Source organism: Molossus molossus, unplaced genomic scaffold, assembly GCF_014108415.1.
Source record: "Molossus molossus isolate mMolMol1 unplaced genomic scaffold, mMolMol1.p scaffold_m16_p_18, whole genome shotgun sequence".
Lineage (NCBI taxonomy): Eukaryota > Metazoa > Chordata > Mammalia > Chiroptera > Molossidae > Molossus > Molossus molossus.
Window position 1 is genome coordinate 29,348,390 of NW_023425353.1, and position 285,599 is coordinate 29,633,988.

The 285,599-nt window shown below is 41.7% G+C and overlaps 2 protein-coding genes and 5 pseudogenes across 10 annotated transcripts; 3 read left to right on the forward strand and 4 right to left on the reverse strand.

The window, feature by feature from the left end:
* Window positions 1-9,007: 9,007 nt before the first annotated feature.
* On the reverse strand, window positions 9,008-9,577 carry LOC118633628 (annotated as a pseudogene).
* Window positions 9,578-22,334: 12,757 nt separating this feature from the next.
* TFDP2 (transcription factor Dp-2) lies at window positions 22,335-165,627 on the forward strand. Of its 8 annotated transcripts, none has more exons than XM_036267602.1 (13): window positions 22,335-22,385; window positions 23,772-23,873; window positions 33,459-33,525; window positions 113,623-113,726; window positions 121,800-121,921; window positions 123,798-123,845; window positions 138,081-138,243; window positions 144,069-144,215; window positions 147,148-147,216; window positions 152,885-153,036; window positions 155,831-155,997; window positions 159,225-159,330; window positions 165,519-165,627. In XM_036267602.1, the coding sequence occupies exons 2-13, from the start codon at window positions 23,859-23,861 to the stop codon at window positions 165,610-165,612; spliced, it is 1,254 nt and encodes a 417-aa protein (XP_036123495.1). In that variant the 5' UTR covers window positions 22,335-22,385; window positions 23,772-23,858; the 3' UTR covers window positions 165,613-165,627. The 8 variants fall into 8 exon arrangements, with proteins under 8 accessions (XP_036123495.1, XP_036123489.1, XP_036123490.1 ...); XM_036267596.1 differs by lacking the exon at window positions 165,519-165,627 and adding an exon at window positions 159,529-159,734; XM_036267597.1 differs by lacking the exon at window positions 165,519-165,627 and adding an exon at window positions 159,529-159,729 and having other exon boundaries at window positions 144,072-144,215.
* Window positions 48,967-51,874, reverse strand: LOC118633482 (annotated as a pseudogene).
* On the forward strand, window positions 86,659-87,405 carry LOC118633627 (annotated as a pseudogene).
* Window positions 89,783-90,384, forward strand: LOC118633483 (annotated as a pseudogene).
* On the reverse strand, window positions 131,744-131,841 carry LOC118633709 (annotated as a pseudogene).
* An 18,173-nt stretch (window positions 165,628-183,800) lies between the features above and the next one.
* On the reverse strand, window positions 183,801-227,037 carry ATP1B3 (ATPase Na+/K+ transporting subunit beta 3). 2 transcript variants are annotated; one of them, XM_036266482.1, is made up of 8 exons: window positions 226,856-226,958; window positions 223,041-223,162; window positions 201,970-202,098; window positions 196,798-196,905; window positions 193,582-193,772; window positions 190,690-190,746; window positions 186,755-186,841; window positions 183,801-184,749 (listed from the first exon to the last, which is right to left on the reverse strand). In XM_036266482.1, exons 2-8 carry the CDS (start codon window positions 223,102-223,104, stop codon window positions 184,579-184,581), a joined length of 807 nt encoding a protein of 268 aa, XP_036122375.1. In that variant the 5' UTR covers window positions 223,105-223,162; window positions 226,856-226,958; the 3' UTR covers window positions 183,801-184,578. The 2 variants fall into 2 exon arrangements, with proteins under 2 accessions (XP_036122375.1, XP_036122374.1); XM_036266481.1 differs by lacking the exon at window positions 223,041-223,162 and having other exon boundaries at window positions 226,856-227,037.
* Window positions 227,038-285,599: the final 58,562 nt, after the last annotated feature.

The window sequence follows — 285,599 nt, forward strand, 5'->3', positions numbered from 1 at the left end:
TGGTAAAGTACCCATAACATAAAATCGACCACTTTAATAATTTTTTAATATACAAGTCAGTGGTATTAAGTATATTCATAACATTGTGCAACCACCCTGCCACCCATGTCCTTTTCTCCATGTCCTCACTGACACTTGTTACCTCTTGTCTTTTGTTTTTTTTTAATCCTCACCTGAGCCCAGCCAGTGTGGCTCAGTGGTTGAGCATCGGCCCGTGCACTGAGAGGTCGCCAGTTTGATTCCCGGTTGGGGCACATGCCCAGGTTGTGGGCCAAATCCCCAGTGGGGGGCATGCAGGAGGTGGCCAGTCAGTGTTCTCTCTCATGGATGTTTCTATCTCTCCCTCTCCCTTCCTCTCTCTCTAAAATCAATAAAGGAAAAAAAATTTTTTTATAAATCTTCACCTGAGGATATTTTTCTATTTATCTTCAGATACAGTGGAAGGGGGAGAGGGGGAGAGAGAAACATCGATTGGTTGCCTCCCGCATAAACCAGCTCAGGCGGGGACCATAATCACCACTGAGGTGCCTGCCCTTGACCGGAATTGAACCTGTGATTCTTTGGTCCTCAGGCTGATGTTCTAACTGCTGAGCAGAATGGCCAGGGCACACTTCTTGTCTTTTGATGGCAGTGGTGAGGTGCTTTCTCATTGTGGTTTTTAGTGATGTTGAGCACCTTTTCATGCACCAGTTGGCCATATGTATGCCTTCTTTGGAAAAATGTCTATTCAGTTCCTCTGCCCATTTTTAATTGGATTGTTTGTGAGGTTTTTGTTATTCAATTCTATGAGGTTTAAAAATATATATATTTTGGATATTAACAACTTATTAGATACATGATTTGTAAATATTTTCTCCCATTCAGTAGGTTACCTTTTCACTTTATTGATGGTTGTCTTTGCTGTGCTTTTTAGTTGGATGTTGCCCCACTTGTTTGTTTTTGTTTTTGTTGTTTTTGCTTGTGGTGTCAAATCCAAAAAAGTCATTGCCAAGACTGATACCAAGGAACTTACTCCCAAAACTCTTGTTTATTTATTTTTTATCCTCACCTGAGGACATTTTTCCATTTTTTGTTCAGATAGAGTGGGAAGGGGAGAGAGAGAAAGAGAGAGAGAGAGAGACATCGACATGAAAGGGACACATTGAGTGGCTACCACCCACAGGACCCAACCAGGGCCGGGGACAAACTGCAACCGAGGTACGCGCCCTTAGCGGGAACTAAACCCGGGTCTCTCTGGACCGCAGGCCGGCGCTCTAACCGCTGAGCCAAACTGGCCAGGGCCCAAAACTCTTTTAAAAAATAAATTTTCTTTATTGATTTTAGAGAGAGAGGAAGGGAGAGGGAAAGAGATAGAGGCATGGATGAGAGAACAGCAATTGGCCACCTCCTCCATGTCGGATTCACAACCTGGGCATGTGCCCTGACTGGGAATTAAACCGGTGACCTCATGGTGCATGGGTCGACACTCAACCACTGAGCCACACCGACCGGACCAAAACTCTTTTTTTGATGTCCTTGCAACTTGAAATATAGCTTGGCAGGATATAATATCCTTGTTTACATTTTCTTTTTATAAATTTCCTGAAAATTCCATTCTACTGTTGTCTTGCTTACATGTTTTTTTTTAATTATTTTTTTCTTCTTTTATTGATCTTAGAGAGAGTGGAAGGGAGAGGGAGAGAGAGATAAAAACATCGATGAGAGAGAAGATTGACTGGCCACCTCCTGCATGCCCCCCACTGGGATCAGGCCCACAACCTGGGCTTGTGTCCTGACTGGGAATCGAACCGGCGACCTCTTGTAGCATGAGTCAACGCTCCACCACTGAGCCACACTGGCTGGACTACATGTTATTTTTGAGGAATCTGATGTTAGTCTAATCCCCTTGCCTTTATAAATTATTTTATCATTTTGCCTGAATGCCCTGAGGGTTTTATTTTCTTTAAACACTTTTACAAGGATATATGTCACAGTTGATCATTCTGGATCAATTTTCCCAAGTATCTGGTAGGTTTATTAACATGTAGATTCTTTCTTTATTTCATTTTCATTATTGTTTTTCTGCTTTTATTCAACATCCTTTAAGTTTTTATTAAAGTCTATTCTCCCCATGTGCCTTATAATTTAGTTTCCATTTCATATATGATTTTGCCTTTTAAAATTTCAGTCAACTGAAAAACTATTAGACAGTAATAGAATGTAATTATGTGGTGAGGTAAAAAATTAATAAATAGAAATTTATAACCGTCTTATATTCAAACAGCTTGGAAGACACAATGGAGAATTTCATGTATAATAGCAACAACCACCAGCTAAAAAAATTTCCAAACCAAATAAAATAAAATACCTAGGAATAACTGTACCAAGAAATGTGTAAACCCATTTGTTTCCCAGGGCTGCCATAACAAAGTATCACACTGGGTGACTTAACATTCACTTTTACTGTTCTGTAGACTAGAAGTCCAAAATAAAGGTATTGGCAGGACCATCTGCCCCGTTCACCTTCTCTGACCCCAGGCAATTCCTGATTGGTGGCGGCACAGTCCAGTCCCTGCCACCATCTGTCTTCATGTAGCTGACTTCCCTTTGTGTTGCTGTGTTTATCTTTTCTAGTAAGAACATCAGTCATACTGGGTTAGGGCTCACCCTAATTTCAATATGGCCTCACCTTAACTTGGTTATATGTGCAAAGACCGTTTTTCCAAATAAGGTCACATTCACAGGTACCAGGGTTTAGGACCTGAACATATCATTTTCAGGGACACAGTTCAAACCATAACACCTATATAAGGACAAAATTTTAAATACTCCTGAAGGACATAGAGGTAAATCTGAAAAGAATGAAAACATACTCTGTTCTTAGAGAAGACAACATTTTGAACATGTGAAACATAAGTTAATTTAGGGAGGATTGGTATGATCCAGTAAAAACACTGACAGGAGGTGGTGGTTTTTTTTCTGGAACTGGAGATGCATATCGCAAAGGTCAAATGAAAAAACAGAAAAGTGCCCGGCCGGTGTGGCTCAGTGGTTGAGCATTAACCTGTGCAGTAAGAGGTCTCCAGTTCGATTCCCGGTCAGGGCACATGCGCAGGTTGTGAGCCAAATCCCCAGGAGGAGGCATGCAGGAGGGGGCATGCAAGAGGCGGCCAATTGATGTTCTCTCTCATTAATATTTCTATCTCTCTCTCCCTCTCCCTTCCTCACTTACTAAAATCAATAAAGAAAAAAAAAAAAAAACAATAACACAAACCACCCCCCATAAAAGTGATAGTCAAACTCTGAAAAAGAACAAGATAAAATTGCAAGCAAATGCCATTTTAAAAACATGTTGAATAAACACACTAAGAAACATACTGTGTATTGGTGAGGCTGTGGAGAAACAATTACTTTTATATATGACTGATTGGAGTGCAAATTTCCTCAACACCTATAGAGGACAATTTAGCAATATTTCTAAAAATGCATATATTACATCAAAGAATTCCACATGCATAATTACGTATGTATAAGGGTAGTCACTGAACCATTGTTTAAAATAGCAAAAGATTGGAAACCCAAATTCTAACAAGAGGGAATTGGTTAAATAATGTTATAGTCATATAACAGAATATTAGGAGCTATAAAAAGGATGAAGATATTCTCTTTGTACTAATTTGGCAAGATCTCAATGCTGTGTTAAGTGTAAAAAAGCAAGATACAGAACTAAATGTTCAGCTTTTTAAAAAATGAGACAACAAGAATGTTTTTGTATTACTTGTATATGCTCAGAGAAAACTGGGGCTAATGCATGAGAAGCTTAAGTCCTGTGACTGTGCAGGGGTGTAAATGGGGCAGGTGAGGAACAGGCAGAAAGACATTTCATTGTGCACTTTTGTACTTTCTGGCTTGCCTCCCTCTTTTTAAAAAATTATTATTATTGCCCTGGACGGTTTGACTCAGCAGTTAGAGCGTCGGCCTGCGGTCCAGAGAGACCCTGGTTCGGTTCCCGCTAAGGGCATGTAGTTCGGTTGCAGTTTGTTCCTGGCCCTGGTTGGGTCGTGTGGGTGGCAGCCACTCAATGTGTCCCTTTCATGTCGATGTTTCTCTCTCTCTCTCCCTCCTGCTCTGTCTGAATAAAGAATGGAAAAAAGTCCTTGAGGATAAAAAAAAAATTATCATCATTATGTTTTACAAATGTTGATGTATTGACAAATAAATTTTTTTTTCAGAAATTTATTTACTTATTTATTTATTTTTGGTACGTGCCCTTAGCGGGAACTGAACCCAGGACTCTCTGGTCCACAGGCCGACACTCCAATCGCTGAGCCAAACCGGCCAGGGCTTAACAAATAAATTTAAGAGAGTTGTCATATTTCTTTTATTTTTAAGTGGCTAAGGTGCTCATGCAAATAAGACAAATGTTCTTATACTCTGTCATTTTCCAGAAGTCTTTTTAAGATAATTTATTTTACTTATTTATTTTTTTAATCCTCACCTGAGAATATTTTTCTACTTTTCTTCAGATAAGGTGGGAGGGAGAGAGAAAGGGAGAGAGGAAGAGAAGAAGAGAAGGAGAGATAGAGAAACATCAATGTGAGAGAGACACATCGACTGGTTGCCTCCCACATGACTCCAACCAAGGCCGGGGACCAAACTGCAACCGAGGTACGTGCCCTTGCTGAATTCTAACCCATGACTGGAATCAAACCCGTGACTCTTTGGTCCGCAGGCCAACGCTCTAACTGCTGAGCCAAACAGGCCAGGGCATAAGATAATTTTAATGTATACATATAATAATTTGTATTCTTCAACATTTACAAATAATATAAACTTCCTTTAATATAGTGTTTTTAAAATCTTAGATTACTTTAAAATGAATTCCGCAGCAAAATTGGAACTCATCTTGTTATGATATGGAGCATTTCATTTACCTAAACTTTATAGTAAATTTTGGTTATACATGACCTTGGGCAAGTTATTTAAGCTCTCTGCCTCAATTTTCCCTCCTGTATAATGGAGATAACTATTCTGTAGTGTTATTTTGAGGAATTACCATAGAAAATAGCTCTTATGATGATGCTGATTATAAAATCTTTTCTTTTTTTTTTTAATCCTCACCTCAGGACATTTTTCCATTTTTTGTTCAGGTAGAGCGGGAGGGAGAGAGAGGAATAGAGAGAGAGAGAAACATCGATGTGAAAGGGATACATCGAGTGACTGCCTCCCACATGACCCAACCAGGGCTGGGGACAAATTGCAACCGAGGCACATGCCTTTAGTGGGAAGTGAACCCGGGTCTCTCCAGACCGCAGGCTTTGACGGCTCCAAACGCTGAGCCAAACCGGCCAGGGCAAATCTTTTCATTTTCATTTGAATATAGATTAGGTACTTATATAAGTATGGTGGTATTCTAAATGAAAATTAGAAATTATGCCCTGGCCGGTTTGGCTCAGCGGTTAGAGCGACGGCCTGCGGTCCCAAGAGACCCGGGTTCGGTTCCCGCTAAGGGCACGTACCTCGGTTACAGTTTGTCCCCGGCCCTGGTTGGTCGTGCGGGTGGCAGCCACTCGATGTGTCCCTTCACGTCGATGTTTCTCTCTCTCTCTCTTCCTCTCCCTCCCTCTCTATCTGAACAAAAAATGTCCTTGGGTGAGGATAAAAAAAGAAAATTAGAAATTATGCTATTTTCTTTACTGATTGCTTCTTTCTTTTTGTCCCCATATTTCTCTTCTTGAACTCTTAGATAAATTGAATGTGTTGTGCTCACATAGTTCTTTGTATAGTACTTTGTCTGTAACTTCATATCAACACCCAAATGATATTTTATTATTTATTTATTTATTCATTTATTCACTTATTTATTTTAATCCTCACCTGAGGACATTTTTCCATTTTTTGTTCAGATAGAGTGGGAAGGGGAGAGCGAGCGAGAGAGAGAGAGAAAGAGAAAGAAAAGAAACGTTGACGAGAAAGGGACACATCGAGTGGCTGCCTCCCACACAACCCAACCAGGGCCGGGGACAAACTGCAACCGAGGTACGTACCCTTAGCGGAAGCCAAACCCGGGTCTCTCTGGATGACAGGCCGACGCTCTAACCGCTGAGCCAAACCGGCCAGGGCCACCGAAATGATATTTTAGAAACTCATGTAGCCTGTTGCGATGGATCAAGTAAGGAGAAGTTTTTGTTTTTTTTAATCCTCACCCGAGGACATTTTTCCATTTTTTTTGTTCAGATAGAGTGGGAGGGAGAGAGAGAGAGAGAGAGAGAGACATCGACGTGAAAGGGACACATCAATTGGTTGCCACCCACACGACCCAACCAGGGCCGGGGACAAACTGCAACCAAAGTACATGCCCTTAGCGGGATCTGAACCCGGGTCTCTCTGGACTGCAGGCCGACGCTCTAACCGCTGAACCAAACTGGCCAGGGCAGATCAAGTCTTAACATTTGTATTTCTAATCTAAAGCTGCATTGGTCTGGAAATGAGATTTTGCTAAAGAGTTTATGTGCACGAAGTGATGTAATCCATGTACTTATTGTGCCTTAGTGAATGAATGGTTTTAAATTTGGCTTGTACTGTTTGATAAAAAAACAACAACATTTAGAGCCCTGGCCGGTTAGGCTCAGCGGTTAGAGCGTCGGCCCGCGGTCCAGAGAGACCCGGGTTCGGTTCCCGCTAAGGGCATGTACTTCGGTTGCAGTTTGTCCCCGGCCCTGGTTGGTCATGTGGATGGCAGCCACTCAATGTGTCCCTTTCACGTCGATGTTTCTCTCTCTCTCCCTCCCACTCTACCTGAACAAAAAATATCCTCGGGTGAGGATAAAAAACAACAACAAAAAAACCTTTTGTTATGTTCTTGGTGGGATCTTGAAATGTGATCTTGTTCTAAATTTGAGTGATCTTTTATATTCTAATGTTGCTTCATTGGACAGGGCAGAAATAAGTTTTCTCTGTTAGACATTTGTTTTCAGTAATTAAGAACAGCCCTGGCCAGTTTGGCCCAGCGGTTAGAGCATTGGCCTGCAGTCCAGAGAGACCCGTGTTTGGTTCCCGCTAAGAGCACGTACCTCGGTTGCAGTTTGTCCCCAGCCCTGGTTGGGTTGTGTGGGTGGCAGCCACTCAATGTGTCTCTTTCACGTTGATGTTTCTCTCTCTACCTTTCTCTCCCTCCCACTCTATCTGAACAAAAAATGGAAAAATGTCCTCAAGTGTGGATTAAAAAATAATAATAATAAAGAACAAATAATAAATGTTATGATCTATGACAGTGTTTGAAGCAAAAGTATCCTTAGGTTTTATTGTGGAAGCATGTATAAGAACATGTCATTAATCCAGTTTTGGCAGGGAATGAAGGAAGAATTCTCCTGTGGATATACTTGGTAAAATATAATTCTGTGTCTAATTTGCCGTTAGTATTAAATTGTCAGTTGTCAATACACTCATTTATAACAGTGACTGGACCATTTACTCCCTTTCTACTGAGCTTATTTGGCTTCATGCCTGAAAATCAAGATAAGTAAATTTAATAAGAATTTATGTTAAATAAAATCAGTGAGATGAAGGAAAGCCTGAGGACTTGAGTTACTGACTAGTGTGTGGGTTTTGTGAAAGCTAATTCAGGAGCTGGGAACACTTTTTTTTTTTTTTTAATGCTTGTACTGAGCTTTGAGTGTTGTTGCAATGGGTGAAGGTTGTTTTTTAGGTAAATGGATTATTGATGGTGAATATAAACTTATCTGATATAGTAAAAAAATGAAAGAGTATTTCAGTTACTAAAGGATTATTAAGTATAGCTGATAATACTGGCTTTTAAAGAAATAGGATGCAAATAATTTTTACTTAATCTTTAGTGAAACATAATTTAGACTCTAGTTATGTTCATCTCTCTACTTTAAATCCTTCTGAGGCTTCTCACTAATCTGAATTTTTTTTTTTTTTTATCCATTTTTTGTTCAGATAGAGTGTTAGGGAGAGAGAGAGAGAGAGAGAGAGAGAGAAACATCAAATTAAAAGGGACTCATCGAGTGGCTGCCACCCGCACGACCAACCAGGGCCACGGACAAACCGCAACTGAGGTATGTGCCCTTAGTAGGAACCGAACCCGGGTCTCTCTGGACCGCAGGCTGACACTGAGCCAAACCGGCCAGGGCTAATCTGAATTTTTAAAAAAGTATTGTCCTGCCCCAGCTGGTGTGGCTCATTTGGTTGAGCATCATCCCATGTACCCAGATGTTCGATTCATGGTCAGGGCACATGCCTGGGTCAGGCTCAATCCCCAGTAGAGGGCATGTAGGAGGCAGCCGATTAATGTTTCTTCCTCTCCCTCTCTAAAATCAATAAAAACATATTTAAAAAGATAAAAAAATAAATCATAAAATAAAAAGTAATGTCCTGCTTGACCTGGTTTCCAACTTCATCTCTCAGAAGCCCTTTTACTTGCCCTTTATTTTCAGGTGCATAGATCTTCCTTCAGTTCCTGGAATTTCCCATGTGCTTTTCTGCCTAACCCTGTGCTGGTCAGCCCTCTGGCTGTGATGTACCCCTTTCTCTTTGCCAGTGGTTTACATTGTTTGTTAACTCAGCTCAGACTTTCCTTCCTCAGACCAGAACCCCAGTCTCTTATGTTACATGCTTCTTTTGCATCATTTTTTGTCTCTGTAGTAGCACATATAGTAATTGTCAGTAAGTAGTTAATTTTGAAATTAATTGTCTAATGCCTGCCTTCTTTTTTTTGTTTGTGATAATGCCTTATTTCTAAGTAAAAACTAAATCATTGCCAAAACAAAACATTTAGCCTCTGAGCAATATTTTAAAGTATAAGGGGGAAAAGTCATTAATGGGGAACATATTTTCATTTTTCAATGTTTTTAATTTTTTATAAAGATTTTAATTAAGCTATATCATCACTAAGCAGTTTTTAAATGTAGGTTTCACAGTCCTTTGACTTCTTGCTTTTAAATTGAGTTGTTTATCTTCAAAAGAAGAAAAATTTCAGAATACATTAAAAATTATTTTATTCAAATTATGTTTTCCAAAAGAGAAGGTTCTGTGCTAGTCGTCTTTGAAAGTTCTCATACCGTTTCAGAACCACATTTGCTGGAATGAACATCTTGGTGTCATCTGGGCCTGAGAGATAGCAAATGATGAAGCAAAATTGTAGAAGTTGTCCAGTATCATTTGTGTGAACTGAGTGAATGAGTCAGCTGAGGATACAGCAGCATTACCTATAAGAGTCTGCAGAGCCAGACTGTCCAATAATCCTAGTTTAAGCAACAGATGGAGTTTGGACAGTATTAACGGCTCCAAAAGGGTGCTGGCTTCCTTCTCCAGATTTAAGACTTGAAAATTTGAAGATGGCATTTGGTTTCTCCTTTGTGACAAATCCTAGGAGTTGCCATACTGGCATTCCATTTGAATTAGAATAGGAAAAGTGGACAGATCCTCCCATTCCCTCAGGAAATGGGATTGTTCCCAGCATAAAAACCACAACATGGTTGATATTTTCGTAATCAGGCAAGTCAACAAATTTGTCTTCTGCCACTTGCTGTGCAGCTGTCTGCACCAGTGTCCCCACTACTCAGCAGCTGAACATGGCGGTGGTGGCCCAGTGCCTGCCTTCTTAGTAAAAATGCAGGTTCCATGGAGGCAGGGACTGTCATTGCTTCCTTAGTATGTTTAATGCTCAGCCTAGTGTTTGACATGCAGTAGGCAGTGAGTAAGTATTGAATAAGTAAAAGAATGAGTAGTGCTCAGACAACATGATTCATGATTTCATTGCACTATGTAGAAGACTCAAAAGTTGTCATTAATTGCTTGTAGTATTAACCAGTTTTTATCATTGTAGAGAATCTGGAAAATTATTTTTTCAATTAAAAAAAGTGAGCAATGAACATAAAAGCAGTTATCTTTTTTTAAGTGTAAAATGTCAATGGTTCCAGCTTTTAGTACATAAAAGTGTTTTTAAAACTTTACTCTTGTCGCCCTGGCCGGTTTTGCTCAGCAGAGCGTTGGCCTGCGGTCCAGAGAGACCTGAGTTCGGTTCCCGCTAAGGGCACCTACCTCGGTTGCAGTTTGTCCCCGGCCCAGGTTGGGTCGTGCGAGTGGCAGCCACTCGCTGTGTTCCTTTCACGTTGATGTTTCTCTCTCTCTCTCTCTCTCTCCCCCTCCCACTCTATCTGAACAAAAAAATGGAAAAATGTCCTCGAATGAAGATTAAAAAAAAAAAATTTTACTCTTGTTGGAGACTTCCAGTCAAGATGGCGGGTAGGTAAATGGGTATCGCCTCCTCCCACAACCACATCAAAGTTACAACTAAACTACAGAACAACCATCATTCAAAACCGCCTGAAATCAAGCTGAATGGAAGTCCTACAACTACGGAATTAAAGCAGCAGCCACATCCGGACTGGTAGGAGGGGCGGAGGGGGATGGGCTGGTCCCACACCCACGTGTGGCGGATAAAAATCAGGAGGACACCTCAGCTGGGAAGGTCCTCCCTGAGGACTGAGGGGTCCCTGTCCCACACCAGGTGCCCCGCTCAGGGTAACCCCATAACTTCTGGCTGGAAAAACCAGCGGGAACTGAGGCTCAGGGAGACTTAGGCGGCTGGAGCTCCAGGCAGCTCCTTAAAGGGCCCGTGTACGTTATCGGACTCACTCCCTCTAAGCTTGGAGGGGAGGCAGCTCAAGGGGCGCCAGAGACATACAGGGAAGAACTGAGCTGTTTGGCACTGGAGCGAGGGCTGGAGGGGGCTTTCTCTAGGACAGAAGTGCTATCAGAGGCTGTTGTTTTTTTGGTGAGCCCTTCCCTGGGGCGGCAGACAGCTGCTGTATCTGGGACTCCAGTAACCTGGCTCACACTGGTAGCCCCGCCCTGGTGATTCCCTGAGGCCCCGCCCCACCCAACTTTCAGACCCACCCAAGCCCTTGCCAGTTGCTTAACCATAGGATTGGCCTGTCTTGGATCCTGCTTCAGGTTTTCCTAAATTCTTTCAAACACGCAGCATCTGGTCTCAGCTAGCCTCATATCTCTCGTTAAGTAATACATAGAAACAAACACAGGGAGGCAGCCAAAATGAGGAGACAAAGAAACAGGTCCCAAATGAAAGAACAGAACAAAACCCCAGGAAAAGAACTAAGCGAAATGGAGATAAGCAACCTAACAGATGTTGAGTTCAAACTACTGCTTATAAGGATGCTCAATGAACTTAGTGAGAACCTCAGTGAACTTAATGAGGGCCCCAAGAGCATAAAAAAGGACCAGTCAGAAATGAAGGATGCACAGTCAGAAATGAAGGAGGCACTAACTGAAATAAAAAATCATTTACACAGAATCAATAGTAGAGTAGGTAAAGCCAAGAAGCAAACCATTGATTTGGAATATAAGGAAGCAAAAAAACCCAATCAGAAAAGCAAAAAGAAAAAAGAAGCCAAAAAAAATGAGGATAGTGTAAGGAGCCTCTGAGACAACTTCAAGTGTGTGCCAACATTCACATCTTGGGGGTGCCAGAAGGAGAAGAGAGAGAACAAGAAATAAAAAACCTATTTGAGCCCTGGCTGGTTTGGCTCAGCGGTTAGAGCGTCGGCCTGCGGTCCGGAGAGACCCGGGTTCAGTTCCCGCTAGGGGCGCATACTTCGGTTGCAGTTTGTCCCCGGCCCTGGTTGGTCGTGCGGGTGGCAGCCACTCGATGTGTCCCTTCACATCGATGTTTCTCTCTCTTTCTCCCTTCCTCTCTCTTCCTCCCACTCTATCTGTACAAAAAATGGAAAAAAATGTCCTCGGGTGAGGATAAAAAAAACAACAACAACAAAAAAAACCTATTTGAAACAATAATGGCAAAAAACCTCCCTATCTTGCCCTGGCCGGTTTGGTTCAGCAGTTAGAGCGTCGGCCTGCGGTCCTGAGAGACCCGGGTTCGGTTCCCGCTAAGGGTGTGTACCTCGGTTGCAGTTTGTCCCCGGCTGCGGGTGGCAGCCACTCGATGTGTTCCTTTCACGTCGATGTTTCGCTCTCTCTCTCTCTGTTCCTCTCTCTCCCTCCCACTCTACCTGAACAAAAAATGGAAAAATGTCCTCGGGTGAGGATAAAAAAATAAAAATAAAAAAACCCTCCCTATCTTGGTGAAGGAAACAGACATACAAGTCCAGGAAGCACAGAGAGTCCCAAACAAGATGAACCCCAAGAGGCCCACACCAAGACACATCATCATCAAAATGCGAAAGGTTCAAGACACAGAGAATCTTAAAAGCAGCAAGAGAAAAGCAGTTAGTTACCTACAAGGGAGTTCCCATAAGGCTATCAGCTGATTTCTCAAAAGAAACTTTGCAGGCCAAAAGGGAGTGGCAAGAAATATTCAGAGTGATGAAAAGCAAGAACTTACAACCAAGATTACTCTATCCTGAAAGCTGTCATTTAGAATGGATGGCCATATAGTTTCCCAGACAAGGAAAAGCTAAAGGAGTTCATCACTACCAAACCATTTCTATATGGAATGTTGAAGGGTCTTTTTGAAGAAAAAGATAAAAAATACGAACAAACAAAATGGCGATGAATACATATCTATGAACAATTGAATCTACAAACAAAATAAACAAGCAGAACAGAAACATTCTCATAGATATAGAGAACTTTTTGTTGGTTGCCAGATGGTAGGGGGGGTGGGGGAATGGGTGAAAAAGGTGAAGGGATTAAGAAGTACAAATTGGTTGCTAGACTGACAAATCTCAAAGGGAAGGGGAGTTGGGAGGTGGGAAGAAATAAACCAAAGAACTTATATGCAAAACCAACGGACACAGACAACAGTGTGGGAAAAGGCAGGAGAGGGGCAGGAGTGGGGAGGAGGGGGCCAATGGGGGAAAAATGAGGAATATCTGTAATACATTCAACAATAAAGATAAAAAAATTTTTACTCTTGTCTACGATTCATTTTACCTTAAAAATTGACAAAATTAAATTTACCCTAGTAAATGTTTTCCCCATAAGACTTTTACAAAAATTAATGAACACATGTATAATGCTGGTTCTAAAACTCTTTTGGTCACGATAGGAAGGTGACACTCCACATTCCACTATGTAGCTTAGTGACACTTCAGATGTGAATGTGTTATATGTTTACGTTTCTTTTCATTTTCTGCTACCAAGTCATATTAAATGGGATTATCATACATTATTAAAGGGTGAAAATAAATATAACATTGAGTATATAATTAATTTACTAAATAGTCCTTAAAAAACAAGCAAAAAACAAATGTTACTTGAGTTCTAACCACGTGCCAGACACTGAATATATAATAGTGAATGAAATAGGTAGGGTCCCTGCCCTCATGGAACTTACATTGTAGTTGGCAGAGATAGACCACATTCTGATAATTACACAAATAAATGGGTAGTGACAGCCCAGTGTGTTCTATAAAAAGAAAAGATAGGAAAACACTAAATAGAGACCTCTGACCTAGTCTGGGTAGTGGGAGAGGGACAGTTCTCTCTCAGGAAGTGATATTTGAGAAGAGATCCGAAGGAGGAGAAACTAACTAATGGTGAAAGTTCCAGCAAAGGGAACAGCATGTGTAGAGGCCTTGAGGCAGGAGGAGCATGTTTTTGAGGAACCTACAGAAGGCCTGTGAACTAGATCGGAGAAGGATATGGGAAAGTGGTTCAGCACAGCTGGAGAGGTAGTCAGAGACCAGATCAAATAATGAAGGACTGAGTCATTAAAATGTGATTACTATAGTGGTTTCCCTTTCCATTTTGATGCTTGTTTCTTTTGCATGTGATGCCTGAAATTTTGTTGCCTATGTTTTATTCTAGAATTTTTTTTTTTATCCTCACCCAAGGACATTTTTGCATTTATCTTCAGATAGAGCAGGAGGGAGAGAGGGTGGAAGAGAGAGAGACACACATTGAGTGGTTGCCACCCACATGACCCCAACTGGGGCTGGGGACAAACTGCAACCGAGGTACATGCCTTTAGTGGGAACCGAATTTGGTGAAAGGGTTAATAATGTTTTAACAAAATTAAACTCCATTCTGAGCAGTTATTCCTGCACGTAAACACCCAAGCAGTTTTCTAAAAAACCCTGGGACTGAAACCCAGAGGAACCATAAAGATAAGGGGTTAATGGTGGCCTTGGAAAACTTGGAGGAACCATAAAAAAGAAAGAAATTAATGGCTGCCCTGATCTCTGTAATAAGCTCATCTTGTCCCCTGCAACAGATTCCTCCCTCACCTCTGTAGCAGTTCCTATCAGCCCCAGCACCAAAAAGTGGTGCCAAGAGAATGTAGTTGTTTTTTTTAATCCTCACATGTGGACATTTTTGCGCTTATCTTCAGATAGAGCAGGAGGGAGAGAGGGTGGAAGAGAGAGAGAGAAACATCAATGTGAGAGACACATCAAGTGGCTGCCACCCACATGATCCCAACCAGGGCTGGGGACAAACTGCAACTGAGGTCCATACCCTTAGCGGGAACCAAACCCGGGATTCTCTGGTCTGCAGGCCTACTGGCCAGGGAAGAATGTAGTTTTTTTGTAGTTTCTGTAGTTTGTGCCTATATAAGCCAGAGAACAAAGAAAGCTTGGAGCTGACCCCTTCTCAGCTCTGCCCACCTGCATCCAAGCGCATGCAATAAAGCCATTTTGCTCTACATTGGCTTTGCGTTGTGGATGTGATCTCCCGCTGGCTCAGACCTTTTACCCGGGACTCTCTGGTCCATGGGCCAATGCTCTAATTGCTGAGCCAAACCAGCCAGGGCTCTTCTAGGATTTCTATGGCTTCACTGGTCACAATTAAGTCTTTTATACATTTTGAGTTTATTCTTGTGTATGGTATAAGTTGGTGGTCTAGCTTAATTGTTTTTGCATGTAGCTGTCCAATTTTCCCAACACCATTTATTAAAGAGGCTATTTTTACTCCATTGTATGTTCTTACCACCTTTGTCAAATATTAATTGAGCAGATTGCCTTGGGTCCATTTCTGGGTTCTCTGTTCTGTTCCACTGGTCTATATGCCTGTTCTTGTGCCAGTACCAGGCTGTTTTGATTACAATGGCTTTGGAGTATAATCTGATATCCAGCATTGTGATCCCTCCTACTTTGTTCTTCTTTTTCAAGATTGCTGTGGCTTTTGGGGTCTTTTCTGGTTCAATATAAACTTGTGAGTGTTTGTTCTAGTTCTGTGAAATATTTCATTGGTATTTTAATGGGGATTGCATTGAATCTATAGATTGCTTTGGGCAGTATGGACATTTTAATTATGTTAATTCTTCCAATCCATGAACAGGGTATATGCTTCCACTTTTTTTATATCTTTCTCTATTTTGTTTTTCAATGTCCTGTAGTTTTCTGCAAACAGGTCCTTCTTACCTCAAACCTGCCAGAATGGCTTCCATCAACGAATTATCAAACAACAAATGCTGGCTAGGGTGTGGAGAAAAGGGGACTCTAGTACACTGCTAGTGGGAATACAGACTGGTGCAGCCACTATGGAAAACAATATGGTGTTTCCTCAAAAAATTAAAAATTAAACAGCATTTGACCCAGTAATCCCACTTCTAGGAATATATCCTAAGCCTGAAACACGAATCAGAAAGAATATATGTACCCCTATGTTCATAGTAGCACTATTTATAATTGCTAAGATCTAGAAACAGCCCAAGTGTTTCAATAGATGAGTGGATAAAAAACCTGGTACATATGCACAATGGAATACTATGCAGCTGTAAAAAAGAAAGATCTCTTATCCTTTCAGACAAGATGGAGGGACCTGGAGAGTATTATGCTAAACGAAATAAGCCAGTCAGAGAAAGACAAGTATCACATGATCTCACTTATTTGTGGAATATAATGAACAAAATAAGGTGATGAACAAAATAGACCCAGAGCCATAGAAGTAGGGTTCAAACTGACAAACTTCAGTGGAAGGGGGCAGGGCGGAGGGAAGAGATAAACCAAAGAACTTATGCATATAAGCATAACCAATGGACATAGACAACAATGCTGGGGGATGGGGATGGGAGGAGGGTATCAATGGAGGAAAAAAGAGAAACATCTGTAACAAAAATAAATAAATTTTAAAAATGTGATTACTATCTCACCACTTTAGAAACAGGAATTCTAAGTGTTCATCACTGGGGACTAGTTCAGTAAATTATGATACAATGTTGTAAACGACTCTTATGAAGCTGTAAAAAGAAATGAGGAAGTTTGCTACCTCAAAAAATGAAGAAAATTTTTATTTAATACTGAAATTAATAAAAGGAGGAACTAAAAAGGGTAAAAACCTGATCCAATGATATATGACTTACCCTATATGAAATTCCGAAGGCTTCTTTTGGTATAGAAAGATACTCTTTTATATGAGTTTATTGTAATAATAATTTTGTTGTATTTTGAGGATATATTTATTGTATCTCAAGTCAGATATATTTTGTAATTTAGCGTAGTAGGTAAGAATATGCCTGCTAGTTCTTAGGTTGATTTGGCCTTGCCATTTACACAGTCGGTTAACTGGGCAAATTTACTCACCTGTAAAGCTTTAGTTTGTCATCTAAAATGTGAATAGTGTATTTACCTGATAGAGCTGTGGTACGAATTATGTGAGATCATACATGTGAAGCACTTACAAGAGTACCTACGTATGTATATTTCCCAAACTTTGAAACATGAACTTGTATTTAAAATTAGTAATGTCTTCCATTTGAATATACTGCCTTGGCTGAGATTTTATTTTTAGTAGCATCTTTTTTTTTTTTTTCCCATCCTCACCAGAGGACATTTTTCCATTTTTTGTTCAGATAGAGCGGGAGGGAGAGAGAAGAAGAGAGAGAGAGAGAGAAACATCGATGTGAAGGGACACATCGAGTGGCTGCCACCCGCACGACCAACCAGGGCCGGGGACAAACTGCAACCGAGGTTTAGTAGCATCTTTTTCAGCAGTGTGAGAAAGTCTACAAATCCTGACTCAAGTGATATTAATTCTACAAATGTCTTCATAATCATTTTCGCTTCCTTGTATTTTGATTAACGCTGTACATTTTAAAAGGCTCTGTGGCCAGAGCTGCTAAACTGTGATTGGGAAGGAAAGGGTTTACATTTTGAGACCATCTGTGGGAGCTGTAGTGTCTGAACCTGACAGATCGCGGCAGATGGTGAGGTCACAAAGATTGACTTTTTGAGCTTGACATAATGTGTTCGTGAAGGTGGAAGAAGAAATCTGATTTATTTTTTTAACCAACGGAACACTTGGTGACAGGAAGAATTGTACAGTTGTTGAGTCTGGGTAAAACATAATGCATTAGCTTGTCTTTGAGAACTACCAGTGCTGTCCAAAGATGGCAATTTTTTGAAACATTTGGTGCCATGTTTATTTACTTTCTAGACAGTTGGTTTAAGTCATATATTTCAAATAATTTGTAGCTTAAAGACAATGTAAAAGATAGGCAAACGCTTTAAAAATACTTAGAAATGTGTATTTTAAAATTAAAAGGTTATAAGCTCTCACACAAAGCCACTATAGCCTACTTAATTTTTAATGGAATGAGGAAGCTCTGTCACAATCCCATTTCCTCTTGTAACATCTATCTTACTGTAATTGTATATAATTCAAATTACATTCGAAGGTTTATGTTTCTCTCATTTACTAGAATATCTCCAGTACCTGGATTAGTGCCTTACTTGTAGTGAGCGTTCAGTGTTTGCTGGATGAACAAATAAGTTAATGAATAAAGTTATTGCCTGATCTTGTTAACTTTAGAAGAGTTTTTCTTAACCACAATTAAAACTTTTTTTTTTCTGTTTTAAATTGGATTTACGTTGTAGTATTTTTCACTTGCACTATGTGTGAATTATGTATTATTTATTTTAGAGGAAGAAACTTGAATATGTCATGAGAAATCAGTGAACTGCTTTTTTCTCTAACATTGGTCGAATGTGCTAACCTTGTGCTAGGCAGTATTTTTTCTTTTTATTACTCACCTGAGTATCAAATAGAGTGGGAGGGAGCCCTGGCCAGTTTGGCTCAGCGGTTAGAGCGTCGGCCTGCGGTCCAGAGAGACCCGGGTTCGGTTCCCGCTAAGGGCACGTACTTCGGTTGCAGTTTGTCCCGGCCCTGGTTGGTCGTGCGGGTGGCAGCCACTCGATGTGTCCCTTCACATCGATGTTTCTCTCTCTGTCTCCCTTCCTCTCTCTCCCTCCCACTCTATCTGTACAAAAAATGGAAAAATATCCTCGGGTGAGGATAAAAAAAAATAAAAATAAAAATAGAGTGGGAGGGAGAGAGAGAGAGACAGAGAGAGACAGAGAGAAACATCGATGTGATAGAGCTACATCGACTGGTTGCCTCCCGCACAACCCAAACAGAGCCGGCAATGAACTGCAACCGAGGTACGTGCCCTTGACTGGAATTGAACCTGTGACTCATTGGTCTGCGGGCTGACGCTCTAATCTCTGAGCCAAACTGGCCAGGGCAGTATCTTAATAATTTTTCATGCCTTCACTGCTTTAATTAAGTAGATATATTATTACTGTTTTGCAGATGAAGAAATTGAGGCACAGAGATGTTAAGGTAAACTTGCTCAAGAAATTCATGCACTTTGGCTCTCTTACAAACATCATTTAGGCAACATTAAGGTTCCAATCTGTGCTAGCTCTGGAGAGAAGATACAAAGGGAATACAAACCAAAATTGTGTTTTGTTTTGTCAAGTTCATTAATGAGGCTAAAGTAGTATTTTTTTTTTCTTTATTGACTTTAAAGAGAGAGGGAGAGAGATAGAAACATCGATGAGAGAGAAAATTGATTGGCCGCCTCCTGCATGCCCCCCACTAGGGATCAGGCCCACAACCTGGGCATGTGCCCTGACTGGGAATCAAACTGGTGACCTCTTAGTGCATGGGTCAATGCTCAGCCTTTGAGCCACCCTGGCCGGGCTAAAGCAGTATTGTTATTGGTAGCCTATTGCTATAGTGTGCTGAAATAGTCACACTCTGCTAATTTCTTTTATTTGCGAGAATAGCACAATGCCACTCAATAACAGTCCTTAGGAAATGTAATACAAGATTGACTACTAAATATAGTAATGAAGTGGATGCATGGAGACAAGCAGCTCTTGCCATTACAACCATACTGTGGACATGAAGAAATGGGAAGGAGGGGAAAGGACTAGCCAAATCCGGTAGCCCAGCCCAACAGTATCTGCTTATATTTCATTGGCCAGAATCATATCATATGGCCAGCCTGTATGAGAGGGAGACTGAGAATGTAGTACTTTTAGTTGTACACATGGTCACCTTCAACTTCTAAGGAAGAAGAAAATGATACTGGGTAGGCAACAGTGTCTGCCTTAGATATAGAAGGTTTCTAAAATTTAACAGGTGCTTTGGATGGAAAAGATCTTACTGTTTTTTGTTATAACTACATTTCAGTCAGTCATAAGGTAATCTTAAAAATATTTAAAATGGCCCTGGCTGGTTTTGCTTAGCGGTTATAGCGTCGGCCTGCGGACCAGAGTGCTGGGTTTGGTTCCTGCTAAGGGCATGTACTTCGGTTGCAGTTTGTCCCTGGCCCTGGTTGGGGTCATGTGGGAGACAACCACTTGATGTGTGTGTCTCTCTCTCCCTCCCTCTCTCCCTTCTGCTCTATCTGAAGATAAATGCAAAAATGTCCTCAAGGGAGGATTAAAAAAATATGTGTGTGTGTGTGTGTGTTTATATAATGGATTTTTTGTGGTAAGAAGTGTTCAGAGTTTATTTGGCACATTGACTTGATGTGTTTGATTTTCTAATTTACTTTGATTTTATCTAATTTACTCCTAACATAGCCCTAGAAAACTTAGTATACCTATTTTTCAGATGAAGACACTGAAGCTCAAAGAGGTTAAGGCACTTGGTCAGGGTCATGCATCTGATAAGTTTCAGAGCTGAGACTGAGCCTAGATTTTTAAAAAAAACACTTTCCACTCTGCTAACAATTCTGCTTTATTTATTGGATGCATACTTCAAGCAAGACCCTTAGAACCAGTTCTTATTTTGATTTTTTTTCTATTTCATTAGTTCTTGCTTTTTTTCTTCTTCCTTTGAGTTCCCATTGATTTTTTTAAGGTTTTAAGTTGGTTGCTTAATGAATGAAAAGAAATATAAATTTACCTCTAAGTACTATTTCAGCTGCACTTTACAAGTTTTATCATTTTCATTGTTGTTCAGTTCCAAATATTTCACATTTCCTTCTTTATGGGTTATTTGAGCAATAATAAATTTTATTTTCTAAATACCTGACTTTTAACTTTTTTTTTTTTTAAAGGCTGATTCCGCCCTGGCCGGTTTGGCTCAGTGGTTAGAGCGTCGGCCTGCGGTCCTGAGAGACCCGGGTTTGGTTCCCACTATGGACATGTACCTCGGTTGCAGTTTGTCCCTGACCCTGGTTGGGTCGTGCGGGTGGCAGCCACTTGATGTGTCCCTTTCATGTCGATGTTTCTCTTGCTCTTCCTCTCTTTCCCTTCTACTCTATCTGAACAAAAAAATGGAAAAATGTCCTCGGGTGAGGATTAAAAAAAAAAGGCTGATTCCTAATTTAACTGCATTGTGGTTAGAGACCATAAACTGTATAAAACTGCCTCTGAAATTTGTTACTATATCATTTGTGATTTTGTATGTGGAAAAATTTTGTAAATATGATCTTAGGTATAGAGTTCTATGTAGATTTTACGTCAAGCTTGGTTAAAATATTACTCTTCAAAATGAAGTACTTAATAGCCTTAAATTCCTAGTTTTATTTATTTATTTTATTGCTTGATTAGAGAGAGAGAGGATTGGAGAGGGGGAGAGAGAGAAGAAAACATTGATGAGAGAGAGAAACATCGATCAGTTGCCTCCTGTACATGGCCCCCTACTTGGGATGGATCCTGCAACGTGGATATGTGCCCTAACTGGGAATCGAACCCACAGCCCTTCCGTACACGGGATGGTGCTCCAACCAACTGAGCTACACTAGCTAGGGCTTCAATTCCTAGTTTTAATATGTCAAGTAATTTGGTGAATGGGTCTCAGGAACTTGTGCCTTATTAATTTATTTCATATTTATAATGCTGAAGAGGAAATAAACTATTGATGAATGTAAAACCGTCCCACTATAGGAACTACAATGATTTTCATTGTAGGTCATGATCGCTGTTGTGAACAAATCTGCAGCTTCAGTGGGCAAGCAAAAATCGACTTTACCCTCGAATGTCTTATTAAAGTTTTAATTTGGAAATAATTTGAAGAGAAAGGTTGTAAAAATAGGGCAAAGAACTCCTGGCCACCCTTTACCCAAATTTACCAATTGTCAACATTTTGCCACATATGCTTTATCATTCCCATTTTTTATATACAAATTATGTATTTTTTTCATCACTTGAAAGTAAGTTGCCTTTCTGATTGGGTGGCTCAGTTGGTAGGAGTGTTGTCCTGTACACCAAAAAGGTTGTGGGTTCAACCCCTGGTCAGGGCACATACAGGAGGCAACGGATTTATGTTTCTCTCTCTTTCTCCTGTCTCTAAACATATCCTTGAGTGAGGATTAAAAAAAAGAAAAAAGAAAGTTGCTGCTATCATACCTCTTCACTCCTAAATATTTTGGTGTATTTTTTTCTAAGGACAGGACACTCACTAAAAAAACACATACACACACACAAAAAAAACACCCGTAATACTGTTCCTGAACTCAAGGGACTCGCCACTGGGGTATTCTATTGAAGAACGGGATGTGGTTGTTGCAAGGTAGTTTTATTTACTTGGAGCAAGAACAGGAGACGAGATTCACATCCAAAACTCTGTCTCCCCAATGAGGGGCTGAGCTATTGCTTATACAGGTTGATTTCTTCTTTGCTGTTGGCTGCAATTATCCAGTTGAGTTCCTGTCAGTTCATCCTATTTACAGCTGCATCTGCAAAATGCTGTGCTACATTTTAACATTTAGCAAGAATAACATTTAATTAGAATTGCCCAGACCTTGAGATCTTTGTCCTATCTAACTGTGATCAAAAGCATGAACTATAACATTAACATAGTACTGTTTTATAGTCTGTGAACCATATTTTGATTTCTCCAATTTCCCCCAATAATGTTCTTCATAGCAATTATTTTTTCTGGTCTAGATGCCAGTTCAGGATCCTGGGTTGAATTGAATTTTCATGTAACTTTAGTCTTTTTAAATTTTTAATGTTTCTCAGGCTTCTTTTGTCTCTAATGACACCAACATTTTTTTTTTTTTTTTTGTGGATAGTGCAACTAATCTCTTTTTTATTTTATTTTTCAATCACAGTTTACTTTCAGTATTATTTTGTATTGGTTTCAGGTGCACAGTACAGCGCTTAGATGACACCAACATTTTAAAAGAATTCAGTCCAGCCCTGGCCGGTGTTGCTCCAATGGTTAGAGCATCAGCCCATCCACCAAAGGGTTGCGGGTTTGATTCTTGATCTAGGGCATGTACCTGGGTTGCAGGTTTGATCCCAAGCCCGGTCAGGGTGTGTACAGGAGGCAACAACTATCTATGTGTCTCTATCACATCAATCTCTCTCTCTCTTTCTCTCTGTCCCCTTCCCTTCCATTCTTTCTGAAAAAAATCAATGGAAAAATAAACAAATAAATGAAAGAATTCAGTTCATCACTTTATAGAATGTTCCTCAATTTAAATTTTTCTATATTTTCTTATAATTAGATTTAGATTATGCATTTTGAGTGGAAAACTTCAGAAATGATTTTATATCTGTCTCATGCATTCGAGGAGATGTAGATATTGAATTGTTTCATTGTTGGTGGTCATTTGGTAGCTTTAATAACTTCGGTTAAAATGGTGTGTATCAAGTCTCTTCACTGTAAAATTGGAATTAATATGTATTTTATGGGGAGATATTTCAAGGGTATGTAAATATAATTTTTCTCACCAATTCTCATCCAGTAGTTTTAGTACCCATCAATGATTCTTGCGTAATCCTTTACAGAAAACTACAAATTGGGGTTTTTCTAATTGCATCATTCCTTTATACAGGGTGGGGCAAAAGTAGGTTTACAGTTTTGAGGACATGAAACAGTTTTTTCTTTTATTATTAATTGATTAATTATTGTATTTTTTCATATGAACAACTATAGACATGTTTTTGCCCCCTACCCTGTATTTATTAGTTGGAATCGTAAGGAAGAGCTTTGCCTTCTTCCTCGTTATTTGTTCATATCTCTGTGGACTTCTGGAATATTATTTTATTCAATGGGTTAATAGTCTATCATTGTTATTATCAATATGTACTTTGGTGTTTATTGTCCGGTTGTAGGCCCTTTAAGTTGGCTTCTGTATAATTTTGATAGTGATTCCATCTTTTTTTAAATTATTTTTTTTATTAATTTGTTGTTTTGTAATTTCTTGTTTCTCCTTTTTGACTTCATCATTTTTTGAGCCCTTCTTTACTTTAGGTACAATAAAATGTTCTAGGTTTGTCTTGTACATTTCCTACCCCAGCTCTGAAATTGCCTATTTCTCTAAGAAGCCCTGATATTTCTTTAAAAGGGTGGTCTAAAGCAATATTTCAAAAGCCCAGGCCCTATCTTGATAGCTGAGTTAATTTTGTCAAAATATTTAACCTATTAAACCCAAATTTTTATCTGGAGAATGAGTATTAAAATGGTACATATCTTAATTTTGTTGTGAGGATTAATTTAAATAATTCACTTAAAGAACAATGTATGTCACATAGTAAAGATGACGTGTTGTCAATTATTATTATTACATTACTATTTCCTCTTTTTTCCTTCTTTAACAGGATTTTTTTAAAGAATTATTGAAGACAAAGTTTTTTTATTTTTGTTTTTAATGGCTTTACAGAATTTTAAATCGAATACAATTTGACATGACGGCAAAAAATGTAAGTATTTGTAAATTTTTTAATGTAAGTATTTCTAAAGTGAGTTGTACTTTTTCCTACAGGTATTTTTTTTTTTTTTCACCACTTGGGTTAATCAAATATAATTTACTGGCATTAATTTATAATTGTTTTTGTTTATGCAAAGAATGAGATAGAAGACTTGAGTGCTGTTGAATACAGTACCCTAATGGGCATTGTAGCATTCTTATAAATTGCTGCGAAATTGCTCCTTCACAACAGCTACAAAATTACTGTCTGCAGAAAGTTTTCCACCTGCTCCTTTGTTGGGTACTGTAATGAATTTGTTTTAGTCGCTGGAGAGTTTCTTGCCCTTATTGTTTTCTTTGGATTTACTCAGGGAAATGTATATGCTCATGTGTTGTTCAGAAGAAGCCTGCTATCCTCTGTGACATGATTCTTGAGGTGACACTAGACCTTAGAGGTTTTGGAGAAGTTATGCAATTTTCTTTAAAATATATTTTCATTGATTTTTTAGAGAGAGAGGAAGGGAGAGAGAGATAGAAATACCAATGTGAGGGAGAAACATCAATCAGCTGTCCCCTGCACGCCCACAGGGACCAAGCCCACAACCTGGCTAGGTGCCCTGATGGGAAAGCGAACCGGGACCTCTCAGTCCATGGGACGACACTCAGTCCACTGAGCCACACTAGCCGGGCTTGTTTGAAATGATCATATTTGAATCTACTTTCTTTGAAGTTACATTTTTATTGTCACCCTGTATCAATGGATTTGTTTCCAGTTATGGTGAAGGTTTATGCTAAAAAACAAATATTAAAGCATCCAGAGAAATAACTTATTATAATTACTTACAGTTCCTAGATTATTATGTTGGAATCTTTGATTGCAGGTTATAGAAATCAGCATAGACTACCTTAAACAAAAGGGGAATTTATTATAAAGATACAGAGATGTCTCAAGGAATTTAAGTAAGAATTTAATGGGCCCTCAGAACCATCTGGGTCAAGGAGCTTAAAATCTACCAAGAATTGAAGCAGTATTTGGTTTTCATTTGTCTTCTGTGCTCGTCTCTGTACATCTGCTTCATTACTCTGTCTCTCTGCATATCATCTTCCTCAGTTCTCCAGTCAGCATCTCAGTGGACCTGTGACAGAACCAGTCTGTTCAGAGGGAGAGGAGTGTGAAAGGGAGGGACGGAGGCAGCCTGACAGATTGTGTCTGCCCATGTCGGCTCCAGACTCCTGGGGAAGGACCCCTGGCAGTGCTCCAGTCTGAGGCCCACTAATGGTCTGGTTAGTTGTGACCAGGAGGAACAAGCATTATATCAAGCAAAATGCTCTCCTTGTGAGCCAGACAAATAGTTCTAAACACTACCATTATACATCTAAAGAACAGCATTAAAAAAATAAACCCTTATTACTTATCTCTGTTTTGCTATTATTAACCTTGCTTTTAGCATGCATTAGTAGCTATAAGTAGATAGAGATTTTGCTTTATTAACATTTAGTTAACTTTGTTAGGATAAATTATCAGGAGTAATTTGCTTTAATCTAAGATTCTTGTATATATTTATTAAAGTGCCATTTGGGGACAGGAGAAGCAAAATTTTAGTCTGTGTACTGGGAATTTTCTTATAGAATGTTACCTTGATTTTCTCTCTTTTAGAAAAAAAAGAGGAGATGTTAAAATTATCCTGAGCAACAAGATGGTTAACATTTAAAATAGCAAAAGTATATTTTAGCTTAAAATGTACCTTGAATCAAATACAGTCTTCCTAGCCATATGTCCAGTTTGCTATATTAAAAGTTGTTTCCTGAAAGTAACATAAAGCATTTGAGCCGATAATTACACTCCCATTATTTTGTCTATATATTTGGAAGAAATCATACAATGAGTAACACGTTTCTCCTCCTTGTGGCAACCTGCAGGGAGAGAGATAGTAATGAGCTGACCCTCTTCTGAATCCCTGCATTTGGGGACATGGAGAGATCAAGCCTCAGACTGGGCTGAAGCCTGTGGGAAAACATGGAAATAGACTGTCCACAGATATCCAGTCAAGTTTACTAGCCATTCTGCAGTAGATAAGAACATTTTTGAGGCTTTTAATGAGGTCTGTGAAGATACTTTCTACAAGGATTATACTGGTTGCCAGTGCCGTGAGCGGTCACTCTCCTCCCCCCCGTCCCCACCGTTCTCCAGCTAATATGTGTGTGCAGCACTGCTCTGGGCTTCTGCCTTCTTGGGTCTTGTAGTGAGAAAAAGCACTAAATAAATATATAGTGTCAGCTAATGATAAACGTTATGAAGAAAGACAGGGTACAAGGAGAGAGTGATAGGGACGACGGAGTGCTCTTTCAACTAGGTGTTCAGAAGAGTCCTCTTTAAGAGGACATGACATTTAGACAGAGCAGTGCCATCGAGTCTCCATCGGGAAGGAGCCAGCCATGTGTGTATCTGGAGAAAGAATGTTCCAGGTAGAGGCAGGTGAAAGTGTGGTTGTTCAGGGAACAGCAAGATGACCAGAGTATAGATGGAGGAGATGGAAGAGAAGCAAGGAGAGTGGTGGGAGCCTGAACATGTGGAGCCTGGAAGACTGGGGTGAGGGGTTTGTATTTTCAGTGTCAGTGAGGGGCTATTGGAACTTTAGACGATAGTTGCATGGCCTGACTTAACTTTTTGTTGTTATTAATTCTCACCCAAGAATATTTTTTCATTGATTTTTAGAGGGAAAGGAAGAGAGGGAGGTAGAGAGGGAGAGACACACACAGAGAGAGAAAGAGAAACATCGATGTGAGAGACACATCAATTGGTTGCCTCCTGTACAACCCTGACCGGGGCCGAGGATCGAACCTCCAACCCAGGTAGGTGCCCTTGACTGGAATTGACCCTGAGACTCTTCGGTCCACAGGCCGATGCTCCACAGCTGAGCCAAACCAGCCAGGGCCTGACAACATTTTTTTAAAAGTTTGTTCTGGCTACTGAATGAACAGATTGAAGAGAGAGTGGGTGGAAGTTTGGACTACAGAATGTGATTTGGGCTGGGGTGATGATATGTTGGAGATGGGGGAAAGTGGCTGGGTCTAGGATGTATTTAAAGGGACAGCCATCAGGACTTACTGACTAGGATACGGGGGTAGTGTAGGACTTTGTGGCAAACTCAAAAATTGTTTTGAATATATTAAAGTTGAGAGTCCTAAAATCATCCCGGTAGACATATAGGCTAGCTAGTTCGATAAGTGACTCTGGAGCTTAAGGGAAAACTTGGGGGCTAGATATAGAAATTTTGGAGTCATTTCATATTAAATTATTTTAAAGCAGAGGGACTGAATGAGATTATATAGTACATGCATGGGTAGAGAATACATGAGGACCAAGGAGACTCAAGGAATGGCCAGAAAAAAAGGAGGCACTGTTATCCTGATGTTCCGGACACCCAGTGAAGAAAGTCTTTCGAGAAGGAGGGAGTGACCAGTTGTGTCACATGTCACTGAAAAGTGACTCTTTGATATGGAAGGGATTGCCCAGTATGTGGAGGCATTCTTAAACATATATTTAGTTATTTACATCTTTATTTTTGGTTTCCCATTTTGCATTACTTTTATGAGAACAGTTTTTTATGAAGAGTTACTTTGCCTTATCCATGCCATATTTGGTCTCTTACGGTTGCAAGCAATAGAAAGTCTATTCAAAGTAGTTTATGGCCAAAAGTGTAACTTATTGGTTCACATAACTGAAAAGTCTGGAGCACTCTGGCTTCAAACTCATCTGGATTCAGAGGATCAAATGATGGTGTCAGGGCTCTGTTTTTCTTTTTCCATCTCTTGGCTCTACATGGTGGCATAATAGCCTGCATAAGCCTTAGAATGGTAGCCCTGACCGGTTTGGCTCAGCGGTTGGAGCGTCGGCCTGTGGACCAGAGAGTCCCAGGTTCGGTTCCAGCTAGGGGCATGTACCCCAAAATAAAGAATGAAAGAAAGAAAGAAAGAAAGAATAAAAATTGTTTAAAAAAAAAAAAAGCCCTGGCCAAACGGTAGAGCATAGGTCTGCGATCCAGAGAGACCCGGGTTTGGTTCCTGCTGGGGGCGTATGCCTTGGTTGCAGTTTGTCCCCAACCCTGGTTGGGTCCTGTGGGTGGCAACCACTCGATGTATCCCTTTCATGTCGATGTTTCTCTCTCTCTCTCCCTCCCCACTCTATCTGAACAACAACAACAACAAAAAATGGAAAAATGTCCTTGGGTGAGGATAAAAAAAAAAGAATGGTTATCTCAGAGGAAGAGAGGGAGATTTTCTTTTTCAACATTTATGTTTCAAATTCCATGCAGAAGCTTTGGTTGACCTTGCTTGGTCTACATGCTTAGACAAGCCAGTGTGAAGAAGGAAGTGGGTACTGTAAATGGCCAGCTCTGGGTCAGGGTCCTGCTGCCGTCCTGGCACTACTGAGACTCTGAGATGAACAGTCCTGCAAGGGCTACATGGATTGTGGGATGGATCACTTTACAAAGGGAAGCTATGCCGAGATGGCATTATATTCATTGTATCTGGGATAAAATTGTTATCCAGTATTATGTAGTATCCAGTGATGCTCTTCTAGACCCAAAAATGCAGGTGTGTCTAAGTTAAGCTCACTCAGTATATAATAAAGAATTTGAAAGTTAATATGAGGTGTATTTTTTTGCCTTGTCAAGAATCTTTTAAAAAGTATGTAAGCCATAATACACTTTCCAGAAAAATTAGAAAATACATATAAAGGAAAGAAATTAGCCTAGAGATTATGAGCAAAGGTATATATGATATATATGTATATACATACATATATATATTTGTTTTTGTTTTGTTTTTTTATCCTCACCCAAGGATATTTTTCCATTTTTTGTACAGATAGAGTGGGAGGGAGAGAGAGGAAGGGAGAGAGAGAAACATCAGCGTGAAGGGACACATCGAGTGGCTGCCACCCGCACGACCAACCAGGGCCAGGGAAAAACTGCAACCGAAGTACATGCCCTTGGCGGAAACCGAACCCGGGTCTCTCCGGACCACAGGCCGACGCTCTAACCGCTGAGCCAAACTGGCCAGGGCTATATTTGTTGTTTTTAATCCTCACCTGAGAATATTTTTCATTGATTTTTAGAGGAAGTGGGTAGGAGGGAGGGAGGGAGGAAGGGAGAAAGAAAAAGAAACATCCATGTGATAACATATCAATTGGTTATCTCCTACACAACCCAATGGGACTGAGATCAAACTTGCAACCCCTGGTACATGCCCTTGACTGGGAATTGAACCTGAGACCCGTTGGTCTATGAGTCGATGCTCTAACTGCTGAGCCAAATCAGCTAAGGGTGTAATATATTTTATTTAACCCAATATTTTCAAAATATTATAATATCAACATGTAATTCATACAAAAACATTTTTTTCCTTTTTATTGAATTTATTGGGGTGGCATTGGTTAATATAATTTTATAGGTTTCAGGAGTACAATTCTGTAATACCTCATCTGTATGTTACATATTTTTTAATAAAAATGAGGTCATACTCTTTTGTAAAGTACTATTTAACTTAATCTCTATGATGAATATCTTTTCTTGTCTTGATAACTCTGTAACATCATTGTATTTTATTTTTTAAATGTTTTTATTGATTTTACAGAGAGAGGAAGGGAGAGGGAGATAGAGAAACACCCAATTGATAGGCTGCCTCCTGCATGGCCGCCACTGGGGGATCAAGCCCACAGCCCAGACGTGTGCCCTGACTAGAAGTCAAACCAATGACTTTTTGGTGTGTGGGACAACACCCAACCAACTGAGCCACGCTGGCCAGAGCTGCAACACCATTTTATTTATTTAGTTAGTTATTATTTATTTATTTATTTATTATTCTTTTTTAACCCTCACCCGAGGTTATTTTTCTATTTATCTTTAGATAGAATGGGAGGGAAGAGGGGGAGAGAGAGAGAACGAGAGAGAGGAGCATGGATGTGAAAGAGACACATCAACTGGTTGCCTTCCGCATGACCCTAACCAGGGCCGCAGACTGAACTGCAACCGAGATATGTGCCCTTGACCGGAATCGAACCTGCAACTCATTGGTCTGAGGACCGACGCTCTAACTGCTAAGCCAAACTGGCCAGGGCATGCAACATAATTTTAAATGTGTTTTTTTTTTTTTAAATCTATTATATGGACATTACACCAGTTTTCTAATATTGACTATTACATTATTTCCATTTTTTTCTTTAAGAATTAATAAAAAATGTGTTTACTTATTTGTTGGATTATTTCCAGGAGGCAAAGTCTCATGAAATTACTGGTTCAGAGGGTGTGTGTTTTCTGGGGGTTTTTTGACTCATAATGCTCAAATGCACTTCAGAAAGATTATACTAATATATATGTTCACCAGTGGTATATCAGAGTGCCATTTTCATTTATTTTCTTTTTAATCTTTGCCAGTCTAATCATTAAAAATGGCATGTGACTTACTACATTTCTCTCAATACATTGCTAATTAAGCAAAACTGATAATCTGTATGTTTATAGGTCATTGACATTTCTCTTTTATAAATTGCCTAGTCAGTGTTGAAGTGTTAAAAGCCACTGCTGCCCAGCCAGTGTGGCTCAGTGGTTGAGCATCAACCCATGCACCAGGAGGTCACTGGTTTGATTCCCGGTCAGGGCACATGCCCAGGTTGTGAGCCAAATCCCCAGTGGGGGGCACGCAGAAGATGGCCAATCGATGTTGTCTCATCTATGTTTCTAGCTGTCTCTCCCTCTCCCTTCCTCTCTCTCTAAAATCAAGCAAGAAAAAAAAAGCCATTGCTATTTGAGTAACAATCCATACTTGAACATTGCTTTGCTTTTTTTTCTAAATCCTCACCCGAGAATATTTTTTCATTTAACTTCAGGTGGGGGGGGGGCATTGATGTGAGAGAGACACGTTGATTGGCTGCCTCCCACACAACCCTGACCAGGGTCAGGGACAAACTGCAACTGAGGTATGCACCCTTGACCAGAATCAAACCAGCATCTCTTTGGTCCGAGGATCGACAAGCTAACCACTGAGCCAAATTGGCCAGGGTGAACATTGCTCTGCTTTTAACAAACATGTTCACATAATTTTTAATTTCGTCTAGGATCTCTCTGAGTTTTTTGTATACATGTGAATTATCCGATTTTGCAGCTACAGATCACCTAGCTTGTGAATGGAAGAGCTCTGAATTTTTTTTCTTTTTGTTATGTTGATCTGAAACGTTAAATATGAGTGAAATTATAATGCTGTTATTGGGGAATATGGGTTGATCCTTAAAAATTGGGCGTGGATATATTTTATTCAACAGATTGTTATGACTGCTTATAGTTTGCAACACAGTGTTTGAATAGCCACCTAGAAAATTTTCTCAGGATCTAAATTAGATGAAAATTTTTACGTAAACTGAATTCACTTTTTTCTTTTACCCTGTGAAACATTATAGAAAGACCCTTCTTAAATAAAATAAGGAAAGAATAGCTAATATTGTAAATGTTTTTCCTAGCATTCATTTCTATTCTCAAACAATCTACTTTTTCTTTGAGTCTTTAAACTGTAAAGTCTTTATGGAAGTAGAAATTATTATATTTTTGAAGTTTTAGTAAATACACTTTGGTAGTATTTATATAAACTCTAAATATAAACACCTTCCCTCCATCTGTGAAACCAAAATTAGCAGACAGTATCAACTCACAATCGACCTTTATCTTCTTAGAATAAAACTTGTTGATTGTTACGGTGCAGGTGTACAGCTGCTTAAAAAGTTTCTGAATTCATTCCCTGCTTCACTCTGCAGAAGTTGGACATGAAGAGCAGGTGTTTAAACCTAACAGTAACCCAATAACTGTGAACGCTCGACTGTGAATGTGTGGTTTTAGTTGAGGTTTTTGCCGTTATCTTTATATAATAACAAAAGGAAAAACTGATGCTTTTGAAGTTATTGTAACACATGTACTAAACAGTCACATTGTATTAAGCATGGAATATATCCAAGGTTGTCTTGGCCTTCTTTTTTTACAGTAGACCACCAACAGAAGTTTTGTCTTTCTCTTCTTTTTATAGCAGAAGAGTTTAAAAGTTGAGGCATGTTAGTGGTGCCACAGTAAACTCTTGGCATTTACAAATTGAACATTTAACATTAGCACTTGTGAGCAACTCTGGAGATCCATGTAGTGGTAATTTGCAAATTTTGTTGCAAATGTTTTACTTTGCTATGAACAGAATACTTGTAAGAAGCTAGACAGAATTAAGTATCTACACCATTATCTACATAGAATTAAAAAGCTGTGTTTTAGATGACTTCACTCAGCTGGTGTCATAAAAATTTAATATTAGATGCTAGAAATAGGTTTGCATCAGAATTACTTTTCTATGATATGAATAATATGTAGAAATATTTCTGATAACATATCTCTTGACAAAAAACCTCACAGCTATTAGTAGAGCATTTGAATTACCAAATAAGGAAATAACTGGCCCTTATATTATGAAATTGTAAAGTATCAAATGAGTGCTTATTTAGAGTGTATAATGTTAAAGCAGTGGGTGGTTGAACAACGTAAGACAAGTGCAGAGATCCAAAGTTGTAACGCTGTGTGTGCTTTGAAATCCTTTCATTGTGATAGTACATTGAAAGGATATTTGAGGTACCTAATTAGCACTGATGTTTCATGATTACAAATCTACAAAGATTAAAACAATCATATAACAGTAGTAGTAGAACTGTTTATTGAATGCTTGCTTTGTGTCAAATTTTCCAAAATGGAGTTTTCCCCCTCCTGACTCTGTAATAAATTGTAGAGGCGTGGTTGATAATACTACCATATTCAGTTATTCAGTTCTGATTCCAAGTAGTCCAGTGGACAGCACATTAAATGAAATAGATAGTCTGAAGGTGAATTTATAGACACACATGCTATAGGTAGTCCCTCAAGTATCGCACTAGTAATGAGTTAACATGGATTGAGCACTTTGTGCCAAGCACTGTGCAATATGCTTTACATGAAATATCTTAATCTTTCTAACCACCTGCGTTGGTAAGTACTTCTAGCACCCTCCAATCTGCAGATAAGGAGACAAGTATAGAGAGCTTGTGTGACTTGACCACAGTCACACACATAGTAGGCTTGATGAGCCAGAGTAGAAACCTAAGCACCTTTGCATTGTGGTGTTATTATTATTATTTTTTGGGGGGGTAATTTTTTAAAATTTTTTATCCTCACCCGAGGACATTTTGCTATTTTTTGTTCAGATAGAGTAGGAGGGAGAGAGAGGAAGAGAGAGAGAGAGAGAAACATCGATGTGAAAGGGACACATCGAGTGGCTGCCTCCTGAATGATCCAATCAGGGCCGGGGACAAACTGTGACCGAGGTATGTGCCCTTAGCGGGAACTGAACCCAGGTCTCTCTGGACCGCAGGCCGACACTCTAACCGCTGAGCTAAACTGGCCAGGGCATAATTAATTCATTTTTATGTGGCTATATTAATATTTGATATGGACCTCTGATGGAAGGTATAAAATAGCTTATTAAGTGATCATATAATACTTTATATCTTCTTAACTTTTAAAATTATTTTGCTCAGGTTGGTTTGAGTTCCACAAATGCAGAATTAAGAGGATTTATCGATCAGAATCTCAGTCCAACAAAAGGTAAGGACAATTGCATAAAAATTTCCTGCTTGTTTTTAAAAAATGAAAAACTAGTTGTATTGCATTTGTTTTATAAAACTTGAAGGTACATGCATTACTTTATGTATAATAATATTTATATACTATTACTGTGTTGTTACCACACACCAAATAACTTGTATTATGTGAAAGTCAATGACCTCTAACAGGTGGAGAGAGTGAGTGTGTGACTTTTCTTTATCTCTTTCCTAAGAAGCCTCTAAGACGGCAGTTCTCAGCCTGTGGGTCATGACCCCTTTGGGGGTCGAATGACCCTTTCACAGGGGTTGCCTAAGACCATTGGAAAACACATATTTCCAATGGTGATCCATAACAGTAGCAAAATTACAGTTATGAAGTAGCAACAAAAATAATTTTATGGTTGGGGGTCACCACAACATGAGGAACTGTTTTCAATGGTCGCGGCATCAGGAAGGTTGAGAACCACTGCTCTAAGACCACACCTAATCAGTGATCCTATTACAATTTAAAGTAAGCCATTTTCTTCTTGATTTTCTTGTTTGAGAGCCCTTCTTAATGGTTTAACTTATAAGGCACTACAATAGAATGATTGTATTATAATTCTTGTGTCTAATATATGGCTTACTGGAGGAATACTTGTATCAGAAATCTGACCCACCAGTACAGGAACTTATGCAGGACACTGGTCATATCTTTCAATATGTGTACAAAGATAACATACTGAAATATTTCTGGTTAAGATTTTATGATGTCTGAAATTGGCTTCAAAATAGTCCACTGGGGGAAGAAGAGTAAAGTGCGTAGAATTATAGATACAAGTGTCTATGAGTTGATTAATTGTTTAAGTTGGGTGATAGCTATAAGTGGTTTTATTCTTTCTTTATCTCTTCCTTTGTCTATATTTGAAACTCTCCATTATAAAAGGTAGGAGCGCCCTGGCCGGTTTGGCTCAGCAGTTGGAGAGTCAGCCTGCGGACCAGAGAGTTCCAGGTTCAGTTCCCACTAGGCCCTGGTGGCTAAGGGCATGTACCAAAAAATAATAAATAATAAATAAATAAATAAAATAAAATAAAAAATAAAAATAAAGGTAGGAGCAAAATGTATGCCATTACAAACAAATAGCTATGAAAGAAACATCAACTTCCTCAGAGGGTTTATGTCTAAAGTGAGCTACATACTCAGGAGAGAAGGCTAGAGAAATCTGTATTTCAGTATTAAAAGGTATGACTTAATAAAACTGGTCTGGAGAATTACACTGAGAGTTTAAATATGTATTTTGAAGCAGTAAAAGAGATGTCAAGCCTCGATGCTTCTCAATTTCTCCCCCCAATTTTTTTTTTTTTTTTTGGTACATGCCTCTAGTGGGAACTGAACCCAGGTCTCTCTGGTCTGTAGGCTGACGCCTCCAACCGCTGACCAAACCAGCCAGGGCTCCCTCAAATTTTTTTACTGTGGTAAAATATACATATAAAATTTACCACTATTACATATATAGTTTAGTGATATTAAGTACATTCATATTGTACAATCATTGCCATCATCCATCTCCATAACTTTTTTTTTAAATACGTTTTTTATTGATTTTTTTAGAGAGAGAGGAAGGGAGAGAGAAATGGAAACATCATGTGAGAGAGAAACATCAGTTGGCTGCCTCCTGCCCAACCCCTACTGGGGATTGAGTCCAAAATCCAGTTATGTGCTCTGACTGGTAATCAAACCAGGACCTCTCAGTCCATGGGACGATGCTCAATCCACTGAGCCACATTGGTTGGGCTTCCTAACTCTTTATCTTGGCAAAACTAAAACTGTATATCCATTAAACAATTAACTCCACATTTCCACCCCTGGCAACCACCATTCTACTTTCTGTCTTTATGATTTTGACTTCTCTAATACCAAAAGTAGAATCATATAATATTTGTCTTTTTGGAACTGCCCTGTTTCAGTTAGCATAATGACTTCAAGGTTTATCCATGTAGCTTGTGTCAGAATTTCCTTCCTTTTTAAGGCTGAATACTATTCCATTGTATGTACATGCAGAGGTGGACAAAAGTAGGTTTACAGTTGTTCATATGGAAAATAATATAATAATAAGTAATAATACAAGAATAAGCTCTTTTGCATACTCATAACTGTAAACCTACTTTTGCCTACCCCATATAGTGGTCTCCACCTTATCCACAGTGTGGTTTCTGTTACCCACAGTCTGAAAATATTAAATAGAAAATTCTAGAAATAAACAATTCATAAGTGTTAAATTGCTCACTGTTCTGCGTAACATGATGGAATGTTACCCTGTCCCACCTGGGACGTGAATCATCCTGTGTCCAGCGTGTTTGCACTGTAGATGCTCCCTGCCCTTTAGTCACTTAGTAGCCATCTTGGTTATGGGGTCGACTGTCCCAGTGCTTGTGTTCATGTAACCCTTATTTTACTTGATAATGGCTCAAAAGTGCAAGAGTAGTGATTCTGGCAATCTGGATATGCCAAAGAGAAGCCACAAAGTATGTATAGGAAAAAACATGGTATACATAAGGCTCAGTATGATACACGGTTTCAGGCATTCACTGGGGTCTTGGAACATTTCCCCCTTGGATAAGGGGGACTACTATCCTACATTTTGCTTATCCATTCATCTGTTGCTGGACACATGGATTGGTTTATGTTTTAGCTGTTGTGAATAATGCTGTTGTGAACATGGGAGTACAACTATTTCCTCATTGCAGCATAGAGAATATAGTCAATAATATTATAATAACTATGTGTGTCAGATGGTTATGAGATTTATCAGGGTGATCACTTTGTGGGGTATATAAATGTCTAATCATTGTGTTGTATACCTGAAACTAATATAATATTGTATATCAACAGCAATTGAACAATAAAAAAATACTAAAAAATATATATCTCCTCAAGACCCTGCCTGCATTTTATTCTTTTGGGTATATACTTAGAAGTGGAATTATTAGGTCATTTAGTAATTCTATTTTTAATTTTTTGATGAATTGCCATTCCAATTTCCACAGCAGCTGTACCATTTTACATTCCCACCAACAGTGCTCAAGTGTTCCAATTTCTCCACGTCCTCACCAACACTTGTTATTTTCTCTTTTTGTTTTTTCCTTTTCTTTTTTTTATCCTCACCCGAGGATATTTTTCCATTTTTGTTTGGATACAGTGGGAGGGAGGGAGAGAGAGACGGAAACATCGAAGTAAAAGGGACACATCGAGTGGCTGCCTCCCACACGAGGGCAACCAGGGCGGGGGATGAACTGCAACCGAAGTATGTGCCCTTGACTGGAATCGAACCCGCGACTCATTGGTCCGCAGGTTGATGCTCTAACTACTTAGCCAAAATGGCCAGGGCTATTTTCTCTTCTTTTTAATAGTGGTCATCTTAGTGGGTGTGAGGTGGTCTTTCATTGTGGTTTTGATTTGCATTTCCCTAGTGATTAGTGATGTTAAGCATCTTTTCATGTTTATTGGTCATTTGTGTCTCTTCTTTAGAGAAATGTCTACTGAAGTCCTTTATATGATTTTTTTTTTTTTTAATCCTCACTCGAGGACATTTTTCCATTTTTTGTTCAGATAGAGTGGGAGGGAGAGAGAGGAAGAGAGAGAGAGAGAGAAATATCGACGTGAAGGGACACATCGAGTGGCTGCCACCCGCACGACCAACCAGGGCCGGGGACAAACTGCAACTGAGGTACGTGCCCTTAGCGGGAACCGAACCCAGGTCTCTCTGTACCGCAGGCCGATGCTCCAACCGCTGAGCCAAACCGGCCAGGGCCCTTTATATGATTTTTTAAAAAATTTTATTTATTGATTGGTTTTAGAGAGAGGAAGAAACAGACATCAATTTTTATTGTTCTGCTTCTTTATGCATTCATTGGTTGATTCTTTTTTTAAAAAAAATTCTTCTTTGTTGCTTTTAGAGAGAGAGGAAGGGAGAGGGAAAGATAGAAACATCGATGCGAGAGAATATCGATTGGCCGCCTCCTGCATGCCCCCCACTGGGATTGGGCCCACAACCTGGGCATGTGCCCTGACTGGGAATTGAACCAGAGACCTCTTGGTGCATGGTCGATGTTTAACCAGCGAGCCACACCGGCCGGGCTTGGTTCTTGTATGTGCCTTAACCAGGGATTGAACCTGCAACCTTGGTGTATCAGGATGGCACTCTAACCAACTGAGCTACCCCGTCAGGGGTATATGCTTCTTAATTTTTTGTCACATTATGGCATAAATAGGAATCGATAACGTTTATAGGATGCACTAGGGCTAAACAGACGAGGTGGATTGAGGTCAGAGGTAAGCTAGCCAGGAGCTCTGCTGCCCCAGTCTGACACTCCTGGCTGCCCCAAAGGCTGAGGGGATCAGTATCTTGGTAACCCATAGCCTATTCACAACACAAAGTTGGAAATCTCTGCTCTCACAAATTGTACTATTCAGGTCAGGAGAAAGAGCTAGGAACAACAAGCTTGGTAGATATGGAGAACTATGATACTAAGTCATGACACAGAGATAATGGAGTAATGTAATGATCTTGAAAATAAGGGAGAGGATTCTAAGACATAAAAGGGAAGTGTGACAGAAAAATAGCCTTCAAAAGATAGACGAAAAAGAAGAGAAGGAGGGTTTAGGTGAGGGAAGTTGTCTTTGATGGGAGACTAGGCATCTAAAGGGTAAAAAAGATAGTCATAAAGGTTAGCCATGAATGTATGTTAACAACAGTAAAGTTGAGAATTGTATTGGAAATAGATGTAGAAAAGTATTTTACTTAATTGAAATGATGATGTAACGATGACATAATAGAAAAATTTGAAAAGTAGTAAAAAAAATTCTAACACCTAACATAACCTTCTTGTTTTTATTATTTTTCATTCATTATTCATATATTTACATTTTATAGTTACAAAGCTAATATACATATAATTTTCTCTTTTGCTTTTTTGACCAAATGCAAAGAATACTTTTCTTATGCTGATGGTCTTCATAAATAGCATTTTTTTTGTTTGTTTAGATACAGTGGGAGGAAGAGAGAGAGAGAAACATCAACATGAAAGGGACACATCGAGTGGCTGCCTCCTGCACGACCCAACCAGGGCTGGGGACAAACTGCAACCGAGGTACATGCCCTTAGCGGGAACCGAACCCGGGTCTCTCTGGACTGCAGGCTGACGCTCTAACCACTGAGCCAAACCGGCAGGGCGCGTTTTTAATTTTTTGTTAATCCTCACCCAAGGATATTTTCCCATTGATTTTAGATAGAGTACAAGGGAGGGAGAGAGAGACAAACATCAGTGTGAGAGAGACACGTCGATTGGATGGACTGGGAATAGAACTGGAGACCCTTCAGGGCGTGGATTGATGCTCTAACTGCTGAGCCAAATGGACCAGGGCATAAACAGCATTTTAAAGTTTTATACTATTTCCCCGGGCTGGTTTTGCTCAGTGGTTAGAGCGTCAGCCTGCGGTCCAGAGAAACCCAGGTTCAGTTCCCGCTAGGGGCATGTATCTCGGTTGCAGTTTGTCCCAGGCCCTGGTTGGGTCGTGCGGGAAGCAGCCACTCAATGTGCCCCTTTCATGTCGATGTTTCTCTCTCTCTCTCTCTCTTTCTCTCTCTCCCTCCTACTCTATCTGAACAAAAAATGGAAAAATGTCCTTGGGTAAGGATAAAAAACAAATAAATAAAAAATAAAGCTTTATAGTTACTATTTTATTGTGTTTATCAATCATAATTTATTAAACATTTTTCATTTTCTTAAATCAATGGATATTTAAGTCTTTTTTGGTTGTTGGTTTTATATATATGATTTTATATATTTATATACATGATATATATAAACACACATATACGTAGACATCTATGTCTATGTATAGCTGTGATGTTGGTCATCACAATGAATATTTTTAGTCACAGTTTTTTGTTTCTTTTTATTTATTTTCTTAGGATACTCAGTACAATTACTGGGTCATTTTCCTGCTTAAAACCTTTTAAACAGCTTTCTATTTAAATTTGGATACAATGCCCAACTTCTTGCCTACAAAATCTACATTATGTCTCCACATATGTCTTCATCATTGTCTCTGCTGCTCGTATTTGTACCCACTATACTTCAGCCACACTGATATTTCTTTGGGGAAGCTGTTTGGCAATATCTACGAGGAAATTTAAAAATACTGATTTCCTTTGGCCATGGAGCTTTTAAGAGTCCACAATAGGGAAATAATCTTAAATATAAAATATAAACCATAATTTTTTTATGTTTGATTTTTAACATTTGACTGTGATATACGTAGATGTGGTTTTCTTTGTATTTATTCTGCTTGGGGCTCACTGAACTTCTAAAGTTATGTCTTTAAGAAAGTTTAAGAAATTTAAGAAAGTTTTGGCTATTAAATATGCAGATTTTTTTCTACCTCCTGTTTTATTCTCCTTTTGGAACTTCAATTGTGTGTATGTTACATATTTTGGTATTGCTCTGTGAGTCCTGAGGTTTTGTTCATTTTTTTCTCTCATCTTTATTTTCTCTGTGTTCTTCACACTGGAAATTTGCTATTAATCTAAATTCCAGTTGACTTACTTATTTTTCTGTTATCATCAGTCAGCTGTTAATTCTATCCAATGGATTTTTAATTTCAGATGTTGAGTTTTTCAGTTCTAGAATTTTTATTTGGTTTTACTGAGAATTCCTATCTTTTTATTGATTATTTTTCCTTTACCTTCTAAGTGTACTTATAATAGCTGCTCTAAAATTCTTCTCTTTTGGGCCCTGGCTGGTTTGGCTCAGAGGTTAGAGCGTCAGCCTGTGGTCTGGAGAGACCCGGGTTCAGTTCCCACTAAGGGCATGTACCCCAGTTGCAGTTTGTCCCTGGCCCTGGTTGGGTCATGTGGGTGGCAGCCACTCGATGTGTCCCTTTCATGTCGATGTTTCTCTTTCTCCCTCCCACTCTATTTGAACAAAAAATGGAAAAAATGTCCTCAGGTGAGGATAAAAAAAAAGAATAAAAAAATAAAATTCTTCTCTTTTGGTTCCAGTGTCTGAGTCATCAGAGGGTCAAAGCCACTGATTGCCTTTTCCCTTGAGAATGGATCATGTTCACCTATTTTTTATATGTCAAATAGTTTCAGATATATCTAGTACATTGTAAATATGTTGTAAAGACTGAATTTGTTTATATTCTCCCAAATAGTGTTGTTATTTATGTTTTTAGTGGACATTTAACTTTGTTGGACTCTGACTACAAACTCTGTCTTCCTTGTGATGGAATGGCAACTCAGATATTAATTTAGTTTAAAATTTGTTCTAGCCTTAGCTGTGATACTTGGTATCTGCCCCAGAAGTCAGTCAAAGATTTAGGCAGAATTTATTTTTTCCATTCATCTTCAGACAGAGTGGGAGGAAGAGGGAGGAAGAGAAAAGGAGAGAGAGAAACATTGGTGTGAGAGGACACATCGATGGTTGCCTCCCGCATGACCCCAACCAGGTACTGGGGATGAACCGCAATCAAGGTACGTGCCCTTGGTTGGAATCAAACCCACAAGTTATTGATCCGTGGGCCAACGCTCTACTGCTGAGCCAAACTGGCCAGGGCTGGGCCGAATTTATATACAGAATTTGGGATTTCCCCTAGCTGGTTCTTTCCTTCTCCCAATTTTCCTCCTTGTCTGTAATTATGTTTATCCCAAACTCTGCTATCTCATTCTTTAAGCCAGTAAGATTGTGTTTTTTTCTGTAGGAGTTTTAGCACCCTGCACAGCACAGACTGGTGCCTTCCCTGTAACTAAAAGCTATAGAAAGGAAACTCATCTGGCTAAACAAGTGTGGCTCTGTTGTCCCTCTCTTGATTTGAAATAGTTAGGTTTTATCCAGAATTTAGAGTTTTTATCTGTTAGCTGGCTAGTTCAATAGCAGCTAAGTGGTTATACCAGGAGCAGAACTAGAAAGTAATTAAAAATATATTTATTGTGTTACTATTTATCAGTAATAAATGAAGGCAGTTTATCTGACAATGAGGGAATGGATAATAATTTATAGTGTTTCAACTCAATGCAATATCATATAGCTATTAAAATATTTAGATACAGCTTATAATAATATGGGGGAAATGTTTAAAGTTTAAGGCAAAGTGAAAAAACAAAGTATAGAAATTCATAAATAGTGTGATAGTTGTCCTAGAATAGCCAAAGCAACCTTGAAAAAGGAGAAAAAAAGTTGGAGGACATACTTCCTGATTTCAAAATTATTATAAAGCTATAGTTATAAAGACTGTGTTACTGCTATAGGGGTAAATAGATAGATCAGTGGGATAGTATTAAAAGTCCAGAAATAGCTCCGGCTGGTTTGGCTCAGCGGTTAGAGCATTGGCCCGAGGTCCAGAGAGACCAGGGTTTGGTTCCCACTAAGGGCACGTATCTCAGCTGAGGTTTGTCCCCGGCCCTGGTTGGGTCATGCAGTGGCAGCCACTCGATGTGTCCCTTTCACGTCGATGTTTCTCTCTCTCTCCATCCCTCCCACTCTATCTGAACAAGAAATGAAAAAATGTCCTCGGGTGAGGATAATAAATAAATAAATAAATAAATAAATAAATAATAATAACAATAAAAGTCTAGAAATAAACCATCACATTTATGGTCAGTTGATTTAAAAAATTTTTAAGAACGATTAGAGAGAGAAAAACAACCATTTGTTGTCCCATGCATTTATGCATTAATTGATCGGTTCTTGTATGTGCCCTCCCAGAGATGGAACCCTCAACCTTGGTGTATCGGGATGACACTCTAACCACCTTAGCTAGCTGGCTAGGGCTTATGGTCAGTTGATTTTTGACACGGATGCCATGACAATCCATTGGGAGAAGAATAGTTTTTTCAAAAACTGGTGCTGGGACAAGTGGATATCCACTTGTAAAACAGTAAGTTGGACCCCTCTCTCTCACTATATACAAAAATTAACTCAGATTGGATCAAAGACCAAAATGTAAGGACTAAAACTATGAAACTCGTAGAAGAAAACATAGGCACAAATCTTTAATGGTTTTTTAGATAAGATACCAAAAGTAAAGTAACAAAAACAAAAATAAATTGGACTTCATCAAAATTCATTACTTTTGTGCTTTAGAGGACACTGTACAAGTCAGCTTGGACTCTCTCAGCAAAATGCCATATACCGGGTGGCTTAAACAATGGGAATTTGTTTCTCTTCTGTTCTGGAGGACGGGAAATCTAAGATTAAGATGCTGCCCACTTTGGTTCCTAGTGAGAGCTCTGAGTGGCCTATGGACTACTACCTTCTTGCTGTGTCCTCAAGTGGAGACAGTATGAGAGAGCAAACTCTCTAGTGTCTCATTCATTCATTCATTCATTCCATTTATATCTGTATGGTCTCATGGATATTTAGATTACACTCTGAGTTAAAGTCCAATATTACTTTATTTTACTTAAATTATTAAAACTGTGCCCTGGCTGGTTTGGCTCAGTGGATAGAGTGTCAGCCCGTGGACCAATGAGACCTGGGTTCAATTCTGCCCAAGGGCACATACCTCAGTTGCAGTTTGTCCCCGGCCCTGGTTGGGGTCGCGCAGGAGGCAACCAGTTGATCTGTCTCTCGCATCAATGTTTCTCTCTCTCTCTTTCTCTCTCTCTCTCTTCCTCTCTCCCTCCCTCCTAATCTGTCTAAAGATAAATGGAAAAATCTCCTTGGGTAAGGATAAAAAAAAATTATTACAACTGTGGCCATTGGGAGCTTTCATTTGGTGTGCCCTTCGATATATCCCTTTCATTGTGGAGTGAGTTGTTTGTTTGAGTACTTTCTTACTTTTTAATCACTTACAAATGCTCCAGGCTCATTCTACATATTTCCTGCTCACTCCACTTTATCCCCAAGAGTCTTGATTCCATTTAATGGAGAAAGTTATTAGAAACCAAGATCTCGTCCTGGCTGGTTTGGCTCAGCGGTTAGAGCGTTGGCCTGCAGTCCAGACAGACCCAGGTTCAGTTCCCGCTAAGGGCACATACCTCCGTTGCAGTTTGTTCCTGGCCCTGGTTGGGTTGTGTGGGTGGCAGCCACTTGATGTGTCCCTTTCACGTTGATGTTTCTCTCTCTCTCTCTCTCTCTCTCTCTCTCTCTGTCCCTCCCACTCTATCTGAACAGAAAATGGAAAAATGTCCTCAGGTGAGGATAAAAAATAAAATAAAATAAAGTAAAAAAAAAGAAACCAAGATCTCAGTGCTAGGTGAGCTCATTGCAGCTGGGATGATGTCTTTCTTTTTGAATTACTGTTTTTCTTTGTCTGATACTGCACTTTTTAATTCTTTCACAGAAAGTAGTGTAACTTGCTCAGACGCGAAAACCTGAGCAAGTTGATCTCTCTAAGCCAAAATCCATATCTATAATGATGCAGATAAAAGTTGCTCACTTATTATATGTAATAAGTCAGAAACTGTCTTATTCATTATTCTATGTCTAGGTCAGGTATTATAAACTATCTGTCCCATAATATCTGTACCAGACTAAGAACTTTGTTGAAAGAATGTATGTCCTTCCTTCTTTCCTTCTTTGCCTAGCCGGTGTGACTCAGTGGACTGAGCATCATCCCATAGACTGAGAGATCCCCAGTTCAATTCCTGGTCAGGGCACATGCCTGGGTTGCAGGCTCGATCTTTAGTACGGGAGGTGCAGGGGGCAGCCACTCTGTGTTTCTCTCACATCGATGTTTCTATCTCTCCCTCTCCCTTCCTCTCTCTCTAATAAATAAATAAATAAATAAATAAATAAATAAATAAATAAATACATACATACATACATACATACATTTAAAAATAGTGTACATAAATCACTTAGTATATATAGCATGTAGTAAGCATTCATTAAGTATCTACTCTTTTTCCTCTGTTAATATTTTCACCTTCCCTTTTGGCTGTCCCCTCTCACTCTCCTCTCACAGCTCTTCCTTTGTTTGTCTTGTGAATGTTAGTATTCCACGGGGTTTGTCTTAGATTTTCTTCTTACCTTGTACATTCTGTCCCCAGGCAATTTTATCTATTCACATTGCTTTAATTATCATTTACTTTGTATATGGATGACTCTCACATCTGTATATTTGGTCTAAACCTTTTCTTTTGAGTTTTTGCATATCCAACAGCCTATTGGACATCTTCATTTGAATAATTTATATGCATCTCAGACTCAGTCTGACCAAAATTAAAGTGATTATTTTACCCTCTCAAAATATATTCTTCGCTTTTTTTTTTTTATCCTCACCCAAGGACATTTATTTTTTTATTTTTTATTTTTTGTTCAGATAGAGTGGAAGAGGGAGAGAGAGAGAAACATCGAAGTGAAAGGGACACATCGAGTGGCTGCCACCCTCACAACCCAACCAGGGCCGGGGACAAACTGCAAACAAGGTACATGCCCTTAGCGGGAACCAAACCCGGGTCTCTCAGGACCGCAAGCCAACACTCTAACCGCTGAGCCAAACCGGCCAGGGCTATTCTTCGCTTTTTATTATCTTACTGAATAGTAGTACCATCCACCCTTTGCCCAAACCAGAAACTGAGGCATCCATCATTTTTTATTCCTTTTTCTTTCTTTCTATTTCTTATTAAATCAGTCAAAAGTCTTGTTTCTTTCACCTCTTAAATCTCTCAGCCCTCCCAGCCATTTTCTCTTTCCTTTGCTACTATCTTAGTTCAGACTACTATAAACCCTTTTCTGGATCACTGCAGCTGTCTTCTTTACTTCCAGCTTTATTTCTTTCTATTTTATTCACTGTACTGTAGCTACATACTTTTTTTCTCAAACACAAATCTGAACAAGTCTTTTTATGTTAAAAACAAAAAAAAACATATACTAGTTCCTTATTGCCCTCAAGATAAAGTCCAAACTCCAATTTAAGAGATATGATTCTTGCTTTCACTTTAACATTATCTCAGACACCCACCTGTGCTTCTGGCATACTGAGCGACATTCTCTGTCTCTGTCTCTGTCTCTGTCTCTGTCTCTCTTTGTGCTTGTCTCTGTGCCTGGAATGTCATGCCTTCTTCACACCATCTTCCACTCCACTCCTGATATATATACATTTCACCTGGATAATTTCTGTTCATTCCTTGCATCTAAGTTTAGGTCTTATTTCCGCTTGACCCATAAACTTCTAATATCTCTACTTCTTTCTGTTGTCACATTTATCACACTGTACTTTAATACTGGTTTACTTATTGGTCCCACCTGACTCCATGAAGTCAGAGACTTTGTCTTAATTCATCATTGTATCTCTAGGAGAGGTATTTCAAAGTATCTGTCCCATAATATCTGTCCCCAATTAGGAACCTTGTTGAAAGAATGTATGTTTTCCCCTCTATCTATTTTTGTTTGTTTGTTTGTTTGTTTTTTTTAATCCTCACCCGAGGACATTTTTTGTTCAGACAGAGCAGGAGGGAGAGAGAGGAAGAGAGAGAGAGAGAAACATCGATGTGAAAGGGACACATCGAGTGGCTGCCACCCGCACAACCGACCAGGGCCGGGGACAAACTGCAACCGAGGTACGTGCCCTTAGCGGGAACCGAACCCGGGTCTCTCAGTACCGCAGGCCGACGCTCTAACCGCTGAGCCAAACTGGCCAGGGCTCCCCTCTATCTATAATTCCTTCGGCCACTGGGAAAATTATTTTGGGTGGGGAGATTTTTATTTACTCTTTAAAATCTAGCTGACCATGAATTCCACTGTATCTCCTTGTTACTGTGCATCCTTTGGATTAACCTTTGGACCCCGTACATATTTTTTTTTTATCCTCACCCGAGGACATTTTTTGTTCAGATAGAAGTGGGAGGGAGAGAGAGGAAGAGAAGGAGAGAGAGAAACATTGACGTGAAAGGTATACATCAAGTGGCTGCCACCCACATGAACCAACCAGGGCCGGGGACAAACTGCAACTGAGATACGTGCCCTTAGTGGGAACTGAACCCAGGTCTCTCTGGACCGCAAGCCGACGCTCTAACTGCTGAGCCAAACCAGCCAGGGCCATTTTTCCATTTTTTTTGTTCAGATAGAGTGGGAGGGAGACAGAGGAAGAGAGAGAGAGAAACATCGACGTGAAAGGGACACATTGAGTGGCTGCCACCCGCACAACCAACCAGGGCCAGGGACAAACTGCAAGCAAGGTACATGCCCTTAGGGGGGAACCGAACCCGGGTCTCTCTGGACCGCAGGCCGACGATCTAACCTCTGAGCCAAACCGGCCAGGGTGCCTGTACATATTTTATTGTTGTCCTGATCATATTATATTGTATTTCTTTATATGATTGTACTTTTTTAAAAATATTTTTTTATTGACTTTTTAGAGAGAGAAGAGGGAACGAGAGATAGAAACATCAATGTGAGAAACACTGATTGGCTGCCTCCTGCACGCTCCCCACTGGAGATCGAGCCCGCAACACAGGCATGTGTCCTGACCGGGAATCAAATTGGGACCTCTCAGTCCATAAAACGATGTTCAATATATTGAGCCACACTGGCCAGGCTATATGATTGTCCTTTTATTTTACTAGACAATGAGCTCCTTGAAGGCAGCATCCTTTTTCATATTTTTGTCCTCAGACTCTAGCTTGATTTCTAGCACAGTTATACATACTCAGTAAATATTGAACTACAAAACCTTGTTTGACCAGAACATTCCTATACTTTTTTTATCCTTACCCGAGGACATTTTTGCATTCATCCTCAGATAGAGCAAGAGGGAGAAAGGGAGAGAGAGAGAGAAACATCAATGTGAAAGAGACACATCGACTGGCTGTCACCGGGCTGGGGACAAACTGCAATTGAGGTACGTGTCCTTAGTGGGAACCAAACCCAGGTCTCTCTGGACCACGGGCCAATGCTCTGACCACTGAGCCTAACCAGCCAGGGCACATTCCTATACTTTTAATCAAAGTGTTTGTTTATCTAACCTTTGAGAAGTGTATAAAGAAGGAACTTATCTTTAATACTTTTGAAACAAAGTGGTAAGGTATTTATTTAGTAAAGAAGGTTTCTGACCTCTTTGTTTTAGGACATATCTACAAGTTGGAAGTTTAAAAGTTTTCTCCTTTCAATTAAAAGAAGAAAAGTCTGAAGATAATTATATTCAGTCATAACCAAGGGAGTAGTAGAGAATTTAAAACCAGATGAGTATTTATATATCCTTGTCTTTAAATCATGTAATTGTGCTTTATTAAGAAAAATGAGTCCTGGCCGGTTTGGTTCAGCGGTTAGAGCATCGGCCCGCAGACCAGAGAGTCCTGAGTTTGGTTCCCGCTAAGGGCATGTACCTTGGTTGCAGTTTGTCCCCGGCCCCAGTTGAGGTTGTGTGGGTAGCAACCGGTCGATGTGTCTCTCTCACATCGATGTTTCTCTGTCTCTCATCCCCCCTCTCTCCCTCCCGCTCTATCTGAAGATAAATACAAAAAATGTCCTCGGGTGAGGATAAAAAAGAAAAATGAGAAAGTACTGTGATTGAGGGCTTCATTATCTGTGGTACTGAGAATCCAGCAGGACCTTTGATGAAGAAAGTCAGGGATTCCTCAATTGTTGGAGAGGCACATGCTATTGGGTGGGCTGTACCTGTGGATATTTCTGGCATGTGGAAAGTGGCCATATGTGCCTACACGCTATCTGCAGTCCTCGGGAAGCTGCTTGCTCAGCAGCTGTCGGGAGGGGTGCACTTGTGGGATGCATTGCTGGTGTCCTCGCAGGTAAAGGCGGTCAGCCATCCACCTTCCTTCCACTTGTTCCTTTATATCCCCAGCAGCGCAGTTCCACTTTGCCAACTCATTTGTTGCTTGCACACCAGATTTAAAATGTGCACGTCTTGTCCTGACTCCCGGTTCCACATCATCTAAGAGACTGCAGTAGCCTGTAGCTGTGGAAATGACAACCTATTAAAATGAATTCAGCAACTCAAAGAGGGAACACCCCCAAATAATCAAACAGATTCCCCCTATGGAGGCAGAACTAGTGGAAAAGATGAGAGAAAGCTGTGATGGAAAGAAAAGGGGATGAGCCCTGGCCGGTTTGGCTCAGCGGTAGAGTGTTGGCTCTCGGACCCAAGAGTCCCGGGTTCGGTTCCCGCTAAGGGCACGTACCTCAGTTGCAGTTTGTCCCCGGCCCCAGTTGGGGTCGTGTGGGTGGCAGCCACTCGATGTGTCCCTTTCACATTGATGTTTCTCTCTCTCTCTCTCTCTCTCTCCCTCCTGCTCTATCTGAAGATACATGCAAAAATGTCCTCGGGTGAGGATTAAAAAAAAAAAGGAAAGGGGATGAAAACTCTCCGGAGGATACAGATGCAAGCCAGAAAAAGTTGTTTTGGAACTAAAAATATACTCAGAATTTTTATTTATTTTTTTGTCATATAAATGAACCCATTTATGATAGGCTGACAGTGTTTCGAACTGTGGAGCTTCTACTGGTCTTTCAGTTCCTTCAGTCTTCTGATGGCAGGCTTGACCGTGGCGCAGGAGTGGTGCTGGAGGTCCCGGCGCCACCAGCGACTGTCTTCACGCGGGAACCACAGCGCCAGAGCCCCAGAGCCCGGCTCTGCACCTTGGTTTTGCCACAGAAGGAGCAACTGTATTTGGCATGTTGGCAGATTTCCATTTTCTTCACCATTTTCCTGAGGGAGGCGCCGTAACGGGTTCTGTATTTACCAATGATTCCGACCTTCTCAGTGCGTTTAGCTATGTCGCCGCTAACTGCGTTCAAACCCAAGAACTACTCAGAATTTTTAAATCTAAGAAAGATTGAAAATAAGAAATTGCCAAAGATGTACTGACAGCAAAACAATATCGATGTCAAGTAAAATATACTGAAAACCTCAAGGCATTAAAGTGACAAAGAAGAATATAGTATAGTGATAAAAGAAACAGTCAAACCAACATCCAATTTTTAGAAAATGGGCAAAACTTTTGAATAAACAATTCACGGAAAAAGAAATATTAATAGTTCTTACACAGATGAAAAGGTACTCTACCTCATTCATAAAATATGTCATTTTCACTCAGCTGGTATGGCTCAGTGGACTGAGTGTCATCCCATGCACCAAGAGTTCATGGGTTTGATTCCTGGTCAGGGCATATACCTAGATTGCAGATTTGAAACCAGTTAGGCACGTATGGGAGGCAACCAGTCAATGTTTCTCTCTCACATGGATCTCTCTCTCTCTCTCTCTCCCCCCCCCTTCCTCTCTCTAAAACTAGTAAATATATCCTTGGGTGTGGAATAAATAAATAAATAAATAAATAAATAAATTTAAAAAAATGAGGAATACAAATACCATATTATTTCACTTAATATGTGTCATCTAAAGAACAAAATAAAACAGAAACAGAGATACAGAGAAGGAACTGATGGTTGCCAGATGGGAGGGGTTTTGGGGGCTGTGTGAAAAAAGTGAAGGGATTAAGAAATAAAAATTGGTAGTTACAAAATGGTCCCAGGGATGTAAAGCACAACATGAGAATATAGTCAATAATATTGTAATAACTATTTATGGTGCCAGGTAGGTACCAGAATCATTGGGGGATCACTTCATGAGTTATATAAATATCTAACCACTATACTATACACCTGAAAGTAATATATAATAATATTGAATGTGAACTGTAACTGAGAAAAATTAAATTAAATTTAAAAAAGATGTGCCCTAGCCAGTTTGGCTCAGCGGTTAGAGCATCAGCCCACAGACCAGAGAGTCCCGGGTTTGGTTCCCGCTAAGGGCACGTACCTTGGTTGCACTTTGCCCTTGACCTCGGTTGGGGTCGAGTGGGTGGCAACCACTCGATGTGTCTCTCTCACATTGCTGTTTCGTTCTCTCCCTCCCCCTCTCTTTCTCCCTCCCGCTCTATCTGAAGATAAATGCAAAAAAAATATCCTTGGGTGAGGATTTAAAAAAACAAACAAGATGTGAGGAATAATGACATACAGACACAAAAAGAACATGCAGTGGTTTTTTTGTTTGTTTGTTCCTTTTTATTGATTTTAGAGAGAGAGGAAGGGAGAGGAAGAGAGAAATGGAAACATCAATGAGAGAGAACATTGATTAGCCACCTCCTGCATGCTCCCTGCTGGGGATTTGGCTACAACCTGGACATGTGCCCTGACCGGGAACCAAACTGGTGACCTGTTGGTGCATGGGTCAATGTTCAACCACCGAACCACACTGGCCAGGCCACATAATATTTCTTTTAAGGTACACAAAAACTATTGACATTCATTGTCTAGTAGTAGTAGAGAAACAGTATCTTTCTCAGAGAAGTCGTTAATTATAATGAAGTCCAACTTAATCAATTTTTTCTTTCATGGATCATGCTTTTGGTGTTGCATCATGAAAAGTCATTGCCAAAGCCAAGGCCACTTAGTTGTGTTTTTTTTTCTATTTATCATCAGATAGAGTGGGAGGGAGGGGGAGAGAGACAGAGAGAAACATTGATGTGATAGAGCCACATCGACTGCCTCCCGCACGACCCAGCCAGGGCTGGGGACAAACCACAACGGAGGTACTTGCCCTTGACCAGAATTTAACCCGCGACTCATTGGTCCTTGGGGCGACACTCTAACCACTGGACAACCGGCCAGGATGTAGATTTTTTAATTTTTATTTTATCCTCACCTGAGGACATTTTCCATTTTTTATTCAGATAGAGTGGGAGGGAGAGAGAGAGAAACATCGACGTGAAAGGGACACATCGAGTGACTGCCACCCGCACGACCCAACCAGGGCCAGGGACAAACTGCAACCAAGGTGCACGCCCCTAGTGGGAACCGAACACGGGTCTCTCTGGACCTCAGGCCAGGGCGCGTAGATTTTTTTTCCCCTATTTTTCTTCTAGGTGTTCTGTGGTTTGCATTTAGGTCTGATCATTTTGAGTTAATTTTATGATAGGTATAAGGTCGGTGTCTAGATTTAGTTATTTTTTTGCATGTGGATGTCTATTCCAGCCTCATTTGTTCAAAAGACTTTCCTTTCTCATTGACTTGCCTTTGCTCCTTTGTCAAAGTTGAGTTGAATATATTTGTGTGGGTCCATTTCTGGGCTCTCCAGTCCATTGATCTATTTTCCTGTTCTTTTGCTGATACCACACTGTGGATTTATAGTAAGTCTTGAAGTTGGATAGTGTCAGCCCTCCTGCTTTTTTTCAATACTGTGTTGGCTATTCTGAGGTTTTTTGCCTTTCTGTAAACATTTTAGAATCAGTTTGTTGACATCCACAAAATAACTTACTGGGATTTTGATTGAGATTACATTGAATCCGTACATCAAGTTGGGAATAATTGACATCTTGACAATACTGGTTTTTCCTATCCACAAACATGGAATATCTCTCCATTAAACAATGTTGACCGCTCACGAGTTAACTCGTGTTTTCATGTTCAGACGTTGCCGACCGCTCACAAGGTAACTCATGTTTGCACTTGCATTAGCTATTTCCATTTTTTAAACTCAGGGTAATATAGGGTTATTGTATTTGTGACTCTTCGCCCTGAGGGTTGAAGTTCGAAAAACAGCACACCATTCTGTATTCTTGAAGTAACTAGGGAATGGATACCTGCTGGTTCAAATGAGTGCAGCTCAGAACCTCACACTTCTGGTCCTTCTAAAAGAGCTCCTCACATTGATTCGCCTTTTAGGCTTTCAGGGCAACTAAAAGACCACGTTTTAGAAAAAATAGTCACTGGTATAAAAAAAAATCCAACTAGAACATGTAAAGTGTGTGTTTCAAAAGGTGGTTGCTATACAGTATACCACACCAAAAAAATTGCTAAAATATATAATATGTATAAAATATAATATGTAGCAGATGTAAAATGTACAAGTTTCATTTAAATTCATTATGTATAAATAAAGTATATTGAAGTTTATTTAGATTGTTTCACTTTCATATGCAGTTACGAAAAAATAGACGATGACGTGAGATAGCTTCTATGTCAAATCGCCGGTCAACAATGTTTAACTGGGAAACGTTTTGTGGATAAGGCAGTAGGAACAGAAGAAATTTGACATAGAAGCTATCTCACGTCATCGTCTATTTTTTCGTAACTGCATATGAAAGTGAAACAATCTAAATAAAGTTCTACCAAAAACGTTGCTGGAATCGCTCCCTATAGGACATTTCTGCATTACTATGCGAGAACTTCATTTTCTTGATGAGAAAACGTTTAAAAGAAGCTGAAAAGGTGAAAGGGTAGGGATTTCATGTTAGGGATTATTTCAGTGTTCAAAATCTTAAAATACAGTGGTTTACACATTTTAGTTACACATTTAATTTAAAAGGTTGGCCCTAGCCGGGCAGCTCAGTTGGTTGGAGCATTGTCCTGGTACTCCAAGGTTGTGGGTTCGATCTGCCATCAAGGCAAATGCAAGAAGCAACCAATGAACGCATAAATAAGTGGAAAAACAAATAGATGTTTCTCTCTCTCTCTGAAATCAATCAATTAAAAACAAACAAACAAAAAAAAAAACAGCTGCTAACATTTACCCATATTCTTTTTTCCCCTCAGGTTTTACTTTACAAATTTAAGTCCTAAAAAAAAAAAAGTGTTTGTTTTATTTTACATTACTTTGAGTAACAGTTATAAATGACATTTGGTTGCTATTTCTAATAAAGTTTCTTTGGCATCCTTCTAAATCTGAGGTCATATTAGGGTGATTGTGGTCTCCTACTGTGCTGGGCTTTAGTAAAAGATTGTATTTTAATAAACAGTGAATGTTTCTGGCTTTGCTTTTTGAATCTGGGTTTGGTTTCAGGCTATTTAAAAATAGCTTAATGATCTGAAAATAGACAACTATCCCATCTACAAATAGTTTTATTGACCTGTTCATTCCAGTAGCTTGCTTTTCCTGAGGGACCTGTGCCAACTGATCCGTTTTCTCCCTTGTATTTTTCCTATGTTTATCTACAAGATGCTTTATTTAAATAATAGTGTTTAGTTTATCATATTCAATAATTAAATAGTAGAATTAATTAAGAATTACCTTTTAGAAATAAAGTTTAAGGAGTTCCTGATTTAAAACAGATAATAAAAGAAAAAATTAGAGTGTTTTAAAATAAGCTCCACTTACCACATACATCTCTTACTTTCCTGTTAACTGCTTTCACAATGCAGATTGCGGTTAGGTCAAATTACATAACTGCCCTGTGTTTTGATTGGGTGTTGTAGATCTATAAATAGTTTTGACAATGCAGTATGTTATACCTGAGCCACAATGAAATGGCTCCCCCCGCCCCATTTTAAATATACTTTTTTATTTTCTATTCTTCTTCATCTAAATTGCTTTATTATAAAGAGTATGACATGATACCTATATTTTATACTTCTTAAAATAACCATTTACTGTTTCTTTTTTTTTTTTTTTTTTTATCCTCACCCGAGGACATCCTTCCTTTTTTGTTCTGGTAGAGAGACAGAAACAGAGAGAGAGAGAGAGAGAGAAACATCGATGTGAAAGGGACACATCGAGTGGCTGCCACCCGCACGACCAACCAGGGCCGGGGACAAACTGCAACCGAGGTACGCGCCCCCAGCGGGAACAGAACCCGGGCCTCTCGGGACCGCAGGTCGACGCTCTAACCGCTGAGCCAAACTGGCCAGGGCCAGTTACTGTTTCTTGAGAAAGATTGATAAACTGATATTCTTTTTTTTGGAGGAAAGGATATCTGCATTCTTGTTTCTGTATTATTTCAAAATTCATTTTCAGTGAATAAACTTATAACTCATTTGGCAGAGTAGAATGCTGTTGAGATTACAAGGTCTGGTTTTAGGTGATTTCTTATTTGCTTAGTATTTCGAAATGGAATTCCTCTGTCTGTTTTTATTTTTTATACCCATATGGCCCATGTCTTCTCCGGGAAGAAAATCTTTCCACACCTTTAACTTGAGCTAGCCATCTTGCTTACTGTTGGTAACAACAATTGGTGCTGGTTAATTTCAAACCACAGCACTAGGGAAGTAGATAATTTTGACTTGTCAATTGGAATTTAGTTCTAAAATCAACCTCTTAAATGTTATCTTTTTTGAATTTCTTTATTTAAATTTGTCTTTTTATTACCAACATAAAATTTGCACAAGTTGCCAAATCCAAAAGCAAAATATCAAAAAAATACCATAGTCCGGCCAGTGTGGCTCAGTGGTTGAGTGTCAACCCGTGCATCAAGAGGTCGGTCGCTGGTTCGATTCCCGGTCAGGACACATGCCCAGATTGTGGGCCAAATCCCCAGTGGGGGGCATGCAGGAGGCAGCCAGTGATGTTTTCTTTCTTATCAATTTTTCTATCTATTTCTCCTTCTCCCTTCCTCTCTCTGTAAAACCAATAAAGGAAACAAAATGAAACAAACAAAAATGCCAAATTAACAGCTTTATTGCCAACACTATGTTTTAAAAGTCAAATGTAACAATTTAAACCACAAATGTTTATTATTCAGGAGAGATTAAATTTTCCATTCTGATAATCAATCTGGTTTCTCCTCCTCTTCTTTATAAAATACATGGTAAATAAAACTTAAAATGATGGCTAAAATATTTTTTAAAAGATGTTTATGTCTTTAAAAATTACTAAATAGAAAACTATTAAAATTTGCTAAAATTTTACTATCTATCTTTCTTTCTCTTTTATTTTAATCCTCACCTGAGAATATCTTTTCTTGATTTTCAGAGAGAGGAAGGGAGAGAGAGAAACATCAATGTGAGAAAGAAACATCGATTAGTTGCCTCCCTTATACACCCTGACTAGGGATTAAAAGGTCTGAGCCAGCGGGAGATCACATCCACAACACAAGGCCATTGTAGAGCAAAACAGCTTACACAGCATTCGCCTGGGTGTAGGCGGGCTGAGCCGAAAAGGGTTCAGCATCGAATAACAGTTGGGGTATAGGTTATATACTCTGCTTTTAGTTTCCGGCAGTTCCTGCAGACATACTCTGCCTGGCCCATTGTCCACTTTGCAGTTGGACTGGTCTGGTATCTTGTCCTGCATCTGAGTGATCCATTGCCCTGCTGATAATTCAGATAATTCCTGTCCATTCTCAACAGAAGGCTGAGCAAAGGTCATGCAAGCAACACATTTTTCAGTTTCCGCCTTTTGCAAGCTTTTACCTTTATCCTTTAAAACGTTACTAACCCTTTCAGGGATCAAATCTGCAACCTAGGTATGTGCCCTGACTTGGAATCCAACCTGCAATCTTTTGGTGTACCAACAACGCTCTAAGCTATTGAGCCACCTAGCCAGGGCTTAACTGCATTTCTTTAGGAGTTTTTATTCACACTAATGAAAACACATTGTGTTTTGCTTCATGTTGTAAAGTAAGTTTGATATATTTGAAAAGGCATAAGTTTTGGAACCATAGAATTACAGCTTCAAATATATCTTTGCTATTTATTGGGTCTACAGTTGGTAATATAGAAAGTTTATGTTACTAAATCTCTCTTTGTCTGATTTCACATTTCTCTTATGGGGATAATAATACCTTATCAGGATTATATTTTCTTAACCCTTATTTGTAAAGCTTTATGCATAATACTTAGCATGTTGTTGACCTTAAAAAACAACAACAAAGTACCACTTATTTTACCAGCAAAATTGATTTATTCGGGAATAGCAGAAGAATTGCAATTCAAGGAAAAGCAAATGATGGCTAACTGTGACAAGTCCAAAGAGAGGGGAGAGGCTTACTTTTTTTTTTTTTTATCCTCACTCGAGGACATTTTTTAACTTTTTTTTCAGATAGAGTGGGAAGGAGAGAGAAGAGGGAGAGAGAGAGAGAGAAACATCAACGTAAAAGGGACACATCGAGTGCCCCCCCCCCCCACGACCCAACCAGGGCCAGGGACAAACTGCAACCAAGGCATGTGCCCTTAGCAGGAACCAAACCCGGGTCTCTCTGGACTGCAGGCCAACGCTGTAATTGCTGAGTCAAACCAGCCAGGGCAAGAGAGATACTTACTTTTATAGGGGAAAAGGAGGAGGTTGGGAGGGGCTCTATGGAAAATCAGGGTGTTAGCAGCTTTTCATTGGCTGAATGTAGCAGTTTGTCATTGGCTGGGCTGTAACCCTGAGCCCAAACCTAAAGACAATTAGCTAAAGAGGTTCTGGTAATGATTGACAAAGGTGGAGGTCTTTTGATGGACAAGGAGAAATTCAGCGTAGTAGGTGCTCAATAAAATAGTAATCTCGTCTTTACTTTCCTGTTTCTTTGATATCAGAGCCTTTATCATTGTAGTCAATACATAGAAAATTTCTGGCCCAGCCACTGTGGCTTAGTGGATTGATTGTTCTCCCGTGGACTGAGAGGTCCCAGTTCAATTCCCAGTCAGGGCACATGCCCGGGTTTCGGGCTTGATCCCCACTAGGGGGTGTGCAGGAGGCAGCCAATGGATGTTTCTCTCTCTCATCAATGTTTCTGTCTCTCTCTCCCTCTCTCTCTAAAATATCAATAATAAAAAAACATTTAAATACATAGAAAATGTCTTTAAGTTGCTGATAAAATTATTGAAAAAGACAGCCTGAATTCATTTAATTACAAGCTATATTTTGAAGTAAGTGTTACCCAGCTTTACTAGAAATTCAAATTTCTTCTTTAATTTTCTGTCTGTGAAGCTAGTTAAATGTTTTGCTTGAATCACAGAGTAAGCTAGGAACTCTTTTATCATTCCTTTCTTCACCTAGCCAGTGTGGCTCAGTGGTTGAACGTCAACCCATGCACCAAGAGGTCACTGGTTTGATTCCCAGTCAGGGCACATGCCCAGGTTATGGGCCAAATCCGCAGGGGGGGCATGCAGGAGGCGGCCAATCGATGTTCTCTCTCATCAGTGTTTACATCTCTCTCTCCCTCTCCCTTCCTTTCTCTCTAAAATCAATAAAGGGAAAAAAAATTAACAAAGAAAAGAAAAGAAGAGTAAGACAACTGACAATGCAAGTGTGTAAATCACAAATCTAAATGAAGTGTAGAAGAAGGACTATCTATCAATGAAGTCTCAGTCTTCCAGAGGATCAAGCTGCAATTACAACAATACTTTGAAAAAAAAGTATTTTTCCCACTCCCTGAATAATAAAGATGATGCTTTATTGGTATGCCTGGAGGTTGAGAATGCTCTAGGCCAGTAGTTCTTAAATTCCAGCAAGCAGCAGAATCACCCGGAGGGCATGTTACAAAGATTGCCTCCAGAGTGTCTGACTCAGTGGGTCTGGGTGGGGTCTGAGAATTTGTATTTCTAATGAAGTTTCTAGGTGAAGCTGATACTGCTTGCCCTGGACTACATTTTGAGAACTACTGCTCCAAGAGTATATAGAAGAAGCAGGGATTAAGCAACAGGGAGCATCAGACTGATTTTCCTGCCTACACTTTTTCACTCAATTCAGAAAACTTTTCAGTACCTTCTGTGTGTCTAATACTGAGGTGTCATGTTTTGGACTTTGAGACCACGAACTTTTCCTTTACTGAGGGTCTCCATGGGCTAAGAAACACTTTCTGAAAGAAAAGACTAGTGAAGAAAGGAGGGCCCTGGTCAGTTTGGCTCAGTGGTTAGAGCGTTGGCCTGCGGTCCAGAGAGACCTGGGTTCGGTTTCTGCTAAGGACATGTACCTCGGTTGCAGTTTGTCCCCGGCCCTGGTTGGGTCTTGCGGTTGGCGGCCACTCGATGTCTCCCTTTCACGTCGATGTTTCTGTCTCTGTCTCTCTTCCTCTCTCTCCCTCCCACTCTATCTGAACAAAACATGAAAAAAAAAAAAAAAAAAAAGAAAGGAGGAAAGTAAAAGGTTTGTGCTGGCGGGAGATCACATCCACAACACAAGGCCAATGTAGGGCAAAAACGATTTTATTGCATGTGCTTGGGTGCAGGCAGACTGAGCCGAAAGGGGGTCAGCCTCGAATAACGGGGTGTAGGTTATATACTCTACTTCTAGCTTCTAGCAGTTCCTGCTGACGTACTCTGCCTGGCCCATTGTACACTTTGCAGTTGGACTGGTCCAGTATCTTGTCCTGCATCTGCTGGGTGATTCATCGTCTTTCAGATAACCCGATAATCCGATAATCCGTGTTCAATTGAAGGCTCAGCAAAGGTCATGCAAGCAACACGTTTTTCACAGTTTCCACCTTTTGCAAGCTTTTTTTTTTTTGTCCTCACTCAAGGACATTTTTCCATTCTTTGTTCAGATACAGCGGGAGGGAGAGAGAGGAAGAGAGAGAGAGAGAAACATCGACGTGAAGGGACACATCGAGTGGCTGCCACCCGCACGACCAACCAGGGCCGGGGACCAACTGCAAGCGAGGTACATGCCCTTAGCGGGAACCGAACCCGGGTCTCTCTACCGCAGGCCGACGCTCCAACCGCTGAGCCAAACCAGCCAGGGCACAAGCTTTTACCTTTACCCTTTAAAACGTTACTAACCCTTTCAGAAAAGGTTATCCTTTTTGTTGTTTTTTCAAACCTCTGTCTTCATGTTATAGCACTATTTTATCTTTTACTGATTTTAATGCAAAAAACATTGGCTCCTATAATTCTAAAAACTCTAGGAATCTCTCCTAAGGAAATAAATTTTGATGTACAGTTAATAAAGGCAAAGACAGAAATAATTATTGTAGCATTATTTATAAACAGCAACAAACTAGCTCCTACACAGAAGTCTATTACTAGGTGATTTTAAAGTTAATTGTGCATGTCTATATGTGATAGCTAATCTTGTACTCAAATTTTACTTATGAAGAGAAACATTTTATTTTATTTTTAAAAATTTTTTTGTCTTTACTGATTTTATTTTTTTATTTTTATTTTATTTTTGTTACAGATGTTTCTCCTTTTTTACCCCACTGACACCCTCCTCCCCATCCCCCCTACCCCATCCCCGGCTTTGTTGTCCATGTCCATTGGTTATGCGTACATGTATATAAGTTCTGTGGTTTATCTCTTCCCTCCCCCCACAACCCCCTCTTCTGAGGGTTGTCAATCTGTACCTTACTTCCACGTCTCTGGGTCTATCCTATTCCTCAGACTGTTATGTTCATTATATTCCACAGAAAGTGAGATCATGTGGTATTTGTCTTTTTCTGCTTGGCTTGTTTCGCTTAGGATAATACTTTTCTTTATTGATTTTAGAGTGAGAGGAAGGGAGAGGGAGAGAGAGAGAGAGAGAAACATTGATGAGAGAGAACATCAGTTGGCCACCTCCTACTGGAGATCACACCTACAACTTGGGCATGTGCCCTGACTGGGAATCGAACTGATGACCTCTTGGTGCATGGGTCAGTGCTCAACCACTGAGCCATGGCAGCCAGGCTGAAGAGAAGCATTTTAAAGGTAGAAAATGCTTAATACACAATACTTATTTTATTTAGGGATGTTTTGACATAATTTAAAGCTCAAATCTAAAGTTGTGAAATTTGCCCTAGCCGGTTTGGCTCAGCAGTTAGAGCGTCAGCCTGTGGTCCAGAGAGACCCGGGTTCGGTTCCCACTAAGGGCGCATACCTCCGTTGCAATTTGTCCCTGGCCCTGGTTGGTCATGCGGGTGGCAGCCACTCGATGTGTCCCTTTCACGTCGATGCTTCTCTCTCTTTCTTCCTCTCTTTCTCTCCCACTCTATCTGAACAAAAAATGGAAAAATGTCCTCGAGTGAGGATTAAAAAAAATTTTTTTAAGTTGTGAAATTTACTTATAGAAAAAATTAGGAAGTATGTCAAATTACAGGTATCTTTACAAGATGAGGTTATGATTGATTGGTACTATACATTCTTTTCTGTATTTTGTAATATATCTATAATGAGGTATTTTATAATGAAAATACTTAGGTCAGATATTTGTATATATGTAGATTTCAAGTTTTAGTTAAAATATATAGAGAAAAGTATACAGCTGAGTGGTTTACAAACCAGCACTCATAACTAGAAGCAAAGTATTACCAGCACCCCAGAGGCATGCCGTGTGCACATTTCAAGGAAAACTGCTTGACTGATAACAGCAAAGATTACTTTTTGCTATTTTTGTTCTTTATATATGGGATTATACAGTAGTATTTATTCTTTCATGATTAGCTTTTCTTCCTCAATGTTATGTTTGTGAGATATATCTACATTATGTGTAGCTGCTGTTGTCCATCCTTTCTCATTGCTATATATAATATGCCATTGTGTGAATAAGCCATGATTGATTCTAATGTTATTGGGCATTTTCGTAGTTTTCAGTTTGGAGTATTACAGTTAGTGATCTCATGAGCATTCTGGTCCATGTCCTTTGGTGAGCACATGCATGCATTTCTATAGGGCATATACCTGGGACTGGAATTGTTTGGTTAGAGTATAAATATGTTCTGCTTTAGTAGATATTCCACATGACCTTTTCCAAAACGGTAATAACAATTTACACTTCTACCAGCAGTATATGAAAATTTCCTGTTGCTCATATCCTTGCCAATAGTTGGCATTTTTTGTCCTTTTTCATATACTCAGCCTGGTGAGTGTGTAATGGTAATTGTGGTTTTAATTTGCATTTTCCTGTTGATTAGTGAAGTATAAAATCTTTAGACTTTAGACCATGAACCAACCCAATTGTTAAGAAACATTTAATACAGTCAGTGGAAAATTTTAATAATATGTGTTAGAGTGGCTATAGAGAAAATGCTGGGGCTTAGGCCTGAAACTTCAGGGCTGTGTTTAATATGTGTATCAAGTTTGTATAATTGATCAAAGCAAATATATATAACTGCTACCTAATTCTGTTGCTGAATAACTGTTGCTTTATTCTGTAATATGAAGTACTCTATTTCAAAGATATTCTAATTTTTTTCTTTTTTAAAAAATAGGTTTTTATTGATTTTAGAGAGAGAAGAAAGGAGAGGGAGAGAGAGAGTGAAACAGTGATGAGAGAGAGAAACATTGATTGGCTGCCTCTTGCACGCCCCCTATGGGGATCGAGCTCACAACCTGGGCATGTGCCCTGACCAGGAATCCAACAGGCAATCTCTTGGTGCATGGGACGACACTCAGCCAACTGAGCCACACCAGCCAGGGCTACATTTTGTTTTGATCACTGCGTTCCCTCTTTTAATATCCAGGATCAATATACCAAGGTAATTTTTTTTTTATTCTCACCTGAGGACATTTTTGCATTAATCTGCAGATAGAGCAGGAGGGAGAGAGAGAGGAAGAGAGAGGGAGAGGGAGAGGGAGAGGGAGAGGGAGAGGGAGAGGAAGAAACAGCGATGTGAGAGAGAGAAAGAGAGAAACTTTGATGCGAGAGAGACACATTGATTGGTTGCCTCCTGCACAACCCCCACTGGGGCTGGCTGGGGCCAGGGATTGAACCTGCAACCCAGGTACTTGCCCTTGACTGGGAATTGACTGGCATTTTTTGTCCTTTTTCATATACTCAGCCTGGTGAGTGTGTAATGGTAATTGTGGTTTTAATTTGCATTTTCCTGTTGATTAGTGAAGTATAAAATCTTTAGACTTTAGACCATGAACCAACCCAATTGTTAAGAAACATTTAATACAGTCAGTGGAAAATTTTAATAATATGTGTTAGAGTGGCTATAGAGAAAATGCTGGGGCTTAGGCCTGAAACTTCAGGGCTGTGTTTAATATGTGTATCAAGTTTATATAATTGATCAAAGCAAATATATATAAACCCTACCAACACTCTAACCACTGAGACAAATCAGCCAGAGCTAAGGTAATGTCTTTGTCTCAGTTTCTATGAAGTTTTAATTGGGGATCTTTTTTTAAAATATGTTTTTATTGACTTTTTAGGGAGGGAAAAGTAGAAACATAAATTTGAGAGAGATACATTGATCAGCTGCCTCCTGCACGCCCTCACTGGGGACTGAGCCCACAACCCGGGCATGTGCCCTGACCAGGAATTGAACTGGGACCTCTCAGTCCATGGGACGACACTCAGTCCACTGAGCCACACTGGCTGGGCTAATTGGGGATTTTATGAGATAACTGTGACTGTTTTACAGGCCACAAGAAGAAAAGTGACTTTTGACATACCTAAACACAAACCTTAAAGGATTCCAACGTAAACACATACTATGCTCAATTGGTATTTAACTGGCTTTGCGGAAAATACTCCATAATAGCATGAAATGGTTTGGATAGAAAAGGATTATATAGTCAAGAGCTGAGTGGGGGGCCTGTGATCAAAGAAAACTTCTAGCATCTCCCTGCTGCCATAGTTAGTGTAAGTTATTACCCACTCCCTTCCAACTCATCCTGTGTTTTTGGAAAAGGAGGGAAATGTCTTTCCCTGGGCTTTCTCTGATCATATTAAATAGTTCGAATACAGTCACTTTATTATTTTAAAAAGTTTTTTTTTAATATTGATTTTAGAGAGAGGAAAGGAGAAGGTAAGAGAGAGAGAGAGAAACATCGATTGGTCACTTCCTGTATGCCCCCCAGTGGGGTTTGGGCCCACAACCTGGGCATGTGGCCTGATCAGGAATCAAACCAGTGACCTCTTGGAGGTCGACACTCAACCACTGAGCCACACCGGCCAGGCTCGAATACAGTCACTTTAACCTCAACTTAATCTATTGGAATAAAATAACATGGAATTCGTAATACTCAAATTGTTTCACCAAAGTACTCTAAGAAAAATTGGATTAGTTGATTAACCACAGTTATAGCTCTTCAGTTGCATATTATTATTAAGTTTCAGAAATTTCTTTCTGAATGGAAGAGTCAAAACAACCCAGGAGCAAATTATTTTCTTGGTTGGCAGAGCAATATCAATTCTTAGCACACATGAACTCAAGCTGAATGCCACAGCTAGTCCAAGATTTGAAGTTTTCTTAGCTCTGCTAATTTTCTCTATTAATTTGTATGTATTTCTATTTTTACAAAATTCTCTCTAGTAATTAGCTGAACTCAGAAATTTTTTTTGTTTGTTTTCTTCTAAAAAGATTGTATTTTAATTATTTAGTTTCAGAAGGATGTGTTGTTAATAAACTTTTTGTTATCATGTGGTGACCATGGAAACGTACCATTCAGATCTGCTGATGAGAGGCATAACTGACTGACAGTTGCAGCTGTGGCCCCTCTGGATCTAGCACCTCATTCTTGCTGAGACCACCCATACTAGCTGTGGCTGCTGTAAGCAGTGCATGAGCATGATGAGGAAATAGTGTAATGGGCCCATTCTTACAGGATGCAGAACTCCTCAAATGGACAGAGCATTATCTATTGATGCAGAAAACATTCCCCAAAACCTAACAGCTTAAAATAACAAACATTTATTATCTCATAGTGTCAGTGGGTTGGGAGTGGTTTAGCTAGGTGGTTTAGCCTCAGGGTCTGTCCTCGATTTTAATGGAGCTGTTGGCCAACACTGTACTCACCTGAGGGCTGGATTGTGGCTGAAAGATCGACTTTCAGGATGGCTCACTTCTGACTCTTCACAAGAGCCCCCAGCTCCTCACTGGTTACTGTCACGAGGTTTCAGATTCATGTCATTGCCACATACCTGTCTCCACAGGCCAGCAACACATTTGTTCGGGACAGGTGCTAATTCAGTTTTCATTTTAGGTATCATTTCCTCTGAGACACTTCTAAACATCATCCCACCTAAGGTTTCCAGATGTAGCAAGTAAAAATGCAAGATAATGTTTGGGACATACTTATACTTAAAAAGTAGTCATTGTTTATTTGAAATTTAAATTATTTATTTATTTCTTTTAATCCTCACCTGAGAATATGTTTTCATATGTTTTTAAAAAAATTTTTTTTCTTTATTGATTTTACAGAGAGAGGAAGGGAGTGGGAGAGAGAGATAGAAACATTTATGAGAGAGAACATCGACTGGCCACCTCCTGCATGCCCCCCACTGGGGATTTGGCCCACAACCTGGGCATGTGCCCTGACTGGGAATTGAACCTGCAACCTCTTGGTGTATGGGTCGATGCTCAACCACTGAGTCACACTGGCCAGGCCATTGTTTTTTTTTTTTAGAGAGAGAGAAACATTGATCAGTTGCTACCTGTAGGCACCCTGACTGGAGATCAAGCATGAGGCCTAGGTATGTACCCTGACCAGAAATCGAACCCGCAGCCTTTTGGGGTATGGGACATTGCTCCAACCAACTGAGCCACCTGGCCAGGGCTGATATTTAACTTTAACTGGACGTCCTGTAGCCCTATGTTCACCCATTCTGGGTTTGGTTTGTCTTATCTGTGCCCATATGGCACCCTGTGCTATCCCATCTTTACATAACTACACTGTGTTCCTATTGTCTCTGTAGTTGTCAGTAGAGTGGAACTTCCCTATGGGTAGGAACTGTGTCTTGTTTATTTTATTCGCTGTTAATATCTCCAGTGCTTGACCTTTATAAGCACTCAATAAATATGTGTGGGCTAGTCAAAGAATAAAAACACTTGGTCTTATAATTGCATGTACTTTTTCTCTTCCTCCATCTTCATCATCATGATCATGAAGAATAGCAGAGGAATGCTAATGTAGGTGGATAAATGGCTGGGAATTCCAGGATTCAAAAACTTGCTATTCATCACTTTTTAGATAAGTTGTAGTTTCCCCTTCTGGTAGCTACAGGGAATACCTGTTTCCTGCCTGCCTTAGATAATATCTGCCTCCTTCCTGTCTACCATGAAAGAAAGACACAAATTATTAAGCCTGTTATTTTCTAGGAGCTGTGCTGAGCTCTTTATATAGTGGTAGTAAGTTTTAAGTAGCAGTAAGGACTTGGGAGTCAGATAGCTCCGAGTTTGAATCTTAGCCTTGTCTCATAATAGTGGTGACTGCTTGGGCAAGTTACTTAGTTGTGTTTTAGTGTCAATTTTCTCATTTTAAAAACATCTACCTCATAAGGGCTATTGTGAAGATGAAATGATAAAACCTATGACCTTGCCTAGCATAGTGCCTGTTGTTGGCACATGGTAGGTACACAGCAAATCCCTACTGAAGCTTCTTGGCTCTGGCAGATTGTCATTCCTTGAGTGATTCTGGCTTTTGAATCGTAGGCATTCATAATTCCACCAGTTGTAAATTTTCAGCCAAGCACATATACCAAATATCTGGACCTGTGATTTCTCTCTTACTGAGATGGATTGCTAAGGCAACAGCACATTAGTAGGGGAAAACTAACCTGTTTATATCAGTTAAAATAGCTATTTTTCCCTATATGTAGAACTTATAGAGTCCTATTCTCAATAGAAGCAAACTGCATTGAAGGATCAAAAATGGATGTTTCAATGATTGGCTGTCTTCCACAAACCAATTATCCCTGCGGTAACTTTTCTGATATCTCCTGCTTAAAACCCAAAAGATAAAAAGACTCCTAAGATCCCACTTTCTCAATCTGTGTTTCTTTTGAAAAATCAAGTTCAAGTGTAACTTTTTGGCCCTTTGCTTCTTGGGAGGTTTCTGTCCTTATTGGCCTCCTATGCATTAGGATTGCTGTTGTACCAACCCCATATCCCCAACTCTGTCTTTTCCCATTTCCCCCAGCGCTTTTCACTTTAATGAATAAGGACATTGAGTCTCATATAGATTAAGTGATTTACCACAAGTCACTCATGCAGACAGCTAGGATTTAAAACCAGGTGTCCCGACTCCATTGCAATATGTGTACTACATTCCAGTTGTTTCATTGAACAAGAATTATGCAACTTGTACATTGATATAAATATGTGAGGTATTAATTTTTTAGTATTGTGAAGTGCTGGGCATAGATATGATAACACCTATGGCAGGAGTATTTGTAGTTGATTTAAGGAGACACATAAGTTAAATAGCAGAAGATAAGTTAAATGTCAATGATTCATATAACAAAATAATCAGAATTATTTCTAGTTATTTTGAATTTTTAGATATTTTAGTACCATTTGTGTTTAGATTCTTGTACTTAGGATGATGCTTTTGAGATTTAGTCATACTGTTGTGTGCATCAGTAGTTCTTTTTTTATTACTGACTAGTATTTTATTGTATGTATGTACCACAATTTGTTTACCCATTTATGAGTTGATGAACATTTGTATTGCTTCCAGTTGTGGGCTATATGAACAAAGCTGCTATGAATATGCAAATACAAGCTTATGTGTTGACATAAGTTTTCATTTCTCTAAGGTACCTAGGAGTGGAATTGTTGGGTCATGTGGTAAGTATATGTTTAACTTTGTAAGAGGTTGCCAAACGTATTTCCCAAAGTGTCTGTACAAATTGGTATTCCCATCAGCAGTATATAAGAGTTCTAGTTACCCTGTGTCCTTGTTAGCACTTGATATGGTTAGTCTTTTCTCATTTTAGCTGTTCAAGTGGGTTTATGAGGTACCTCAGTGTGGTTTGAATTTGCATTTCCCTAAAGACTAATGATATTGTGCATCATTTCATGTGCTTATTTGCCATCCACATACCTTCTTTGGTGAATTAATTGTTTAATTTTTTTTCCCATTTTTAATTGGGTGGTTTGTCTTTTTGAGTTATTGTCTTATTCTGGATGTAAGTCCTTTATTCAATATATTTTATACAAATATTTTCTCCTAGCCTGTAGCTTGCCGTTTTGTTTTATTAACAGTAAATTTGATACAGCAAACATTTTATTTTTTAATGTGCAATTTATCAATTAAAAAATATTGTTTGCACTTCTTTAGGTCCTGTTTAAGAGATCTTGCCAGCCAAGATTACTAAGATTTTCTTCCATTTTTTTTTTAGAGCATTACAGATTTTGCTCTTAAATTTAAGTCTGATAATTTTTGAGTTAATTTTCATGTATAGAGTGAGGTGCATGTGAATAACCAATCATTGCAACATCATTTATTGAAAAGATTACCCTTTCCCATAGAATTGCTTTGTAGTTTTGTCAAAGATCAGTTGACTATATAGTTGAGGGTCTATTTCTAGATTCTATTCAGTTCCTTTGAGCTAAATGTCAGTAACACACTATTTAATGTAGCTCAGTGGTTCTCCATGAAGGGCAGTTATGCCCCCCAGGGGACATTTAGCAGTGCCTGGAGACATTTTTGATCGTCAAGTCACAACTCAGGGGAATTTGCCTCTGGTAAGAGTGAAGGCCAGCAATGCTACTAAACATCCTACTGTGCACAGGACAGTTTCCCATAACAAACAAACAGACAGTCTGAAATGTCAGTAGTATCAAGGGTGAGAAACTCTGCTGTAGCTGCATATTGTCTTGAAATCAACTAGTGCAAGTCCTCTAACTTTATTCTTTTTCAAAGTTGGTTTGGCTATACTTAGTCTTTTGCATTATTATATAAAGTTTAGAATCTGTTTGTAAATGTTTACAAAAATGCCTGTTGGGATTTTTACTTGGATTGCATTAAATCTACAGATAAATTTGGGAAAATCGACATCTTAACAATGTTGAGTCTTCCAATTTATAATCATGGTTTATCTGTCCTTTAAGTCTTCTGTAGTTTGTCTTGGCAAAATGTTATGGTTTTCATTGTGCAGAGCTTGCACATATTTTATTAAATTTGTTCCTAATTTTTTCATATTATTGGTATTATAAATCACTTTTATTTCAATCTCTGATTTTTTTTCATTGTTGGGATATAGAAATTTAGTTGTTTTTTGTATATTGACTGTGTCACCTGTGACCTTGCTAATAAACTCACTACTAGTAAATTTTTACAGGTTTCATAGGATTTTCCGCAGAGATCACCATTTTGTCAGTTTTACTTATTCCTTTTTATTTTTATGCCTTTCCCCCTTTTTTTCCTGGACTTACTGCATTGGCTAAGACTCCTGTTCAGTGTTGAAGTAGTGAAAGTGGACATCATTGTCTTGTTCTTGATCTTAGTGGGGGAAGCATTCAGTTTTTTACCATTATGTATGATTTTTAACTATAGGTTTTTTGTAGATGCCTCTTAATGCATCTATTCCTTATCTGCTGAAAGTTATTATCATGAATGGTTGTTGAATTTTGCCAAATACCTTATCTGTATCAATCAAGATGACAGTGTAGTTTTTTTTTATTCTGTTTATACACAGTGGATTGCATTGGTTGATTTTCTGATGTCCAAGCAACATTATATTCCTGGATAAACCTCACTTGGCATGATATATTATTTTTTTAATATATTCTTGGTTTCAATTTGCTAAAATTTTGTTTAGGATTTTTGAGAGATACTTGTCTTTAATTTACTTATGTTTTATATTTGTTTTACTTTTTTTCTGGAGTACCTTTGACCTTAGTTGCCACCTTGTTTTATCTCAGCATTTTCAAGGGATTAACTTCTGAAAGAAGAGTTCCATTTACTTATAAAAATCCTCTTGTGTTTTGAGTGCTATATGCTAGGAATTGTGCTAACCTTGTTATGTTACTTATTTCATATAATCCTCACAGCCTCCTTGAAAGTGAAGTACTATTATTACACCCATTATAAAAATGAGGAAGCTTCCCTGGCCATTTTGGCTCAGCGGTTAGAGCATCGGCCTGCGGTCCAGAGAGTCCTGGGTTCGGTTCCCGCTAAAGGCCTGTACCTCGGTTGCAGTTTGTCCCCAGCCCTGGTTGGGTTGTGTGGGTGGCAGTCACTCGATGTGTCCCTTTCATGTCGATGTTTCTCTCTCTCTCTCTCTCTCTCTCTCTCTCTCTCTCTCTCTCTCTCCCTCTCTCTCCCTCCTACTCTATCTGAACAAAAAAATGGAAACATGTCCTCAGGTGAGGATAAAAAAAAAAGAGAGAGAGAGCGAAAGCTGAGGCTCAAAGAATTAAATTTCCGAAATGGTAGAGACAATTCAAATCATGTCTTTCTTACCAGGCCAGTGAGGCTCAGTGGATTGAGCTGTGTCCCATGGACTGAGAGGTCCTGGTTCAATTCTCGGTCAGGGCACAGGCTGGTTTTTGGGACTTGATCCCCAGTGGAGGGGCATGCAGGAGGCAGCCAATCAATGTTTCTATCTCTGTCTTTCTTCCTTTCTCTCTAAACATTCAATAAAAACATTTTTAGCCCTGGCCTGTTTGGCTCAGCGGTTAGAGCGTTGGCCTGCGGTCCGGAGAGACCCGGGTTCGGTTCCCGCTAAGGGCACGTACTTGGGTTGCAGTTTGTCCCCGGCCCTGGTTGGTCGTGCGGGTGGCAGCCACTTGATGTGTCCCTTTCATGTCGATGTTTCTCTCTCTCTCTCTCTCCCTCCCACTCTATTTGAACGAAAAATGGAAAAATGTCCTCGGGTGAGGATAAAAAATAAAAAATAAAATAAAATAAAAAACATTTTTAATAATCATGTCTTTCACATCAGAGGTCAATCTTCTAAGCACATTGCTCTGTGTACATATCTTTGTCAGGAAATCTTTTATTAATGTGGAATGTTATTGACAAGACCAGAGGAATTTATTTATTTATTTTAAACTTATCTTTATTGTTGAATGTATTATAGATATTCCTCCTTTTTCCCCTATTGTCCCCCTCCTACCCAATCCCATCCCCCTCCTGCCTGTCCCCACACTGTTGTCTGTGTCCATTGATTATGCATATATGCATATAAGTTCTCTGGTTTATTTTTTTCCTGCCCCCCACCCCCTTCCCTTTGAGGTTTGTCAGTCTAACAACCAATTTGTACTTCTTAATCCCTTCACCTTTTCCACCCATTCCCCCAAACCCCCTCTTATCTGGAAACCAACAAAAAGTTCTCTGTATCTATGAGTCTGTTTCTGTTCTGCTTGCTCATTTTGTTTGTAGATTCAAATGTTAATAGATATGTATTTATTGCCATTTTATTGTTCATATTCTCCTCCTCATCATCATCCTTTCTCCTTACTCCAGCCTCCTTCCTTCTTCCTCCTCCTTCCATCAACATTTGCTATAATACTTATTTGGTGGTGATGAGCTCCTTTAGCTTTTTCTTGTCTGGGAAACTCTTTATATGTCCATCGATTCTAAATGAAACCTTTGTAGGATAGAGTAATCTTTATTGTAGGTCCTTGCTTTTCATCACTTTGAATATCTCTTGCCACTCCCTTCTGGCCTGCAGTTTCTTTTGAGAAATCAGCCAACAGTCTTATGGGGCTCCTTTGTAGGTAACTAACTGCTTTTTTCTTGCAGCTTTTAAGATTCTCTCTTGTCTTGAAACTTTTGCATTTTGATTATGATGTGTCTTGGTGTGGGCCTCTTGAGGTTCATCTTATTTGGGATTCTCTGTGCTTCCTGGACTTGTATGTCTGTTTCCTTTACTAAGTTAGGGAAGTTTTCTGTCATTATTTCAAATAGGTTTTCAATTTCTTGTTCTCTCCCCTCTCCTTCTGGTACCCCCATGATACAAATGTGTTGGTATGCTTGAAGTTGTCCCAGAGGCTTGTTTCACTATCCTCATTGTTTTAGATTCTTTTTCCTTTTGGTGTTCTGATTGGGTGTTTTTTTTTTTTATTCCTTATATTCCAAATAAATGGTTTGCTTCTTGGCTTTACCTACTCTACTATTGATTCTCTGTAAAGTATTCTTTATTTCAGTTAGTGCCTCCTTCATTTCTGACTAGTCATTTTTTATGCTCTTGAGGTTCTCACTAAAGTTCACTGAAGTCCTCACTAAGTTCATTGAGCATCCTTATAAGTAGTGTTTTGAACTCTGCATCTGTTAGACTGCTTATCTTCATTTTGTTTAGTTCTTTTTTCTGGAGTTTTGTTCTGTTCTTTCATTTGGGACATGTTTCTTTGTCTCCTCATTTTGGCTGCTTCCCTGTGATTGTTTCTATGTATTAGGCAGAGTTGCTATATCTTCTAGGCTTTGTAGGATGGTCTATTGTAGGTGTCCTTCAGGGTCCAGTGCACAGCCTCCTTGATCACCCCAGCTGTGCCCTCGAGGTGCACCCCTTGCATGAACTATACACCCTTCTGTTGTAATTGAGTCTTGATTGCTCTTGGCACATCAATGGGAGGGATTTACTCAGGCTGATCAGCTTCAAGGACTGGCTGTGCCCACTGACCACTGACCTCTGACTACCTTGGAGGAGCATCTGTGCTGGGGCCCACCACACAGAATAAGACTGACTTCATCAGGGCTCTGGTATCCACTGAGTCCACTCCTCGAGTGGGTTGTTTGTGGGTGGTGGTGCTTTGACGTGGTCTGAAGCTGTCCACTGGATGTGCTGGCTCTGGGGCAAGGTCAGCTGCTGCCTGTGTTCTACCTGGGGCCACCAGGCATAAGCTACAAAGCGATCTGCAGATGACTGCTTCTTGTGCAGGGCTTGGAGGTGCCCAGGAAAAGCCAAGCTGTGAACCAAGGCTAGCTGCTCCTAATGCCGGGCCTGGGGCTGCTTAGTAAGAGGTATGGGGCTCACTGAGACCAGATGCTGTTTTCTTGAGAGCATTTAGAAAAATCTGAAACAGGAGCCAAGACAGGCCAATCCTATGGTAAAGACCCTGGGAACAGCTTGGGTGGGCCTGAAGGTTGGGTGGGGCGGGGCCTCAGGGAATCACCAGGGAGGGGCAAACAGTGAGCCAGGTTGCTGGAGTCCCAGATATGGCAGCTGTCTGCCTGCCCTATAGGGGAAGGACTCACCAAAGGAACAACTGCCTCTACCAGCACGTCTGTCCAAGAGAAAGCCCCCTCTCCAGCCCTCGCCCCAATGCCAAACAATTCAGTTCTTCACTGTATGTCTCTGGTGCCCCTCGAGCTGCCTCCCACACTGGAGCTTGGAGGGAGCGGGGCCCTTTAAGAGGATCTGCTTGGGTCTCCAGAAACCTCAGCCTCCCTCAGCCTCAGTTCTTGCTGATTTTTACAGTCAGAAGTGATGGGGATTCTCTTCCTTGCACTGGAATCCTGAGCTGGCGGCCTCGTGTGGGGCAGGGACCCCTAACTCCTCAGGGAGGACCTTCCCAGCCAAGGTATCCTTCTGATTTTTATTGGCCACTTATGGGTGTGGGACCAGCGTGTCCATCCCTCCTACCTGTCTCGATGTGGCTTCTTTAATTTCATAGTTGTAGGAGTTCCATTTCGCTCTATTTCAGGCGGTTCTGAATGATGGTTGTTCTGTAGTTTCGTTGTAATTTTGATCAAGACCAGAGGAATTTAAAGAACTATACCTTTAAATAATCTCAGTCTACCCCGTTGTGCTAATTGCTTTTAATATTGTTTGCTTATTTTTCCTTTTATCTTGAGACTGTCTCTGATAATTTATGTATTAGCTCACTAATTTATGATTAATCATGTGTACTTTATCATGGAGAAACTTGAATATATTTCTAATTGGTTGCTACAGTGCTTTGGTTTAAACCCTACATCCATTGACAATTTCTTGATATTATTAACCAGGTGTAGAGCTATCTTGAGAGAAAAATAACACTTTCTTTTTTACTATGCTTTATTCTATATGCTCAATAATATCAATAAGCATATTTCTGTTGGTGTAAAATTATAGTGTGGTTGAGAGTTAAGGGAGGAAAGAGTAGATCAGAGCTATTTCTTCCCTCATCTGCTGTTCATAAATTGAACATGTGCCAGATTGTTGTAGGACCTTTTCTTTTATCCACAGTAATTAAACTCTACGAAACCCGGGGTTAGCTTGCAGCCAGCTAGTGGAGCCCAGCTTAATCTTTTCTTTTATGCCATAGTTCAGATAGGTGAAAATACTCAGAGAAGCAGTTACAAATAGAGTCAGAAACTAGAAATATAAATAAAAACATGCCAGGCCTCAGGAGGATTTTCTGTCAGTAAAAGTAACGACAGATCCTTGAGACTGAATCGCAGGGGCAGGCAGGAAAAAAGGTAGTTTTTCTACCTGTCTGTACCGCATCCCTGTAGTTTAAGGAAGCTGGGTCTTGCCAACCAGAAACTTGGCAGCCACCTGCTGTGGTGTTGCAACTGCTATCTGCAGCATCCAGGGCTCCTTTTCTCCCTCCCACGTCTCTTATCATTACCTCTCTGCCTCCCTTGCTGACCACAGTTCTGTGAAGACAGGGACAGGAGTGGACTGGTTAATAGTACATTTTCAGATGTGAAGGGAATAGTAGGAGGAGGAAGAGGCAGAAAGAAGAAAATTTAGGGGAGCGGTATGCATTTTTTTCAGGCCCTACTTCAAATAAACACACAAATGAAGCTTTTTTTTTTTTGTACAGATACAGTGGGAGGGAGAGAGGGGAAGAGAGAGAGAGAGAGAAACATCGACGTGAAGGGACACATCGAGTGGCTGCCACCCACACGACCAACCAGGGCCAGGGACAAACTGCAACCGAAGTACGTGCCCTTAGCGGGAACCGAACCTAGGTCTCTCCGGACCGCAGGCCGACGCTCTCACCGCTAAGCCAAACCGGCCAGGGCCAAATGAAGCTTTTTAATGTGGAAAAATTCATACATTTATAAGATTAAAGAGAACAGTTGAATGAATTCCCTCATACCAATCAACAGCTTAAACACCTCTTGGTTTGGTCCTATTTTTGCTTAGAGAAAACTGTATTCTGTTCCAAAGTGTCCAGAATTAAACAACTGATCACATACATCACATAATGAGACAGTAGAATCAGGAGAGTGTTCTTTACTTCATCAGAGCCATAGTAAATCAGGAGGTTCTTAACCTGGAATCCATGAACTGATTTCAAGCTATGACAGACTGAATTGGTAAGCAAAATTCTATACTCTGGAGAGAGAGTATATAATTTTAATGGGATTGCAACATGATCCTTAATCTTCAAAATAGATGAGAACCATATTACATGACTGCTCAACACCAGAAATTTGACTAAGAGTTATGTGAATCCATCTTTTTTCTCTGTTTTTCCAACTTAAGAACTGAGAGTTAAAGTCAAATAATAGTCAGGTAGACAGTATAAAGGAGAAGCCAAATAGAATTTACTTAATTTTTTTCTTAGCAAACATCAAACCTGGATAATTTTTTCAGTTTTCAAATAAAGTACAGTATATTTTTTAAAAGCCATCATCGGCTCATTAGGAAACTATGCAAAATAGGATAGTGAAAAAAGAAATAGAGGAAGTAATAAAAAAGTAGAAGCATATAGCATGTTCATGGATTGGAAGAATCAAAATCATTAAAATGTCCATACTTCCCAAAGCAATCTATAGATTCAATGCAATTCCTGTTAAAATACCAATGACATATTTTACAGATCTAGAACAAATACTCCAAAAGTTTGTATGGAACCAAAAGACCCTACATAGCCACAGCAATACTGAAAAAGAAGAACAAAGTTGGAGGGATTACAATACCAGATATCAGCTTATACCACAAAGCCATTGTAATCAAGACAGCCTGATACTGGTACAACAACAGGCATATAGATAGACCATTAGAACGGAACAGAGAACCCAGAAATCGATCCAAGACATTATGCTCAATTAATATTTGACAAAGGTGGCAATAGCATACAATGGAGTAAAGACAGTCTCTTCAATAAATGGTGTTGGGAAAACTGTATAGGTACATGCAAAAAACTGAAACTAGACCACCCACTTACACCATACACAAGAATAAACTCAAAATGAGTAAAAGATTTAAATATAAGTTTTGAAACCATAAAAATCCTAGAAAAAAATGGAGGCAGCAAAATCTTAGACATCACACATAGCAGAATTTTTACTAATACATCACCTAGGGCAAGAGAAACAAAGGGAAAAAATAATAAATGGGACTATGTCTAACTAAAAAGCTGTTGCACAGCAAAAGAAGCCAACATAAAAATGAAAAGGGAACCCACTGTATTGGAGAACATATTTGCCAATGATACATTGGATATGGTGTTAATTTCCAAAATATATGAAGTTCTCATACAACTCAACATAAGGAAGACAGACAATGCAATTAAAAAATGGGCAGCCTGGCTGATGTGGCTTAGTGGCTGAGTGTCGACCCATGCACCAAGAAGTCACCAGTTTAGTTCCTGATCAGGGCACATACCCAGGTTGTGGACCAGATCCCCAGTAGGGGTCATGCAGGAGGTGGCCAGTCAATATTCTCTCTCATCAATGTTTCTATCTCTCTCCCTCTCCCTTCCTCTCTCTCTCTCTCTCTCTCAAATCAAAGGGGAAAAAAAATGGGCAGAGGACCTGAATAGACACTTCTCCAAAGAGGACATACAAATGGAGAAGACACATAGGAAAAAATGCTCAGTGTCATTGATCATCAGTGAGATGCAAATTAAAAAGACTATGAGTTATCACTTCACACCTGTCAGAATGGCTACCATCCACAAATCATCAAACAACAGGTGCCGGTGAGGATGTGGACAAGAGTGCACTCCAGTACACTGCTGGTGGGAATGCAGACTGGTGCAGCCGCTATGGGAAACAATATGGTGTTTCCTCAAAAAATTAAAAATGAAACTACCATTTGACCCAGTGATCTCACTTCTAGAAATATATCCTAAGAATCCTGATATACCAGTCAGGTATATCACCCCTATGTTCATAGCAACTCTGTTTACAATAGCTAAGATCTGGAAACAGTCTATGTGTCCATCAGTAGATGAGTTGATCAAAAAGCTGTGGTACGCCCTGGCTGGTTTGGCTCAGTGGCTAGAGCATCAACCCACGGACCAGAGAGTCCCGGGTTTGGTTCCCGCTAGGGGCAGGTACCTCGGTTGCAGTTCATCCCTGGCCCCTGTTGGGGTTGTGTGGGTGCAGCCAGTCCATGTGTCTCTCTTGCATTGATGTTTCTCTCTCTCTCTCTCTCTCTCTCTCTCTCTCTCTCTCTCTCTCTCTCCCCCCTCTCTCCCTCTCTCCCTCCCGCTCTATCTGAAGATAAATGCAAAAATGTCCCTGGGTTAGGATTTAAGAAAAAAAGAAAAGCTGTGGTACATTTACACAATGGAATACTATGCAGCTGTAAGAAAGAAATATCTCTTATCCTTTGAGATGACATGGAAGGACCTGGAGAGTATTATGCTAAGCGAAATAAGCCGGTCAGAGAAAGACAAGTATCACATGATCTCACATATTTGTGGAATATAATGAACAGAATAAGCTAATGAAAAATAGATTCAGAGACGTGGAAGTAGGAAACAGACTGACAAACCTCAGAGGGAAAGGGGTTGGGGGCACGGGAAGAGATAAACCAAAGAACTTATATGCATGTATGTGTAACCAATGGACACAGACGACAGTGCGGTGAAGGCAGGGAGGGGTGGGAGCAGGGAGTATGCTGTCAATGGGGGGAAAAGGGGACATCTGTAATACTTTCAACAATAAAGATACATTTTTTAAAAATTCTGCAAAATAAAATATTCATACTTAAGACAGAGGAAAATCATACTTGGAAAAATTGAGAAAGCTAACAAGATAATATTAGATGGTATTTGCTTTCTTCTTGAAATTATTTAATGAATATGAAATAGTATGTGAAAGACAACAGATTGACAGAAGGGAACCAACTGAGATACCAGCAAAGATTATATTAATAATAGCTAAATATTTACTGGGTACCAGATACTGTATTAAAACCCTTCATTAATTAGTTAATTAAATCTAAGTGGTTATTTCCAAGAAAGTTGAAGTAAATAGGTTAAATCACTTCCCCAAAATTATGCAGCTAGTAAGAAATGGATCTCAGATTTGAATACAGGTAGAATAACTCCAGGGCCCTGGAGTTACGGGAAATAAAAGATGATTATAAAGGATCTTGAATCATTCTTTGTACTTTCCTGTATTTTAAATTTCTTCAAGAGTCCTCGAAACCTATAAACATATGAAAATTTAAGATACTATTAAAATCCACAATGAGCCCTGGCTGGTTTGGCTCAGCGGTTAGAGCGTCAGTCCATGGACCAGAGTCCTGGGTTCGGGTCCCGCTGAGGGCACATATCTCGGTTGCGGTTTGTCCCTGGCCCTGGTTGGGGTCATGTGTGTGGTGACCACTCAGTGTTTTTCTCTCTCTCTTCCTCCCTTTCTCCCTCCCATTCTATCTGAAGATAAATGCAAAAATGTCCTCAAGTGAGGATAAAAATCCACAATGAGCCTGGCCAGTGTGGCTCAGTGGTGGAGCATTGACCTAGGCACCAAGAGGTTGACGGTTTGATTCTCAGTCAGGACACATTCCCAGGTTTTGGGCCCCATCCCCAATGAGGGGCATGCAATCGATGTTCTCTCTTTCATTGATGAGAACAGTTTTTTATGAACCTAGATACAACCCTTACACCTCAAAATGGCTCGTAGCCATAAATGTAAAATAAAAAGATAAAACTTCTAGAAGAATTGTGTGGCAATGCTTTTCTTTTTAAATCCTCACTGGAGAACATTTTTGCATTCATCCTCAGATAGAGTGGGAGGGAAGGAGGGAGGAAGAGAGAGAGAGAGAAACATCGATATGAGAGAGATACATGGAGTGGTCGCCACCCACACGACCCCAACCAGGGCTGGGGACAAACTGCAACCAAGGTACGTGCCCTTAGCAGGAACTGAACCCAGAACTCTCTGGTCCACGGGCCGACGCTCTAACTGAGAAAAACCAGCCAGGGCTTTTTAAAAAATATTTTTATTGATTTTAGAGTGAGAAGAAGGAAGAGGGACAGAGAGAGACATCGATCAGCTACCTCCTACACTGGGGATCAAGCCCGCAACTTGGGCATGTGCCCTGAACAGGAGTTGAACTGGTGACCTCTTGGTGCTTGGGACCATGCTCAACCAGCTGAGACACACAAGCAGGACTCTTTATATACAACAGTAAAGCGCATACCTGATAAAGGACTTTGTGAAGTTAGCCAATTGCAAAGTTAGAGGGCAGTGCACAAAAGGTTCCCTGTACTTGACACCAGTTGCAAGTCTCCAAAACCACCTCTAGGTTTGATCATTCTCTAGAAGGACTCACAGAATTCATTGAAAGCTGTTATACTCACAATTACAGTTTACTACTGTTGAAAGATACAGATTTAGCCCTGGCCAGTTTTGCTCAGTGGTTAGAGCGTCAGCCTGCGGTCCAGAAAGACCCGGGTTCGGTTCTAGCTAAGGGCGTGTACCTTGGTTGCAGTTTGTCCCTGGCCCTGGATGGGCCGTGCGGGTGGCAACCACTCAATGTGTCCCTTTCACATTGATGTTTCTCTCTCTCTTCCTTTCTCTCCCTCGCACTCTATCTGAACAAAAAATGGAAAAATGTCCTCGGGTGAGGATAAAAAAAGAAAAAGATACAGATGAACCAGTCACGTGAAAAGACACAAAGAGCAGAGTCTAGAAAAGTACTGAATGTGGAGCTCCTAGTTGTTCTTTCCTCATGCAGTCAGGTACAGCTTTACTTTCCCTGTATGATGTTTGACAACCTGCACAGAGAACTGCCCGCCAGGGAAGCTTACACAAGCTTTGTTGTGCAGAGTTTTTTTTACTGGCGTTCAGTGGAATGAACCTGGCCACGAATCATGTGGCTGATTTAAGTTTCCAGTCCCTCAGGAGGTCCAGCTGATACCACATGACTCAAATGCCCCACCCTAAATCTCATTGTTGGCGTGACTCAAAGCCTACACCCTAAATCACATTGTTACTATCTGGCTGGCCCAGTGCCCCCAGTTAAACAAAGACACTTTTATCAGGCATTCCAAGAGTTTAGAGATTAACTCCCAGGAGCTCAGGGCAAAAGTCAGACCACTGGGTAAAATTAAATTGCTTTACTACGTAAATTTGTATCCAAAACATAAAAAGAACTCAGGAAGTGGGCAATAGACCTGAACAGACACCTCCCAAAGAATATATACAGGAGGTAAATAAACATATGAAAGATTGTTGTGGCGTGACAGAGTCAAAGAAAGACCACTAGAGAATTGAAGTCCAAATAAGCCGTTTATTAGCCGGCTGGTGTCTCGTTCAGAACACCCCTGTGACAGAGTCTTCAGATATGCTTGATTACATGTCTTTTATACCTTACAGCAAAAGTTTAATGATATAAGAAAATAGGATCTTCTTGATATAATGCCCAGGGCTACAACAATGCTGTATAGAATTAGTTTGCTTTGTGGATAACAGGAGCACCCAGGCACACCAGGAACACCCAGGCACAGCCAGTATTTCAAGGTACATTGGGTCACACTTAGCCCTGAGCTGCACAAACACAATGCAAGCGTAATTCCTTGAGATTGTGGGGGAGGTCGAGTCTCTGACTCAAGACCTCCAGGCTCCTTGGACTCTGTCAGCCACGTAGCTGGCTCCCAACAATTTCTTGGTTTCAGGGAGTTCTTTATTTATTTATTTTATCAGGGGGTTCTTTAAAAAACAGGTTCAGCCCTGGCCGGTTTGGCTCAGCGGTTAGAGCATCGGCCTGCGTTCCAGAGAGACCCGGGTTCGGTTCCTGCTAAGGGCATGTAGCTCGGTTGCAGTTTGTCCCCAGCCCTGGTGGTCGTGCAGGTGGCAGCCACTCAATGTGTCCCTTTCACATTGATGTTTCTCTCTCTCTCTCTTCCTCTCTCTCCCTCCCACTCTACCTGAACAAAAAATGGAAAAATGTCCTCGGGTGAGGATAAAAAAAAAAACAAACAGGTTCAGCCCTGGCCAGTTTGGCTCAGCGGTTGAGCGTCGGCCTGCGGACCAGAGAGCCCTGGGTTCGGTTCCCGCTAGGGGCACGTTACCACAAAAAAAAGTAAATAAAAATAAAAAACAGGTTCAGCTAGCCCTGGCCGGTTTGGCTCAGGATCTTCAGCCTGCGGACCAGAGAGTCATGGGTTTGGTTCCCGCTAGGGGCACATACCAAAAAAAAAAACACACACAAAAAACAAACAGGTTCAGCTAGAGGGCACACAGTGACTTTCCCAATCATCAATTATGGAGCTATAAACAAGTCAGCACAGTCCTGGCCGGTTTGGCTCAGCAGTTAGAGCGTCAGCCCACGATCCAGAGAGACCTGGGTTCAGTTTCTGCTAAGGGCACATACCTCGGCTGCAGTTTGTCCCAGCGCCAGTTGGGGTTGTGTGGGAGGTGGCCCCTCGATGTGTCCCTTTCACGTCAATGTTTCTCTCTCTCTCTCTCCCACCCCCCACTCTATCTGAACAAAAATGAAAAAATGTCCTCGGGTGAAGATAAAAAAAAAAGTCAGCACAATAATTTACCAATCATCAATTATGGGATGATGAACATGTCGGCACAAGATGATAACTCAATATCATTTGTCATGAGGGAACTGCAAATTAAAACAGCAACGAAACAGCACTAACCTTTTTAGAATGGCTAAAACCTGAAAAACCGACACCAAACTGCTGACTGCCACACAGAGCAATAGGCTCGCTCACTAGTTGTGGGAATGCAAAATGGTGCAGGCATTTTGGAAGACAGTTTGGTAGTTTCTTATGAAGCGGAATGATCTTCTAAAAGAAGTCCTTCTTGCCCTGGCCAGTTTGGCTCAGCGGTTAGAGCGTCCGCCTGCGGTCCGGAGAGGCCCGGGTTCGGTTCCCGCTAAGGGCATGTACCTCGGTTGCAGTTTGTCCCCGGCCCTGGTTGGTCGTGCGGGTGGCAGCCACTCGATGTGTCCCTTTCACATCGATGTTTCCCTCTCTCTCTCTTCCTCTCTCTCCCTCCCACTCTGTCTGTACAAAAAAATGGAAAAATGTCCTCGGATGAGGATTAAAAAAATAATAATAAAAAAATAAAAGAAGTCCTTCTGGCTCCCATTATTCCGTCCATGTCATATAGAACCAGTTGCCCGTCTCTGCCACTCCGCTAAGTGAACAGTGTGCGCACACTACTTCACCTCCAGCACTCGTAACTGACAGAGGGTGTCTCTCCTCAAGCATTCATGGAACATAATAGAAAACAGAAAATGTTCAGTAGTGTCTATGAAACAGAAATTTGATAGATCCTTGTATCTGACCACGTTGTAATACAATTTGAAATTAGTGCTAGAAATCTGCCTGTTACTTCTTCCCCCAAATAGCTGTTAAGTCAAAGCAGAAACCTAAACTGCAAAGACTTAAAAATAACAACAAATTACATATATATATATATGTATATATACACACACACATACATTCATACATACACATACATATGGAATGCAGTCAGAATTGTGTATATATTTTTATTATTTTTAAATGGAATTAAACAATTGATGGATTTGCCTCCCAAAGTTAGGCAAAAATTAGAAAGAGGAGGAATATAATAAAAATAAAAACAAAATTGAATAAAATTAGAAGATAGAAATATGGTAAAACTTAAAAAGCTGGTAGATTGGCCATAATAAACAAACTCTAGGAAGTCATTAAGCAAAATGTTGGAAATACTAGGAATGTTAGAGGAATATTAGAGAATATTTTATATAGAAAATTTAAAAAAATGATAGCAGTTATATTTTAAGGAGTTTGAAAATACTGCTGAAATAAATTCTTTAGGGGAAATATATATTACCAAGATTTTTTTTTTTTTTTTGGTACATGCTCCTAGCGGGGACCAAACCCGGGGACTCTCAGGCCGACACTCCAACCACTGAGCCAAACCGGCCAGGGCATGACTAAGATTTTTTAAAAATATGTTTTTATTGATTTTTTTAGAGATGAAGGGAGAGATAGAAACATTGATGTGAGAGAGAGAAACATCCATCAGCTGTTTCCTGCATGTCCCCCACTGGGGATCGAGCCCAAAACCAGAGAATGAGACCTGACTGGGAATTGAACCGGGACCTCTCAGTCCTTGGGATGACGTTCAATCCACTGAGCCACACAAGCCAGGCTAAGATTGTTTTTATATTTTTTATTTATTTATTTTTTAATTAATTAATTTATTTTTTATCCTCACCCGAGGACATTTTTGCATTTATCTTCAGATAGAGCAGGAGGGAGAGAGGGAGGAAGAGAGAGAGAGAAACATCGATGTGAAAGAGTCACAGTGACTACCACCCGCACAACCCAAATGAGGTCAGGGACGAACCACAACCAAGGTACGTGCCCTTAGTGGGAACCAAACCCGGGACTCTCTTGTCTACAGGCCGATGTTCTAACCGCTGAGCCAAACCGGCCAGGGCTGTTTTTTTGTTTTTGTTTTTTTTTAATAGAAAACTTCAAAAGTCTAATATATTGGAAGAAATAGAAAATATCCAAAAAAAAATCACTTTAAAAGAAACTCTAATCCTGACAGTTTTATGGGCAAGCTTTTTCCTGTTTCTATGAATAGATAATCCAGGCAATAAAACATACAGAGCATGAAACAAAGGTTTCCCAATACATGGAACAAAACTGATTTAACTAGATAATAAAAATTAACAGTACAGCTCTGGCTGGTGTGGCTCAGTTGGCTGGGCATCATCCAGTGCACTGGCTCAAGGCTTGATTCCTGGTCAGGACACACACTGGGGTTGCAGGCTTGATCCCCAGTAGGGGGCATGCAGGAGGCAGCCAATTGATGTTTCTCTCTCTTTCCATCTCTCTAAAATCAATAAATAAAATAAAATTCCTGTATTAAAAAAATATTAACATTGCCCAGGCCAGTTTGGCTTAGTGGTTGGAGTATTGGCCTGAGGACCAATGGGTTGGAGATTTGATCCCCAGTCCTGGCCAGGGTTGTGCAGGAGGCAGCCAGTTGAGGTGTTTCTCTCACATCAACGCCTCTCTCTCTCTCCCTCCCCGCCTCCCTCCCTCCCTTCTACTCTATCTCCATCTAAAAATCAGTGGAAAAATATTCTCGAGTGAGGATTAACAACAACAACAAGAATACACGCGCACACACACACACAATACAGAAAGTTATAAACAAGTCACACACTATAGAAGCAAAAATGTAAGTATTAGCAAATAAAATTAACATATTAAGATAACTATATACCTTGAACCAAGTAGAATTTGTCTCAAGAAAGTAAAGATAGCCCTAGCCCGTTTGGCTCAGCATTTAGAGTGTCAGCCCTCGGACCAAAGAGTCTTGGGTTCGCCCTGGCCAGTTTGGCTCAGCAGTTGGAGCGTCGGCCTGCGGTACAGAGAGACCCGGGTTCGGTTCCCGCTAAGGGCACGTACCTCGGTTGCAGTTTGTCCCCGGCCCTGGTTGGTCGTGCGGGTGGCAGCCACTCGATGTGTCCCTTTCACATCGATGTTTCTCTCTCTCTCTCTCCCTCCCGCTCTATCTGAACAAAAAATGGAAAAATGTCCTCGGGTGAGGATAAAAAAAAAAAAAAAAAGAGTCTTGGGTTCGGTTCTGGTCAAGGGCATCTACCTTGAGGTTTGGTCCCTGGCCCTGGTCAGGGTCATATGGGAGTCAACCAGTCGATGTGTCTCTCTCACATCAATGTTTCTCTCTCTCACTCTCACTCTTTCTTTCTCTCCCTCCCACCCTATCTGAAGATAAATGCAAAAATATCTTTGGGTGAGGATTTAAAAAAAAGAAAGTAAAGATGGTTGACTTAATATTAAGAAATTACCGCCTTGGCCGGTTTGGCTCAGCGGTTAGAGCGTCAGCCTGCGGTCCGGAGAGACCCGGGTTTGGTTCCCTCTAAGGGCACGTACCTCGGTTGCAGTTTGTCCTTGACCCTGCTTGGGTCATGTGGGTGGCAGCCACTCAATGTGTCCCTTTCACGTCGATGTTTCTCTCTCTCTCTCTCTCCCACTCCCACTCTATCTGAACAAAATATAAAAAAAAAAAAAAAAAAAAAAAAAAGTCCTCAGGTGAGGATAAAAAAAAAAAAAGAAATTACCAATATGCCCGGCTGATGTGGTCAGTGGATTGACTCTTGTCCATTGGACTGAGAGGTCCCGGTTCGGTTCCCGGTCAGGGCACATGTCCCAGGTTTTGGGCTCGATTCCCAGTGGGCGGCATGCAGGAGGCAGCCATTCGATGTCTCTCTCTCTCACACAGATGTTCCAATCTCTCTCCCTTACTCTCTAAAAAAAATCAAAAACAGGGAAAAAAAAGAAATTACCAATAATATGTTTACATAGGTAGATCAAATAACCATATTTAAAAAATTTTTTTTTCTTTATTGATTTGAGAGAGAGAAGGAAAGAGAAATAGAAACATCGATGAGAGAGAGCATCAATTGGCAGCCTCCTGCATGCCCCCCACTGAGGATTTGGCCCACAACCTGGTCATGGGCCCTGACCGGGAATCAAACTGGTGACCTCTTGGTGCATGGGTTGGGGCTCAACCACTGAGTCACACTGGCTGGGCAAAGAACATATTTTTCACAGAAATACTTTTCATGCCATATATATATGTATTTTTTTTAAACCTCACCCAAGGATATGTTTTTCTTGATTTTTAGAGAGAGAGAGAAGCATCTATTCGAGAGAGAAACATCAGCCTTCCATATGTGCCTGAACCAGGGATTGAACCTGCAACCTAGGTATGTGCTCTGATCGGGAATTGAACCCGCAACCTTTTGGTATATAGGACGACGTTCCAATCAAATGAGCCACACCGGCCAGGATTACATATCACACTTTTTAAAAATTAGGTGGTTATGGAGAGATGCAAAGGAGGATATTTTTAGTTTCGTAGCAGTTAGAAAGGAAAACTTTCTGCATTTTAAATATTAAGGTGAACTCAGTGGAAATGGAAAAATTAGTTTCTGAAGACGAAAGTAAGTTTGAAAGCTAAAGTCCTTGCTGCTTAAGGAAGCATCTATTGCAAAGTGAATAGCATGGTCTTAAAATGGTAAATGTGTAACACCCTGAAGCCCCTTGATGATTTAGGAATATTCTGATGAAGAGGACAGTTCATTGGCATCAGAAAACTTAGAGCTAAATCTTGACTTTACCTCTTAATAGATTAGTGTCATATCACTTACTCTCTTTATGTTTACATGACTCAGCTAATGATTGTAGGCAACTGAGGGATGCCTAGATGTGTTCTATCAATCTCTTCATAATCTATCCAGCTACATTTTACATGATTATGTCCTTTGACTACAGTTGATGGTTTTAGCACCTCATTGCTTTGAAAACATTTAATTAGCCAGGATGAGCACTTGACCCAAGATTAGCCCATGAATGTCTCCCTGGTATTTTAAGGCTTAGATTAAGAGAGAGGATTAATGAAATCTGTATACAAAACAGATGACACACCAATGGCCATGTTTTCCACCATGTGAAGAATAGTGATCTATAGCGAGAATGATGCTGACCTGAGAGAAGCTCAGAGGTGACAGACAGACACAGTCCTGTCAACCATTGACTTCCTGAAACCTAGTTGTATCCCTGACCCTCTTATCCCTTTCTTTTTATTAAAAATCATTAAAAAATTTTTATTACAGTTAACATACAATATTATGTTATTTTCAGGTGTACATTCCAGTGATTAGACATTATATAACTTAATAAGTGATCATCCCAATAAATCTCGTACCCATCTGATACCATGCATAGTTAGACTATTATTGACTATATTCCCTATGCTATACTTTACCTCGTCTGTAGCTACCAATTTGTACTCCTTAATTCCTTGACTTCTTTCACCCATCCCTCCAACTCCCCTTCCATCTGGCAACTGTCAAAATGTTCTCTATGAGTCTGTTTCTATTCTGCTTGTTTATTTATTTTGTTATTTAGATTAAATTTTTGATACTTGTTTTTTTTGGTACGTGCCCCTAGCGGGAACTGAATCTAGGACTCTCTGGTTTGCAGGCCGACTCTCCAACCGCTGAGCCAAACCAGCCAGGGCAGATTAAATTTTTTTATTTTATTTTAATCCTTACCCGAGGACATTTTTCCGATATTTTGTTCAGATAAGAGTGGGAGGGGGAGAGAGAGAGAGAAACATCGACATCAAAGGGACACATCGAGTGGCTGCCACCCACACGACCCAACCAGGGCCGGGTACAAACTGCAACCGAAGTATGCGCCATTAGCGGGAACCGAACCCGGGTCTCCCTGGACCGCAGACCGAAGCTCTAACCACTGAGCCAAACCGGCCAGGGCCAGATTAAATTTTTGATAGATATGTATTTGTCGCCATTTTATTGTTCATATTTTTTATCATTTTTTGTCTTCTTTAACATTTCATGTAATACTGGTTTGGTGGTGATGAACTCCTTTAGCTTTTTCTTGTCTGGAAAGGTCTTTATATGTCTTTCAGTTCTAAATGATGGCTTTGTTGGATAGAGTAATCTTGGTTGTAGGTCCTTGCTTTTCATCACTTTGAATTTTCTTGCCACTCCCTTGGCCTTCAGAGTTTCTGTTGAGGAATCAGATGACAGTCTTATAGGAGCCTCCTTGTAGGTAACTAACGGCTTTTTTCTTGCTGCTTTAAAGATCTTTCTCTTTGGCATTCACCTCTTTGTTGTGGCACCTTGGAGGCAGTCGGCTGCTTCAGAATGAAGCTGAATATCTCTTTGCCAGCCACTGGCTGCCAGAAACTCATTGAAGTGGACAATGAACACAAACTTCGTACCTTTTATGAAAGTGTATGTCCACAGATGTTGCTGCTGATGCTCTGGGTGAAGAATGGAAGGGTTATGTGGTTCATATCAGTAGTGGGGACAACAAACAAGGTGTTCCCATGAAACAGGATGTCTTGACCCATGGCTGTGTTCGCCTGCTCTTGAGTAAGGGGCATTCCTGTTACGGACCAAGGAGGATTGGAGAGAGAAAGCGCAAATCTGTTTGGAGATTCATTGTTGATGCCAATCTCAGTGTTCTCAACTTAGTCATTGTAAAAAAAAAAAAAGGCAGAAAGATATTCCTGGTCTCACTGATACCACTCGTTGCTTGGGGCCCAAAAGAGCTAGCAGAATCCATAGATTTTTCAATCTCCTTAAAGAAGATGACTTTCACCAATGTATTGTGAGAAAACCCCTAAACAAAGAAGGTAAGAAACCTAGGACTAAAGCACCCAGGATTCAGCATCTTGTTACCCCACATGTCCTGCAACACAAATGTCGGTGTATTGCAATGAAAAAACAACATACCAAGAGAAATAAGGAAGAGGCACAGCATGTGCTAAAAATTTGGCTAAGAGAGTGAAAGAGGCCAAAGAAAAATGCCAGGAACATATTGCCAAGAGACGAAGGATGTCCTCTCTGAGAGCTTCTACCTCTAAGTCAGAGTCCAGTCAAAAATGAGATTTTTTGCCCTGGCCAGTGTGGCTCAGATGGTTGCACATCATCTTGTGCATCAAAGCGTTGCTGGTTCAATTCCTAGTGAGGGCACATACCTGGGTTTCAGGCTCAATTCCTAGTTTGGGGGTGTGCAGGGAGCAGCCAGTTGATGTTTCACGTTCCCACCAACATTTCTCCTTTCCTCTCTCTCTAAAAATCAATAAAAATTTTAAATGAGTAACAAATAAATAAGGACAAACATTTTTTAAAAAAGATTCCTTGTTTTTAACTGTTTGCGTTTTAATCATAATGTGTCTTGGTGTGGGCCTCTTTAGATTCATCTTGTGTGGGACTCTGTGCTCCTGGACTTGTACGTCTATTTCCTTCACCAAGTTAGGGAAATTTTCTGTCATTATTTTTCCAAATAGGTTTTCAGTTTCTTGCTCTCCACTCTCCTTCTGGCACCCCCATGATGCAAATGTTTGTATGCTTGAAGTTGTCCCAGAGGCTCCATACACTATCCTCATTTTTTTTTATCCTCACCCGAGGACATTTTTGCATTTATCTTCAGATAGAGCAGGAGGGAGAGAGGAAGGAAGAGAGAAAGAGAGAAACATTGATGTGAGAGAAACACATTGAGTGGTTGCCACCAACATGACCCCAACCAGGAATGGGGACAAACTGCAGCCGATGTACGTGTCCTTAGTGGGAACTGAACTTGGGTCTCTCTGGTCCATGGGCCGATGCTCTAACCACTGAGAAAACTGGCCAGGGCAATCCTCATTTTTTATTTTTTATTTTTGCTGTTCTAATTGGGTGTTTTTTGCTTCCTAATATTCCAAATTGCTGATTTGATTTTTGGCTTCATCTACTCTGCTATTGATTCCCTGTAATGCATTCTTCATTTCAGTTAATGTATTCTTTATTTCTGACTGGTTCTTTTTTATGATTTCCTAACCCTTTCTTTCATTCTATGAGCCAGTTGAGCCAACTAATTTCCTTTCAAGTCAAACTAGTTTGAGTTGAATTTCTATTCCTTATAACTAAATACCTGAATTTGGATGACGTGTTCTGACTCCAATGCTCATGCTTTCTCCAATGTACCATATTCCTCTTCTATGGCTGTTATTGTCTAGACCAGAGATGTTTAATGGAACTTCCTATGATGATGGAAATGTTTTGTATTTGCAGTGTCCATTATAGTAGCTGTTAGCCAGGTGTGACTCTTGAGTTCTTAACATGTGTCTAGTGCAATTGGGAAATTAAGTTTTTAATTTAACTTGAATCAATTAAAATTGAAATATCCACATATAACTAAGGCTACCACCATTTTTGATACTGTAGCTTTAGATATTGTAAGGTCATTGGAAGTTGTATTTCTTATCTTTTATGTTTTGTTTTTAAATCAGGGAAGTGGTATGTGTTTTATGGGGAAAAAAACCCTGGAAACAAGATTAGACATTTTAGTCCTGGCTGGTTTGTCTCAGCGGTTAGTGCGTTGGCCTGTGGACCTGAGAGACCCGGGTTCGGTTCCTGCTAAGGGCACATACCTTGCTTGCAGTTCATCCCCAGCCCCGGTTGGTTGGGGTCATGTGGGTGTCGATCACTCCATGTGTCTCTCTCACATTGATGTTTCTCCTCTCTCTTCCCCCCTCTCTCCCTCCCATTCTATTTGAAGATAAATGCAAAAATGTCCTCAGGTGAGGATAAAAAAAAGATTAGACATTTTACTTGAAAATGTGAATACATATAGGAAATCAGCATAGCTAATTTCCATTTCCTCATAATATGGATCTAGTAGATAGTTATATTTAGCAGAAATGGGGCAAATAAAAACTTATTGTGCTATCATAATGTCATTTCTGCCTGTAGAATATAAATGTATTTGTTAAATGTAGTTAACATTTGGTCAGGTTGCCAAGAAACATAGCAAATTCTCGTCCAAATAAATTAGCATATACATCTGGGGGAGAGAATGCCTAGCCCTCTTTGGTGTGTTTTAGATAATCAATAGTTCTAAATAATATTTGGCATAAGTGGATTTTCTACATAAGGTTAAAGAGAAATTATTTCAGAGGACCTACATAAGATGCATTTTATTATGCCAGTGGGAAGACTCATGAATTTCCCCACAGTGTAGCATTCTCTTGTGGGGAACACGTATAAAGGAACATAGGAACGTAGTGATTATGCTGCCGCCTAGAAAGGCTCGAGAGTAGATTGAAGGGCAGTGTGAGTGCAGAACTGGGACTGGAGAAAGGGCACTGCCAAGCAAACAGGGAGAAGGAAATAGATGGAAGGCTAGAGATAGGCTTAAATCAGATCTTTGGAGGAGACAGTACGGAGCAGGTCAGTTCTGTCTAGCTTAGTGCCTGGTGCTAAGTACTTGTTGAAAGAAAGAATGAATGATAGAGGGCCCTGTGCTGCCTTTCTTCGCTGGCATCATTGCTGCTCCCTGCTCCTCCTCCCCGGCCTAGGGTTCACATCCATGGCCTTCTGCTACGTGCCGGCGCTGCTGCTCATTGCTCATCTTCTTTGCCATTTGGCACATTATAGCACTGGATGAGCGGAAGGTTGATTACAAGAATCCTATAGACCAGTGTAATATCCTGAATCCTTTTGTACTTGCAGAGTACCTCAGAAGAAACTGTGTCATGTTTCTTTGTGCAGCAGAGTGGCTTACACTGGATCTCAATATGCCCCTCGTAGGCATATCATATTTAGAGGTATATGAGTAGACTAGTGGTGAGTGGACCAGGACTCTGTGACCCTACAACCATCATGAATGCAGATATTCTAGCATATTGTCAGAAAGAAGGATGGTGCAAATTAGCTTTTTATCTTCTAGCCTTTTTTTACTACTTACTTATATGCATGATCTGTTTTGGTGAGCTCTTGGAACACACAGAAGAAGTGGTCCAGTTAAGTGCATGCAAAAAACCACCAAACAAAGGGATTCTATCCAGCAAGATCCTGTTTCCAAGAGTAGCCTATGGAATCTGATCGGTTACATTAAAAAATGACTCATATTTTGCCCTGGCTGGTTTGGCTCAGAGGTTAGTTAGAGTGTCGGCCCTCGGACCAAAGATTCGTGGGTTCAGTTCTGGTCAAGGGCATGTACCTCAGTTGTAGGTTGTCCCTGGCCCTGGTTGGGGTCATGTGGGAGGCAACCAGTTGATGTGTCTCTCTCACATCGATGTTTCTCTCTCTCTCTCCCTCTCCTACTCATTCTGAAAATACATGGAAAAATATCCTCAGGTGAGGATTTAAAAATAAATAAATAAAAAATGACTCATTTTTAAAAATGTTTCTCCATTTTTTGCTTCTGTGAACGCTGCTCTCATCTTATACTCAGATAAAGAATTTAAATGGAATTACATATAAATTAATATAAAATGATTACCTCTGGTGTTGACAGATTTGAACTTGCACTCCGTAAGGAACAGCCATAATCCCTTGAATGATTGCATTAATTATTGACTATCTTTAGTCCATTGGAAGTTTTTGTTTATAGGAACTGTAGGGCTCATTTAGATGCCAGGTGCTTCTGATGGACTGAAAATATGTATCTGAGCTATGGGAAACTTCCTAGGTTTCCTTATCTGTCATGTAAATGATTATATATAGATACTACATTAAAAAAAAATAAGAAGAGTGAGATTTTTTTCCCCTTGAACTTGAATATTATCCCTGTATGTTACATGAATGAGAGCTTTCCCAAATATCCATCAGAGTAACATTCTTTTTTTTTTTTTTTTATCCTCACCCAAGGGCATTTTTGCATTTATCTTCAGATACAGCAGGAGGGAGAGAGGGAGGAAGAGAGAGAGAGAAACATCGATGTGAGAGAGACACATTGACTAGCTGCCACCCATACAACCCCAACCGGGGCCGGGGACAAACTGCAACCGAAGTACATGCCCTTAGCACCCGAGTCTCTCTGATCCGTGGGCCAACGCTCTAACCGCTGAGCCAAACCAGCCAGGGCCATCAGAGTAATAGTCTTGCTTTAATTCTTAAGCATAAGTGAATATGATATAAAACATATGCTGAGCCCTGGCCGGTTTGGCTCAGCAGTTAGAGCTTTGGCCTGTGGACCAGAGAGTCCTGGGTTCGGTTCCCACTAAGGTCACATACCTTGGTTGCTTTTTGTCCCCAACCCCGGTTGGGGTAATGTGGGTGGCAGCCACTTGAAGTGTCTTTCACATCGATGTTTCTCTCTCTCTCTTCCTCCATCTCTCTCTCCCGCTCTTTCTGAAGATAAATGCAAAAATGTCCTCAAGTGAGGATTAAAACAAAACAAAAAACATGCTGAATTACTTAAGAAGAATGCATTTAAAACTATTTTAAGTGTGTTTTAATTTGGCCAGGCCAATGTGGCTCAGTGGATTGAGCATTGTCCCATGGACTGAGAAGTCCCAGTTCAATTCCTGGTCAGGGCACATGCACGGGTTGTGGGCTCGATCCCCAGTAGGGGGCGTGCAGGAGTCAGCCAATGGATGTTTCTCTTTCTTCCCTCTCTCTCTAAAGTATCAATAAAAACATAAAAATATGTGTTTTAATTTGTAATACATTACTTATTAAGAAATTGGTATTATACTTATTGTTCTAATCTGCTAAAGGTAGTCTTGTGACCATTATATTTGAACTTGTAATCATTGTTCAGCTCTATGGGGTTGGGCTGGGGTGGGGTGGCCATGTTCTGCTATTTAGAGGTATGGTGAGCATACCTGAGTACTGAGAAGTTTAATTTTTTTGTGTTTTAAGACTAACGGAGTAGGTGTGACTAGATCTAGCCCCTGTATATCCTGGCCCTGGGTAGCATGGTGAGCACTTCTGGCTGATCTGATAGTTTGGAGGTACATGCTTATTTTCTCTGTGTGGCTTCTAGAAGGAAGTCAAGATGATTAGAAGCAGGATGGAGAGTTTAACATTATTTTCAACATGGTTATCTAAATGGATGTAAACATATGAGATTTTAGTACACAGAATTAATTGGCTGCTGTGTAATTTCCAAGTTTCATCCTTTTTTGTTTGTTTTGTTTTTGGTATGTGCCCCTAGCGGGAACCGAACCCGGAACTGTCTGGTCCACAGGCCAACGCTCCAGCCACTGAGCCAAACCGACCAGGGCCAAGTTTCATCCTTTTTTATTCAAAACTCCTCTGAACTCTGATTGTCCGTAAAAACGTAGTGTTTAGAATTTTAACCAATTCCTTTACTCAAATATTATAGTGATTTCACATCTGATAGTGAAAACAGATTTTAGAATATGAAAAGACACAAGGCCATATAGGTTGTATTTCCAATTTTAAGTGAATATATATTTGCAGCTCAATTTAATTTGCACCCTTACTGTATCATTTATGACATATCTCTATAGGCACGTAAGTGTAATATGTGGTACATAGTCTGTTTGCAAAGAAAAACATGTTTGCAAAGAAAAGCCTCTCTTTGATCTATTTCACTCAAGCTATGTTTATTTGTCTAACGGGCACTGTTTTAGACACTGGGGATACAACACTGAAGAAGGCACAACCCTCCTGGAGCTGTGGTCAAGGCATACTGTCAGAGGGCATAGTTCAGATTAGGTGGTAACTAATCAAATAAGCTGAGGTACCTCAGTCATCTAGGAGAGTTGTACAGGGAGCTAGGATCTAAACTAATAAACTCACTGAAGACAGGGAGTTTGGTTGGGCTTTTGTCTGTTGTGTTCACTGCTCTCTCCCCAGAATAGTGCTTGGCTCATAATAGGCGTTCAATCAAGATATGTTGTTGATTGAAGAGTTTAGTGTTTTGAATTTGTATAATCATAGACACATACTTTAGTGAATAATTTTTACATTTAGCTATTTGAAAATTTTATAATCTCAGTTACCTTATTTTTTTGTTTGTTACCTACTTGTTGTTTCTCCTTGTACCTAAAAATCAGGGTGCTGGAAAAATGTATTAATTCTAATAATTAGTCAAATGGTGACCTGATATTGCAGAGAATAGATTTGGAAAGCATCTTAAGAGTTGATCTTTTATTCAGCTGCCTGCCTGGGAAAAACTGAGTAAAATGGTTAAGTATGTATTTTTAATTAATCATTAGAAACTAGAGCAACATAATTGGGTTCCCTCTTGAGCAAATGGAGACAGGTACTTAACCCTAGACATAAAGGTACTAACCTGAACATTTTAGAACTCCTAACTGTGTGGGAAAGGGGAAAAAATCGAGCACAACTAAGCTGCTCTTTGTTGATATCAGAAATGGGCCTGTCATTCATTTTGGCATTGAAGCATAGCCTCCTATCTCAGGGGGCAGGACCGGGACTTTTTTTTTTTCTTCCCCGAAGAGCTGGACAGTTATTACAGGTTGAAAGGCACGACCAGTTTTTCAAGAGTTTCTCCTCCTTTTTTTTTTTTTTTTTTCTCTCCGAAACTCATGATGCGTTTGCTCTGCTTTCAAGATGCATTAAGGTCTCCTGCTTTGTGACTGCTTGGGGAGCCAGCACTACCCTGACATGTACAATTCGAACCATGCAGATTTCATGAGTAAGTTTAACCTTATTTTTTAGCTAGTTAAAATTCAAGTGCTTTTTAGAAAAATGGAGTTAGGCATTTTATTGTTTCACCACTTTTATTTTAGGCATATTTTAAGCAACCTTTCCTTTTAAGAAGCAAGGTTTTACATTAAAAAGGTCCCTTTTGTCTCTCAGATCTGCACTTTCAGTTTCTTTTGAGGTGTCGTTGCATTAGATAGTATTCGTATGTCTTCTGAACGACAGTTAACTCACCAGTTTTCTTGAGCATCTTTTTAGTTTTACTGAGAAGTATTTTAAATTGAGCTTCCTGAGCTCGATTACTTATGTCTGACACAGTCTCAAGTTTCCAGTGAATGGTAACAAAGACTGTAGAGTGTTGTTGGTACTGCAGTGAGAGGCATGCTTCTTTAGACCAGGTAAGAGAGATCATTTTGTTTCTTATTGCTGGGTGAGTTTTTACAGCGCTTATTTTATATTCTTTCAACAGCAGCAATATTACATTGATAAATAGCCAGGAGCACGCTGAATTCAAGACGTCCTTGCTTGTTGCAGACAGGAAAACTAGAGTATGGGGGTTGGGGTGGACCGGGGGGAGGGGTAGAGTAAGCTTAGTTTATCACTCAGTTACTTATATAAATCAATTAAAATGTGGAAATAATTCTGGAGCTCAGTTTTCTTCATTCAGGAACTAAGGAAGCAGTTGAGGAAATGCATAGTTTTAAAGGTACTTCATGGTTATTACTTGTGAAAGCAATTTAAATGATAGTTTTTACTTTCATTTCTTTCCAGGAGTTAATAAAATAAGCTCTGCCTTCAACTATACATTTTTTCCATTTATGAAAACTTTTCGACTGTCAACAGCAAAATAGGCTTCCTCAGAATTCTTGGAATAAACCTGACACTTTAAAAATTATTTCAGTTTTTATAGCTGTTCATTCCTTTTTTTTCCCCCCTAGTATTTTTCTTAAAAAGTATTTGTGCTTTGAAAATGTCAGCTGTATTCTAATGAAGCTCGGGCATTGTTTGCTCATAAAGGGGCCGGTGCATTCCACTGCTTTATGGTTTATTATGAGGCACAGTGTGAGAGTGGGTGGCACCATTTGGTGTCTGCTTCTTGGGGTAGTGACTGCCATTATGTTAGTGTTGGATTGGCAAAGAAAATATAGCATGCAAGATCCTGTATGAATCTGGAGACTGTGAAGAAATTCTTAGCCCTGAACAATATACTGAGTGAGCCCAGAATGTGTGACAACTCGACTGAGTTGATCACTTAAAGAATACTCTTGAAGCCTGCGTTTTAGTTACAATTGTTGTTCTTTGATGTATATAATATTTATTCATTCTTTGAACTTTAATAAGGAAATCAATGTTTCCAAATAAACTATGACATTTTAAGGAGATACAGTAAAATGTTAAATAATACATTTACTTGAAAAAAAGTTTTAAGCAACTTAGTGTGGGTGGGGAGGGGGAGTGAGGGAGGGAGAGGAGGTCAGGCAGAGAGCCTTTCTTTCAGTTAGGAAGCCTTGGTGATGAAAAAAAAGCAACAGATGTTTCTTCTGTTACAATTGAGGCTGTTTCATTCAAAATTCACAGTAGCTGAAATGGGGAGGGGAGGTCATAAATCTGACTTAATCAGTGAATAAATAAAACTTAGTCATTTAAATGTATTCTTTTATATTCAGGATTTGAGAATCAGTATAGGGTAACATATTCTGAGTAACATACCTTTTGAAGAGGCTTTTTATCTTAAAAATGTGTGTGTAGTTAATGGAAACGTGAGAAAGTTAATTTTAGTGCATAAAAACGGTAATTAAATCATTAGGGGGAAAACTAAGCCATGATAAAATATGTAAGGAAACTGAGGTTGCAACAGTTTGTAATTGCACAATAGGTACTAAGGCTCAAAATGAAGTTGCAATGTGAAACATCATTTGTATGCAGCGATAGATCATTTTATCTTCAATGAGAAACATGAGACTTGTTCCAGAAGATCTTTGAATGAGAACTGTGGGAGAAATATTTTGAGTTTATTTGAAATGAGGTGTTCCAGTTTGCCTCTAAAAAAGAAAGATAGTAAGTTTAGATTTGGTTGCTAATGGAAAAAGGGGAAGAAGGGACTGTTTATCTGCTCAAAAGAGTGGGAAAGAAGAGCTTGGAGGCTCCATGCATGCCATCAGAACAGTAAAAAATATATACACACATTGAATTTTGTGGAATTCTTGAGTAACGTAAAAACCTTTCCTTTGCCCTCGCCGGTCTGGCTCAGCGGTTAGAGCGTCGGCCCGCAGACCAGAGTCCCGGGTTCAGTTCCCGCTAAGGGCATGTACCTCGATTGCAGTTTGGCCCCGGTTGGGGTCCCATGGGTGCAACCACTCAGATGTGTCTCTCTCACATCGATGTTTCTCTCTCTCTTCCTCCCTCTTTCACTCCCGCTCTATCTGAAGAAAAATGCGAAAATGTCCTTGGATGAGGATTAAAAACAAACAAAAAAATCCTTTCTTTTTACTGGTAGCACGAATAGAAGTTCTGTGCTCTTGGAAAGTGTGCATTTAATACACATTACAACTTTATGCAGTTTCTTAAAAGTTAACTCTAGTAAAACCAGGGTGCCAGATCTTTCGCATGTTAGGCTCTGATTAGAAATGTGACATACCCTACACTGTAAAATGGGTAATACTAGGGAATAGCCAAAACATTATTTGAACCATAGTTCAAAATTTATGTATGGAGCAAATGTTAAATGGGTTTCTAAATGTTTAATTGGTCTAAGGAGAAGACTGGAAAAGGTATCGACTTTCAAGGAGATTATTAAAATTTTCTTTTGCTTTTAACTAGGATCTGTGGATTACCCTGAAGAATTTCTTTGCTTTAAATAATAATGACAGAATTTAGAGATTTTGAAGCTTTTCAGATCATCATTTTAATTAAGATTAAGATTCTAAAATTGATTATAGGTACATTTTGCTTTTTACTTATTTATTTTTATTTTTTAATTCTCACAGGAGGATTATTTTTTTCCATTTATCTTCAGATAGAGTGGGGGAGAGGGAGGGAGGGAGGGAGAAGAGAGAGAGACAGAGAGACAAAGAGAGAGACATCGATGTGAGAGAGACACATTGACTGGTTGCCCCTCACACAACCCCAACCAGGATAGGGAACCAAATTGCAACTGAGGTACATGCCCTTGACCTGAATTGAACCCGAGACTCTTTGGTCTGCGGGCTGAAGCTCTAAGCGCTGAGTCAAACCTGCCAGGGCCATTTTGCTTTTTAAAAGAATAGCATTATGTAGCAGTTGAAGGTTTTTTTCTCTCTTAAAGATAAGTAAAATAACTTACATGAAGTTTAAAATGGATTTACAAATTGTAGATTTGACTAAAGTAAGAGCTATATATGTAACTTTGATGGAATAGACAACCCTAAAAAAAACTTGGTGGCCCCCCATGGGATATATAACTATGGCAACATCATAGATTGTAATTATGAAAAATGTGTGTCACTTTTAAAAATGTGTGTTGCTCATGATTATAAATTTAGGTATAAGTTACTTAACAAGGAAAACAGCATCAGCCACAACAGTGCAGAAATAATTGAGACTGTTGATCCTTCAGATTAAGAGCAATATACTGAAAACAGACTCTGGAGTGAGATACCTGTGGTTCTTGCCTTATATATGAACTCTTTAGCACAAAACAGAGGTCTGGGGAATCTGAGCCTTACTTCTTCATTGTTCTCCAAGTCAGAATGCCAGAGAGTGACGGACTGAGATGTTCTCTGTGCCTCACGTATGTGTATGCAATTAGAAACAAACTCTGGGGTGGAAGTCAGAGGGAAGGCTTGTCTGATGTCTATTTTTTTTTTTTAAGAAAACTGTTATTATTTAGGAGCAGGTAAGGTAGTATGTGTATTGTGCTTTAAGTATATATTTAAGTATATTAAATCTATTGGGTGAATGTGTCCAAGAACCTATCATGTAATAGAGTTATATTTTCCTACCAAGTTTCAGGCACCCAATTTTCAAATGAACTTTTTGGATCTTGATTCTGAAGTTAGAGATGGGGGTGGGTGGTGGCTTTGTTTTTGGCACTTTTCTCACTCGTGTTGCAGTTTGGCAACTCTCTTGGCATTTCTCTGACAGCAGAATGAGGAGACTGTTAACTGAGCACTTACTGTGTGCCAGGTAGACCCAGTGGAGGTTTGCAAAATTTTTTAATGGATATAATTTTAATACAAAAGATTTTGTTGATATTGATGTCTGACTTTAAGATTTCTTGCTCTTCATAATATGATTTAAATGTAACTTCAGTAAGAGCTCTCAAATGGAATATGTTGAAATAATATAGATAACATCACAATTTTGAATGAGCTACTTAGTACAGTATTATGGAATACAGTGATCCCCTGTTTTATTTGCTAAGGAATAGAAAGAACTGCTTTGAAACTCTAATTCATGGGTCTTTGGTCTTTGAGTTTGTGTCCTAAAGTTTTAAATTTATTTTAAGAACACATCTTTAAAATTCTAGATCTGTCTGTAGTCGTTGGCATCTTTTTTTGGGGGGGGGGGGTACGTGCCCCTAGCAGGAACCGAACCTCTCTGATGTACATTTTAAATTATTTTTTTTAACACTGTCTGGGGCAGGGTACCGCTTCAGAGGGGTTATGGGTTTCTTCATGAGGATTTCCAACTAAGAGCCTTGGGTATTCTAATACTCATAAATTTTGATCCTAATGGTTGCACCCAGCTGCCTTGATCTATTCAAGCCATTCAGTGGCTGTTGGTACAAGATAAAATGTGCCGCTTTCCACTCCCTCTCCTTTCCTGGGCACACGGACAGTGTCTCTGTGCCATCTGGTGGATGTGGTGGCTGGGGTGGCGGTGCTCAAAGTAGTGGTTGAAAATAGGTCAAACATTGCAAAGACAACATTTACGAAAACGAGACTGAAGAAATGAGGGTCACTCAGCCCTTTCTCTTTTTAAAATGAAAATAGACATAAGTGTAGTAGAAAGAATCTACTTATATTCCATAGCTTCCTTCACTTGAACAAAGAGAAAAACTTGAAGCAGCCTTTCCCAGTCTTGTCTGATCAGAAGAATCATCTGAGACATTTGTTAATAATACCCATTTGCACCTAGTTTCAGATTCTTTAGGTGGCAAGTGGGGTTCAGAAATGTGTGGTTTGAATAAGGGGGACACTATCCTCTCTCACACGCTTTGAATTTTATAACCAGGCACATTTGGGAAGAATTGCTGTGATGAATCGAAAGAACCAAGTTGTTTGAGGCCATATGGTAAACTTCCTCAATTATTAATCAGAAGACATATTGTCCTAAAATGGGGAATTCTAATTAAGCAGGTGGAAGAGAAATGAGAAAATTAAGAATTAAAAGGATTCTTTGAGCAAGGTAATAGAACAAGGACAAAATGACATGTTTTAACTGAAGATGAAGAAGCCAGTGAAAAATAGCAGGATCAAATTTGTAGATGAGACACATGTTTTTGCGTGGACATTTAAAAAATATTGAGAGGCAGAGGTCCTACAAAAGAAACCTACTGAGAACGGGCAAAATGATTTCTAAGATCTTTTAGCTTTGATGAACTAAATGAAAACAATTTTAGTAGTCCAGATACCAGAGCTTGAATTAAGTTCATTTAAGAAATGAAAAGGTGGTTTTTAAATCCTGACATGTGGGAAGATGGAGAAAGAATTTTTTTTCTCCTATTAAATAGAAGAATCCAGGGCATTTATGGTTCTGGATAGCAGATAAAGCAGGACCCTGCTAATCGCTGTAAAAGATGTCCTCTAAGTAAAAATGCTTATCAAAGTAAAGAGAACAGATTGAATCCTCCAGGGAGAGTATGTGGGAAAGACTGACATAAAAGATTTATGGACTCATTTAGGAGTGTGCCCTTAGGGCTAGAGCTATTTCTTGTTATAGCCATTTTAAGAATCCTTTCTTTGGTTCTTGGGAAGATTCTGGTTAGATGGTCCATTTGGAGGAATCCTAAAAGTACTTCGTTCTGACAGCTGCAAAAACATCCAGGCTTTTCCTTCCATGTGTCCATGATCTGTAGGGAAGTACATTTCAGATCTGTCCTTTTCCATGTGCTATAGGATGCTTGGCCTCCATTTTGGAACCAAATACAGAGGAGGAAGTTCCGGAAGTCACTTTAACCCTTATACTTTGGAGATGTTATGAACCTTTTACCTTCTGTTTCTCACTCCTCCCATTTATAGCAATATTGTGGTCACCCAAGTTAAAAGTTTTGTAGTGGTGATGGCCTTTGGATTTACTCTTAGAAAGTTTGGTGAGCATGATTGAGTACAAATGCAATAAAATACGGCATAACGGTTATAATGTGCAGATAGGTAATGCACATTATTGCTATACTAGTAGCTAGCTATAAATAGAATAAAAACTTAAAATTTTGAGTCTGTTTATATATGAAAATGAAGGAAGTCAGAGTAATTGCAAGGTTTACTTATTTATCTTTAATCCTGACCTGCACATTATACATAGAAATGCTGTTTTACTTACAGGTTTGGTATTTCTAGTTAGATATGCTATCTTTTCATATTAATCATGAGGTTTTTGGGTTTTTTTAATCCTCACCCGAGGACATTTTTGCATTTATCTTCAGATAGAGTGGGAGGGAGAGAGGGAGGAAGAGAGAGAGAGAAACATTGATGTGAGAGAAACACATCGACTGGTTGCCACCCACACGACCCCATCTAAGGCCGGGGACAAACCGCAACCGAATTACATGCCCTTAGCGGGAACCGAACCTGGGACTCTCTGGTCCGTGGGCCAACACTCCAACCGCTGAGCCAAACCAGCCAGGGCAATCATGAGTTATTAATATGTGTTTCATTTATGAAGATAGTGCTGTTGATTTATTGAGCCTGAGTTATTTTCTAAATAAAGGTGATAGATACCCCCTGAGCTATTCATATAGTTTCTCCCTAGTCCACTATTGTCACGGACATATATTGCTTTCTAGGTGGCTGGCTGAAGGTTGTAGAATCTTTTCTCGTTGCAAAATGAATTGGCCTGTTCCAGAATCAACCTGTGACTTGATCTCATCAGTAATATATTTGAAATGAATCGTTAGTCCTTTACAATAAATATTTATAAGTAGTTAAAAGGGTAGTATAGGAAGAACCCTGGCTGGTTTGGCTCAGTGGTAAGAGCATCAGTCTGCAGACCAATGAGTGATGGGTTCAGTTCCCGTCAAGGGCAGTACCTTGGTTGCAGGTCGGAGTCCTGTGGGCGGCAGTCACTTGATGTGTCCCTCTCACATTGATATTTCTCTCTCTCTCCCTCCCTTGCACTCTGTCTGAAGATAGATAGAAAAATATCCTTTGGTGAGGATTAAAAAAAGATAGTATGGGAACAAATGTTTGACACTTAACTTCTTATTCCTAGTAGAAATGTTATTCTCTAATAAAATAAAGCATGTGATACTGCCACATAAATAGCAGATCAGTGGAGCAGAATAGAAAGGCAATCGACTGACTGAAATTAAGTAAAATGATCAAGGTTGCATTTTGTATCAGTATGGGGGGGTAGGTTATTTATTAAAAGTAGCCATCTGGAGAAAAATGGGAACTTGCACTTTTAGCATCAAATACTTTCAGATGGGTCAAGGATGTAAAATTTAAAATGAAGGTATTAAAGTATTATAAGAGAACATGGAGGATGTTTTACACCATCTTAGCATACAACTAATGATAATTAATTTCAACGAACAGCATATCCAACTGGAAATACCAAACCTGGAAGATAAGTGAAATATGCATAGCATGTCCATGTACAATATACACCTCTAGGGGGCAGAGGAATGATAAATAAACTTTGCAGTCACTCTGACTTTCTTTATTTTTATGTTTAAACATACAGACTTTTTTATGTATGATGTAAAAGTCATAAAAGGAAAGGACTATAAAAATTGACCACATTTTTTAAATATGCAAAGAAAATCATATATAAAAGCAAAAGACAAATATCAAATTGGTAAAAATATTTGCAGCAGGTATAACAAAGAATATACTTATTTCTTCATTATTTAAAGAGGTTTTACCAATAAAAAAATCTCACCAGCTGCCAGTAAAAGATGGGCATAATTCTCAGGAAGGAAAATTTAGATGACTTTTAAACAAAGTAAGTTAGCCTTATTCATGATAAGAATCAAAAATAGAATCAAAATTAGATACTACTTTTTTTTTTTTTTATCCTTGCCTGAGGACATTTTTTCCACTTTTTGTTCCGGTAGAGTGGGAGGGAGAGAGAGGAACAGAGAGAGAGAGAAACATCGACGTGAAAGGGACACATCGCGTGGCCGCCACCCGCATGACCAACCAGGGCCGGGGACAATGCAACCGAGGTACATGCCCTTAGTGGGAACTGAACCTGGGTCTCTCTGGACCGCAGGCTGATGCTCTAACCGCTGCGCCAAACTGGCCAGGGCTAGATACTATTTTTAACCTAAAAACTGACAGAAGTAAAGTTTGATAACACACTGATAAGGATATATGGAAATGGATACTTTTATACATTTTAAAGGGAGGGTAAATTGGTACAACCAATATGTGTAAAGATATATATGTATGTCACTGCAGTATTATTTGTAATAATAAAAGATTTTACTATTTAAAATGTTTGTAATATTTAGTCCATTACTAAGGGACTCAACAAATAAACTACTATAGCCATAAAAAGAAATACTATATAGCTAACAAAGTAAATATTGAGGCAGATTACATATACAGGTATGGAAAACCATCTAAGATAAATACTTGTTATTAAGTGTGAAAAAAGCAGCCCGGCCGGTGTGGCTCAGTGGTTGAGCGTCGACCCATGCACCAAGAAGTCGCTGGTTCGATTCCCAGTCAGGGCACATGCCCAGGTTGTGGGCCTGATCCCCAATGGGGGGCATGCAGGAGGTGGCCAATTGATGTTCTCTCTTATCAATGTTTCTATCTTTCTCACCCTCCCTCCCTCTCTCTCTAAAATCAATAAAGAAAAAAAATTACAAAAAAAAAGGTATGAAAAAAGCTGCATGCAAACCGATATAGTATTCAACCATATATGTAAGGGAAAAAGGATATTTATGCATATATGTTTATATATGCATAGAATATTTCTGAAAGGTTATAAACGAATAGGGACCAGTAGGTATCACTATGGAAGTGCATGGTTAGGTGTAGCTGGGGTTGAGAGTAGACTTCGTTTTCACAGTATACTCTTGTCTCATGAATTTATATCATAGGCTTCCATCATTCATTCATTCATTCATTCACTCAATAAATATTTGTTGAACTCTGCTATGTCCCAAGCACTATGTTGTTAGATGCTAAACACAGAGCAGTGAATGAGAAAAGAAGCCCCTGTCCTTGCAGGGCTTAACATTCTGAGGGTGGGTGGGCTATTGACAGTTAATAATTTCATAAGCAAATAAATATAAATAAGCAATATGTCAATAAGAGATAAGTACATATCTCCACCAACAAAAAGATTACGACTCACTTTATTGTGATACTCGCTATATTGCGGTGATTTGGAACTGAGCCCTCAATATCTCTGATATATGCCTGTACTCTGGTGAAAAAAATCATAGTAAGTTGGGAAGTGCTGATACAGGCTGGTCAGGAATCTGCAGCAGTGATGACTGAGCAGAGACTTGAAGGAAGCTGGGGAATAAGGCACGTATAAATATCGGGAAGAAAGTTGCAGGCAGGGGAAACTAAGAACAGAGGTCATGAGCCATACATTTGCTTGGCATGTTTTGAGGAACAGCAAGGAAGCCTCTGAATGTAGTGGAATGAAGTAGGGGGAGATGGACAGGTGATGAGGTCAGAAACACGTGGCACAGTACAGGGTTCTTGAATGCAACGTGACTATTTGCACTGACAGATGCAAAGCTTCTGAGCGTGTTGAAGATAATTGCTCCCCAGAGCAGGGTTACTCTGACTGCTGTGTGGGGTAGGACAGTGCTCTTTACTGGTATAATGTGAGCTGCTTATGTAACTTACATTTTTTTAGTAGCCACAGTTAAAGAGGTAAAAAGATACAGGTAAACTTAATTTTAATGATAGATTTTATTTAACTCAGTATATTTGAAATATTATCATTCGACATGTAATCAATATAAACAAATTATCAATGAGATACTGTACGTTTGGGGTACTTAACCTTCAAACTCTGATGAGTATTTTACACTTAGAGCACATTTCAATTTAGATGCTGAATTTTCAACAGTTAAAGTGTAGTGCTACCAAAGCAACAAAGCTGTATTTAATGGGAAAATATTTTATACTACTTTAGTTTTTAAGTTTAAAGTAATTAAAATTCAATACATTTAAAATTTCAGGTTCTCAGTCATACTAGCCACATTTCAAGTGCGTAATAGCCACATGTGTCTGGTGACTACTGTATTGGACAGCATGGGAATGGAGTTGGGGGAGGGGAGGGTCATGCAGAAGCAGGTTGATGAATCAATAACTTAAGAAGAGATGGTGACTTTGACCAGAGTGATAGCAGTGGAGTGTTGAGGAGTAGTTGTATTGAAGGCATATTTGTAGGGCTGACAGGACTTATTATTAGAGTGAATGTAGGATATGAAAGAAAGGGAGGAGTCAACAGCAATCTTTTTTTTTGTCTGAACAGTTGAAGAATGGAGTTGACATTTATTGAGATGAAGCGAGAGATGGGAGAAGGAGGCTTCTGGGTGGGATGGAGAGCAGTCAGGAGTTAGGTTTCAGGTGTTAAGTCGAGATACTTGTTAAACAGCACAATGGAGATGCCAGAAATGACAGCTGGATATGTGACTCTGAAGCTCAGGAGAGGTTTAATCGCGAGAGCCCTCAGATCACCTAGTGAGGAAGAATTGACGGAAGAGTTGGAGGACCAAACCAAAGAGCTTCTGAATGTTTTTAGAGAGGAGGAGTCGGTGATCGAGACTGAGAAGGAGAAGCCAGTAAGTTAGAAGAACCCGTAGAGAATGGTGGTTTGGATGGTAAGTGAAGAGTGTTTCAAGGGAAGTTGCGATTTATTTATTTATTTTTAAACCATCAAATTTGGCTGATAGGTTAAAGTAAATTGAAAATTAAGAGTTGACCACTGGATTTACCGACATAAAGATGATCTTGACAAGAGCTGTTCAGTGGGGGAGAAGTGAGAGTGGGTTAAAAACAAAAAACAAAAAACTGGAGAAGTGGAGATTGTAAATGTTGACAGGTTTTGTGAATTTTGCTATAGAGGGCAACAGAAATGAGTTGGAAGCCAGAGAGCTGTGCATTGTTTGTTTTTTAAATGAAAGAAAGAATGCATGTTAATGTGCTGATGAGAATGATCTAGCAGAGAGGGAGATGGTGATGATTCAGGAGACTTTTATTAAAAGAGAGTAGCTAAAGGGATGTCATTTACACAAACACATGAACTACCTGTTAAATAGCCCCAATTGAGGTAACAGAAGAGAAGCAAGAGGGTTCTATAATCTATAATTAGCCTCTTACTAATACATATAAAATTGCATGGCTCACTTTTTCCCATCATTTTAAAATTAAGGTATAATTTACATGTAGTAGAATTACATTTGACAAACACATGCACCATTACAATCTAGGTCATTTTAAAACTTTTATTTAGGGCTGTAGGTTAGCGTGTCCTATGATGTTGGACCCTGTACATATGGGTTATATCATTATTTCTGCTTTGACATATTTGTAAACCCATAAAATAGGCATATTCTTTCCTACAGTAAGTTACTAATTTGGTTCTTTTAGGAGAATGTGATACAGGCTTGGATTTAGGTTTTTCCAAAAGCTAATTGAGGCAAAAAAACAAAAAAATTTTCCCAGAAAGTCTGCTGTGAAAAAATAATTTACACTGGCATCATGCAGACAAACCACAATAATTTGACTGAATTTTTTTTCATTTTAATTGGACATATTGAAGGTGATTAACAGAAACTGGAAGAATTATGAGTGACAGAAATCATTGGTGTCTAGACAATTCTAATGGAAACCAGAAAGATTCCATTTACTCAAGAAATTGAAATAAAATTTGAGCCCAGATTTTGTGCCTGTGCCAAGCTTTGGCATAAGGTTTTTCCTTGCCACTTCCCTAGGTGGTGGATCTCCTTTAGTTAATTCAGGGAATTGCCAGAACCAAAATCCAGGCAGGTCTTTACATTTTTGTTTTTAATATGCCCTGGCCAGTTTGGCTCAGCGGTTAGAGCGTCAGCCTGTGGTCCGGAGAGACCCGGGTTCGGTTCCCGCTAAGGGCACATACTTCGGTTGCAGTTTGTCCCCGGCCCTGGTTGGTCGTGCGGGTGGCAGCCACTCGATGTGTCCCTTCACATCGATGTTTCTCTCTCTCTCTCTCCCTCCCACTCTATCTGTACAAAAAATGGAAAAATATCCTTGGGTGAGGATAAAAAGAAAAAAAAAAAAAAATAAATAAATACATCAAGTGCCAGGAATTGGCTTCTGGACAGTATTGGGCCCCTATTGCCAAGAAGATAGGAATTAAGGCCAGGTACTTATGAAAAATTGTTTAGACATGGTTTGGTTTACTTCTCTTAACCTGGCTCTAATTTCGGGAGACTGGGTATTTGTAACTTATTTTGAGTAAAAAAAACAAAACTTGTATTTCTGCTGCTGAACCTAGTTTATTCGATTAAAGCAAATTGTCTAAATATGTACATGGCTTTATTTCTGAATGTTACTGTGATTGAAATCCCAGTGAGCCCCTTTAATTGCTTCTAAAACAGATTTTATTTTTACTAATTAAAAAATCATATAGATACCTTATTTGCAGACCTTCCTCTTGTTTCAGCAGCTGTAGTGATTCTGTCTCGCTTTCTCTTTTTTTCTTCAGAATGGCAATAGCTTTTTAATTATAAAACAAGTGCATGCATGTTCATAAAATGTTTTTTCAATAATAAAAAAGTATTGAGCCCTGGCTGGTTTGGCTCAGCGGTTGGAGCGTCGGCCTGCGGTCCGGAGAGACCCGGGTTCGGTTCCCGCTAAGGGCACGTACCTCGGTTGCAGTTTGTCCCCGGCCCTGGTTGGTCGTGCGGGTGGCAGCCACTTGATGTGTCCCTTCACATCGATGTTTCTCTCTCTCTCTCTTCCTCTCTCTCCCTCCAGCTCTATCTGAACAAAAAATGGAAAAATGTCCTCGGGTGAGGATAAAAAAAAAAAAAAAAAAGTATTGAGACATTCCTCCATAGCACTCACCAGAGCTAACCTCTATTAAATTTGTTAGTTATCTTGCCAGACTTTTTGCACATGTATAAACTAATGTGTATATGTAGTTTTTAAGATAAATGGAGTCATACTAATAGGAACATTTTTCCATGGCAATACATAATTGTATTGGGGGAGAGGGATATGTTCCATCATATACATGTGCCAAAAGATGTTTAAACATTTAAATTCTTTCCAGGTTTTTGCTTTTATCCACATTGCTGTAATCCTAGGACATGTATACATTGCTTATCTGCTTAGTTTACTAGGATATATATCCAGCAGAGGGTATGCCCATTATCCATTGTGACGTTGCAGAGGCCGGGGATCAGCTTGCTACTTAGGCAATAGAGGGCAGTCGAAAGAATATTTGTTGAAGTGGAAAGAGGCTTTACGATGTGTACAATTGTTTTTAAAGCACTTAAAATTAAAAAAAAATTTTTTTTTCTTTATTCATTTTAGAGAGAGAGGAAGGGGAAGGAGATAGAAACATCGATGAGAGAGAACATAGATTGGCTCCCCTCCTGCATGCCCCCCACTGGGGATCAGGCCCACCACCTGGGCATGTGCCCTGACTGGATTCGAGCTGGTGACCTCTTGGTGCATGGGGGTGCTCAACCAGTGAGCCACTCCAGCCGGGCAAAGCACTTAAAATTTTATTCTCTAACACACAGTTCCATTACTCCTGTAATTACACTGTCAGACTGCCTGCCCTCCAGAAAGGCTCTCCAGTACTCCCTCCACCAAGAGTGTGTTAGCCCCTTGAGTGCAGGGGACAGTGTACTAGGTGCCAAGTAAATATTTTTAAAATGTACCCATTTTGCCACATCTTCACCAACTCAGGGCACTACCTAACTTTAAAAAATATTTTTTTTCTTTATTGATTTTAGAGAGAAAAGAGAGGAGAGAGGTAGAGACATCAATGAGAGGAAACACTGATTGGCCACCCCCTGCATGCCCCTCACCAGGTTCAGGCCCACAACCTGTGCATGTGCCCTGACCATGAATTGAACCAGCGACCTCTTGGTGCATGGGTTGACACCCAACCACTACTGAGCTATACCTGCTGGGCTACCATCTTAATCTTTATCAATCTGGTAGATGAAAAACTTTCTTTTAAAAAGTTTTAATTTTTTTATTATTAAAATCAGGCATTCTTTTTATATGATCACTGACATTTCTATTTCTTCATGTACTCAGCTTATTTTTATATTGAACTTTGTCTTATTATTGACTTATAAGTAGGAAGTTAATTAAATACAAATTCTTGAGGATAGTAATCTAATGACCTATCCGTTGCAAATTTGTTCACCAACTCTGAGATTTGTCTTTTAAGTATATTGGGTCTTTGTTACTTAGAAAATACTTATTTTTAGGTAGTCAAATCTGTCAATCTGTTTTCACTTAAGATTTCTAAATTCTGTAACATGCTTTCATTTTTCCTAATACTTTTACGGTTTTGTTTTGTTTTTAATCCTCGCCCGAGGACATCCTTCCATTTTTTGTTCAGATAGAGTGGGAGGAAGAGAGAGGAACAGAGAGCGAGAGAGAAACATCGACGTGAAAGGGACACATCGAGTGGCTGCCACCCGCATAACCAAACCAGGGCCGGGGACAAACTGCAACCGAGGTACGTGCCCTTAGCGGGAACCAAACCAGGGTCTCTTTGGACCACAGGCCGACGCTGTAACCGCTGAGCCAAACCAGCCAGGGCACTTTTACGGTTTTAATTTTCATATTTAAAATGTTTTATCTTTCTGGAATTTATTTTTGTGCAAGATGAGCAATTGAAATCTAAGGTTTTATTTATTCAGATGGACAATTTCTTATCTCAACAGCGTTTTTAAAGTTTTCCATCCTTTCCCCATAGGTTTGAAATGCTACCTTTACTGTATGTAGAACTATCATATATAAATGAAGTACTTTCTGGGCTTCAATTTTTATTTTGTTAATTTACTGCTCTGCTTCTTAGCCAGTGTCACGTTATTTCAGTCACTTTTGCGATGTAATAATTTTGAAATCTGGTGGGCTAAAATTCCCTCTTCCACATTATTCCTTGTTTTCAAGATTTTCTTGGCTGTTTCTGCCTTTACTCTTTCATTTTAGAATCAATTTGGCAAATTTATTAAGTTCCCTCTAAATTCTTTTGGTATTAACTGACATGCCAGATCTGGCTTTAATGATATTTCTCTTTTTGTTTTGACTAATGCTTTATATTCTTCTTCTTCTTTTTTGAGTGTTAGGTTTAAATTTAGGGTCAAGCTGTTTACTAACCTTATTACCTTTATTTTGTTTGCTTTACATTTTTTTTGCAAGTTTCTGACTTTTGCTTCTAAAACAGTATATCACAGATGATCTCGTCTTAAACATTCAGCAGCATTAAGGTCATTTAAAAATCCATCTGAGAGCCAGATTTTCCCAGGGCTCTGTTCTCACATGGATCTGTGGTGTGTTCTTCTTTTGCCTGGGACTGAGTTTATGGCATGTGCCTATCAAATACATAGCTCTTCCTCTCCTAGAATCAGATTATTATTTTACAGTTTAGTGGATTCTTAAATGAGTGAATAACCATATTTAGGGAGTTTTGATAATAACCTTAATCGTTAGCAATTAATAAGATGTTATTTTTAAAAATCAAGATTCAGTTACAGAGAGTAAGGAAACTTGATTTCATAACACTGGTTGTTCAGTCATATCTAAGAAACAGTAAACAAAGGCCCTGGTCAGTTTGGCTCTGCAGTTAGAGCTTCGGCCCCTGGACCAATGAGTCATGGGTTTGATTCTGGTCAAGGGCTTGTACCTCGGTTGCGGTTTGTCCCTGGCCCTGGTCGGGGTTGTGCAGGAAGCAACCAATCAATGTGTCTCTCTCACATCAATGTTTCTCTCTCTTGCTCTCTCTCTACCCCTCACTCCCACTCTATCTGAAGATAAATGGAAAAAATATCCTCAGGTGAGGATTAAAACAAAAACAAAAACAAACACAAGGACCTGGTATTTAAATTTACTTCAAACTTAGTGTAAGTTATGAAACCTGTTAAAAAGAAAAGGGCCCGGTTGGTGTGGCTCAGTGGTTGAGCATCAACCCATGTACCATTCGGGGCACATGCCCAGGTTGTGGGCCCGATCCCCAGTTGATGTTCTCTCTCATCGATGTTTCTATCTCTCTTTCCCTCTCCCTTCCTCTCTCTAATCAATAAAGAAAAAAAAATTTTTTTAATTAAGAAAAGGTACAATGTAGGCTACATGACAGGAAGTATGGCATCCAGATTCAGTACTGGCTCCAATCTATGCAAATCACTTTTTATAGTTGTATGCACCTGTTTTGTATCAGGGACTAAACCAGGTGCTAGGGTACAAAGCTGAGAGGCATAACCCACTTATAGTAGAACTACAGGTAAATGATAATAGTTTCATGAAGAACAGAAGAAGGGCCTCCAGGCCCTGGACCACAGAGGCGGGGGGCAGCTTTTCAGGAGGAGGTACCACATAGAGCATAGGCTGGAGAGGTGGAGCCACGGCCCTCACCAATGACGAGACCTTGTACAAATCATTTAACCTCATTCTAGCTCAGTTTCTTCATGTATAAGATGAAGTCGGTAATAACAGAAATCACACTTTTGTCCTAAGCATTAGTGATATTACATAATATATATGAAGATTCTAGAGCAGACTCTGGCACATAGTAATGAGTCAGAAAATGGTATGAAATCCCATATTGAAGTGTTAGGAGGTAGGAGTTATCCCAGCAGAAGGGAAGGTGCACGCCAAAGCCAGTGTGGTTAAACTGGGGCCTTTCCGGACTGCAGAGTATTTCATGATTGGTGGGTGGGGTGCATGTGGGGGAGTAGCTAAGATGAAGCTGGGAAGGGGGGCAGGGGTGAGATCTCCCAACAGGAGCTTTGGGCCATGTGGAGGAGTCCAGACGCCATTTAAGAAGTGTTGTAGGGTCTTTGAAGGCCTGAAGTTTAAGGGGAGTGTCCCGAACAGTGTTACCAGTGGAAAAACTGGTTTGTTATAGATGTGTGGAGAGGCTAGGAAAGCTGTTTGAAGTAGGCAGTCCACTCAGAGCAGTGGTGCTCAGCCCTGGCTGCACGTTGGAACCTTTTAACGGTCTGGTGCCCAAGTTGACTCCGTATCAATTATATCAGCAGCCCTGGGGGTAGGACCTGGGTATTGGTGTTTTTTATTGCTTCCCAGATAATTCCACTGCACAACCATGGTTGTGAACCGTGGTAACTGCATTCAAACCAGATTTGATAAAGTTCCCAATTAAAGAAGTGCCCACCATCAAAAGCTTTGAACCACGGTAAAGAGATACCAAGAACCAGGGTTAAGAGGTACTAAGTAGGATATAGTGCTCAGTTGATTGAGGAGGGGCTTGATTATTTCCGGATTGGGTCGCTGGGTGGATGCTGATCAATGCTCAGTTGTATACCAAGACTGAGACTGTGAAAGAGAAGCAGATTTGGGTATTAGGCTTTATTGAGTGAGCAAGAGAAAGGTAAAGAATGTAATTTTAAAATGTGAATATTCGCCCTGGCCGGTTTGGCTCAGCGGTTAGAGCGTCGGCCTGCAGTCTGGAGAGACCCAGGTTCGGTTCCCGCTAGGGGCATGTACCTCGGTTGCAGTTTGTCCCCGGCCCTGATTGGGTCGTGTGGGTGGCAACCACTTGATGTGTCCCTTTCACGTGGATGTTTCTCTCTCTCTCTCTCCCTCATACTCTATCTGAATAAAATATCGAAAAATGTCCTTGGGTGAGGATTAAAAAAAAAAAGTGAATATTCAAGGGAAATCATGCACAAAAAAGTAGGCAGAGAGAAAGACTGAAGGGGAAGAGCCAATGGCATAGTTGGAAACTCAGCGAACAGAGTACATAATCGATGCCTGAGACCCTTGAGGAGACAGGGGGTGCGAGCAGACATGAAAGAAGTAATTTATATGAGAATTTCCACTCAGAGAGAAATAAGTAAAAATATGTGCGGGTGCAGATGAGTTCACAGGTTGAGGGGTTGAGGAAGAAGGGCTGTGCGCTGCCTGGTGGTCTGATCCCTAACTGCAGGAGATAGGAGTGTCTGCTGAGAATGCGGAGGTCAGAGGCGGGGAGGCAGGAGTGTGGGCGAGCTTTGAGGGCTGAGGAAGGGCTGTCTGAGGAAGGAGACGGGCAAGGAGGTATCTCAGTAGTCCTCTTTTTATTTTTTTGATTAATTAATTCTTTAATAGTTTATTGATTGTTAGAGAGGGGGGAGAGGAAAGAAGCATGGATGTGAGAGCACGACATTGGCCGGCTGCCTCCTGCACACCGCTGCTGGGGATTGAACTCGGAGTGCAGCTAACCTCCCTTTGGGGCTCAGAATGACACCCAGCCCCTGAGCCACACAGCCAGGGCTAGTCCTGCTCTTAATGTTGCTTCTCCCCGAGTTTCAGGGTTTACGCTCTTTCACATAATTCCTGGGTGATCTCCTTTGTTATATCAGATTACACTGTTAGCATCTAAGAGAAACGTGATAAACGGAAGTGTGTCTGGAGCAGTTAAGTCATTGATATGGTAGCTCAGAAGATTGTTTATTGGCTTTTTGGGGGGGTGGTTCTTTGACATCTTAATTTAAAATTTAGAGTTGAAATCACATGAAAATACTGCACAGCCCTGGCTGGTTTGGCTCAGTGGTTAGAGAGTCGGCCTGCCGACTGAAGGGTGGCAGGTTCGATTCTAGTCAAGGACACATACCTGGGTTTCGGGTTTGATCCCCTCCCCAGTCCGGGTCATGTGGGAGGCAACCAATTGATGTGTCTCTCTCACATGGATGGTTTTCTCTCTCTCCTCCCCCCTCCCTCCCTTTCACTCTATCTAAAAATTAAAAGAAAAATATCCTCAGGTGAGGATTCACAAAAATAAAAATTAAACAAAATAAAACACTGCACAAATCCCGCAATTTCCAACGTCATTATTCCAGGTAGCATCATGTTTTCTCTCTGTTGTAATAAAACGTCAAAAAACTACCAACTTCATATTTTGAAAATATGTTAACTTTTAGTATAAATATTTTGTATTTATACTATAAAGAAATTCTAATAGATATTTGACTTCATGGTATACTTTATATATATATATATACACACACACTTTTTGTTTACGATGTCTAACAAAGATCTAACTGGATTTCTCAACTCTGATGTAAACTATGCTTTGCATTATGCATTCTCTCAATATTTTTTTCCTCTAACTAAACATCTGGTAGTTAATTGTCGGATAGACTGAACTATTTCAGATTTCCTGTTCAGTAGAACTAATTGCATTCACTACAACGAAGCGGTCGTTGGTATGGCTTTTCAGTAAGCCATCTTGTTTATCATTTGCTTATAAGATAATTATAAATTATTTAAACAAACTAGGATTAGGACTGGGGGGTTAGAAGGTGACCTTGATATTGCAGAACATTAACCCAATGCTTTGATATCATTTCAGGTAACATTTCATTTGTTGCATTTCCAGTATCCAGCACCAACTCACCAACAAAGATTTTACCAAAAACCCTAGGACCGATAAATGTGAATGTTGGACCCCAAATGGTAAGAAAATCATCAAATCTTAGAATTTGAAACTTGACTAAAAATACTTGGTCACATATTTTACTTAATTTCTTATCTCAGTCATTTTTTAAAGAAGTTTTGTTTTTATCTGATGTAACTGCCTAAATCTTGGGAAAAAGAAAGGCACTGTGCTGCCCGATGGCTCATTTCACCGAGTTGACTCGGTTCTGGAGGTGAGGTAGGTGTTTGCTCCCTATCTGAGGCTTTTCTTGTTCCTCCTTGTTTGGCTAAATTGATTTGAAATCTGTTATGTTTTTATGTTCTCTTCCATTTTCTCCTTATAAAATAATTTTTACCGCCCTATGGACTCTCGTATAAATTGAACATGACCCATTAGTTAATCTATATCTGGATCTATTAATTTAAAATCTTTGATAAAGGACATTTGGGGGAAAACAACATGCCACTTCATTTAAATATTTTTAAAAAAATTTTTTTCCTTTATTGATTTTAGAGAGAGAGGAGAGGAGAAGGAGAGAGAGATGGAAACATCGATGAGAGAGAACATCGATTGGCTGCCTCCTGTACACCCCCCACTGGGGATTGGGCCTACAACCTGGGCATATGCCCTGACTGGGAATAGAACCGGCCACCTCTTGGTGCATGAACTGATGCTCAACCACTGAGCCACACCGGCTGGGCTCATTTAAATCTTGAACAGTAGAAATAATGGATGAAAAATGGGAAATATTTAACTGTTTCTCTAAAGGTATTTCATTGATTATGTTAGAGCTTGAAATATAGCACTGTTAGAAAACCTTATGTAAACAAAGTTACATGCAACTGCTCTAAAAACTATACCTAATTTAAATGGCTTCACCCACCATTAGCAAAAAGTACATAAACATTTGAACAACAGCTTTTCATAGTGAGGGCTTACGTGTTCTCATCTACAGAGCAATAAAGATAAAATTTTCCCATAATGTATAGTACTGTGGACTATGTTGAACACAAATTATTTAGACAAAAATATCTTTTAACATTCTTAGTGGCTCCAGAAAGTCTTTAAAAATTTTAAGACATTCTAGACATGACATTTTTCCTGATCGCTTAAGGACTGTTAATTATCTACAGAATCCAAGCCAAAGATCTTACACAGTTTACTATAACTATGTGAAGAATGTAATCTAGCTCCAAACCTCAGAGACTTGAGCTCAGGGAAGTATTCCCATTTCAAGTATATTTTCAAACATTTGTTAAGCATTTGCCCCTCACCAGCCACTACAGTAGGTATAAGTGAGGTAAGGCACCTCACTTTAAAGTCTGTATTTTGAAATGTGATTATATAAACACCAAACTTAAACAAATAATCCTGAACTCTTATGAGTTTGACCTTTACAGTACTCCTCTGTCTTTGTTTTTTTTTAATCCTCACCTGAGGATATTTCTCCATTGATTTTTAGATAGATTGGGAGGGAGGCAGAGAGGGAGGGAAGGAGAGAGAGAGAGAAACATTGGTGTGAGAGAGGTACACTGACTGGTTGCTTCCGGCAGGAACCCAACCAGGGCCAGGGATCGAACCCAAAACTCTGGTCCGAGGACTGACACTAACTGCTGAGCCAAACCAGCCAGGGCAGTACTCCTCTGTTTTTGAGATAGTGTTTTCTATTGGTATTTTGGTGATGGTGCTACAGCTCAAGTTCATATGTCTCTTTTGGAAACACGTAGTTTCTCTTTCCATTGTCAATTTGAACTAATGTACATAAAAGTCTTCATACACTTCAGTTCTGACAATAAGTAATCAAGAATACTATGTACACAATTACTGCAAACCTCAGAATCAGCAAGAAAAGGTCAGAAGGAGAGATCTGGAGCTCTCCTTTAAACCAGGCCTGCCCAAGGGCTTTGTTTCTCACCTTGACTCTCGGGTGCTTTCTGCAGTTTTAGGTCGTGGGCCAGAGTCAGAGTTTTTGTTTTGATTTCCTAATTGATGTGGAACCCCAGCTAGAGCCATATCTTCCTTCTCCTCTTGCTTGTCTCTTTTGAACGTTGTCCCTTCACCTTCAATTTCTGATTTTAAAAAACATTTGTTTAGTTAGAAATTCTTGAATAAAATCTAATTTCTTCTTACTGCACATTTAAATTTCATGTCTCTTTGTAAGCCAAATCTTAATGGTAGATAGAAATTGCAAAAGTTGCCCTGGCCGGTTTTGCTCAGTGGTTAGAGCACCAGCCTGCAGTCCAGAGAGACCCGGGTTCAGTTCTGGTAAGGGCATGTACCTCGGTTGCAGTTTGTCCCCGGCCCTGGTTGGCAGCCACTCGATGTGTCCATTTCACGTCGATGTTTCTCTCTCTCTCTCTTCCTCTCTCTCCCTCCTACTGTATCTGAACAAAAAATGGAAAAATGTCCTCGGGTGAGGTTCAAAAAAGAAAGAAATTTCAAAAGTTGTCCAGCCGGTGTGACTCAGTGGTTGAGCATCAACCCATGTACCAAGAGGTCGCCGGTTCGATTTCCGGTCAGGACACATGCCCAGGTTGTGGGCCTGATCCCCAGTGGGGGGCATGCAGGAGGCAGCCAATCGATGTTCTCTCTCATCGATGTTTCTATCTTTCTCTCCTCACTTCCTCTCTCTCTAAAAATCAATAAAGGAAAAAAAAAATTCAGAAAGCCCCAAGAGCCCTGGCCGGTTTGGCTCAGCTGTTAGAGCATCGACCTGTGGTCCAGAGAGACACAGGTTCGGTTCCCGCTAAGTGCACGTACCTCGGTTGCAGTTTGTCCCCGGCCCTGGTTGGGTCGTGCGGGTGGCAGCCACTCTGTGTCCCTTTCACGTCGATATTTCTCGATGTTTCTCTCTCTCTTCCTCCTACTCTATCTGAACAAAAAATGTCCTCGGGTGAGGATAAAAAAAAAAAAAAAGCCACAAGAAAAAAGTTGTGTTCAGTGTTTATAGAAACAAGCAGTAACTGTTTCAGTTTGGAATACTTACCCCTTTCTTTTTTTTTTAAGGAAGTTACTTTATTATTATTATTATTATTATTTGCGTTTATCTTCAGATAGAGCGGGAGAGAGAGAGGAAAGAAGAGAGACAGAGAAACATCGATGTGAGAGAGACACATTGAGTGGCTGCCACCCACACAACCCCAACTGGAGCTGGGGACAAACTGCAACCGAAGTACATGCCCTTAGCGGGAACCAAACCTGGGTCTCTCTGGTCCGCGGACCGACGCTCTAACCGCTGAGCGAAACCGGCCAGGGCTCATCCCCTTTCCTAAAGGTATCTGCTTATATACAGGGAGACAGCAAAAGCAGGTTTACAGGTGTTCGTATGGAAAAAGACATGCAGGTTATGATTATTATAGTAGCTGTATTAACGCAAAAGAATGTCATAATGGCTCCGTGAACCTACTTTCCCCCACCTTTGTATATAAGATACCCTCATGATTATCTTTATTTTAATATGGTTAAAACTGCATGTTTCTTATATTGAAAACTAAAAATTTGTTAAATAATGAATCCATTAATATAATACTTTATATAGATATTATATAGGTTTTTTTCCCCTTCAGAATATAGGTGCTCCCTTGGCTTTTCTTACTGTAGATGGCAGTAGTACATAAGATGTGTTGATTGACAGTGGAAATGCTCTAGAATGAGGTTTATTTGCTATATGATTTTCATAGCCTAACTGTAATCTGTTGTGAAAAGAAACCACAATTACATTTACATTAAGGTTGTCTGTTTTTTTTGTGGGGAAGGGGAAACTTTGTTTTCCTTATCAGATCAACTGAATACCGGAAGTAATTACCTCTAATTATCTCTCATTTTAATTTTGGATTTCAAAATTAAGTTTCAGTTTTATAAAGCATGTCTGAGTCATGACCTACATCGTTTTCCTGTCCTGTGTTCAGTGGTTGATCAGTTATGTTGACTTGGGTTTTGTTTCTTCAGACTGGCTGTCCTAATTTAAGAACTCATTTCATCTCACGTGAGCTTCTGACTTGTCTTTCCAATTCAAGTCTGTCATCTCCAGTTTGTTCATTCAGGAAATGTTTATTAAAGACTGACTATGTACCAGGCTCTGTGCTAAGAGAAGGGAGCAGAGTATTGCTAATCACTCTCAGATCAGAAGAGAATATCAGCTGACAATCTGACACAGAGGAAGGAAATACAGACTAGAACATAGCAGTTCATTTCCAAAGTCATTCTCAAAAATGATAACCTGTTTTCTGATGTCCTGTTTCCCTTCCTTCTTTTATTTTCTACAAAACCCTTTATTAACTCAAGTAAAACCCAGCCTGTAGGCTAATAACAGAGAGAGAAAGAACTTTTTTGTAATAATCCTGCACAGGTAGTGCAGTCAGGGGTAGGTAGGAACACTTAGAATTACTTTTTGGAGACCCCTGTTCTTGAAAGAGTAGACCAGAGACTGATCAAGTACTCAGATTTCCTCCTTTATTTTTTATTTTTTTGTTTTTTTTTTTTTTTGTTAATCCTCACTTGAGGATATTTTTCCAGTGAATTTAAAGAGTGTGGAAGGGAGGGAGGAGAGAGAAGCGAGTGATGATACATTGATGTGAGAGAGACACATTGATTGGTTGCCTCCTCCACACAACCTGATCAGGGTTTGGGATTGAACCTGCAACCCAGGTACATGCCCTCGACCGGGAATCACACCTGAGACCCTTCAGTGCACAGGCCGATGCTCCATCCACTGAGCCACCCCAGTCATGGCAAATTTTCCTTCTTAAGCTGTCATACTCAAGGTCAGTCTGATGTAGTGATTGTTGAAAACTATCTTTTATATTGTAGAGTATTCTCTTACTGGATTTTATATAATCCTTTCTAGAGTATCAATGTATAAAAAAACTACTTTTCTCCCATCATTTTAAAGCTGGGTCTTCTGTCTCAGGTCAGGAAATATTTATTGTACCTTTCCTGTGAGCACTGTGCTAGGCTCTGCAGACTTTCTCTCTGCCCTGAAGGCCTTGACGGAATGGAGGTGTGGATGTGGGATGGGATGCATGGAATGTTGGGAGGTCCAAATGCATTGTCTAGGATTCATATTTTCACACCAGACAAGCTTCCTAATGCCCTGTTTGATAATCCTTGCCATATTGTAGAGAATCAGAATTCTCCAGACATCTATCATTGTTTATGGTCTTTAAAAAAAAAAAAAAACAAAACTGATTTTAGAGAGAGAGGAAGGAAAAGGGAGAGAGAGAGAGAAAGAAAAAAATCAATAACACCAGTGGGTTGGTTGCCTCTTGTATGCACCCTGACCTGGGATCAAACTCAAAACCTGGGGATGTGCCCTGACTGGGAATCGAACCTGCAACCATTTGGTGTATGGGATCATGCTCCAACCAACTGAGCCACACTAGCCAGGGCTTTATTATTTCTTATTTATGTATTCATTTTATTAATCTTCACCCAAGGATACCTTTCCATTAATTTTTAGATAGAGTGGAAAGGAAGAACGGGGGCGGGGAGGGGGGTGGGAAGAGAAGAGAGACATCGATTGTTTTTCTCCCGCACGACCCAGACCGGGACTGGGAATCGAACCGCAGCTGATATACGTGTCCTTGACTGGAATTGAACCCAAGACCCTGCAGTCTGTGGGCCAACATTCTAACCACTGAGCAACCGGCCAGGGCATGGGAGTTTTATTTTTTAACTATAGAATTAATGTATTAAAATGATTTCCTAGGCATTTATATAATGTAATATTTCCCTAGACCCAAACTATCATAATGCCAAACAGAAGGTAACTAAAGTTCTTAAGCATTTAGTAAGTGAATAACTGTTGACTCGACTTTACTAAATCTGAACTCAGCCTGAAATGAAGATGAATCCTTCCCTTTGGTTCAGTGTGGAGCAAGTTAGCAACTAACTTAATGACTCAAATTAGCTCCTGGCTGCAGAAACAGGTTTCATGTGATCATGGAGACAAAAATTAATTAGCATTTTGACCTACATAAGATAGTAGAAATAAAACTGTTTATTTTGTTTTAAGAGCTGTCATTTAAAGATTATACATCCACATAGATGCTTTTCTCTCTTAACTGGAACTTACCCAAAGCCTTACTACTATGAACATTGGTGAGAGTAAACAAAAACAGGGCCCACAGTCATCCACATCGGGATAATCTCATTTCATTGCTCCCCATTCACTAGAGCAATGTATACCCTTTTTTTTTTTTTTAATGAAAATGCTTCAAAAGATATTCCTAGAATGCTAAATTGTTTTTGTATTAATGAGACTTGGAAGGCAATTTGGCAACACATCCCAAGGCATTTTTTTTTAAACGTATTTTTAAAATTAATTTGAGAGAGAGAGAGAAGCAAACATCAATGTGAAAGAAAAACATCGTTCAGTGGCCTCCTGAATGCGCCTGACTCAGGGATCAAACCTGCAACCTAGGTATGTGACCTGACTAGGAATTGAACCTGAGACGTTCCCGTGCACGGGACGACGCTCCAACCACAACTTTGGCCAGGGCACCAAAAAAACTTTTTTTAAAAGTTCATATTTTGCCTGGTCTATGTGGTTCAGTGGTTGAGCGTCAACCCATGCACTAAGAGGTTGCCAGTTCGATTCCTGGTCAGGGCACATGCCCAGGTTGTGGGCTCAATCCCAATAGGGGGACGTGCAGGAGGTAGCCATTCTCTTCTATCATGTTTCTCTCTCTCTCTCTAAAATCAATAAAAAACATTTTTAAAAAATCCATATCCTTAGTTTCATCAGTTCCTTTCCTGAAGTCTGTCCTTAGGAAATAGAAATTAAGGCCAAGATCATTGTACAAAAATGTTTATCACGTTTCTGTTTATAATACTGAATTGTAACACTGTAACTGTTTATAATACTGAATACAGTGGAACCTTGGTTCTTGAACTTCATTCATTCCGGAAGTCTGTTCGAGAAGCGATTTGTTCGAAAACCAAATCATTTTTTTCCCATTAGAAATAATGTAAATTGAATTAATTTGTCCAGACCCCCTAATGATTCCCTGTTTTAACCTTTCTGATATAGTACATGTCTAATGTACTGTTTAATCTATAAACAAACACTTCTTGCCTAGCCTTACATGAACCACTGTCAGCACCCGATCCGGGGGTGTCTTTCAGGAAGTTAGGGTGTAGCATCTTCCGGTTTTCACATATCATTACCTCCGAAAGGCTATCACCAGCTAACTGCTTTCATTTATCAAAATCAGCATCAGTTTCTCTGCCTCTTCAGTTGCCTGTGATCGATGTTTCTTTCACACCCTTAGCAGCGTTAGCACTCTTGATGGCCTCTTTATGTCTTAAGATTGTGCTAAACATCCATTTTGCCAGCAACAAAAGCAAAACAAAACACAAAAAACCCACAAAAGTATTCTCAACACAATTTCCTGAGTTGTTAACAACGTGAGGTTTTAGCTGTAAACTGACTGGCGGTCTCTCCTGTGTGGCCTCAGAGATGCTTTCTGCCATGCTGATGTATCAGCCTGAAATTGTTTCCGTGAACAGCTTGGGCGAGAACCGAACTGTTCAAAATGGGAGACACTGGAGAACCCAGGTTTGACTGTAATTGAATATCCATATACTGTATCTAATAGGAAATAATAATTTTACATGTTGGAATGTTTTACTGTCTTTAATGTCTTTGAAGGATATTTAATGACATGAGGACATGCTCTTGAAAAACTGATAAAAAGATAAAATTGCATCTGGGTAATAATCCAAATTGTATAATGTCTTTGCCTATACTTTGGACTGTGAAGATCTGATTTACTGTTACTCAGTTCTAGTAAATCAAGCTTGACTGGAATTAGGTTATGTAATTTCAAAGAAAGCTTAAGTTTTTCTGATTTTTAAAATATGGTCAGTTGCCAGCTAATCTTTCCAAATTGCTCTTCACTTGCTGAAACCTGCATTATGACCTCATGTCAGTATAAGATCCTGGGACACAAATGAATCAAAGGTATTGCTTATGTTTTAGATGATTAATATTAAGTGCATTTTGGACAGTTAGGTTTCCTCTTTGTAAGGTTAGCAGTCAACATTATGTTGTGCCTGTAGACTTTTCTTAATAACTCAGAATTTTATTTTTTTTTGTCCTAACTTTGCAGATTATAAGCACACCACAGAGACTGACCAGTTCAGGAAGTGTTCTGATTGGGAGTCCATACACCCCTGCACCAGCAATGGTCACTCAGACACACATAGCGGAAGCTACTGGCTGGGTCCCAGGGTAAGAGTATTGTTACAAGTTAACATTTTTAAAACTTTTAAAAGAATGTTCTGACCTTTTTTTCTCACAATCTTGTCTTCTTTTCTTGTTTCATGTTAGTCTAGTCCTTAAAAACTAATGGTCCTTCAAAGTAAAGTTACCTATTTTATTTCACTTCATATCTTAGATATAAACTCTTTATGGGGCAACCATTTTAAAACAGAGAAAAATATTATAATAATAATTTGTACCTGAATCTTCTGGCTTTTTTCAACCCTGAAAGAGAGCTACATTCTATGATTATGGCATTTAGCTGCTTTCAAGATGTCAAAACTATATTTTATATTGTTTTAATAAACATAAGAAAAGATATATTAAGTGTTGGCTATACTCAGAATTTCCCCTATGAATTCTTGTTTCCTTAAAAACCAGAAAAGGAACTAGGAAAAAGAGGCCAAATATATTAAAATTTTCATTTGAGTTTCCCCTTGATTTTGAAACACTTGATTCCTTTGAAACACTGGGCAATTAAATCAATACTTCTTCTGTGTTACTCAGTTGCCACTTTTAGTATCAAACCTTCATGTTTCCCCTTTGCCTGTAAAATACCCTTACCCAACTTTTTTCCGCTGCTTAACAGCTCATCTTTCCATAAAAGAAAAAAGAAATAATAAAATTAATGATGCAAAACTTTATTCTCTCACGTTTAAAAGTTATTTACATTGTTACTATTTACTTATTATTATTATTATTTAAATAATTTATTTTTTTCTCAGTATGTTTTTATTGATTTTTTAGAGAGAGGGGAACAGAGAGGGAGAGACAGAAACATCGATTGGCCACCTCCTGCACACCCCCACGGGGGATCGAGCCTACAACCTGGGCATGTGCCCTGACCAGGAATCAAACCAGTGACCTCTTGGGGCATGAGTCAACACTCAGCCACTGAGCCACACTGGCTGAGCTACATTGTTATTTAAATACTGCACTGTTGGTACTATCATTGATTTACAACTGGGGATTAAGTTGAATAACAATTCTGGCAAAGTGTTTTATGCCATGAACGCACATACATTAGAGACGGAAGAGTTTCATATGTGTTCATACTTTTCCATTATTAGATGAGATGAAATGACAGTCACCTGTCATTTCATGGCCTTTATTTGGTCCTAATGAACATTCTCAGGTAGAGGTAGAAGTTGTCTTGGATTTCTGCACAGCCCTGAGAGATTATAACGTGAAAGGTGTGCCTGTGCCGGTGGTGTTGGTCCACTTTGGAGATGACCGGGGCTGGGATATTTCAGCCCAGCTGTGCTTTATATATTGGAGGTGGTATGGTTGTCAGTGTTTCTATAGTCGTGATTCCAGAATAAATAAAACTTTTCTGTGCCTTTTCCTTGTAAACTTGCAATGTTTTCCTCCTTAAAGATTCATTGAACTCATTTCAAACTAGGTTATCATGTAGTGATTTCTTAGCCTTTTGATAAAATGAAAATTTTAAATTTATGGACATATCTTTTACATTTGTTAGTTTTTTGTTTTTTAATCCTCACCCAAAAATATTTTTCCATTGATTTCTTTTTAGATAAAATGAGAAGGAGGGAGGGAGGGAGGGAGAGAGAGAAACATGATAGAGAGACACATCAATTGGTCACCTCCTGCATGACCCCAACTGGGGCTGGGGTTGAATCCCCAACCTAGGTAAGTGCCCTTGACTGGGCATCAAACCCTCAACTTTTTGGTCATCGGGCTGACACTCTAACCTCTGAGCCAAACTGGCCAGGGCATATTTTTTAGTTACTGTGTTTGACTATATTTATTGTGGAATTAGACAAGTTATAATAAATTACTCATGAAAAAAGTAGTGTTTATATATGTTCTTTTCTTTTCTTTTTAGCGATAGAAAACGGGCTAGAGAATTTATAGACTCTGATTTTTCAGAAAGGTGAGTATGAGTGTGAGTATTTGGTTTGAGAGACGCTACTGCAGAGAGAGGTTTGGTTCCCAGACTCTAGTTTGAGTTAGTGAGATGTTTTTATTCATATAACTTTAAGTGTATGAATTTCTACCATTATTTCATACCACATTGAGTATTCTACTTATCATTACATCAATTTCTTATATTTGTGTGGTTTCAAAAGAAATTGTCCTGTGAATAGATTGGCTGTTGGTAATATGTCATTTAGCTTCCTCCCTCTGTTTGGGAAATGCATTTTTCTACCAAAGGGAATACTCCGCATTACTTCAGCATGCCCAAATTAAAAAAAAACACAAAACGGGTTTGATTGAACACATTTGAAAATCATAGTAAATTCTAACTTCTTTATCAAATACTATATCAAGTATAATGTAACCTTTCCTTAGACTGTTAGGACAGTGGTTCTCAGTTCTCCGTGTGTATCAGAATCACCTGTGGTCTGTTGAGAAACTATAAATGCCTGCCTACCAACTGAGAAACTCCATATTAAAAACTATCACTTTATGGTCATTATTTGAATTTAGGTTCCACAATCCATGCAAGTCACTATACAAGGTATGATATTAATATTGCACTGTTAAAATAAGATGTGTAGCGCTGCCAGTGTGGCTCACTGGTTGAGGGTCATACCATGCACCAGGAGGTTGCCGGTTCAATTCCTGGTCAGGGCACATGCCCAGGTTGCAGGCTTGATTCCCAGTAGGGGGCGTGCAGGAGGCAGCCAGTCCCTGTTTCTCTCTCTCCCTTCCTCTCTCTGGTATCAATTAAAAAAAAAGATGTATAGTCTTAGAGGCAGTTGAATTCTGTAAGATTGCTACTATTTTAAATAAAACCTTGCCAGTTATGCTTTTTAAATTTTATTTTTGATTCTGAGATTTTTGTAATTCCCTTTTTCAATGGTATTTCAGTCTGTTGGGTCATTTGCTCTCGATATAATAGTTCTCTGTCTTTTCCATTTTCTAATTGGCAATCTCTGACTTTCTGGCACTGAGAAACTAGATGGCCAATTGTGTTAGAATTCAGTCTAAAATAAAAGTGAATAGACTCTGAGTAAGGACCTTGGGGCTGTAGATTTAAACAGTGTGTTTTCTTGACACGGCTCTGCTTGAATTCCTTGTTGGCCTTTGTTGCTTGCTTCTTGGTTCTTAACTGTTTTCAACACAAAATCATGTCTTAGGAACTGCTGTATCATATTGAAATATATGAGAAAATGTGCTTTTCTCTCTAATGGAAAATCCTCTTTCCAACTCATCCTGGTCTTTGTGTTTATTCTAGGATAGGGTAGCAGTATAAGTTCTTGCAGCTGTATTTAGTAATGTTTAAGGCCTTAAAGTAGAACTAGTCATTAGTTATGATTGATGGCACCTATGTCCTGCAAATAACATAAACCTTAAGATTCTCTTTACGTTCTCCTTCACAAGAAAAAGACTTCTAGCTTTGGCTGGTTTGGCTCAGTGGTTAAGGTCACGGGTTCAATTCCCAGTCAAGGGCACGTACTTTGGTTGCAGGTTTGACCTCTGGCCCCCATAGGGGTTGTGAGGGAGGCAGCCAGTCGATGTGTCTCTCACATCAGTGTTTCTTTCTCTCTCTCTCTCTCTCTCTCTCTCTCTCTCCCCTTCCCTCCCACTCTATCTAAAAATCAATGGGAAAATATCCTTGGGTGAGGATTAACAAGAAAAAGAAAGAAAGAAAAAGACCTCTAAAGATCACATTAAAAGTGTTAGGTTAAATTTGTGGGTGTAAACATTGATTCGATCTTCCCTTTCTGCATCTGGGTTCATTAACCTTATTTTATTTTTTGGTTTTGCTTTTTATTATTCTCTTATTATTTTTTAAATTAATTTATTATTGTTGTTGTTGTTGTTAATCCTCACCTAGGGTATTTTTTTCTGTTATTTTTTTTTTTAGAGAAAGTGGAATGGAGCCCGGCCGGTGTGGTTCAGTGGTTGGGCGTCGACCCATGCACCAAGAGGTCACCGGTTTGGTTCCCGGTCAGGGCACATGCCCAGGTTGTGGGCCAAGTCCCGAGTGAGGGGACATGCAGGAGGTGGCCAATTGATGTTCTCCCTCATTGATGTTTCTCTCTAACCACTGAGCCAAACTAGCCGGGGCTTGATGTTTCTCTCTCTCTCTCTCTCTCCCTCTCTCTTTAAAAATCAATAAAGAAAAAAAGAAAAATTTTTTAAAAAAAGAGAAAATGGAAAGGGTGGGGTGAAGAAAACGAAACATCAATGTGAGAAAGAGAAATCAATTGTTGCCTTCCACACATACCCTGACCAGAGCTGAGGAGCGAACCTGCAACCCAGGTACATGCCTTTGACTAGGAATTAAACCCAAGACCCTTTGGTGTGCAGACCTATGCTCTAACCACTGAACCACACTGGCCAAGGCCTCTTTTTATTTTATTTTTTTAAAATAATTTTTCTTTATTGATTTTAGAGAGAGGAAAGGCAAGGGAAAGAGATAAAGACATCAATGAGAGAAAACATCGATTGGCTGCCTCGCTGGGGATTGGCTATCCCCACTGGGGATTGGGCCCACAACCTGGGCATGTGCCCTCACCAGGAATCGAACTGGTGACGTCTTGGTGCCCAACGACTGAGCCACACCAGACGGGCTCTTTTTATTTTTTAAATGTGATTTTTCTGTAGTGAACTCCCTCCCCCAAATCAAACCACAAACATTACTACATGTGGTTTTTATTGTTGTTCTTACAAATGTTTATTTTCCTTCAAATTTATTGTATTTTTCTATAATGCTGTGAAAAGTCTTTGTTTCTCGTCTCCCATGTGTTCAGGTTAAAAAAACCAGTTCTCAACCATGGAATAATCTTGATCTCTTCAATGCCTCGTATGTTGATTTAATATGATATGTAAATATTTATATTGGTTTTCCTCAGGGATTTATACATCAACATATGTAAATATATACAAGCTTTTTATCCTCATTTACTACTTAACAGTACAACTTTAGGTATTTATATATTTATTTATTTTTTATTTTTTTAATCTTCACCCAAGGACATTCTTACATTTATCTTCAGATAGACTGGAAGGGGGGGGGGGGACATCGATGTGAGAGAGACACATCGACTGGTTGCCACCCACACAACCCCAACTGGGGCCGGGGACAAACTGCAACCGAGGTACATGCCCTTAGCCGGAACCAAACCCGGGTCTCTTCGGTCCGCGGGCCGACGCTCCAACCGCTGAGCCAAACCTGCCAGGGCAGGGCTAGGTATTTTTATACAACTGTTCCTTGGTTAAGGTCACTTGCAGAAGCAAGTTGGTTTCTGAGGAAATCTTGTTTGGTGGGTGAAGGATCCATTGAGAGATTCTCATTAGTTTTTCCCTGTTTTCTGATCCACTGGGCTTCTTCCCACAGAGCTTGCAGAAGGCGCTATCTTGCCTCTTTCTGGTCTTGCCTGGGATTTTGATCCTGGAAGATGTTTGTTCATTTTCTCTTTTTACCTTTGGACAGAATCTGATGGTGTCTTTTAAATGCAAATAGGTCTATTTTCACTTTGGGACTTCTGGGGTAATTAGGTCCTTAAGATGTTTTTTCTGTTGGAATTCAGTTAAAATTTTGTTTATTTATGATAAACTAATATAATTTAAACTCTAATAAGAATAATAAAAATCTGTATAGTTAATATCTGTACTGCTTAATGATGTCTCTGAAGTTGTTCATTCAACCAGTATTATGAAGATCTATTAAGTGTTGCTATGTTCTAGGCATTGGAGAGACTAATAAACAAGAGAAAAGCCTCTGCCCTTAAAGAGTTGTTATGGGGGTGGACAGTAAACAAATAAGATCCTTTTAGACTGTGATAAGTGGTGTGCAAAAAAATAAGAAGGGTGGTTTGTGGATTATTGGCAGGACGGTGGTTACCTTAGAGAAGGCCTCTCTAAGGAGGTAACATTTGAATGCAAAGAAGTCAGGCCTGGGGATGTGGTAGAACCAGGGATTCTGGGGAGAGGGAATGAATGGCAAATGCAAAGTGCCTGCCTGAGGAACCAGGTTGATGCATCTGGGGAAGCACAGTGGCTTGGAGATAGAAAGAGTGATATGAGATGAGGATGGAGAGGTAGTCGGGTCAGATCATGAAAGGCCTTATAGGCCACAATGAGGAATTTGGTTTTTATTTTAAGGAGGATTTTAAGAAGGGAAATGATATGCTAGTTTACATTGGCTGCTGAGGGGGAAATGGATTCTAGGAGACAGGAACAGAAGCAGGGAAATCAGAAGGCTGTTGGAGGGGCAGTGGCTTGGCAGTGGAGATGGCAAAAATGAATTCGTTTTGGAGGTAGAACCCACAGGTTTATTGATAGATGAATGAAGTAAAGGGGTCAATAAAGGATGGCTGTTGTTGGGTTGTTGTTTTTTTTGGTATGAACAGCTGGGTGAATATTGATGCCAGTTACATTTATTGTTAGGGGTAGGTGTGGGGAGGGATTGAATTTTGTTTTAGACATAAGAAGTTCAAGAAGTTTATTAGTGATCTAAGTGATAATATTATTAGTATATAAGTAATTCATCAGCATAAATAAATGATCATGGGCCTGGATGACATACCCCAATAGGGAGATAAAGGTCCATAAGGAATAAACATTTATTTCCCATCTCAAGTTCCCCCATCTCCAGATATACCCAATGGATATATACTTACAGGAAAGTGAGGTTTTTTCTAAATTATTTTATTAAATTATTAAATTATCTTGCTGATTTAGACATTCTGGTTGACTCATTTTAATGAGAAAGTTTTTATTATATATTGTATATAATTTATTTAAATGTAGCACATTTATTACAACTTATACCTGAGATATACTGCTATATACTGCAAATTTAGTTTTATATTAGTTTTGTAAATAAAAATAAAATATTAGGAAAATATAAAAAGACAGTGGTTGTGGATTCCTGTTAAGTGCCTGGAAAGATAAATACTTTTTCTTTCTTTATTTATTTTTAGGGAGAGATAGGAAGGGGAGGAGACAGAAAAAGAGAGAGAGAAACATCAGCTCATTGATGCATTCATTGGTTGACTCTTGCATGTGTCCTGACTGGGGATCTAACCCACAACCTTTGTGTATTGGAATGATGCTCCAAACAACTGAGCTACGCAACCAGGACATAAATACTTTAAAAAAAAAAAAATTCTTTGGGTGTGTAGTTCTTTTGAATACTTGAAATGAAATTATTATTAAAATGTAACATGGTTTTCAAACTATACTATATTAGTGGTTTTATTTTTTAAAATATGTTTTTATTGATTTTTTACAGAGAGAGAAAGGGAGAGAGAGATGGAAACGAAGATGTGAGAGTGAAACATCGATCGGCTGCCTCCTGCATGTCCCCCCTGGGGATCGAGCCCACAACCTGGGCATAAGCTCTGACCAGGAATTGAAATGGGACCTCTCAGTCCATGGGGGAAAGCTCAATTCACTGAGCCATACTGGCTGGGTTTATTTTCTTATTTTTTTAATTCCCCAATTTGGTTTTATTTGATAAAGAATGCTTCCTACTCGTTCCTTTAGTTGATTTATGGACTAATAGAGATCATAGTATTTACATCCTGTGGCCAAACTAAGTGTTATTTAGAAAGGTGTTGGTGTTTCAAGGAGCTCAGGTACTAAGAAAGTGTATAAACTATTTATTTAAGATTTAGATAGGGAGATTCCAGTTTAAGATAATAAACTGAACACCATGTTTACACTCCAACCCCTTAAAAGCCTATTGACATTTTCATGTAAAAAATAATAAAAGGAGCCCTGGCCGGTTTGGCTCAGCGGTTAGAGTGTCGGCCTGCGGTCCGGAGAGACCCGGGTTCAGTTCCCGCTGAGGGCACGTACCTCGGTTGCAGTTTGTCCCCGGCCCAGGTCGGTTGTGCGGGTGGCAGCCACTCGATGTGTCCCTTTCACGTCGATGTTTTTCTCTCTCTCTCTTCCTCTCTCTCCCTCCCACTCTACCTGAACAAAAAATGGAAAAATGTCCTCCAGTGAGGATAAAAATAAATAATAAAAGGAAATAAATCTCTAAAAGTGCTGTAGAAAGTGGCAAAGATAATAGATTTTTCCATTTGGAAGGTGAAAACTAATGTGATTATAATGAAGGACATGTGAAAGTGGAGAAATCCACGTTCCAAATCCACATACAAGTCAGAATTGGGTACAGAAGCCGTGCTCCCTGCACTGACATGGAGAGGCTCCGTCGGGCTCAGAGCTGACAAGTGCAAAAAGCAAGGATGCCTGCGCGTGCACCTGCAGGGCACATGCCTGGGTTTGGGGCTCACATTGACGCTTCTCTCTCTCTCTCTGTCTCCCTCCCTCCCTTCCTCTCTCTCTCAAAATTAATTTAAGAATCTTAAAAAAAAAAAAAAAAGCAAGGATGAATTGGTGGGGGAAGTCAAGAGGGCAATGAAGTGAAGCCACCTGGGCCACTAATCCGTCCCAGTCCTCCAAATCCCTTTGTACCTCCCATCCCATCTCCACACACATAGACGTTAAACCGAAGGCAGTTCCTCAGGCTGACACTTGGAGCACTGATCTCAAGGAAACAGGACTCCTGCCTTGGTTGAGTTTGTGACTGGCTTCTTTCATTTAGTTTAATTTCAAGATTCATCCATGTTGTGGCATATATTAGTACTTCATTTCTTTCTTTGCTGAATAATATTTTATTGTGTGGCTATACCACATTTTGTCTATTTGGTCATTAATAATGGACATTTAGGTTGTTTCTACTTTTTTGGCTATTATGAGTGATGCTGCTATGAACAGTTTTTATACGTCTGTAAGTTTTCATTTCTCTTAAGTGGAGTGGAATTTCTGGGTCACGTGGTAATTCTTTGTTTGGCCTTTTGAATAACTGCCAGACTGTTTTCCAGAGTGGCTGTACCATTTTATGTTTTCACCATCGAACGGTTCCAATTTCTACATCCTTGCCAACACGTATCTGTCTCTTTTATTATAGCCATCCTTGTGGCTGTGAAATTGTATCTCATTAGGTTTTGATTTGCATTTCCCTAATGGCTGATGATGTTGAGCATCTTTCGTGTGCTTATTGGCCATTTGTATATCTTCTTTGACCAACGTCTGTTCAGATCCTTTGGGTTGTCATTTTATTATTGACTTGTAAGAGTTTTTTTAAATATATTATAGATACAAGATGCTTACCAGATATATGATTTGCAAAAAACTTCTATTCTGTGGGTTGTCTTTTCATCTACTTGATGGTGTCCTTAAAAAGCACAAAGGTTTTTAATTTTAACTATGTTTAAGTTATCTGTATTGTGTGTGGGTGTGTGTTTTGTTACTTATGTATGCTTTTGGTGTCATTAAAAAAAACAAAAACAAAACATTACCAAATCCAAGCTCACAAAGACGTACTTATTTTTTTTCCCTAAGAATTTTATATTTTGTACTCTTACATTTAGGTCTTTGGTGCATTTTTTAAAAAAAATTTTTTCTTTATTGACTTCATGTAATTAAAAAAAATTTTTTTGCATTTACCTTCAGATAGAGTGGGTGGGAGAAGGGGAGGGAGAAAGAGAAACATCAACGTGAGAGAGACACATCGACCGGCTGCCACCCACATGACCCTAAGCTGCAACCAAGGTACATGCCCTTAGAAGGAACCAAACCCAGGCCTCTCTGGTCCATGGGCTGTCACTCTAATCGCTGAGCCAAACCGGCCAGGGCTCTTTATTGATTTTAGAGAGAGAGGAAGGGAGAGGGAGAGAGATAGAAACATTGGTGAGAGAGAACACCGATTGGCCACCTCCTGCGTGCTCCCCACTGGGGATCGGGCCTGAACACGCATGTACCCTGACCAGGAATCTAACTGGTGACTTCTTGGTGCATGGGTCGAGAAACACTTCACAAATTTGCATGTCATTCTTGCGCAGGGGCCATGCTAATCTTCTCTGTATTGGTCTGATTTTTTAGTATATGTGCTGCCAAAGCAAGCATCTTTGGTGCATTTTCAGTTAATTTTGTAATGTGACATTTTAAGGTTAATTTGTTTAATGTAACCCAAAAACATACATAGATCTGTGAAAATGTAGGCACTTTTTGGCTTTTTAAAAAAAATCTTCACCTGCCCTGGCTGGTTTGGCTCAGTGGTTAGAGTGTCAGCCCACGGACCAATGAGTTGCTGGTTTGATTCTGGTCAAGGACATGTACCTTGGTTGCGATTTGTCCCCGGCCCTGGTTGGGTCGTGCTGGAGGAAGCCACTTGATGTATCCCTTTCACATCGATGTTTCTCTCTCTCTCTCTCTCTCTCTCTCTCTCTCTCTCTCTCTCTCTCTCCCCCGCCCCCCTCTCTCCCCCTCCTTCCTACTCTAGCTGAACAAAAATGGAGAAATGCCCTCGGGTGAGGGGGGGGGAGAAAATCTTCACTTAAGGATACTTTTTCCATTGCTTTTAGAGAGAATGGAAGGGAGGGAGGGAGGAAGAGAGGGGAGAGAAACACTGATGTGAGAGAAACATCGATTGGTTTCCTCCTGCACACACCCTGACCAGTCCTGGGGATCGACTGGGACTCGAACCCTCACCAATCTGTTGCACAGAATGCTCTAACCCACTGAGCCACACTGACCAGGCTGGCATTTATTTTTATAACACTTTATAGCCATTTTTAATTTTTTAAACAAGCCTAGTATTAAGTTTGTTTAAACTTATTGGCTAAATTAGAAAAGTAAATTTTGTATTATTTTATTTTTAACTCTTGTTTTATGATAAACAAGCATTCCTGAACTATTTTTGTCAAGAAAAGACACACCCTTTCTGAATGTGGCAGCAGTAGTAATAAACTAAGTGTGACAATGGAAATGATTTAAAGAATGAAGAATAGAGTTTTGATTTGTTTTGCTTAAAAGCATGATATCCCTTTTATATTGACTTTAGTTTTTTAGCATAATTAATGATGAAATGCTAAAACCACAGCGTCTTACTTTACAGAGATATACTGGCTACTGAAGCCATGAAACCATCAACTTTCAGTATAAAAGACCACAACGCATAAATATACGGCCAGGACTGTACGATTCCTCTTATCTGAGGTACCTAGAACAGTCAAATTCACAGAGACAGAAAGTAAAGCTTTGGTTACAGGAGCCGGGAAAGTGGGGAGTTTCAGCATGCGATGGTCAGAGGTTTCTGGAGATGGACAGTGGTGACAGTTGTACAATAATTTATTTTCTCAGTGGTTCTTTTGGATTTGAACTTCTGTATCGGGCCAAAGCTCTAAGCGCTGCGCCAAGCCTGCGAGGGGTGGCCTTTTACGTTTCAGTGTTCTTTTACTAGAGACATTGCTCACTTAACTTTCAAAGAAGTTTGTGTAGAATGGGTTCCCAGGTCCAAATCTGCTCTCTGTGTACTGCAGGTATTGGTTATTCTAACTACCATTGAATTTTAATGTAGGCGTTGATTGGCTTTTTTGTTTTGTTTTGTTTTGTTTTGGGCACAATGCTCTAACAACCTTCCAAAGAACAAGCTGAATTTCTCGATTCAGCCAGCGTTGAGTAGTGCCTTTCAGTTTTATATTGGTTATGAAAATTCTGGAGCTCATGAAGAGGAAAATCACCTAGAGTGGACCAAATATTTTATGCATGGTGCATCATTTAATCCTCACAGTATCCTTGTGAGACCAGTATTTTTATTCCCTTTTTTCTGATGGGTGAGGACTGTGGGTCAGAGTTAAATGAGGTAAACTGCTCAAAATATCCAGTGTTGAATAGTTTACCAGTGTTGATATTTAACCACAGTTCTCCTCAAGTTTATTAATTCATGTACTGAACTAATCTTATAAAACTTTTATATGTAATCTTGTATTTATGTTTCAGGAGTGCGTTCTTCAGCATTCAAAGTCTAGTTGTTCCTATTTAAGAACTATGTGTAGTTTTTTTCTTTAAATATTATCCATGTATGACTGTAGAGAGGGCAAATTAGTCAAGTGATCACCCCAAACTACCCTATGATTATTTTATTGCTCCCTTTTTTTAAGAAGACTAGAATTACACGAAAAATAATACCTTGCTTTATCCTTTTTTTCAAAAGTGTATAAACACTGAGTCGAGAATTTTATTTACTTTAAATTATCCAGTTCTTAGCACTAATACAAAACCCCATCCACAACATATTTCTTTCCAAGTAACTCCTGTGCTCCTGTTTTTAGCAACTCTTATTTACCTGTTACCTAACTCATAGTAATGCTATAGGCGCATGTGTGGCCTAGCCATTTGTATCTCTGTGCACCAGACTGAGGGTAAATCAGCACAGGGTGGGCTTTGTGTGGAAGCGTATATAGCAAATGGGAATTGGTGGTTTCTGTAACAAAATGAAATTAGTTAGAACAGTGACTGGAACATACTTAGCATTCAGTAAGTACTTACTGTTTACAACCACCGCCGGGTTTAAACAGAATAGGGACGTGACTGGGTTTATGTAGAAAGATCACCATGATGGCCGTACCGAGGACGGACAGCCCAAAGGAGAACAGGTGTAAGTCCTGGTACTAGTCTGACAGGGATACTGGGGCCGAACTAGGGCAGTTGGAAGAGATAGAAGAGGTTAGATTTAGGAGCTATTTAGGACAACACATGAGTTAGATTAGATTGGATGGAATTAGGTTCGTTAGGTAGAAGAGGAGTTAGAAGAGCATAGGATGAATATGGTGTCACCGGCTTGGTGATTAGGTAGATGGTTCCGTCACGCATCTAGGTAAGAACTGCAGTGGATCTGGAGTTATGTACTGTGCATGTTGAGTTTGCCTTTGTATTGATAAGGTTTTGTCATGTGTAAGGACCGTATCCTGAGAAGGCTGGGCTGAGTGTAGAAACTGTGAGGCTAAAGGTTTTGCTTATTGCATCTCTGTAGTTTAGTTTGGCATGTTCTTCTGTCCTCGATATATCCTTAAACCGGTAGGTGGATCTGGAGTCCTGATCAGATTTGGGTCCCGTGATGAAGTTGTATATTTACAAAACACCAAAAAACACTGAATAGAACAGCTCAAAGAGAGCAAAGAATACAGAAGCAGGAGTAGTGCAGTGAAAAATTCCATTTGAAAACTTGACTCTGAAGATCAGGCATATCCATAGGAACAGAAAGCACAGTGGTTGTAAGGGCCTGGCTGCCGGGGCACTGAGGAGTGGCTGCCGGGGTGAGGGCTTCTTTCTAAGGTGAAGAAATTAGATGGTGGTGATGGTCGCATAACTCTTAAAACCACTGAATTGCATACTTTAAACAGATGAAGTGTATGGTATGTGAATTAATTTTTCAATAGAGCTGTTATCTTAAAAAAGGACTTTGGATTTGAAAAAGAAGAGGGATACCTAATCCTCAGGCTGGTAGGAAGGAGGTTGGCATGGGTACACATGCTGATAAGTTTGTGAGTGATCCCTCCATAAGCTGTAGACTTACATAGTCAGTTTTCTATTGAATATATCTATCTGGATGTTCTATAGGCATGTCCAACTCAACATCATTGCTGCCCAATAGAAATGTAATGAAAGCCGCATGTAACTGTAAATTTTCTAATAGCCAATTTAAAAAGCAAAAAGACACATGAAATTAATCATTTATTTAATCAAATATATCTAAAATTTAACATTTATTTAATATAAAAATTGTTCATGAGACGTTTTACATTCATTTCTCATCCAAGTCTTTGAAATTCAGTGTGTATTTTACATTTACAGCACATCTCAATTCAGACTCCCCACATTTCAGTGCTCAGTGGCTACATGGGGGTTTTGCCCAGGGTACTGGACAGTGCAGATGAGGAGGGTTAAAGTGGAACTCCCGGACTGCTTCCTGTCTTCTTGATCTCAGTGAACAGTCCCTCTTTCTAAGGCTCATTCTCCTATTTTCCTCCTCCTTCTCATCCACATCAATCACTTTAAGACTCTGTCCCCTAGCAAGGCCATTTTACTCTCTGTTCTGTGAGCTTGACTGTTTTAGGTACCTCATGCAAGTGGAATCGTGCAGTATTTGTCCTTCTGTGTCGGGCTTGTTTCACTTAGCATAATGCACTCCAGGTTTATCCATGTTGTCGCATATGGCAGGATTTCGTTCTTATTTATTTATTATTTATTTTTAGGAAGAGGAAGAGAGAGAGAGAAACATTGATAGCTGCCTTTCGCACAGCCCCTACTGAGGATTGATCCCACAACCCAGGCATGTGTCATGACTGGGAATTGAACCAGCGACCTCTTGGAGCATGGGACGCCTCTCAATCCACTGAGCCATGCCAGCTGGGCAGGATTTCATTCTTTTTTTTTTTTTTCTTCTTCTTTATTGATTTTAGAGAGAGAGGAAGGGAGAGGGAGAGAGAGATAGAAACATCAATGAGAGAGAACATCGATTGGCCCCCTCCTGCATGCTTCCCACTGGGAATTGGCCCACAACCTGGGCACGTGCCCTGACCAGGAATCAAACCCATGACCTCTTGTTTCATGGGTTGACACTCAACCACTGAGTCACACCGGCCTGGCAGGATTTCTTTTTTTTTTTTAAGGTTAAATAATATTCCATTGTGTGTGCGTGTGTACAATATTTTCTTCATTCATTTACCCACTTATGGGCATTTAGGTTGTTTTTGTGTCTTGGCTATTGTGAATAATGCTGCAATAAACATGGGGGTGCAGATATCTCTTTGAGATCCTGATTTCAGTTCTTTTGAACATATACTCAGAAGTGGGATTGCTGGATCATATGGTAGTTCTATTCTAAAATTTTTGAGGAACCACCTGGCCAGTGTGGCTCAGTGGATTGAGTGTTGTCCCATGGTCTGAGAGGTCCCGGTTCAATTCCCGGTCAGGGCACATGCCCGAGTTATGGTCTCAATTCCCAGTAGGGGGTGTGCAGAAAGCAGCTGATGAATGTTTCTGTCTCACATTGATGTTTCTCTCTCTCTCTCTCCCTTCCTCTCTCTTAAAAAAAAAATCAATAAAAACATATTTAAAAAATTGTTTTTCGAGAAACTTTCATATTGTTTTCTGTAGCAACGGTGCCATTTTATAGTCTCACAAATAATGTACAGAAGTTCTAATTTCTCCACATTGTCACCAACACCTATCTTTTTTTTTTTTTTTTTTTAATAATAGCCATCTTAACGGGTGTGAGGTAATGCCTAGTTTTGTTCTGCATTTTCGTGATGATTTGTAATGTTGAGTATCTTTTCATATACCTGTTGGCCGTTTGTAAGTTTTCTTTGGAGAAATGTCTATTCATATTCTTTGCCTATTTAATTGGGTTATTCAGTTGTTGTTTTTCTCTTGAGTTATGGGAGTTTCTTGGATATTTTGGATATTAACCCCTTATCAGAAAAAATAAAGGGCTTGTGCATGTTTTCTCCTGTTACCTAGGCTGCTGTTCTGTTGTGTTGATTGTTTCACTTGGCTCTCACTCCAGCAGGTCTTCCTCTTCCAGGTCAGACCACATGCCCCTCTTTCCAGTTCCCACAGAACTTGTGAAGAACTCTGACTTGACACTTACCTTATTATATTGAATTACTTGTCATTATTTGCCTGTTCTGTCTCTCTCCCATCCCCTATGACTCACTGAGGGAAAGGATTTTGCCTCAATTATCATTTTTGTACTGCCAATCACTAGTACGGTTCTTGGCATATAGTTTGCACTCAGTTTAATAGAACTAAACTGAACCCCTGAAAATTTTAATGATTAAGTTATCAAAGTTTGGGCCTAGGCATTAAACAAACTTGAAATTAAAGACTTAGGTTCATTTTTTTCCCCCTTAGGTCCATTATTAATGGGTCCATTATTAATACCAATAACCTCTGTTTGAAAATTCAGTAGATAAATGAAACTGAGAATAATGGTACTTTTAATTTAGGTGAAAAAGAGCTCTAGTATATAGAATACAAAAAGATAAGTATTGACCAGTATATAAGCTACGAAGGCAGAGTTTTTATCTGTTCTTCTCATGGATTATTCCCAGTATGTAGAACAGTGCCTAGATAGTAAGTAACTGGTCAGTAAATATTTATTGAATAAACAGATAATATACATAAGAAAAGCACTTCAGCTTCGTATTTTATAAACATTTCTTCATCTCTAATTCAATTAAAACTTACCACTTGAAGCAAAAATCAAATTACTGTCTTCTCATTTTATTGTTATGTAAAGGAAGTCTCTAAGTAAATATAATGGAGTATAAATGTTTTTTTTTTTTTTCTTTTTTAGTAAACGAAGCAAAAAAGGAGATAAAAATGGAAAAGGCTTGAGACATTTTTCAATGAAAGTGTGTGAGAAAGTTCAACGGAAAGGCACAACATCATATAATGAAGTAGCTGATGAACTGGTATCAGAGTTCACCAATTCAAATAACCACTTGGCAGCTGATTCGGTAGGTAGATCATGCATTTGACATTGACTGTGATGAGTGATGCAACAGTGTACTTCTTTGGGTTATTTGTGTCACTGATTTGAGAACAGACAAGCAAGGGAATTCCCAATTCCTCCTTTACTTGAGGGTTTCATATTGTCGGTTGGGAAATTTTTGTTGTTGATATTTTGTTTGTTTTGTTTTGTAAAGAATTTTTGTTGTTGGTGGTTTAATTTGTTTGTTAATCGTCACCCAGAGGATATTTTTTCATCAATTTTTATTTTTATTTTTTAATTTTTTAAAAAATCTTTATTGTTGAATGTATTACAGATGTTCCCCATTTTCCCTCCATTGACCCCCCCTCCTCCCCACTCCCACCCCCCCCCTCCTGCCTTTTCCCACACTATTGTCTGTATCCATTGGTTATGCATATAAATTCTTTGGTTTACTTCTTCCCACCCCTCAACCCCTTTCTCTTTGAGGTTTGTCAGTCTAGCAATGAATTTGTACTTCTTAACTCCTTCACCTTTTTCACCCATTCCCCCAACCCCCCTCCCATCTGGCAACCAACAAAATGTTCTCTGTATCTATGAGACTGTTTCTGTTCTGCATGTTCATTTTGTTTGTAGATGCCATTGTCGATAGATACGTGTTCATTGCCATTTTGTTTGTTTATATATTTTATCTTTTTCTTCAAAAAGAACCTTCAACATTTCATATAATAACGGTTTGGTGGTGATGAACTCCTTTAACTTTTTCTTGTCTGGGAAAGTCTTTATATGGCCATTGATTCTAAATGACAGCTTTGCAGAATAGAGTAATCTTGGTTGTAGGTTCTTGCTTTTCATCACTCTGAATATTTCTTGCCGCTTCCTTCTGGCCTGCACGGCTTCTTTTGAGAAATCAGCTGACAGCCTAATGGGAACTCCCTTGTAGGTAACTAGCTGCCTTTCTCTTGCTGCTTTTAAGATTCTCTCTTTGTCTTGAACCTTTTGCATTTTGATGATGATGTGTCTTGGTGTGGGCCTCTTGGGGTTCATCTTGTTTGGGACTCTGTGCTTCCTGGACTTGTATGTCTGTTTCCTTCACCAAGTTAGGAAAGTTTTCTGCCATTATTGTTTCAAACAGGTTTTCAATTTCTTGTTCTCTCTCTTTTCTTTCTGGCACCCTCAAGATGCGAATGTTGGCACGCTTGAAGTTGTCCCAGAGGCTCCTTACGCTATCCTCATTTTTTGGGCTTCTTTTTTCTTTTTGCTGTTCTGATTGGGTGTTTTTTGCTTCCTTATATTCCAAATCAATGGTTTGCTTCTTGGATTTACATACTCTACTATTGAATCTGTGTAAATTATTCTTTATTTCAGTTAATGCCTCCTTCATTTCTGACTGTGCATCCATCATTTCTGACTGGTCCTTTTTAATGATCTTGAGGCCCTCACTAAGTTCACTGAGCATCCTTATAAGCAGAATTTTTTTTTTTTTTTTTTAATCCTCACCCGAGGACATTTTTCCATTTTTTGTACAGATAGAGTGGGAGGGAGAGAGAGGAAGAGAGAGAGAGAGGGAAACATCGATGTGAAAGGGACACATCGAGTGGCTGCTACCCGCACGACCAACCAGGGCCGGGGACAAACTGCAACCGAGGTACATGCCCTTAGCGTGAACCGAACCCGGGTCTCTCCGGACCGCAGGCGGATGCTCTAACCGCTGAGCCAAACCGGCCAGGGCTATAAGCAGAATTTTGAACTCAGCATCTGTTAGGTTGCTTATCTCCATTTCACTTAGTTCTTTTCTTGGGGTTTTGTTCTGTTCTTTCATTTGGGGCCTGCTTCTTTGCTCCTTATTTTGGCTGCCTCCCTGTGTTTGTTTCTGTGAATTACTTAATGAGAGGTATGGGGCTATCTGAGAGCAGATGCTGCTTGTTTGAAAGAATTTAGGAAAACCTGAAGCAGGATCCAAGACAGGCCAATCCTATGGTTAAGCAACTGGCAACAGCTTGGGTGGGCTTGAAAGTTGGGTGGGGCAGGGCCTCAGGAAATCACCAGTGTGAGCCAGGTTGCTGGAATCCCAGATATGGTGGCTGTCTGCCGCCCCAGGGAAGGGCTCACCAAAGGAACAAAGGCCTCTGACAGCACGTTTGTCCTGGAGAAAGCCCCCTCTCCAGTCCTCGCTCCAGTGCCAAACAGCTCAGTTCTTCCTTGTATGCCTCTGGCGCCCCTCGAGCTGCCTCCCCTCCAAGCTTAGAGGGAGAGAGTCCGATAAGTCCGTGCGCGGGCCCTTTAAGGAGCTGCCTGGGGCTCCAGCTGCCTCAGCCTCCCTGAGCCTCAGTTCCCACTGGTTTTTCCAGCCAGAAGTTATGGGGACTTCTCTTCCTGGCACTAGAACCCTGAGCAGGGCGTCTGGTGTGGGTCGGGGACCCCTCAGTCCTCAGGGAGGACCTTCCAAGCCTAGGTGTCCTCCTGATTTTTATCCGCCACACGTGGGTGTGGGACCAGCCCGTCCGCCTCCGCCCCTCCTACCAGTCTGGATGTGGCTGCTGCTTTAATTCCGTAGCTGTAGGACTTCCATTCAGCTTGATTTCAGGCGGTTTTGAATGATGGTTGTTCTTTAGTTTAGTTGTAACTTTGATGTGGTTGTGGGAGGACACAATACCACGTTTACCTACGCCACCATCTTGACCGGAAGTCTTTTATCAATTTTTAGACAGAGCGGAAAGGAAGGAGGGGGAGAGACATTAATGTGAGAGAGACACGTCGGTTAGTTGCCTCCTGCATGAATTTAGAGGCTTTCTTTTTATCTTTCTCTTTATTCCATTAGAGGTTTAATAGCATTGGATGTCTTTTCTGGTCCCTGAAATTTTATAGAAATCATCTGTGATACCATCTGGGACTGGTGGTTTGGTGCAGCCTAAAGCTTAGATTGGTTTCATCATTCTTTCTTTGATAAACTGTCTATTTAGAATTTGTTTCTATAGAGAGAGAAAGGGAGAGAGAGATAGAAACATCAATGTGAGAGAAACATCAATCGGCTGCCACCTGCACTCTCCCTACTGGGGATTAAGTCCACAACCCTGGCATATGCCCTGACTGGGAATCGAACCAGGACCTCTCAGTCCATTGGACAATGCTCAGTTCACTGACTCACACAAGCTGGGCTAGAATTTCTCTTAATCAGTTTAGTATTTTATGACTTTTAGAAAATCCTCCATTTCATCCTGTTTTCAAAATTATTTGCAATTATTTTTCCTGAAGAACCATTTCTTGGATTTATTTGTAGTGACCTTCTATTTTGCAGTTAATTTCTGTTTTAATCTTTATTTAATATTCTCTTTCCTGGAGTTACTTTTGTTGTTTTTCTACCTTGCAGGCTATGATTTATACTTTATTTACTTTTATTATTTTTGTTTAGTAATGAATGTCTTTATGGCTGTGACTTTTCCTCTTCTTACTGCTTTGGATCCCATTGATTCTGGTAGAACGTTATTCTTTGACCAAATTATATTTGAAAGAGTTCTTATAGTTTCTGGTGATAGGGTGTTTTGTTTGTTGTTATAAATTTTTACATTTGTTACCTGTGAACTATTTCTTTATTTTAATCCTTACCCAAGGATATGTTTTTATTGATTTTAGAGAGAGAGGAAGGGAGAAGGAGAAAAAGAAACATTAGTTGCCTCCCATATGCACCCTGACCAGGAATCAAACCTGGACCCTCTCATGCATGGGACAACACTCCAACCAACTGAACCACGCTGGCCAGGACTGTATTTCTTTTTCTTTCTTGTTTTCTTCTTTTTATTGCTATGAGATTTTCCTTGTGAGCCATATTATATATGGTGATTTTTGTTTTTTTCTTTTAATGTCCTCTAGGCTCTTGGGGAAAAAGTATATGGCATTCTGACTCTGAGTGAAAGACAGAGTTCTCAAAATGATCTGCAAGACTCTATGTGATCTGGCCCACCATTACTTCTCTGATCTCTTCTCCTACTATGCACTCTCTCAGTTACTACACATTTTGTGACTATGCCAGATATGCTCCTTATCAGGCCATTGTACTTCCTATTTCCTTGCCTGTAACACTCTTCGCTAGGGATCCATGTGTTTTCTCTCTCCTGCCCTCAAATTTTCACTCATTCACTCAGATGTCACTACAATAAGGCATTTCTTCTAACCACTTTCAACAGCTAACGTACATATTTATTAACCCCCCATCGCCACCCCCTGGGTATAAACACAAGTTGGGTTTTTTCCTTGTTTATTCACTACTCTCATTTTTAACTTTAAGTAACTTTTCAATATTTTGTTTCTTGAGTTATCACCTATAGACTAGTATCTGTTGATTATGGAAGGAAAAAGAAGTTAATATGCTTATATTTACTCCTATCTCCCGTCTTTCCCTTCTACACAGGATTCAGATTGAATGTATAAGTGGTATTTGTTAAAAGAATATTATTATAATTGTTTTAATTATTTTAAATAAATATATTGTGCCAAAAGCTCTATTATAACTTAGTTTATCTGCTTTGAATAGTTCATTTGCTTTGAATCCATATCTCTTCCAATATCAAAGAGGAGGAAATCAGCCCTGGCTGGTTTGTTTCAGCGGTTAGAGTGTCGGCCCACGGTCCAGAGAGACCCGGGTTCGGTTCCCGCTAAGGGCACATACTTGGTTGCAGTTTGTCCCTGGCCCTGGTTGGGTTAGGGTTAGGGTTAGGGTTAGGTCCCCGGGTCACCTCTCTAACCACTGAGCGGAGCTGGCCAGAGCATCCACTATCCTTTATTATCGGGGCATTTGATTGATTGAATTTTGTTCCTAGGAACTACCCATTCATTCATGATAAGATAAAGGGCTTTTTCCACAGTATTAAGTTAACACAGTTTCCTTTATTGAGAAATTCTTACTATCCCGTCGCCCCCCAAAAAAGTCAGCTGAATGAAACATTGTGCTTTAGTGATCTATGTGATGGCATTGTGGTGCAAGATTCCTTTTTCACTGTAAGCTAGTAACAATGTGCAGATCAGTACTAGTCCGTGGACCACATTTTGAGATGACTGTTTACCTAGAGCTTAAAACATGCATCCTTGACTTTTCAAAGTCTAATATCCTCCCACACAATGCAAGGACTTAGCCCACTTTAACTCCATTTCCCCTTTCTGCTCTATATCCGATTGTTGTCATGTATATCAGCTTTATATTCTAGACTCCACAAACATTGTTTTTTCATACAGAGCAGTACCTGAGATTTCCCCTCATAGTCACCGTTTGAGTTGGTCTCCATTCCATCCTACATTCCGACCTCTGTCCTAGGTCATCTCTCTTCTCCCTGAAGAAGGCCCATTAATAATTTTTAAATTTAGATCTATTGGTAACATAATCTTTATTTTTTAAAGATTTTTTTATGTTTTAGATTGTTTAAAACTATCTTTAGCTCTGGCCGGTTTAGATCCGTGGTTAGAATGACGGCCCGTGGACCAGAGAGACCTGGTTTAGTTCCCACTAAGGGCACGTACCTCAGTTGCAGTTTGTCCCCGGCCACGGTTGGGGTCGTGTGGGTGGCAGCCAGTCGATGTATCTCTCTCACATTGATGTTTCTCTCTCTCTCTCTTCCTCCCTCTCTCCCTCCTGCTCTATCTGAAGATAAATGCAAAAAATGTCCTCGGGTGAGGATAAAAAAAATAAATAAATAAATAAATAAAACTATCTTTATTTCATCTTTACTTTTGAAGGACAGTTTCACTGGGTATAGAATTCTTTCGGCGCTTTGAAGACATTAGATATTAATTAGATATTTTAATATCTTGTGACTGTATCCTAATCCTTAACTTTTATCATTTAATAAAAATATTTTTTAGCAGGCTTATGACCAGAAGAACATTAGGCGAAGAGTTTATGATGCTTTAAATGTGCTAATGGCAATGAATATAATTTCAAAAGAAAAAAAAGAAATCAAGTGGATTGGCCTACCTACCAACTCTGCTCAGGAGTGTCAAAACCTAGAGGTAAGGAAGGAAAATCTGCTTATATAAAGAAGTTAGCTTTATTTTACATCAGAGGTGTTTTAATTTAGAAATGTAGTCACATGATAGTAAAATATTTCCAATTGTCTGTGTACATTAGTAATTTTTTAAAACAATCATTTAGGTAGGATTTTAGAACTAGAAGGAAATTTAGAGATCTATAGTAATCTGACTGTTGTCCTGATGAAACTGGGGACTTAGAAATTAAATGACCTCACTTTCACTGTTTCTTAGAGAAGATCTTTGTTTAATTCTCATTTAATTCTGAGCACTCTGATAATAAATTTTTGGTGATTTGCGTAATAGAAATTATATCTTATTTGATGTAATGCTTGCTGTATGGATCCCCCCAAAATGAATGAAGCTGTCTATTTATTGCTTATGTTTAAACTTTTACTTTTGACTCTAGAATCAATAGCAACAGAATGGTATTTCATTTGTATCTTTATCAGAATGGATCAAATGTTCAGCAGTTACGTGAATTTGGACATGATGTGTGCAAAAGCATTTTTTATTGTTAACTTTAATCATTATAGAAAATCTTTCCGAAGTGAACATGTTCCCTGACACACTATTTCCAAATCTGACATACTTTTATTGTGGTGGCCATAAAGGGAATAAACTGAGGTTAACGATCACTTATGGAGATAAATATGGTTGATTTCATGTTTTCCTCATTATCTGGTATCATTATACTTGTGGATGGAGGGAGAAACCAGACATTTATCAGACGTTATAGGACAGTTTTATTTATATGTTGTGGTGCAAATGCCCTTCTTTTCAATTCTTCTGATAGACTGGAATTTGAGGATCATTTTAATTACTGCTGATGTTAAGCTGATAGCAAAAATCTATCAGCATCTGCCATGTGCTTAACCAAAGAGTATAAAGACAAAAATCTCTGACTCAGGGAGCTTTCATTCTAATTGAGAAGAGAAATATAAAAGGAGTTACCAGAAATGTGATTACTACTGTGAAAGGAGAATGTGCAGATTCTCTCGGAGATAATGGAAGGCTTTACCAAGAAAAACAAAATCTCTGAGCTTAGTCATGAGGGAGGAGTAGGCGTTGCCACGCGGGTCAGGGCACCGAGGGCCTTCGGGGCAGAGGCCCTGCCTGGGCTGAGGCGGGCAGCGGAAAGCATGCCCACAGCTGGGTGTGGCCAGAGCACAAGCCAGCAGAAAGGGGGTAGATTTCTAAGTGCTAAGCCCTTGGGACCTGAGCCTATAAACGAAGGGAAGCTAGGATGTATTCTGCAAGGCTCTACTAGTGGGTTGGAAGTTGAAGTGACAGGAAGAGGGGGAAGTTGAAGGGGCGGATTGGCGATGGTCTGTGGTGAGGCAGGGGCGGTGAGGCTGAGGAGGTTTTAGAGGTTGAATCAGTACAACCTGGGGGGGCAGGGGGGGCCGGTGGGAGCCTGACCTGTCACTGCTTCAGGTTCAGGGCGAGACTCCTACAACAACTTTTCAAGTGTAGAAGGCCACACAAATTGTAGTTCATCTAAAGTAATTTAGGATTAAAGCGTGGTCGTGGTTGGAGGGATGAGGGGGAACTCCTGGTGCAGACTAGAGTGGACAGGGGCAAGTAAGAAATGCTGTCTTGGGGTAGACAAGGAAAATGTGTCATTCATTGGACGTCACTGACTTTCGTCAAAGAGACAGTTAGGAACTCATCCGCAAGGATATTCATTCAGACCCTAATATCTGTTCTCTAGGTAGTTGTCAGAGCGAGGAGAATGAAGTTTCTTCGAAGCTGGGACATTTGTCCCAATAGCATGTTTCTTACTACAGCCGGAATTGTATATTGACTATGTAATCTATCTGTATCATCAGCTGTGCTCATTTAAGTCAGTTAAAATACAGTATACCAAATTTGCCTCAATAATAAAAAAAAAGTAAAAGAAGAAGAGGAAGGAAGGAGAGAGAAAGGGAGAGAGAGAAATCTGGTGTACTTTCTCTTATCAGGAAAGTGATATTTACATGTGAAACAGGAAATGATACAAGGTAGTATAGGATCAAAAGGCACCCTCTACACGGTCAGGGCCAAGTGTGGACGCATCAGCAGCCCTGTGCATCGTCTGGAAGGAGAGCGTTAGTACTGACTGGGTTACTGGGAAATACACTGACTAATGAGCACGCAAATTGGCAAAACTGTTTTGGAGGGGACTTTGTCTCAGAAGCCCCAAATACTGCATATATTCTTTAACCCGGCAATCAGCCATGTGGTTTCTAACAGGAAAAAAAAAAAAAAGCAAGTAAATTAAATGTTTAAATAAATAAATATAATGTAAAGTAAAAATAAAAGTCAGTTAAACTGAGATCTTAAATAAGATTTTACCTCACTGTTGGTGGGGGCGGGTGGTAATGTACCAAAGCAGTTAATATTAGGGTCTGTGGAACCAGATAGCTGAGGTTCTTGCCCAGCACTGAGCTGAGTGCCCTTGGGCAGCTGTTTAATCCTCTAAGCCTCCATTTCCTTACCAAGATGGGTAGCAACAGGACTTACCTCATACGTAGGTCCTGTGAAGATGAACTGAGACGTGTGCGCAGTGCTGAGTACTGAGCTGGCACACAGAGTAACTGTTCCTGAGCCTTAGCTCTCGCTCTGCTGGAACTTCAGTAATACATAGCAGCGAGCACTGCACACCAAGTTCGCATTAAGCGGATGGATTTCATTACTGGTAACAGTTGCCACAGTTCTGCTCTCTTGGGCCTGCTCGCTCACCCCAAACCCTGTCCCCCAAAGAGGGGTGGTTTGCCTTTATTGATGCTGGTGGTTAAAATGGGTTAGTGGTTAAAATGGGTTACATTTCTCGAAAGAAAATTCTTGATATCTCAGAATTGGGACCCAAAAATGAGCAGTACTTTACAATCTACATGTATGTTCATGTTATTTTGTAACCTGTGTTTTAAAGATAGAGAAGCAGAGGCGGATAGAACGGATAAAGCAGAAGCGGGCCCAGCTGCAAGAGCTCCTCCTGCAGGTAAAGATGCTGGGATGTGTTTCCTTACCTTCGCTACCTGCGTTCAGCTTCTCCACGTACCTGCTTTTAGAGTCAGTGTTTCCTGCTTTGGGTGCCTTTGAAGTAGTGTCTGGTGGGACCACAGAAGGGCGGCCTCCCACAACCCAGCCCATGCCATCCACAGGGTCTGCCTTTAAGCTGGTTCCGTCTCTCACCATCATCAGGGCCAGGGGCCAGAGCCCCACAGCCGCTCACCTGCCCCGTGTGTGACTTCTGTTCTACAACAGTTTACTTTTTTATTTATTTATTTATTTATTTATTTATTTATTTTTTTAATCCTCACCCGAGGACATTTTTTGTTCAGATAGAGCGGGAGGGAGAGAGAGGAAGAGAGAGAGAGAAACATCGATGTGAAGGGACACATCGAGTGGCTGCCACCCGCACGACCAACCAGGGCCGGGGACAAACTGCAACCGAGGTACGTGCCCTTAGCGGGAACCGAACCCGGGTCTCTCTGTACCGCAGGCCGACGCTCCAACCGCTGAGCCAAACCGGCCAGGGCTACAACAGTTTACTTTTGACACCTATCTTTACTCTGAACAGAAACTGTTTGGAGTGTGTGTGTGCGCACATGCGTGTGTGTTTTAGTCCTAATTTGGAATAACCAGATAAAAAGCTACTTAAATTTTAGGAATATGGAGTAAAAAATCAAATCCACTAGTAATACTTAACTATTTATAAGTAACAATAACATGCAGTGAGTGACTCAGTAAGCTTTTAAAAATATCACACCGCCCTGCCGGTGTGGCTCAGTGATTGAGCATCGACCCTCGCACCAAGAGGTCGCCAGTTCGATTCCCGGTCAGGGCACGTGCCCAGGTTGTGGGCCCCATCCCCAGTGGGGGCCATGCAGGAGGCAGCCAATCGATGTTCTCTCTCATCAGTGTTACTATCTCTCTCTCCCTCTCCCTTCCTCTCTCTAAAAATCAATAAAGAAAAAAATATATATCAAACCTTAAATGCAGTTCTGTTTAAAAGAAAATTAAATTTTATAGTGTAACAAGGCTCCTTATATTTATACTTTTTTGGATAGTTGCCTAGAGTTTGGATGATTTTTAAAAATATAATAGAGCCTTTATATAAAATTGTGTGAGGTAGCCCTGGCCGGTTTGGCTCAGCGGTTAGAGCGTTGGCCTGCGGTCTGGAGAGACCCGGGTTCGGTTCCCGCTAAGGGCACGTACCTCGGTTGCAGTTTGTCCCCGGCCCTGGTTGGGTTGTGCGGGTGGCAGCCACTCGATGTGTCCCTTTCACGTCGATGTTTCTCTCTCTCTCTCTCTCTCTCTCCCCCTCCCTCCCACTCTATCTGAACAAAAAATGGAAAAATGTCCTCCGGTGAGGATAAAAAAAAAAAAAAAAAAAAAAATTGTGCGAGGTAAAATCACAGGGTAGATGGACTTTTTTTTCCTACTGTTGGTGATTTTAAATTGGTGTAAAAATTCACTGTGAGCCATACAGTGGAGCTATTTTCAGTCCAGTAAAAAAAAAAAAAAACTTTGTTAAATGAGTCAGGAAATCTATGCCTTTGCTTTTATCCACAATTGTCTTTATTTGAAAACTTTCAACCAATCACAAAATCAACTTTGATTTGAAAACTCTATCTAGGTCATTTAATTCTTGGTATAATCTACTTTTCAGAAATAAAGATAGCAAGAAGTTACCAGGTTTTTCCCCTAAAATAGTCGCTTTGTTAAAATATGTTAAATATTGGTAAATATTTCAGATTCTGTGTTTCACTTTCTAGGTGCTTATATTTGGTTTTGGTTTTTCTTTCCCATTCGTGTGTAAGTCAGAGGGCAGGAGGACAGTGCGGCCCTTCCAGACATCCTGTCTGATCTGAGACGCCCAGGGCCAGGGCAGAGCGCAGCCGGTGGAGCAGGGCCTCTCTGCACGTGGGGAGCCCGGAGAAGGCGTCCACCCTGACCGGGCCCCTCTCCCATTCTGTATTCGGTGTCTGCTTTTCACACTGAATGAACTCTGGGGCACCCGCCTCTGGGGGAGGCATTTTGTGTGTTTTCATACGGGTTCTCCAAATAAGATTTTGTTTGAAGAGAGTATTCTGCAGCTTTAAAAAAGGCCTTGAGCCCTGGCTGGTTTGGCTCAGCAATTGAAGCATCAGCTTGTGGACCGAGGAGGCGCGGGTTCGATTCCGGTCAGGGGCAGGTACCTCAGTTATGGTTCGTCCCTGACCCTAGTCAGAGTCATGAGGGGGGCAACCAATCGATGTGTCTCTCTTACATTGATGTTTCTCATTTTCTCTGTCTTTCTCTCCCCCTCCCTCCCACTCTATCTGGAGATAAACAGAAAAAAAAAATCCTCAGATAAGGATTAAAAAAAAAATTAAAAAGGCCTTGAGCCCAGCCAGTGTCCATTCCCGGTCAGGGCACATGCCTGGGTTGCAGGCTTGATCCCCAGTAGGGGGCGTGCCAGAGGCAGCTGATTGATGTTTCTCTCCCTTCCTCTCTCTCTAAAAAAAAATCAATAAAAACATATTTTTTAAAAAAGGATGCATGTTACTGTGTCTTTAAAATAAAATAAAAATAAAAAGTACCTTGAAAGGTGACCATGTATTCCTGTTCCCACAGCTCCTCCCTATAGGGTCCTGCCCTCCTGTAGATCTGGCCTGCCAGCACATGTGTCTTAACTCCTGCATTGTCACTTTCTTCCCCTAGCTGCCTGCCTGTTTTGTCCCTGTCCCTGCAAGTTAGCTGCAGCATTTCCCTGTCCACTCATGGTCCCTAAACCCCGGGCTGCACCTTCCTCAGATTTCCTCAAAAGTGTCGTGGAACATCTTGGAGCTTGATTTTTGGCATATGTTATTTTAAAGATCTGTTTCTCGGTATACTTGTAATTATGTGTTTGTCAGAGAGAACGATGCTAGCCAAGATCGCCCCCATATGTGTGTTTTCTTAAGTTCTAAATTTTTTTTCCCCGTCTATGGTCTCTCAAACCAAATATTTATAGAAGATTTCAACCCAGGGCAACCTAGCTGTCAACATTTATAAAAGCAGGTCTCTCTATTGAAGTGAAACCCAGAGTATAACTGAAAACAACTACTTCTGCTCTTCTGTGTACACATAGCTTATTTCCTCCTGGTGTTTTGTTTTTCTTTTCTTCATCAAATAACACGGATGAAGTTGTCACAGAAAAGGAAATTAAACAAGCCGTCCCTGAACATTAATAATTTGCCATGGCTGAGCAAACTTAACTTTTTTAACAGTTAATGTCAGAACTCGCGGACCCCGCAGGGCATAGTAGGTGCTACTGACATGCCTCTTTCTCATTCTCAGAGCAGAGGGAGGTGGGATGCGGAGTGTCCCCCGGTCTAGATGCCTGCTTAGTCTGCGCGTGACCCCTCCGCCCTCACACCCTGTCCCGCCTCTGAAGTAGATGTTAATGGGCTGGAAAAGAACCCAAGGCTGAAAGAAATCCAAAGAAACAAATAAGGAAATCAGTCCAAAACAAATGGCAGGGGATTTTTCTTTTTACTATCAACATAACATATATGTGTTTTTACTGCTCTCCTTCCCCTGAAAAATCTTTGATGCTATTAAACATACGCAGTATTGGACAGTGAATCATAAACGTGTAAGAACTCGGACTTACCACTGTTAATGTTTCCCTCTGCTGTGGCCACAAGGGGCAAAGTAGGGGAGTATTTCCCAAGGTGCTTTTCTACCAGAAGGAAGAGGAGCGAGGCTGAGGTTTTTACACATGTAATTCTTTTTCTCAGTTTTACAGTTTCAGCATGCTTTCTTCAATATTAAATGAATTAAGCAGTAAATATAAAACAGCCTGTTCTTTGGCAGCGGAAGATAACGAAGTATGACTTAAGTAACATTTGATAATGGTGTTGTAGTGACAGTTTCTTCACTGTGATTTTTGGACACACGTTAGGGCTACAATAAATTGGTGTCCCTTCTGTTTTATTCATTTTAAATGAGTAAATGACCTGGCTGGTGTGGCTCACTGGTTGAGCATTGACCCATGCAGCAAGAGGTCGCTGGTTTGATTCCCGGCCAGGGCACATTCCCAGGTTTTGGGCCCAATCCCCTGTGGGGGACATACAGGAGGCAACTGATCGATGTTTCTCTCTCACATTGTTTTTTCTCTCTCTTTCCCTTACCTCTCCCTTTATTATTATTATTATTTTTTTTTATCCTGAGGACATTTTTTCATTTTTTGTTCAGATAGAATGGGAGGGAGAGAGAGGAAAGAGAGAGAGAGAGAGAGAAACATCGACGTGAAGGGACACATCGAGTGGCTGCCACCCGCCCGACCAACCAGGGCCGGGGACAAACTACAACTGAGGTACGTGCCCTTAGCGGGAACCGAACCCGGGTCTCTCTGGACCGCAGGCCGATGCTCTAACTGCTGAGCCAAACTGGCCAGAGCTCTTACTCTCTCTTTAAAAAAGAAATCAGCCCTAGCCTGTTTGGCTCAACGGTTAGAGCATCGGCCTGCAGAGCAGAGAGTCCCGGGTTCGGTTCCTGCTAAGAGCACGTACCTTAGTTGCAGTTTGTCCTCAGCCCTGGTTGGGAACCGGGGTCATGTGGGTGGTAACCACTCGATGTGTCTCTCTCACATCGATGTTTCTCTCTCTCTTCCTCCTGTTCTATCGGAAGATAAATGCAAAAATGTTCTCGGGTGAGGATAAAAAAAAAAAATTAAAAGGGTAAATGTTCATTTTTAGGGAGATAACACCCAGCCATTTTAAGATAATAATAATCTTAAACTTTAGTTAAGACCCAGAACCTGACATAAACAGTCCTGGGTTAAGATCGCTAGGACACGGAAAAGCTGACACCGGGCGAGAAGTGGAACCAGGGGCCGGCCCTGCGGGAGCGTCACACCGGCGCCGTGTCGGGGTGTCCCAGCCGTGGGATTCGGAGACACGTTTGCCCTATTACAAAGCGGGGCCACTTCTTTGACTTTTGAGTAAGGGTTTTAACCAAAAGTAGCAGCAGAATTTGCTCCAAAGATTCAGGCCCTGACATATCTTACCCCTGCTAAGCCTGTTTCCACGCCCTCGAAGTTCCGTGGGGGGTCCTGAGGGGCGAGCGAGGGCAGAGCGGGGGGCTCGGCGCCCGGCCACGGCCCCCAGCAGAGCAGCGCTGCCTTCGTCTGTCCTATAAAGTGGGTGTCTCGTAAGATTTCATGGGGAGAAAGGGTCCTGTGGCTTCGTGGAGTTTGCATGTCACCGCGCTAGACAGTCTGGACGACGTCCCGAGCCCTGAGCTCCCCGAGCTGCGCCGGCTGGGTGGACACGAGCTCACCGCGTGTCTCCGCCGCCGCGTCACTCGCGCTAAGAGCCGCAGGTGCCCCGCAGGTGCCGCTGGACCGCGGTGCAGGGTTCTGCTTCCGTGGCTGACGGAACCGTCGGCCCTGTTGTTTACATTAGGATGGTGTTAGGCACCATTTAAATGCATATTTTCCCCTTGAAATATATTATTGAGTTGGATCATTCTAATCTTTTTTTCTTAAATGTTTAATTCACCTGTAGGTGGAAGCCCTCTTTAAACTCCCTAATCTTAAACTAGATTTTCGATGTATTTATCTTAACTTATTTATTTTCAACTCACTTATCCACATTAAATGACTGTGTTCTTTTTTTTTTTATCGATCATCACAGCAAATCGCTTTCAAAAACCTGGTGCAGAGGAATCGGCAAAACGAACAGCAGAACCAGGGCCCCCCAGCTCTGAACTCCACCATTCAACTGCCATTTATAATCATCAACACAAGCAGGAAAACAGTCATAGACTGCAGCATCTCCAGCGACAAGTGAGTGCAGAACCAGGGGGAGATCCGGGGACCTTCTGTTAATGTAGTCCTCTCATTTGCCAAATAAAGGAGAAGTACTCCATTACGCCGTCCTCCAAGGCGGACTCGGTGGGCTGGGAAACACCGCATCAGACATAGAGTGCTGTCAGCTTCGGGGTGGCTCCGTCACTCCCGCGCCGGCCCTCAACCGCGTGCTGGCACTGTGTGCGGGTGACAGGCAAGGTGGCGCCTGGACCCAGCCAGGATGTGCATGTGTGCACATGCATGTGGACAGCTGTGGGCAAGTGACTGCAGCCAGGCGGGCCGTCAGTGAGGGTCTGGCACAGGAGGCTCGCTGGTGAGTCACCGTCATCGTTTATTGTGGGAGCATTTCAGATCAACATGTGGCGTTAAAGCTATGACTTCTTTGTTTTGCTATAGCATAGTTGAATGAGCTGTTTGTTGATGGCTGAATAGACATGAAAATGCTAGATGCATTCTCTGCTTTTTTTTTTTTTTAGTCTTATAACTGGAAGTTAATATTATTTTCCCACCTTCATCTATTTCGCCCACCTGCCCCGTTCCCCATCCCTGGCCACCACCAGTCTGTTCTCTGTATCTATGAGTTCAGTGTTTTTAGATTCCACATATAAGAGATCATTCAGTATTTGTCTTTCTCTGAATTATTTCACTTAGCATAATGCCCTCGAGATCCATTCATGTTGTCGCAAATGGCAGAGTCCCCCTCTCTTTTTTTTAATGGTTGAATGTTTCATTGTATATATACCACATTTTCTTTATCCATTCATTCATTGATAATGCAAAATTAATGTGTAATTTACTTTACCCTTATGAAAATAGTTTATGTCATTGGTCATCGGGCTTGCCCAGTATGGTGAGTTAGTTACAGGAGCAGGAGGCAGAGTGTGACAGACCCAAGTGTGGGTTGTGGCTCCTCCATTTAGCTGCTCCAAAGCTCTGTTTTCTGAAGAACAAATGGGGGTGATACCCACTTCTTCACCTTGTGGTGAGGATTAAATGAGAGAATTCCTATAAAGGGTTGGACTCAAAGCAAGCAATTTAAAAATGTTCAGTGCTGTTATAAAGGAGTAGCAGGAAACCTGGGAGTCATTGGCCTGAGGGCTTTACAGCTTCTATTCACCCCTGGCTGGGGTCCGGTAAGGTTTCCGTCCTTGGGTGGTGACTGCCTCATGTTCTTCCCTGGCCATCCCCTGCATGGAGAGAGGAGACTCTAAGAAGCTTGTTAGAAGTTTGTTATTCGTTGAGGTCCTAAAACCTGTCTTTCCGTTACTTTGGTGATGTAATCTTTCCCCATTAATTAGCCAGGTGGTTCTCTCACTATGAAGATTAAATTGACAGAACCGTCTGCTTCTTTTTTTTTTAATCCTCACCTGAGGACACTTCTTCATTTTTTTGTTCAGATAGAGCGGGAGGGAGAGAGAGGAAGAGAGAAAGAGAGAAACATCGATGTGAAAGGGACACATCGAGTGGCTGCCACCCGCACGACCAACCAGGGCAGGGGACAAACTGCAACCAAGGTACGTGCCCTTAGCGGGAACCAAACCCGGGACTCTCTGGACCGCAGGCCGACGCTCCAGCCGCTGAGCCAAACTGTCTAGGGCAGAACCCTCTGCTTTGAATGTACATCTGAAATAATCTCTGTGGCCAGCACCGGCTTCAATTTTTTTTTTAATTCTGAAAATGTATTAATGTACTTTATTCAGATTTATATACTTAATTATTTAAATATGGCATTTTGCTTTAAATTGCCGTTTTTGCCCTCATCTAAGATCTAGCATAGAAAGTTTTACCCTCACATGAATTTAATATAATTTTTTTTCCTTTCTATTTTAGAGAGAGAGGAAGGGAGGCAGAGAGGGAGAGAGCGAGAGAAAGAGAGAAATATCAATGAGAGAGAGAAATATAGATTGAAGGGATTGAACTTGCAACTTGGGCATGTGCCCTGTCTGGGAATCAAGCCCATGACCCTTCAGTGCACGGGAAAATGCTCCAACCAACTGAGCCACACCAGCCAGGGCTCAATAGAGAGAATTTTATGACGCTGTAAACCCACCTGTACTCTCTCCCTGTAATTCTGGGGCCTATGGGTAAAGGCGCCCCAGGGCTGAGCCTAGAAGTCAGAAGTGACTGTTTCTTTCTACATTCGCTTCTTTATCGAAAGCTTGGGCTGAACAGCCGGGCATCCTGATTTGATACTTTTCAGGAACATTTGGAAACGTGCTATGTTATTATATGTGACACTTTTTCTTAAGACGTGTTACCTAGTCCCTCAAGACAAGATTTGGGGATTGGTTAGTTTGTGAAAAGTTTTCCATTTACTGCTTATCTAAAGTATGCTGTAACTAACACTTGACTCGTGAAAATAATGAAGTAAGCATCCAAAATGTTTTTTCCTCAATCCTAATAGGCCAACTCATAGCAGGGTTATATTAAACTGGAAGGCTTTCTTAATATTTTATCTTTTGTGACAAAGTTGTAGCCAACTTTGAAAAGGATCGGATTTGGACTAGAATATCTGTCTCCAGTTTGCAGTAGCTTAATGAGAGCTAAAGTGTATGGACTCCTTTTGTCTGTCATAGGGAAGCTGTTTTAATTGGGAACGTGGTATATGTGAAATGTCATCTCCTGAATACAGCAAGATGGCCCTTATAAATGGCAACAGCTTCTCGCCCTGGAGCTGCACGTAGGACCTTGTTCTCCCGTGTAACACAGATACAGACTCTTCAGGTCTCCCAGCACTGGGCACCCATACCGACTTTGTTTCCTGATGCAGGTTTGAATATCTTTTCAATTTTGACAACACCTTTGAGATCCATGATGACATAGAAGTACTGAAGCGGATGGGAATGTCCTTTGGCCTAGAGTCAGGCAAATGCTCTCTGGAGGATCTGAAACTTGCTAAATCACTGGTGCCAAAGGCCTTAGAAGGTTATATCACAGGTATGTTAACTGATGCTTTCACATGTGGTTCTGATTGAATATTTTGAACCCGAAAGTGTTAAACCTTTCTCCTTTTCTCACAGAAATAGTTCAGGTCACTGTGTGCCCGCCCTTAGTTCTGAGCCCTACCACAGCCTTCAGTGCAGCCATGCTCTTGAATTTCCTGTTCATCACTTTGTTTGTTTGTTTGTTTGTTTGTTTGTTTTTTGTTTTGTTAAACCTCACCTGAGGATATTTTTTCTTTAATTTTTAGATAGAGTGGAAGGGAGAGAGAGAGAGAGAAACATCGATGTAAGAGAGAGACATCAATTGGTTGCTTCCCACGTGACCCTGACCAGGGCCAGGGATTAAACCTGCAACCCAGGTATGTGCCTCCTGACCGGGAGTCGATCCCAAGACCCTTCGGTGCACAGGCCTGGGATCTAACCACTGGGCAACGGCAACCGGGGCTCACTGGATTTTATTTGCATTTCCCTAGTGACTAATGATGTGAGCCATCTTTTCATGTGCTTATTTGCCATTTGTATATCTTTCTTGGAGAATGCCTACTCAGATCCTTTGCTTGTTTTTGTTTTTGTTTTTAATCCTCATCTGAGGATACTTTTCTATTTATCTTCAGATAGAGTGGGAGGGAGAAAGAAGGAAAGAAAGGGAGGGAGAGAGAGAAACATCACTGTGAGAGGGACACATCGACTGGTTTTCTTCCTCATGACCCTGACTAGGGCCTGGAACGAACCGCAACCGAGGTACATGCCCTTGACCGGAATCGAACCTGTGACTCATTGGTCCGAGGGCCAACACTCTACCACTGAGCCAAACTGGCCAGGGTCCTTTGCTTGTTTTAAAATTGGTTTCTTTATCTTTTTTATTATGAGTTATAAGAGTATACTGAGTATATTTGAAAACAGCATATTCCACATATTCTATAATTTAGATTTTTTCCACTATTCAGAAATCTTTATGATTGTCCTATATTCCGCACATAGGAGTTGGATGTAGAGACAGCGCCTCTGCCTCTGGTTTGGGCAGCTTCTTTCACTGTATTACTTCCTAGAATGTCACATCACTTTTTTTTGTTGTTGTATGTGCCCCTAGCGGGAACTGAACCTGGGACTCTCTGGTCCGCAGGCTGACGCTCAACCGCTGAGCCAAACTGGCCAGGGCTCACATCACTTTTTAAAGGCATTTTAGTAAGTTCTAATGTATATTAAATCAAATATAAACAAAGGAGTTTTTCTTTTGTTTTGTTTTATGGTTTTGGCCCTTTGGTCACAACACAAGTGTCTGTTGAATGAGATTTGGTGTCTATTGGATTTAGTTCTTAAATTGGTATCATCCACCACCTGCAAATGCGACCCCGTCTTCTTGCCCCTCGGCCAGTTTGGCCCCCACCAGCTCCCTGCTCCCTGCCCCAAGCGGGGCCTGCGGTGTTCCTGGCGTCCAGCCCTGCTGGAGTCCAGCCCGGTCTCACCCGGGAAATCACCACCCTTTGCTGCAGCCTGTTCTCATTGCCAGAGCTCCGGAGACTAGGCGGGCTCTGCGGTTTCTATCCCCTCGTGGCCTCATCGCAGGCAGCCTGGGTCAGACTGCTGAGCTCAGAAGAAACGTGTGCCTTCAGTGAGCAAAGGGACAGAGGGCTCTTGATGGCGAGAACCGTCGTGTGGTTTCTGTGGTCATGTGAAAGAAACTTAGGCTTTTCAAAGCCATTGTAAAGAGAAAATTTATTGTTTTATGCTCACAAACAAGAAAATAGCTGTGCTCTGACCAAGTTTCTGTAATACTGATTAATATTCAGCACAGGATTCCGGCTTTAATTTTATCGTGTATAGACTTGTTCTTTAATGTGTTTGAAGTCTGCTGTTCTTAGAATTGAAGTTCTCACAGCTGCCTTAGTTAGCCTGTGAAGAGCAAGGGTCACCGGGCCACTCTGACACGCGTGGAGACAGTCCCCTCTTCTCATAGGCCGCCTCTCTCTGGGTCCGACGGTACCAGTCCTGACACACAAGTTTTCTACTTTCTGCACAGTAATTATAAAACTATTTTTGATTAAATATAAAAGCTTGTTTTGGCAAATTACATTTTCTGAGTGTACATTCAATCTTATAATGTAATTCAAAGAATTTCTTTTTAGGAATGTATTTCTAATACATATATGTCACCTACTTTGTAAACTCACAATTGAGTTTACACAAATGTCATTCACTGACATTTAGATCTTACATGTTCTCATCGCTACCTTCTCTGAGCTAACATTCTGGATAAGGAGACAAGCAACAAACAAGTGAGATTACAATAAGAATTGATCAACATTCTGATAGAAATATTGTGTATGCACAGAAAATAAGATGAAAGGATATACCCAAAATATTTCATGCAGACTGAAACAGTAATGCCTGTCTCACTCTCCTTAAAAGCATGACTGCTATGACCTTTTAAAAAAAATATGTTTTTATTGAGTTTTTAGAGAGAGAGGAGGGGGGAGAGAGATAGAAACATTGATGTGAGAGAGAAACATTGATCGGCTGTCTCCTGCACGCCCCCCACTGGGGATCAAGCCTGCAACCTGGGCATGCACCCTGACAGGGAATCCAACCAGGACCTCTCAGTCCATGGGACGATGCTCAAGCCACTGAGCCCCACTGGCTGGGCTGCTTATGACCTTTTAAGATAGAGCTAGTTTGAGTTATAAGCAAAAGATACCAGGAGAAAGAATAGATCTTTGATGACTAATAGCACTGAGTTCACCAAGAGACACTTGAAAAGATGGTGCAGGGGGGTCAGGGGGGGAGGCAAAAATGTGTCTGTCTTTCGTACCTTTGATGTTTCTGATTCGATTTTCTCTTTACCCACTGCTGGCTATTGACCCACAGCTAGAGTCCGGAGTCTCTCGTGGTGAGGGCAGCAGGTGTGCAGGATGGTTCAGTGGTCGCTGTCCTCAGTGAGCTGCCCTCCGAGATCTTACTTAAGAAAAGAGGATGAGAGTCCGCAATCGGTTTAATTAGAATTCTTTCTTGCTGTCGTCTGCCTTCCTGTGTTTTTACCCCTGCTCTTATGTTTTAGACATTTATTTTCTCCAAGCTGAAGAAACCTGGGCTCTTCCCAGGGCAGGACTTGGGTGGCTGTGATTGAGAACAGGCTGACGTCCCTGTGTCTGCTTTCGTCCTTGGTGGCAGTAGCAGCCCCAGATCTGCAGAATCCGCATCTCCTGTTCTTGTTTTTCCCTGCAGATATCTCCACGGGACCTTCTTGGTTAAATCAGGGACTACTTTTGAACTCCACCCAATCAGTTTCAAATTTAGACCTGACCACCGGTGCCACCTTGTCCCAATCAAGGTACGTATTTTTTCAGGGTTAGAAAGGCCCCCCGGAGCCCTGCCCCTTTCCGGGGGAGCCCCGCGAGTCGGTGCCGGCGCAGGCCCCGGCAGAGCTGGCGAGCTCGCTGGAGCACCTCCCTTCTCACGCTTCACTGTTTTACGAAGCCGAAAACGTGCACCACATTAATGAGCCTGTGTGTTTTTAATTGTTTGCTAGTGTAAACCAGGGGTTAAGCTTGGATGCTGAAGTGGCCTTAGCAACGGGGCAGCTCCTTGCCCCAAACAGTCACCAGTCCAGCAGTGCGGCCTCCCACTGCTCCGAGTCCCGAGGCGAGACCCCCTGCTCGTTCAACGATGAAGATGAGGAAGAAGAGGAGGAGGACTCCTCCTCCCCAGAATAAAGACAGGACAGAACCCACGTTTTCCTGTTCGATGCTCGTGTGTTTTTAGTGTGAGCTCTTGTTTTTGAAATGATTGCTTCAGTCCTTGCCTGTTTGCACTGTGTGTTCAGTGAGAACTAGGGAAACACAAGACGCGATTACACGCAGGCTGACACCATCGAGACGGACGTTAACATAGTGTGAATAAAAACTGAACAGTAGGGCGGCAGGTCACCTCTCAACACCGCGAGCTTTCCGAGGTGACAGCGGGGACAGTCCCAGGAGAATTGGGCAGCATGAACCCAGCTCATTTATCTTCTGGCAGGTGGGCTCTCTATTCCCACACCTGTAACCCTCCTTAGAACCAGGATTGCTGCGGTGAACAGTCCTCGATGACCGGGTTTCTCCTGTTTCTCTCCTTAGGAGGCACAAGTGGAGGCAGAAAGCTCCCGGTGGGGAGAGGGGTGCAGGGAGGGAGGCGGGCAGTACTGCAGACCTAGTGGGAAGTAGTTGAGGTGCTTGACGCATCAGCGGCCTTAGACGGCTTCTAGAAAGGAGCAGCGCTAATTCTTCAGTACTTAAGTGACACTTAGAATAATTTATAGTAAAACTGAAATGATCATTACTAGCCAATGCATTGGTGCATATAATTTTTTAGGGCTACTTCTGGAAGCCAAAATAGAATAGCATTTCCACGTGCGTTGAACACTTTGCCAGCACTGCCTTTGGCCAGCATTCTCACTCTGGAGTTTCACAGAGAAGGAGACTGTGCCTGTGGTTTTGAACAGAGCTATGCATTTCATACAGCATTTTCATTTAAAACAAAGGAACAAATTCCTGTGACCGAATCGCTTGCTTACAGTTGCCTGCAGTTTGTGTGATTTCACCCAGTGTGCAGTTGATGGAAATGAAGCAGATGTCATCACTTTTCAAAGAAAAGTCATTTCCAGAATAGGAACAGCACTGTTTTCCTGTCCATGTCACCTCTGATAGTTTCACTTATCAAAATGACCTCACTGAGTATACTCCGGGGTACATTGCGTTTCACACTAACCCGATGTTGCGTTTCACAGCAACAACCAAAAACTGGTGAACTCTCCAAGTGGTTGGGGTTATAGTCGCGCAGCAGCTAGGGTGTCATTTCATAGCCAGAGATGCCGCCGGGAACGCTGGGCTGGCATGTTCTCAGTTCCTGCTCTGAACAGGAGAGCGTGGAGACATCTGCCACCATGGCCAAACCCCAACTTAATTTCACAGTGAGGCCTTGAAAGGAGCAAATAATAATGGAAAACTAACTCTGCGTCTTTGCTTGAGTCATTTGGATTTGCCTCTAGAGGGTGCGTCTGTGGGCCCAGCACCGAGCTCGGCCCAGGTCAGTTTTTCTGAGCCCGAGCGGTGAGTGCGGATGCCTCGCGGTACCTTTCTGCGGCTCCCCGTGCTTGCGGGGAGCTGGGGGTGAAAGGCCCGGCTGACCCCAAGTCCATTAGGCCATAGGAACGAATGCACAGACACATACACTTTAACTTCGTTTCTTTGAGACAAATCTCATTCTGTCAGAAATAAGCCCTAGTGCAGACTCGGCGTGCAAGGGGGCAGAGACCGAGGCAGTTTTTAGAGACTTCTGTCTCAGCCTGAGTTCCAGGGCACATCTCTTGCGCTGGGCGGGTGGGTGAGCCTGAAACGGCAAAGGCCGAGGCGGGTCCCGCGGGCCTCCAGGGAACTGGCTGGGAGGTGGGCAGCCGCAGGCAGGTAGACCGGGCTTCCTTCCACACTGCCCTTGAAGAGGCTGCCTCCTCCTCCACCAACCCCTGCCCTTCTCATCTCTACGTGATGGGGACCTGGAGAGGCCGAGGGCCACAGCTAGCTTTTAGTCTTCAAAGTATTGTCCCTGGGACCTGCACATCAACATTCATGTCGGGTATATTGCTCATCACCTGTCCTCTGCCAGGTAGCAAAATTCTTGCTGGAGGTTTTGGGAAACTCCTCCCTTCCCCTTCCCTCCCCTCTCCTCTCCGTCCGGCTACTGCTGCTGTAGTGCTTTAAGTGGGTAAAATATGGGTTTAAAAGAAAAAGCAGCCAGAGACTCATTATTGTTGGTGCCCCAGCAGTGGCCGTCCAGCAGCAGGTGTGTGGTGTTTGATCCGAAACGGCCTCCGTTCCCCAGTGGTGTTTGAGTTTCTGCTGAAGACATTAGGAGTCACACTGTGGCCAGGTTGAGATGTTTAGAAATAAATTCTGTTGTTCCATGTCTCCCCTAAATGGGTTATCTGGATCTGAGGTTCAGCACTCAGGCACAATTTTGTGTAGAAATCAAAAATGGGGAAAAAAGGAAGTTGTGATTACAGCCCCCAGGTGTCTATAGAAATAGCACTGGGGTTATGTGCGCATGTGCACATGGACACCCCTCTCAGAGGGTCACACTCTGATTTGGGGGGAGTTTGAGAGGCCTTTTTCCCCTCGGGGGTCAGTTTACTGTTACCCTGTCACGTGCATCGTATGTCAGTACAGTCCTGCTCCGTCAGCAGGTGTGCTGTGGCCCCTGCGGTGGCCCCTTAGGTGGGAAGGGCGGTGCTTAAGGTGCCAGCCACCGGCCCGGCCCCACCCCCACCCCCCGTGGATCTCCTCGGTGATGACAGGGTGGTGAGAGCACCTTCCGTAAGTGTTGGCGGAACTGCCTTTCATCTCCTCGACAGTGCCCACCGCCCCTGGAAAACCACCCGACAAATGATGACCATGTGTTTTGTTTTATTTAATTCTGTATAGAAGCGGGGAGAAAACTGGTTTCTGCCATTTTAACAGAGTGAAAAAGGATAACTCCCCTCACTAGCAAAATTTACAGTAATAACCGCACTGCCATGCTTGAAACACAATGCCAGGCCGTCCTCAGACACTAAGGAGCCGTCAGATCACTCAGGTGGAGGCACTTCACAGACGAGGGGCTCGGGTTAGCCGCGCAGACCTCTGTGACTCGGCTGTTTGGAAACCACGACTCTGCTACTTGGGTCATGGAGGCAGCAGTTACTCCAAGTACCTTGTACCGCACAGGACAGAGGACCCTGTCCGGCTGTATCAGTGATGCCCCTCAGGGCCCTTTGAATACCTCTCCAGCCCCCTCCCCTCTGGCATATGAAAGAGGTGAGTCCCAATCAAAATCTGTGAGGTGGACATTAAGACTGGGCTGCCGCCACAGTGAATGTGAAGATTTAGCCCTTCAGTGAGTATTTGCGTGAATACAGAACAGAAAACTTTCCGGTTGATTAATGCTGTGCAAAAAAAAAAAAAAAAAAAGACAGGACAGTGGGCAAAAGGCTCCTCTGGCTGGGATGGCAAGGAAGTCCTCCCTGGGAGAGGGGCGTTGGTCCCGAGTCAGACAACAGAGCCGTCTCTACCTTCTCACCACGACACTCCCATAACACACGCTTGGAGGCTGTTAAAGAATTTTTGGTATTTAAAAGAAAACCAAACTTAGCTATCAGGAGTATTCATAAACCAACAGAAAATTCTAACCCATGAAGGTCTCATTAGCTTTGTTACCTTCCAATCAAAAGGTAGAATAGTAACAATAGAAAAGTAACCACTTTTGTAGGTGTTTTCTAGTTTTACAAGATATTGGATACATAATCTACTTTATATATTAGACACACTAAAGCTCATCTCTTATTCAGCATATGTACTGGTGTTAGTGGAGCTAAAGACTACAGAAGGACCATTTTCCCAAAAAGGTTCCCCATTTTCATGCACCCAAAGCAGTGTTCCCAGGCGCTGGCGATCACCCGTATGATCTTATCAGAGACCCACGGGGGTGCCGGCCTGCAGCCTGCCGCGTGGCGGGCTCTCTGTTCAGGTGATACAATGTCCACTTGCTTTATTTAACTTCCACACTCTAAAGAAAAAAGTCTGGTATATGCTTAAAATTTTACCTTTAAAAATGGAGCTAAATGCTCACATAAATTATTTCTTAGAAATTAGCCCCTTTACACAACCAATTTATCTCTAGAAAGTTATGCTTATATTCAGGGTTCCCACATACCTCTACACGTAGAATATACTAAGAACGAGAAAGTGGGGGCACAGCTGCCCCTCCAGAAGGTTCCCTGGGAGCCGATGCCCATGCCTCACCACGGTGTCCAGACGGGCAGGCACACTCACTCGTTGGTGTCTTGTGCTGAGGTTCTCAGTGAGGTAAACTCTCGCCATCCTTGCGTGGCCTTCGCTTCACAAAAGGCCTGTAGATTCACTGCTGCCTTGACCCCTGCTCCTCCAGCAGGCTGGACTTCGGGCCTCCCTGCTCTAGCTGCATTGGAAGGACCCCTTCACCAGGGCCTCAGAAAGGGAGAGAACATCTCTCCGCCCCACTCAGTCAACCCTCACTTGTCTACCGCCCCTCAGCCTGCATGGCCACGTCTGCATCACAGCCCAGAACTCCCTCCTCCTGGGAGGACCACACTGCCTCCCCAAAACCACGCCCTCCCCACGGTCCTCCGGCGGCCCTGGGATCAGCTCCAGCCCTGTCACACCACGTGCTAAACAGCCAGGGGTGAAAGTGGGACTTCGCTCGCGAGGCTGTGGTGTCAGCGTCGGGCCTCTCAGCTTGGAGTCCCCGCGTTTAGACACATCTGGGAGGAAGCTCCTCGGTAGGCAGACCTGTCGTGCACGCTGCTCACTGGTCATCGGTCAGGGCTTGAGGTGCAGGTACCAGCTGCGCTTCTCTGCCGCATTAGCTTATTTCCATTTATGTCTCAACAAGGAACCCCCCAGATCATGTCTGAGTTTCAAAACCCATCATCTTGTCACTGTGTGTCCTCTTCACTGTGTGTCTAATGACAAGTGGCTTGATTTGCTCGTTCACGACTGAAGTCGGAATTTTTTACATACTAAAAGGTCTGAGGACCTGGATGCATTTCTGCTAAAACACTTCTGAGTGGGTGCAGCCCTCTCCCGGCAGTACCACGACAGGTCAGCCCTCCGGTGTCCTGAGAGACTCACTACCTACCAACTGCACTGGCCACGGGGGGCCGAGCTCTGGGGACCCAGATCGGTCCCGAGCCCCGAGCTGTGTTTGCCACCATCACGCTCTGCTTGTAGACAAAAAAGAAAAAGGCTTGAGCCCAAAACACCTGTTCGTTCACCTTCTCATCTGGAGATACTTTACTCTGATCATGTGCTGTTAGGTTTTACTTCCAGAAAATATGGTTCTGCTTTTTTTTCTGCATGAAGGAAACACGGTGCCATGTGCTCTAAGCAGTTTAAAAAAGCGAAATAAGGGGAAATGCAAACACCACAGCTGACTCACCTAATGTAGACTTTGTTAGATTGGATACCTAACCTGATACAATGTATTATTTTGTAGCATCTCAAACTTTGTAAATAAATACTGTTATTTTTATATGGAAATTTTATAGAAGAGCTATTTCTGTATACTGAATTATTCCTGAATTTTCTGAAATTGCTTCTAGTAGATAACAGACAAGTCCTAAGCAGTGGTCCTTGAAAGATGGTTCAAGGACCACCTGAAGCAGAATTGGCAGGGTTGGAGGTGGGTTGAAATTTCGCATCCCTAGGTCCCACCCCAGACACTCAGACACTCTGGGAGCGAGGCCCTGGGAGGCTGTACTTTTAGTAAACTCGAAGTGATGTTTTTGTCCATTGACGTGTGAGTATCTTTGTCCAGCCTGTAAGAGGAAAAGAAGGAAAGAAAGAAAAGGCATCTGAAATGAAGATCAGTTGTGCTTGAGGAGAAAATGATGTATCAGACTGTTGTATGATTTGAATGAGATGCACTATAGAAAACAATAAATATTTAAAATAACGTCAGTCTCATTATTAGCAGGTGGATATCGCGGTGCCCTGCCCATGGGGCGTCTGCTTTAGGACCGAGAACCCCCGCTGCTGAGGTCCTCCCCGGGAACTGCAGCCGGTGAGGGGTATAAAGCCCGGCCTCCTTGCCCCGACTTGAGGTATCGGAAGGGCCACCCCAACTTCAGAGTTCCCCATGGAATCGCTCAGTTCCTCTGGCAGTTGCATCATGAGTGGCTTCCTCCTCTGCCCCATGCGTCCCTCACTCCTTCATAGTGCTGTTCCCAGGGGCCCTCCCATGCAGGACGCCACTGTCCTACCTGTGATGGAAATAGGGCAGATACTTAGTATGTTTATTTTATTATTATTTTTTTATCCTCACCCGAGGACATTTGGAGGGAGAGAGAGAGAGAAACATCGACGTGAAAGGGACACATCGAGTGGTTGCCACCCGCACAACCCAACCAGGGCCGGAGACAAACTGCAACCGAGTTACATGCCCTTAGCGGGAACCGAACCCAGGTCTCTCTGGACCGCAGGCCAATGCTCTACCGCTGAGCCAAACTGGCCAGGGCTGGTAAGTTTATTTTTTAAATTGACTTTAGAGAAACATTGATGAGAGAGAACATCGATTGGCCGCCTCCTGCACACCCCCCACTGGGAGTCGGGCCCACACCCTGGGCATGTGCCCTGATCAGCAATCAAACAGGGAACCTTTTGATGCAGGGTTGATGCTCAACCACCGAGCCACACCGGCTGGGCTATAGGTCAGATATTTAAAAGGTCTTCTACACTGCCCAGCCGGTGTGGCTCACTGGCTGAGCGTCGACCCATGCACCAAGATGTCACTGGTTCGATTTCCAGTCAGGACACATGCCCGGGTTGTGGGCCCAATCCCCAGTGGGCGGCATGCAGGAGGCGGCAAGTTGATGTTCTCTCTCTCCCTCTCCTTTCTCTTGCTAATATTAATAAAGAAAAAAAATTTAAAATAAAAAGGTTTTCTACACTTATTCATAAAGACATGCACTCCTGTGTTCATTGCAGCATTACTCACAGTAGCAAAGACATGCAAACAACCGAAGGGTCCTTTGACGAATCATTGGATAACAAAGATGCGGTATATATGTAGATTACTACTCAGCCATAAAAATGATGATTCTTTTTGCGACAGCATGGATGGATCTTGAGAGTATTGTGCTAAGTAAAATAAGGCAGACAGAAAAGGACCAGAACCATATGATTTTACTCATGTGTGGGTTACAAAACAGAAAACAAACAAAACAACCTCAAAGATACAGACAGAGTGGTGACTACCAGAGGGGAGGAAGAGTGGGAGGCAGACCAAGAGGGTCAAACACAGGTTGAAAGGAGGAGACGACCTCAGGTGGTGAGCACACACAGTGTGCAGTTACAAAGTGTACAGCTGAAATTTATTTAATGTTACTAACCAATTTACCCCAGTATATTTAACTTTTAAAAGGAAAAAAAAAAAAAAAAAAGGGTTTTCTGAGTTAGAGACCCATTGTGACTTTATATCTCTTTAAGGTCAGTTTAGAAGATAACAGGATAGCCTGGCCGGCGTGACTCAGTGGATTGTCATCCCATGGACTGAGAGGTTACAGTTCGATTCCAGGTCAGGGCACATGCCTGGGTCGCAGGCTCAATCCTCAGTAGGGGGCGTGCAGGGGGCAGCCAATCGATGTTTCTCCCTCACATCAATATTTTTATATCTCTCTCTAAAACAATAAAAACATTTTAAAAAGATGACATCATGCAGAATAATACCTTTACAATCCCAGAAACAATTGACCTGAATACAATTTTTAGGGAAGATGCTTCTCTTCTTTACACCAAATCAGCATCAAAGAACAGCTACGGTGAGTACAGGCCTCCAGCAGCATTTCCCCTGGACTCCGGGGTCCCAGTGCTCGCTCGGCATCTGTTCGAGCATTTCTGCCGACCTCGGGGAGAGGCGGGAGCCCTTGGAAACCCTGTCTCCTGTGTTCCAACAAGCTGAGTGGTGCACGGTGGGCCCCTGGGCAGTAAGAAGGCACAAGCATTCAGGGCAATTTGGGAATCAGAGAATGAGGTCAGGTCTTGAAGATACACTAGGAGATGATTTAAAAAGCATCCCTTGCCCTGACCAGTTTGGCTCAACAGTTAGAGCATCAGCCCGTGGACCGAAGGGTCAAGAGTTTGATTCCAGCCCAGGACATGTATCTCGGTTGCAGTTCAGTCTCCAGCCCTGGTCAGGGTCATGTGGGAGGCAACCAACTCTCTCACATCTATGTCTCTCTCTCTCTCCCTCTCCCTCCCTCCCTCCCTCATACTCTGAAGATAAATGGGGAAAAATATTCTCTGGTGAGGATTTAAAAAAAATAAAATAAGAAAGCATCCCTGAATGCAATGTCAGTAAGGAAGGCGACTTCACACAGGGACCCTCTCACGTGCCAGAGAGACCCAGTGTGGTGTGCGTGGAAGTGAGGAGCCTGTGCCCACTCCCTTGGCCCAGGGATTTCCTGGACTGATGTGCCCGAGCTGGTTTCCCCTCTGCTCCTTCCGTCCCGCAGTGCCATTCGGTTAACGTGTCCAAGGACCCATGGGAAGAACACGGAATCCCTTGGTCACAGAAAGTGAGAGATGTTGGTTCGGACAGGTGGAGTGGCGGTGGCAGCCACTGGGCACTGCTGACCAGGGAAGCCGTCGGCAGAGCCCAGGAGCTGTTTACTTCAACACCAACTCCCAGAGCTGGGCTGGCGGAGGCGCAAGCATCAGAGAGAAACGGCCTCCACCAGGGGAGCCTTCCCCAGGAGACAGCGCCCCACGACACCCGGCCTGCATTCTACTTCCAGGAGCGAGTTCCCCAGTGCTTCCAGGGGAACTCCCGCAGTCCACACCCTTCCCTCTGCGTCGCCCTGGGCACCGGCTCCTCTTGCGGCTCCAGACACCTCCCACCCCCCAGCCTCTTGCCCGTGAGGGCCCCTCTCCTCGCTGTGGACAGTTGCCCACTGCCCAGGGCTCCCTGAAGGCCGCCAGCTCAGCCTTCTTCCCCAGAGGCCATTCCAGCTTCCTGCTGAAACGTGCTTGCAAGTGAAGTACAAACGCACGGTGTTGGGGGCAGGCCGGCCTCGGGGAACCCGCCCACCCGACGCAAAGTGGTTGGTCCGAGCGCTTTCTGGCTGTCCTACCAATCACTCCGACCTCTGGCACCGGGCGCCTGGACGTCATGACCACTTCCTCTGACATCTGTGCCAAGCTCAGGAATGAATGGGTCTTCTTTCCTGCCCTAGCACTCGGCCGTGCCCCCAGCCAGGCCTCGGTGAGAATCCTGGAGAACGTGTGCTAGTCCCCGAAGACGACAACAGGTGCCCGTCCACAGGACTCTTCGGGTTCGGCCGATAGATGGGTCCATGTCTAGACCCCCGAGCGCAGGTTTGTGTTGGGTCTGGGCTCTGATGTGCGGACGGCGCTTACATGGGGCGTGTCTGCAGGCGCCTGGGGACTGGCCGGGCAGCTGCTGGTCCGCACGAAGGGCTCCGGCCCGTCTGACAGGCACCTGAGCAACGGGCGGTGTCCTCAGGTTCTATCAAACTTCAGTTAACAGTTAAAGGCGGAAACAAAAATGACAGATTTCTATTGCAGTCAATACTTTTGGGAATCATTTTTATGAACACAAGCCAACAGGAGTGCAGTGGGACAGAGGCCTGTACACCAGCGCAGCCGCCCCCAGCGGCACACGGAGGTCCCCGTCCTCAGACACGCCGGGGCCAGCGTGGGGACCTGCTGGCCGGCGCGGCGCCGACTCGGACCCTGGCCTCCGGGCAGAGAGGGCGGGCGGCTTCCATGGTCCGGCTCCGGCCTTCAAGACCACGCTGGTCAGTGACAGCGCCAGCCCCAGGGCTTCCAGAGACAGTTCCTAAAGACGTTTCTTTTTTTTCAGCCCTGGCCGGTTTGGCTCAGCGGTTAGAGCATCGGCCCCCGGACCCGAGAGTCCCAGGTTCGGTGCCTGCTGAGGGCATGTATCTCGGTTGCCATTTGTCCCCGGCCCCAAGGGTCACGTGGGTGGCAACCACTCCATGTTTCTCTCTTTCTCTTCCTCCTGCTCTATCTGAGGATAAATGCAAAAATGTCCTCAGGTGAGGATTGAAAAAAAAGACATTTCTTTTTTATTGATTTTTTTTTTCTTTTTTAGGGAGAGGGAGAGAGAGAAACATGGACGAGAGAGAAGCATTGATTGGCTGCTTCCTGCACGCCCACCACCGGGGATCGAGCCCACAACCCCGCATGTGGGCCTGCACCGGGAAGCTTGTCTATACATCGATCACGCCAATGAAAGGCGGGCCTGGCCAAAGAACCCAGCCTGCCAAGGGAACAGGGGTTCCTCCTCTTCTCCCCCACCCCTTGCTGAATCCCTTCAGAAAGGTTTCTCAGAGCCTGGAGGGCAAAAGCTTGAGCAAACTGCGGGGGTGGGGGCTGGTCAGGAGGTAGGTGCCTGCTGGGGCAGGCTGGGACCACTCCCAGCCATCCTGACAAGGACGACAGAAGCGACAGACAAGCTGGGGAGAAATCCCGGCAGAGGCAGCGCACCAGTGAAAGCTTCCGCCCATGTGGCCTCAGCCATGCGGGTGTGGAGGTGCTGCAGGGCCAAAGGGCCGTCAGCAGGCACGTTTTTATTTTTATTTTTTAATTTTAGAGACTGAGGAATGGAGAGGGAGAGAGAGATGGAAACATCGATGAGAAAGAACCTCCTGCATGCCCCCCACTGGGGATCGGGCCCACAACCTGGGCATGTGCCCTGACCAGGAATCGAACCGGCGACCTCTCGTTGCATGGGTCTACGCTCAACCACTGAGCCACACCAGCTGGACAGCAGGCATGTTTTAAAATATTTTGTTTTTATTGATCATAACAAAAAGAGAGAGAGAGGAAGGGAGAGAGAAATGGAAACATCGGTGTGAGAAACATCTCCCTGCTGGGAAGCTTGGTGGTTTGTTTTCTGTAAGCTAGGAGACCATGGAAATTTGAAGGCTGTATGTATTTTTTAAAAATATATATTTTTTTATTTTTGGAGAGGGAGAGACAGAAACATTGATGGGAGAGAAACATCAGTCTGCTTCCTGCACACCCCACATTGGGGATCGAGGTCCCAACCCAGGCATCTGCCCTGACGGGGAATGGAACTGGGACCTCTCAGTCCATGGGGCAATGCTCAATCCACTGAGCCACACCGGCCAGGCTGAGTAGGCACATTTTTTAAGTGAAGAGAGACCTCACCCTCACTGGGGAAAGGGAGGGAGTGAGTGGACTATGCACACACCCTTACGTGTCTTCCTCCCTCACGAGACACGTGAGTGTGTGTGTGTGTGCACCTGTGTGCAGACATTGGGTTTGGGTGTGTGTGTAGGGCAATGTGAAAAGCCACTACGGCTGGAACACTTGCCTGGATGAGGAAAGGTCACTGCAGCTCATAGGCTCGGGCATCATGCGCCAGCACCCACCCCGCTCAGGAATCCTCAGGTTCACTGTCAGTGTGAGGGAAACCAGTGAAAATCTCTGTTTATTGGAAATCAGAAATTCTGTGAAAATAACCCACAATCAGGAACTTGTTTGTTATACATGGACTTTGTTCTTTGTAAATTCAGGGTCTGGTACAGCAGCTGATGAGCAGTGCTAGGTTCTCAGTCTTCCTTGAGTGAATGAATGAGTAAGTGAATGAATGGATGGCCGAGTGAACTCTGTCACAGTATGTGGACCTTTCGGTTAGTTTAGATGACCAGTGCCCTCACCTTCAGCATGCATGACCTGGCCAAAGCCTGAAACACTGTTACTCCCTCTGCTCTCGTTTCTGCTGGACTGAGTCAAGAGAGGACGAGGTGGAGAAGAGCGACAAGCGGCCAAGGTGTGGCATTTGCCTGGCTTCAGAAGTCAGCGGGTGGTCGTAGCAAACAAGCTGATCCAAGCTGAAAACACCTGACTCAGGAGGAGGTAGCAGGCACCAGACCTCAGTCACCCCCCTGGGGCACTTGCCCAACAACCACCAGCCCAGGCCCCTTCGGACTGTACCCTTTCTCTCCCCACTGGGGAGCTTGGTGGTTTGTTTTCTATAAGCTCAGAGACCATGGACATTTGAGGGATGTATGTATTTTTTTTAATATATATATATTTTATTTTTAGAGAGGGGGGGGAGAAGGAGAGATAGAAACATCGATGGGAGAGAAAGATCAATTGGCTGCTTCCTGCACACCCCACGTTGGGGATCGAGCCCAAAACCCAGGCATATGCTCCTTACTGGGAATCGAACTAGCAACATCTTGGTGCATGGGTCGATGCTCAACCATTGAACCACACCAGCCAGGCAAGGGCTGCATGTGTTTGATAAGTCCCCAGCCAACATGGTCTGTGTTTCAGATAAGGAAAGGCTGGCCTCCCCTGCTCCCCAGTACAGTCCCAGGTAGTCCCGTCTGTCCGCTGCGGCTGTAAACTCGCTCGTTCTCACCAGCAGCCGCTGGGTGTTTCATACTCGAGCGTGTGCAGCTGTTAACAGGAGAACACTTGCCCGGGAAGCCAGCGAGCATGGGACGGAAATAGCTTTTTATACAGTCAAAAACAGATGACTAAGAACTTCACCAAGGAGTCCTTAGTACTTTCCATGAGTAGATCTGTCATAGCTCCTGCCCGGGAGAAGCTCACAGTGAAGGACAGTGACCATCCCAAGGTCATGAAACCACCAAACCACCTGCAAAGAAAGGATCTCAGTTCTGGGGTTCCAGCCAGAGCTCTCCCCACTGACCTTTGTGTCCGGGGAGGGGGTGCCTCAAATGCCAGAGAAGCCAACCCAAGGCATCAGGCGTGTGGAACCTACACCCCCACTCCATCCTTAAGTTCAGACACAGCCCTGGTTTAAAAGGTGAACGTCGAGCAGGGACTTTCACTCAGAGCCCATTTCTTTTTTTTTTTCTTTTTTTTATCCTCACCCGAGGATATTTTTCCATTTTTTGTACAGATAGAGTGGGAGGGAGAGAGAGGAAGAGAGAAACATTGACGTGAAGGGACACATCGAGTGGCTGCCACCCGCACGACCAACCAGGGCCGGGGACAAACCGCAACCGAGGTACGTGCCCTTAGCGGGAACCGAACCCGGGTCTCTCCGGACCGCAGGCCGACGCTCTAACCGCTGAGCCAAACTGGCCAGGGCTCAGAGCCCATTTCAAAAGGCCTCCTGGGGCAGACACAGCCTGTTCCCTCCTATCTCTGCACCCAGAGGAAGAGTCACAGGCCAGGAATGCACCTCTCTCGGGGCAAAACGCTTTTATTTAAAACAAACAAAAATTTTAAAGATTTTTAGAGAGGAAGGGCGAGGGAGAGATAGAAACATGGATGAGAAAGAACATCAATTGGCCGCCTCCTGCATGCCCCTCACTGGGGATCGGGCCCACAACCTGGGCATGTGCTGACGGGGAATCGAACGGTGACCTCTTGGTGCATGGGTCGACGCTCAGCCACTGAGCCACACCGGCCAGGCAGGGCAAAACTCCTTTAGCCATTGGTTTGTAAGCTGAATTAGCAACTAGTCTTTGATTGAGCAAGATGCTTCGCTGCTCCAGGGAGCTGCCACAAAGCCCGAGCAAGCCTCCCACGGAAAGCTGGCGGCGGCAGTGCGAGCCCAGGGAACGTGCCTGGACGGAGGAGGACGCCTGCGGCCGGAGCGTGGAGCACAGGACGAGAGAGAGAAAGAAACTGTTCCCAAATAACTAATCTTCAAGAAGAACTATAGGCTGCTAAGACATACAGCACTACTTACCAGGCACTAGGCTAAGCACTTAGCATTATTTAACAAAACAAACACTCAAAAACAGAGAGGTTGAATTATTGGCCAAGGTCACACAGCTTCAGCTGGGGCAGAGAAAGGATTTAAAACCAAGCAGTCTAGTCCTGACCAGTTTGGCCTGTGGACCGAAAGGTCACAGGTTCAATTCTGGTCAAGGCATGTACCTGGGCTATAGGTTTGATCCAGGCCCTGGTCAAGGTTGTGCAGGAGACAATATAAACTCTCTCTCCCTCCCTCCTTTTCATTCTATCTAGTCAATGGGGGATAAAGTATATCCTTGGGTGAGGATTAACGACGACAACAACAAAAAATAGATCAAATAAAATAAAACCTACAACAAGCCCCCATAAGACTGTCAGCCTATTTCTCAAAAGAAACTTTGCAGACCAGGAGGGAGTGGCAAGAAATATTTAAAGTGATGAAAAGCAAGAACCTACAACCAAGATTACTCTGTCCTGCAAAGCTGTCATTTAGAATTGATGGCCATATAAAGAGTTTCCCAGACAAGAAAAAGCTAAAGGAGTTCATCACCACCAAACCAGTATTATATGGAATGTTTATGGGTCTTTTTGAAGAAGATAGAAAAATATGAACAATAAAATGGCGATAAATACATATCTATCAACAATTGAATCTACAAACAAAATGAGCAAGCAGAACAGAAACAGACTAATAGATACTGAGAACTTTTTGTTGGTTGCCAAATGGGCAGGGGCTGGAGGTTGGGTGAAAAAGATGAAGGGATTAAGAAGTGCAAATTGGTTGTTAGACTGATGAAGCTCAAAGGGAAGGGGGGAGGTTGGGGTGGGAAGAGAGAAACCAAAAAACTTATATGCATATATGCATAACCAACAGACACAGACAATAGTGTGGGGAAGGCAGGAGGGGGGCGGGGATGAGGAGGAGGTGTCGGGGGGAGGGAGAGGGACATCTGCAATACACTTAACAGTAAAGGTAAGTTAAAATAAAAAAATTTAACAAGAAAACCTAGCAGTCTAGCTCCAGACTGCGCTCTTACATAGATTAGAACCACTCTGGCTGGTTTGGCTCAGTGGTTAGAGTGTTGGCCCTTGGACCGAAGAGTTGTGGGTTCAATTCTGGTCAAGGGCTCCTACCTTGGTTGCAGTTCGATCCCCATCCTTGGTTGGGGCATGCAGAAGGCAGCCAGTTGATGTGTCTCTCACATCTCTCTCTCTCTCTCTCTCTCTCTCTCTCTCTCTCTCTCTCGTCATTCCTGCCCTCCCTCACTCCCACTCTATCTGGAAAAAAAAAAAAAATCAATGGAAAAATATCCTCAGGTGAAGATTAAAAAAAAAAGATTAGAGTCAATCCACACCCCTCAAAGGCAGTCTTCAAGTCTGATAAGTGTATGGCTTAAGTTTTATACAAACAATTCCGGGTGGAGTGGTTTGCTGTCATTTGGTGCGGAGTTGTGGTAGGGTGGGAGGTGGTCAGTTCTCTGGGTTTAGAGGAGGATGAAGATGATAAAGAGGACAGTGAGGAAGACTCGGGATGATGGGGACCTGCGGGGCATGGGCCAGATGAACCACTATGATGAGTCACCTGATGATGGCCAGGTCAGGAGGTGGGCGTGGGAAGCAATGACCAGGACAGGACCAGGACCAGTGGATGATCCCGCAGACGAGGCAGGGTGGGCTCAGGGAGATGCCAGGCCAGCCCAAACTACCCAGTGCCCCAAACACCGTCAGGCACCTCAGCTCCGCCAGGGCCTGGTCTCCTTGGCCCTCCCAGGCCATCCGTCTGCCCTCAACTCTCCAGGGCCCGAGCCCAGCCTACCCTTCTGGCCAGAACCTCTCACCCTTTAGTTGTCAGGCGTAGTCTCTTTCTGGCTCTCCTTAATACAAATACAGGACTAATTTTTTTTTTAATTCTGAGGAAAATCCCCAAGGAACTAGAGCAAATGTACTATGGCCAGAAGTCAGTACTGCAGGCGCCCTGGGGCGCAGGGACCCACGGCCACCAGAGTGCAGGCTCCTGCCGCGAGGGCTGATAATCACAATGTGGGGGGGTACCCACTTCACAGACTTGATGTGTCAGTGTCACAAAACAGCACGGATGGTCCCGTCGGGACTGCAGACAGAAGCGCTGACCAGCAAGGGCCCCCCAGGCAGCTTAGAGCCACGTGTCCCTGGGGCAAGACAGCGGTGGTGCAGAGGGGCACACTCCTGGCAGGCGGGCACGGCCGGAGCCCAGCAGTGCCAGTGGACCCAGGGGACATGAGTCACACAAAAGCTGGTGACACAGCAGGCGGAGGGAGGTTAAAGGGTGCCAGGCCATCACCTGGAAGGCTGGACTGTCGGGACTGCGGCAGACCAGAGAACAGCAGCTCATCGCCCGCCTTGTCCTGGGCCCCCTCATCAGAAAGAGCATCATGGGAAAACCCATTCTGCCAGGAGTAAATGGGCCAGTGGCCGCTGTTGGCACCTGCTGTTTCTTCAGCTAGTGGAGGTTCCTCCAGAAAAGTGGCCGCCGAGGTCTGGGCGCCCGGAGTCTGCGTCGTGGAGCCTCACTGCAAACCCCCTCGGACGGATGCTGGGACAGACCCTCCGAAGGAACACTTCTTCGAGGGATCTAGACGGTAGTCAAAGCGCCACGTGTGAGGTTTTCAAGGAGCCCCTGCACTACCTGTAAACCCTTATACTTGCAACACACCGACACTCATCCCAGCACTCTCCCCACTAACACGGATTTTCAACTCCTGCTTGCTGGGCAGGCTCACCTTCTTGTCCTTGGCAGCTATTTGTTGAGGATCTGATGGGATCGCCTGCAACCCTTTATTGTCCTCACGTACTTGTAAAGTAAGAGCACGTGTCCTGAAGATGGTGTGTAGGCATGGCTACCGCCGTCCCTCTGGGTAACTCCGGGCTCAAGGAATTTAGGATCAGTTGCAACTTGTCTCCTCAGAAAGAGGCTCCCAGCCTAGCGGGCGGCTGCCAGCCCAGTGCAGCTGGACGCGGGCGAGCACCGCGTGTGGACCGGCACGCCGGCCTCTGGCCTCGGCTTCCTGAGGCCACTGCCCTCTAGCAAGGGCAGAGAGGACAACTGGCACGCAGGGCGCCCAGCAGAGTGTGGTGGCCTCGCTGGAGCAGTTGCTGGGCTGTGAGCTCCAGGAGGGCAGGGATCCTGTTTTGATTCCCGGTGTGTACCGTGCTCCTGGTACAGTGCCTGGCACACACTGTGTGCTCGACAAACACCAAAACTAACAAAACCAAACCCCGAATGAGTCCATGCCGGCTCAGTAGGTACTGACAGCACCTTTGCACTAAGTGTTCTTCATTGATGAGGCCTGTGCCCTTCAGCCCCAGGCTGGCGGCCCCCAGCAGCTCGTTTATTTAGGAGAAAGGGGGCCTGGTAAGAACCTTGTTAACGGTCAGGCCTACGCCATGCCATCCTCAGGAAGCTGGACCCAAGGCTGCAGGCCCTTGTGCTCCCACAGGGCCACAGAAAAGAGCAAAAACCACGACGACGCCCGGTCCATACTGGCTCGCTGTGCGGGGTGGCCTAGTCCAGCTGCAGGCCGTGGGCCGCCAACAGAGGGTGCTGCTCCTTCTCAGCCTTTGTTACTTCAGAGCTGAGCAGAGCTGCCCCAGGCCTTTCTTCTCCCTTCCGTCTCCTCCAGCCTTTGCCCAGCTCTGAACTCCAGGCTCCCCTGACCGGGATGGGGCCTGTGCTCAAAGGCGGCCCTCAGCTCGGAACCTCAGCCCCCACCCAGTCAAAGCTGAATCGGCAGATGCAGCTGAGACAGGATCCCTCCAGACTCATCCCAACGCCAGGCGTGAGGAGCACAGGGCTGGAGGATATCATCTTCATTGGGAAAGTGGCCTCTCTCGCTTCCTATTTGCCGCCAAGACAAACGGCCACAAATTTAGTGGCTTCGGATGACTCTCCAGGCCTCCCATTTCTGTGGTCCTCGGTCTGCGCCCAGTGGCTCTGCTGGGCCCTCTCTGGGGCCTCAGGGGCCAGTTCGTTTCCTCCCCGTTTTCCACGTGGGCCCTGCGCCTGCAAGAGCGCCAGCGCCCGGCCCCCAGCTTCAGCTCTGGCTTCTGCTTCCAGCTCCTGTGATTGCATCGGGCCCTCGGTAACCAGCATGATCGATTTTATTTATTAAAAACATTTTATTTTGCCCTGGCCGGTTTGGCTCAGTGGTTAGAGCGTTGGCCTGTGGTCCAGAGAGACCTGGGTTTGGTTCCTGCTAAGGGCACGTACCTCGGTTGCAGTTTGTCCCCAGCCCTGGTCGGTCGTGCGGGTGGCAGCCACTCGATGTGTCCCTTCACGTCGGTGTTTCTCTCTCTCTCCCTCCCATTCTATCTGAACAAAATATTGGAAAAATGTCCTCGGGTGAGGGTAAAAAAAAAGAATTAAAAAAAATTTTTTTTTCTTTATTGATTTCAGAGAGAGAGGGAGAGAGAGATAGGAACATCGATTGATAGCCTCCTGCATGCCCCCCACTGGGGTTTGGGCCCACAACCTGGGCATGTGCCCTGACCAGGAATCAAACCAGCGGCCTCTTGGTGCATGGGCTGATGCTCAACCAGTGAGTCACACCAGTTAGGCAGCAACATGATCTATTTTAAAGTCAGCTGATTAGTAACCTTAGTTTTATCTTCCAAGTCCCTCTTGCCAAGTGTTGTAACATAACCTCAGGCATGACACTAGGGCCACCAGGTCCAAATCAAGACTGGTTACCTCAGGAGGGTAGTCCCCAGTGCTGCTTTACTGTGCATTGTATCGGTCACCTCTGTCAAGCTTCACCTGCTACAGCCCGTTTGCTTCTTCCTCCCTGGCTCTTAGTTTCACTCATTAGCCACCGCCCACCACCCACCCTGCTATACAGTGTCTCTCAACACATCTTAGTTCCCTCCCACCCCAGGAGAGCATTTATCTGAGGGTGCACATGATTCCGCAGAGAGCCCATCCCCTTCACACCATCCTTAGCCGCCCTGTTCCTTGGGAAGGATCACAGGGAACACGGCTAACAACACGGCAACCCATGCCTGCTATTTCATGTCACCCCTCACTCTTCCTCAGCTCCTGCCTGGACTCGGGCTGTGACCTACAGGCCAGGCACCCCGGCAGTGTGGCCTCACCCCAGCTTCACTGGAGCTAGCAGCTCAGCCCAGCCTCCTGGCCTTCTGGGGTCTTTTGTCACCAGCAGGACTGCACACTGTTCCAATTCCAGACTCATACTGGAGTGGTCAGATCTTCAAACAAATCCAGAACTGCCAACAGCCTGTCACTAGCTGGTTCACAAGTCAAATCTAATCTGTTCTCATGAAGGGTCTCCAGAGAGAGCTATGACAAGGCCACACCAATGACCTGAAAAGGCTGATTTAGGAGACATTCTCTTAACATGTTGTTTGTTTTTCATGCTTAAATACCAACCCTTACCAGTCGCCTTTGACTCCCAAAGGAATTTTGATTGTTTCTAAAAAGTCCATCCTTAATATGGGCAGATCCTGCCACGTGACAACAGTTAAAGACTATACTCCACAATCATAATGGGTGATTTTAACACCCCACTGACCCCACTGGATATGTCTTCTAGACAAATATTTGACAAAGGTGGCAAGAGCATACAGTGGAGTCAAGACAGCCTCTTTAATAAATGGTGTTGGGAAAATTGGACAGCTACATGCAAAAAAATGAAACTAGACTATCAACTTACACCATACACAAGAATAAACTCAAAATGGATAAAAGACTTAAATGTGACTCATGAATCCATAAAAATCCTAGGAGAAAATGTAGGCAACAGAATTTCAGACATCATATGCAGCAGAATTTTCACTGATACATCACCTAAGGCAACAGAAACAAAGGAGAAAATGGACACATGGGACTACATCAAACTCAAAAGCTTCTCACAGCAAAAGAAGCAAGCATCAGAATGGAAAGGGAACCCACCATATGGGAGAGCATCATTGCCAATTATATAGCAGATAAGGGGTTAATTTCAAAGTAGAGTACTTATACAACTCAACAAAAGAAAGATAAATAATCCAATTAAAATGGGCAGAGGATGCCCTGGCCAGTTTTGCTCAGCGGTTAGAGCGTCAGCCTGTGGTCCAGAGAGACCCGGGTTTGGTTCCGCTAAGGGCACGTACCTCGGTTGCAGTTTGTCCCCGGCCCTGGTTGGGTCATGTGAGTGGTGGCCGCTCGATGTGTCCCTTTCACGTCGATGTTTCTCTCTTTCTCCCTCCCACTCTATCTGAACAAAATATGGAAAAGTGTCCTCAGGTGAGGATTAAAAAAAAAGGGCAGAGGACTTAAATAGACACCTCTCCAAACAGGACATACAAATGGCCAAGGGACATATGAAAAAATGCTCAATGTCACTAATTGCCAGAGAGATACAACTTAAAACTGTGAGGGCCCAGCCAATGTGGCTCACTGGTTGAGTGTCGACCCATGCACCAAGAGGTCCCGGGTTCAATTCCCAGTCAGGGCACATGCCCAGGTTGTGGGCCAAATGCTCAGTTGGGGTCATGCAGAAGGCGGCCAATGTTCTCTCTCATCAATGTTCCTATCTCTCCTTCCCTCTTCCTTCCTCTCTAAAAAAAAAAAAATCAGTAAAGAAAAAATAAAATAAATAAATAAATAAAACAACTATGAGGTATCACCTCACACCTGTCAGAATGGCCGCCATCAACAAATCATCAAACAAGTGCTGGTGAGGGTGTGGAGAAAAGGGGACTCTAGTACACTGCTGGTGGGAATGCAGACTGGTGCAGCCACTATGGAAAACACTATGGTGTTTCCTCAAAAAAATTAGAAATTGAACTGTCATTTGACCCAGTGATCCCACTTCTAGGAATATACCCTAAGAAGCCTGAAACACCAATCAGAAAGAATATATGTATCCTTATATTCATAGCAGCACTGTTTACAATAGCTAAGATCTGGAAACAGCCCAAGTGCCCCTCAGTAGGTGAGTGGATTAAAAAGCTGCGTTACATATACACAATGGAGTACTATGCAGCTGTAAGAAAGATCCCTTATCCTTTGAGACGACACGGAGGGACCTGGAGTGTATTATGCTAAGCGAAATAATCCAGTCAGAGAAAGACAAGTATCACATGAACTCACTTATTTGTGTAATATAATGAACAAAATAAGGTGATGAACAAAATAGACCCAGAGACATTTAAGTAGGGTGCAGACTGACAACCCTCAGAGGAGGGGGGCGGAGAGAGGAAAGAGATAAACCACAGAACTTATATGCATGTACGCATAACCAATGGACAGACAACAATACGTGTGTGTGTGGGGGAGGAGCGTGCCAATGGGGGAAAAAGGAGAAACATCTGTAACAAAATTAATTAAATAGAATAAGAAAAAAAAGACTATACTCCAGGCTCCTGAGAGGACACGCAAGAGTCATCCCTGAAAAGTGCTGAAGGTTAAAACTTGGTAGCACGATTGCCCTAAAGGGGCTTATTTGAAGGACAGCAGTCAGTAGCACGTGAGAAGTTGGTTTGTTCAAACAGCACACGCACTGCGTCTGGTGCTGCCCGACAGCCTTCTCTGAGCCGGCGCGGGACGCCTTCCCGCCGGGCCTCGCCTCTGAAGCTCTGGCCACCCTGGAGGGCGCTTAGTGCGGAGCACCCCAGGACACAGCTCAAAGCACACCCCACCAGTGTGGGAACTGCTGGGATCTGGAAATCCCTGAAATTAACTCCGCAAACGTCTGTTTTCTTTAAACTCCAACTTGTCTCTACTAAAGCAGAAACCAGGTGAAACAAATTCCACACGCACCGCTTCACACGCACTATCGGCGACACCCTTTCACCGAACCCCTGCAGGGCTGCGGCCGACGCACCCAGGGCTCCCTTCTCCACTCCCCTCTCGAGTGGAAAACAATCGCGCCAGCACGGCAGCCAAATGGAAACACAGGAGGCTGTTTGTTCCCAGTTACCTGGAAGGAAACGCTCCTGAAGCCGGTGACCTCAAGAGGCGAGCCCTTAAACATGAACGTGGGCTGCGTGTTGGCACTGGATGTGTATTTTCTCCTTGAACCCTTGCAGACTGCAAGGGTGGCACTACCCTCAATTTACAGTTAAGAGAATTGTGTAAGATTTTTAAGCATCGAATGTAAATCAGGGTTTAAGGCCAGCTCGCCCTCCCCTGCCCTTCAGAGGAAGGATCAGGGACAGTCTATGGAACCTTCCAGCAGACTCTGCTCCGCCGGGGCAGTGGGCGCAGGAGGCACCTGCAGTGACGGGCCGCCTGCACACCTGGACTCTGTGGAGACAAAAACCAGCCTTTCTTATCTCACCACAAATGGCAAAATCACCAAGAAAGGGCGACAGAGCTTAAGTTACAGGTCTCTGTAACATGGCAGATGGCTGAGTGCCTGTCGGTCCCAAGTGGGACAGATTGAACTACATTAGAACTTGTCACCTTCCACCCACTGACAAGATCAAAATGAAACGGAGTTCATTGCGAAAGTTCCAGGTATAACCCAGCTTGGAAATCTACGGAAACTAATCCACACTTTTCCTTGAGCAAGGAATATGACATACTCGTTGAGTTTTAAATACTAGCTAGTCAACCGACAGCTGATTCCCCACCCACCAATCACAGTGCTAGGCTCTTCCCGAGGCCGAGGCGCTGTCTTTAGCCCCTTGTTATCCAAACTGTGATCTATGAGGGGCAGGTAAGCAGCGTTTAGGAGGAGGCTGGATACAGAATCCCTCGTGGGAGTCAGAGGCTGCAAGTAAGACCCAGTGAAGGTCTGGGGAAGACCCGTGAGGTAGCAGAGATGAGCTCAAACTGTTCAGAACTCACAGACCCGGCTCCTTCCCACCCTCTCCTCGCGGCCCCTTGGCCACAACTGTCGTCACCGTAACATGCCACCACTGGTCTCAGAGCCTGTTCTAAGATCTCGGAGATCTTGCTTTAAGATCTTGGAGAGAGAGGCTACGTCTTTTCATCTCTATCCTCAGAGATCTGGCAAATCATTACCTGGCACACAGCAGGCCCGTGATAAACAGTTGTTCAACTCCCCTAATTTTAATAGAAAACAGAAACAGAAAAAGTTGGGTCGGTCAACTATGGTCAGCAGCAGCCAGGCTGAGCTGTGCCCAAACTTCTGAACCAAGGAGGCACAGCCATGGTTTAGTGATGTATGGGGATCCCCACTTTTCTCCCCACACCCACTGCCTGACTTTGGATACAATTCTTGTTTCATGCTCTGAGAACAAGCTTGCTTTTATCTAAGCTCATTAAGACAAATTTGACCCATGTTATACTTTAAAACACACAATAGAAATTTAATCGTATATTTAATAATATGAATTTCCCATAAGACAAAGTTGCCAGTTGCCAAGGACCTGACCATTCACACTGGCAACCCAGTGATGTCCTGGCTGCAGCCCATGACAGTAGTGTCACAGCAGTTGTATCCTGTTTCACTCTCAAGAGACAGGCTAGAGGAGAAAGCCACACCCTGGAAAACGCTTGCTCTATTAACAACTCCGAGAATCATTTTCTTCCGTTGAGAAGACGTCTGAAACGAAAACCTTTCATAACTAAGATCTTAGTGACAGCTCCAGATGGGGCTGGGTGCCACTACCAAAGTGTGGAGGCCGCCACAGGGACACCCAGTCTCACCTGCCAGGTGGGGGCCAGTCCACCCAGCAAATTCTTGCTTCCTCCACCCATTCCTGAGCCACGCCTGTGGGGTGGGTTCCCATTCCTCCTGACTTGCATCAACACAAAGGTAACTTCAAAAACATCAGCTTTGTGCCCTGGCCAATTTTGCTCAGCGGTTAGAGCATCGGAAAGACCCGGGTTCGGTTCCCGCTAAGGGCACATATCTTGGTTGCAGTTTGTCCCCGGCCCTGGTTGGGTTGTGAGGGTGGCAGCCACTCGATGTGTACCTTTCACATCGATGTTTCTCTCTCTCTCTCCCTCCCACTCTATCTGAACAAAAAATGAAAAAAAAAAAAAAAATCAGCTTTGTCTTTATAAAAGGAAAATGAAAAAAAATGGGCTTTAAAAAAACCCAGTGATTAGCCCTCGCCAGTTTGTTCAGTGGTTAGAGCGCCGGCCTGCGGACCAGAGTTCCAGGTTCGGTTCCCGCTAAGGGCATGTGTCTAGGTTGCGGTTTGTCCCCGGCCCAGTCAGGGTCGTGTGGGTGGCAGCCGCTCGATGTCTCTCTCTCACATCTATGTGTCTCTCTCTCTCACCCTCCCTTCTCTCCCTCCTGCTCTATCTGAAGATAAATGCAAAAAAGTCCTTGTGTGAGGTTAAAAAATAAAAAACCCAGCGATCATACAGTAAGCACAACTTTTCAGCAGAAGAGAAAGCACCTCACATTACGACAGAATCGTAACCAGCTCCCAAGAGGAGCTATTTCATGACAGCAAAGAATGCCAAAATAACACTCTTCCGTTTGGTTGGAAATTGTGAATAAGTTCCATGTCTCATATTTTACAATTTATATTTTTTATTAGAGTCCACAATCTGCTAAATAAAAGCAGTAACAAGATATTTCACAAACTATCATACAATTTAAATCTTAGGAATTTAATTTCATTAAAAAATTAGGTGCATATTCATACTGGGTAACCTAAAAATGCTGTTTCATCTATGGTCTAAAATACTTTTCATTAAGAGATTTAGCCCCAGCACTATAATCCCATCACTACTTTTTCTTTTTTACATGTTTTACAATAAACAGTTTGTGTTCTTAATAAAAAAGATCCACACACTAATTCAGCATGTAAAAAATAACTTTACAAAAAACTCAAGATAACCTTTCAAATTCGCTTTTATTTTATTTCCTCTTCACACACACACTTCTCCACACACGTTTTGCAGCTGTAAAGTCACTGCATGTTGGTCAGGTACCATTTCACCCCTAAATCTTGGCTGGCATCAAAATATGACAGTTAACCAGTGTTAAATCTATAAAATATTTACATGGCACAGCACATTAAGCTTTAGACACCTGGCAATTAAACCACATAAAAAAATAGGACAAGACCCCATGTTCAGAAGCAGGTGTTCAGTCCCCGTCTGGTGACTAGCAATGGTTCCAAAGGCAGCAGAGGCACAGGCAGTTACTTCAGAGGACACCGAACACTACGACCTGGAAGCACATTACAATGTTACCGCAGTGTCATGTACCACCCCACCTCTCTCAGGTGGTCTCGTAATTCTAGAATGTCAGGTCCAGCTGATACAAAATGAAGACAGACAACACAACATTTACTCTGTGAACATATTCTAACTCCAACTATGCACGCATTGTGATTTTAAACACAACTCGTCCTAAAAACTTGTCACGATCATCATGGTTTTTCAGGTTGGGTGATCCAACAATCTTGCACTCGACTGTTACTTCTTTTGGGGTACTGCTAGCACCAAAGCTGAGCTGGACAGCAACTAACGGCTGTAGATAGCTCACCTGGTAAATAAAAAATATATATATTAATTAAAAGTCAAAGTAACCTTATCTACGCTTCATCAAGAGTTGGCTTATTCTGTAAAATATTTTTACTTTTTTTTTTTTTTATTTTAAAAATCCTCACTTGAGGATATTGTTTTCATTTATCTTCAGGAGGGGGGGTGAGGAAGAGAAATGGCTATTCTGTAAAACCAACAAGATTTTGAAATCTATTAATTAGATCTATTATTTTCCATTCTCTACCTTTTTTCTCCTTGAAACTGGATATTCATTTATTTTCACTTAATTTTTGTTGATAAAAGTGTTTATGGCTAGCCCTGGCCGGTTTGGCTCAGCGGTTAGAGCGTCGGCCTGCGGTCCAGAGAGACCCGGGTTTGGTTCCCGCTGAGGGCACGTGCCTCAGTTGCAGTTTGTCCCTGGCCCTAGTTGGGTCGTGCAGGAGGCAGCCACTCGATGTGTCCTTTTCATGTTGATGTTTCTCCCCCACCCCCCACTCTATCTGAACAAAAAATGGAATGTCCTCGGGTGATAAAAAAAAAAAAAGTGTTTATGGCTATGAGTTTTCCTGAGTACTGCTTTAAATGTATCCCATAGGTTGTGATTATGTTGTGTTTGACTATCAGTATTTTTAATATATTTTACTATCTAGGTTTGAATTTCCCCCTTCACTTAAGAGTTGTTTAATAAAAGTTTTGACTCCTTCCCTCTTTTGAGAAGGACCCTTTTATTTTAATAATTTCTAGTTTTATTGCATTGTGATCAGAAAGTATCATCTGTAGTATATTTCTACTTTATGAAACTTTAGGATGTATGTATGTGTGTGTGTTAATCCTCACCTGAAAATATTTTTCCATTGATTTTTAGATAGAGTGGAAGGGATGGAGGGAAGGAGAAACACTGATTGGCTGCCTCGCGCACGACCCTGACAGGTTGGGGATCAAATTTGTGACCTGAGCCAAACTGGCCAGGGCTAGGATGTATTTTTTTAATCCTCACCTGAGGATATTTTCCATTTACCTTTAGACAGAAAGGGAGGGAGAGAAGGAGTGAGAGAGAGAGACACACACATCAGTCAGCTGCCTCCTGCGTGACCCTGACCAGGGTTGGGAACTGAACTGCAACTGAGGTACGTGCCCTTGACCAGAATCAAACCCATGACTCTTTGGTCCTTGGGCCAATGCTCTAGCTGCTGAGGCAAACTAGCCAGGGCTGGGATGTATTTTTTAATGATAAATTTCTGTGGCTGTTCCAGGTGAGCTTGAGGATATGCATATATAATCTACACATTATTATGTTTGACAAACATGCATAAGATCCACCGCACTGATTAGGTTCCTTAGGTCTCCTCTGTCCCTACTTACGATTGCTGTGTAACACGGCACAGACATACTCAGCTGCTGCACTATCACTGTGGTTTCTAACACGGTTCTCCACTAAAGGGACTAGGGGCTGATTCCAGGGCTGGGACAGGGAAAGCACAGATGAACCTGAAATACCTTGTAGTGCCAGAAAGGAAGGAAGTGCTCAAAGAATCAAAGGGGCATGTCAAAAGGACAAAGAAGCCAGCCTGAATGCTTCCCATCAGCCAAATGTGGGACAATTTTAGGACTACAATAAATGATTGTCACAGATTATAAGAGTCCACGAAAATATAAGGATATACATAATAAATGATAGAGAAGAAAAAGTTCTTCCTTAGAGCAGAATGGCAGCTAGTAAATGGAAAAAGGAGATGAAATTAGAAAAACATTTGGGAACAGTTCTATTATTAACTGATTCATGCAAGAATCAACAAATGCTAAAGCTATGGGAGAAACGGAATTTTACAGACTCTGAAAGGACTAATCAACACGTCCCTCCTGATAGGCTATTCTGAAAAGGATGTAACATTTCTTCTGAGGCATACCTGCCAAAAATGTAGAACCTACATTTAATCATGAACAACATCAAACTCAAATTGAGGAACACAAACAGAACCACCACTTAAGAATGTCTAAATACTTACGTGCAGTTTTTTCCCATAATATGGAAAATATTTTAAGTCTATGTTTCCCTGGGGAGGATAAGCTGATAGAGCTGTTTTGTTTCCACTCTAAAGTAGAAAACAAAAGAAACAATTTTTAGGTCCTAAAAAAGTAAATTTTAAAAGTATATTTATATCACAGCAGTATCAATTATAACAGTACGGGGAAACTACAATGCTGCTCCAACTGCATTCATTACAAGTGTATTTCTGAGAAGAGACTTGCTCATCTTGACTTAAACCCCGATACAAACTATCATGACTCTTACATTTTTTATTACCTCGTATGCCTTTCCATGAAAGTACCTCCCAACTTACTGCCAGATCTACACATGCACCGTCTGTAAAATCTTACTTGTCTTCCAACCACCAAATGCCAGTTCTGTGGCCACTTGGCAGCGGGAATGCACCGGCAGGTTTAGGACGGATGCATTCCTGAAATGAGTCAAGGACTGTGCTTCCGGACCGGAAAGCAATGGCGGCCACACAGAGAATGTAGGGCTCAGGCCTGGGAGGCAGCCAGTCCCAAAGTTTCAGGTGATTAATAACCATGACAACTGTAACCAGAGGGGGACACTATGACGACAATGACAAAAACTATTGGGAACAATTTAGGGTACTCCAAGCAAAAAACCATTCTTAACCAGTTTAAACACCATGTTTCCCTTAAATAAATTTATGAGCACATATAAATCAATTAAAAGTATTCCGATTCTACTAAAATTATATTCCATGTATTTAAAAAACAGATAAACATGATAAATATACAAATCTAATCACCATCTATAAGCCAACTCATTCATGCTATTTACTAGCTAATTCCGGTTTTCTTAGTAAGCAATTTACGAAAATTCTCATGTGACACATTCCAAATAGGCCTAATTTTAATGACTGTAACTTTAACACACACTAGATAACAATTATTAAAACCAGTGGCAAGTTTACTACTAATTAAAATAAAACATTACTAAACTCTTGAATTCTAGATTCGAATATACTAATTTCTATTTTTGAAAGCACATGAAACACTAGAGCTTGTTTCATTAATGTCACACAGCACACGTGTGAGGGGTAGCACGGGGACACAGCACGCAGCAGGGGTGACTCCACAGAAAGGGCAAGTTCCACGACCCAGGTCACAGGTGTGTGGGGAGCGCAGGCGATAAGGCGAAGAGAAACTGCAGAAGCCATTTTTCAATCTCATTCCAACACCCCCTAACACTGTATTCTTAAATTTAAAAGAAAAAGTCTAAAATAGCATTTTATATCAGACAAAGAATCACTTGGATATGAGTGCTTTTCTGCACTGCTTTTGGATAACCCATTTTTCCATAATCTATGAGACTTAACTCACGGAAACACAAATATGTTTCCCAAAATGTAAAAGGTTTCTTTTGGGTTACAGTTTATGGAGCACTTCAGTGTGTACTTCCAACCAGATACCTCACTTAACTGCCAGGCACCCCATTCATTTCGGCCTAACGGCCCTTAAGGGGCAGGCGCACTCATAGAGACGGGACTGAGGCTGCGTTCAGCCCCCCGCACAGGGCTGGCCCCCAGGTGTGGCAGACTCTCCACTGTTCTCTTGGTTTGCACCTCAACCATACTGTTGGGAGGCTTTCACTCAAACTTGCATGCTATACCTTTTGTGAAAATAAATGTTCAGAGACTGTGAAATACTGAAATGAGCGTCTGAGTAATAACGCGTTACTTTAGGGCAAAGCGCATGTCATAGTTGTCGTCTAAGTGTATGAAACAATACCATGTTGGAAACTGTAAGCAACTAAGTACAAGAGCTTATTGACAGCACAAAGTTCCACTGAAAACAAAATAAAGTTTTAAAATTAATATATTTTATTTCTTTTATACAATCATCACCCATAAAATACTTAAAGAATACACACCAAATGTTCTAAACAGTGATTATCTCTGGATAATATTTATCAATTTTTTTCTTTTGCATTTTTCTAAATTTTCTCAAATAAACAATGCATTCTTGAAAGAGGATAAACTACCGAAAGAATGAATGACACGAACAGGTTAAAGGCCACCTGCAAGAGCATGTTCTGTCACCTCTGTGCAGCGATGTTTCCCTCTGCTGTACAAGGACGCAAAAATGCATGGGCACCCCTTGATCACTCCTTTGTGACTAGCCCGGGAGTAAAAATGCTGTACAAACATTTCTTCTAATTTCTAAAACAAAAACATTCCACAACTAAATAAACAAAAAAACTCCAATTGTTTTGATTAGTTTATGGACTTTACACAAAAAAACAATTTGAAATCTGACTCATTAGACCAGGATTTTTCATTAATATTTCCTCCAACTATTCTAGAAACAAAGGATACATACTAGATAAACAAGGAGAAAAACCCATTAAAAACCCTACAGGATGAGTTATATGGAGGATTTTTATAATGGCCAACAGTTTATAAAACTGAAACCTTAGGGTCGATTAAAGCTTTGCCCTTCCAGCCTAAATGCCATGTGTCTTCCCTTCTCGGTGGTGCTGGCTCTACAGCTCCCCATTCCACTTATCCACTCAGGCTGTTCCCAGGGCAAAGCAACAGCTCCCGCACAGGCACACTGCCCAGGAATGAGCACTTCTACGTGGCTGAAGCCTAGCACCATAGCCTAGGAACTTCCTACTGTAAAGACATGCAATCACGGAGGTTCATCAAGTCACACAGCATAGCATCTAACTGTACAGCTTATAGTCACAGTGTTTTCTAGTGTCTTAAGGATGACAGTATATGCTCACTAAATTTTTAAAGGGCTTGTTTATCAAGAAAAGCTTGGCTGTGACTTAGCCTCTGGTTTGAAGTAAGCTTCTGACTTTCTAACCCAGTTTCCTGCTGAGCTGAATAAGACACAAGTGACCCGCCTACGGTCACATACATGCACCTCAACACAGATGAGAAACCAAAAACTCCCGACTTTTTATTGTGCTCATAAGTGAATGAGCGCAGAAAGGAAACTAATAAGAATATTCTAAAGCAAGGGTTCTCAGAGTGTGGGCCCCAGACCAGCAGTATCACCATCACCTGGAAACTTTAGGTAAAAACACACATTTTGGGCCTCCGCCCAGACCAATGGAGTAAGACCTGGGCAGTGGGAATCGACGAGCTCTCCAAGTGGTTCTGGTGCATAATCAAATGTGGGAACCACCAAGCAAGAATTTTCTGCCCAAACAGGAAATCAATCGATTCATGGTGAAAAGGAATTACAATTTTTTTCACAAACAACTTTAGAAGTGATTTCAATGTAACATTTCAAGTAAAACATTTCTGACACACAATTGGGAGTTGGAATGTTAGTATTGTGCACAATGATAAAATGAAATTTAGAACTTAAAAAGTTTCTCCTTAGAACTCTTACCCATATTTACACATTTGTCTTAGATGCACTTGCAGCATGGAGAGAAAACAAAAGAAATCATAATATGAAAACTGCACAGCACTCTTGAATAAAATTAAGTAGGGACAGGAGAAAAGTAATGTCTCTATCATGTTTTATTAAGTCTCAGATGCCACTGATATACACCAATTCATGTGCTATTAAGGAAAAAATATAAGACACCATTTGTTGTAAGCCAACCCCAACTTCAGTGTTAGTCATTTAGCTAGGAAAAAAGTGAACCTCAGAATCAACAAAACGTGGACTATGGAGCTGTAAAGGTAATACGTGTGAAATCAAATACACACGGCAATCAAGTCTCTTTCAATTATCATGAGCAAACAGAGAAGGGCGACCCACAAAGGTTGGTGAAACTTTATTCTTCTAAGAATGGCACTATAAAGGAATTTTAAAATGTGACAGGGAAAGGGGAAAATGAATAAAACTCTAAATTAGACTTTTAAATTATTCAGATACACCAGAGCTCTAACAAAAGTTGGGTTATTTTAAAAATACTAACCTTAGAATTAACAGTGCAGTCTATGCGCGGTCTTCCTAGAGGCCTTAATCCAATTATCTAAGGTAAATAAATACTGGTTAATTAAAACATCACAAATGTATACAACAGAACCTTCGTTGCTGGGGACCAGAAGTACAAGGGTTGAGATGAACAGTAAGTCTGTTGATTGAAACCCAGTTACCTATGCCTTTTATGCTAATTTTATTTTAGAGGATTAAGAATGGACTTTTCAATAATCTTACCAACTAGCTATCTTATTATTGTACTAGGGCAATTCAGGAAATAACTCAGTTACCAAAAAACTCATCAAGACACAGTACTGCACTTGCTACCCTTAAAACAAGAAGCAACCAAACAGATACCTTTAAATTTCATTATTTATATGAAAAAATAATTAATGCAAACATTAAGAACTGCAGAGGCATAATATAAGTAATTATTCTTCAAGAAAAGATGTTAGGTCACAGTTCTCATGTTTCCATAAAGCTTCCAGAGAGCCTGACTACATTCCACGTCTATCTGCTCCATAAAATACACACACTGGGAGAACCTCATTTTAAGACTCTCACAGCACCATTCAGTTCTATAGACTGAGGAACTCCCATGTCTGTAGTTGACATAACTCTGTATGAATAACAGATATTTATCCAACTATTTTGTGAGATTTTGAATTTATATGCATTTTACATGTGAATGCCTGTAAAATGTAAATATTCCTTGCAGAAGACAAGTATTACAGCAACCTAAATAATAATATAAGCAGCAATAACTACCCTTGCCCATGTAATGACTTGGGAACACACTACACTAGGATTAAGTTCCCTGCTCCACCAGGCATGCACATCTCGTTGCTGATCCCTGTGCGCCTGATGTCTTCCTGCCATGCTCTGCAAAGCCACGCCCCATCAGCAAGTAGAATCTCAGACCCTCATCATTCAAAGAGGACATATGGAGAGAGAAAATAAACTCAGAAGGGTGGTCCAGTGGAAGAAGGAACTGAACATTCTCTTGGCTTTATATTGGGAATAGGTCTTCCAGGGATCTTAATTGTCCTGAAGACACTCCTAGGAGGTTGGGATTATAAAGGGCATCCTGTTAAAGAAAAAAAAGTAACTGATCTTACAAGCTATATCTTCTAGTTTCACAATACTTTATTAACCTTAATTCTTAACAAAGTCTTGCTGCAACATCCCTCAATCATTTATTAGCACCTACTATGTGTCAGGCAGTTTCAGAACAATCTCTAGAGTGCTGTGGGATAAACAGGAAACTGTCGTCCACTGGGGGAGGCTGAAAGGGTGTCAGCATGGGCATTTTAGGATCTAGCTGGCTCTACCTACAGGGAAATTCCTTATTTAGCAGTGCCAACTTCTGAAGATTCAAGCAGTACTGTTATTAAGGATGGCAGCAATTTGCTTATTGGATAACTTTAGGGATATGTGAATTCAGTGACCTTGAGAGGTCTATACCTTGCAGGCCTCAACAGGATAAATGCACCAGAACACAACTCCAAAGTACAACATTTAGGGAGGGGAGGTGGCTTCCTTTGTACCATGATGGCAAGTTACCATCACTCACACAGGGAGAGAACATTAGCTTCTTAATTCCCTAATGGCTACACAATTCAGGTCCCTCTTCTGCACAGCACAGTAAAATGTTGCTAACTGGCTACAACTGAGCTCATTATAATGCAACTTTAGTTGTATTTCTACTATTTAATTACATGTATATGTATAGTATAAAATTATACTTTCCTACTAAAAATAAGTCAAAACTTCATATATTCCCCAGGAGATTTTAAATTGCACCACAGGATTCAAAGACGAGCACTGCACATTAACAAAACCATGCTCTGGACATGACACCCAGAACACCTGCCCCTTGAAGTATTTGCCTATGCCTAAATGCATGTAAACTATCTCCAAAAGGGAAAAGAGGTGGTTGCTTTACTGCCTAAAACAGTAAACCAATCTTGTTTGTTTCTTGCATTACTTTTCCCAAAAGTCAATCAGCATCACTGTTAGCCTTTTACATGGGTTATCCCAAATGATAATACTTAAAAAATATCCCTTGCCCAGCTGGTGTGGCTCACTAGCTGAGCACTGACCCATGCATCAAGAAGTCACTGGTTCGATTCCTGGTCAGGGCACATGCCCAGGTTGTGGGTCAAATCCCCAGTGAAAGGCATGCAGGAGGCAGCCAATTGATATTCTTTCTCATCAATGTTTCTGTCTGTCTCTCCTTCTCCCTTTCCCTCTCTCTAAAAACAATAAAAGGCTCTGTAGCTCAGGGGTTAGAGCACTAGTCTCATAAAATCAATAAAAAAAAAATAGCCTGACCACTGTGGCTCAGTGGTTAGAGTATCAGTCTGTGCACTAAAGGGTCTTTGGTTCAATTGCCAGCAAGTACCTGGGTTGTAGGTTCGATCCCTGGCCCTGGTTGGGACATGTGATGGAAGCAACCAATTGATGTGTATTTCTCTCCCTCCCTCCCCTTCCATTCCCTTAAAAAAAAAAAAATCAATGAAAAAAATATCCCCAGGTGAGGATTAAACAAACAAAAAACACCTGCCAGCTTTTTTTTTTTTTTTATCCTCACCTGAGGACATTTTTCCATTTTTTGTTCAGATAGAGTGGGAGGGAGAGAGAGAGAGAGAGAGAGCGAGAACCATCGTCATGAAAGGGACACATCCAGTGGCTGCCACACACACGACCCAACCAGGGCCGGGGGCAAACTACAACTGAGGTACATGCCCTTAGCGGGAATGGAACTCGGGTCTCTTTGGACCGCAGGCTGACGCTCTAACCACTGAGCCAAACCGGCCAGGGCCTGCCAGTTTCTTAATAGAGGGTATTAGAAAAAAGCAGCAACAGCAGCAAAATATGTACATACTCTATTCATTTTCACAAGAATACAAGGGTTTCCACTGGAGTAGCCGAAGTCAGGATCATTCACCCCACTGCATGCTTGAAGTAAATCAAGAGGAAACTGACATGCTTCGTAAACTGGACCACTCTGTTCAAAGAGTACTCCATCACCACAGACTCTGAGATTCTTCTTCTTCTGTTCTTCTAAAGCATATGCTAAAAAGGAAACGTGTGCATAGATCAGACACAAAAGATCTTAATCACAACCAGGAATCTAACCTTTTGGCTGAGACATCTCTATAATAAAAGATAGCTTAACAGGAGAAAAACAAAAGTTTAACAACATGTATACCTCCTGTATACATGGGAAAGACCCAGGAAAACTGAGTAATTAGCCAAGATGGCTGAAGCTAAAACCTTCAGCTGAAGACAAAAGACGTTGGGTTGGGGTGTCAGTTAGGGGAGGTTATCTGGAGAAGCACAGTGAACAAGGGTAAGGGTGCTGTGCAGGTTTGCATCTCTGTCTTCTGCACTGATAAGAGCGTCCAGAGATAAGTTCAACCCCCTTACAAATGGAGATGGTCCGTACAAATATAAAAGTCTTTTACCAAGGGCAACTGCTAGGTGGTTTTCAGAGCTGCTCCTATGGCTGCTGTTTGTTAACACATTGCGTTACCGCTCACGAGTTTTCTCATGTTTCACTCACCATCTGTTAAGGACCGCTCACGAGTTTTCTCGTTTTTCACGGTCCATCCATTATGGACCTTAGATGTCAACACACTGTCTTGTCCACATCGAATGAAGTGATCTCATTGGTGGAAACCGTGCAGGTCAAACTATGAAAAACTATATAATTGCAGGAACCCAAAAGCATCGCAGTTACATTGTATCACATTTTTGACCGCTCACGAACTAACTGTTTTCCTGCCCAAACGTTGCGGACTGTGCATGAGTTAACTCGGTTTGCACTTGCATTAGCTATTTCAGTTTTTAAACTCAGGGTAATATAGGATTATTGTATTTGGGACTCTTCACCCTGAGGGTCGAAGTTCAAAAAAACAGCACACCATTCTGTATTCTTGAAGTAGCTGGGGAAAGGATATCTGCTGGTTCAAATGAGTGCAGCTCAGAGCCTAATGTGCAGTTTGCCCAAAAATGTGCAGTCCCTGGTATATGTCTTAGAGATTTCTATGCGGTACGCAATGTGTTAAAATTAACCAGCCTAAAATAATCCCTATGCCAGAGACATTTTGAGGTGACAAGTTCTGTTCTCCTACAGTTCCTAGGCTACAAACCTGTATGGCACTTTGCTGTACTGAACACTGTTGGCAACTGTAATACAATGGTATTTGTGTAATGCCTTGCAATAAAGCCTTATGATGGCTACCATGTTGCTACACGATAGGAATTTTTCAGCTCCATTCTAATTTCATGGGACTAGTATGTTAATGCAGTTAACATTTGAACCATCGTTATGTGGCACATGACTGTGTATGACAAAAGTGAGTTCTAATGGAAAGGGTAGTAAAGCAGATCCAGGGAGGTGACCAAGTATTCCAGCGCTAATTAGTTCTGCTGAAAACCTGTCTTCAGCACCACCTGGCTGCTCAGGTGAAAGGGTCTAAGGAAAAGTTTCATCAGGAATTTTATGGCTTCTCCATTCACAATTTATGACAAATAGACTTCGAGGCAATGGTTTTAGCATACTGGCAAGAGTAAATAAGGAATAAGGATCAATTAAGAAGGGAAACTGGGATGAGGGGCTAGGATAAAAGGGCCAGTGGATTGAAAGTCCCAGTGACGCGGAAGAATAGTGAGGGAAGCAAACAGATTAGGCTGGAAGGTGGTGGCAGGAAAGCCTCGGGCAGTGGTTTTGGCAATGGCGTCCTACATGCTCTGAGGATGGCTGTAGGTGTGTGGCTGGAGAAGAGGCGAGGCAATCAAGAACCAGAGGCCAAGGCATTTGAGATTATTCATGTGAATGTTCATACCATGGAATGAGGACAAGCAAAACCTGAGAACAAACTGGCTGAGGAGGGAAAGCTTTATTCCTGGTAATTCCAAAAAACTCAAAACTGATAGATTTTCTTTTCTTTTCTTTTCTTTTCTTTTCTTTTCTGATAAACAACATTCCTAGACCCTACACAAGATGCAAAAGATCCAAGTACTTAGAGGTATTATTTTATATAATACAATTTTATTCTACAACTCAAATACTTTCCATTTTAATGCAGATATAAATGTTATATCTCCATGAACTTCCTCATGTATTTCTTACAGAATTAAAAAATCAAAGCAACCACTTGTTAGGCTTTGACCCCTAGTGTCTTTTTTAAAAAATATATATGTATTTTTTTCTTTTTTTTTTATCCTCAGCTGAGGACATTTTCCCATTTTTTGTTCAGGTAGAGTGGGAGGGAGAGAGAAAAACAGAGAGAGAGAGAAATATCGACGTGAAAGGGACACATCGAGTGGCTGCCACCCGCACGACCAACCAGGGCCGGGGACAAACTGCATCCAAGGTACGCACCCTTAGCGGGAACCGAACCCGGGTCTCTCAGGACCGCAGGCTGACGCTCTAACCACTGAACCAAACTGGCCAGGGCTGTATTTTTTTTCTTTATTGATGTTAGAGAGAGAGGAAGGGAGAGGGAGATAGAGACAGAAACACTGATGAGAGAGAACACTGATCGGCTGCCTCCTGCATGCCCCCCACTGGGGATCAGGCCCACAACCTGGGCATGTGCCCTGACCGGTAATTGAACTGCGACCTCTTGGTGCATAGGTCGACACTCAACCACTGAGCCACACCAGCTGGGCCCCTATGTCTTTCCATAAGTTTGAATATTAGAATATAAGCCCTGGCTGGTTAGGGCGTAGGACCACAGACCAAAGATTTGCAGGTCCATCCTGGTCAAGGGCACGTACCTTGGTTGCGATTGATCCCGGGCCCTGGTTGGGGTCATGTGGAAGGCAACCAATCGATGTGTCTCTCTCACATTGATGTTTCTCTCCCTTCCTCCCTCTCACTCAATTTGAAGATGAATGGGAAAATATCCTAGGGTGAGGATTAAAAAAAGAATATAAAATCTTGCAAGTCCTCTTAGTTAACTATGTTTGACAGGAAGAAAAAAAATAAATAAATAAACTCTAAGAATGATGTTCCCAATGTAATCATAATTTCGTACTAGTTCCCATAATAATTGAAACCGTTTACCTTACTCTAAGAAAACACACTTACGCTTTAGAAACTTCTTAAGGTCGTCAATGTACCCTTTATAGGAGTCTGGATCAGACATGCTGAATGAATATTCCAACGCTGACACTGGTTTTGGAAAAACCATAAGTCCTATAAAGAGAAAGGGGAAAATTAATTGTAGTAAATTCCTTCTCTCATTCCTCTTACCCCTAAAAGGCAGATTCAGTAAACTGCATGGAAATTTGTGTTCACAGGTAGGTTGAAATTATCAAGAACTTCCCACTTCTGACTACGAAGGTCGACAGCTACAATGAAGAGAATCCTAAATCCTCAAAATCACTTCACACCAATTAGAAACCTCCCTAAATCTGACTGGCTACAGCTAATTATAATTTCTCTGTTCTTTAAAAGATGCAAGTTTTACTTTGTCATTTCTATTTTAATTTTTCTATCAAATATTTTTAGGTTCTGCCAATCTGCCATTAATATATGGAGAAAAATTTTAGCACATCAAATCTAAGCACTTTGTCATTCAAATTTTAGCTGTATGGAAACTTTCATAAAGCTTACCTTATTCAGTGAAAGAGGACTATACAATTTTAACTCTATGGTTCAATATTATTCCTTTAATAATAACACTACTCTGTAAAATGTTTTCTCATACTGAATTTGGAGTATAACCAATAATTTCATATCAGGAGTCAACACCCATATGTATAGAACATGTTGCATGAGTTTATTAACAGAAAATGTAAGCATATTTATCTGTAAGTAATGTATTCAGGATTCCAACTTTAATATAAGCTTTCCTCATTTAAAAAACTTTATATCTAGATTATTAATTCAGTCTTGAAAAGTCTTAAAACAATCCTAAAATTTTCACTGGCCTCTAAACATTCCCCTAGCAAAGTTGTTAGAGATGATATTCCTGCCTTGCATTAATTGGAAAATATAGAAATAGTAAGTATTGTTTTAGTTTTCATTAGAATTGCTGCCCATAGACATCTATTTCTTTTTAAGTCAGATCCAGCTTTTTAAAAACTCTACATACTTGCCAATGTTGAATTGCATGGCTCTTGAGTTAAACTAGATCCACTGCTACCCAAATATGATGAAACACTATTCCTAAATGACTGAGCAAATCTATGCTGCATAAGGCACAAATGAGCCCCATGATCAAACTCCCCATTCACCTATAACAACATAAGCAGATCACTTGAGTTTGGATGATCCCATGTGCCTATTTTTTCTTAACCAATCCACCCACAGCAAAATTACTATAAAAATCAATAGTAACTTCTGATTAAAAAAAATTTTTTTTCTTTATTGATTTCAGAGAGAGAGAGAGAGGAAGGAAGAGGGAGAGAAGAGACAGAAACATCCATGAGAGAGAACATCGACTGACTGCCTCCTGCATGGCCCCCACTGGGGATCAGGCCCACAACCTGGGCATGTGCCATGACTGGGAATTGAACCGGCGACCTCTTCTTGCAGGGGTCGACGCTCAACCACTGAACCACACCAGCCAGGCTAACTATGATTTTTTTAAAATAAAGTATTTAATGTAGTGTGGACAAAAAAGGGGAGCTAATAAATCTAACCAAAAGGAACCTCACAGAGTGATCTGATTATAAACACATAACTGGGCAGGTCATGGTGGCTAGTCCAGCCTCAGGCCTCTAATTTCCCTAGTATAAGTTTATCTTTGCCTTAAGCAAGTCCTATTCATTGTCCCTGTGCATTTAGTTCACACATATTTCAAATGCCTCTTTTTCAGACCCCTCAGGAAGGTAACCACCCTTAAGAGAGCAGATAATTGTGTTAGCAATTTTGTTAACTACCCCCTGTAATCCAGTCCCCAGAGCTCTGCTTTCTCTCCCCTTCCTGTAACCTTCCTTACATTCCCTCCTTAAACTGCAGACTGTCCTTCTGGGGAGCATCTGAGATCTTGCTTCCTAGCAATGTCATCATTTTGGCTCAAACAAACTATTCTTAAAATTCTCTACAGGTTTGGACATTTCTTAGGTCGACAGTAGAAATAAAACCTCTGACCATCCAATGTATGAAAGGACGATCTGTGTATGTCTGAGTTTGTTTTTCTTAAGGTTTATAGCAAGAATGAGATATATTATACTGCAAGCAAAATGTAATGGTCACAGCAGCTTGCCTGTAACTATAAAAACACCTAACTTTTAAGAAAAACCCAAAATAAAACATGCAGATTTCTAAATTAATTTAAAGAAAAACAGAAATATATCTATGCTATATTTAAAAACTGCATTCCTTACATGATTAATTTCTAACCAAATTTTAAAAAATAATTCAATTTACAAAAGCTCTGTATGAACATGCAAAACTGAATTTCTGATACCAGTTATTTCTGAGACTGCATAGCAATGACCTTGGAGCCCTAGTTCCTGATATTTAACAGCTCATTTGAAATTCTTAAGTAAAAACTTCAAAGCAGGAGAGTGCAGTACAGCTGCGTTTTTGACATAGTAGACTCCAAATAAAGGTCTTAGCTTACCCCAAACCAAGAACCTCAATTGAATGTGAGGACCACAATAACTCCTATCTCTTTCCAATTTAAACCCCTAGGGTATGAGTGTGTGTGTGTCTGTAGGGGTGTGGACAGGCAGTATGTGTTTGTGTTAATATACATAAAAATATGCACACCAACTTGAAACTAGCATTTATTTTACTGGGTACGAACACATTGAAATGATGGTCACGGTTTTAAAAAAAAAACAACTTAGAAGATACAAGTAGAAGAAAAACAAAAATTGCCCATAATCACTTTATGAAGAGAAATTCATGTTTAACAAACTAATGTATATTTATATAATATTACATATACATATGAATGTATATGCATATACATTTCTTTATTTAAAGTAATGATACAGTCGGACTGGTGTGGCTCAGTGGTTGAGCATCGACCCATGCACCAAGAGATTGCCAGTTCGATTCCCAGTCAGGGCACATGCCCAGGTTGTGCGCCTGATCCCCAGTGGAGAGGCATGGTGGAGGCAGCCAATCAATGTTCTTTCTCATTGATGTTTCTATCTGTCTCTCCCTCTCTCTAAAATCAATAAAGGAAAAAAAAATTAAAGTAATGATACATTAAGTACTACAATACACTTGGTAAATAATTTTAAGGAACTCAGTTTAAAACTGTGTATTTAGCCCTGGTCGGTTTTGCTCAGTGGTTAGAGCATCGGTCTGTGTCCAGAGAGACCCGGGTTCGGTTCCCACTAAGGGCACGTACCTCGGTTGCAGTTTGTCCCCGGCCCTGATTGGGTCGTGTGGGTGGCAACCGCTCAATGTGTCCCTTTCACGTCAATGTTTCTCTCTCTCTCTCTCCCTCCCACTCTATCTAAACAAAATATCGAAAAATGTCCTTGAGTGAGGATAAAAAACAAACTGTCTATTTAGCATCATCCCATGGACTGAGAGGTCCTGGTTCGATTCCTGGTCAGGGCACATGCCTGGGTTTCGGGCTCGATGCCCAGTCGGGGGCATGCAGGAGGCAGTCAACTGATATTTCTCTCTCACATCCATGTTTCTCTCTCTCTCTCTAAAAAACAAAACAATAAAAAACAAAAAAATGTGTACTTAAAACATATTAAACATAATTTACTGCTTATATTAATCATGCAATTATAAATAGTTTAATATTTCTGAAATAGATCAGATTGTGTTCAATGGTAATTAACTGACAACTTTAGCAAGAAAAATAATTATCTTAGAATTAGTCTAGGTTGAAAGAAAATAGCTACAATGAGAGATGAGGAAAAATTAGCACGGAGCTAATTTGATATTTGGTCAAATACACTGAAAGGATTAAGAATTATTCATGACATTTAGACAAATAGTAGCTTCAAACAAAGGAAAAGCCTTTAGAACAAACTATTCTAAGAGAAAATAGGTGAGGAAACTGGTTCAGTTTGGCTGCTGACATGGCTCAGAAGTCTGTGCAGTGAGCAAGGATCTACAGGGTTCCTTCCTGTCTTGGCACCACTGCCATTTTGAACTGAGTAATTCTTTGTTGTGGCGGGTTGTCCTGTGCACCGTAGGATGTTTATTTAGCAACATGCTTGGCCTCTACTCACAGTGGCACCGCTTAGGTGTGACAACCAAAAAGGTGTTCTCCAGACATGACCGAATGGCCCTCCCCAAGTCCCCGCTGGATAAGAACCACTGCTCCAGATAGAAACTCCCTGCTAGATCCCCACCTTCCCTGCCACCCAGATCCCACTCCTCCATGTGAAGCCTTCCATCTCTGTTATCTCCACAAGTTCACATTTTGGGGAATATACACAGGGTTTCTGGCACTTAATTATCTTCTATAAAAATTTCCGGCACCTCGAAGACAATGAAGGCAGAGCTGGCACTCAAAGACTGTTGCAGCTCTGGCCAGGTGGCTTAGTTGGTTAGAGCACCATCCCAATATACCAAGATTGTGGGTTCGATCCCCAGTCAGGATACATACAGAAACCAACCAACGAATGCATAAATAAGTGAAACAACAAATCAATGTTTCTCTCCCTCTCTAAAATAAATCAATAAAAGTAAAAGTCTCAATAAATAAATAAATAAATACCAGGGAGCCAACAATGTGATTTAAATAATGTTTCAGTTAAGGTTTTTTCTGCACTAAAGTATCCTGGAGACTTTTTCCTTTTAAGATTATTAATAAAGTAGAATTAAACACACCAAAGAATATATTCATTTTATTTTCTATTACTGTATCATTATTTAGTATTTCTTACCACTTCCATACTAAGCAATTAAAAACCACGAAACATGTATTTTACAAGACCAAGACTCTAACCTGAGCTAGAGTTGAAGTATATACTTTATAAGTAAATTAACTCAGGATACAGTGAAACTACTATACTATTCATAAAAGCCATTCATACCTATATTCACCAAATTTGGCTTCACTATAATTCTCAATATTCATTTCTGCTTACTCCTGGCAAAGGACAAAAGACTTATCAGCCCAAGTCTTTGTATCAGTATGTAAACACTAAAGGCCTTTATATCAGTATGTAAATATTAAAGGTCTTTCTATCACTGTGTAAATATTAAACAACAAACAAAAATCAAAACTTTCTCATTACTTAAGGCCAAGGTTGAACTACCTTTTATCTGCTATGTAAAACATTTACGATGAAGAGATAAAAGCCATGACAACTGCAAGTGCATTACCTGGACTAGAAATCTGGTCACGATATTTTGGAACCTCATCATTCAGAGTCTGAAGCATAACCCACATTGTGAATGTGAAGAGTGCAGCCAGGAACCCATAGAAGACAAGGTAGAAGAGCAAGATCAAACCTGCAAAAGAAAATAAAATTTGTGAAATGTGGAGATACATATATTGTGTGCGTGCATGTCCAGATTAAAAAACAAACCAACACTGCAAGGCCAGGATTCCAAGCTTTGCCATGCACACAGCCAAATATTTCCATATTTAGAATATGAATTTGCCCAAGCAAGCAGTATTGCAGCAGGCAGCACCCACCCATACTGTGACCCCTCAACTCCACTAATACTTCCAAGCACAAGTAGCTTCTACAGAGCATACTCTGGCTCAAGGTCAGAGCTTTAAATTCCAGCACATAAGGAGTGTTTCCTAAATTGGACTTGATGCCCTCTAGAAAGATAAAAGGCAATATTAGGCGAAACAAACCCAATCTGTACATGTTTCTCTAAGTAGCAAATAGAAAAGAACTAGTACATCAACCCCTTATTTCATACAGTAATTACGTACATAAATTTAAATGTTAAAAAGTGAGTGGATTTATAGAATAGCCAGAAAATGTGCAGAAAGGCAAATCATGAAGATGGTATTCAATGAATAAAGTTTAGGAAACACTGGAGGAGTGGAAAGCTCATGCGAAAGTGAAGAGGACAAGACCAGAAACAAGCAGCCCAACCAATGGAACTTCACTACTCTACTGCTGAGCACAAAGCAAGAGCTGGCAGGTCCAAGTCTCAACGCCAAGGGCTTAACTTTTTTCCTTCACAATCTGAAAATGCTATGATAACTCTATCCTAAGCCAGTGACTTATTTTGAGAACATCTAAAAGTAATTATTTTTCTCAAATGTTTATATCTGAAGTTCTAACATCAGATGTGGTTACCATCACAATTACATGTTACAATATTAAAGTCACACATTTATACTTAAACATCTAAAAATGAATCAAAGAATACTGAACAAATCTCAGCTATAACAATAGTGAAGAACACTGAGTTGAATTAACATCAGCTTTATTTCCCACTCTTAACCTGTTTTGTTTCCTCACTCTATTCCTAGCAGAGGGGCTGGAGCAGGGGTCCTAACCTAGAATCTATAGACCTCCTCACCCCCACTCCCCAGCAAGAGTTAACTTCAGCACTTCTGAAGTTTTCTGTAATAATCTATTTCTAAATATATCCCCCCTGCCCTGAATAGCTCTACAACATTTTTCTGATTTTCAAAAGACCCTATGACCCCAAAACAGACTGTGGCAAAAATTAGGTAACTTTTATTTCTTAACTGCCGGCCAGGGAAGGTTTTTCAAGTAACAGGGAAATAGTTAAAGCAATTTCATTTTAGTTTAGACTAGCATTCCCCCATCCCCACCCTGCCCCAATTACCAGGAGGCCAAAATAGGGAGTGAGAGGACAGAAGGAAGAAAGGAGAAGAGCATGTCACCTTCAGACAGCATCACTTCCCTATCACATACAGGGATCCTGTTGCAGAAAAAAAAGGGAAGACCAATCTCAATGAAGTGATCAGTGAACTATAAAAGGAAAAGAAACATATACAAAGCCCAAAAGCTAGTGTAATGACATACAGGAAAGAAGTCTTTCAGATCTATCTAGATGTTTGTTGGATCTATGGATAAAACCCACCACACAGCAGGCAGAGTGGACAAAAACATAAATGTAATGAGTGCAGGCTATGTTCCAATAAAATCTCATACAGGCAGATAAAGACCGTAGTAGTTTGTCAACCAATTCAGTAGATATTAAACTGGAGAAGTTCGAAACAAAAGTGCTGAGTTTAATTTATTTAGCACTGTTTTTAAGTCACCTCAAATATTTTTTTTATCATACCATTTTCGAAACCTGATTTTAAACTTCCAGAAAAAATACTGTAAATGAAATTTATAAACATGGTTACAAAGCAAATAAACATATAGCAGACATGAACAAGCTGTATCCAAATACGGTTTCTAAAGAACCATTACACAATGAAAAAAATTTTCAAACTTCCTATAAAAAGTTCAAAAAATAGATACACAAATCAATAGCCGTGTCCCAAATTTGATGTCATAAACTAGCATATTAAGTTTGAATATAAGGAGTATACAAACAAGTAAGTAATTTCCAGCACTGAAGTGAGTTTTCCCTACTTGATAAAATAAAAATCCTTTTGCCAAGAGACCAAAACTTAACATTTAAAAACTAAAATTAATTTCACTTATTAATCTCATACATGCAAGGATGGCAACACATTCTCCTCTCCCCTACTAAAAACAAACAAAAACCCACCAGAAAAAAACAAACACAAATTGTAAATTGCTACTTTTATAGGGGTAAACTTGCAATTAGATACTCAGATGCAATTTCCTGATGGACTTAACACAATGACAAAGATCAAACTGGGGGCATCCTAGGTTAGTAATGGGTAGTGAAGATGGAACCCGTTTAATGTGCCATTTGTGCCTCAGTGCAAGTTACTGTGAGCAAGAAACAATAAATGAAGCCTAAATCATGCTTACTATATTACTAATGTTCCCCAGCTTAAAATCCTTCAAGAATTTCCCTACATCCATTAACCAACTAAAGAAACATGGACTAGCCCTGGCTGGTTTGGCTCAGCAGTTAGAACATCGGCCCGCGGACCAGAGAGTCCTGGGTTCGGTTCCCGATAAGGGCACGTACCTCAGTTGCAGTTTGTCCCCGGCCCCAGTTGGGGTTGTGAGAGTGGCAACCAGTCGATGTGTCTCTCTCACATCGATGTTTCTCTCTCTTTCTCCCTCCCGCTCTATCTGAAGATGAATACTAAAATGTCCTCGGGTGAAGATTTAAAAAAAACAACATGAACTAAAATGCTGAAGAAACATCAATATTTTAAACAGTCTGAAGTCAACAGAATCATAACCATAGAATCATAACTCAAAATTAAATACCCAAAAGTTTCATGCTGTAATTAAACTGTTGTTCTAATGGTGTAGAGGCAAAATAATCCTACCTCTACATTTTCACTCTCAGATTTAAGGGAACCTAAGAGAACTTTCAAATGACTAAAAATTTCTGCCCCTCTCTAACAGGAATTGGCCCTCCTCCTCCTCCCTCTCTTCCTTTCTGTTCCTTGGGAAACCAGTTTTCAAATTCTCTTCCTTTCTCTGCTCTTACTTTGATTCAGGGGATGAGTGGCGAGGACAGATGCAGCTGGAGGCCATGCAGTAGAGTGGTTAAAAATGCATGGGCTCTGCTAGTCAGACTTAGGCTCAGATGCTGGCCTGACCACTTTGCAGCTGGAATGTTGGGCAAGTATTTTTACGCCAAATTGGAACATAAAAAAAGGATAATAGTAATATCTAATTATTCACATTACTGCATTACAGAAAGAAAAAAGTAAAAAGATTTGATGACACAAAAGCAAAACTCTTCAGAGGAAAAAGGTCAACAAACTAGAAAGATTTTTGGAATGATGCTGCAACTAGGCTTTAAGGCTAAACTTAAGGTTTAAAATTTAATCAACTGCATTTTACTCTCAAAAATGTTTCAACAAGTAAGGTTTGATTCGTGTGGACTCTTAAGCAGCAAAAAATTTTGCCAAGGTTTACCCTATGTCATCCATGGGAAAGAGAAATAGGTTGTGTCCAGTCACTTTGTTTCAACCTCAACTAGATAGGTGTCTGACCATTAAGTTTTGGCATCAATAGCCCTAGCCAGTTTGGCTCAGCAGTTAGAATGCTGGCCTGCGGACCAGAGAGTCCTGTGTTTGGTTGCAGCTAAGGGCATGTACCTCGGTTGCAGTTTGTCCCCAGCCCTGGCTGGGGTCGTGTGGGTGGCAACCATTTGATGTGTCTCTCTCACATTGATGTTTCTCTCTCTCTCTTCCTCACCCCCTCCCGCTCAGTCTGAAGATAAATGCAAAAAAAGTCCTCGGGTGAGGATAAAAAAAAAGTTTTGGCACCAACCACCTGGAGTAACAGGAAGTAGCTGATTGATGTATCTCTCTCACACTAATGTTTCTATCTCTCTCTCTCTAAAAAATCAATTAAAAACACATTTAAAAAATTTTTTTAAAGAAATTATACTTAAAAAAAAAAAAATCAATTATATATATGCCTGGCTGGTATGGCTCAGTGGTTGAATGTTGACCCATGCAGCACAAGGTGCTGGTTCAGCCCTGGCTGGTTTGGCTTAGAGGTTAGAGCACTGGCCCGCAGACCAATGAGTTTCGGGTTTGATTCTGGTCAAGAGCATATACCTCAGTTGCAGTTTGTCCTCGGCCTTGGTTGGGGTTGTGCGGGAGGCAACCAGTCGATGAGTCCCTCTCACATTGATGTTTCTCTCTCCTTCCCTTCCAGTCTATCTGAAGATAAATGGAAAAATTCCTGGTCAGAGCACATGCCCTGGTTTTGGACTCGATCCTCAGTGGGGAGTGTGCGGGAGGTGGCTGATCGATGGTTCTCTCATTGATGTTTCTCTCTCTCTAAAAAATCAATAAAAATGAAAAAGGGGGAGGGGGGGACACTTGTAATACATTCAACAAGAGAAGTTTAAAAAAATCAATAAAAACATAGTTTTAAAAAAATCAATTATATGGACAAGTACAAGTTTAAAATCCTCTGTATATTTGAATTTTTAAAAATAACTTTTTATTGAGGTATAATTCACATTCTATTCACCCATGAGTGGAAATACTAGGTCATATGGTAACGATGTTTAACCTTTTTGAGTAAGTGCCAGACTCTTTTCCAAAGCAGTGAACCATTCTACATTTCCACCAGCACGGTTCCAATTTCTCCATATCCTCACCACCACCTTTTACTGTCTTTTTGTTGTTGTTGTTGCTGTTGTTAATACTCATCTGAGCATATTTTTCCACTGATTTTTAGAAAAAGTAGAAGGGAGAGAGGGAGGGAGAGAAACATGATGTGAGAGAGACACATCAATTGGTTGCCTCCTACATGACCCCAACAGAGGCCGGGGATCGATCCTAAAACCCAGGTATGTGCCCTTGATCAGAAATCAAACCCATGACTCTCTGGTCCATGGGCAGACGCTTTAACCACTGAGCCAAACCTGCCAGGGCTCTTACCGTCTTTTTATACAGCTCATCTAGTGGGTATGATCTCATTTCCCTAATGGCTAATGAGTGAATAGCCAATAATGATGTTATTGGCTATTTGTATCTTCTCTGAATAATTGTCTATTCAGATCTTTGGCCCGTTTTTAATTTGGGTTATTTATTTGTATACTTGAGTTCTAAGAGTTCTTTACATATTATAGATACAAGCCTCTTACCGGATATAAGATGTACAATTATTTTCTCTTTTTCTGTGGGTTGTCTTTTTACTTTCATGATAGTGTCCTTTAATGTCCAATTCATCTATTTAATTTTTTGGTTACTTGTGCTTTTGCTGTCATATCAAAGATACCACTGCCTAATTCAAAGTCATGAAGACTCGGTGCATGGGTCCACACTCAACCGCTGAGGCACACCAGCCGGGCCCTTGTCATGGAGACTTGTATCTATCTTTTCTTCTAAGAATTTTATAGTTCTAGCTCTTAATTTTCTTAAAACTAACGAGCATGTATTATTTTTATAAAAATATATGTATATATACACATGCACTCAAGTTTTATATATTTATTAAAATTATGGTGGTAAGAAAATATTAAACAAGATTAAATAACCTGCTCGATACTAACATAACAGTAAGAGAAGCACCCAGACCAGTACCTCTCTGGGTGGTACCTGGCCTGGCTTTCCCTGGAAGCTCAAGTTGTTACCTTTTGTAATTAAAACTCCCATTCTCTGACAAATGTATCATTCAAGCATTCTGTGTTACTCAAGGTGATAGAAATTTGCATACAATAAAATTTCCTTTTCTGCAAGAGTTCAGTTATCATAAGTGACAGACATATAAATCAAGAATTACAGGTATCAAGTGTGCGGGGGGGGGGGGGGCACGACAGAATTAACTGTCTCTAGCAGGGAGAAGAGGGAAAGGGATTTCATCAGAGAAGGCCTCCCAGAAATAGGTGAGTTGGCTTACCAAAGATGTATTAGGAGCTGTATATCTAATACAAAATAATATTGAATGTAAACTGTAATTTAAAATTATAAAGGGATGGTTTTAAAATTTATTTACTTATTAATTTTAGAGAGATAGAGTTAGGAGGAGGGGGGAGAGAGAGAGAGAGAGAGAAAAAAAAAAAACGCACTTTGATTTGTTGTTCCACTTATTTATGCATTCATTGGTTTATTCTTGTATGTATCCTGACTAGGGATGGGACCTGCAACCTTGGAGTAGCAGAATGGTGCTCCAACCAACTGAGCTACCCAACCTGAACAAAAAAATTAGCTTTCATACTTTTATTAAAATAAAAAACGTAGTAGATAAACTCAACTGGAGAAGAGCTAAATTAAAAAATCCAGTTACTTAAGGAAATAAAAATGGCAAGCCAAAGACTGGAAAAATTTTTTTATAAAACATGTAACCAACAAAGAACTTACAAGCATCCAGAATATATGAAGAACTCTTACAACACACATTTTTTTAAAAATGGGCAAAAGCTTTTGAACAGAAACTTCACCAAGATGTAAGGAAGGGAAAAATATGCTAATGAAAAGGTGCTCAATATCACTAATCATCAAGAAAGGCCAAATGAAAACCACCCTGAGTCACCACTGCACGTTTACCAGAATGCCAGACATTTCAAAGACCGTCTATACTAAGTGATGGCCCAGGAGAGGAGCAACTGAAACTCTCATACTCTCCTGGTGGAAATGTGCCAAAACAAAACACAAAACCATTGTGCAAAATAGTTTGACAATTTTTTTTGAAAAATGGGTAAGATGTGCCTATGATGGGATCCAGCCAATACATTCCTAGATAGCTCATCAAGAAAAATGAAAGCACATGTTCAGAGAAATACTCACAGTTGCTTTATTTTTTCATTAAAAATTTTTTTTCCTTTTCTTTATTGATTTTAGAGAGAGAGAGAGAGGAAGGGAGAGGGAGAGCTAAAAACATTGATGAGAAAGAACATCAACTGGCTGCTTCCTGCATGACCCCCCCCCCACACTGGGGATTGGGCCCACAATCTGGGCATGTGCCGGGACCGGGAGTCAAACCAGTGACCTCTTGGTGCATGGGTCGATGTTCAACTACTAAGCCACACAGGGCTGGGCTATTTTTAATCACTAAAAACTGTAAACAACTCAAATGCACAGATGAATAAACTGTGCTATATACATACAATGGAATACTATTCATGAGGTATTTTTCTTTTTTTTTTAATCCTCACCAGAGGACATTTTTGCATTTATCTTCAGAAAGAGCGGGAGGGAGGGGGGTGGAGGAGAGAGAGAGAGAGAAACATTGATGTGAGAGAGACAGACCGAGTGGTTACCACCCACATGACACCAACCAGGGCTGGGGACAAACTGCAACACAAGTACGTGCCCCTAGCTGGAACCGAACCCAGGACTCTCTGGTCCACGGGCCAACACTCTAACCGCTGAGCCAAACTGGCCAGGGCTCATGAGCTATTTTTTAAAATAATTATAATGAAAGAAGTCAGCCCACTCCCTTCCCAGAGTACACACTACATGATTCCATGTATTTAAAATTTAAGAAAGCAAAACCAGAGTGTAAAAAGCAGATCTATTTTTGCCTAGAGACTTGGGAGATAGAGGGAGATGGATTTCAAAGAACAAGAGAAAATTTTTGGGGTGACAAATATATTCATTATCTTTTTAAAATTTGATTTTATTTTTCTTTATTAATTTTAGAGAGAGGAAGGGAGAATGAGAGAGAGATAGAAACATCGATGAGAGAGAACATCGACTGGCTGCTTCCTGCATACCCCCCCACTGGGAATTGGGCCCACCACCTGTGCATGTGCCCTGACTGGGAATTGAACCAATGACCTCTTGGTGCATGGTATGACACTCAACCACTGAGCCACACCAGCTGGGCAATGTTCATTATCTTGATTATAGTTTCATTGAGTACAGTGTGTGTATGTACATATATGTGAGTGCACATCAAAACTCAAGTTGTAGCCTGGCCAGTATGGCTCAGTGGTTGAGCGTCAACCCATGCACCAAGAAGTCACTGGTTCGATTTCTGATCAGGGCACATGCCCAGGTTGTGGGCCCAATCCCCAGTGGGGGGCATGCAGGAGGCAGCTAATCAATGTTCTCTCTCATCGATGTTTCTAGCTCTCTTTCTCTCCCTAAATATCAATAAAGAAAAAAATAAAAAACTCAAGTTGTACACTTTAAATACAGACTGTATGTCTGTACGTCAATTATACTTCAATAAAGCTGTTGGAAAAAAAACCCAAAACTTGGAAGAGCTAACTTAGGGAACTGACCAGACAAAGAAAAAAAATCAGTGACTGAAAGATCAAGCCAAGGTATTCCACAACACTGGGCAAAACAGCAGAGAGGGAGTGCATGTATGGAAATGTTGAGACATGAAGGACAGAACTAGAATACCAAACAAATCTAATAGGAATTCCATCAGAAAAGAGGAGGAGGAAGAATGCTTAAAGAAATAAATTCTGGCCCTGGCTGGTTTGGCTCAGCGGTTAGAGCGTCGACCTGCGGTACAGAGAGACCCGGGTTCGGTTCCCGCTGAGGGCGCGTACCTCGGTTGCAGTTTGTCCCCGGCCCTGGTTGGTCGTGCGGGTGGCAGCCACTCGATGTGTCCCTTCACATCGATGTTTCTCTCTCTCTCTCTCTCTTCCTCTCTCCCTCCCACTCTATCTGAACAAAAAATGGAAAAATGTCCTTGAGTGAGGATAAAAAAAAAAAAAAAAAAAAAAAGAAATAAATTCTGTGTCTAGATTGGCAAAGACTGAAAAATACTGGAAAACACAAACAGGTGAAATTTCAGAACAACAAAAGTATAGAGAAAATTTCTTAAACCGTCTAAAACGATAAAACAGGTTACCTAAGGCAGAGATCCAAAATATCAGATCTCATTAAGCAAAAACAAAACAATATGTTCCAAACCGAGGAAAAATGATTGTGAATGAAAATATCAATCAACCAAGAAAACAAAAGAATGTTTCCAGACATATAAGGGCTCAGAATTACCGTCCTCAAAGAACTGGTCATGTAATAAAAACAAACAGAAAACAGCAATAGAAAAGAACTGCTAACAACCCAGCATCCTCAAACAAAAGCAAGGGAGAAATAAAATACATAATGGAAAACTGTAAGTAATAACTGAAAATGAATCAAATAGATCTCAAAACCCTAAGTGGAAAAAAGTAACCTCAAAATGATACATACCACTTGCTTAAATTTAAAACACTCAAGAGTTACAGAATTCTAGAAATACATGTATACAGTGGGTTTTTGTTTTATTAATCTTCACCTGAGGATATTTTTCTATTTATCTTCAGATAGAGTGGAAGGGGGGTGGGGAGGGAGCGGGGGGAGGGGGGGGGAGAGAGAGAGAGAGAGAGAGAGAGAGAGAGAGAGAGAGAGAGAGAGAGAAAGAGAAACATCAACTGGTTGCTTACCACACAACTCGAACTGGGGCCAGGGATAAACCGCAACCTGGGTACATGCCCTTGGCCGGAACTGAACCCACAACTCATTGGTCTGCGGGCTGACACGCTACTGCTGAGCCAACCCGGCCAGGGCTATACAGTGTTTTTGTTTAATTTTTTTCCCCTTTTATTGATTTGAGAGAGAGAGAAGTATGAGGGAGAGAGAGAGTAACATTTATGAGATAGAAACATCAATAAGAGAGAACATCGACTGGCCGCCTCCTGCATGCCCTCCACTGGGGATGGAACCAGTGACCACTTGGTGCATGGGTAGATGCTCAACCAGTGAGCCACACCAGCCGGACTATACAGTGTTTTTAATGGACCAGAAACATACAAAAAAATTCATAAATAGTGATCACCTCTGAACAAGGGAGGAAGGGATTGGAACTTCTATCCTAATCAGATCTAAGGAATAATTTACACACTATAACTTTCATTGATTTCAACTGCATAATTCCAATGAATGTTGACTGTTGTTATAACCTGTGAAACCACCACACTAAAAATACAGAACCTTTCCATCACCTCCCAAAAGATTCCTTGTGACCCTTTGCAACCCCTACATCCATCTCATTATCACTATATTAGTTTGTATTTTACATAAAGTTAAATTTATAAATAAACTAAATTCCCCAAACAGTAAACAGAAATAATTTAGTAGTCAAATAATAATCCACTAATTTCTGTTTATAGAAGAAAACCTAAGACTAAAACACAATGGCTGAAAATAAAATGGCTCAAAAATAAATGGAGGTGTGGTATTTTTACTGTAAGCAAACTAGAATTCAAGTCAAAAAGCATTAACAAGGTGAAGATATTTTGTATCAATAAAACATAATAAAAATCAAGACACAGCATAATAGCCACGAACCTTCATAATGCTAAATGCTTAAAATATATAAAACAAAAGTAGAATAACAAAATTCATCACAATCGTGAGTAGAGATTTTAACATACCTCTTAAAGAGTTCCACAGATCCAGCAAACAATATCAAAAGGACAGTATTTTTAAAACACAGCATTGATCTAATATATGTAGAACATTGTAATCATCAAATTGACAATGGCTTAAATTACAAACAAAAACAACAACAAACTAAGGCTGCATTCTCTAAATCCAAAGCAAATATATTACAAAGCAACAAACAAACAAACCCTTCTAAATAATCTTTGGGTTAAAAAGGCAATAAAACTTGATATTCGAAATTCAAAACAATAATGTAGTCAGAGCAGAACACAAAGGAAAATCCATAGTCTTACATGCACTCACCAAAAAACAAGTAAGAATAATACAAAAGCCAGGATTTTTAATTCAAGACTAAAATAAATTCAAGGAAAGAGAGAGATGTAAGATAAAAGCAAAAAAAATGCAAATGCAAATGCAAAAAAAATCATTTAATGATTGATAAAACTAGTTTTTGCCCAGCCAGTATGGCTCAGTGGATTGAGCGTCCTCCCACAGACTGAGAGGTCCTGGTTTGACTTCCAGTTAGGGTACATGCCCAGGTTACAGGTTTGATCTGATCCTCTCATCAATGTTTCTCTCTCTCTCAAATCAATAAAAACATATTTTTTAAAAACCACGTTTTCGCCCTGGCCAGTTTGGCTCAGCGGTTAGAGCGTCGGCCTGCGGTCCAGAGAGACCTGGGTTCGGTTCCCGCTAAGGGCACGTACTTCGGTTGCAGTTTGTCCCTGGCCCTGGTTGGTCGTGCGGGTGGCAGCCACTTGATGTGTCCCTTTCACGTCGATGTTTCTCTCTCTCTCTCTTCCTTTCTCCCGCTCCCACTCTATCTGAACAAAATATGGAAAAATATCCTCGAGTGAGGATAAAAAAAAAAAGAGAAAAAAATAAAAATTAGCCCTGGCCAGTTTGGCTCAGCGGTTAGAACGTCGGCCTGCGGTCCGGAGGGACCCGGGTTCGGTTCCCGCTAAGGGCACATACTTCGGTTGCAGTTTGTCCCCGGCCCTGGTTGGTCGTGCGGGTGGCAGCCATTCGATGTGTCCCTTTCACGTCGATGTTTCTCTCTCTCTCTCCCTTCCTCTCTCTCCCTCCCATTCTATCTGTACAAAAAAATGGAAAAATATCCTCGGGTGAGGATAAAAAAATAAATAAATAAAAAATAAAAATTACGTTTTCAATAAATTTGAAAACAGATGAAATATATGATTTTTTAAGAAAAGCATTTTCAAATCAGAAGATTTTATAAAAAATAAAACAGAGCTCTAACCTAAAAGAGACACCAGTCCAAATGTGGTTCTCACTTAGTTGGTTCTCCCAATTTCCAAGGAAAACTCTTTTTCTACACATAAACTATCCTTTCTGTATGTTCCATTAGTTACCTAAGTGGTTTTTATAAAGCTAGTACTATCCAGATACCAAAAGTGAATAGCACTCACAAACTTCACACATTTATTTCAAACACTTACACAGAGCTTACATAATATAGTGTGATGACACAGGCTGGAGGTACAGATCAACAAAACATAATATCCAGGAAGGAATCCATATAAAATGAAGTTTTACATGTAATAAAGTTGGCAATTCTAATCAGTGAGGAAATGATGGATTATTCAATATATTTGGGGGCAAATGATTAGGAACAGCCCATAAGAGATTGTTAAATTTGCCCTGGCTGGTTTGGCTCAACAGTTAAAGCGTCCATCCACAGAACAAAGGGTCTTGGGTTAGATTTCCAGTCAATGGCATGTTCCTGGGATTCAGATTCCATCCCTAACCCCGTTGGAGTTGTGAGGGAGGCAACCAATTGATGTGTCTCTCTTACATCAATGTTTTTCTCTCTCTCTCCCCCACCTCCTTCCATTCTATCTAAAAATATCAATGGAAAAATAGGCTCTGGGATTTGATGGGAAAATTCTGCCTTCGCAATTCTGCCAAACCAGCTTGGGGGAATAACTCAGCACAGAGCTGCTGGTGTCTGCCTTCTCAGCTTGCTCCTCAGAGCCCCGAATCCCAGACTCTCCTCAAGCAGCTCTAGTCCACTCAGCTCTTACTCTGCCAGAGCCCAAGAGGACATCGACCTTGACAGCGAAAGACCAAGGGAACCTTTGTGACTACATCCATAACAAAAGAATAGGAAGCATTCCTGAAGCCGGAGAAATGATACAATGATAATGGCAGCTATCCTTTCCTGGGGGCTTACTATGGGACAGGCACATATTAAGCTCTTCTCAGAGGTTTCCCCTCTTGAATCTCACAGCCACTTTATGAGAAGACCCTGGGCTCATCACTGTGATGAAAACAAATATGAATAATAATTCCTGATGCCTGATTTCAAGGAGCTTCGGGACTAGTAGCAAAGACAACCAATAATTAGAGAAATACAGAGGAAAAGCTAAGGAACACAATACGGAAACAGGGCCCAGAGAAAAATGAATTAATGAAGCCTCTCCAAAGCTCTGAATGAAGAATGTGATAATGACCATCTGTGGTCTGGCCTGCCCAGTGCTCTTCTACACACACAGTCCAACCCTTTCTTTTGGAGAATTCCATCTCTGTGAAACTTATCTTGCTGTTTAAATAGAGATGGCACTACTCCCTGGCTTTAGTGGGGCCTCAACTTCAACCAGGGAGAACATCCTTCTGGGCATTGTAATTAATTATGAGGAGGGCCCTTGACCAACACCAGATCAAATAGACACTCTTGAACCTCTTGCTCACATTGTTGGGAGAGAGATCATTTCCTTCTGTTGGACTGCTAAACTGGCAGAATGCATACTCAGAACTGCTGGAGGCCATCTTGCTACCACAGAAAGAGAGCCTGCCAGAGAGGAAGCCAACAAAAAGGAAAGCAGAGCCAGGGATGGATAATTCCTGATGACACCATGAGTATCTGGATCCAGCCATACTTGAACCCAGAACTACTTGGATGTTTGTTATATGAACAAATAAAGTCTTTTTTTTTCTTCTGTTGTTCAAAAAAAAAATCTTCAGGTGAGGATTAACAACAACAACAAAAAAGATTGTTGTTTAAAACAAGTACAATTTTTAAAATAAAAGAATTAAGAGACAAAAGAGAGCAAAGCGGGACTGAAAATAAATGCAAACTCAGTAAATATAAATATATGCTAAGGTACAGTTTTTAAAAAAATTAGAAATTAAACCAGATACTAGCATCCCGTCAAACTGACATCATTTTTTAAAGAGTGATAATGTCCAATGTTCAGAAAGTTGAACCCTGGCTGTTCTGGCTCAGCAGTTAGAATGTCGGCCTGTGGTCCAGAGAGACCTGGGTTCGGTTCCCACTAAGGGCACCTACCTCGGTTGCAGTTTGTTCCTGCCCCTGGATGGATCGTGCGGGAGGCGGCCACTCAATGTGTCCCTTTCACGTCGCTGTTTTTCTCTCACTCTCTCTTCCTCTTTCCCTCCCACTCTATCTGAACAAAAAGGGGAAAAAAATGTCCTCGGGTGAGGATAAAAAAAAAAAAAGTTACAGAGAAATAGGCTTCTATCTACTGCTGGTGGGAGTATAAATTGGTACAGTTTTTTTAGAGGACACACTATATAATAAAAATAAGCATATACTACAGCCTGCTGATTCCATTCTCAGTATCAACCCTAAATAGTTGCATACTGAAGAAATTTTAAGAGAAAAATTGGAAGTAATCTAAATATTCATCACAAAAAAACAAATGTATTTTGGATATATATCTCTACATTATGGAATATTACACAAAGATCCAAAGGAATAAGATAAATCTATTTTTACTGACATGGAAACATGGCCAAAACATATTAGAAAAAAAAGAAAAGCAAATTCTAAAACACACATTTTTCCTATTACTCGTGTAAAAATAGAAAAGAAAATTACTTATTCCTATATATTACACACACACACACACACACACACAAATGCACTGAAAAAGGACTGGTAAGAAAACTGATAAACAATCATTATCTGAAGGAAAGACTCCACAATTGGATTGGTGGGAGACAATCAAGAGAAACATGAATGTATTCATGTATTCTTTTTTCTTCAAGATTCAGTTAGGAATATTTACAAATACACAAGAGTTGAATGAAATGTAAACACCCATAAACCCATCTAGATTCTCTATTATACTTATTTCATATTTATTCACCATCAATCTATTTTTTATGCATTTCAAGTTGCAGATGTTAGGAGACTTCACCTCTAAACACTTTAGCACACACATTAACTAAAATTGAGAGGAAAAAAATTACATTAATGAAATATACAAATCTCCAATGTGCCAATAGATGGCTTCTGACAAATGCATTAAGTTATGATTCAAACCCCTACCAAGATAAATTCTCTCATGCCTCTCCCCAGTCAATCCCCATGCCCACTGCCCCAGAGGCAAACACCAATCTGGGCTTTTTTCCATCAATAGGTGTTACTTGTTTTAGAATTTTGTAAGTGAAATTATATAGTATGTAGTCTCTTCTACAAAGCGTCTTTTACACTAAACCTAACTGTGAGATTCATCCAGGTTTTGTGTTATCTGTAATTAGTTCCTTTTTACTGTTTAGTATTCTATTGTGTGGACATACTAGTTTGTCTATTCTTCTGTTGATGGATACTTGGGCTGTTTCCAGTTTGGAGCTACTATGTACATTCTTGTACAAGTATTTTTGTGGACATATGTTTTCATTTTTCTTGGGTAGAAACCTAGGAGTAGAACTGCTGGGTCATGGGGTAGGGGTATATTCACTTTTTTTTTTTTTTTTTGATATCTTGTTCAGATAGAGTGGGAGGGAGAGAGAAAGAAACATCGACGTGAAAGGGGTACATCGAGTGGTTACCACTCACATGACCCAACCAGGGCCGGGGACAAACTGCAACCAAGGTACGTGCCCTTAGCGGAAACCGAACCCAGGTCTCTCCAGACTGCAGGCCAACGCTCTAACCGCTGAGCCAAACCAGCCAGGGAGTATATTCACTTTTGTATGAAACTGCCAGACCTTTACCCAAAGTGGATACACCAAGTATTACATTTTAAAAAGTTATCACAGTTAATTAACAGCGGTTACCGAGGGAGGAAGCTAAGGATGACAGTAGACTTATTGATTATTCACATCTGCATTGTAAAAATTCAAACAATGGTGTTACTTTTATTATATGAAAAGAACAAAGCCAAGAGTCCATATTCTACATAAGACCAGTTCGGGTTTCTCAAGTCAGCCCAGACCACTAATTCCTAAGTTCTAGAGTAGAGGTCAGCAAACCATGGTTGCTGCCTCTTTTTGTAAATAAAATATTGAGAAACAGGTGGGCTCATTAGTTTACATAGTGTCTGTGGCCACGTTCAAGCTACAATAGCAGAGCTGAGTAGTTGCCCCAGGCTGGCAAAGTCTAAAATAATATCTGGTCCTTTAAAGAAAAAGCTTGCTGCCTCTTGTTCCAAAGCATTTACATAGGTTATATTTTTCATTTCAAAGTGACATTTGAATCTGCCTCATGCAACTTTACTCTTTAAATCCTCACCGGAGGACATTTTTACATTTATCTTCAGAGACAGTGGGAGGGAGGGAGGGAGGGAGGAAGAGAGAGAGAGAGAAGCATCCATACGAGAGAGACACATTGAATGGTTGCCACCCACACGATCCCAATTGGGGTTGGGAACAAACTGCAACCCTTAGCGGGAACTGAACCCGGGACTCTCCGGTCTGTGGGTCAATGCTATAACTGCTGGGCCAAACCAGCCAGGGCACTTTTCTCTTACAGAGAAAATTAAGACCAAGAGATTTTATTTTATTTTTTATTTATTTTTATTTTTGTTACAGATGTTTCTCCTTTCCCCCCCACTGACACCCTCCACCCAATCCCGCCCCCCCCCCAACATTGTTGTCTATGTCCATGGTTACGCATACATGCATACAAGTTCTGTGGTTTATCTCACCCTCCCACCCCCCTCTTCTGAGGTTTGTCAGTCTGTACTCTACTTCTATGTCTCTGGGTCTAATTTGTTCTTCAGCTTGTTCACTGTATTCCACAAAGAAGTGAGATCATTTGATATTTGTCTTTCTCTGATTGGCTTGTTTCACTTAGGATAATACTCTCCAGAAGACCAAGAGATTTTAAATTAGTTAGCTAAGCTGAGATAGAGATGTAGAACAAGAATTTAGGTCTAGCCCTGGCCAATTTGACTCAGTGGTTGAGCATCGGCCTGTGGACCAGAGAGTCCCGGGTTCGGTTCCCGCTAGGGGCACGTACCACCAAAAAAAAAAAAAAAAATTTAGGTCTACATTCTGAGTCTTAGTTGGGTCATCTTCTTGGTATATTTGTGTACTTCTAAGATTCATAAGTAAAAATATATATATTTATGCCAACAGGCTCCCTTTTACTATGAAGCCCTATCTGGAAACTTCAAAATGAATGAGAAGTTTAGTGGGACAAAATCACCGTAAGCTAAGGGGAATTCTGCCTTTATGTGTACAAGTATCTCTATAAAAATAAGACTTTTAGTGCAGAGCTATACCAACTGACTCACAATATTCTCAGCTTTAGCCCAAACAACTGGTGAATCATAAACTGAAACTAATTAAATGACAATTTGCTCATCAAAGAAATAGTAAATGCTTATTATGTATTAGATGTTTAGGGATAGAAAATGCAGATGTAAATCCTACTGTGTGAGAACATCTAGTTAGTAGGAGCAATATATACAAGCAACTTTAATCCAGGATACAACATTTTAGGTGCTATAGGAGATAAATGTGGTATTATTTTCACCTGGGCATCATCAGGGAAGGCTTAGGACAGAGCTTACACTCAAGGTAAGTATGTGAGTAGGGAAGAATTTATGATGCAGAGAATGAAGAGCATGGGAAAAGAAATAAGCAGGGCATTCCAGACCAAGGGGCCTCACATACACCATTTAGCTATGACATGTAGTGTATGCGAAGTAAGGTGGGTCATGACAGGTTATAAGGTTGGAAACTGAGTTTTAACCAATAAGCCTGGAATGCCAAGCTGTCTGGTATGTATTTGAACCTGAAATCAGTGGGGATCCACAGTTTTGGGGTACAGGGAATAGCATGATCAAAGCTGTAGCCTTAGAAATAATCCTACAACAGTGAGGTTACACTGGTTTAGGTCACAATGATTACAACGAATTCCTTGGATCTTTCTGGGGATGCATCAGGAGTTAAGAGTCCACCTTCCTAGAGTCAACACTATACTTTTTAAAAAGCTGGAGAGCCAATGGTCTATGTTAACTTGGAACAACTTTGAAAAAGTTACAAAAGCTCTTTATCTGGTGCTTTAAGATTTTTAATCAGAGAATTTGTAAGAAAAGGCACGACTAGATCTTGGTAAAGGGACAGAGTTTGGTGGGAGTATTAAGGGCTAAGAAATTTCAAACAGGCGGTTAGCATTATGAAGCCAGGCAGATGAATATCCCTGGCTCTCCAAATGTGTGCTTTAACAAAATTGGGGGAGGGAGGAGTGTGGGTGTGAAGGGTCAGTAGGTCAGATGTATGGACATAGAACTGGCATAATTTGGCCAGGTTTTGAGCCCAGATGACAAAGAGTAGCAGCACTATTTTAAAAAACTGCAAATATAGGAGCAACTCAGAACTCAGTGGAGGAAGGAGAAAGAGCTCCATTTATGAGGTGACATACAAGGTACTAGAGTTAACCTAAGCCTCGCTCTCTCAGGTTTATGGGATATGCATGAAGCAACTGGAATCTGAGAGAGATGTTAAATCAAGAAGTAAAATCTGTTGAGTGATCTTTCTAGTTGTTTTGTGAGATTGCAAGGGAAGATGATGATGAGAAAAACAAGGCCAAAGACAGCACCTGGGAAATACATGTTTTGGAAACAGAGCAGACAGGAAGAACCAGGAAAGGAATGCTTAGAGAAGCACGGAGTTGGGCAACGGTACATATGCAAAGGGCCACATTTTATGTGCCAGTTACTAGCCAAAGAAAAGTACCTCATGCTCTGGATGAGGGTCAGTTCCAAAGTCATACCTTACTATGGCACCAGCAAAATACTAAGAGGAAGTCATAAATAAGAGCCAACTCCACAATGACTCAGTAACAAAGCTTAAACAGATATGTGGGAGACTGTCAGAGAATTCTTTTCAGAAATAGTAATAATAGCTGAGTCTCTCATGTAAGGGAGAGGATGGCACTATTAATTAAGCCCTCATTAAATTTGAGAGCAAGGAAGCTAAAAAATGAAGGAGCAATAGAGCAGGACCTGGGAGACCTGAATAATAAACCTGGTTCTTTTATCCTACTCAGATGCAGGACCCAGGTCACAAATTCAGCTAAGTCTCCAAAAAGAAAGTTAAGTGGAAGCTTCTTCAGAACACTGGACTTCTATGAAAACCCATCAGTACTGTAGCAAAACGAAAGTAGGAGGGAATGCCCAAACCTTGGGGGAAACGTTATACTGTGATATGCCAATACCAGCAAGGGCATTAAAACACATGCAGCCCTGGCCAGTGTGGTTCAGTGGTTAGAGTGTCAGCCCGTGCACCAAAGGGTCTCCAGGTTGATTCTCAGCCCCTGTCAGGCACATGTGGAAGGCAACCAATTGATGTGTCTCTTTCACATGGCTGTTTTTCTCTCTCTCTTTCTTCCCCTCCTCTCTTCCCTTCCACTCTCTAAAAATCAATGGAAAAAATATCCTCGGGTAAGGATTAACAAAAAAATAAAAACAGGTTGCAGAAGACTAATTACATGGGAACATTTCATAATAGTGTTCACTCATTCAGTGAATTTTTATTGCATTCATAAGTGCCAGGCAACAGGCTAGGTCTTAGGGAATCAAGATGAGTAAGACATGAATAATGCCCTGGCCAGTTTTGCTCAGCAGTTTGAGCATCTGCCATAGGACTGGAGGGTCCCAGGTTCAATTCCCAGTCAAGGGCGCATACCTAGGTTATAGGTTCGATCTCCAGACCGTCATGCGTGGGAGACAACCAATCTATGTGTCTCTCTCACATGGATATCTCTCTCTCTCTCCCCCTCCCTCCCACTCTATCTAAAAAAAAGAAATCAACAGAAAAATATCCTCGGTTGAGGTTTAACCAAAAAAAAAAAAGACACAAATAGCAAGCTTATAGTTCAGAAACAACAATACTGATTCAAGTCATAAATGCTATAATAGAAAATGGTTTTATGGGATACACAGGAGCATTTGATCCAGTCTTAAGGCAAAGAGGGGTTCACAAATGTTTACCAGAGATCAGGCTATCAAAGCTGACACCTGAGTAGCCATGCCAAGGTGAAGGAAAAGCTCAGGACCTAGGAAACAGGCCCAGAGCGGTAGAAGAGAACTATGTGGAATGGTAGAGAGAGATGACAGGAGAGGAATATGCCAGAGAGATTATAAAGAGAGCCCCTGAGGACAATGGAGATTTACATGAAGAGGTGCATATAAAACATCCAACAGGAAGATTTCTGACAGTTGGTTATAGTATTATAGAAAAGCCACATGGACTGGAGATGTATTTGGGAGTACTAACAGAGTAACTAAAGCCACCAGAATACACATGTTGTAGCAGGAAGTATAGATAATCCCCACAGAGGTGATGAAAAGGGCCAAGGATACACCCAACACATCAGCCTCTAAGAAGGTGTCACAGGAATAAAAACCATTCCCCTCAAGCACGGTGATAAAATTAGGTGTCTAACTATATTTAAAATTTTTATGCATTACACATTAAAAATTTTTTGTTTGCATGTAGGAAAAAGACTATTACAATGTTAACAGTGGTTATTCAAAATCAATATAATAAATGCATAATTAGAAGATAATTACAAATTGATCTTCCAAAGTTAAATGGATTTTCCTCCTATTACAGTGTTAAATAACTAGTCCTCAGTCAAACATAATGATAAAGCAAGAAAAAGAGGTTTTTTAAACTGCTTTTGATACAGTTAATTTAATTCTATAGATATAAATTCAAAATTTGATTGCAAAGAAATCAAATTATTTCAGGGGGAGGGGGAGGTTGCTCTTTAACAGCAGTAAAGCACATATCATAGTAATCACAATGGTGTCTGGAACACAACACATAAACCTGCCCCTTTCCCCCACAGCCACTACCAGTCCAGGATGTGCTGTCTCCTGCTGGGTGATAGGTCAGCATGCCTCTAATGCTACCTTTGCCACACCCACCAATGACCTTCCATTTATAGTTTGTACACAGGGTAAGGCAAGTTCTATCACTTTCCCAATGGTCCATAGTTTTGTAAAGTTTAATATGTCACACTCCACAGGACAAAGAAGAATACCTTACAAAAGTATATGATACTGGGGGCGGGGGGGGGGGGGGGGAGAGATAAACCACAGATCTTATATGTATGTATAAGTAACCATGGACACAGATGATAATGCTGGGGGAGGGATGGGGAGGAGGGTGTCAATGGGGGAAAAAGAGAAACATCTGTAACAAAAATAAATTAATTAAAAAAATTAATTAAAAAAAAAACCCAACTATATGATACCGGGAAAATAAACACACTTGCCTCTGGGGACCCCTACAGTCAGACACCCAAGATGAGATGGTGTCTGATCTCCAAAGCAGAGCATTTACTGAGGTATGACCCATAATGGAAACAGGTGATTGAGAAAATGGCACTTCATGGACCTATAATGAAAGAGAAGGCACATGAACAAAATATAGGTATTAACAGCTTTGTTCCAGAATCTGACTCTGCTTGGACATCAGTAATTTAAGTTTTAAGTTAATACTAATATAAAATATCTACTGATAGATAACCTTAAACTAATGAATTCCAAAAAAGCCCACAAGCCGATGTCATTAGATGAGGTCATCTAATGTCATAGTTTTTTTTTTTAGCTTTGGCCTTGGAGGGATTCTGAAGGCCCAAGGATTCTGTCACTGAATGAATTCTGACAAGTCAGATCTGCGTGTTCAATGTTCTCACCTATGAAATAAGGCACAGGGTTAGGCTAGTGGTTTTCAAGCTTTTCTGACTCTGAATCACAGTAAGAAATACACTTTACATTGGGGTATCTGTATATACAAAGTACAGTAGTTTCATGAAACAACATCTTTCCATAGACTAAACTTTGCTATTTTTACCATTCTATTTTATTATTTAAAAAAATGTTAATTGCAACACATGGTCGGCTACCTGCAGTTTAAATGACACTGAATGATCTCTAGGCTCGCTTTCACTACTCTCATTCTAATGCATTTAATACATTTAGGCTTAATATTAGCAAAACCTGCCACCAAGTGCTAAATTTTCTTTTTCCTGTGTTTTTATAAATGGCAACTATTTATATTTATTACTTATGTGTCCTTACTGTTCTGTTTAAGAATCCAGCTCTAGGCACACTTTTGATCACCTACCCAGTGTGCTTTAGAAGGTTGTTATGAAAACCAAATAAATTGATTATATGCATTTAAGCATTTTAAACTGCTGTAACTAAGTGTAAGACATTTGTCAGGTATTCGAGTAACTACTCAACATCTTTATTATCTAGCGGTTTTAAATAAGGCAATGTGATGTAACATGCAGTACTTTCACCGTATCCCAAATGTAAGTGGCAAAATTGCTTTTTAAATATGTGTGCTTTTAATATTTCTAATGAATTTTGAGAGGAACCTCAAATTACAGGACAAATGTACTAAAGACTTGAATATAAAAAATAAAATCAGGAACATCTTAAATGAACGTCTTTATAAAATTTCTGGGGTAGAGAAGGCCTTTTTCTCTACACACCAGTAGACTCAGCAACTTTACCAAGATCAAAAAAAGATGTTATCATCCCCATTATCAGTTACATTAAATTCAAAAGCAACTAGGAAAAAAGTATGTGCACAAATGAGTTTTTTTCTTAAAAAGTTTAACATGTTTTCAAAATGTGTAAGTTACATATATTATACTTGGCCTAGAAATTTCACCAGTACAAATACCTCAAGAAAATAAATTTGTAAAAAATGTACATGCAAAGATGAAGGGAATAGGAGGGACCACACAATAATGCACTGGTTTAAAAAAAAAAAAAAAAAAAAATTAGGAGTTACTTTTTCCCTGAGTATCTCCCATGGATACATGAGGTATGTATGTCAATAAACTTGCCTGTTACAAAAAAAAAAAAAAAATCACAACACATCTAACTATATAACACTAGTCAGCTATTAAAAATGGTGATAAAGATTTTTATTAACATGGGAAGATGACAATATATTCGCAAGATTATAAAACACTGTATAATCTTTTTGTTAAAAAAAAAAAAAGTTACAGACATTTCTCGTCTGCCCAGATATATACCTAAATACTAATAATGGGCATCTCTGGGTTGATGAGATCAGCTAGCTCATACAGTGCCTCTCTGAGAATTAGAACAGGATACTTCCTTTCTCCAGGCTGACACCCATGCTCTAGGGTACACAGCCTTGGTGATCAGAGTGTGGATTTCAGCCTCCACACACCACTCCCCCACCTGCCCTTACAGAGATGCCCTTAGATTGAGATAAATGGATAATATGGATAATTTTCACCAATTCATGACATTCTGTCCTGGCTTACTATTATTATAATAAACAGAAATTTACTATTTGTTGACAAGCATGCTACTTTATTTTCAATTTTGAAAAAAAAGGTCTTGCCTTAATCCTACTAAAACTAATCTGCCCTTATAGAATGTCCTATCCTTTGATAATTTGTGCACATTATCTATTTAAATGCATGTATCAAATAAAATCTCTACCCAACATCATATAATACAACAGACAGATATAGAGAGAAGAAATGTCATTCTAACACAAAGTGAAGACACTAATCACTGGAAATAAGAAGGCAATGAGGAAGGGAGAAAACTAGTCTACAAAAATCAATCCCTCTCCACGACTCGAAAATTCCTTCATCAAAAGTTAGTACACTCTAGAAACAATAATTGTTCACCCCCACCCCCATTTAACTCCGGATGTAAGATGTATTTCCTCATCACACTAGTGGGTTCCCAAAAGACAGTCCTTTAAATAAGAGTCGTGAGTGATTACCATACAGTTAGGCAAGGCATCTGTAAAATAATACAACCGCTGGACTAGGATTAAAGGAGAACTGGGATCTTTTCTTGGCCCTGAGGAATATGTAATTTTACACAAAGCAAAATCACAACTTCTCCAGATCTCATTTTTTCTTCTCTAACACGAGGGTTGGGCTAAAAAAACCTCCAAGGCCCCTTTCAGTTTGTGATAGGACTTAAACGACCTTTCCATCCACTCTGGAGGAGCCGATTTCAGTCAGCAGTAAGAGTTTATTTTCTAAGCCATGCCTAATTTACTCTCTTCATGCTTCTCTTAAAAATGTGCCCAAATAGTTCTCAACTCTAGAAATTTATTCTCACCTAGAAAAAAAAAAGATCTGTCAAGACCCTCTTACAAAACATTTTTCAAAAAGCCCACAAAGAGTAAAATTAGTTTACTTGATTAATTTGTCAAAAAGAAAGAGCCACCCTAAACCAGCAGTACACTGGTGAACTGTTGAAATATTTCTTTTAAAACAAAGAACTCACGCATAGAAAAACTGCTAACAATATACAACCATCACACGTTTCGAAGGCACAGAAAACCAGTGTCATTCAGATAGGATTTACTTTCCCCCAACGAAGCAATTTTTCTAAGAAAGAAAACTTCTGTAATTAAAAAGAAATTAGGAAGGAACCAGGCTTTAAAGGTCTTTTCACTGTCCAAATTCAAGTGCATCACCGCGGCATTCATGCAACCCACACACTTAACACTCACTCGCACTCTCTGCCGGGTTGGGGTGGCAGCGTGGAGGAGTCACAAGATAGCGGCGGGAATGGAAATTTCCTCTCCCCGGGCGTGGGGCAGGATCTGGCTTCCCCGAACCTCTCGGCGCCGCTGGCGCCTCCGCCAGGGCCTCTCCCGGCCGGCGCGCTCCGTACAAAGGAGGCCCGGGCGCTCGGCCCCCTGCACGGTCGGGGCTGGGCTCCGGGCCGGGGTCCCCGGCTTCCGGCGCCGCTCGGGGCGGGAAGCCCGGGCAGCACGTGCGCTCTGGGTCGGGAGGAAGAAACCTGCGCGGCCGGGCCGGGGCTGCCCGCGGTCCCACGGCCTCGGCCTCAAGCGACGGCCCTCCCGCCCCGCGAGAAATGAATGGGCCGCGCTCCGCCACCACCCGGGTTAGAGTCTGGAGGCCCCGGGGCGAAAACCGCTACGGGCGGCGAGGGCGGTTCCTGGGGCCCCCAGCGCGGGGAGCCGCCTCCCGCTTTCCTTTCCCATCCGACCCCGCCCGGCGCCCCCGGACCGCGGCCGGCCCCGGACGCCCAACCGCCGCCCGCTCACCCCAGCTCTTGGCGGTGCGCCCCAGGAACTCTCCGGTGGTCGGGTTGTAGATGAAGCGTTTCCACTCGGCCAGGCTCTGGTTGAAGGACTTCTTGTCTTTCTTCGTCATGGTGTGTGCGCCGACGGCGAGGGGAGCGGCGGCCGCGGGGGTGGAGGCGGCGAGGAGCGCGGACGCGCGTCGCAACTCAAGCGGCGCAGCCGGGCGACGGCGGCAGAAGGTGGAACGGCCGAGGACAGCTCCTCACTGCCGAGCGCACTCAAACCGACTGCGCCGGCACCGAGCCGGGCTGCCGCTGAGGCCGCGGGGAACCTGACGTCTCCGCCCGCCGCAGCCAATCCCCACGCCGCTGGACCCGCGCCGCCGCCGCCGCCGCCGCCGCCGCCGCCGCCGCCGCCGCCGCCGCCGCCGCCTCCCGCCCGCGGCCTGGCGCAGCCCAAGGCGGCGAGGAGGCCCCGCCCCGGCCCCGCCCCCTCGCTGGCCCCGCCCCGCTCCGCCTAGTGATCCCCGGCCTGGCTCCGGGACCGCTTCGGGTTCCCTCTAACCTGGCCGGAGGAAGCAGAGACTACGCAGAGCAGCTTTAAAAATCTGAAAGGCTTAATAAGAAGCAGATTTATAAGAAGGAGCAAAAGGTGGCGTCCGCCACTCGCAGGTTTCTCGGGAGAGTCTGGGGAGATGCTGTGGGCAGCTGTCCTCTGGGCTCCCTGCCTGCGGCGGCGCGGGGTAAGCAAAGCAGGGAAACGACTCCACTCTGCCATAGACGTCCTCGCGCGGGAGGGACTTAGCCTTCGTCTCCAAGCCGTCTCCAGGGGACCTCCTTTGAGCTCTGTGACGTGACTAGGATAGTCCGCTGTGTAGACCAGTGTGTTAGACGTGCTGCTGCCCAGAGAACGTCCGTCCTTGGCTCTGCCGACGGACTTAACCCGGAGTCTCGGGTGAATGGGGATTTCATTCTCAATATCCCAATCTCAATTAAATGGAGCGTAATTTTTCTTGTTTTTCAGAATTGATCAAGGAAGTCAATATACAGTACATTTCCTGAGGTTCTTGTCAACCAAAAGCCCTCTGCTTTTTCTCAGACACTGAGACTCTTCATCCACAGGAAATCAATTCTTCCTTTCGTGTTGATGCCGAAATAACGTTCCCGGCTTCTCAGCTTTCCCTCTGCAGGGAACCGTCCTCTCTCTCGGTCGGAGCCGAGGGTGCAGTCCACCCTTTCCTACGCGAGACGGAGCTGGAGAGAACCGTGCTTGGCGACTGTTGTGACAGGGTGAAAAGAATTCAGGAGCTTGTGCAGAAGGTGCAGGAAAAAGAAATGGAGCACTGCCGCCTATGTTTTAGTAGCAAATAAAAATTATGAATGAAGAAATGTAGCACACATGTTAGTGTTTGGAATGATGCATTATAATCCACCGGGAAGTTTAAACAGCCTGCAAACGTTAAAGGACTAAATGGATAACAAAATTCTGGCATTTCTCATTTCCTCACTTTGCGAATCAAAGCTAGGGATTAGGAATTACGCCTTTCACAAGTGGAAGAGAGAGGAGAATGTAATATTATAAAGTGATTTTTCCCCCGGTAAATTTATAATTCTGACCTTGGGAATAACCAAAATCCAGTTATTTCTTTGAGCCAGTGAAATCAAAACATTTGTAGAAGCATTTTGTATGTCTTTAATTCTCACCCTAGGATATTTTCTATTTATCTTCAGATAGAGTGGGAGGGAGGGAAAGAGAAAGAGAGAAACACTGATGTAAGAGAGACATTTCCATTGGTTGCCTCCCACACACACACACACCCCCCACCACCACCACCAGGGCCGGGGATGGGGCCCAACCGCAACCGAGTTACCTGCCCTTGGCCTGAATCAAACCCATGACTCATTGGTCCACAGGCCCACGCTCTAACCGCTGGGCCAAACCAGCCAGGGCTGTAGAAGGATTTTGTAAAAACTGGCATGAAATTAGTATTAGAAATAGCAAAACATTGTGCAAGTAGACTACAAAGTATTTCTTTAGTTCATAAGCAAGGCTGAAACAGAATTTAGGTATGGAAGTAAACTATTTTTTACTCATTAAAATATAACTACAAATTAGAAGAAAGCTAAAATACTGATACAGTTGATAATGGGCTTTTAAGTTCTGGTAAGAGATACAGAGTCTGTTGGAATAAAATACAAAATCCATCTGCTTTATTTATTTTGGGTGTGCACACACTAATAGCAAGCACACTGAGAAATAATTACTTGGCACACACAAAGAAAACATGGTAAGCAAGAACATAAAATAGTGTTTCAAAGATATTGAATGCTGTCAGACATTTGTAGTTTGTATATTTTTAATCATCCTCACCCGAGGACATTTTTCCATTTTTTGTTCAGGTAGAGTGGGAGGGAGAGAGAGAAAGAGAGAGAGAGAGAAACATCGATGTGAAAGGGACACATCGAGTGGTCGCCACCCACACAACCAACCAGGGCCGGGGACAAACTGCAACCGAGCTACGTGCCCTTAGCGGGAACTGAACCCGGGTCTCTCCGGACCGCAGGCCGATGCTCTAACCGCTGAGCCAAACCGGCCAGGGCTGTAGTTTGTATATTTTTAATGGTGATTAATATGACTTTCATATTTAGGGATTTGTAGTTTTCCAAATAAGGATTTAAATACAAATATAATTCAGTAGTTTCAAAATCCATGCCTAATTTACCTTTTTTTTTTTTTTCAATCCTCACCTGAGGATATATTTTTTCCTTATTGATTAAAAAAATATTTCTTTATTGATTTTAGGTAGAGAGGAAGGAGAGGGAGAGAGAGATAGAAAAATCAATGCAAGAGAACATCTATTGGCCGCCTCCTGCATGCCCCGCATTGGGGATCAGGCCCACAACCTGGGCATATGCCCTGACCAGGAATCGAACTGGCGATATCTTGGTGCATGGGTCGACTCTTGACCACTGAGCAACACCAGCTGGGCGAGGATATTTTTCTATTTGTCTTCAGATAGAGTGGGAGGGAGAGAGAGGGAGAGAAAGGGAGAGAAAGAAACATTGACGTGAGAGGGACACATTGACTTGTTGCCTCTGGAATGGCCCTACCCCGACCAGGGTCGGGAGGAACTGCAACTGAGGTACGTGCTCTTGACTGGAATCAAACTCTTGACTCATTGGTCCTCAGGCCCATGCTCTACCCACTGAGCCAAACCGGCCAGGGTAATCTATTCCTAATTTAATATAGTAACTAGATCCAACAGATTCCAGTTTGGAGAAAATTTTATATTCTCCTTAAAAACATGGGGACTATTTGTTTCTAATAAATGATACTTGAACATTACCTGGAAAATACTGAGTGTATTAGAGAATGGTGGACTACAAAGTCTGAGCAGATTTAATATAAAGTTTAATCACAGCGCCTTGGCCAGTTTGGCTCAAAGGTTAGAATGTGGGCCCTCGGACCAAAGAGTCACTGGTTTAATTCTGGTCAAGGGCACGTACCTCGGTTGCAGTTCGGTCCCCAGCCCACATCAAGGTCGTGCAGGAGGCAATCAATCTATGTGTCTCTCTCACACTGATGTTTCTTTCTCTTTCCCTCCCACTCTGTCTGAAGATAAATGGAAAAATATCTTCAGGTGAGGATTAAAAAAATAATAATCACAACTTTATCCCCTACAAGATTATTTTACTATACCTAAGTCTTCCTTTAAAAAAAGAAATTATTGCCCTGGCTGGTTTGGCTTAGTGGTTAGAGCGTTGGCCTGTGGTCCGGAGAGACCCAGGTTCAGTTCCCACTAAGGGCACGTACCTCGGTTGCAGTTTGTCCCTAGCCCTGGTTGGTCGTGTGGGTGGCAGCCATTCGATGTGTATCTTTCACGTCGATGTTTCTCTCTCTCTCTCTCTCTCTCTCTCTCTCTCTCTCTCTCTCTCTCCCCCCCACTCTATCTGAACAAAAAATGAAAAAATGTCCTCGGGTAAGGATTAAAAAAAGAAAGAAAGAAATTATTGTAGTCTGTGGTGCAGTTGATTAGTGAGTTAGGCTGTTAATTGAAAGGTTAGTGATTCCAACCTCCCAAGGACACAGCAGACTTTGTTAAGGAAGCAGAATCCTTTGTGGCTCTGTCCTCTGCACATTCTCTCTCAGCTATTACCTGTGAGAGGCCTCCTCCACTAAAAAAGAAATTATTTTGCCAGATAAATTATGGAATTTAGTATAATCTTTAATATAAATATATTCTGTGCAATATCTGGAACATACTTGACTAAAAAATTATCTTTGTCCATCTCAAATACAAATTTAACCAGATATCCTATATATTTATTTGCTAAATCTGGCCACACTACCTGTAGAGGATACCTATGAATCCCACTGTAATAACAGAAACAATCATTTATACACACTTAAATCCTAGGCCCTGTACTACTTGCTTAGTATCATTTCTTTCTTAATCTTCACAAATACCCTAAGGAAGGATGTGTTGTTTCCCTAATTTTGTAAATGAGGAAACTGAGGTTTAGTGAAATTAAGTAACTGGCCCATGGTAAAAAAAAAACAAAAAAAAACTACCCAACAACAGCACATGGGTTCAAATGCCCGTCTCCTCCACTACTTCTGCAGTGAATGATGACATGATGACACAGCTCTGGGGAAATTTTACAAAGCTGAAGGCCGAATGAGAGAAAACGTTGTTGGCCAATGGTTGGGTGTATTCTCCAATCAGCAGAATATGTTTTCTACTTTCTACAGGCACAAATAAGTTATTTTGGCTCTTACTCTACTAAAACTTAGTTTATTCCTGAAGCTTAGACTCGTGTGCACAGAAAAAAGTATTTCAGTTCTTATAGTAGCATCTTATTTGTGCCTTGGTGTTATAACTGATATGACTATGGTACTGAATCACTGAAAGGCTATTATTTGTCCCTCAGAGAATAGATATTGAGATGTCCAGAGAAATAGTCCATCCCCACAAGCAGCGGCTATAATTGTGTCAGCATTTTATTGTATCCTAGAAAAACAGTTGTGAATACATACTCCTCTCCACAGAAAATGTGCTTTTCCACACATTGATTTAAAAAAATTTTTTTAACTAACCCTTTATCAAACAGCATCTCTATATCCTTTGCAGATTAAAGAGCAGACACTTGCATTGTTGATCATCTTAAGTTGAATGAACCAGTGTTTTGTAAAGCATGAGCATATTATCTGGCATAGAAAGTGCTCTGTAAATGGCAGGATTCTTGTTATAATTTTTAATTCTGTTATCCCCCGTGATAGGTGTTTTGTGGAAACGTGTATATTATTTAACAAAATAATTTACCAAATGAAAAATAAATTCAAATGATGAACTCAATGTAAAAGAGTATTTAATTAATAACTTAGTTACAAAATTTTCAGGAATGGGTGGACATATAGATGAAACAAGAATGGCAGATTATATTTATTAAGGCTGGGTGATAAGTGTATAGGGCTTATTATGTTTTGTTTATTTTGTATATCCTTTAAATTTTCCTTTGAAAAAAACATTTTTTTTAAATTGGGCAAACACACGTTCAATAGCACAGTTGCCTCATCTCTTGCTTTGGATCTCTGCCTCAAAACTGTTGGAAGTGGACCCTAGCTGTCCTGCACCTGTGCTGGCTCCTGCGCATGCACCTCCTGCCAGAAGAGCTGCTGCTCCCGCTGACCCATGGATGTGTCCATGAGCCAAGGGCTGCGTCTCTGAAGGAGAATGGGAGGATCCCAGGTGCAAATACAGCAATATGTTCAAACATGTGTTGCTGTTTTTTAAATTCCACCTTGACCTGTTCACCACTTTATCTTTTCCATGAAATATGTGAAGGATAATAAAAGCAGTTGACTTAAAAAAAAAATTGGAGGCAAAGTATAGGCAATTTTCCTGGTGCACATTTTTCTGGTTCACTTGGTTAAAAACAACCAAAAGAAGGAATAGATTTAATATTTTCAAAAAACTATTTTTAAAAAGCTGATTTTATGTATATGTAATATATATGTACAATGACATATATATGCAATCAGAGACAAAAAAGAATGATTGAAAATTTAAAATATAACTGGTTCCTAAAATAAAAATAAAAGTTAATGTAAGAGTCTTGGCTGGTTTGGCTCAGTGGTTAGAGTGTCGGCCTGCGGACCAAAGAGTCATGGCTTCGATTCTGGACGAGGGCACATACCTCGGTTGTGGTTTGTCCCTGGCCCTGGCACCGGTCATGGTTGTGCGGGAGGCAACCAGTCAATGTGTCCCTCTCAAGTAGATGTTTCTCTCTCTCTGTCTCCCCCCACCCCACACACACTCTATCTGAAGATAAATGGAAAAATATCCTCGGGGTAAGGATTAAAAAAAAAAAATTTAACATAAGAGCTGAAAGAAAAGGTCAATGCAATCTTCCAAAGTATAAATAAAGCAAAATGACAGTGAAAGAAATATTTTTAAAAGTCCAAAGACTATAGTCTAGGAAAAACAATATTCAACTAATAGTTCCAGAAGGATACAAGAAAATGGAAGGGGAAAAATGAGAGAAATAATAGAAGAAAATTTCCTAGAGTTAAAAATAGGAATCTTCAGATTGAAAGAATTTACTGAATACCAAGCAAAATAAAAATAGACTCATACCGCCCTGACCAGTTTGGCTCAGTGGTTGAGTGTCGGCCTGTGGACCAGAGAGTCCTGGGTTCGGTTCCTGCTAGGGGCACATACCACACACACAAAAAATAGACTCATACTTAATCATAACCTTGCAATTTTATAGTACATCAAATGCTAAGAAGATCCTAAAAGGCCTGGCTGGTGTGGCTCAGTGCTTGAACATCACTGATTTGATTCCTGGTCAAGGCACTTGACCAAGTTGTGGGCCCAATCCCCACATAAGGGCATGCAGGAGGCGGCCAATCAATGTTCTCTCTCATTAATGTTTCTTTCTCTCTCTCTCCTTCTCCTTTCCTCCCTCTCTATAATCAATAAAGAAGAAGAAGAAGGAGAAGGAGAAGGAGAAGGAGAAGAAGAAAAAGAAAAAGAAGAAGAAGGTCCTAAAAGCTTCTTCCACCTCTTACTAATCCTTTCTGAAAAAATCAATTAAGGATGGACCAGTAAAAAGAAAAAGGAATCCAAGAGTGAGAAAAACCTAGGATCTTAGAAACAGTAGTCCTAACCCAAGAGTGCCAATGAAGGGAGGGCCTGAATGATAGTTGTACAGCCGAGCAAGGAAGCAACTGCTTTTGAATGGACAAGAATGTCTTCAAGCAGAAAGTTGATTCCATGCCACAGAGACAGGGATTTAGGTCCTGGTAAAGGCATATGCTTTTGTTAGGAAGGAAAATAGAAAGCAATTGAAAACATCAGAAAACTGTGTTCCAAATAAAAGCAAACTGAAAAAAAAAAAAGGTGGTATTATTTTGAGCAATTAATGAAGTGTTTAGAAATGTCATTACTTGAGCTTGATGTTTGGAGCATCCTTATATATTGGCACAGAGCTAGTGATATAGATTTACCTTTTCTATGCTTACTGATGCATTTTGTTCAACAGTGGATACTATTTACATAATCAAAATAGTGGAATTGCAGTGTATTGGCTTTCAGTATTTAGAATCAACTGAATGAACACTCAGAGAACAAAATTTAAATGTTGTACATAAAGTAATTGTGGAGCCCCAGCTGGTATGGATCAGTTGGCTGGGTGTCATCCTTTGCGCCAAGAGGTAACAGGTTCGATTCCTGGTCAGAGCACATACCCAGGTTTGGGGCTCAATTCCCAGTAGTGGGTGTGGAAGAGACAGCCAACTGATTTTCTCTCTCCCTAAATCAATTAAAACATATTTAAAAATAATAAAAAATAAAGTAATGGTGGAGTTGACAGATGTCAAGAGGTCTATCGAGGAGAGAGTTGAAGAAAGTTGAAAGGAAATGTAGATGTGTTCATTATTTTACATAGTAGATAAGGAGGTAAGAGATTTTTAAGAGTTAAAGAGTTTAAAGATGGTGGAGCTGAAAATGTGGGTTTAAGCATGTTATTTAAAGTTATATTGCCCTGACTGGGTAGCTCAGTTGGTTAGAACGTCGTCCTAATACACCAAGGTTGTGGGTTTGATCCTGTCAGGGCACATCCTAGAATCAACCAATGAATGCATGAATAAGTGGAACAAAAAATCGATGTTTCTTTCTCTCTCCCTTCCTCTCTCTCTAAAAAATCAATAAAAAAAATTACAGTTATAAATATAACCCATAGGAAAACAAAGTAAATACTAAATAATTTTATGCATTATTAATACTAAAATAATACTGAGTTGCTGTGGACATAACCAAAAATATTTTCCCGTTAGGTTTTCTTTCTGCTACGTTTGTAGCATTCAGCCTATTGGAAATATTTCTTTCTTTCTTTTTTAAAAAAATTTATCTTTATTGTTGAATGTATTACAGATGTTCCTCATTTTTCTCCTATTGACCCCCTCTTCCCCACTACTGCCCCCCTCCTGCCTTTCCCCACACTGTTGTCTGTGTCCATTGGTTATGCATATATACATATAAGTTCTTTGGTTTATTTCTTCCCAACCCCCAACCCCCCTTCCCTTTGAGGTTTGTCAGTCTAGCAACCAATTTGTACTTCTTAATCCCTTCACCTTTTTCACCTATTCCCCCAACTCCCTGGCAACCAACAAAATGTTCTCTGTATCTATGAGAATGCTTCTGTTCTGCCTTTTCATTTTGTTTGTAGATTCAATTGTCGATAGATATGTATTTATTGCCATATTGTTTGTTCATATTTTTTATCTTTTTCTTCAAAAAGACCCTTCATCATTTCATATAACGGTTTGGTGGTGATGAACTCCTTTAGCTTTTCCTTGTCTGGGAAACTCTTTTTATATGGCCATCGATTTTAAATGACAGCTTTGCAGGATAGAGTAATCTTGGTTGTAGGTTCTTGCTTTTCATCACTCTGAATATTTCTTGCCACTCCCTTCTGGCCTGCAGAGTTTATTTTGAGAAATCAGCTGACAGTCCATTTTTTTTTTTTGGTACTTGCCCCTAGTGGGAACCAAACCCAGGACTCTCTGGTCCACAGGCTGACACTCCAACTGCTGAGCCAAACTGGACAGGGCTCAGCTGGCAGTTTTATGGGAACTCCCTTCTAGGTAACTAACTGCTTTTCTCTTGCTGCTTTTAAGATTCTCTCTTTGGCCCTGGCCAGTCTGGCTCAGCAGTTGGAGTGTCAGCCTGAGGACCAGAGAGTCCTGGGTTCGGTTCCCGCTAGGGGCACATACAAAAAAAAAAAAAAAAGATTCTCTCTTTGTCTTGAACCTTTTGCATTTTGATGATGATGTGTCTTGGTGTGGGCCTCTTGTGGTTCATCTTGTTTGGGACTCTCTGTGCTTCCTAGACTTGTATGTCTGTTTCCTTCACCAAGTTAGGGAAGTTTTCTGCCATTATTGTTTCAAATAGGTTTTTGATTTCTTGTTCTCTCTCTTCTCCTTCTGGCACCCCCAAAATGCGGGGGTACGCTTGAAGTTGGTACGCTTGAAGTTGTCCCAGAGGCTCCTTACACTATTCCCATTTTTTTTTATTCTTTTTGCTGTTCTTATTGGGTATTTTTGCTTCCTTATATTCCAAATCGATGGTTTGCTTCTTGGCTTTACTTATTCTACTATTGAATCTGTATAAATTACTCTTAATTCAGTTAGTGCCTCCTTCATTTCTGACTGGTCCTTTTTTATGCTCTTGAGGCCCTCACTAAGTTCACTGAGGTTCTCACTAAGTCCATTGAGCATCCTTATAAGCAGTGCCAATGCTCCAACAGTGTTTTGAACTTTGCATCTGTTAGGTTGCTTATCTCCATTTTCCTTAGATCTTTTCCTGGAGTTTTGTTCTGTTCATTCATTTGAAACCTGTTTCTTTGTCTCCTCATTGTGGCTGCCTCCCTGTGTTTGTTTCTATGTATTACTTAATGAGAGGTATGGGGGTAGCTGAGACCAGATGCTGCTTGTTTGAAGGAATTTAGGAAAACCTGAAGCAGGATCCAAGAGAGGCCAATCCTATGGTAAAGCAACTGGCAACAGCTTGGGTGGGCCTGAAAGTTGGGTGGGGCAGGGCCTCAGGGAGTCACCAGGGCGGGGCAACCAGTGTGAGCCAGGTTGCTGGAATCTCAGATATGGTGGCTGTCTGCCGCCCCAGGGAAGGGCTCACCAAAGGAACAAAGGCCTCTGATAGCACATCTGTCCAGGAGAAAACTGCCTCTCAAGCCCTCGCTCCAATGCCAAGCAACTCAGTTCTTCCCCATAGGACTCTGGTGCCTTTCAAGCTGCTTCCCCCACGCTGGAGCCTGGAGGGTGCGAGTTCGAGTAAGTCCATGCACGGGCCCTTTAAGGAGCTGCCTGGGGCTCCAGCCACCTCAGCCTCCCTCAGCCTCTGTTCCCCTGGTTTTTCCAGCCAGAAGTTATGGGACTTCTCTTCCTGGCACTGAACTCTGAGCAGGGCACCTGATGTGGGACGGGGACCCCTCAGTCCTCAGGAAGGACCTTCCCAGCCGAGATGTCCTCCCGATTTTTATCCGCCACACGTGGGTGTGGGACCAGCCTGTCCGCCTCCGCCCCTCCTACCAGTCTGGATGTGGCTGCTGCTTTAATTCCGTAGTTGTAGGACTTCCATTCAGCTCGATTTCAGGAGGTTTTGAATGATGGTTGTTCTGTAGTTTAGTTGTAACTTTGATGTGGTTGTGGGAGGAGGTGATACCGTTTACCTACCCGCCATCTTGACCGGAAGTCTGGGAACATTTTCTTAACCCTTATTTTCATTGTTTAGATTAGCACTGTCCAATATAAATGTAATACAAGCTATATGTGATTTTGTAATAGCTATTGGTAATCAGTAAGATTTTACATAGCTGCCTTAGATTCCTGGGGTCTTGCAGATGGCCCCTGTCTAGCTCATCCTTCTAGGTTGCTAGTGACCAGATGGTTTGTGATCACAGGATCATCTCTATTCCTGTTATATAGGACTGACTGAAATGACAACTGGTTTGAGGGGAAAAAAAGGGATTAAGAGTCAAACTCGGGCCCTGGCCAGTTTGGCTCAGCGGTTAGAGTGTCGGCCTATGGTCCAGAGAGCCAGGTTCAGTTCCTGCTAAGGGCATGTACCTCAGTTGCAGTTTGTCCCCGGCCCTGGTTGGGTCATGAGGGTGGCAGCCACTCGATGTGTCCCTTTCACGTCGATGTTTCTCTCTCCCCCCCCCCCCCCCCTCTATCTGAACAAAAAATGGAAAAATATTCTCGGGTGAGGATTAAAAATAAAAAAAAATTTAAAAAAGAAAAGAGTCAAACTGGAGAAAAACAAGGCAGTGTGTGGAAGAACTTAGAACATGTGAAATTCCTTAAATAAAAATTTATTAATTTTAAATACTTGTGCCTTCTCAAAGAAAAATTGTGCCTATGTTACAAATAATAAAAACCCTTTACACGTTTTTATTTATTTATTTTTCTTTGTTGATTTGAGAGAGAGAGGAAGGGAGAGGAAGAGAGAAATGGAAACATTGATGAGAGAGAACATCAATTGGCCGCCTCCTGCATGCCCCCCACTGGGGATCTGGCCCACAACTTGGGCATGTGCCCTGACTGGGAATCGAACTGGCAGTCTCATAATGCATGGGTCAACGCTCAACCACTGAGCCACACCAGCCAGGCAACCCTTTACATTTTTTTTTGTAAAAAATATATATATAGCCCTGGCCGGTTTGGCTCAGCGGTTAAAGCGTCGGCCTGCGGTCCTGAGAGACCCGGGTTCGGTTCCCGCTAAGGGCATGACCTCGGTTGCAGTTTGTCCCCGGCCCTGGTTGGTCGTGCGGGTGGCAGCCATTCGATGTGTCCCTTCACGTCGATGTTTCTCTCTCTCTCTCTGTTCCTCTCTCTCCCTCCGGCTCTATCTGAACAAAAAATGGAAAAATGTCCTCTGGTGAGGATAAAAAAAAATATATATATATATATAATATTGTGATTAACAAAATGTGAAATGGAGGATGAAGTGGAACATAGGACATAAATAGCTCAGTGATCATCTTCCTTAACAGGGAGTTAGTAGTGTTTAAAGTGACATAAAAAAAAAAAGGTATAGAAGCAAATTATTTCGAGCTAAGAAGAGAGTGATTTAGTCCATTTGGGATGGTATAACAAAATACCATTGCCTTGGCTGGTTTGACTCAGTGGTTAGAATGTTGGCCAGTGGACCAATGAGTCGTGGGTTTGATTCTGATCGGGGGCATGTACCTGGGTTGCAGTTTGTCCCCAGGCCCTGGTCAGGGTTGTGCGGGAGACAGCCAGTCCATGTGAGACACATCGATGTTTCTCTCTCTCTCTCCCCATCCCTCCCACTCTATCTAAAGATGAATAGAAAAAAGATTCTCCGGTGAGGATAAAAACAAAACAAAAACCATAAACTAGGTTGTTTATTATATGCCACAGATCTGGAGGCTGGAAGTCCGAGATCAGGGTGCTGCCAACATGGTGCAGTGAGAGCACTCTCCCAGGTCACAGACTCTGGCTGTGTCCTCACATGACCCAACAGGGGAAGGGCTCTCTCTGGCCGCTCTTTTATAAGGAGCTCTGATCCCATTCCTATCACCCAATCATCTCCCAAAGGCCCCAAATCCTAAACCATCACCTTGGAGGGTAGGTTTCAACATATGAATTTGGGGGGGGGGGGAGGCACAAACATTTAGGCCATAGCAGTGACCACATGAACTAAAGCTAGGAAGGATTTAGAGTGAATGCCTCTGGGGAGTTTGATGAAGGTCACATATGTTTTTTCAGTAGGATGGGGGACAAGATACATGTACTTTTCATTTTTAGTCCATTTGTATTTATTATTATTTTAAAACCATGTATGTGTTCTAATACTTTGACAGTTTAAATGGTTGAGGAAAATAACATATTAGTATATAACTGGCTCCTCCCATTATAAACTCCCGCAATCCCAAACTGCAAACTTTTTTTCCTTTTTAAAGGAAGATTTAAGTTCTTATGTAATAGGGTAAGAACTAACATTTAAGTAAATCAGTTCAAAGTATTAGATGAAAACATATGAAATTCTGACCTATGAAGATAACAGTTTCATATAGTTTTATATGATATATGCTCTTTTTTTTTTTTTTTTAATCCTCACCTGAGGATATTTTTCCATTTTTCGTACAGATAGAGTGGGAGGGAGAGAGAGAGAGAAACATCGATGTGAAGGCACACATCGAGTGGCTGCCACCCGCACGACCAACCAGGGCCGGGACAAACTGCAACCGAGGTACGTGCCCTTAGCGGGAACCGAACCCGCGTCTCTCCAGACCGCAGGCCGACGCTCTAACCACTGAGCCAAACTGGCCAGGGCTATGCTCTTTTCAGTTAAAAATGTGCAAATGAAACCAAAACCACCATTCTGGCCTTTTATACACCATACATTTAGTTTTTTATATTGATTTTTGTATTTAACTAAAAAAAATTTTTAAACCCCACAGAACTCTGTCAAAAACACAAAAGTGGCCCTGGCCGGTTTTGCTCAGCGGTTAGAGCATTGGCCTGCTGTCCTGAGAGACCCGGGTTCGGTTCCCGCTAAGGGCACGTACCTCGGTTGCAGTTTGTCCCCAGCCCTGCTTGGGTTGTGTGGGTGGCAGCCACTCGATGTGTCCCTTTCACGTCGATGTTTCTCTCTCTCTCTCTCCCTCCCACTCTATCTGAACAAAAAATGGAAAAAATGTCCTCAGGTGAGGATAAAAAAAACAAAAAACAAAAAACAAACACAAAAGTGTTTTTTATTATTTTCCTGTTTACTGAATTTATTGGGTGACGTTGGTTAATACATGTATATAGGTTTCAGATATACACTTCTATAATACATCATCTGTATATTATGTGTTCCCCCAATCAAGTCTCCTTCCATCATTTATTCCCACTTTACCCTTTTCCACCTCCCTCACTCCCCTTTCCCTACCAAACTATTTTCAATCATAGAAAGGGCTAAACCTTCAGTCTCTAGTGAGTTTTGGTATACTTTTGTTCAATATGTCTGTTACAAAGAAACCCGCTAATTTAATTCAAATTTGAAACTAAAAGGATGTTACATGAAGCCATCCATTAAATAATCCGGCCCCTTGGACATGTCATATGCTGAAGTAATCCATGCTACAATTTTTAAATCTTTCATGAAGAGCACTAACTAAAGAGGGACCAAAAAGAATGTCCTTGTGCAAGGGCAAAGAACTTCAAAATAATGTCTCATATGTAGTCATTATTTTACAGCAAACCTTCATAAGTATCTCAGAAGTTTGCTCTAGGAAACTCATGCTCCTGATAAATTTGAGGTATTTGATTTCCTAGAATCCTTAGAGAGTATTGTCATTCTAAACCTGATCATTTATTTCTGATTGTTACTATTGAGGACTAAAAGCGATAGAGAAAGTGCAGTTTCAATTATAGTCCTTGATATTGTAGTAAGAAAAGCAGATTGTTCGTAAACTCCTGTATTTCTAGGGAAGGGAATCTAGAGATCAGCTGGTCTAAGCCCCTCTGTTCACAGAGGCCTAGAAGGACTGAAAACTTGAGCATACACAGAAACTTAATAACACATAATGACTAAAGAGTGTTCAGCTTCTGGTGAGATCTTTTTTTTTATATACTATGCAGCTTTCTTAATTCAGAAATTCACCATCAAAAAATCAGTGTTAATGGAATACTATGCAGCTGTGAGAAAGAAAGATCTCTTACCCTTCGAGACGCCATGGAGGGATCTGGAGAGTATTATGCTAAGTGAAATAAGCCAGTCAGAGAAAGACAAGTACCACATGATTCATTTATTTATAGAACATCATGAATAAAATAAGCTGTTGATCAAAATAGATCCAGAGACATGGAAGTAGGGAACAGAGTGACCAACTTCAGAGGGAAGGGAGGTGTGTGTGTGTGTGTGTGGGGGGGGGGGGGTTTGGAAGAGACAAAGCAAAGAACTTATATGCATATATACACAACCAATGGACACAGACAATAGTTTGGGGAAAGCAGGAGCAGGGGGGAGAGGAGGGCCAGTGGGTGGGGGATGGGGGCATCTGTAATACTTTCAACAATATTTTTAAAAAAATTTTTTAAGGAAAAAAAATCAGTATTGAAAAAAAAGAAAGAAGGCCCAATAAATTAGTTTAAATGGGCTTTTGTAAGCCTGGATCGATTCTCCAGAAATTCTGTAAATAAAAAAATGTTGCCCTTCAGAGGTCAGGAATAATGATGGTAAACAAAATACTTTCCATATCCTGAAATCTTGGGCATCCTTCTATGAATAAAGAAATGTAGTCCTTACATCAAACTAAAAAGCTTCTGCACAGCAAAAGAAACAATCATCAAAATGGAAAGGCAACCCACTGTATGGGAGAACATCATTGCCAATGATGTATCAGATAAGGGGTTAATTTCCAATATATACAGAGTGCTCATACAACTCCACAAAAGGAAGACCAAGAACCCAATTAAAAAATGGGCAGAGGAGCTGAATAGACACCTCTCCAAACAGGACATACAAATGGCCAAGAGACATATGAAGAAATGCTCAACATCACTAATCATCAGAGAGATGCAAATTAAAACAACTATGAGGTATCACCTCACACCTGTCAGAATGGCCGCCATCAACAAATCATCAAACAACAAGTGTTGGCGAGGGTGTGGAGAAAAGGGGACTCTAATACACTGCTGGTGGGAATGCAGACTGGTGCAGCCACTATGGAAAACAATATGGTGCTACCTCAAAAAATTAAAAATTGAACTTCCATTTGACCCAGTGATCCCACTGCTGGGAATATACCCTAAGAAGTCTGAAACACCAATCAGAAAGAATATATGTACCCCCACGTTCATAGCAGCACTATTTACAATAGCTAAGATCTGGAAACAGCCCAAGTGTCCACCAGTAGACGAATGGATCAAAAAGCTGTGGTACATATACACAATGGAATACTATGCAGCAGTAAGAAAGAAAGATCTCTTATCCTTTGAGACGACATGGAGGGACCTGGAAAGTATTATCCTAAGTGAAAGAAGCCAAGTAGAAAAAGACAAATACCACATGATCTCACTTATATACGGAATATAATGAACATAACAGTCTGAGGAATACAGTAGACCCAGACACATGGAAGTAGGGCACAGACTGACATCCCTCAGAAGAGGGGATGGGGGGTGGGGGGGGTGGGAAGAGATAAACCACAGAACTTATATGCATGTATGCATGACCAATGGACATGGACAACTAAGCCGGGGACAGGGTGGAGGGGGTGGGGGTGGGGGGTGCCAATGGAGTAAAAAGGTAAAATATCTGTAACAAAAAAATAAATAAAATTCAAAAAAAAAAAAAAAAAAGAAATGTAGTCTAAAAGAATAGTAGGGCCTATCTTTTCATATTCCATCTGTATTTGAACAAAGCTATCTCACAAATAGAGATCAGGACTCATTTCCCTCTATTCAAATAAGCTGTGTGTTCCTGGTGTGTTTGCCAGACAACTCCTAGTGCAAAGTTGGAGCAATTCAAAACTTGAATCCAACTTTCTAGTTGCCAGGATTACGCTCTCTGGTAGGATTAATAAATAACTGACATTATTTATTTTAAAAACCTCTTTTCCTTTCAGTTTGATGTTTTATTTTTCGTGGACACAACTTGTGTCAGAAAAGTGACTGTGTTCTTTTAAGCAGGAACTATCTGTCACAATCTGACTAAGAGGAACATGAGGGAAAATTTAAATGTCAGTTTAGGCAATATCTCAACATTATTTCCTAAGAGACTTGATAATGTCTCCAGGGGCGTGGGAATTGAAGTTCCCTGAACTAATTATTGTGTTGCAACTGACTCACTGTATGACCACAGCTTCATTACTTTTACACAAATTCATTATCTCTATTGTATTGCATACAAGCATACAACTCTGTCTTACTGGAGATATTATGAGGAAAATGGTCTTTTGGTTAAATATTGGTTTGGGAGTTTGGAAATCTCCACAGATAAATATTGTGTTTCAACTTCCTGCAAATCACATAAACTTATTTTAGCGAATAATCTTTCTGTAGCAGGAAACAGAAAACACACTCAAGTTGACTTAATAAGGAGAAGTTACACGTGAACATAGCTGCACGTCCAGAGGTCAAGGCTTAGGGAAAGGTCTCACCCAGGGCCCGTATGAAGTCAATACATCCTGGATTCTTGCTTTCCATTGATTGGTTCCATTACCATAGGGTTTGTTTTGAGATAATTCTGGGACTTCATACTTCCAGGTTCAAATCCAGCAGAAAAGAAAGACTCAACATCCTCAATAGCTTAAATAACACTCTCAAATTAGTCTCACTGGCCTCTTCGGCCTCCTACTGGCCTGACATGGGTACTGTGTTTGTACTAAACCAACCACAACGGCCAGGGAGAGAGGATATATTGATTGGGTCATGTCCAGGAAGATCTACTCTTGACCTGGGGATACTGTCAATCCTTCGCAAATACAAGGGTCAGTTAAAAACAGTGTTAGGAAAAGGGAAGAGGAGATAAATCCTATAACCTCCTATTTAAATGCTTTAAAAAGCTAGTATCTCAACCTAGACTCATTCATGTACCCATTGCTTCATTCAGCTAACATTTCTTCAGGGCTACTGTACGTGAGGTCTTGACTCCATTCTTTTTTACTCCATTCCCAGGTTCCCCTTTAAGAGCAAGTACCAAGAATTGGACCTCAAACCAGGGGCAGAATTATGAGAGAGATTAGGAAAACTGGTCTCCCAAGAACCTCCATATTTTTAGGGCTCATTCCTTATATTTTCTAGTTTCTGGGAAAGGAAGAGAAACAACCATTCATGCATCCTACCCGGACATATTTTCCTGCTGTACCATTCACAATCTGAGGGATTAAGAGACTCCTTCAAGCTCATTCACAGGCCCAGGTTAAGAACACTTGGGCTATATAATCACTAAGATATACAAATGATCTACTTCTGGATATAAGATTTACAATGCTATGGTGATTTAACAGGGATATTTGAAAACATAGTCTTGCTTTTCTGCATGGCCAAGGAAAGATAAGCACACTACTTGGGAGAGGTTACCCCTTACCTAAATTGAGGGGAGGAGTAGTTATAGCATTTATTGGTTGGACTTAGGTTCCTAAATGCCACCCAAGTCCTGGGTGGAGTTAAGTCAGAAAACATAGTCTCTGTAGCATGTGGGTTGTATAACATAGGAATGAACAGGAAGTGTTCTTATATTTTGGATGTTCCCACTGACTGAGCAGGAAGCAGCAAGAGTGATAACAGCTGATGCCCTGGCCGGTTTGGCTCAGCGGTTAGAGCGTCGGCCTGCGGTCCAGAGAGACCCGGGTTCGGTTTCCGCTAAGGGCGCGTGCCTTGGTTGCCGTTTGTCCCCGGCCCTGGTTGGTCATGGAGTGGCAGCTACTCGATGTGTCCCTTTCACGTCAATGTTTCTCTCTCTCTCCCACTCTATCTGAACAAAAAATGAAAAAATGTTCTCGGGTGAGGATAAAAAAAAAATTGTGATTAACAGCTGATGATGCTTCTCTCCGGGCTCCCTTTGAGAAAGCAGCTTTTGGGAAAACACGTATGAAAGATGAAAGACAAGTACAACTGAAATGTTTTCAACCATGCTTTCCCTGTTTGCAGAGCATTCTGAAATAACTGAGGTGTTCTACATGTAGGATATCATGAAGAGAGGGAGGCCCTGGTCGCTGTACCATGGCCTGGTGTTAAGCACAGCGCTCATTCTCTCTCTTTCTCTGGCTTACTAAATCCGTGGAGCCTTGAGAATCCACTGATGGGAATCCACAAATTTGAAAAGTAGGGAAAGACAACAGGCCTTATGACCCAACTTGGCAAAATAGTGGAAAGTAAGATGTTGTTTGATTCTTTTTTTTCTTTATTGATTTTTAGAGAGAGGAAGGGAGAGGGAGATAGAAACATTGATAAGAGAGGACATCGATTGGCTGCCTCCTGCATGCCCCCCACTGGGATCAGGCCCACAACCTGGGCATGTGCCCTGACCAGGAATTGAACCGGCGACCTCTTTGTGCATGGGTTGATGCTCAACCACTGAGCCACACTGGCTGGACTATTGTTTGATTCTTAACAAGATTTGACTCACTGTATCTGTAGTAAATGGTTAGTGGAAGTCCTTTAAGTGTTGTGGGAGGAAAAGGTAGTAAGTACAGTAGAAAGGTAGGACCTTATTTCTAAGACAAATGTATGTTGGTCAAGAGGAAACTCAGATCCATGCTTTAGTCCCCTTCTTGAGCCCTCTTCTTTAGTCCCCTCTTCTGCAGGACATCTCCCAAGAGCATGGCTCTGAGCTGGAGTTTCCACTCATTGCCTGTGGCCTTTAGGAATGGGTTCCCTCAAACAGGCTAATAACAGCAGAAGTTAACTTCCTTTCATGTCCCCCAGATTTACAAATAGAGCTGATTCTCAGTTGCCTTGGAAGCTGGGGAAAGTGTTAACTTGCAAGTCTTTGTAAGAGGGACTTCATTAGGTGATATATTTCAGGCACTCGGGACTTTCTGGACGAACCAGCCTTCTAGAGTGAACGTGTTTTGATTTCTGGAATTACGTTGGGCGTTGGAAAGGTACACACTAAACACAATACTTACTGTCTTCATAGTTTTTTCCAGAGTCAACTCCTTTTAGAACCAACAGATAAATGAGTCTTCTCATAGCAGTATTCTGTCAGCCTTTTCTGACTGCACTTGAGGTTCTGAGCAGCAGTTCATTTGTCTGGGGTAATGAACTTGTCCTGGAGCTTTTGCTTGGCTCCCAACTACCTTGCCTCCCCCCTGCAGGCTCAGTGCTGCCTCCAACTCCAGGAACAATGCTTGTGGGCAGGTCTCCAGGGCCCTGGTCAGAAACTGCCTAGCTCATAGAGCTGGTCTTTCTCTTTCCTGCCACTGCCTTCATCTTGGTTTCTGGTTCCTAGAAATCAAGCGTCTGCCTACCTTTTGTTCCTGTCTGACCCTTGCTCTGTTCCAGAGTTCCTAGTAATTGTGTCTTTAGTGAGGTTATTTCCCTCTCTTCCCTCCATTAACTAGATTTGTCTGACCTTGAGTCCTAAACTCCTATGTCTGAGTCATTTGCAGCCTTCATCCCTCTTTGGCATGGAATCACTTACCTGGCACAGGGGGAAGAGTGTTAATCTTTTCATTTGGGGTATATACTCCACTTAGCTTTAACTTTTTATTTTTAATAGGCAGAGGATTTCACACCTGAGCTATTATATTTATTGAATACTTTAAATCTCACTGAAAACACTCCTTAACTTGCTAACATTGAATTGCATCAGCGGACAGGTACACAAGCAAGATGGGCTAAATAAATTGGACAATCACCTACCTGATAAATAAGCAGGAGGGAACCTAAGTATCAATGTGATATGGGCAACAACCAGTGAAAACATTTCAATACAATGTGAACTTTCTGTAACAGCCATCTGGTCACGAATCCCATTTCAGGTTTTTCAAGAGATTAAAAGCTTAAGAATTAAGAATCATAGTCATAATAACTGCCATAATGATCTTGCTGTTTAAAACAGGAGGAAAATAATATTGATATATTCTGTTTTGTCTCTAAGTTATCTTGCTGGAAAAAAAAATGAAATATGCTTCAACTTTGCAGATAAGAATTTGTTTACAGCATCTTTTCTGAAAGACAGGAGTTTCTGTCTCTGTTTTGTCATTGAAATAGTTCAGTAACCCAACAGTAGTGTAGGATTCAGAAGAAAAATTTCATTTAGAAATGGTTTATGAAATCATCTAGTTTTAGTATCAGGATTCTGCAAGACCAACACATTCAAAATGAGCTGTAAAAGCTCTTAAACTTTGTCTGACCTCTATAACCATTGATATTATCTGAGGTATTTATGCTGTAAAAGTTTGATAGAATTCACATATTCTTCTTAGGGCATTCTTAGCTTCTAGAAACAACAGCAACAATCAAAGAAAAATGCTTTATACAACAATAATATATTTTTCTCATGTAGGAGGTTTCAGAGTTGGTTCAGTGCTCAATAACATTGTAGAGAATTTGGATTCTTCCCATCTCATTCTCAGTGGTCAACCAGGTGTGCCCTCTGGTCACAAGATGACTGCAATAGATCCACAGGGATATGTCCCCAAGCAGGGAGGGAGAGCAATGTCGCTTCACACTCTCCTCTCTTTTTGTTGGAGAAGAAAACCTTTCCCCAAAGCACATACCGATTTCTCCTTCTTCTTTAATTTCATTGCCCAGAACTTGGTCATATGGTATCTTTAGCTGAAAAGTGATAATCTACTATTGATCACCATACCACCTTTTACTAAGCCATCGGATGCTTCATATTCTATGGGATTTATCTCCTGAAGTCTTGGTAGTACTCAACATTATGGGCCATGTGGACTAGTTTACTTTTTTGAAGGTAGATCTTTGACTACCTATTTCTTCTGTTGTTATTGGTAAGTTCAAGCTTTCTATTTCTTGAGTCAATTTTGGTAATTTATATTTTTCTAGAAAGTCACTCCCCATGATCTGGATTTTTTTTTTTTTTATCCTCTCCCAAGGACACCTTTCGATATTTTGTTCAGATAGAGTGGGAGGGAGAGAGATAGAAACATCGATGTGAAAGGGACACATCAAGTGGCTGCCACCCGCACGACCCAACCAGGGCTGGGGACAAATTGCAACGGAGGTACGTGCCCTTAGTGGGAACCAAACCCGGCTCTCTCTGGACCGTAGGCTGACACTCTAACTGCTGAGCCAAACCGGCCAGGGCTTTGATCTGGATTTTTAAACTCATTGAAATAAAGTTGTACGCAGCATTTTAAAAACTTTTAAATCTCTACATCCTGTTTTCGTTTCTAATATTATTATGTCTTTTTTTTTCTTTGTTTTCTGGATCACACTTGCCAAAGGCTTTCTGTGTTTGGATCTTGTTGAAACAGAATTTAAGTCTATTGTTTTTGATTTTCTATTTCATATTACCTACTTTATCTTTTTTTAAAATCCTCACCTGAGGATATTTTTCCATTGATTTTTAGATAGAGTGGGAAGGAGGGAGGGAGAGACACACACACATCGATTGGTTGCCTACTGCACCACCCTGACTAGGGCTGGGGATTGAACCTGAAACCCAGGTACACGCCCTTGACCGGGAATTGAGTCCACGACCCTTTGGTCCATGGGCTAACGCTCTAACCACTGAGCCAAACTGGCCAGGGCTCTACTTTATCTTTTAAAATGCCATCCTTCTACCTTCTTTGGTTTATTTATTTATTTTCTAGTTTCTAGAGTTGAAAGCTAAGTTTATTTATTTTCAACCTTTCTTGTTTTCTGACATCCAGCTCCATAAGGAACAATTTTGTTATGATTCAGAGTTTAAGATGCTTTATTCTCACTGTCACTGATTTCTAAATATTTCGACTGCTTGATCCTGTGGAAGAATTGTATCGCCTTACCCCACTGATGTTGGACTTTGGCATGTGACTTGCTTTAGCCAATGTAATATGACTGGAAATTATATCCACATTTTAAGAGTTATAGTGTGGTTCTATTGTCTTTATTTTCCTTCTGCAACAATATCTTTGACAGGACTGCCCCTTCCACCTGCATACAACACTGAAGATGACAAGGACAGTGGTCACTGACCTGGGACGATGATGCAGTGTGAGTGAGAAATAAATCTCTGTTGTTCTAAACTCTTGATACAGCCTTAAGTACTTTAGCATGCATTTCTAAAGAATAAGAACACAGGACTTCCCGTCAAGCTGGTGGCGTAGGTAAACGCGGCATCCCCTCCTCCCACAACCACATCAAAGTTACAACTAAACTACAGAACAACCATCATTCAAAACTGCCTGAAATCAAGCTGAATGGAAGTCCTACAACTACGGAATTAAAGCAGCAGCCACATTGAGACTGGTAGGTGGGGCGGAGGCGGATGGCCTGGTCCCACACCCACGTGTAGTGGATAAAAATCAGGAGGACACCTCGGCTGGGAAGGTCCTTCTTGAGGACTGAGGGGTCCCCGTCCCACACCAGGCGCCCCGCTCAGGGTTCCAGTGCCAGGAAGAGAATCCTCATAACTTCTGGCTGGAAAAACCAGCGGGAACTGAGGCTTAGGGAGGCTGAGGTGGCTGGAGCCCCAGGCAGCTCCTCTTAAAGGGCCCGCGCAGGAACTTATCGGACTCTCTCCCTCTAAGCTTGGAGGGGAGGCAGCTCGAGGGGCACCAGAGACATCCAGGGAAGAACTGAGCTGTTTGGCATTGTAGTGAGGGCTGGAAAGGGTGCTTTCTCCGGGACAAACGTGCTGTCAGAGGCCTTTGTTCCTTTGGTGAGCCCTTCCCTGGGGCGGCAGACAGTCGCCACGACTGGGACTCCAGCAACCTGGCTCACACTGGTAGCCCCGCCCTGCTGACTCCCTGAGGCCCCACCCCACCCAACTTTCAGGCCCACCCAAGCTGTTGCCAGTTGCTTCACCATAGGATTGGCCTGTCTTGGACCCTGCTTCAAGTTTTCCTAAATTCTTTCAAACAAGCAGCATCTGGTCTCAGCTAGCCCCATACCTCTCGTTAATACACAGAAACAAACACAGGGAGGCAGCCAAAATGAGGAGACAAAAAAACAGGTTCCAAATGAAAGAACGGAACAAAACCCCAGGAAAAGAGCTAAGCAAAATGGAGATAAGCAACCTAACAGATGCTGAGTTCAAACTACTGCTTATAAGGATGTTCAATGAACTCAGTGAGAACCTCAGCAAACTTAGTGAGGGCCCCAAGAGCATAAAAAAAGGACCAGTCAGAAATGAAGGAGGCACTAACTGAAATAAAGAATAATTTACACAGATTTAATAGCAGAGTAGGTAAAGACAAGAAGCAAATCATCGATTTGGAATATAAGGAAGCAAAAAACACCCAAGCAGAACAGCAAAAAGAAAGAAGAAGCCAAAAAAAATGAGGATAGTGTAAGGAGCCTCTGGGACAACTTCAAGCATGCCGACATTCACATCTTGGGGGTGCCAGAAGGAGAAGAGAGAGAACAAGAAATCAAAAACCTATTTGAAACAATAATGACAAAAGACTTCCCTAACTTGGTGAAGGAAACAGACATACAAGTCCAGGAAGCACAGAGAGTCCCAAACAAGATGAACCCCAAGAGGTCCACACCAAGACACATCATCATCAAAATGCAAAAGGTCAAGACAAAGAGAGAATCTTAAAAGCAGCAAGAGAAAAGCAGTTAGTTACCTACAAGGGAGTTTCCATAAGACTGTCCACTGATTTCTCAAAAGAAACTTTGCAGGCCAGAAGGAGTGTGTCAAGAAATATTCAGAGTGATGAAAAGCAAGAACCTACAACCAAGATTACTCTATCCTGCAAAGCTGTCATTTAGAATCGATGGTCATATAAAGAGTTTCCCAGACAAGAAATAGTTAAAGGAGTTCATCACCACCAAACCGGTATTATATGAAATGATGAAGGGTCTTTTTGAAGAAAAAGATAAAATATATGAACAAACAAAATGGCAATGAATACGTATCTGTCGACAATGGAATCTACAAACAAAATGAACAGGCAGAACAGAAACATTCTCATAGATACAGAGAACATTTTGTTGGTTGCCAGATGGGAGGGGGTTGGGGGAATGGGTGAAAAAGGTGAAGGGATTAAGAAGTACAAATTGGTTGCTGGACTGACAAACCTCAAAGGGAAGGGGGTTGGGAGGTGGAAAGAAATAAACCAAAGAACTTATATGCATAACCAATGGACACAGACAACAGTGTGGGAAAATGCGGGAGAGGGGTGGGAGGAGGGAGGAGGAGGTCCATGGGGGAAAAATGAGGAACATCTGTAATACATTCAACAATAAAGATAAAAAATTAAATAAGGAAAAAAACCCAGATAATATTATTAAAAGTAATAAGAAGAAATGAAAAAAATAAGAATAAAGAATAAGAACATCCTCCTATACAGCCCCGAAAAGACATTTTACATCTAACAGAACTAATGATGATTTCTTAATACATACTACATATTCACATTTCTGTATTTGGCCCCCAAAGGTCCTTCATAGATGGTTTGTACAAACCCAAAACCAATCCAGAACCACACATTTTATTTACCTGTTACATTTTTAAACTTTTAACCTAGAATCGTTTCTTTTCTAATTATAGTGATTTATTGAAGAGCCCAGGCCATTTGTCCTAAAGAATGTGCCACCTTTTAGATTTGTTTGATTCTCATTTCTCTTCAACTTGTCCCTGTGTCCTCTATATATGTCACATAAATGTTATATATAAATATTTGATTAGACTCAAGTTAAATATTTTGGGCTAGACTACAATATACGTGGTGATTTATACTTCATATTGTATCACATCAGAAGACACATAATAACTGATGATCTCACTATTGTGATGCTAATGGAATCTATGACCACAAGGTGAATGTGGGAACAGCCTGATCCCTCCATTAAATAGTTTTGTTTTTATCTCTTGTGACCAGAAAGTAACCCAAGTGCTGTCACTTTGGTACCATTTGAATGATCAGTACTTCATCCACAGAGGTTTTAACATCAACGGACAATCCTGGCCTAAAGCAATAATTACATTAGGGACTATAAAATGATTCTTTGCAAACTAGAGCTCTCCCTTCTCCACTGGAGCCATTTGACGGGATGAAAGGTTAGTTCTTTCCCTTTACTTATCTGTTTTCAAAGTAAAGAATTGGTTCAAGTGGTGACAAATGAGTTTTTTCCTGGATTTCTCATCATTATGGACGCCTGGATTTTCTGAGATTTGATATGGTTCAATCAACTATTATAATTTATTTTCAATGTTCAAATTATTTCTAATGCAATCCCTAGTGAAATGATTGATTCTGATAGAAACCTTCACACAGGGAAACAGAAACAAAGAAACCCAAGGCACTGGACTCAGAAAGTCAATGGAAAGATGACTTCAACCTGGAGCGATTTTACTCCCTGGGGACATTTTGGCACTATCTGGAGACATTTTTTATTTGTCATAATTACTTTAATGCTGTGTTTAATATTGTAATACTTTAAAAGATTTCAAGTAGTGCCACATTTAAGCTTTAAGACAGTGACATTGTAGCTGTAAAACCCTGCTGTTGACATTTAAATGGAAAAATATTATGACTTTAATTTTTTTAATTGGTGGACTAAATATTTTCAGAAAAACTCTTCTATTGAACATAACTAAAACAGATGGATGAAATATAAAAATCATCTTCCGCCCTGGCCAGTTTGGCTCAGCGGTTGAGCATCGGCCTGTGGACCAGAGAGTCCCGGGTTCGGTTCCCACTAGGGGGCATGTACCACCAAAAAAAAAAATCACCTTCCAAAAAAATCATCAAAGAGTTGGGTGATAAGGGATTAAAAGGCCAAGACACTGGAAAGGATGTGAATTAAAGATTTTAACATGGCAATTGGGAACATTTAAAAATGAATAAATAGCCCTGGCCGGTTTGGCTCAGCGGTTAGAGAGTCAGCCTGCGGACCGAAGAGACCCAGGTTCCATTCCCACTAAGGACACGTACCTCCACTGCAGTTTGTCCTTGGCCAAGGGGTCATGTGGGTGGCAACCAGTCGATGTGTCTCTCTCACGTTGATGTTTCTCTCTCTCTTCCTCCCTCTCTTCGTTTTCCTGAGACAGGTGTGCAGTGTGTGGCTGTAAACAAGAGAGCTCTGATTTGTCCCTTTGTATAACCCCAAGAATGGAAGGCCACAGGCACCATTGGCTCTCAGAAATGGCACCAAGAATCACCATTGTTTATCAGATATACCAAAATGGCTGAACTGTGTTCACCATCCCTTGCTCCTGAGCCAGGATGATAGATTCATCTCTGGAATACAAACAGAAACACCAGAGGGAAAGTCAGTCATCCATCAATCATATCCCCTTCAAACACATACATTGTGTTGGTGAAATAAAAAACTAGTTCCACCCTGGCTGGTTTGGCTCAGCAGTTAGAGCATCGGCCTGCGGTCTGGAGAGACCTGGGTTCGGTTCCTGCTAAGGGCATGTACTTCGGTTGCAGTTTGTCCCTGGCTCTGGTTGGGGTTGTATGCGTGGCAACCACTCCATGTGTGTCTCTCGCATCGATGTTTCTCTCTCTCTCCCTCCCTCCCTCTCTCCGTCCTGCTCTATCTTTAAATGCAAAAATGTCCTCGAGTGAGGATTAAAAAAACAACAACAACTAGTTCAATCCATCCAGTGATTTACAATCCAGTGGTTAACAAATATTAATTGATAAGATAAGATGATGGGACAATGAATGTCAGCTATCAAACTCTCAGTATTACTGAGATTCCTAAGTGGGAAGAATCCCTTCTAGCTGTAGAGGTCAGGGGATGTTCATTAAAGAGGTGGGATTGCCCTGGCTGGTTTGGCTCAGCGGCTGGAGCGTCGGCCTGCGGTCCAGAGAGACCCGGGTTCGGTTCCTGCTAAGGGCATGTACCTCGGTTGCAGTTTGTCCCCGGCCCTGGTTGGGTTGTGCGGTGGCAGCCACTCGATGTGTCCCTTTCACGTCGATGTTTCTCTCTCTCTCCCTCCCACTCTATTTGAACAAAATATGGAAAATGTCCTCAGGTGAGAATAAATAAACAAATAAAAAATAAAGAGGTGGGAGTGCGAGGCCCTGCCGTCTGGGAATAGCTCATTGTGTGAAGTTATGGGTTGAGAAGGTGGGGAGCGCTGGTGCGAAGAGCAGACCGTTTGATACAGAATTTCAGGCAAATAAACTGAATGATGGCTTAGGACCAGGCTATGTAGGCCCTTGAATTCCTGGCTAAAACTTTAGATGGGCTTTTACAAGTAATAGGGAACTACTGTGAGGTTTTCAGCATAAGCGGGAGGAATCGGTGACCACGTTCTTGAATTTGCGGGAGGAATTGGTGGCCAGGGTCTTGAATTTAAGTATTTAATGGTCAGGCTCAGAAACCTACTTCCCTCTCCCCCATGATAGGTTCCTAATAACTAATATAAAGGGATCATTGAGAAAACATTAAATAAAAAACCAGGTTCAAAGCTGTGTGTGCAGTTTTTTGCCATTTGCATTAGACTTGTAAGGCCTAAGACTTACTCATCTGAGAGTGTCTCTGGGCAGACTCGAGCCACTCACCGGTGGCTGCTGCCAAGGAGAGCGAGTGTGTGCTGTGTACTCTGCGTCACTGGTCACGGCGACTGTGATACCATTAGCTGGATGAGGAAGTAGTACTTGACTTCATTTCGGTTCAGTTTAGTTTTTAATCACAAGAAGGGTGGTGGGGGCATTGTTTCAGAGGACAGACGGAATTTGCCATCAGGCCCAGCCTCTGCCTTCTTCTTATCACCATGTGACCTTAGGAAAGACCCAACTGCTTCAAGGTTCAACTCTCTCACCTGTCAAAGGAGGACAAAAACACTTTCTCCCCAGGGGTTTGATAAGAACTGATGCACCCTGTAGCACCATGAAACTTCTGAAAATTAACAAGTTAAAAATGTTTCTTGTTCTGGAAATGCTTGGAACTTTGGAATTCAGTTCCGATTTTTGAAATTGTGACTTGCCTGTGGCTTCCTGGTATGGAGCAGAGAGGGTGGATGACACAGGCCGGACAGACACCCACTGCTCAGCGCAGTGCCCGGGCAGGCCAGGCTTAGTGGGCAAAAAGAAACAAAACCATCGCAAAGGGGCAGATTCCCTCTCTCCTAGACCAAGACACTGATAAAAGATTTTTTTTTAAATATGTTTTTATTGATTTTTTTTTAGAGAGAGAGGAAGGGAAACAAAGATAGAAACATTGATTGGCTGCCTTCTCCACACCCCCCCATTGGGGATGGAGCCCACAACCCAGGCATGGCCCTGACCAGGAATCAAACTGGGGCCTCTCAGTCCATGGGACGATGCTCAATCAGCTGAGCCACACTGGTGGGGCAGATTTTTAAAAAATCATTGTACAGCCCAGCTGGTGTGGCTCAGTGGTTGAACATCAACCCATGCACCAAGAGGTCACTGGTTTGATTCCCAGTCAGGGCACATGCCCAGGTTGTGGGCCGGATCCCCAGTGGGGGGCATGCAGGAGGCGGCCAATCCATGTTCTCTCTCATCAATGTTTCTATCTCTCTCTCCCTCTCCCTTCCTCTTCCTCTCTATAATATCAATAAAGAAAAAAAAAATTTTTAAAGAAAAAAAGAGAAGTGCTTAAAATAAAAGTTATTGCACAGGATGAAGCTTTCTAACTGATGAGCTGGGTCTGGCCACTCTTATGGAGACATGTGGACACTTGGACCAGCTGCTGTCCCCTAGCACAGTCACATTTCAGGGGAAGGTCTACAGAGCTGTTTAGTTTCTGGTGTGAGATTTGAAAAGTGATATGTGGAATATCCCCTCTGGAAAGCAAACAGTAACACAGAGCACTAATTTAATTCTTATGCCCAGGAGGTTCTGCTGAGGTATTTTATTATGATAACATTAATGGAAGCCATTGATTCTCTGGGCACTGCTCTGGAAATAGTGTGAATAAAATGGAACATGGGAAGGACCGCCCAACATCTCTTCTCATTTTACCGTTTATATACAAGTCCTTATTAGGCAATAGGAAAAAAGTCTGTGTAATTTCAGCAGTGATCGGGAAAGTAACCACACCCTCTTCCCAGGACTTCCCTCTTCACACACAAAGCTTTTTCCTCTTGAAAGGAGATTTTTATTCTATTCATAGGAGAACATTATATCATAAAAGAATGTTTATAGAAGGTGTGCTCCTTTCTCAAAGTACAGTCTAAAATTAAATTCATTTTAAAAAAGCTGACCCTTGCTGCCAAATAGCGACCTCGGTTTATAGAAGGGGTGACTTTTTTGCTAGTGAATCATGCCCTAGAACAGTGCAGAGCTAAGAAGGTGGCTCTCATTTATCTGAGGGCAAGGCCAGATGAGGGCACACACAAAGGAAAGTAAATTCACAAAGGAAGAAGATATAAACAAAGGAGAAACAGGGCAGTCTTGGTACAATGCTAGGAAATCATTTCATAGAGTCATTTCTACATGCTGAATGCTCACAGTGATTAAAAACAACATTCAGCGGAGTGAATGTGAAGATCTAATTGGCTTTATTAAGCAGTTCATGAATCAGGCAGCATCTCATCAGATGGGCTCGCTAAGGGTTTTACAAAATGGAAGGTTTTTACAGGAAGAAGGGTGGGGCAAGGGAGCTGTTAACAAAAGAAAAGATTATTTTTAGACTTGGACCACTTCTTTTGTGGGGGGAGAAAAGCAAGAATTTTTTTTTAGTGTAGCAGATTGCCTCTTCTTTCCATGGGGTGGGGAGGGAAATGGAGAGGGCCCACCAACATGACAGATCACCTTACTGGTACTTGACCAAACAATTCCAGACGGGTTAATTCAGATTACATTTCTGGGGGAGGTGGGAACTGCAACTAGATCAGATATTAAATCTGGGTTTGGTATCATAGGCTTTTAGCACGAGTGACGCCATTTTGGGTCAGTGGTTTTCTCTTTAATAACAACAACCCTATAAGATAAGTATTATTATTATTATCCCTCTTTTAAAATAAGGAAACCTCAAACAGAATGATTAACTAACTTGCTTAAGGTCCCATCCTGACCCTTTCAGGAGGGGCTTTTTTTCCTGTCCCCTACACACCTCAGAGCACCAGGCCTGGGCATGGGTAGGTGCCTCCATTTCTCCTGGTGGCTGCCCCAAGATCATCATTTCTCTTTCCTCAAAAGCTCTTCGCTTTGAAGCACATGTTACCATACTCTATTTACTAAATATTCTTTTTTTGTTGAATCAACTATAAACCCCGACGTTCTTGACGATTTGTGTTCCCTGTCACTCTTTCAAAATTCATGATCACTTCAAACCCATATGGACAATCTTGCCAATACCTTGCCCATCAGCACCTCAACCACCTCTCTTTGGTGATCCTGCCCTTCCAACCACCTGTACCACAGGCCAGCTTGTTGCTCACTCAATGTTTGCTCGCCTTCCTGGGCAGGCTGTTTCCCTTCTTTGTGTTGAGGTGTGACCTTGGGCCTGGGTTCTACACAAAGGAAAGTGGAAGCGGCTCTCTCCCATCATCTGCCAGCCAGATGGAGAGGATCCAACCGAGGTTCCCAGGCCCTAGCCCAGCGCTGTCCAGTGGAAACATAATTCGGGCCACATGTACTTTTAAATTTTCTAGTAACTGCTTTAAAAAACACAAAAAGAGCCCTGCCAGTGTGGCCCAGTGGTTGAGCATCGACCCATGAACCAAGAGGGTCAGTTCCCAGTCAGGGCACAAACCCAGGTTGTGGGCCCGGTCCCCAGTGGGGGGCATGCAAGAGGCAGCCAATCGATGTTCTGTCTCATCAATGTCTCTATTTGTCTCTCTCTCCCTTCCTCTCTCTCTAAAAGCAATAAAGAAAAATTATTTTTAAAAAGAATGTTTAAAATGAAAAGGAAAAACACACAAAAAAGGTAAACTTAATTTTAATAATACATTTTCTTTTTCTTTTAAAGGCAAGTAAATTCTTATTTCTTTTCTTAAAATATTTTTTTTCTTTATTAATTTTAGAGAGAGAGAAACACTGAGGAGAGAGAACATTGACTGGCCATCTCCTACATGCCCCCCATTGGGGATTGGGCCCACAACATGGACATGTGCCCTGACCAGGAACCGTACCGGCGACCTCTTGGTGCATGGGTCGATGCTCAACCACTGAGCCACACCAGCTGGGCAATAATACATTTTCTTTAACCTAATATATCAAAAGTATTATCATTTCAACATGTTATCAGTATAAAAATGATTAAGGAGGTATTGCAGATTCTTTTTTCATACTAGGTATTTAAAATTTGGTATGTCATTTACATTTCTAGCATGTATCAATTCAGATGCTAAGTTTTCATCAAAAATAGTTGTCCGGTATATAATTTCATAAAGTAGATGCACATACCAAAGTCTTCCAAACCTTCTTTTAAGATTTTAAATAGTATAAATAAAAATTTAAATTATTTGTTAGTTGCACAAGTCACATTTCAAGTGCTCAGTATTGGAACATGTGGCCCTAGAGTTTGAGCTGCATGGAGAGCCCAGTGTCCCAGAAAAACCACCTCAAACTGGTCCTATGCTGTTTCTAGGAAGACCTGAAACCAAAGTTTAAACCTTGGAGATACCTCTTATGAGTAACACTTGTAAAACACCACTCATGAGTAACCCCTGTGAATCCTTAACTGCTACCCTAAAACCCCACCCTGAACCCTGGATCAGGAGGACAGATTTAACTTTTGCCTCCAGTCTCCTTGCCAGTGAACTGGAAAATAAAAGCCTTTTCTTCTCTCAGAAGTCGGTGCCATAGTGTTGGCTTGCATGTATGTCTGGCAGAGGACCCTTGTCCGGTAATGTCAGGGCCCTGAATGATGGCAGGAAACCAACTTTCACCCCCACCACAGGGACAAGCATGGAGTTGTGGTGTGAGCAAGAGGCAAACCACTAAGATTTAGGGATCGTTTGTTACCACAGTTAGCCTGCCCAATACAATCTCAGCCACCCACGCCGTGTTAAGACAGTGCTGTTACTAACAGTTCCGTCTCCTCTGTAACCTCCAATTCAGTCTTCCTCCTCCCCTCACTTGCTATATTTTCAGTTCCTTTCCTCTAATGCTGCAATTCTAACAATTTTTCAGTTTTGCTCCTCACCATGGACCCTCATCCTTTGGGTCTTACTCCCTTGCATACACCCTTAGCACCCTGGTCCCTGCCTCCTTGCACTGCTACATTCCTAGTCAACACCCCTCGGAGTGAAGCCCAGCTCCCTGCCTGCAGTTAGAGAAGTGGGCTCCATGCGGACTTGCCTTACTTTATTTATTTTAAAATATTTTTTCTTTTTTAGAGAGAGAGAGAAACAATGATGAGAGAGAAGATCAACTGGCAGCCTCCTGCAGTTCCCCACTGGGGATCGGGCCCACAACCTAGGCATGTGCCCTGACCAGGAATCGAACCAGTGACCTCTTGGTGCGTGGGTCAACACTCAAACCACCGAGCTACACCAGCTGGGAAGACTTGCCTTACTTTAAATGAATGACTGAACACTTCCATGGGGTGTTTAATGCTGCGGACTGCAGCAATCCTCCTATATTTCCATCCTGGTAAAAGACTTTTACATTAGTACAGACCATCTCCATTTGAAAGGGGGTTGACCTTATCTCTGGAGGCTCTTATCAATGTAGAAGACAGATGCAAACCTGCACAGCACCCTTACCCTTGTTCACTGTGCTTCTCCAGGTAACCTCCCGTAATTGACACCCCAGCCCAACATCTTTTGTCTTCAGCTGAAGGTGGTATTTAAGGTGGTAACTTCAGCCATCTAGGCTAATTACTCACTTTTCCTGGGTCTTTCCCATACACACAGGAGGTACATGTTATTAAACCTTATTTTGTCCCCTACACACAGGCAACGTCTGAAACTGCCTTCTTCTTAACACCCTCTGAACCCCGGGGCCTGGAAGCTGGCTCTCAGATCTGACCCCTGGTCCAGCCTCTGGCCTAGCAGCATGTCTCTTCGTTATGGTTGCATCTCCCCTCTTCAGATGCTGCCTCCAGCCCTGCTGGGTTTGCTAGGATTCACCGATAGGACGCGAACTCAGAAAAAAAGCTGGGGCCAGGAAATTCAAGTTGCAGGCGGGTAGGTTTCAGTTCTATGAAGTGAGGGAGGCGCCTTTGGAAAGCAGGGACCCTGCCATTGGGCGTGTGCAAGAAGTGACTGGAGGGGCCACCTCTTGAGGGAGCAGGGGAACTTCTGTACCTTGAAGGGGTTGTATAACCTTGTAGAAACATTGTTTCTTTAATATGACCTTTTCTCCTTTCTTTCCTTTTGATCCAAACTGGCCTCATCCAGCACCCTGACTCACCTGCCCCCTTCTCCCTTACGGGGCTATCCCTTAATCAGTAAACCCTCAAGACAATGAGGTTCTGATCAGCACCAAATAACAGAAACAAAGCCTCGGGTCTGTTGACCCCAGAGACAGAGTTTTAGTCAAACGAAAGATAACATCTAGGCCTCAGTTGTGTTTCAGCTCCAGACCCAGAAAAGCAGCAAAACCAGGTGAAGCTGCGCCATGGTTGACATCAGTGCCAGATGCTCTGATCAACTACCCCCCCCCCCCTGCGCCCCAGGGCCGACCAGTCAGTAGAGACCAGGACACTGACCACCACCCTAACTCCCTTAGTCACCATGATTAATGATTTCCCCCTATAGAACCCACTCCCCAGAAGCCATCTGGGAGCCAGGTCTATGAGCATTAGCTCACCTGTCTCCAGATGCGGGCCACTTCCTAAAATGAAACCCTGACTTTCTTTGCTGCAAACTCCTGTTCCTGTCTTATCGGGCTTAGAGGAATGAAGGCAAACAGACCCCTTTAGTCTGGTAACAGTTGAGGCCATTACCTCAAAAATCTCTTTCAAGTCAAATTTCCCAAGAGCCCAAGCACTGACATCTCAGAGTGGTCTAGGACCTGCCAAGGATATGACTCCAGGTTGATGTCCATGTTGTGTTCCAGAAGATAGTGATGGTGTTCCAGGTTTAACCATGTTGAGCCTGTTGTCTTCAGCTGTGAAATGAAGTAAATAAAAATAGATTGTAAATTATAAAAGCCCTTGAAAATGTAAATAGGTTTTGAAGGAAAGAGACAAAACTGTTAACAGTATTTATGTACCTCCAAGGAGTGGACTTGAATAAAGACTTCTGATTTTTTCCAATGGGCATGTATTACTTTACAATAAAAATAAAGATTTTAAAATATTGCATACAGTATATACTAATTCTATAATTACATATGAATCCATAGATATTTTTCTATGAAGATATATATCCCTCCAGTCTTTTCCCCCTTTTGGGATAATACTGTTCACTATTATTTTGTAATATGAGTTAGTATCATTCCATGCTATAAAACATTCTTTGATAACATTCCTATAAAAATGTACAGAGACTTATTTAACTGGTTCCTTATTGTGACTTGTCTCCAGCTTTTCCCTATTATAAACAATACTGTGATGAATATTCTCATGTCTTTTGTCTGATTATTCTCTTGGGATGACTTCCTAGAAGTAGAATTGCTGGGTCAAAGGAAAAGCATATTTTCCAGGTTTCTGATTCTTATTACCAAATCGCCCTCCAGAAAGATGGTACCAATTAGGTTTCTGCCAGCAGTGTGGTGTTGAAAATATTTAAGTCCAACACAAGGAAACAATGGAAGTTTAAAATAAACCACAGCAGCTGGATGGCTTCTCTGTTAGATGAACCAAGAAACTGAGTTGAGGAGAGAGATTGGTGGTTCAAGCCCTGTAGTCTTACTCAACTGAAACCTTGTCATCTGTGAACTACTTCAAGCCCTTCACATTTAACTCTCAGTGAGAATCAGATGAACCCTGTCCACTGCAGCGAAGCTCGCTCAGGCACCTCTTGCTATGCATAGGCCAGGCCCATTTTCTGAGCCACGCTGATGGCCCAGCCAGTCCGGACGGTCTCACTGTCTCCCTCGACTCCATCCGACAGCCGGCTGTGGATCAGGTCCTGCATGGAGCCAAAGCCCAGACCTTTCCCCTCTTCCGTGCAGAACTGAGACAGGCTAGTTAGATAATAGGAGAATTTTTGACAAGTGGGAAAAGGGAAACTGAGACAGATGCTTAAAGAAATAGAGCCAGCCCTGGCCGGTTTGGCTCAGTGGTTAGAGCGTCGGACTGTGGACCGGAGAGTCCCTCCCGGGTTCGGTTCCCGCTAAAGGCATGTACCTTGGTTGCAGTTTGTCCCTGGCTCTGGTTGGGGTCATGTGAGTGGCAACCACTCGATGTGTCTCTCTCACATTGATGTTTTTCTCTTTCTCTTCCTCCCTCTCTCCCTCCCACTCTATCTGAAGATAAATGCAAAAATGTCCTCGGGTGAGGATAAAAAAAAATAGAGCCAAACCAGTCAAGCAATTTACAGCCAGCTAGTAAATTGCAAAATCTTTTCTCTAACCAAGGACTCTTGAGAGCACATGGTTTACACCTCTCCTCTCTGGAGGAAGTGAAAAAGAATTCTTTACATGCTTTTAAGTATTTTGTTGTTGTTGTTGCTATCAGAAGTCGAATCTGAAGCAGAAAGGAAGGGAGGTCTCCAGAAAGTCTTTGACCTCCTAGTTCTTCAGTAGCTTTTAGTTCCCAGCTTGTACTGTTATGTTCTGACATTTCTAAGCTATATAGTAGACTAAGGTTAGGGGTGGGGTGGGGTGGGGTATTGGGGAGAAAATATTGTTTCCAAGCAGTAGAGAGACAGAATATACCTGTGGATTAGTGAAAAGGACCACTGGAATAAATATAATGGGCTCTTTAAAACACCATTTTTCTCCTGGCCGGTTTGGCTCAGCGGTTGGAGCATCGGCCTGTGGTCCAGAGAGACCTGGGTTCGGTTCCCGCTGAGGGCACGTACCTCGGTTGCATTTTGTCCCCGGCCCTGGTTGGTCGTGTGGGTGGCAGCCACTCGATGTGTCCCTTTCACATCAATGTTTTCTCTCTCTCTCCCTCTCTTCCTCTCTCTCCCTCCCACTCTATCTGAATAAAAAATGGGAAAATGCCCTCAGGTGAGGATAAAAAAAAAAAAAAATTAAAACACTGTTTTTCATTCCAGTCCCAAACTGGATCCCTGTATCTATCCACAGAAGAATGGATCAATAAAGTGTGGTTTTTTTTGTTATAGAATAGAGTACTACACAGAAATGAAAAAGAACACACTGGACTCACACAGAACATGGGTGGCTCCCACAAACATAATGTTGGGTGTAAGAATCCTGATACAAGCCAAGCAGAGAAAGACAAATATCACATGATCTCACTTATTTGTGAAATATAATGAACATAGCAGTCTGAGGAACGGGGTAGTCCCAGAGACGTGGAAGTGGGGTACAGATTGACAATCCCCTGAAGAGGGGGTGGTGGGGGAGAGATAAACCACAGAACTTATATGCATGTATGTATAAGCAATGGACATGGACAACAAAGGTGGGGACAGGGTGGGGAAGGAGAGGGAGGGGGAATCAGTGGGGGGAAAAGCGGAAACATCCATAACAAAAATAAATTAATTAATTAAAAAAAAAAAAAAGAATCCTGATACAAAAAAAATACGTGTCCTATGACCCCATTTATATAAAGCTCAGTAATAGACAAGATAAAACTATAGTGCTTAGGGATGCCTATTGGGAGTCACACTATAAAGAAGTAGAGAACTGATTTCCATAAAAGTCAAAGTAATGGTTACCTCTGGTGGAAGAGAGAGTGGAGGTCATGATTGGGAAGGACCATGATGGGGCTTCTGGGTGCTGGTGACAAATTATTTCCTTTTTTTTTTCTTTATTGATTTTAGAGAGAGAGGGAGGGAGAGGGAGAGAGAGATAGAAATATTGATGAGAGAGATCATCGACTGGCTGCCTCCTGCATGGCCCCCACTGGGGATCAGGCCCACAACCTGGGCATGTGTCCTGACCGGGAATCAAACTGGCCATCTCTTGGTGCATGGGTTGACGCTCAACCACTGAGCTATACCAGCTGGTCTGTCTGTGTATTTTCTGAAGGAAGATACAAACATTCTTTAACTGGGATGGATATCTGTGATGTGTACTGAGGCCCATCTGAACCTGCACTTGGTAGGCCACTCTGGTGAAGCATAGTTAAGACTGTGATAGAGCAGAGAGAGGAGAGCAACCCAACTACTGAGCCATGAAGCTGTTTACATATTGATCTACTTCGCCCTTTCAAAGACTCGGGCAGCAGGAATCACAGAAGAATCATTCCAGTTTAAGGGAGGAGGATAATCCATTAGAAATAAATTAGTTAGTGTCAGATAGCCTGGGGTCAAAATGTGTCCAAGCCCGAGAGCTGTATTACTGAGTAGAATAATCCCTCCGTATGAGGCTGTGAGGAGGAATAGATGAGATAACTTGTAAGTGCTTGAACCTGTAGATGCTAAATGGTAGAAATAGTATCTTCATTTTATTCAAGAAGACACAGAGCCTGGCTCAGGCTGGGATTTGCCCAAGGTCACCCAGCTAGCAACGGAAGGACTGGAGATCAAACTGGGTGGGCCTCAGAGCCCAAGGCACTCCGCCCACCTCCTGCTGTTGTGGAAACACTGTGGAAGCTCAGGGGAGGGAGTAGTTACAGGGGCTGGGTGGGAAGGCCTGTCACAGAGGGTGTGACATTTGAGATGACCCTGGAAGAAGAGGCCTGCTGGGAGGAGAGTGAGCACTGGAGGATGTGAAACTTCATGGAGTCATAGGAGGACGTTGGGCAAACCATGAAGTCACTGAACTTCCCCTAAGTGTCATGTTCCACGGGCATGGGATGAAGATAAAAATAGCTGCCTCCCCCCTGGCCGGTTTGGATAAGCAGTTGGAGCATCAGCCTGCGGACCAGAGAGTCCCGGGTTCGGTTCCCGCTAGGGGTACGTACCAAAAAAAAATAGCTGCCTCAATTATTTCAAAGTATTGTTCCAAGGATGGAAGGAGGGTGCATTTGAAAGTTCTTTACAAATTATTTGGCATTATACACATGTAATATTGTATGTGTACCCCAGGGAAAATTGAGAACTTGGCTTACATCTGTGGGCAAAAGAGGAAATCCTTACCTTTTGTCCTATAGAGACCACTCCCAAGTTTGGGACACAGGAGAATAAAGGGAAATTCCTAGGAATGCTAATGTGGAAGATACTTGCACATCCAATTAAACCTAGTGTGTGTGTGTGTGTGTGTGTGTGCGCGCGCGCGTGTGTGTAATGTTAGGCTAACCTGTGGTAATTAGAACTTATTATTAATTGTATTAAATTGTTAATACAAACTCTAGGATGTTCAAGGATGAGCCCATCTTCTAGGAAAACTTCATGAACAGAGGATTGACTTTCATTAGCAAAATCATGCACAACCTCCTGGCATCTTATGATCCTCTGAAAATATCAAAAGCTAATACTTTCTCTGTGTTTACTATGTGTCAGATACTTTCATAAATTACTATTCAATTAATAATCATTATAAAAATATTGTTGATTATCATAATAATCCTGTGAGATATGTTACTTCATGCAATTTCATTTTATTTATTTAGTTAGTTTTGTGTGTGTTAATCCTCACCCGAGAATATTTTTCTTTTTCTTTTTAATACTCACCCGAGGATATTTTTCTTTTTTCTTTTTTAATCCTCACTGGAGGATATTTTTCCATTTTTTTGTACAGATAGAGTGGGAGGGAGAGAGAGGAAGGGAGAGAGAGAGAGAAACATCGACGTGAAGGGACACATCGAGTGGCTGCCACCCGCACGACCAACCAAGGCCGGGGACAAACTGCAACCGAAGTACGTGCCCTTAGCGGGAACCGAACCCGGGTCTCTCCGGACCGCAGGCCGACACTCTAACCGCTGAGCCAAACTGGCCAGGGCGAGGATATTTTTCTATTTATCTTCAGATAGAGTGGGAGGGAGGGAGGGAGAGAGAAACATCAACATGAGAGGAACACACTGACTGGTCACCTCCCACACGACCCCAACCAGGGCCGGGGATGAACCACAACCAAGGTATGTGCCCTTGACCGGAATCAAACCAGTGACTCATTGGTCCGTGGGCCGATACTCTAACCACTGAGAAAAACTGGCAGGGACCGAGGATATTTTTCCATTGTTTAGAGAGAGTGGAGGAGAGGAGAGAAAGCAAGAGAGACACATCGATTGGATGCTTTCCACATGACCCCAACGAGGGTTGGGGATAGAACCTGCATTTCAGATACATGCTCTTGACCTGGAATAGAACCCACAACCCTTCAGTCCATGGGCCGATACCCTAACCGCTGAGTCAAACAGGCCAGGGCCACTCACCTTCATTTTATAGATGGGAGACCTTAGGTAATCTGGCCAAGGTCACACAGCTAGTAGAGGTGGGATTTGAACCCAGGCAAATCTGATTTTAGAGTATATATGCTTATCCATTTTCCTTTACTCTCTTTCAGCCAGTTAACTTATCAGTGTCAGTGACCATTTACAAGAAGGGACTCTGGCCCCCGCTGGCGTGGTTCAGTGGTTAGAGCATCAGCTCACGCACCGGAGGGTAATGGGTTTGATTCCTGGTCAAGGGCATGTACCTGGGTTGCAGGTTTGATGCCCGTCTCCGATGGTTGGGACGTGTGAAGGAGGCAACCAATCAGTGTGTCTCTTTCATCAATATTTCTCTTTCTCTTCTCTCTCTCCTTCCCACCTCTCTTCCGCTCTCTCTGAAAAATCAATGGGAAAAATATCCTTAGGTGAAACAAACAAAAAAAGGAGACTCTGATCATTTATTTATTTATTTTTTGCAATTCATTCTAGAATCTCTATACTTCTTTTCTTTCTTTAAAAAAAATTTTAAAAAATTAATTTTAGAGTGTGGCTCAATGGTTGTGTTGACCCATGCACCAAGAGGTTGCTGGTTTGATTACCAGTCGGGACACATGCCCAGGCTGTGGGCCTGATCCCCAGTGGGGGGCATGCAGGAGGCAGCCAATCGATGTTCTCTCTCATCAATGTTTCTCTCTCTCTCTCCCTCTCCCTTCCTCTTTCTCTAATTAAGAAAGGGAAAAAAAATCTAAAAAAAAATTAATTTTAGAGAGAGATAGGAAAGGGGAGAAAGAGAGGGATAAAGAGAAACATCAATTTGTTGTTCTTATTTGTGCATTTATTGGTTGTTTTTTTACGTGCCCTGATCAGGGATTGAACCCACAACCTTGGTGTTTCAGGACAACGCTCTAACCAACTGAGCAACCTGGCCAGAGTTTTAAAATCAAACTTTCATCACCTATTTTAAATTCGATACACACATAGAATAAAGGTGAGGCTCAAATGATCTCTGAAGAGTGTTTCTGAATGTTCATTGTTCAAAGTTTGGAGAATTTCAAAAAGTATAACAATGGCTGACCCAGGTTCAAGAACTTTGAGAAATCCTATTGAAATGATCCTGGAGAGAGGAAATGGGCAGGGACTGAACCAGAGCTCTGTGTAAAAAACAGAGTGAAGAGGAGAGGCTGGGACCGACTCAACCAGCGCCTCACCTGCCAGAAGAATCCAGGAGCTGTAATCCTCTGGCACGGCTCCCTGTTAAGCAGGATGCTACTGATGGGTGTTGGGCACTGACACAAAAAATAATGTCTAATTCAGAACCATTAAGATTAAGATCTGCCTGAACAGCCCACCAGAACACACAGATAGGTAGAGACAATTTAGCTGGTTTGTTCAGAATAACTCTCTATTCTGCTTTCGTAACATCCCTTCTTAAATTGCCTTCTGAGCTTCAACCAGAAGTGGGTGAATTAGGGCTACCCTGTGGCAAGTCAGCTGAGTGGCTGGCTCCGCCGACGCTCTGGAGAAAGTCAGGGGTGTCCAGGCTCTCTGGCCCCTAGCTCCCAGCCCCAGACATCACAGAATGTGTGGACCGCAGCTCCTTTCTGTCAGGACATTGAGCCGTACTCTACCTCATGTGGGTGGCACCTGGCGGGTTGGGGCACCAGAGATAGGGGATTAACGCGAAGTGAGGTTTTTCCTTAAGCAAGAAAAAGAATTGGCAATTGATAGAACTAAGCAAATGAGATGAGCAAAAGCAAACAAAGAATAGTGGTTGGATGATTCATGAGGTGGGATGCTCCTTTCTGGCAAAAAAAATTATGTTATTATAAGATTATAATCAGCTGGTGGCTGTCTTGTTCTTTAATGACCATGTTCTCTTTCAGAATTTTAAGTGAAGGTTAGCGCTGAGAAGGGGGGAAAGTTGAAATGAAGGGCTTTTATTATAAGCAGGTCCACTGCCTCTTTTATTATAAGCGGGTTCCCTCCCTGTGAGGGCTGCGGACGTGGTGGTGTTGCCAGCCCGACCACCGAGGCAGGCTTGCCCCTGCCCAGGCAATGCAATTCCTTATGGGTTTTTTTTTTAATCCTTACCCGAGGATATTTTTCCCTTTAGAGGAGGCGGGGGAGACGGAGAGAGAGAAACACTGATGTGAAAGGCATATTTATTGATTGCCTCCTGCACACGCCCCAATCTGGGCCGGGATTCGAATCTGTAACCTGCTCTTGACCGGGAATTGAACCCTTCGGTGCAGATGCTCTAACCGCTGAGCAAGACTGCCCAGGGAAATTTCGTTCTGTCTAGCTACCTTGAAGACACAAGGAAGAAAGAGCTTTTAAAATTCTGCTTTAGTTTGTTCCAAACAGACCTGGAGACGATTGACGGGTTCCATGATTCCCAGGCCCAGTAACTTTTTCCTCATTGCTATTGTGAGTGTTTTCATTGTTTTAAGCAAATAATAGCCCTGGTGCAGCCAGGACTTTTTTCCTTCTGACAGGAAGACCCCAGGAAGAACTGTCATTTAGTAACTATTCACAATGTACAATTGGTGGGTTTCTGTCACTTCCAGGGCTTCTGAAGAGCTAAAAGTTTGGACATCCAAATGTAACTAGAGTAAGGAGAAACGTAGAACAGCAGGGACAGGATTCCCAAAACACGTGCTGCTGAAAAATCGGATGCAGACCAGCCTGGCCTGGAAGGAACTAGCGATTACATTTTCCTTCTACCTTTAAAAATAAGGGATGTGCTGATAATCTGTGGTTAAATTTGGATTTTAGACATTATTTTCCTAGACTTGAACCTGAAAATTTCTAAGTATTTGTTATGTGTCTTGTGGCTGGTTACTTCACTTCTTCTTCTTTTTTTTTTTTTTAATAAGTTTTTATTGATTTTTTAGAGAGAGGAAGGGAGAGATTGAAACATTGATGTGAGAAAGAAATATCGATCGGCTGCCTCCTGCATGCCCCCTACTGGGGATCGAGCCTGCAACCCAGGCATGTGCCCTGACCAGGAACTGAACTGGGACCTCTCAGTCCATAGGACCATGCTCAGTCCACTGAGCCACACCGGCCGGTGTTACTTCACTTCTTAATGCCTCCTTAGCTTGACATAAACTGGGGATCTAGTGACACCATCACCATGGGTGTGGGGAGGGATCGAATTTGTGGAAAGCATGGAGTAAGTGCTCAACAGATGTTAGCTATTATTATTAGGACTATATCACTGTAGCACAGACGTTCCAGAAAGTTTTTAATTAGCTGTGTGATCTTGGGGATGAATTTTCTCATCTGTAAAATGAGGGACTTTAAACTGACTTTAAAAGACTAGAATGAGCCCTGACTGGTGTGGGTCAGTGGTTAAGAGTGTCGGCCCACAGGCCAAAGAGTCGTGGGTTCAAGGGCATGTACCTTGGTTGCGATCGGTTCCGGTCCAGGTCGTGTGGGAGGCAACCAGTCAGTGTGTTCCTCTCATAAGAAGGTTTCTCTCTCTCTCTCCCTCTCTCTCCCTCCCTCCCACTCAATCTGAAGATAAATAGAAAAATATCCTCGGGTGAGATTTAAAAAGAAAAAAACAGTATAGAATGGCATTCTTTGCATTTTGCTAATGGAAATACTGAGGTATACATGTAGTACCTGTCCTTGAAAAAGAGCCACCCAGCAACAATCAGGCTGGGAGGTAGCTGGCCACCAAGCCCTTGGTGCTCCTGGTTTTCTAGATCTTATTAGAAGATTACAACCCATTGCTCATGGGCGTGCAACCTGGTGCAATCTTTCTGACAATATGTATCAAAAGCCTTAAAATTATGTGTACCTCAAAATTCCATTTCTAGTGTATCTGCAGAGGGGGTGGGGCTCAGTCCTTCCTGGCTGCAACCTTTCTCATGGCTGCAGGGACAGTGCTCAGCTCCTCTCTCTTCTTCTTGGCATAGGTGTGTCTCCATCCTTTTCTTGATGGACTTCAATGCCCCCTTGTCCTTAGCTCCTTGGCCCGAAGCTGATAGGGGGCAAAGCCACACTCCTCTTGGGTTGTGTCCAGCATGAACTTGGAGTGCTCCGTGAGGCGCCCACGGTGGCTGTGCCCAGGCGTGGTCACCTGTGGCCCTTGCTGAGGCCACAGCCACGGCAGAGCACAGAGCCATGGCTACCGTGGCAGAAGTGTTGTGTTACTTTGTAACAAGGAAAATAAACTGCTTAAAAAATATTCAAGACTCCAAGAGGAATGTTCATTTCACTCCAATAAATAATAATAGAGAAATTAGTTCAAGATTCACAGTGGTCCAGAGCAGTGACTTTTTAATCCTATCAGGAGCAGTAAGAGCAATTCTGTGCAGAGCTAGGCCAGGCCCCAGGCGCACGTCCCAGTCAACACTAGCTTCCGGTACGAGGGACAGGAACCCACCTTGCCTGAGTGCATGTGGGAAGCTATTGGCTCTTGTGACCCCACCGGAGGGCGGGCAGCAGTAAAGGTGGCCGAGGTTGCAGAGGGTCCCTGAGGCTGTGGGCCTACTCCTCCTCTCACGCCTCTGACCTGAACCCCAGGAACGTCAGCTCTCAGCCTCTCAGCAAAGAGGACAGGGAGTCCCTCTGCTCTCAGTCACACAGCCTGAGAGGCCTCTGTCTGGTGGGCCTTGGGTCATGTCAGTTCCCTGTGGCCAGGGGCAGAGAGCTAGGGCCACACTGAGATACTTAGAAGTTCTAACAATAATAATAATAACAGGAGCAGCTTATAAACATATGGTGCCTACTCTGTGCTGGGCACTGTCTAAACACTATGTATATATACATTCACTTAAGCTTCACAACAACCCTAAGAGTTAGGTGCTATTATTAGCATTATTAATCCATTTTAGAGATGAGAAAACTAAGGCAAAAAATAAAATAAAATAAAATAAAATAAAATGAAATAAAATAAAGTAAGCAACTTGCCCAAGGTCATACAACTAGTGCCGGAATCAGGATTCAGGCTTGAGCAGCCTGGCCCCTGGGTCAGCACAGTTAATCACTCTGTGATTCCATTGTTTGAGATTCTGAGCACTCAAAATATTGTGCCTCTTATCATATGGAATCCCCATCCACATCACACTAAATTCTGAACTAGGGTAAGAAAGTTAAAAATTCAAAACATTTTTTTCCTAATTTTACTCTGATATTTGCTTCTGTGTCTTTTCTCACGAAGCTGGTACTGGTGCCTAGGGACACTTTGCTGTTTGGATAACTGGCCTCATGGTTTGCAAAGGGATTTGTGCTGGGCAGGCAGTCACAGGTGTGGTTCTCCCAGCCAAAGGTGTGTCGGGGGCCCCCACCCCAGCGGGGCATTCCCCAGTCCACTTTGGGGACTCTCACTTTGGGGGCTCTCCAGCAGCTGTAGACCTGGCCCCACTTCTGACATATACCCCTCTGGCTTTCCATTTTCCTTCCTCCTTTTATTCTTGAAATGTATTTGGCAGCAGATAACCAGAAACCCGACTATCAGTGGAAATTTAAACCCTAAAATGATCTGTTGTCTTCTAAAGAAGTCCGAGGGTAGGAGGGTCACTCAGTAGGTTTGACAGCTCAGTGACGTCATCAAGAACCCGGGCCCTTCTGTCTTGCCACTCTCATGTGTTAGCGCATCTTCAAGCTCATATCCTGTGGTCTCAGGGACAAGGCACCATTGTCTTCTCATAACATAACTTTTTTTTTTTTGGTATGTGCCCCCAGCGGGAACCGAACCCAGGACTCTCTGGTCCACAGGCCAACTCTCCAACTGCTGATCCAAACCAGCCAGGGTTCTTAACGTGACTTAAACATTAAAAGCAGAAAGGGGCAGGCCCTGGCCAGGTAGCTCAGTTGGTTGGAGCGACGTCCCCATACGCCAGGGTTTCGGTTCATCCCTGCTTAGGGCACATGTAGGAAGCTGCTAATGAATGCACAGGTGGGTGGAACAATGAGGTAATGTTTCTCTAAAATCCATAATAAATAAATAAATAATAATAAACCAGAAGGGGGCAAAGGGGCTTTATTTCAAATGGTTCTCTTTTATTTAGGCTAAAAAGTTCATCTAAAAAGCCTTTTAACAGGCATCTGTTTACTTCTCGTTGGCCAGGGTGAGGTCGCATGACCCTGCCTAGACCAATTATTGGCAAAGGGGGTGCTGGGCTTAGACCGGTCATGACTTATCCCCTAGGTAAGGCCATGCAGCTTCCATGAGCATTATTTGGCATCTGTGTGCAAGGCAGAAGGGGAGATGGCTGTCGAGTAGGCTACCATACCCCTTTCTCCTTCTCATGTCCTTTCCCCAAAGGCCTAAAGGGTAGAGGGCCTGAGCAGGGTCAAGGAACAGGAGACAAGGTTTTCTCAGTAGTGAAATTCATAGTTATTGCTTCTCAGAATAATTGATCTCTGTGTTTCCCTAACTCTCCTAAGGCTTCAGAAAATTCTTTAATCAAGGCCAGAGAAAACATATGTTGTATCTTGTATTAGTTTCCTATGGCAGCTTGAACAAATTACTTAATGACTTAACACAAATTTATTCTCCTACAGCTATTAAAGAACACAATTCAACAGAGTCACTTTGAAGATCTAATTGGCTTTATTAATTCATTCATGAATCAGGAATTATCTGATCCAGGCAGAAAGAGGGTGGGAGATCATTTCAGGCAGGGATTCCTTTCCTTAGGGGAGAGCAACTGGTGCCGACCAAGAAATTTCAGACTGGTTGAAAATTCCATTCCCGGGAGATGTCGAAACTGACCTGCTCTGTTTCCGACCTGGGCCAGTTCACCCCTCCTTAGGCAACCTGGTGGTCCCCCGCTCCTGGGAGGTCACCATACTGATGCCCAAATTAGTGCAGACACCGGATTGGCTTAGTGGCACCACAGCCCAGACCTCCGGGGCTCAAGGGATCCTCCAGCCTCAGCCTCGCATAGCTGGGACTGCAGGTGCCGGCGAGATGTCCAAACTGCAATTCGGTCTTGGTGGGGCTTAGCACAAGTGACTCCGTTTTGGGTCTGTTTCTTTTTATCACAGCTTGGAGGCCAGAAATCCAAAATCAGTTTCACTGTGCTAAAAGTCAACATCTGGGGAGAATCCATGTCCTCGCTTTACTCAGTTTCTAGCAGCTTCCTCTTTTCCTCGGCTTGTGGCCTCTTCCTTTATCTTCACTGGGCAACCCCACCAATGGCATCTGCTTCCCCGTATCTCAGTCCTCCTCTGGCTGACTCCTGCATCCCTTTAAGGAGGGTTGTGATTATCAGTGCAGAATAACCTCCCTATCTCAGGATCCTGTAATCATCTTGGTAACCTCCTTTTGCCATATAAGGTAACATTTGCAAGGATCAGGACATGAATGTTTTGGGGGGCCATTATTCAGCATACCACACACCCCAAAACCTGATCCCCCAATCTTAAAAGTTTTATAAAGGGACATTTACAGGGCAGGAGGGAGTTGCAATGACTTCTCAGTGACATTTAGCAGCCCAGGAACTCATTATTGCAACGTTGGGGGTCTATGGCTTAGGTTTGCAACAGGGGCATGGGGTGCCTGACAGACAAAACTCTCATCAGAAGGAAGTCTTTCTCTGGAGCCTGTGGGGGACACTTTCTCCCTGGGTTTTGTATTTTTGCAGATAAATGAATCACATTTACTTTAAATCAGTGCATATGAAAGAAGTGGCAGATCCATTCCCATGAAGTGGCTTCTGTCAAATCACTTTAATTTATTGGAGTGGCCTTGGTTAATACAATTATATAGGTTTCAGGGGCACAGTTCTATAATACAGCATCTGTACATTACACTGTTGTGTTCACCACCCCACATCGTTTTCTTCCATCACATTTACTCCCCATTTCCCCTCTCCTCCCTCTCCCCACCCCCTTCAAATCTCATTTTTAATTAACCCCTGCTGTGAAGCGATGATTCAAACTCTGGGACGTCATGTAACATTTCTGCGGGGAGCTTACAGACCACGCAGCCCCTTCCTCTCTGCATTCCTTTCCTTTCACTCTGGTTCTGTGCTTGCCTCTGACGTTCATGTTCTTTTACCCTTATCATTCAGATCTTGGTAGTGCCCCCCCACCCCCCTTGAGCTTTCCTGGGCCCTTCTCAGCCTTTCTGCCCCGCGAGTGTCTGCCAGGGGCCATGGCTTGTGACTCTTTGGTTGATTTCTCCCCTACAGCCTTGCCCATGCCCTACAAAAGGAACCAAAGCTTGGGGCAGACCCTGCCAGGTCCTGGGCAGAGTCACAACTAACCAGCCATGGCACATTTCACCCCGACCATGGCCTGTGTCAGGGGTAAGTCCATGAAGTCTGAGAAATGCTTAACCACCCGCTCTCCAGAAAAAAGAAACCCTGACGTGCAGGGTTTGCGAAATTTCGTGATGTAGACACACCCACTGTGGCCTAACTCCAGCTACCACGGTGAGGTCACCCTCTGCACAGGGAGTGGGGAGAGGTGGGCAAACCGGCTCCAGCACCCCCGGGGCCAAGCGAGGCTCGGCCTCGGGACACAATATTTCAAGTCTCCCTCTTCCCAAACAGGAGAACTAGTGGAACACATTCTCTCCGGAGCTGTTTTCCACAGGAAACCTTCCACACACAATCTCTCCGAGCTGGCCCTGGGCACGGGGTGTGACTGGAGTAAGCTCTGACCCAGAGCTGCCTTTTTCTCTGTCTTCCCCACTGTGCCTCCTTGTCCCCGTGTGAGGTGGTGCTGGCTACAGTCACGTGTCCTGGCAAGGCGGTCACCATGCTGGGAGGGGAAAGGGCTAAATATAGGCACCTGGCTCCTTTTGTGTGTCTCAGATGTGACAAGAAAATTCTCAACATAGACCGACAGTTGTCAGAAGGTAGGGGGTTGGGGGGCTGGGTCAAAAAAAGGCGAAGGAATTGAGAAGTACAAATTGGTAGTTACCAAATAGTGACGAGATGTAAATGACAGCACAGGGAATATAGTCAGTAATATTGTAATAACTACGTATAGGGCCAGGTGAATACTTGAAACGTTGGGGCAGGGTTGGGGGCCACTCCGTAAAGTACACGATGTCTAACCACTATGCTGTACATCTGAAGCTAATACAGGATAATACTGAGTGTAACCTGTGATTGAATATATATATAAAATCCTTGGCCCTGGTTGGGTAGCTCAGTTGGTTAGAGCGTCATCCTGATATGCCAAGGTTTAGGGTTTGATCCTCAGTCAGGGCACATACAAGAAGCAACCAATGAATGCATCAATAAGTAGAACAAATTGATGTTTCTCTCTTTTTCTCTCAACCCCTCTTCCTCTCTTTCTCTAAAAGTCAGAAAAAAAACTTCTCAACTTAGGTAACATCTGAGGCTCATTAGTGGAGTGATGATCTATGGTTATGAAAAAATGGGGGTGGGAGCCCAGCTGGTATGGCTCAGTGATTGAGCATCATCCCATGGACTGAGAGGTCCTGGTTTGATTCCTGGTCAGGGCACATGCCCGGGTTGCGGGCTCGATCCCCCGTGGGGGGCGTGCAGGAGGCAGCTGATCGGTGTTTCTCTCTCTCATCGATGTTTCTATCTCGCTCTCTCTCTCCCTTCCTCTCTCTCTAAAAAAATCAATAAAACATATACTATTTTTTTTTTTTTTTAATGGGGGTGTGAGAAGGTGAGCAGACTTAAATTCTCAGCGTATCCAGATCTCAGTGAATGGTTTTGGCTATCTTCTTAAATTCCTGTTCCTGGATTTATTTCTCTTTCTGCATTCCTACACACAATGGGTGTGAGAAAATGGCAGTATGTGGAATGTGGGAGGAAGAGGCAAGGTGACCTACAAACTGCTTCTCAGATCTAAGTGACTTAGAATTGACCAAACACTGAACTGTGACAGGAAATGCTGACAAAGGCATACAAAGTAATAACAATCGTGCAAACTCCACAGGTCTGGGCAAAGCTCCGCACGGGAGCATCCGCAGTGCTGTTTATGGGCCTAGCCCAGAACACGACCAAGCAGAGGCCGGGGCCCGAGGGCAGCCGCTCCTGGGAAGCAAGGCGCAGGCAAGGGTGTCCAAGCGTTTGTTTGGTTGAGCTGCTATTTCATCATTGTCTGCCTCGTTACCAGTTATGACATGTACCAGAGCGCCTTCGCCCCTTCATTCCGCTGGCATTTGTTAAAACAACACTCACCACGTTCCAATCTGGACGTGCCCTGAGCCTGCCTGTAACTTTCCACTTTAAGGGAGATGAATAAGGAGTTTTACAAGGTCCATTTCACAGCTTTTTTTAGAACAAGGATTTTAAAGCATGAACCTGGGAGAAAGTCTTTTAAAGAAGAAAGGAAGAGAGGCCACTAAATTTTGGTTCTTAAATACCCCCTGGGCATTGTGTTTCCTGGTCCTGGGCATCAGCTGAAAGGTGACAAGAGAAGTAGGAAAAATTATTGATCCATATTGGCTGATAGAGATACGCAGCCAAAGGGCTCTGGAGACATTCAGGATGGGCGTGGTCTGTCTTGGGCTGTATTCCTTCCAGCTCCTAAAAGGCCTAGCACATGGTAGCCCTGAGTTAATGTTTGTTGAATGAATGAATGTAGATGATTGTTTTTAAAGATGCAAAGAAATAAGGAAAGGTAGTTTCGAGAGGATTTTCCTAAGTAGCCACACCTGGGCTGCCTAGTCCATGGGATGGGAATTAGTGGGAGTGGAATGACAGCCATAGGTTGCAAAATCGAAGGAGGCGCTCACTTTCATGTTTGTGCACGTTTCAGTTCGCAGTTGCCTGACCCTGAGAGTGGTTGCCGTCGTGAGCATGGAGCCCAGATGCTTCACTCAGCTCTCTGCAGTCGGCCCTGCTGGTCCATTTATATGTGTGTGTGTGTGTGTGTGTGTGTGTGTGTGTGTATATATATATATATATATATATATATATAGAATTTTTTCTTCCTTGGGTTTGGTCTGCTAACTCTATTCTGAGGTTCATAGAGACTAGAGAGGAACAGAGGCAGTTCTTACCATGGGAAACCAGTAACCTCATAGCCGAGAGTTGGGTTGGCCTGGGGTTACTCAGTACTTACTGTGTACGTGGATAGGTCTGTTAACCTCTGGAGCTTCCTTTCTGCATTGGCACAACGCAGATAATAACCACATCATAGGAAGATTGTGAGCGTTGGGAGTGAGACACAAAAAGTGCCAAGTACAGCCCTGGCCGGTTTGGCTCAGTGGTTAGAGCATCGGCCTGCGGTCCAGAGAGACCCGGGTTCAGTTCCTCCTAAGGGCACGTACCTCGGTTGCAGTTTGTCCCTGGCCCTGGTTGGGTCGTGTGGGTGTCAACCACTTGATGTGTCCCTTTCACGTCGATGTTTCTCTCCCACTCTCTCTCCCTCCCACTCTATCTGAACAAAATATGGAAAAGTGTCCTCGGGTGAGGATTAAAAAAAAAAAATGCCAAGTACAGCGCCCAGCACATAGTAGATGCTCAATAACTGGAAGCTTTCATTACGTTATCATTATCGGTAGCAAGGGGCGATGCTGGTAGCCCTGCCTGGCCAGCTCTTTGGGGGAGAAGCCGTGGAAGCTGTAGGAGGGCGAGTGACAGATTCAGCAACTCAGGTGCGGCTCTGACTGCACATTGTGTAGGCGCTGTGCTGGGAGTTCTCCTCTAGTTCCTTTAATCCTGACCACAGGCTATTCTTTTTTTTGGTCTTTTTGTTTAACTGTTTCTACTTCTTGACCACAGACTATTCTTATGTCTATTATCTCTACTCTTAGACAACAGATGTTTTTTAAGGATGTCTGTCCTATGCAACTTTTAGAACATACTTACGCTAGATACAAATTAGTTTATTTCCTGTAATTCCAATTTGACTGGACGTGCTTTGCTTCGTTTGCACCATGGCAAACCTCGGAGGAGAGTTGTTCCACCTGGGGCCCTGTGTGCCTCTGGAACAAAAGTCCTTGCGGAGCCTCTGTGGCTCCGCGCACTGGGCGGCACGCGCAAGGTGGACTCAGAAGCTGTCCTGGGTTCTTCTGGTGTGGCCTTTCTCCTCCGGCCTCTCCGCCCAGGCAGCTGCTCCCGCTGCACGCAGGAACTGTGCCCGGCAGGAATGGATGTGACAGCTGGCAGGGCAGATGGGAGAGGCAAGGTTTAATAATGAGACTTTATTTATGACTGGGAACAGTGAACTACTGCCTGTGGGCCAAATCCAGCCCCACCGCCTGTTTTTTGTAAATAAAGCTTTATTGGCACACAGCCACACTCAGCCTTTTTTTTTTTTTTTTTTTTTTAATCCTTGTCCGAGGATATTTTTCCATTTATCTTCAGATAGAGTGGGAGGGAGGGAGAGAGGGACACATCCACTGGTTGCCTTCTGTAGGACCCTGACCAAGGCTGGGGTGAACAGCAACCCAGGTACGTGCCCTTGACCGGAATCGAACCCACAACTCTTTTGTCCAAGGGCAGACTCTCTAATCACTGGGCCAAACCGGCCAGGGCCACACTCAGTCTTTACAGGCTATCTATGGCTACTTCCCTACTGCGAAGGCAGAGCTAAGTTGTTGCCATTTGCAGAGTCTAAAATATTTACTATCTGGTCTTCTCTAGAAAAACTTTGCAGATCCTCCTCCAGAAAATGCATCATTTTCCATTGAAACTCAAATGTTTCTTTACAGTTGGAATGCCAGTCAAGGTCATCCAGGCCAGGGATTCCCAGATTTTGATATCTCACAGATCGGTAAAGTTAAAAAAAAAAAAAAATCTGAGGGGTGGTTTTAGGGTCTCCAATTTTTTGTCAAGTATCAACGACTTCATAAAGATGACATTTTAACTACTTCATAAAAAATATTTTGAAGTGAGTAGCACATGAAACACTTGCTGCGTTGTTTTTTCTTTCATTTCTCCAAGATTTGGTAAAAACTTCATCACCGACCAGCCACAGTTCAAGGGCTGGATTGTGGAACCACTAATCTACCCCAGCCTTAGGTACCAACTGCTGGCGCTGTCTGGGGACATTGCTGGCTCATAGCAGGAGTCCTGGCCTTACTCCAGGACCCAGGCTGGTGCCCTTCGGCCTGGAGGGGGTTCCTCAGAGACCAGTTATTGCCAGAGGCAGCCTGGGCATACCCCACACACCCAGGTCCAATCAAGATGGATCCTGCTTGATTTAATTAATATACTTTCCTCCTGATTTTTATTTATTTATTTATCCTCACCCAAGGATATTTTTCAACTGATTTTTTATTTTTTTTATTTTTTTTTAGATAGAGTGGAAGGGAGGGAGAGGGAAAGAGAGAAAGAGAAACGTCTTTGTAAGAGAGACACATTGATTGATTGCCTCCTGCACGACCCTGACCGACCAGGGCCAGGAATCGAACCTGAAACCCAGGTACGTGCCCTTGACTGGGACTCAAACCCAAGACCGTTTGATACTCAGGCCAACGCTCTGCTGAGCCAAACAGACCAACTGCCCCCCGCCCCCATGATTTTAAAAGAAAGATATGTTCTGTGCAGAAGATTTAGGAGGAAATGAAAAGAACAAAATTCATCTCTATCCAGAGAGAGAGAAAGTTTTACTGAGATAGAAGGAGAACAAAAGCACTTTCCAATCTAAAAATCCGAGAGGGACAAAGCCCAGCACATCTCCCCAAACCAAAATGGAGTCTGGCGCATGACCAGCAGCAGTATTTATTGAAAGAATAACTAAACCAAAAGAACTGCTATTATTTATCCTAGGTAACCAAAGAAAATCCAGTACATTTTTACAATATTTTTTTTCTTTATTGATTTTTTTTTTTAGAGAAAGAGGAAGGGAGAGGGAGAGAGAGATAGAAACATTGATGAGAGAGAACATTGATTGGCTGCCTCCTGCATGCCCTGCACGGGCCCACAACCTGGGCATGTGCCCTGACCAGGAATTGAACCGGCGACCACTTGGTGCATGAGTCGATCCTCAATCACTGAGCCACACTGGCCAGGCAGTTTTTAAAATTATTTAAATTTATTTTTATCCTCACCCAAGGACATTTTTCCATTTTTTGTTCAGATAGAGTGAGAGGGAGAGAGAGGAAGAGAGAGAGAGAGAGAGATAGAGAGAGAGAGAGAGAGAGGGAGAGAAACATTGATGTGAAAGGGACACATCTAGTGGCTGCCACCTGCACGACCAACCAGGGCCAGGGACAAACTGTAACCGAGGTACGCACCCTTAGCACGAACCGAACCTGGGTCTCTCTGGACCGCAGGCCGACGCTCTAACCGCTGAGCCAAACCGGCCAGGGCAGTTTTTAAAATTTTTTGATAATCAAAAGACCAATATGGAAAGTCTTCCAGGCCAAAAAATGTTCTTCTATTTTTTTTTCCCCTTGTAGCATTGTTTTTTTTCCTATGGCTTATACCTGCCAAGAACAATGATTTCAGAAGCTAGAATTATGTATTTAAACCAGTTTTAATCATGTTTTACTGTCCAAACAATTTACATAAGTTTAGTTTTATTATTAAACTGCTCTAATGATACAAATACTGATCTTTAGAAACAGATCTGATAAATTCTCATGATTTCAAAACATGCAATTCCTAGGAAGCAAAGTTTAAATGACTGAATTAGTTCACATTCATGCATGGTTACCTAAATGAGAAACAGCTTAAATCTGATATTCAGAAGAAACAATTGAGCATATTTTTTAACTCTTTGTGGCTTAGCATCTGAAAATCAAGGATTTGTCACCGTTTCCTTTGGAAACAGAATCCCTACCTCCTGCTTTGCTGGACACTTCTGAGCCCTTTTAGCAACTTATCAAGTCCATCTCCTCCTTCAAGGGATAAACATTTCAAACAACCCCTGACAAACTGGAAGAGTAAAAATGACTTCTCTCTGCTTCTTCTTTGTCTAAATATTTTACTCATAGATGTCTTCGTTTCCCCTGATGTTTCATTATGTTTATGAAACTTTTCTATAAAAACATAAGCTCATTTTAACTTTTAAAAATAAGCAAGTACCATTCCTATAAAAAAAAAAAAAATCCTTCCTTTGATGAGACAGCTGGGTGCATCTTAAGTCCACTTCTACCCCCAACCTGAGAAGATCCCTTTGCGTTTGCTTATTTCTCTCCACCTCCAGCATTGACTCTCCCTGATTAGGTCTGTCGGTGACTCTGCCTCCTGGTCCAGATGGGCCTCCTTCATTCTGACTTGGCCCAGGGGCCTCCTCCCCCCGGGGCATAAGATGAAGATGATTCCTGGGACTGGCCCCAGTGTCTCCACTTATTCTAAATAGATATTTCTTTCATTGTGCATGAAACCTTTCCTTCTCAACTATCTGCCTGGGACCCAGCTCTCTTTCCACTTCCTGGAACTTCTCATTCAAGTGGCCAGGTTCAGCTCTTAATAGTGTGTCCCTAACCTAGAATCATTCAACTTGCTGCTACTTATTGACCACTGTCTTCTATTTATTATGCCCCTACTACATGCAAGTCATGTGCTATGTGCTTCATATACATTATTTCTAGTCTTCTCACCAGCCCTGCAAAGCTGTGTGACCTTGGACACCCTGCAAAGCATTTATGAGCCACAGGTTTCTCATTGAAAATGTGAATAACACCAATGGGAGTCTGCATGCTACACAACAGCACACGGCCTTTGGTGGGCTTATTTCTCTCTGGTGCCCCCACATCACCCAGTTAGGGCTCGATGTATAATTAGAGCTCAACACATCCTTACTTGGTGACGGTTTGAGTACAGTTATCTTATTCGATTACTTTCCTGAGTCAGTTCTAGGAAATGAAACAGATTTATATTTAAAGTTTACTGAAAGCAGTAGACATTCACATCAAAGAACCAGTGCAACAAGATGTGACTTTTATTTTATTATTTTTAAAGAGTTATGTATTTATTTTCATGCGTAATAGAAAAAACATAACTAGCACATCAACGTGTGACCACGTGGGTATATGGCTTAGCACAAGATTAAAGTTGGAAGTGAGTTATAAAAAAAGAATGTTGATTTAAAGAAAATATTAAAGACAGAGAATAGGAGGCCTTTGGTTACGATAAAAATGAGGGAGGTGGCACGAAAAGGCCTGGTGTAGGGGACTCGCTGCTCTAAGCTCTAGGCAAGAAGCGGTGCTCTGATGTCCCTAAGGGGCCTTCCAGAGAAACCGCCCCCGGTGCTGAGGGCTGGGCTTCCTTAGGGAGCTGAGGGACATCCAGGCAACCCCAGGGCGCAAAGCACATCTTGTTGAATTTGTTTCCCTCCTACAAAATGCCTTAGAAGTTACAAAGCAACAAAAATGATTTTGATTTTCCTTAAAAGGGAAGAAGAGTCTTCTAGGTGGAGTCTTGAGGAGGCAGTGGTCACAGGGCAGCCCGGGCTGGAGGAGTGAGACTTGGTGGGGGGATAATCAGAGGGGTTGAAGGGACACCCCCTGGTGCTATCCTGGAGGGCGTGCGTCTGTGCGAATGTGTGGGTGGTGTGTGCACGGCCCGGTCAAGGCTGCAGGAAGAACGCACAGAGCTCCTGCACCCTGCCCCCCAGCACCCTGTCCCCCAGCACCCTGCCCCCCAGCACCCTGCCCCCCAGCACCCTGTCCTCCAGCACCCTGTCCCCCAGCACCCTGCCCCCCAGCACCCTGTCCCCCAGCACCCTGCCCCCCAGCACCCTGTCCCCCAGCACCCTGCCCCCCAGCACCCTGTCCCCCAGCACCCTGTCCCCCAGCGTACAGCGATCACTCAGTCAATGTCTGCTGACTCACTGTTGCGCACATAGGAGAGCGAAGGCAGGTGGAGGAGGTTGGGACATCCTTGGGTGTCAGCACATCTCATCCTCTTCTCCTGCCCCTGCTTCACATTCACAGCTGAACAAGACATTGCTTTCAAATACCTAATGTTCGTAAAGCTAAATCCTGAAACCTCTCCTCTTGGAATGCTTTGGTTATTGGATTTCTGTTAACTGTTAATTAGTTATTTTGTTTAAAATAGACTTGTTTGACATTTTACCAAATTCTTTTTTTTAATCCTCACCTGAGGATATTTTTCCATTTATCTTCAGATAGAGTGGGAGAGAGAGAGAGAGAGAGAGAGATTGAGAGAGAGAGAGAGAGAGAAATATAGATGTGAGAGAGATACATCAACTGGTTGCCTCCGCACAACCCTGACCAGGACCGAAGACAACTGCAACCAAGGTACATGCCCTTGGCTGGAATAGAACCTGTGACTCTTTGATCTGAGGGCTGATGCTCTAACCACTGGGCAAAACTGGCCAGGGCTACCAAATTCTTTTTGTTTTTTTAATCCTCACCCGAGGACATTTTTTTCATTCCTTGTTCAGACAGAGTGGGAGGGAGAGAGGGGGAGAGAGGGAGAGAGAGAGAGAGAAACATCGATGTGAAAGGGACACATCGAGTGGCTGCCACCTGCACGACCCAACCAGAGCTGGGGACAAACTGTATCCAAGGTACATGCCCTTAGGGAACCGAACCTGGGTCTCTCTGGACCGCTCTAACCACTGAGCAAACCAACCAGGGCTCAAATTCTTTTTTCTTTTTTTTTTTTTAAATAATAGTTCATTGATTTCCTAGAGAGAGACGAAGGGAGAAGAGAGAAACATGGAACATGGATGTGAGAGCATAACATCTATTAGCTGAATGTCCCCTACTGGGGATGGAACCCGCAACCCGGGCATGTGCCCTGACCAGGAATTGAACCACAACTTCAGTGCACAGGATGATGCCCAACCAACTGAGCCACACCAGCCAGGACAAATTTTACCAAATTTAATCTACTTTCTTATCTTAGGAAAAAGAATCTTCTGGACACACCTGTATGGTGCTTTGGTGACTCAGGACCCTGCAGCGTCTCCTCGTGGGGTTTGGAGCATCAGGGAGCTGGCTGAGGATGGAGGATGAGTGGCCTGTGCACCAGCCCAGGACTCCACTCCAGGAGGTTTTCCTCTTCCTCGCCCCAGAGACGGTTCATGCGGTCTCGTCGCTGAGGATTCCTGTTAGCTGGATTCTAGTTAACCAAAATTGTTTTGGCCTGTGATTTTGCAACTCCTGGCTGCCTTACTCAAGGGATAAGACTTTAAAAATTACTTCAGACAGGCTTCTCATCACTGGCTTCTCATCACGAGTGAGATTTCCTTATGCATACACAAAACATAAAAAAAAAAAAAATCAGCACCGATTTATATTTGCATCTGAACTATTTTTGCCTCCTTAGAATTCATACTTTGGCTGTGATTTTGAGAGGTGCTAAATCTATAATAAAGTGCTGGCTGAGCAGCCACTTGAAATGAGGGCCACCATGTGTTCAAATCGGTTTCTAAATCCATACTTCTTCATGTTTTGAAATAGTCAAGAGATCTACCTACTTCCCAAGATATGTAGAACTAAATCGTGCAAGGACAAGAAAATCTACAAGATGAATACAGATTATCTTCAGTTTCGTTTATACTGCAATTGCCAAAATTACATGTGTTTTGGGTATTTGAAACATTACTTTCAAAATATATGAATGAAGTTTTGAGCAACCAGAACAAAGACCCATGTGTAATAATATTTAAATCTACCTGGCCATGGCTCCTAAGCTTTGCTACACATTAGAATCACCTGGGGAGGTTTTCAAAAACTAGATGCCCGGTTGTACCCCAAAGTAAAATCAGGGGGTGGGAACCAGACATTAGTGTTTTTAAAAGATTCCAAAGTTTAGGAACCAATGGCATGTGGAATTATATGTGTAAGCAATTTGCAGCGTGTTACCATTTTATTTCTTAATTTTATTTATTGATTGATTTTAGGGAGAGGGGAAGGGGGAGGAAGAGAAAGATGAAAATATTGATGAGAGAGAACATCAATTGGCCCCCTCCTGCATGCCCCCCACTGGGGATTTGGCCCCCAACCTGGGCATGT

What these genes read in the sequence shown, in the direction of transcription:
- TFDP2 (XM_036267596.1), top strand. An exon ending in GAATCTCAGTCCAACAAAAG is followed by an intron (nt 33,526 to 113,622) that starts GTAAGGACAATT and finishes ATATCATTTCAG; the next exon opens with GTAACATTTCATTTGTTGCA. An exon ending in GCCACCTTGTCCCAATCAAG is followed by an intron (nt 159,331 to 159,528) that starts GTACGTATTTTT and finishes ATTGTTTGCTAG; the next exon opens with TGTAAACCAGGGGTTAAGCT.
- ATP1B3 (XM_036266481.1), bottom strand. Translation starts at nt 226,964, where the DNA reads ATGACGAAGAAAGACAAGAAGTCCTTCAACCAGAGCCTGGCCGAGTGG. An exon ending in TGACCAGATTTCTAGTCCAG is followed by an intron (nt 196,906 to 201,969) that starts GTAATGCACTTG and finishes TTCTCTTTATAG; the next exon opens with GACTTATGGTTTTTCCAAAA. An exon ending in TTCTTGTGAAAATGAATAGA is followed by an intron (nt 190,747 to 193,581) that starts GTATGTACATAT and finishes TATTTACCTTAG; the next exon opens with ATAATTGGATTAAGGCCTCT.